Source organism: Oreochromis aureus, linkage group 7, assembly GCF_013358895.1.
Source record: "Oreochromis aureus strain Israel breed Guangdong linkage group 7, ZZ_aureus, whole genome shotgun sequence".
Taxonomy (NCBI): domain Eukaryota; kingdom Metazoa; phylum Chordata; class Actinopteri; order Cichliformes; family Cichlidae; genus Oreochromis; species Oreochromis aureus.
In genome coordinates, this window is record NC_052948.1 from 43,453,150 (window position 1) to 43,726,119 (window position 272,970).

General features: G+C 40.0%; 14 protein-coding genes across 31 annotated transcripts in view; 8 read left to right on the forward strand and 6 right to left on the reverse strand.

Annotated features, from left to right (window-relative positions):
• Positions 1–28,410: 28,410 nt before the first annotated feature.
• cabp7b (calcium binding protein 7b) lies at positions 28,411–56,281 on the forward strand. The gene is made up of 5 exons (XM_031742600.2): positions 28,411–28,525; positions 49,028–49,171; positions 49,256–49,368; positions 49,665–49,812; positions 49,909–56,281. Exons 1-5 carry the CDS (start codon positions 28,417–28,419, stop codon positions 50,034–50,036), a joined length of 642 nt encoding a protein of 213 aa, XP_031598460.1. The 5' UTR covers positions 28,411–28,416; the 3' UTR covers positions 50,037–56,281.
• Positions 54,280–61,153, reverse strand: zmat5 (zinc finger, matrin-type 5). Of its 2 annotated transcripts, none has more exons than XM_031742519.2 (6): positions 61,009–61,153; positions 60,199–60,370; positions 60,010–60,072; positions 59,042–59,122; positions 56,905–57,013; positions 54,280–56,799 (listed from the first exon to the last, which is right to left on the reverse strand). In XM_031742519.2, the coding sequence occupies exons 2-6, from the start codon at positions 60,323–60,325 to the stop codon at positions 56,652–56,654; spliced, it is 528 nt and encodes a 175-aa protein (XP_031598379.1). In that variant the 5' UTR covers positions 60,326–60,370; positions 61,009–61,153; the 3' UTR covers positions 54,280–56,651. The 2 variants fall into 2 exon arrangements, with proteins under 2 accessions (XP_031598379.1, XP_039471885.1); XM_039615951.1 differs by lacking the exon at positions 61,009–61,153 and adding an exon at positions 60,838–60,963.
• On the forward strand, positions 61,151–61,852 carry LOC116322452 (cytochrome b-c1 complex subunit 9). Its single transcript, XM_031742520.2, has 2 exons — positions 61,151–61,323; positions 61,510–61,852. Exons 1-2 carry the CDS (start codon positions 61,183–61,185, stop codon positions 61,558–61,560), a joined length of 192 nt encoding a protein of 63 aa, XP_031598380.1. The 5' UTR covers positions 61,151–61,182; the 3' UTR covers positions 61,561–61,852.
• A 738-nt stretch (positions 61,853–62,590) lies between these two features.
• gal3st1b (galactose-3-O-sulfotransferase 1b) lies at positions 62,591–66,589 on the reverse strand. Its single transcript, XM_031742647.2, has 3 exons — positions 66,515–66,589; positions 65,592–65,734; positions 62,591–65,518 (listed from the first exon to the last, which is right to left on the reverse strand). The coding sequence occupies exons 2-3, from the start codon at positions 65,711–65,713 to the stop codon at positions 64,381–64,383; spliced, it is 1,260 nt and encodes a 419-aa protein (XP_031598507.1). The 5' UTR covers positions 65,714–65,734; positions 66,515–66,589; the 3' UTR covers positions 62,591–64,380.
• Positions 66,590–70,064: 3,475 nt separating this feature from the next.
• Positions 70,065–81,484, reverse strand: prodha (proline dehydrogenase (oxidase) 1a). Its single transcript, XM_031742516.2, has 14 exons — positions 81,051–81,484; positions 80,627–80,835; positions 78,635–78,669; positions 76,978–77,127; positions 76,754–76,818; positions 76,298–76,414; positions 76,101–76,180; positions 75,888–75,969; positions 74,650–74,742; positions 74,388–74,534; positions 73,117–73,292; positions 72,933–73,031; positions 72,558–72,646; positions 70,065–70,907 (listed from the first exon to the last, which is right to left on the reverse strand). The coding sequence occupies exons 1-14, from the start codon at positions 81,390–81,392 to the stop codon at positions 70,717–70,719; spliced, it is 1,875 nt and encodes a 624-aa protein (XP_031598376.1). The 5' UTR covers positions 81,393–81,484; the 3' UTR covers positions 70,065–70,716.
• A 2,329-nt stretch (positions 81,485–83,813) lies between these two features.
• srsf9 (serine and arginine rich splicing factor 9) lies at positions 83,814–89,887 on the forward strand. Of its 5 annotated transcripts, none has more exons than XM_031742462.2 (5): positions 83,814–83,961; positions 87,227–87,403; positions 87,580–87,749; positions 88,704–88,876; positions 88,965–89,887. In XM_031742462.2, exons 2-5 carry the CDS (start codon positions 87,246–87,248, stop codon positions 89,187–89,189), a joined length of 726 nt encoding a protein of 241 aa, XP_031598322.1. In that variant the 5' UTR covers positions 83,814–83,961; positions 87,227–87,245; the 3' UTR covers positions 89,190–89,887. The 5 variants fall into 5 exon arrangements, with proteins under 5 accessions (XP_031598322.1, XP_039471877.1, XP_031598323.1 ...); XM_039615943.1 differs by having other exon boundaries at positions 83,824–83,961; positions 85,684–87,403; XM_031742463.2 differs by having other exon boundaries at positions 83,837–83,961; positions 87,224–87,403.
• sgsm1b (small G protein signaling modulator 1b) lies at positions 89,234–113,888 on the reverse strand. 2 transcript variants are annotated; one of them, XM_039615929.1, is made up of 25 exons: positions 113,760–113,888; positions 113,617–113,660; positions 103,850–103,925; positions 102,958–103,120; positions 102,632–102,784; positions 102,254–102,321; positions 102,023–102,165; positions 101,794–101,925; positions 101,474–101,598; positions 101,318–101,385; positions 99,809–99,972; positions 99,572–99,701; positions 98,962–99,088; positions 98,815–98,879; positions 98,549–98,694; positions 98,290–98,418; positions 98,026–98,199; positions 97,823–97,891; positions 95,615–96,835; positions 95,403–95,527; positions 95,225–95,307; positions 95,005–95,114; positions 93,671–93,767; positions 93,406–93,573; positions 89,234–93,153 (listed from the first exon to the last, which is right to left on the reverse strand). In XM_039615929.1, exons 1-25 carry the CDS (start codon positions 113,764–113,766, stop codon positions 93,065–93,067), a joined length of 3,876 nt encoding a protein of 1,291 aa, XP_039471863.1. In that variant the 5' UTR covers positions 113,767–113,888; the 3' UTR covers positions 89,234–93,064. The 2 variants fall into 2 exon arrangements, with proteins under 2 accessions (XP_039471863.1, XP_031598459.1); XM_031742599.2 differs by lacking the exon at positions 113,760–113,888 and having other exon boundaries at positions 113,617–113,679.
• A 2,459-nt stretch (positions 113,889–116,347) lies between these two features.
• Positions 116,348–134,811, forward strand: git2b (G protein-coupled receptor kinase interacting ArfGAP 2b). Of its 3 annotated transcripts, none has more exons than XM_031742479.2 (20): positions 116,348–116,583; positions 117,186–117,319; positions 117,494–117,606; positions 118,823–118,928; positions 120,481–120,567; positions 120,673–120,803; positions 122,923–123,017; positions 123,483–123,528; positions 123,734–123,785; positions 123,902–123,974; positions 124,074–124,171; positions 124,274–124,385; positions 124,903–125,054; positions 125,160–125,312; positions 127,325–127,534; positions 127,684–127,773; positions 128,361–128,443; positions 129,577–129,732; positions 131,133–131,196; positions 131,723–134,811. In XM_031742479.2, exons 1-20 carry the CDS (start codon positions 116,532–116,534, stop codon positions 131,930–131,932), a joined length of 2,217 nt encoding a protein of 738 aa, XP_031598339.1. In that variant the 5' UTR covers positions 116,348–116,531; the 3' UTR covers positions 131,933–134,811. The 3 variants fall into 3 exon arrangements, with proteins under 3 accessions (XP_031598339.1, XP_039470638.1, XP_031598341.1); XM_039614704.1 differs by having other exon boundaries at positions 123,737–123,785; XM_031742481.2 differs by lacking the exon at positions 127,684–127,773.
• A 111-nt stretch (positions 134,812–134,922) lies between these two features.
• Positions 134,923–139,156, forward strand: LOC116322447 (glycolipid transfer protein-like). The gene is made up of 5 exons (XM_031742517.2): positions 134,923–135,149; positions 135,578–135,636; positions 135,740–135,873; positions 135,968–136,118; positions 138,084–139,156. The coding sequence occupies exons 1-5, from the start codon at positions 135,047–135,049 to the stop codon at positions 138,264–138,266; spliced, it is 630 nt and encodes a 209-aa protein (XP_031598377.1). The 5' UTR covers positions 134,923–135,046; the 3' UTR covers positions 138,267–139,156.
• Positions 139,157–140,419: 1,263 nt separating this feature from the next.
• On the reverse strand, positions 140,420–174,374 carry LOC116322398 (protein FAM222A). 4 transcript variants are annotated; one of them, XM_039614334.1, is made up of 3 exons: positions 174,278–174,374; positions 152,915–153,080; positions 140,420–143,010 (listed from the first exon to the last, which is right to left on the reverse strand). In XM_039614334.1, exons 2-3 carry the CDS (start codon positions 153,042–153,044, stop codon positions 141,614–141,616), a joined length of 1,527 nt encoding a protein of 508 aa, XP_039470268.1. In that variant the 5' UTR covers positions 153,045–153,080; positions 174,278–174,374; the 3' UTR covers positions 140,420–141,613. The 4 variants fall into 4 exon arrangements, with proteins under 4 accessions (XP_039470268.1, XP_031598307.1, XP_031598306.1 ...); XM_031742447.2 differs by lacking the exon at positions 174,278–174,374 and adding an exon at positions 163,461–163,747; XM_031742446.2 differs by lacking the exon at positions 174,278–174,374 and adding an exon at positions 163,461–163,747 and having other exon boundaries at positions 152,915–153,083.
• An 886-nt stretch (positions 174,375–175,260) lies between these two features.
• On the forward strand, positions 175,261–195,337 carry cplane1 (ciliogenesis and planar polarity effector 1). Of its 5 annotated transcripts, none has more exons than XM_039615359.1 (50): positions 175,261–175,350; positions 175,693–175,821; positions 175,905–176,040; positions 176,132–176,251; positions 176,630–176,862; positions 176,990–177,093; positions 177,206–177,362; positions 177,465–177,568; positions 178,070–178,252; positions 178,386–178,635; positions 178,710–178,910; positions 179,019–179,806; positions 179,946–180,136; positions 180,364–180,444; positions 180,538–180,711; positions 181,731–181,898; positions 181,991–182,222; positions 182,406–182,542; positions 182,645–182,862; positions 182,949–183,113; positions 183,387–183,534; positions 183,623–183,732; positions 183,824–183,973; positions 184,070–184,181; positions 184,453–184,765; positions 184,855–185,970; positions 186,269–186,420; positions 186,526–186,599; positions 186,688–186,752; positions 186,914–187,178; positions 187,261–187,587; positions 187,741–188,367; positions 188,457–188,638; positions 188,724–188,802; positions 188,916–188,994; positions 189,333–189,467; positions 189,667–189,723; positions 189,828–189,913; positions 190,287–190,494; positions 190,587–190,852; positions 190,977–191,076; positions 192,211–192,384; positions 192,667–192,709; positions 192,829–192,960; positions 193,048–193,222; positions 193,316–193,371; positions 193,450–193,617; positions 194,287–194,426; positions 194,541–194,797; positions 195,016–195,337. In XM_039615359.1, exons 2-50 carry the CDS (start codon positions 175,741–175,743, stop codon positions 195,160–195,162), a joined length of 9,666 nt encoding a protein of 3,221 aa, XP_039471293.1. In that variant the 5' UTR covers positions 175,261–175,350; positions 175,693–175,740; the 3' UTR covers positions 195,163–195,337. The 5 variants fall into 5 exon arrangements, with proteins under 5 accessions (XP_039471293.1, XP_039471298.1, XP_039471294.1 ...); XM_039615364.1 differs by having other exon boundaries at positions 193,051–193,222; XM_039615360.1 differs by having other exon boundaries at positions 190,587–190,849.
• A 2,152-nt stretch (positions 195,338–197,489) lies between these two features.
• On the forward strand, positions 197,490–240,127 carry LOC116322487 (WD repeat-containing protein 70). Its single transcript, XM_031742572.2, has 18 exons — positions 197,490–197,551; positions 198,709–198,768; positions 198,884–198,967; positions 199,050–199,149; positions 199,284–199,500; positions 200,647–200,706; positions 201,215–201,348; positions 202,371–202,524; positions 205,948–206,024; positions 212,520–212,694; positions 221,735–221,834; positions 222,289–222,373; positions 222,481–222,619; positions 230,029–230,129; positions 230,346–230,425; positions 233,705–233,821; positions 236,804–236,966; positions 238,564–240,127. The coding sequence occupies exons 1-18, from the start codon at positions 197,527–197,529 to the stop codon at positions 238,646–238,648; spliced, it is 1,956 nt and encodes a 651-aa protein (XP_031598432.1). The 5' UTR covers positions 197,490–197,526; the 3' UTR covers positions 238,649–240,127.
• Positions 240,128–241,199: 1,072 nt separating this feature from the next.
• Positions 241,200–248,609, reverse strand: gdnfa (glial cell derived neurotrophic factor a). 2 transcript variants are annotated; one of them, XR_005613884.1, is made up of 4 exons: positions 247,841–248,609; positions 246,759–246,992; positions 243,306–244,129; positions 241,200–243,192 (listed from the first exon to the last, which is right to left on the reverse strand). XR_005613884.1 is itself a non-coding variant. In XM_039615460.1 (3 exons), the coding sequence occupies exons 2-3, from the start codon at positions 246,964–246,966 to the stop codon at positions 243,564–243,566; spliced, it is 774 nt and encodes a 257-aa protein (XP_039471394.1). In that variant the 5' UTR covers positions 246,967–246,992; positions 247,841–248,609; the 3' UTR covers positions 241,200–243,563. The 2 variants fall into 2 exon arrangements, 1 of the variants encoding a protein (XP_039471394.1); XM_039615460.1 differs by having other exon boundaries at positions 241,200–244,129.
• Positions 248,610–269,451: 20,842 nt separating this feature from the next.
• The window catches only part of opn4xa (opsin 4xa), a 16,066-nt gene continuing 12,547 nt past the window's right edge, over positions 269,452–272,970 (forward strand). Inside the window, exons 1-2 of one of the 2 annotated variants that reach the window (XM_039615505.1) lie at positions 269,452–269,577; positions 272,428–272,563. In XM_039615505.1, the coding sequence (XP_039471439.1) occupies positions 272,430–272,563 (134 nt within the window). In that variant the 5' untranslated portion in view covers positions 269,452–269,577; positions 272,428–272,429. Of the gene's footprint in view, positions 269,578–272,421; positions 272,564–272,970 lie in introns of both variants that reach the window. The other variant, XM_039615506.1, reaches the window with a different exon arrangement.

Consider the following 272,970-nt stretch of genomic DNA (forward strand, 5'->3'; position numbering starts at 1 on the left):
CCTTGATCCTCAAGTGGCTGTCAGTTTTCTGCTACTTCGAAGCTGGCATGATTTTTTGCGCTCTGAAGCTTAAAAACCTCTGAAGGTTGCTTCTTGAATCACATACAGTTTCTCATAGTTCGTCTTAAAAGTGTTTGAAAATCATTTTGGGTTTAGTGTTTTTAGAGGCATTAGAAGAAAAAACCTTTGCATCCCCAAAAAGAAATCTAGGCATGAAATCCTGAAGTGCAAAGATTGCATTTGCACCCACAGAACCAATCAGCAGCCAAACTGGTAAACCTATGAGCCAGTCATTTTGTTGCACTGACTGTTTTTAGTTTTTAAATCAGATTTTGCTGATAATGTCATTCTTTCCAATTTATTCACATCAAAATAACTGTCCAAATAAACACTGAGAGGCATTACCAACATGGCTGCTGAATGGCAAGCCTTGGAGTTTGACGTAGTCCATCATATTCCATAGAAATGGAGTCTGCAGTGGCAGCAAATCAACCCTACAGTACTTGTGCACATGACAGATGGAGTGCGAGGAGAGGCAGTGACCCCCCTCATGTGTTTAGAGGGAAACCACACTGTTACAAAGGAAAACAGACTTTCTGAAAGACAAGTTTTGATTCAATTAGCCGGCAGAGCAGAGCTGCATTTACTTGGAGAGGGAGTAAAAGAAAGTGACTGTTTTTTTTCTTGCTTGGCAGTCCTCTCATATTCAGTTTAGTCATTATCTCACCCAAAACTAGTTCGAAATGTTTTTGCATTCATCCATTCAGACAAAAGTTTTAGGTGTTTTTTTAAGATACACAGTCTCTGCTGTATTAGACAATGGACTGCACCCACTGGCCCTATTAATTCACCAGTCTAAGGGAGGAACGATAATTATTGTGAGCCTCAAAACAAACTGCACCACACTGCCTCTTTATTGCAGTTAAAGTAAAAGATTGTAACATTTGTGAGGAGATGGTGTATTTTCATCGCAGCTTTATTTATTTATTTACTGGTCAGCTTTGTTGTTATCGTGACTATGCAAAAATTTCCACTGCAAATATAAAATTTGCTGGACAGGGGGAAGAACATGTTGAATTTTATTGCTCACGTGGCTCACAGGTTATGGCATCGTCCTTGGCGCAGGATGCGCTGTCCAAGTGTCCTTCTAGTTGTTTTTGTTATTTTTAATAGAGGAGCCCTCTTTTGAACCTTACATGTCTTTGTTTCATATCACTCACAGAAATGAAACAACTGACCTCAGTCAAGTGTCCTGATGCAGAAACACGACACTGAACGAATCCTGCTGCATACATGCATTCCACGTAATTGCAACGCACAATCAAAAAGATTAAAAGAGCGGCCGCGATCTGGGGAGCCTAATCTCTCTATGTGACGTCTTGGTTCATGTGCATAGGAGAGATTATTAAGACAGTTGCAGTGACAGGCCATATTCATGAGAAGTGGTTTAATAGCCCTAATATATCTAAATCAGACAGCTTCTGTCGGCACATAAATCTTCCCACTTCAACAGGGCAATGCCGCGTCTTAATTGGCAGGGCAGTATGGGGAGAATATAATCACCTGCACATTAGACAATTAAAAAAAAACACGGTCTGTATGCCTACCACATATGTGGACAGCTAAGTGGCAGAGTGTGTGACCCTTGAGTGATTTGTATTTAAGATAAATACGTAGCAAACGTGGAGATAATGGAAGAAAATGTATGGGAGTAAATGGTGCAAAAAAGGCATGAAAAACAAAGAGTTAGTAAAGAGAAAATTAGAGACAGAGAGACAGGTGTAATGACTTATCCAGAATGAAGTTTCACAATTGTTATTCATAGAATTGCATGCTTGGATTAGGAGAGGTGTCTCACTCACATAGCGTTCTCATGGCCTGAAATTGCCACTTAATTCAATGATGGGACAAAGAAATCGGGTCTGATTAGAGGTGGGAAAAAAGGCTTTTTTGGTAGAGTGTAGCTAGAAGGTGGATGGCATAGGCCTATGGAGCTGATTTCCAAAAGCGATTAACTACTGTTAAAGCTGACGATATAGAGTTTATATGTATAGTAAATGAGAACAGCAATTAAATCTTGTAGGTTTCACAAGTACTGTTTGTGTTTCTTTGTTTGCTTGTGTCTGACTTTAAGAAGTAAAAGTGGAAAGATACTTGAAACACTGGCAATACTCAAACCCACATGATGATTTCATGGTTTGCACCTCTGCCCAGTGAGTCTCCAGGACATCATAATCTATTTCTCCAGTGCAGATCCCCTTGAAATAGAAGGACCTGTTATTATCACCTGCTAAACCAAACAAGGCTCAAAATCCTCTGAAAGCAAAATCTTAATGCATCTTTAATGATTATACAATTCAGCTTACTCCATATATATGATTGACGTCTTGTTCCTGTAGCCCGCGGTAACAAGCACAGTCTTGAGTGACCGCGTATGTATTGATGTCCACATTAAAGCATTGAAAATGTGCTGTAAAGGTACTGAAGTGGCAATCTTGGCAGCAAAGTATATCAAAAAGGAGTTAACCTTCACTCAGTTCGGCTCATTTGTGCAGATCCAAGCAGTGAAGTGTCCTCTTACAAATAAATCTCAGCTCCAGTCAAACATGGTTTCGTTTCTTTTGATAGGACACAACACGGTGTGTAAACTCTGTGAAGCTCAAACAAGACCAGATAATCTTTGCTGACCACGAGTTCTGGCAAAGCATCTGATCCCTCCCTGCGGGTACCCATGGACGCCGTCCTATCAACAACAGTCTTCGTCCAGAGGCGTGATCCTGAGATAACAGACCCACAGGAGAGCAGCGACAATAAGCAGATGAAAGGTCTGGGAGGAGCTGAATAAACACTCAGCTCAATAATATTGAATTTGTTGAACAAACTGCATCTCAGAGAGCTGCTTATTACCTGTGCAGGAGGATCTGCAGCTATACTGTAAATAAATCAAATCAGTGATTCAATATCCTAACAAGAACAGCACAGCCACTGAAGGTAGTGCTGTTGACATGTCACCGTTGCCAAGAGACGTCAACACGTTTGATCCTCTCTCCTGCGACCATGAAATTAAACAAACGAAGGTGAAAAACATCCAGTAGCATTAAAACTTGGCGACAAACATGTGATAGATTAAAAAAACAAAACAAACTATTTTAATTACTGAGTAAGCCTAAAGTACCCAAACCAGTACTCAAGCTACTTACAGTGACTATGAAGAAGAAAATGTATAACAGCAGAATTTCCAAACATATTTCAGTGCAAAAACAACAAATTAACTGTTGGCATAGAAATGAACACAGAAATTCATCCATGCATAAATGCATGGATGAACAAACCTTCTCCCCCCCAAAAAACACATTGTCCCTTCAAGCACTGTCAAACAGAAACCTCCCAAAGTGATCTGCATATAAATGTGATCAACCAAAGAGCTCATTCAAAGCTGATAGATGTCTGTTCTCTTCATAACGAAGAGCAGCAACATTACACTGCTGCGCCTGCTTCACCCGAGTGTCTGCTGACTGCAGCAGCACTGTCGGGATTTCCTTTCCTGTTTCACTGTGGTAATTGAAACTGCAGGTGTGAGGCTCCGTGCACAGGGACTTCATTAGTAAAGAGAGAGGTTTTACCTGACCTATTTTCAGAATACCTGGAGTACAGATTGCTTTTTTTGACTTAAAAAACGAAGGGTTATTTAATTTATTGCTCGAGCACACACATTTCTTTTAGTCATAACCCAACCTTCAGTCCCAGAGGTCTCCAAAGCCAAGGTCAGTTAGTCTGATGATCGGTATTAATATTTCAGACATCGCCCAATTCCTGCTGCAGCTTTTTGGGAAGAAGAATCCAAATGTCCTGTAATGCTAGCATGATTAATTCATGAAACCGATGTTTGTTTGTGTATTTCACAAAAAAAACATAATGAGGATACGTTCAGAGCTTCAGTGTTCCAGTCAAGCTGAGTGAGACAGCTGTAGATCTTTAAAAAAAAAACGTCCTGCTGATAGATTCATGCAGACAAGTGCATGGAATTGTCTAGTTTGGAAATCACTTTGCTGTCAGCCGACTGTCCGCTCACTGGAAGATTGTAGGCAGGAATGAGCAGAATATCAAGTTTTGCACAGATGGCTGTAACAGTTTCAGTTAGGGGGAGTACAGTATCTTATAAAGTTATGCTAGGAAATGTTCTACAAATTTAAATTCCCCAAAAGGAGAAGCAGTGAAGAATTTAGCCGGAAAACAGACATCTTTCTCCTGTGCAGGGGAACAGGCTGGTTGAGGATGACCTCTTTTTTGAAGAGTAACAGTTATGAAAAAAAAACCCTCTTAAACTATAGTATGCATAACAGAATAATTTTAAAACAACCCACAGAAAATGAAGCTGCTCACTTGATGAAGATTTAAGCACATATGGTAGTTACAGAAAGGTTTTTTGTGCTTAATTGGAAACCATGACTCATTATAGAGAGGCTGGAAATCAGGCATCAAATAAGTGCATATAAGGATACATGACATTAAACTGCATTTTATTGGCAGAGAGTTGTGTGTGTGTGACAACTCTTTTCCCATTGTGTCTGCAGGCTTAACAGGATCATGATTACTTTCAGAAGTTACCTCCCAAAATCTCTCCGTCCTATTAAGGGAAAATAGTGAGTTTACATTGATATTCAACACGGAGATGTGCGACAATTATTCTTTTCCAGACAGCAATTGTCAGCTGTGACCAAAGAATAATATTTGAAGCCTGTGAGTTGTTTTGGTAAGCAATGATTGTGATGCTGCTTCGTCTCCAATAAAACTGTCCTGGAGTTGTGTCCGATCCTTAATGAGCCTGGAGGCGGCAACTGGCACAGACGTAATGGGTCATGAAAAGCTTATTTCACTCTGTGTCAACTAGGGAGGCAGATTTTGATTCATCCTAAATCTGCATACCCGATTTACATTTCAAAAGGAGGCAATCCTTTTAATTTCCATGAAATTGGGTGTCTATTAGAGGGTGACTTAAGTACATGGAATACAGGAATCGGTCCAATAGGATTCTTGCTCAGAGGACATCACACATGGGAAATAACCACACAGATTACTGATGTGTTAACCTCCTCTTGTGTTTTTTTTCATCATTAATCAACATTACCTTCCAAATCTTCAAACCAACAGATTATCACAAAAATAAATATTTAAATACTTTGATCCTTGATGCTGTCGATTTTTTAAGACAACAGCCAGAGGCTTTCTGGTGTACAAGTGAAACAAAACTTTCATCTTTTTCTTATCGATTGTTTTCCAATTTGCACATATTTGTCTTACGAATCATTTTTGCAATTACCCCCAGTGCTTACTTGCAGTTTTAATTATAGCTCAAGTGTTAATGCGGCTTAACATGATGCAGCTTTTTACTTTTACTTCAAAGTGAAAATTATGTAACTCCTTGTTCTGCTCTAACTGATCTTCCTCTGATGTTTCAGCATAGACAGAAGTATTTTGTGACCTAATTCTCCAAATACACATTTGAGTGGCTTCAAGATGGATCTGTGAATGTAGGTCAACATGCCAGTTTTTGGGTCAGTCCTGCTGTGGGGCTGGACTGAAAGCTGGAGCTGGTGTGTATAGGGAAAATACACAGCAGCTTTGTGGCTGTATTATTGAGGCGAGACACCCCAGACTATGCAATATTTTTTCAGAATAACATCTCAAAGGAGTTCAGAGTCCATCTATTTCCTGCTATGAGGTCTGAGACAAATTCCTTTCATTTCAAACAAAGGAAATTGATGAGGCTCAGGATCACTAAATCCTGTCTGCACAGAAGCTGCCTTTAATACTTATGTCCCACAGGCTGGTACCGATGCATTTTCCCTCATAAAATTACCTCTCGCATGAATTTGTCTTTCTTACCTTCAGACAATGTCACCACAAAACTGATCAAAGAGGTCACAAATTTTGTTTTCTCTGTGTCTCGTCTCTTTTCTCGTTTCTTCGCCTCTGGCCAGGAACAATTTGACTTGCACGTCATCTTGTCTCACCTAAAAGACATTTCTCATCTTCTCCTTTTATCAAACATGTTTGAGAAAATTTTATCTGATCTTTTAGTCAAGTAAAGTCAAAGTCAAACATTTGTTAAACTTTAGTGTGATGTTTGCTGAAACATTACCTTTCAAAGTTGCTTTTATGGTAGGTAATTCTCTCTGTGAAGCTTTCGATGCAATATCAAAACAGTAATTTGACTTTTTGTGGAAATACAGTATGTTTAGTTTTCTCCTTGCTGTGGAGCCACATGATCAATACTCTCATATTGGTCCCCTGCAAGTCCTTTCACCTGAGAAACCATATAGGTAATTTGTCAACAGTGTAATACCGGAGGGAGGAAATATAGCACTGGTGTTTTTCATTTCTCTTTGATTCAGTTTAGACACAAAAACAGCTTTGCTGTGATCAGATTTGGGGTTCAAATAGTTATTGACATTGTTATAACAGGATTTGATGTGTTCAAAAATAGTTAATAAGGTTGCTTATGTCGTTGATATAATAATAAATATTAAGTCAGTGGTTTCAATTCAGTTCAATTTTATTTATATAGCACTTTATATTGAAAACTAAAGATCCTGCAGTAATATAGAGAAAATCCCAACAAGCAAGCCCCTTTGAGCAAGCACTTGGTGACAGTGGGAAGGAAAAACTATCTTTTACCAGGAAGAAACCTCAGAACCAGACTCAGGGTGGGGCAGCAATTTAGAAGGAGGTGATTGGAGGAAAACAGGACTAGAAACATACTGTGGAAGCGAGTCAGAGATTAATAATGACTAATGATTAAATGCAGAGTGGTGTGTAAGCAGACGTTTGCGACAGTAATGACAACAACACATCTTGACTATGCTTGAAACCAGAACCGGGTGGAGTGATTTGTCATCCCATCTGTTCACTTCATGTGTAAAATATGGATTTTTCCACTGTGATGTCACTCACTGGATAGTTGAGTGAAGCCTCAAGCTGAGCATTTTCGCTGCCAGCATCCTGGTTCTTCATAAATTTCTGTATGGCTGAAAGTCTTCATGGAACCAGGGATCTCCCCCTGCTGGCCATTAGAAAGAACGCAGGTTTTTGAGACAGGAGCTGCTCTAATAGCAATATCCAAAGTAACAGTGGGACACCTGACCTTCACTCACCTCCATTGCAAATGGTGTGCATGATACTGTTTAGACCATTAAACCAAGGTAATGTGGAAGTGCCTTACACCTGTATTCTTTACGAAAGCCACAAGACAGCAATAGCAGTAGTTGCAAAAGGGCTTCTGGGCTTATAGAAGTCTATGGGGAAACAGGAGTTACCTGACTGGACTTCTGTAAGGTCTGACTGATACTTATATAGAACTTTTTCAATACAGCCCATTCACCTTAGCACTTTCTTCTATGCTTAGGTGCTGTCTACCAGTCACACATTCATTGCCCATGGACATTTGGCATGCAGACTGAAGCAGGCCCTCCTTAACACATCCAGCTTTTTCGCAACCAAGATGGCAACAGTGAAAATGCTGATCCCTAGGCTTCAAAATGGGACTTCAGAAACATCATAAAAGCAGTTATACTGTTACACTGTTATGGTTGAAGCAACCCAAATGATAACAACTAAAAGGATGAGGTGTTATCCTTCTGGAAGTGAAAAAGTAAAGAAAAATATTCATAATAAAATAGTAAATATAACCTTAACTCTGGAGGAGAGACTCTTGAGGCCTCGTGTTATTTATTTTGTTTACATTGATGTTAAACACTGTTACCAAAATAAATATAGTCTCTGCCATTTGTAGAGCAATTTTTTAGTTGTTGTTGTTGTTGTTGTTGTTGTTGTTGTTGTGTAGGAATGCTGCTGTTGTTCTCTGTGTCAGAACATTTATGACATAATTATGATTAAAGCTGGTTTGAGGGACCTTCTGTAAATTCTTTGGCCTAGAGTCCCAACAGACTCTGAAAGTGCCACTGGTGACATCCACCTTTTATGCTCTCTATAGTATCGCTGTAATTTACTGTGATAACTGAAATGAAGCTCTTTCTGGGAAAGGGTCAAATAGTCCAAAGATATTATGTTCCCCCTCCTTTTCCTAATCGATTTTCCTTACCCTCAGTGGAATGTAGGGGTGCATGATACAGCCTCAAAATTATATCACGATATTTTACAAGCATTTGCAGAAGCAATGTTTCTGATGATATAGAAAATAGATACTGAACAACATTTTATTGATGCTTGCAGCTTGGCAGGCAGTAGCATTTATAAGTGTAAGTAAATGAAGGGCATTTTCCACTCTTTTGTTCTAGTGTCATTGATGACATACTCCCTAATTTGAAGTCTATTGAAATAAGGTAACAGCAGGAGCAGCATGACAGTGCAACTGCAGTGACAGAGATATAGCACAAGTCAGTAGCGCTTTATAATATCTGTCACACTGTTAAGCACTATTACAGTATTAACAAGCACTTCATTCATCATTTATATAGAAATACTGTTACACCATGTACAGCTATCACTGCTATTCCATCACTGCTCGTAATAATCATAATCATAATGATAGTCTAATAACATATCTGTATTTATAAATGACGAACTAAAGAGCACTTGCCAATATCTTACGAATACAGTAAAAATGCTTAATAGTGTGACATTATTATAAAGTGCTACCCATAAGTCTAATGCAAGCAAAATGTCTTCCACAGAATTTCTGAGCAAATGCACATATATATATATACACATATATATATATATGCATATATTTTTATATGGGATGTTGTGTCTTGTTTTACTTTTATGCAGCTGCTTTTCCACCATGTAACAGTAATTTCCATCCATTTGCTCTTGCTGTCGTGTGCAGTGCAGTTAGAGTGCAGTTAATGAGTGATTCAGCAACGCTTTGCGGAGTCATTTGTTTACTTTTGGATCAAGCATCACCAGCTGCTAGTATCTAATCCTTCCCAGCCTGGTTGTACTTTTTTCCCCTCAAGTGGCAAAGCAAGTATGCAGTTTCCATCTTAATTTGGACTAAATTGTACTAAATCATCCCCAGAGGCTGACATGCCATTCTCACACCAAGAAATATAAACACATGTTGCTATAGTACTGATATCACGATTTGAGATTTTTATATCACGTAAAAGTTTATACTAGTATTACGACAGATGATATACTATGGTACAGCCCTAAAGGAAACCATCATGAGGTCAAGGAAAGGTGTGAAGGAGAATTCATCAGAGAATCTGCTGGCTTTGACAGCAGATTCCTTAACAATGTCATGGTTGATTCCTGCTATATTTAAAGTAAAACTTCCAAAACATGGGTCACAAAATGTGCATCTTACTCCACCCTAATGTGGTCTTGCTGTGTTTTTAGTGCCCCAAAAGCCAGAAGTCTATCCCAGCTGGCCCGAGTGGAAAATTAATTTCATGACAATCCTAAATGCCAGTAATAAAACAGCAGACACAACTAATGCATACTGAAATATAGCAAACCATAAATGCGCTCTGATCAACTACTAAAGCTTGTAACCTTGATTTAGCTTGATTTAGAGATTATATATAAATCAATGTTCTCCACACAAGGCAAAAATTTAACTAGATAAGCATATTTTAGCACATTTTATTACAGCCGTGTGATCTTCTTAGTTCACCTGTGGTTTAATGGTGTGCTGATGGAAATTCAAAATACATTTTAGCAAGTTATGGTAATGAAATGTTGACTTTCATGAAAAGTCAGATGATGCAACGCTTTGAATTGTGGGATAGCATCTCGTCTCCCTTTGTAAAGGATGGCTCAGTGTATCCTATAGTAAAGGAGGTAATATAGAAAGTACTGAAGCACCTTTCTTTAGTAGCATTTAGAGTTATCAAGCAGGTTTTACTATTAATCCTATACAAATACTTTCTGATCACTTTACTCATTTAAGAACCTTTTAAAGTAAAACTGAGCATTTTATCACATCCCAGGTCACCTTAATCCTTAGTAAGTGGTTTGTCTATATATTTTTTAAGAAGTCTAGCGTCCTCCATGCTAAATATGAACTTACAGACAGTAGCAGGAGGAGACAAGTATATAATCTGTCCTTTGATATTTTCCACGATTATATGAGATGTTAATTTCTGGTTAATTTCAAGGGTGAAAAAAGGCTCACTGTTTCCTATTTTCAGTAAAATTATCAGTTTTTCAATCTGAACCTTGCATGATTAAAACAAAAGTGCTAAATTAGCTGTTAGTAGCTTGCGTTTCCTCATGATGGAAACTATGAATTGGTCTTGCTTGAAGGGCAGCAGATTGGAGAAGATGGTGGGGAGAGATTGAAAACAGTCGAAGGAGAATGAGCCCTGCTTAAATAGGAAATAGAGGTTAACTGGTTTGTAACACAATAAGGCCTTTGTGGAGAATCTAAACAATGTTCTATTTGATTTTCCAATTAAATCTCGATGTCGAAACAGAGACAAAGACCGCTGTACGAGATTTTTGTAAAAGCCCAAAGTATGCAATTAAACAGCTAATTTAAGAAAATTAACAGAAAGTCTTTATTTGAAAGGTCATCTGTTGCCCAAAACTAAATTAATGGCATTGTTTTCTTCCTGTCTTGCTTTTAAGCTCTCCCTCCTTCAGACGTATTCTGAGAGAAACCGTCAAAAACACGCCTGAGGACAGAGGAGTCGCAGGTGCTTCTGTTAACATCGGTCAAAGATTCAGGGGGAAAAAATAAACAAGGACTGACAGACAATTTGGGAGATGCAGCTGAAGTCTCACAACACAAAGTCTACAATATTTACACAAATAAGCAATTAAATGGTGCAATTAGGTGGGGGAAAATAGGCAAACAGGTGTTTTTAGGGTTGAGGAAAACAAGAGGATGCTGATTATGCCATAATAAGCAGATTATTATTTCCATCAGCCTGTTCACGCACACACTTGTGTGTATTAATTTTCACAGCCTTAATAGTATATTTCACAGCTGACAGGGAAAGTTATTAAGTCTGTGTCCTTCAAAGATAGTTTTTGCACTTTTGTCTTTGGGGCGATCTGTTTTAAGAGGACGTGATTACTGACTATGATAAGAGACAAAATTAAATATGGGGAATGTCCTTGTCTGGCCAAACAGCTACGCAAACTCTGGTACTAAGAGCCAGAGGGATCCTTGCAATGTGAAAGGCAATTTAATGATTTATGACTCATTTCTGAGAAGACGATCATTTAATGGCAATAACTCAGAGATGGAAATTTAAAAGCCTTTTAATTGAACGTATCCTGAGGCCGTCTTTGGTTTTGTTGTTTAAGAAAGGCATTTGATTTAATGTGGCGAGACAGAAGCGGTTTGAGTCTATGTCAACACGAGATAGCGTTTGATGTGTTAAGTACGGCTTTCCTTTCTTATAGCTGAATTAGACAGTAGTTTTAAATTAGCCAGGATGTTCAGAGCTCTTCTCTGGTTAAAGGTGCAGCTTTACTAGAGATTTGCTCCCTTGCTCCAAACTGAATTTATTTCAAAAGAATTAAGGCCGTCAAAGAGAGAGTGATTTGTCCAAAAAACCCGAAGCTATGTGGTGCGCACACCTCAGTGCACTGCTACTGGCATCATTGCTGATTAATCAAAAGCAAACGTCTTAATCTTCTGAACATTTAGGATTTGTTTTTAGCATGTATGCTGACTTATAGTGACTTTATTTAAATATTTAAATGTGAATGTGCTGGCTCTTTATGGTTAAGACATAACAGCATAAACTACTCCACAGGTGTGTTTAGTAACAGAAGTAAAGGCCTATGTTGGGTCTGATGGCCCTGAGTCATCTTTTATGTTATTACTTGCTTTCCCTGCTATCACAAGTCAAAAGTCAGTTGTGCTACAGGGCTGTATACCGAATCCAGTCATGACCAACTGTTCCCTTCAGGGGTCGTCACAGTAGATCATCTCCCTCCATTTCATCCAATCCCTAGAATCCTCTTCTGTCACACAAACCATCTGCATGTCATCCTTCACTACATACGTCAACCTTCTTCGGGGTCTTTCTCTTTTTCCTCCGGGCTGGTAGCTCCGTCTTCTTTTGTCCAGTATATACACAATCCCTCCTCTCCATATGTCCAAACCATCTTCCTCTCTGAGCTGTCCCTCTGATGTATTCATTTCTAATCCTGTCCCTCCTGGTGACTCCCAAAGAAGATCTTAGCGTGTTCACCTCTGCCAGCTCCAGCTCCGCTCCGTGCCTTTTTGTCAGTGCCACCATCTCCAAGCCATACATCACAGTCATGGCCAACTGCAGCTAACATTACTGCTATTAGTTACACCACTGCTCTATTTTTAAATCTGTGCCCTCCATGCTCTTTCTCAGTATGTTTGCAGTGTGCTGAAATAAAAAAGAGGCCTTCATGAAATGTACTAATACAAAACAGCAGGCACAATACAAAAAGTGTCATTGTTGGAAAAAGATGATTACATCTGATGATAAAAGATATCATGAATTGTATTATTTTTACCTTAAGTCTGTGTGTGTTCGTTTGCATCATCAGGGCAAAATTTGGTGATGACCTGCAGATATGTATTAGTATTAGAAATGACAAAAAAAGTAGTTTGGTGTACTTGTGGAACATATCTGTGTGTCCATGGACACATTTTGCCAATGTATCAAAAGCTTACACAAAATTATAAGTGTGTAGTTGAGATCAAAATTAAGCTTTGACATTTTTTTTGGTAGATTTCTACTTATAAAGGCTTTACAGGACAAATGTCCTTACATTTTTAAAGTCCTCCTAGCAGCAATGTTTTACCTGGGAATTCGATCTCTTTCAAGCAGCTTGGCTTCAATTTAGCCCACTGTGTGAAGAAATGAGCTCAAGCCAACTGGACTTCTTTCTACATTCATAAAAACATTTCAGCTTTCACCTGAGAATCTGATGGGAGAACCAGGTGTTCTGAAGAGTTGGACCATCTCTGTCATCATCTGAGTTATCAAGGTCACCTGGCTCACATGGACCACCTCACTATATACCTAGTACTCCCCATTAGAACTGTATAAGCTTCTCAGATGAAAAGTGAAAAACAACATAGGAAAAAAGTCCAGTTGCGTTCAATTCAGTGCCTACCAGTCATGGTAAGCACTTGAACTTGGCTGATTGAAAACTTACACAGAGACTGACTATATTGCCAAAACTATTTACTCACCCATCTAAATCATTGAATTCAGGTGTTCCAATCACTTCCATGGCCACAGGAGTATAAAATGAAGCACCTAGGCATACAGGTTGCTTCTACAAACATTTGTGAAATGGGTCGCTCTCAGCAGCTCAGTGAATTCCAGCATAGTACCGTGATAGGATGCCACCTGTGCAACAAGTCCAGTCATGAAATTTCCTTCCTGCTAAATATTCTACAGTCAACTGTTAGTGTCATTATAACAAAGTGGAAGCCACTGGGAACAACACAACCTGAGTCATGAAGTGGTAGGCCACGTAAAATCACAAAGCGGGGTCAGTGGATGCTGAGGGGCATTGTGCTTCCATGGCTGCATCCAAGTATAACATCACCAAGCACAAGCGCTGGATGCAATTATGTAAAGCACGCCATCACTGAACTCTAGAGCAGTGGGGACATGTTCGATGGAGTCATGAATCACACTTCCCTATCTGGCAATCCAATGGACAAGTGTGGGTTTAGAGGTTGCCAGTCTAACAGCACTTATTTGACTGCCTTGTGAGAAATGTAAAGTTTGGTGGAGGCGGGATTATCCTGTATTGTTGTTTTTCAGGAGTTGGGTTCAACCCCTTAGTTCCACCGAAAGGAACTCTTAGTGCTTCAGCATACCAAGAGATTTTGGACAATTTCAGTTTGGGGATGGCCCCTTCCTGTCCCAACATGACTCCAGTGCACAAAGCAAGGTCTGTAAAAGACATGGATGAGCGAGTTTGTATGGAAGAACTTGACTGACCTACACAGAGTCCTGACCTCAATACAAAAGAGCACCTTTGGGATGGATTAGAGCGGGGACTGTGAACCAGGCCTTCTTGTCCAACATCAGTGTCTGACCTCACAAATGCGCTTCTGGAAGAATGGTCAGAAATTGTTCTTTTCTATGCAGATGAGATGTATTTGTTTGCACTGTACACGTTTACCTTGGGAAAATCAGAGATGGCCAACCTAGAAATGTGTTAACTATGAGAAGGACCTTGTAATGATGGAGTATTCAGTCCAATTCGGTCCAGTTTAAATTTCATACAGTTACACAAGAAATCATAGGCGAGTTGTACTTCAACAATACTGTAAAAAATATTTTGTGCTTTTGAGCATTACGAACAAAACAGTTTCCACAGTCTGCCTCCAGTTCACAGCACCAGTTTGTACCAGTATGTTAGCAATTCCTGAGAAACGCACAAAAAAGAGGAACATGCAAAACTTGCAAAACTGCCAAATTACATCATCACATCATCCCGTGGCTTTGCATGCTTTTGAAGGAGGAAATTCCCCAAACTGGTTACGTCCCTAAAAAATTTGAGTTACAGCTTTCTATTTCTATTTACTCAAAAGTGCTGACGTGTGTGCTACATTATCACAAACATTTTGCAAAGAGTAAATGGCTTTCAGTCCATCTTGTAAGAAACTTCCAATCTAATCTTTTTGTTTGAAGTCAGCACAATCTTGTCAACCCTGAATATGTCCTGTCACTCATATAGGAGGTATGCTATAACATATGGGCATTAAAACTGATCCTTGGGACAAATATGCTGGTGCACAGTGGTAAATGTTTTCTTTCACACTTTAAATTCATCAATCTGGAAAAGCATCTTGGTAAACTCTAAATGACCCCCTCGCAGTTGTCTGTTTTATATTTGACATACTGACAAGAAGAAGGCAGTTATCACTGAATCCCTGGGTTCTAGCAACGCTTCAGATTGGACGTAGAGCATCTGCTATGTCATTAAGAAATCTAGCCAGAGGGTTTGCACCATGAAAATGAAGAAGCAACAGTCCCCTGCAGAGTTTTCAGCATGAACAAAGACAGCTTTGTTTACATTTCTCAACGCTTTATGTCTCTCCTTAAGGCCTAACAAATATGTTTAATAGCTTTTTACACCTAATTAAAGATTTGCAAAGACAGTGTTAACAAAACAACATTGTTTACATGAGCTGCATTTTTGTAGCGTGTATGTACATGGAAAACACACAGAGAAAAATACAGGGACATATTCATTAATTATTGCTGTTTTACCCTTTAAAGGAGACCATAGTTTTACAAAACCCCAGTATATGTATTTTAACATCTGGTTCACCTTCTTGGCTTTTCCAAGGACAGACTGCAACATCTTGGCTCCTCTCGTGTGATGGTGATTGGCTGTCAGCTGACTCCATACTGCATGGCATGAGGGCATAGTGGAGGACCGAACCGACCCTGTACAAACAACCATCTGTTCTAACGCCTTGCATTGAGACAGCAAGGATTCATCAAGATTAAAATCAAGAGCTGGTTGTTTCTGGTACCACACCTGACCCAAACAGATACTGTAAAAAATAAATCTCCCTAAGATTCAGATTATCTTGCGGCTGCCGTTGTACGATGTATGAATTCATTTTGTGACAGAAAAAAGGTTAATCCTCCCTATTATTCAAAAAAAGTAAAGAGTAATATCTTCTTTAAGTCACAGTGAGCTAGTTGATCAGCTGTAGACTAGGATGTGTGTCCATGCTCAAGGGATTAACAAACATATTGTGTTAATTTTGCCACCAGTGACGGTACAGCTGAGACTGAAGGATGTGAGGAGAAAACAGCTTTATTACTCCACAGGCAAAGCGACCCAGAGAACTGTAAAATTGGTCACAGAAATGGTATTGATCCTGCTTTTCAAAGAGCTGTTGTGACCAGACTCATAATGCTCCTGTGTAAATGCTCCCTTTCTGCTCCGTCTTTACCCCACTCTGCTGGCTACATGTGATATTATTATTAAGTGTATCAGACAGGAGCTACTGTTGAATTCATTAACATGTTGTAATAGGCAAAGGTCACTTTCAAACTCTATATGAAAAAGAAATACTACTTTTCAGGCACTTTGTTCACATCAGAAATTTTAAGAGAACCCTTTATTAAGTATTTGAGTAAAAGAGGCGCCTCTGCAAATATGAAAACTTTCTACGATTGAACCGGAGTCACGCAGCTGTAAATGTATGGGACTGCCCATTCGCAGTGCAGGATGACCTTGTCAGAAACAGGGATGGCCCTTACACAGATCCCCACCTGGCCTGCACTGTAATGGAATGGTAGATGAGGAGGATGAGCCAGTACAACCAGCTTGTGCAGACAATGACTGATCGTCTGGGGAATGTTACCCAACATAATGCATTACCGCAACATAATTGACTTTAGTGCAAGACAAGATCCCCAAGGGCTAACAGTTTAGCCTCAAGGTCACAGATTTGGACAGAAGGTAACGTAGGTACGAGGAAACAAAGTGGACAAAAAGACTAAAGAATAAGCAACAAAGAGATCCATTATCCTCGACCTTGCTTACAGGAGCGCGTGTAGAGTGCAGCCCTCGACATCTTACAACACCTATGGATCCTATATAATAAAAGCCTTGCAGGCAAAGACAAGCTTCTCCTTTTCTCCTTCTCTTCTGAGTAATATTTCATTTCTGAGAAATGAATCTCTCTGCTGTCTCTTTACAAGACAGCAGAGAGATTTTGCTTGAGAAAATGCTCAAGTGAAATCCAGAATCTTTTTTATTCCATTAGGAAATGTAAAGCCAAAGCTACTTCTGCCATTTAACGAGGCCCGCTGACTGTCTCTGGCTCCAGTCTCCGGCCAAATGACAGCATATTTAGTGTCATCACCCATCAAGCATCTGTCACTCCGCTGTGCCTCGTATCCTGACTGATGGGCACCCCCTGGTGTATAGTGAACTGTGAGCCATATGACCACCATGCCCCTGTCTGTGGTTAATGACCCGCCAGAAGGCTTCCATGACTGAACAAAGAGCAAAACTTATCAGCATGTCATCCCCAAGAGTCACAAATAATGCAGTTTAAACACACAAACAGGGACTGTGCATAATACCTGCAAACAAATGGGTAAACAATATGATTATTAGAATTCACTGTGCACACTACTGCTGGTGTTTATGTTCATATGCATCGATTATTTCTATTATCCATGACATTTATCTGTGAAAAGAAGGATTAGCAAGCCTGAACTAAACTTTTTCCGGCAGCGAGGTGCAGTCTGGCATTTTATCCTGGGCTCAGACTAACACAATAGATCTTGCAGGAGGATTCGTGTATTTATTTATTTATTTCTGTTAAGTGAAAGCCACAGAACTATATATTTGTATTCAGAGTATGTGATGAATGTGCACTTAATGTTCACTCTTGGCGATGGTTATTAACTGCCGTTAATGTTTCATTGTTAGACGCAGCGAGTGAAGACGATGGACTTCAAGTGCAGCCACTCAAGTCCAATAACTTGTGCTGCTGGCGAAATGTTTATCGACAGGATAATCTAACGCTGCTTTGTGGAAAGAAGACATTATGCAGAGGCTCAAAATGAAATCGGGGAGGGGTTTTATGAAAAAAGTAATGCTCCAGTTTTATTGGTGTGATATGAAAGTACAAAGCAAGCGAAAGGTTTTACAAGAAAGGGGAGAAATGTGTCTTCTGTCATCTGTAAAATGATCTGAAACCTGTAGTCTCTGTTGGATAATTCCTGTATCTGTCCAAGGGTTACAGACGGGAAACTAAGCTCCAGTTGGAAATGGAAAGCAGCACAAACCAATTTATTGGGGGTTCACAGCATGAGATCTTTGTTTATATCAAATGCGAAATAAATAGTTATTCATGTTGTTCCCTCTGTGGGTATAATATCCACTTACTGTATCCATTCTAATAAGCTACATGAAGGGTAAAAGGAAAAACAATAATAACTAAAGACGGAGCTTTTCTTTTCGTATATATCCTTTCCAGATGTTTCTGAAGAGAGCCATCTTCCACTAGGGCCTCGCTATTGAACATGAAGGGCCCTTTAGAACCTTTTTCAACCTGTCAGGCTGTTTTTTATCTGCTGGGGTGGCAGTGGCCATGTTCCACTGATTGTGGGATTAAATAGATGGGGTAAGGATTGTAGTCTCGAGATAGCAGCGGCACTATGTCCTCAAGAAACCATGATAAGAGCGGTGCTGTCTGGTGTAGAACTTGATGGTTCAGTTTAACTGGCAACTTATTTATTTCTTCCTCCCAACAAACTGACCTGATATAACATGTTGAATGAAGAGAAGAGACAAATACTTGCAGATTTGTGCAGCCAGCATCAGAATATCATTCACCAGCAGTCACAGATATGCAGAACAATCTGATACATTCTTTACATGATTTGGCAGCTTACATTTTTGAATTCTTTGGGGGTAGAGGGTGCAGTGGATAGTATTGTCACCTCACAACAAGAAGGCCCTGGGTTCAACTTAACCAGCCAGCTAAGGCCTTTCTGTAGAGTTTGGATGTTTTAACTGCGTCTGTGTGGGCACTTTCCAGGTACTCTGGCTTCCTCCCACAGTCCAAAGACGTGCAGTTAGTGAGGTTGGGTTAACTGTTGATTCGAAATTGTCTGTAGGCATGAACGTGAGTGTGAATAGTCTCTCTGTGTTAACCCTGCAACAGACTGACAACCTGTCCAGGGTGTACAGGTGTGATCTCGCCTGATCACAGCTGAGACAGGCAACACCCCAGTTGCAGCCCTGAATTGGAAAAAACTGGATGGAAGGAAATTGTTTGCTGAATGAAAAATAAATAACATCTAATTTTATCTGCTAGTGCCACTTTCACTCTGTTTAAAGTATCAATAAGTTCATTCTTAAGAGAAAATAAGTGAAGTTTAGTGAAATTATTGCAGAGAATACAATTACAGTCAGGTCCAAAAGCGCAATTTGCATTAGTTTTGCTTCTGTGCACCACAACAGTGTCTTTTAAATTTAAAAAAATCAAGATGTAATTGGAGTGCAGATATTCACATTTAATTTAATCAGATTTAATAAAAAGTTTATAATAACTGTTTAGGAATTATATTTTTATAGTTATAATTATAATTATAAAATGTAATAAGATATTTTTAAACATAAACTCCCATTTTGAGAGGTTTGAAATTAATTCGACAAATGAATATGATTTTCAATATAATGACTGTTATTAATACCTGGATGAAAATCTTGTGCAGTCAACAACTGCATGAAAATATGAACAACACCAAATGCTGTTTTTCCTCACTTGAGATGCTGTGCTAGGTCTTTAACTGAAAAGCTTCTCTATTGGGTCGAAAGCAGGTGACCAACTTGGCCATTGAAGAATATCCCATTTCTTTGCTTTGAGAAACTCTTGGGCTGCTTTTCCTGTATGCTTTGAATAATTAGCCATTTGCACTGTGAAGCACGGTGCTATGGATTTAGAGAGTACTGTTACTTCTATCAGCAGTCACATGATCATCGATCCCACTCGTAGTCACACATGCCCATCCTATAACACTTCCTCCACCACGTCTGGTATGCTCCCTTCTCCATACTTTTCCTCTTCCCATCATCTGGTACAAACTCATCTTGATTTCATCTGTCCACAGAAATTTTCTCAGAGCTGTGTAGGCTCTTTTAGATATTTTCTGGCCAGATTCACTCCCTACTAGTTTGTAAATCTTCTGTATTCACACTCATGAAGGCATCTTTTGATTGTAAGACCTTGACAATGATATGCCTACCTCCACAGGAGTATTCTAGACTTATTAAATTTAAATAAATCTGTCTTCATGTACTTTTAGTTATTTTCTATGGTCTTGCTGAGCTGGTGTGTGAATCCTTTCTTTTTAAAAAGGTACCAGGTTACTGTTTTGGCCACTGATTAAGTTTTTAATCAACTTCAGATGTCGTGTCTGCATTTATTTTTTGTTTTTTTGTCATGAAATAATGCAGGAACAAGTCTCAGCTGACCAGGAAACTGCCTGTGAGTCTTTCAACATTCAGATATTCAACAGATAAAAATAAGGACTGAATACACTTGGTTCAGAATCAGTTTTAGATAAACAAAATATAATCATTTAAAAAAAATCATGTAATCACGTAAAAAAAACAAAAACAAAAAAAAACATTGTTTATGTGCTAAAAATGGGTCTTAACTTGAGTATGTGTAGCCTGAAAGACAATGACCTGCTAAAGTTCTTCTTAGCTTCAGTATCTAAAAAGATTTTGTCTTTTCACTCACTGCACTCTCTGTGCTGGCATGTTGCTGTTTTAGACACACAGGAAGGATCAGATTCTATCAGTATAAAAGCATAATAGAGAATCTGTCACCTTTAGATTCAGATCTAAAGAAGGAGAGTGAATATTCAACTCTGTCATGTCTGTCAGTTTCTGCTGTGTTAAATAGCTGGTGGAGGTTCAAAAATACGAGTAAAAAGTGAAGCAGCATATCAAAATATGTCGAGCGGCTGATGTCACCACAACATTAAAACTACATATCTAATAGGTGCCGATCTCCTCAGCAGATCCTTTGGGTGATGCGGGGTGGGGCTTCCATCCATTGGGGTTGCTGTGACGGTCTCGGGAGTTTCACGGTCAGATCAAGGCCTTGATTTCTTTGTCATGTTCCTCGAGCCATCCCTGAGCATATTTTGCAGTCTGATATTAAGCTGGGGAAGTGCTGCTGCCACATGGGGCCTGTGAGTGGTCTGCAGCAGTGATTAGGGGGTGCTACATGTCAAGGTAACAAGCACAACAGAACATTACATGCTAACAAGATGAGCTGTTGTTCCCTTCACCTGTCAGTGGTTTAGCTGTTGTTACCCGATCAGTGTATATCTTTTCTTGTGTATTTTCTTGCATGCTTTTTATTTATGTATAGGCTGACACTTTTGATGTCAGTTCTCTATATGTTTTGTAAAATTAAAGTAAAGAGCACTCCATCTTTGTGTCCAGGCTGTTTTAGTTAAAAAATGACTTTCTGTTTGTTTCTGCTAGCCCATAGTTTGACCTTTCCTTGGAGAACTACAGGAAGCCACTAACATGGCAGTCAGCCAATCATAACTAAAAATTTAGGTCTCGCACCAACGCTGACCAATCCAGCACTGTGTAGTAAGAGATATTCAGAAAGCTATACAGCAATTGATGTTCTCATTATATTTTAATACATCACTTGAATACGTGATGATGTAAAAATTCAATAAGCAGCCTTACGTGCTCCTCTGGTCCTCATTTAGCCCGCACGCGGTGTGAGATGAAATGAATTACATTGCTATTGGTCATGAAGATGCCTGATGAATATTTCATCAGGATGCTGGAGAATTCTCACAATTGCTGTTAATGACAAAGTGTGCCATCTGCTACAGCAACAGGTAATTTAAGGAATCCATCATAATCTGATGTCACAAGCATGAACAGAGAATGTTACAGTAGCAGTGCAAACAGACCGCAGACAGCACCCAAACGTCTCAGACGTCTCGTTTCCAAATACAGAGTCAATTTATTTTCTAAGCTCCGTGTGTTGTTGTGTGGCCTAATGTCTTCTAGTACAAAACATGACTGTATTCAAGGACTGCATGCTGTCAACACATTTTAATTAAACATGCTATACAGGAGGATGATGTCATAACCTTCCTCAAACAGGCCAGTGCAGTCGACCCTTCGCGTTCATATAAAAACAGGAGCGTGGTGCAGACTGACCGAGTGAAGGACAAATTAGCACCGGGGAGGCTGACCGTGTCAGAGCTGGCGCTTATGGTGAATGTGAATTGTGATAATGCATTTTACCATCAAATATTCATGAATCACTGCACATTACAACCCGTGGTATATGCCAGTGTCTAATTGCCAATTACACCTGCAGCTCACGGAGCTCGATGTTGAAAAGAATAGCGGGGGTGGGGGGACAACAGTATCATAGAAATTGCTTAAAATCACATGATAGAGCATTTTTCAATACTTTTCACAAAGAAAAACAATAGAAAAACATCTTAAGGAACACATTTTGATGGAATCTTCACTGTTAGAAGATAAGGTGACCCCGAGACGAATTTAATGGGGAGCACCACATCCATCCAGAAAAAAGGAAAGTGAAGATTAAGAGACATGTCAGCTCTTCTGACATCATTACGAATATGTTTCCTGGTAATGAAACAAGACAAACGGGCATCTTTTGTTGCCTGTCTGCTTCCCTTTTATGTATATAACATTATTTTGCAGTAAGATACCAACATTATTGCACTTTTTCTTTGTTTGCTATAAAATATTTTGATTGGGATTTACCAAGGTCTGTGTCAAAATAACGCACCTGAGATTAGACTTGTGGTGTCTTTGTAAACAGAGCCTGAAAATACACCAGGTAGCTCATTCATATGAAAAAAAAAATGAAAGCAGTGTAGCTGTAAAGAGTCAGCTTTTCAAAGCGCCTGCGTTTTTAGCTGTGTAACAGTGCTTCTTCAGCCAAAGGGGATGGATGTTCTTATTTATTTTTTTAAAAATCGCATACATTTTATTTGAAATATGTGTCTGTGTTCATACTTAAAGACAACACCCATCCTCTAGCAGTTGCTCTTCCTGTGATTTGTTCATTTTCCGTATTTAAAAGAGGCTTTTTCCCCCCTTATTTGAATTTGTGACTGTGGGCTGTGTAAGTAACACCGACATGATTTAATTCTTCACTGAATAAACAGCCCCCTCCCCACAAAAAAAGGAAAACAAAGGGGGGCCAGCAGCTTTCTCTTGTACCTCTTGGAGATCTGATGGGATTCTGGTCACACAAAAGCCCGTCACGGTGTGACCTCATCGTTTCCAAAACCAAAGGTTCTGCAGTCAATTACAAAGGCAATCAATAATCGCAAATGAATATTTGACAGCAAGTTGATTTGCTGCAGGTGTCACTGACGAGATTTTGGGGAATTTTTTCTGCATTGTTAACCTGAAAGATTGAATTTACCATGTAGGGAAAAACTGTTCCGGTTTGTTGATTTTTTTTAAATAACCCATGTTTTTGCTTTAAGATAAATATAAAATCCCATTAAAGTCAACAGACAGACGTCTCCTCAGCATTTAACAGAACTTCCCAGTGGACAAAATGTGAATGATTGAATACCAAATAATCAAGCCTGAAAAGTAAAGGCAATGGGCACTACTGCCTGTTGTATGTTTTACAATCATGCATGAAGATCAATAGAAAAAAGGCCAGCAAACACAAATGTCTCACTTTTAGATCCTCTGGTGTGTTTAGATTTAGAAAATTTGTATTTTAAAAAATGCTGTCTCGTTCTTGACTAATGTGGTGTGAATTCTAGGTTTTATCAAGCTGAAAAAAATGGATGAGTGAACAGTTACGTCATACTACTCAAATCGAGTAGTAAAGTTATATTAAAATTGGATAGAAATCCAATTCAAAAATTATATAGAAGCACATAATAGTACAAAGAAATGTTGACCATAAATCTTGAAGGATAAATGGGCTCATACTTGTATAGCACTTTTCTACTCTAACTGAGACTTTCTACACTTAAGCACCTTGTTTACCATGGATGCACACACTCACATGGATGCATCAGGGGCAACTTGGGGTTCAGTATCTTGATAAACAACCCGCTCTACCTCCTGAGCCACAGCCACCCAACTGGAATGCTGTGATATTAATATATGACAGTACTCTGTACTATTAACTCATCGTTCACACTCAGAATATGCAAATAAAATTTAGGGATGACAAATTTTTTTGAATATAACTCCCAAAACAAATTGGTTTTCCCCACTTTTTGTCATTTGGCCATCAGGTTGCGACTACTAACGTGGAAATATCTGCCTGAGCTCAGTTAGCCTCGGCATAAGAAATACTTGAAATGCGTTACTCTGTTTTTGTGCAACTGCCTAATTTCCATTAGACAAGTCTAAGAGAGAAACACACGTATTGATAACACATAATTAAAATTCAATGTGACCTCGACATATGTCGACATCTTATCAAGTGTTGGCAGAAAAAATGAAGAGGGGAGATATGAAGCCTGTGCCTGGAGAGTGCCACAATAAGCTGTATGGGCTTAAATATACATGATTATAATACAGGTGCTGTGTATTTAGTTGATCCTAATGCTAACTGCCATGTTTGTCTGGGACCTTAATCAGGATTGACTGAGGGAATCAGTCCTTGCCATTTAAAATATTCCTCTTCGTAGCGAGGAATACTTCCATCCTGGCTTCCTGGATGTCAGCCCCTGTAGGTATGTCTCTTGCCTCCTATTTTTCCATCTGCAGACAACTCCTCCCGTATCCCTGACACTTAATTTATTAATAATGGGACGGATGTCAGGTTAGGTGCTCTCCACCAGTGGAAATGCCCCACTGGCTCGATCTTCCTCTCCAGGCAACCACACGCTGGATGACAACCACTGCTCCCTTTTCCCCCCTCTGAGGCACTTTAGCCTCACGTCTGCATGGCCATCCACTGCAATGCGCAGTCGACTCTCACAAACCTATTTCACGAAATATTTTACTGTATGTGTGAGGAGAGTGAGAGAGACTGAGGTGCTCCCAGAGATTTTCCAGGTTCCTGCAGAGATTTAAAAAAAATGATTAAATAGATAAAATGGTTGTCTTTTTAAAACTAGTAGAATCTTAGCATTTTATCATTTGTTGCAGCGTTTTACTTTAAATTCAAGAAGCTTTTGTGTGTCTACGAGCAGCAAATATTACTGAGATGAGTATAAAATGATTGTACTATATGTGTGTGCTGCAGTTCTCCACGTGGTTCCACATTTCTAAAATGATTTAGGTGTCAGAAACTGAGCCATCACATATCCCTCATATTGAGTATCAGAACAAAGCCTGTTATTCAGGCTTTACGAAGTTTGCTTGTCTGCACACTGAGGCAGCGGGAGGCTCAGGTGCAGCAGAGAGAGACAATCCCTTCACATTCAGAGGGGAATAGACCTGTCAGTCCTGTAAACCCTTGAAGAACCAACCAGTGGAACCACATGCAGCTCTCTCAGCACACACCACACTTATCTGGTGTGAACCAGGGTGGAAAGATACTAATGCAGGGCGTCATCTTTCAAGATGCAGGCATTCTTGGTGGATAATGATTGTGTTTTCTTGTGTTGTGGATCTGGATGCATCGCACTGAACATTCATAATATTTCAGTGAGTCACACAGCCGGTTCTCAACAAAAAATAGAGCTGGGGGGAGGGGTGGTGTTTCTTTGTTTCAGGTTTAAACAATCAAAAATGTGTGCTGCCTGTAGTCCTCTCTGTGTGCTCACTGCCAGGAAGATACTTTGGCCATTAACAAATTCAGATTTCCCCTTAACTCTTTAAAGGGTAGCTTATAGCGTCTAAAAAATGACTGGCCTTAATAAGACTTTGTCTGTCTATGACTTTCACTGCTCTTGACTTGCTGTCAGGAGCTTGGATCATTTTAAATACTGATATAGTGAAACTCAGAGTTTTCAGTCAATAGTTTCATAATTGGGGGAATAAACACATTTGCTTGCTTTTATTGTTGTCTGCTTCACAAGAATCTCATGGAACATGCGTTAGGCTATTTTATCAGTCCAGCTGTTTGGTTTATATTTTGAATAGCAGAAGGATTGGGAAATCAAAACATCCGTCTTCAACACAACACCCCAGTACAACACCTGCATTGCTGCAGATGTAATGGCTGAAATGGCTCAAACCACTCCACTACATGCTGACGGTCACGATGAAACCAACAAAACCACATCATCTGCAGAAAGCAGGGATGTTATTCTGTGGTTCCAAAACAGAAACCCTCCTCACCTCAGCTACACCTTGAGACCCTGTCCATGAATATAACAAGAGGATTGGAGACTGGCAGAGTCCATCCACTGGAAAAGTGCTTCACCTTGTGCCAAGAGCACAGACACAGTTCTAACAACAGGCCCAGAACCCCATACTCCTTTATGCACTCCACAGGTGCTGCCAGGGTATTATGAGTTCTTATATTCCACAAAAGCATGTGTAGCCTCAACAGGCAAACCTTTCCAGCTGTCTGGAATTACCTCCCTCAGGAGACTGAGTAGTGTGGTTCGCTCTTAAATGCAGCACACCTTTTTTGAAAATGATATCCACCACACCTTTGCCACTCCACAGGCCCTGTCTCATGCAGGAATCCCATCCAAACTGAGCATCTTACCACCAGGGACCTTCTCAACTGCTTTGGTGACCTCTGCCAGTGTATTTACAAAGTCTTCAGGCTCTACCTGCTCCACAGAGGATGGTCTGGTTGTGTAGGAGTTGCTCAGTGTAGTCAATATCATAACATAGCCTTTATTTATTTATTTATTTTTAAAAAGCCTCGTTTTCCTTTTCTGAGTCACCAGACTTTGTTGAAATCGGTTTTAGCTTCTGCAACCGCCAGTTGTTTTCACTCTAAAGGTACCCATCTAGTGCTTCAGGAGACCTCACCCCCCACCCCCCCCCCAAAACCCCAGAAAGCCAACTTCCTCAGTCTGTCTGCTAAGCTGCTCTTGAATGCCTACTACTTAACACTTAGCATCTTGTTCAGTCTATCCCCACACAAAAGTAAAGTGCAAAAATGACTGTTTCTTTCATCAGAGACTGTATATAAGCAACAGAAACAGCACCCATTAGACAAAGTCACACGGACTTGAGAATAACCTTGAGCACCCTTGCCACCACTATTTAACTTACTATGTTTATGCTTACAGATCAGTGACCTGTCGCTGTCACAGGTTTCTACATACACTCGAATCTCTTTTTTGTAACAAGTGGAGTCGCCTCCTGCTGGCCATTAAAAACCATAGACGTGTATGAGTGTATGGGCTTTCACATAGCTCCACTTTTCAGACTAAGAAGTTAGATCCGTGTTTGCTGCAGGTTCAAGCCAGCTTCACAGCTTCAACTCTTTGATCATTTATTTTCTTTCTTTTTGTGCCATTTTAACGCAGGCACTGCCAGCCCATGAGCAAACTGCACAGCTAACTGCGCATTCAACATTTTGGCCTGGGCATCATGCATAACAGCCCCCAGAAACCACCAGATGAATTAGAGAGTCTTAAAAGTGTTGGTGGAAGGATTTTTTTACCTTCTGGTCAGCAACCGCTTCTCCAAATCTTTGCTATACTAAGCAAACCGCCTGCAGGGGGATAGCTTTGTAGTCATAATGCATAAGCTACTCTCAAAGTCTGTTTCTCCAAAAGAAAACTGTTCTTCACTAACGAGCAGGGCATTTATTGCAAATTCCCTTGAATATTCTGCATCTCACTAAATTCACGCTTCAATTCTCGCTGATTTCTTTTCACTTGCAGTTTTTTACTTTTTATTCCCAGGCTCGGTGTAGCGATAAATAAGAAAAAATGCAAATCACAATAGGCTGACCGGTCTCAAAAGCCACACTTGTTGCGCCATTCTCGCTGTTTTGATCCGTTAGACATGTAGACCTTTATATTGTGTTAGCACTTATACAGACTGCCGGAGCACAAAGAATAAAGATAATCGCATTACAGGCGGGCAGTTTGGAAGCAGTCACAGGCTGCGCTTTAATGGAGGCGGTGGCAGTATGGTGAAAGCGTGCGTGCACGTGTGCGCGCGCTTGTGTGTGTGTGCTGCTTTGTGAGAACCAATTGAGGCTGAAGCAGAGAGCTGGAGAGAAGAGAGGATCACAGCCTTATACACCGTGTCTGTGTCACATGAGAGGGGGTCACCCAGGATTCCCTTCAAGCTGCTCTTCAGGAAAAAAAAAAATGTTAAAAGATTTGTTTCCTGCCTCGTTTACCGGATAGGATCAGCTCGCCAGCGCTGCTGCTTTATCTTGTGTTGTCGATTTTTTTTTTTTTAAGAAGATGCCGAAACGGGGAAGAAAAGTGAGGCAGACTATACCGGGAACAGACTATTTAAAAGATCAAGACTCCTTATAGGAATCAGTAAAATAATATTATAGGTAAATTGTTTTTTTAGGGTAGAATTTTTCTCCCATTTCTTTTTACGTGTTTCTTTTCCTCGTTTTAATGCTGTGATGCAGGAGCATTGGAAGAATTGCAAATTAGCTTGTTTATCTCGTTGATTTGGATGTAATTTAATATAAGCCAAATATTTGCTCGTTTGAGGCTTTATTTAGGGCTCTAGACATACTGTCGCTTTGCTCAACAGGCTATGAAGTAAAAGTTTTACACGCCAATTTTATTTGCCTTTTCGCCTCGTGCAAGGGGCTGTGCACTGAAACCAACCGCGATTTACAATCTGCATTTTCAGTCGAGGTGATTTTACTCATGTTTTCTGCCCTCGCCGACAATAAGGAAGGTTGAACTCCGCCGAGGGAAGGTTTACCTTGTTTCATTTGGTTGAGTTTCTTTTGCCTAAAAGATCAAGGACAGTAGCAAAGGGTCTGTCAAAACTCCGGAGAGCGAGGCTATATGAAGATCGAGACACAGTTGTTGCTTTTCCCTCGCAGAAATGCCAGTGCGTGCTGTGACCACCAGGTTCATGTACAAGGGACTTTGCACTATTCCAGATGTCCTCACCTACCGGACCCCTGTTAACCTGCCTGAGGATGAGGTGGAAGGTGAGGCTTGTTGTTTTTTGTTATCTGTCTGTTTGCTTGCTTTGAGCGTGGTTCCAACCAGCGACAGTAACGATAACAGCTGTAACTCCCGAATTTGAAGTTCAGCTGCCAAACCAGGACCCTGGAGAGCTCCAGAGCGTGTGCGCTGTATAACCTTTTCAACAAATCCGACACCAGATCTCTGTGTAAGATCTACATGGTTTATAGTTTTGTGCTGGGAAAATACTGACAAACTGTATGCTCTTACTTTTTTTCTTGCTTATGATTTTTGGCACAAAATTCAGCTGTAGAAATAGTTAATCGTGTTTTTTCCATTCATGCATCAACCAAACATTTCAATTTATCCTCTAATCACAGCAACGGGATATTATATTGTGAGTGAACTGCATGTTTATACACTGCATTTCTTGGCTATACCCCTGACCTCTATGAAACTCCGTTGCACCTGATGTTATTTACTCATCCAACCAAGACTGAGACAGACTGATGAGTAAAGGGACTCTAAATTTTGTTAAAAGGGAAGGATCCAGGAATGGACAAAAACACTATAATGAATGTCAAACTCATAAATATAAAACTGCAGATTACTTGAAAATCAAAGGCAGACAAAACCCATCAATGAGATTGAACGATGGACTCATTTTGATCCATAAATTGCATCATCTCATCTTTTATGAATTGCATTAACCAGAAAAGAAGAAGAAGAAGAAGAAAAGAAGCTTTCATGCTGTACGGAAAGGGCAAGTGAAAGATTCACTTAAGCATTAAATTCACACTAGCTATTGTAACTGCAGGGCCGAGTTGTTAAAAATAGAGGTTTTGTTTTGCAAAAATGGTCCTCACAATGAGAATGCACACTTGGCAGTGATTTGGAACAAAGCCAGGCAGACTACAATAAAGAGATAAGTCAGATCAGATTTGATATCGCCAAGTCTTTTATGCATAGGGAATTCCATTTCCCCTTTCTTCTGTCTGTAGGTTGCCCGGGCCTCACAAGTGGCTGCCTGCCCTTGCTTCGAGCCACTCATTTGACATTGAAAATACGCTATCTGCGGACACGATATAAATTAAATTAAATTAAAAGATTGGCTATGGAAAAGCAAGAATAGAACAACAACAGTAAAATGTTGGCGGGTGGTGCCATCAACAGCCATGCAGCTTTTCAGGTATTGGGCGAGTCTTTCCAAAATGTAGTTTACTAATTGAGTCATTAAATATTCAGAGTAAGACAGACCACTGAACCATGAATGTATTTACTGCAGGGAGGATTCACTGAGCACGTAATGCACTGCTACGTTTGCATGGCCTCACACCCTATCAGTGCCCACCGTAAACAAGTAATCTTCCCGTTTTCACCTGCTCCAGTGGCAGGTAAAATGCATTAAAGAGCACTGTAAGTTGATGAGGGAGGCAAGAGAGTTTAAGATGAACCTCTCCTGTTTACCAGCACACAGCCAGTCCAAGGCTTTGAATCTGCAGCCTCCCACTTACCCTTTATACCACTGCTGCGCCACCTTAACGCACTCTGAGGGAGCTGCAGCACTGTTTGAATGAACCTTTTTGGTCTGCTGCAGTCCAGGGTTTCTGAAAAATCCCCCCTCTCTTCATAGAGGTCTGAAAATCAGACTATAAATGTTGTTTCATCCACAAAATCTTTAATTATATTGGGGCAGAAGTTCCCTGATTGCACAGCTCACGTAATTACTTTCTCTAATCATATTTATGATAATCTTTTTTTTTTCTTGCAAGGTGCACGTATATACTCCAAGTGCAACTGGACATGTTTAGAATGATCCTTGATTCAGTGAGTCTGTCACAGTCAGAAAAACAAACCTGATAAAAACACAGATAACATTTTATGCTTCATATAGGATCATTATCGTTCTCTCACTGTGCCATGCTGCCAATAACTTACGCAAGCCTCCATTTTGTCTCTACATGTATCCTAACATCTAAACTCATCATCAAGCTCACAGAAACTAATAGCAGTAAATCAGTTTTTAGCTGTGAAGAGCATGCAGGCGATGAGTTGTGCGGTTAAATCAATAGGACTTTCTTCTGGTGACATTGTTTCAGGCATGTGTCGACTGCCACTTTGGAATACACACAAACAAACACAATACAAGGACAAGAGGACCTTGCATCCTGTGCAATGACACGTGCCGCAACATGGACAGTACATAGAACAACCCGTCCCAGACAAACAAGTTAAAGAGTTTCATTTTACCTCCAAGTTTTAGTGTTGATTGATTTTCTCCTGTACCAGTAAACCAGCAGCATAAGAGCTGCAAAATGCATTGTCTAAACAACCCCCCACTCATTAGCTGAAACACAGTGACCCCTACAGTCCAGGGAAGATGGGGAAAAATGCTGTGTAGTGGATCTGCAAAACTGGACTGAGCACTTAGCCCGTGGGGGGAGTTTTATCTGAATCTCTGGTGTAGCCACTAGAAACCCAGGTCAAGACTTTTTGTTTTGTGTGTCGGTCTTTGTTTGCAAATGCAGATATATTTTTAAAAAGCTTAAAAAAATAATATTATTCATCTTCACATAATATCCAGTACCTTTGATTTGTGACATTTTCAGAGGGTTTTAGAAAAAAAAACAAATCTGTTCAAACATCACTCATCTTTAGAACTTTAGAGGGATGTACCAGGGCACTGAAAGTGAAATATTAGATAGCTTGTTCTCTCTTCACAAGTTTTTCATATTCATATGCAGAAAACTGTTAATGATTTGTGGGCATGTGGTGAGATCTGATTTTCCAACAGCTGTTCAGTCACATATTGGATAAAGGTGGGCAGCAACAGATTTCAGAGAGGATCAAAAACTTCACCTTTTGACCTCCAGCCTTCATCTGAGTTTAAAAATATATCTATCAAATACCAGATTTTCACATTAACAGCACCATCAGGGGTACCCCAGAAGCACCATGAACTGCAGTGCCTCTGTTTTTTTCATTAACTAAATGTTATGTGCATTAAGGTTATTCTACGACAAGACCTAGGGACCTTAAATGAGCATATAATTTACTATGATATAAGGAATGACAGAACTTCTTCAAAATATAATGTAAAGTTGAAATTAAGAAAACAGCTGAAGATGGCATTAACTCAAAACAGAGTCAGATATTACAGAATCACGTGTTGGCTGATTTTATGCTGCAATTGGATGAATATAACCAATAAAATGAAAAAGAAGTTCTAATTATTTCAGTGTTAGAATCAACACTCAACAGAGATTATATATAAATCTTTATAATCCTGTCATCTTAAGACTTTTGCCATTTTAAGCTGCCATTTTATTTGGATCACAGTCTTAAGTGCAACATAATGACATCCCCCCCACCCCTCCAACAACCAAACCAGGCAGTAACTGACACTGTTTCTTGAAAACTATACGAGCAAGTAAATGCATCAGTAGGAATGACAACAGTGAGGATTACAGAGACTTGAATAGAGAGGACATCCTCTGGACTGGGTGAAGTTGAGGGAGGCTGATTAAGTGCTTGCAGCTCTTAATGGATATGCAGATTCCAGGGAATGTTTTTCGAACAGATGGTTGCCTAGGTGGGCAGAGCCGGCAGCAAGGCTTCCTACCCTTTTCTCTGCCCTTGTGTCACGCACTTGTCATAAAGCCTGATATGAAGCCACACTATTGTAAAAGCAGCCGTACTCCCGCCTCTTAGAAATCACTGCGCATTTGTATATCTGAGATCTGTAGATCCCTCATGTAAAACTGGATCGGTTTAACTCATGATTAAATCATCTTTTAAAAATCCTAATCTGGGCAATGTGGTGTTGGGTACTCTCTCTGTATCCGTGGAACAAAAAGCTGCCTAATTCATCACGAATTATACGTGATAATTAAGCCATTATGTTAATGACATAACAGCAATCACTATATTTAATCATGTCCCTGAAGAAACCCATGAAACATTTATGTGTGTGTTTATCCTGTAAACACTGTTAGGTGAATGTCTGTGTGGACATTATGCAGTGCCAAGTTTCTCTCTATTTAATAAGCACTATATTAAATCCCAGGTCCAGAGCCAAGTGCAGCTCATTATACATGACCGACTGGGATAACCTCTAATGCTCATATTGGAATTGATCCAATTCATAATTACACAAATAAATAAAACACTCAAAAATGTATATTGTATACAACAGTATACTGCATGTACAGTGCTTAACAAATTTATTACACCACCTGTCAAAAGAATAAGTAAAGAAAATGTAAAAAAATAAAAAATAAAACTCTGAATAAATGTTTTTATTCCCAAGTTTGAGAAGTCAGAATTATTCAAGCATAAAATTCAAGTGTTAAAACTAATTTGTCTTTTCAGGAATGCACGTAAGTACCTACGGAGCCCCTCTGATGACATGGTCGAAAAAATAAATAAATTGTGGCCACAAAATACTATTTCGAGGGCATGAAATAGGTATAACGGACATCTGAAATGCTAATTAGTGGGCACGAAACACTCTGACCGATAACCGTGATCCTTCCCAGGCCCTTGCAGTTGGTTGACAATAAAATCTATCCCGCATCCAGGTCGCACTTGTTAGGTCTGTAAAGCAACTGGGCTCTCAATATCCTGTTTAAATGTGTCCCTCCGTAATAATGGTTCCTTGCATTGCCAGGCTTTTAAAAAAATGCATTTGTAGCTCATTCCAGCCTAAAATAAAACTCAATCATACTGTCTCTGTCCATGGTGTATAGGTTTAGCCTACTCTTATGCTTATGTCTCTACTCAGCTGTCCAGGAATTGTATCAATATGATGTAAACACGTTATCTATTTCGTTGCCACAAATGCGTGCCAAGTTACTCTCTATTTATACCTATTTCGTGCCCTCGAAATAGTATTTTCGACTGGGATAACCACAATAAGTATTTTGTCCAACGTTATACTATTTCGAGGGCAAAAGTAGTATTTTGTATACAATTTATTTAATTTTTTGGACCATGTCATCAGAGGGGCTCCATCAGTACCTGTAATTTGGCATCTTAATTGAAAATGATAGGGTGATTTACCCTTTTTTCTGCTTTTTTGTATAATGGTAAATTTAAAAATTCATGGATAACAACAATAATTGTGTTTTAGCATTAAGGATCTTGCACACACAGGTGGATTAACTATTACAGCAACATAAGAAATTATTGTATTAATTATCAATGCTGTTAATTTATGGCAGCTGTGGTGTAAGCCTTACACTGAGTGGTGGTCTACTTAATTTGTTAAGCACTGTACATGAGGTAACAGACACAGTCTGTGGGTCTTTATTGAAGTTTTAGAGCTTACTAGAAAAAAAAATCAGCATTTATGGATTACCAGAATGAAATATACAAAATTTTCTGATACTTGTGCAAATTGTCATTTTATTAAGACATGATCTTGCAATTTCAGTATTAAAATGTCTAAAGCACAGCCCATAACCCAGAGGAAACTGGTGCTTTAACTACACATGTGCTGGCACAGATAAGACACTCTTTTTATGGCTGAAAACAGCCGTGACTTCCTGCCAGTTAAACTCTTGGAGGTCTCTGCGAGCTTGTATCGTTCCTCGGTGCATCACCGACAGAGAATGTGAACAATATTTATAGATCGCAGCCAGCAGGAGAATCCCCCAGACGTCAAGCATTGTAGTGGAGTGCAGGCCTTCTTCCACTTTGTATGCAAAGCTGTTGTCTTTTGTGCTTACAAATGGAGTTCCTTTTTGCTGCAACATTGTAAGCAGGCATTATATGTGTTATGTTGGTTGTGTTACTGTATTGCAGGTGCCTAATTATACACATACAGTGACAGTGGTCAGGACAGAGGCTGGACATGCTCTGTACATATGCAGGTAACGCTTTGTAGTAATTCCATCATTTATAAGCTTTAATGATCATCATTTGCAATACATTAATATACAGAGTTGTATTAAGAAATCATCAAGCCATCTATAAGTTTAAATTAGAACATGACCGTGAACAAATTATGACTACATCGTTAATAAGTGATGCATTGTAGGAGCCTCCCTGGCAGGTCACAGATGGTGCAAAGGTTCAGATTGAGGCCAGATCCCACTCGACACAGAACCCATGTGATGAATTTCTTTAACACTGACATGTTACAATCTGCTGGAGGTACATCATTCATAAATTTAATGTAATTTGTAGGTAAATAAGTAAGTCAAATTGAATTTCTGTAGCACCTTTTTAAGATAAGCATCTCAAAGTGTCTCAAATATTTTAAAAAAATGTTTTAAAAAGACAAACTGATTTAAATCATTTATTGTGCTTATAACAGGCTAACTTAAAAGTAATAGCTCATCAAAGAAGCTTTACTGATGATTTATTCATCATTTGTTCACAATAAAACTGTTATACAGAGACGCTACAGTAAATACTCACATCCGACTTACAAAGAATTCAATGTCTGAATGTTTTATTTTCTTAATCTTTTGCTAATAATTTGCTCACAATCACAAATTTCACTTACAACAGATTTGTGTTGGCACTTATCAAACATCCCTAAACATAATGTAAACTGTAGTTCATCATTAACTAAAGTCTTATAAATGAGTTATAGCTGAACATTATTATCAGGTGTTACACTTATAAGCAATAAGGTTTAAAAACAATAATCATGAGCTGTGTGTTTAATGTAGCTTTCTGCGTGGTCGAAGATCTGGTCAATAATGTTGCAGCCAGACAGAGAGATTCACAATTTCAAATAACAACACTATCACAAGACGTTAATTATGAGACTGCGTCCTTAATCTCTCCTTGTCTGCCGCTAGGCAACAGCCATATTTCATTCACATCATTATACTGAGCTTGGAAATGCTCAAACATTGAGCTAATAAACACTCAACTGGTGGCAAAAATATACGCTTACTGGTCACTTCATTGGGTACATCCTTCTAGTATTGATTTAGACCGCCTTTGGCCTTCAGAACTGTCTTAATTGGTTGAAGCACACCCAATGGCCAGATTGCTTCAAGCTGATAGGAAGGCAACAGTAAGTTGCTGTGCTGAACAGCATCTCTGAATGCTGAACCGTGGAGAAGATGGGCTACAGCAGATCTCCTGTTCCACTACATCCCAAAGGTTCTCTATTGGATTTTGATCTAGTGACTGTGGAGGACATTTGAGAACAGTGAACTCATTGTCTTTCAAGAAACCAGTTTGATTTGAGCTTTGAGACGCGGAAGCAGCCATCTGAAGATGGGTACACTGTGCTCATAAATGGTCATTAACAATACTCAGGTAAGCTGTGGCATTTAAATGATACTCAGATGGTACTAAGGGGTCCACGATGTGCCAAGAAAATATCCCCTACACCATTACACTACCACCAGCAGTTTAAATTATTAATGGAAGGCAGGATGGATCCATACTGAATTTTGCAGACTCATCGGAGCAGGCAGTATTTTTCCAGACTTCTGCTGTCCAGTTTTGGTGAGCGTGTGTGAACTGTAGCCTCGGTTTCTTGTTCTTAGCTGACAAGACTGATACCCGGTGTAGACTTCTGCTGCTGTAGCCAATCTTCTCCACGGGTCAGCATTCAGAGATGCTGTTCAGCACAGCAACTTACTGTTGCCTTCCTATCAGCTTGAAGCAATCTGGCCATTCTCCTCTCAACTCTGGCATAAACGAGGCATTTTAACTGAGAAATGCCACTCACTGGATATGCTTTCCTGGTTGCGTAGTGCAATGGTTTATACGGTCGCCTAACAAGCAGAAGATTCCCAGTTTAATTACACGAGGAAATACAAATCCCTTTGGAGCTGCGTCAGGAAGAGTAAAGATCTGCAAAATCAAAACATCCGAAGATACCCACTGTGGCTCTCTCCTGTGACTAAGGGAGCAGCTGAAAGTAGCTTTCACCATAAACCCTAGAGATGGTTGTAGGGAGAAATCCTGGGTGCAGTTTCTGAAGCAACCATGCCACATTTAAAGTCACTTCATTTACCTTTCTTCCTTGTTTTGTGGGCTCAGACTGAACTTCAGCAGGTTGCCTCTATACGTAAATTGATCGAGTTGCTCTCAAGTGATAGACTGATTTGCATTAATCTAATCAGGTATTTGTACCTAATAAAGTGGACAGTTAGCCTAATAATTCTATGTTGTTGTTAATAGAATCCTACGGGTCGAGTTAAAGGTCAACATCAGTCTTAAATAAATTAAAATGGTAAATTTTGTCCTAATGTGACCCAGCAATGCATCCATATCACTGGAGGAGAAGTTTGCATATTCTAAACAGTAAAGTTAATTAGTCTGTTTGTTAAAAACTCCACTTTCCTTTTCTCTTATTATGAAAAACATAAGAAAGTTAGTAATGACAATGTGTATAAAAACCTGAATATCATAAAACAGCATGGAAAAAGAAGAAAAACAAGATAAGGGCAGAAAATCAACACTTCCCTAACAAAAGACATCAGTCGAAGACAAATCTGTGCTGTCTGTCCGATAAGTTCAAAACAAAAGCTAATAAAGTTAAGCTGTAATTCTCAATAATTTTCCTGAAAGAAACCAGTCGCATGTTTTCAACTCCGCCCACAAAGAGCTGCAGGTAGTCATTTTAAGTACTTTTACACAGCAGGAGCTCTTATACATGCCGGGCTCGTGCAGGGCATCATCACTGTGTTCGGTGATGGCATGTTTGTGTAAATGTGACAATACATGCAAGCTACAAATCTGCAGAAGCAAGTAAGTAGAGTAAAACTTTGTAGTTTTATAAGGTGATTTGTGTATGTATCCGTCTCACTGCTGTACACTATGGGGTTAGTGCATCTTTTTTGCCACATCACAATTGATCGTTATCATATTTTTGAAGCGCTCAGTTCACACATCAGGACAGATAACAACAGGGGTGTGAGGGTGTCACTCTGTACTCGTTGTGTCCCCTCGACACCTTCTACATGCATCCGCACTGCATGACTCACATTTTTCTCGTTATTTTGTGATAAGCTGGGACGGAGCCAATTAAGGTGTGTAAAAATGAGTATTTAAACAGCTCCTTTGTTTGTGTGCTGGACAATAGAGCAAAGTCTGGAGCTCCATGAACAAATTAATTCACTGTTTGTTCCCATGCAAACCCTTAAATCCCAGTTAGGTGCCTGTTAATGTTGGGGGGGGGGTTAGTCACCTGGAATCAGTTGGGGTTTTTTGATTCAATATAATCATGCTCTAAGCAGCTGTTAATATTATTTAGTGATGTTAAAAGTCGCATTATTTTGACAGCATTTGTATTATGTGCCGACCTACTTTTGCTCTAATGCATTAGCAGAGCTCTCTCTGGATACTGATTAATATGACTCACGTGTAGTATCAGAACGACGGATGTCACGGGTGTCATCATACTATTACTGACATATTCCCATGGGAAGGTGAATTATTTAATGAGTAGATGTGACTCATCTCTCCCACTGATTTCTTTCTTCTTCTTCTTTTACCTTCTAAACTGTTTTCCACCAGACGTCTTCTTTTAATAAGAAGACTGCGCTCCTCATTTGTTGACCAAAAGTTTACTTTTAAGTAGAGCATGTCAATTAGTGCCAGCGACTTTCTCTTGTCACCTCTGGACATGCAATCTGAGGTTGCCGGAGAAAGGTGCCTAATTTAAGATTCCCATTTATTCTGGAAAAGAATCAAGTAACGCCTTTATTTTCATCCCTTTCATCCCAGCAACTGGCTGACACAAAAGGTCCTGTTTGATCCTGACTAACAGGGTGCAATTAGCAGGAAGGCCCGAGTCTCCTTTCTCCAATGCAAATGTAGCCTCTGAATGTGACTGGACACATGTAAATATGCAATTCATCTGGTTTAGACTCATGTAAATTTGACATCTGATATGAGACCTGAGAGTGGGTCTGACACATGAAATGAGCTTTAATAATGTGGTGAGATGGAACATATTGCGAAGTGTGAAGTCATGTTCAAGCAGTGACTTCGGGGCGGTGAAAAGAGGCCGTTGTTATTCTCTTCTGTTCACTTCCTGCGGAGCAAAGAGACTTCTTCATCTACCCCCCGCTGTAACAGCTCTATTATCGTATCGTTCAATGTCATGATCGTTACTGAAGGTGAAGAGGGGCTTTTTTTTTTTTTTTTGCAGTAAACTGGACAATCACAGTAGGGCTTTCTCAGCGGTGGTAGTGCATGGTCGATACCTTTTCTCGAGGATAACACTGCTTGTGTTTTTTTCTTCTGAAGGCAGCAGTCGCTTCCTCTGAACCTCCAGCATTTACATTATCTCCTCCCATGCATGAGAAGCAATGTGAAAGAGGTATCTTTTAGCTACTCTCTGTCCTGTTATATTTATTTTTAAATGGGTCCCTTCATCAGCACCTATGGTGTGATGGGTTCACTCAGCTCAAGCACTTAGATGTGACTGAGAGCGCTGAGGGAAGGTTACAGTAGCTATAAGCCATTCCCACTGCTTGCAGACTAAAGAAGAATTAGTTGATGAAAAAACAAACAAGAAAATAAATACACAAATCCCAGGCATCTCTTTCTCTTTGGAAATCACGGCAGCAATGACACAGTGGAGGAGTTCCATGGTATCTGAGCAATTCACCAAACTAAGCAACAGAGCTCAAAGAGAGGTCATCATCAATCAGTTGTTCTCATATAAATATTAGAGGAGGTTTGTTTTCTAGAAAGTGCTAATTTTAACACATGCTGCGCTATGATACACTAACAATAAGGATAATTTATGGTGAGTATTTTTTTTACTTCACGTAGTTGCAGTTTCATTAATTATAATTTAGCTATTAAACATGACAAAATAAAAGATTTACCTTGGAAATATAAAAATCACAAACAACCCCGCATCCATAAAATTGGGGATTCTGTTTAAAATGTAAATAAAAACATATTTCATAGACCCATATTTTATTTACAGTGTAACACAGAAAATATATTACATTTATAAACTGAGAAAATGTACCATTATAAGAAAAGTATTAGTTCTTTTTTAATTTGATGGCAGCAACATGTCTAAAAATATTTGATTTGGGGGCAACAAAAGGCTGCACAAGCAAGCACTACAAAAATTAATCAGCTGGAGGAAATCTTTGCTACTAATTGGGTAATTTGCAAAAGGTCAGTGACACGAGTTATTATAAAAAGAGCATCTTAGAGAGGCAGAGCTTCTCAGGTGTAAAGATGGACAGAGGTTCACTGATCTACAAAATACTACATCTACAAATTGCTAACGAACTACAGATCAGTGTTCCTCGCTACAAAACTGCAAAGACTTGGAATATAATGTACAGTCATAATATCATCATCAAGATTTTGAGAATCTGGAGAAATCTCTGCGTGCAAGGCTGAAACTCAGTGTGGGACACCTGTCATCTCCGGGCCTTCGGGTAGCACTGCATTTGAAAAAAAAGCTTGATCATGCAAAGAAGGAAAAGAAGAAGCCAAGTGTGAAGCAGCAATGACAATCCAGAAAGGCCAGGCTTCTCAGGGCCAAAGCTCATTTAAAATCGACTGAGGAAAAGTGGAAAACTGTTCTGTTGTCAGAGAACTCATTTTTAAATTCTTTATGGAAAATATGGAGTAAAAAGGAGAAGGACCATCTGGCTTGTTAACAGCACTCAGTAAAAAAGCCTGCATCTCTGATGGTATGCGGGTGCATTAGTGCATATGGAATTGGCACCTGAAATCTGCAACGAGATCAATGCTGAGAGGTATACACAGGTTTTACACCAACATATGCTCCCAAACAGACAAAGTATTTTTCAGGGGATGACTATTTCAGCAGGATGATGCTAAATTGCATGCTGAATGGCTTCATAGTCCAAGAGATTGAAGCGGACAGCCTGGAGTCCAGACCTTTCAACAACTGAAAACATTTAGCGCAGCATGAAAGGAAAAGCACCTAGAAACCCAAAAGTCCACCAGCTGGTCTCCTCAGTTCCCAGACATTTATGCACTGTTGTTAAAAGAAGAGAGGATGCTGCACAGTAGCAAACATGGCCGTGTCCCAACTTTTTTTTACAGTGTTGCTATCAAATTCAAACTGAGCCAAAACGGTACATTTTCTCAGTTTAAACATTTGATATGTGTTTTGCAAAGCACTTCATTGTGTTTATATTCGCATTTTTCATAGATAACCAAGATGTTTTGGAATTGTGGTTTCTGCTATCTCTGTCTAATATCTCTTTTTGTTTATTTATTTTCTTAATTGTTATGCAAAACAGTGTCATCTTTGGTCATGTTTATCTCCTGCACGCTTTTAAATGCATTATGATTTAAGTAAAGGAACCTCAGTGACTTTTCTGACCCTGTCAGCAGCACTGACAGTCCGCCAATGGACTACAGTGGACCATTTTCAAAATTTGTATTTATTTATTTTTTGCTGCACCAGCGACTACCAAGAATGACTCTGTTAGGCGGTCAGAAAGGTCACCAGGATCTGTCGGCTTTCATGTTCATGTTTTAGCTCTTTTGGAAGGTCAACAGACTTTTAAGCCCTGAGTTCAGACCTGGATAAAGTGACTGGTGTTGTAGACAAACCAGCTGAAGCTTACACAGGTTGTTATATTTAGGTATATTTGGAAGTTTTTGGTTAGATAAAAAAAGAGGTAGTGATTTAAGAAAGAAGACAAACATACCTGTTAAATAAATCAAAGGAACCCAGTATATTTAAATTGAGTTTTATTTATATAGGACCATTTCTTACAGTTATCTCTAAGGCATTATTTATAAAATAATGCATTTCATCTCAAAAAACCTAAAAAACAGCACACAATTTTTTAAAAAGAACCTGGACCCCATAACTGCAGATTGGGAACATGGTGATCTGCAGATAGGACAAGGCACAAACTAGAGGAAAGAGAGGACAAAAAGTTAATGACATGCAACAGACATGCATGTCATTAAGGAGAGCGGCTCTGCAGGATGAGCTGGTAGCAGCAGGGATGGTTTGGGGTCATCTGATCCAGCTCATACTAGAAGCAAGAAAGAAACAAAGAAACAAAGAAACAAAGATTTTTTTAAAAAAGGTATGGGGTCCATGGATCAGTAGACTGATAGTTGAAGGTGCTTCCTCCCCTTCAATTTCTGCTTCTAGAAACTGTTCTAGGAACTGCAGTCTGAAAGCAAAGTGCTCTATTGGGATAATTCATACGATGTGATGTCTTTAAGATACCATCGGGCCTAATCATTGAGGTCTTTGTATGTGAGAAGAAGGATTTTAAATCATTCCGGATGTACAGGGAGCCAATAAAGAGAAGTTAATATTGGAGAAATATGATCTTACCCTCTAGTCCCTGTTAGTACTCCCAGCTGCAGGATTTCGGAACAACCTGAAGGCGTTTCAAAGAGCCACTGGGACGTCCGGCTAATAAAGGTTTACAATAGTGCAGTAACAAAAGCATCACTCTGAGACGACATGTTCCTAATTTTGACAGTATTGCACTTGAGCCGGTGTCATGTGGCTTCTTTTATTTCAATGACATGCTCAGTCACTGGAATAAAATGTAGTGACTGCCAGTGTTAAATATAGTGGGACGAGGCCACTAGCTCAAATAACCTACGCTTAATGCAGATCAACAGGTAAAAAATTATCAGACCTATCACCCATCGAGGTTACAGTCACCACCATGACCCTGTTGGTCCAACTTGCCGTGAAATTGTCAGTCGGTATTTCTTTTTGCTTTGATATGGAACAATTTGATGAAATTGTCACCTTTGCCTCAGTAAATTCAGAGGGTTGTTTGCAGTAATACCCCTCTATTATATGCTTTTATACTTCTTTCCCTCAAGTGACTCATTCATCCAACTTTTGTAATAGAAGATGTGTAAAGGCCAATGAGAATGCTCAAACCAACAAATGATAAATCAGCGTTGTTTGTTGACTACTTGGCGTGTTTTAGAAATGTGTTGAAGATGGTTTGGCAAAGGGATGTGAAGTGTGTTCATTCATGGGTAAAAACAGTTGGGTTTGCAATTTTTTGTAACGAAACAGGATCACAAGTTAATGTTGTCATGCTGAGAAAATTAAAGGCTGATTTCTCGAGATAATGACGCAACTGATCACGGGAAAACTAATTCTGCTTTGTCTCTGGGATCGCGGTAGCTATGAAGACGTGTAATTTCCCCGTCTAATTACCAGTGAAGTTAACTTTTGCAGCAGCATCACAGAAGTGTACGTGCACATAAAGTTACTGTACAGCAGAGAATAAATAAGGAGGGTCGATCTGAAAGTGTTAACACAACACGGTTTCTGCTTGTGTCAAAAAATTAACTGTAGTGCAGTCTGGCACTGAATAAATGACACTCCTTCATTTTTAAGTTAAACCAGTTGCTCCAGTTTACTGGATGCCATCTGTGCAGGTCAGCATGAACTATACCATGATCAGGAAGGATGGGACACTTACAGCACACTTGATTTAACTTCTATTTATCATTGTTCCCATCAATGATAAATAAGAAAACATATCAAAGTAGAAGCTGCCGCCTGCTGTGTGTCTGTCAGCAGCACAGATCCATGGACAGCAGCAAGGATGTTCATTTTTTGTCATCTGCATGTGCGAGAAAGAGAATGTTTTACAAATCCACCCTTATTTGTGAAGATAAGCACGCCTTTATGCCTTTATGCAAAGCAAAACCACACTCGCTTGATTAAAGTGAAATCATGATAAATAACCCTTACCCATGAATCATACATCAACAACAGCCTAAATTTATGCATTATCCATGAAGCTAACGATACAGAAAAGGAGAAAATTGTTATTGTTAGTATTTTTAAAGCCTCCTTCGTCCCATCCAGAAAAACAGACAAAAACAAAATGTATAAAGGATCTTTAGGATCTTTTCAGAGCATCTCATGTCATATTATGTGTCATATTCCCCAGGGCATCACAGCAGCTCAGACTTGGTATAAAATGATGAAAATTAGATTTATTATTCCACAATTAAATAAACCGTGCATCGATATCTTAAGATAACTAGATAAATTAGCTTGTCATCATAAGATAGCAGAAAAAAATAACTGAAGGCATGGCTGCTCTCATTTCCTGTAGCGTTAAACAGAAGCAGTCATAAGAAATTTGTGTTTTGGATTTGGATACAAGTGTGAGGTTCACACATATATTCTTCATGAAAAAAAACCACTGTCCTTTTTCATTTCATTACATATTATTTCTATGCATCACCACTTATTTCCGTGAGCCCTTCTGTTGGCTTTCTTTTAAACTATAACAGCACAACTGCGTTTTCACTCATCTCATTAAAACCTAATCATTCATGCACAAAACATAGACATTTTGTGACTGATTGTATAAATGCTAAAAAATAAAATTCAGGATTTTTTAACAGTTGTTTTTGTTTTAGAGTTTTTGTTATTTTTACATCCAAAAGTAATATCCCAGCAGGACCTCACAAATCGGAAAACAGTTTTACTTTATCTGTGATTTTTGTTATCTTTCCAAGATAATAAAATTCTTATTCGTATTGTTCACTCCTTTCTAAATCTCTATTGCTCATTCACAATTACAAAAAAAAATGGATTTAGATGGATTGATAAGTAGGGCCAGCACAGAAACTCTTTAAACCTGCTTTCTTTCTAATGGCCACCAGGGGGCAAAAAGACCTCCATTCCCGACTTCAGTAAACACTTACCTGAGGGCTTTATGGCTCTGTTACACCAGAGTAAAAACAAGGCAGCAACCTCCTTGCAGGTAGAAAAATTGGGTAGATGAATTAAACTTTTTAGCTTTTGGAGACCGATTTTGAAAGTAGTTGTGGAAATCAAGTTGTTGCTCAGAGGTTAAGTGTGCAGCACCCTCAGCCTCCTGGTGACCAGTTTCAGTTGCAAGGTGATTGCAAACATCCCCTGGTGGGAGATAGCTTGGTTCCAAATAATCCCAACTGGGAATGGATTCTTCCTCAAACAGATTGGTGATGGTTTGACAGTAATTGCCATCTAATTTATAAATGCAGATGGACTGCTGACAGGTTGCAATCAATCTGAGTCCATCGGTACTGATTAGCTCAACTCATCTGCATCATAGTTAAGTTAGTTTAAGTTTGTGTTTATTGTGAATTGTATGTATCGATTGTATGCACATGGCAATAGATTTGCAATTTCCATCACAGGTAATCAGTGTATTATTATAATCAGATCACATGTAAATGCCAACTTGAGCCCATTCAATAGGAGACTGACAGCAAGTGACTGATATGGTTTTGTGACTATTACTGGATCTCAACCTTCAAAGCAAGCATTTAAAGATCGTGGCCATGGTCTCCAAATGCTATTTTCACCAGCATGACTTGCCTGATGGCTTTGGACTCAATAGCTACTTTCAGATCTTGTTGAATATTAATTATAAAAACCATTTTGTAAAAAGAAAGATCGATAAGTCTCAGCAGATCTGTTTTCAAAACACTAAGATGACGAACAGTGGATGACACCAAAGTGGCCATCTTTTATAATGTATGAGGTCATTCTTGAAAAACAAAACACCTTGACCCTTTGTTTACATTTGATTCGGCTCATAACGGTCTTCGTGTCTGAATAAATGTAACAATAAACAGTCAGGCATTTACAAAATGTCTTGTGCCACATTCATTCATTCACATGGCAACTTATTCTAAGTTTATCGATCAAACACAAACACCACTGGATGCATCTGGGCTCCAGTGTTGCCCAGGGACACTTCGACTTCTAGTCTGGATTGAACCACTGACAACATTTCACAGCATTTTAGGAGCCACGCTACTGTTGCTGCTTCGAGCAGTAACCTATTTCACACCAATATTAATAATTTGCTTGATAATATTGCTCTCAAATTGTTTTCCTCCACTCTCATATTGCAGAATTAACTAAAAATATTCTGTCATACAGACAGAATATAAATATATAAATAAAAATCAGCGATTCAAAGATTTTCACGACCTGGCTTCAGACAGCCGAGTGGGTGCACCCTCACAGCAGTGCAAGGTTACAGATTTTCTGATCAAGGACTCAAAGTAGACACCTGAGTCTGCTGAATGTTTTCCACACTTTGAATAAAACTTCAGTTCCATCACTTTGCTATTATTGTATTGTGTGTTTACCCTGTGCGTATTTGTTTATTTGCAAGTGAACATTTTTCCAGGGATGTGTAACATGCAATGTTAGTACGAACGTCTCACAATGGGGTGCTTAAAGTAGTTTATCATGCCCAGTGTGACACACAGGAGCTGGATACAGTGCTGTCAGTGATCATGTAACAGTGACTCTTGTTGAGACTTTGTCTTACCACATGAATAAGGTTGTAGTACTTCCTGCTGCAAAATGAGCTTGAACATGTGGGCCCACTGGGAGTTAAGATGTCAGTATTGATTGGATAAACGTCCAATCTCTGTTAACTTTAAAAAGGACAGCCTTTATCAGAAGTAAATCTACTTATTCAGCTACATAAATAAGCCAATCAATTATGTTGGCGATATCAATAGATGAGGGAGAAAAAAAATTAGTGAAGCGCTTTAGTCCGTGGAGGATCAAATCTTGACAAACAACATTTACATGTTAAAAAATGCAAATTATAATCAAATCTTTCAACAAAGTAAACACATACTGTCCCTTATGATTCCATCTGTGTATTTTTTTTTTCAGATAAATATTCACTCCTCAGTGTGTGAAACAATCTGTAGTCCAGCCACTGCTCAGCCTGCTAAGAGAATTCATTATTTGTCACTGGCATCAGAGGTCACAACACTGAATCTGGGATGGTGCTCAGGGAAGATAACAAAACTCAAGCAGAGCTGCTGGGTGTAATTTAGACAAATATGTTGTGTCTGATGTGTCAAGGTATGGCACAGACAGTGTCACTTGTCCAGAAGGACCTCAATTTACGTTCCAAAGACTTTGTCTTGTAGTGCTTTATTTTATTTTATTTTTTAAAGAGGATTATACACTGCCGCTATAGCCACAATTTGCAAGCTATCACTTAAAAACTGCACTCATTCATGTGCACAAGATGGATAGCTAGTGCTTGTCCTCGTGTGGGCTTGCATGCTAATTGTGGTTGCCAAGTCACATAAACGCATGCAAATTGGTTTTCTACATCATATAAGCACTCAGCGTAATCACATGCTTTACATATGAAAAGTTCATCCAAGCCCTTTGGTTTAGAAGCAATTTTCAAGATAAAAGAGTGTATGTTTAGCTTATGCTGGTGTTTGATGAACGTCTAAGTATTCCTAGGTTTCTTGTGGATTAGGTGGATGTCTACGTGTTTGTTCTGTTAATTCCACCTTTTTATTCTCTGCAGTGTCTCGGGCTAGCACTGCTCAGGTATCGGCTAATATTGTTGATATATTGATGTAAAAATTATACTTACAGTTCATTTTGTTTCTTGTTTCATCCAATCAAGCAACAAGCTGAGCTAGCATCCAATAGTCTTGTATATTTGAGGATCTACATCAAAGAACTACCGGCATTCGGCGCCTTTGAAGTCCAACTGCTCTTTTTCACCACTTCAAACAGAATACGGTGATGCCGAGTGAGGACAGGAGCCAAATGCCAATGTTTATGGATTATTTACCAAAAGTTGCAGTTTTAATTAGAAACACACGAACCTGCTTGCAGCCTTCAGTCAGAAGTGATTGTACTATGGCCAGAGTAGCAGGTACTGGCTCAGAAATCTTACTGTGAATGAAGAATAACACTGCATCACAGTGGGAAATCCTTTAAATATCTATCACAGGCATAAACTGCTCTGCTTTTATCCTCAACAAACCCCGAAACAAAGCAGATAACAGTTTAGCCAGGAAGCCTAGAACATTGCCTTTTTCATTATTTGCCATTCATTATTATTTGCCAGAGGATTTAACTTTATATTGTGCACTTAAATGTTCAAACACCTCTCTGTTAATGGTTGTGTAGTATCACAGTTTGTCTGAATGCTCAAGCATTAACGGTAGCTTTTGAAGCACTATCTACAAAACCATTAGCACTTGGAGCCAAAGCACTGGCTCGAACTAAATGCTTTACATTTATAGAATAATTTCTGCAAAGCTTCACTCAGATACCTCACTTCAGGCAACACTTTCAACACTACCTAGCTACAATATTGCAATATGATGTGGAGGATAAACAACTTTTCTCCTTATTTGTATTAATAGTGTGTTTTATTCAGATGGATTTTTCTGTGTACACAGTTGTTTACTCACTTTTTAAAAAAAAAATTGCTATGCCCTGCACACAGATGAGCCACAACCAGTTCTGTTTTGCATTTATACACACTAACTCATTGGGTGGTTAGTGCTTCATGCGCTTATTAAAATGATAGTTTGTAGGTAATTATGGAGGCAGTTATATTTTACAAGAGCTTAATGAGTTTTGCAGCAATTTTATGCTTTTGCAACATGTAAACTGTTTTGCAGGTTTGGAGAAGGGTTTTGTTGGTGGTTATTTTAAATTTAGGCATTTTAAATGAAGAAAGAAAGACTGCAATACGAGATGCTTAAACACTCAGCTCCTCTTTTTGTCTCTCACTGGGATGCTGAAACTTTCAATATTGCTCCCGTCATGCTCTGTGGGCTGAAATTTTAAAATGCAGCGTTTCTGTCTCAGTCTATTCTACTGAAACAATCAAACTACACTCTCATAAAAAGTGTACACTAAAGGTCTATTTCTGTCTCTGCAGTTACAATCTATGTGTACATCTTTAAGGGCAAAAGTTTGTATGCTTCAGTGCAATGTAAGGATCACACCTCTTCTTCTTTTTAAGGTGCAACATCAGGAGACAATTGGTCAAAAAGAAATTAGGAAATTTGCTCTTAGATTTAAAGTTTCTGCTGTGTGGTTTAAATCAGAAAAAAATAATTTGATGTATTCCGACTTGTTTAACTCGTGTATACCAGCAGCGTGGCGCAGTAGGGATCGCAGTAGGTGTCTTTTCCCTGTGCCTGGTAGTCAGAAGAACATTCACAAGCAACTCGTGTTTCCCTTTTTAGATAGCATGCTTAACGTTATCATTTCAAATCAATTTATAATTAGTTGTACTGTTTCAAAAGGTTGTAGCTTTCTGTTTTAGACATTTCCAAAACATTGAAGACCAATAGTTCTTACAGTAGTGTCTGCTTCCCACTCCTTGTTACACATTTTACCCAAACATTTACCGAACTGAGTTTATTTTGGAGTCAGTATTTGGAGGAGCAGCATAGTTTCTGTAGGATTTATTCAAAAAATAAATGAATATTTTTACTATTGTGAAATATTCAGGCTCATGGAATAAAGAAACTGGAAAAAAAAGTTGCTTTCACTCTTCAAACACTCAATATTCAGCTATGCCTCCTCTTTCTCAAAACACAAACATCTAAGACAGAGGGATTATAGCCTTTTGAGCTGTGACCCACAGCAGCTGTTTGAAGCTGCTTTCACTTTAAACTCTAAAAATAAACACCCTTTACTCGCCGACGCTGAAACCAACATGTTAAAAAACCGCCAGTTCAACGATAGGCCTCCAGTAACATGTTCATTCTGTGTGCCTTCTTCCTCTTCGCAGAGATCCGTGAGGCTTTCAAAGTATTTGACAGAGATGGGAATGGCTTTATCTCTAAGCAGGAGCTGGGGATGGCCATGCGCTCACTGGGCTACATGCCCAATGAGGTGGAGCTGGAGGTTATCATCCAAAGACTTGACATGGATGGTGCGTCTCTCTTGCTCTCTCTGCTGCAATTATTCCAACATGTGAGCTGCGTTAATGACTCGTCTGTTTCGCTTGTTTCATCAGGCGATGGCCAGGTTGGCTTTGAAGAGTTTGTCACATTACTTGGTCCTAAACTCTCTGCTGCTGGAATGCCTGATAAGTTCAACGGAGCAGACTTTGACTCAGTGTTTTGGAAGGTATGCACAGTCCCATAATCACCATCAATAAAGTTTAATCTAGTCATTTGAATATCAAGCCCTCACAAACTACACCCCAGTCAGATAACTGCATCACATATTGTGGTCACCGGTATCCTCATTCCTTACAATCAGGAGTATAATCAAATTAATTACTCTAATATCTGATTTCTATAAAATATTTATACACTGCTGTTTATTGCTGACCTGCAATTTATGTGCATCACTGAGAGGCATCGAGGCAGAAGTTCTTCCTCTGCTAATTAGACCTCTCCTGGTGTTTTCTGTTTTCCCAGTGCGACATGCAGAAACTGACTGTGGATGAGCTGAAGAGACTGCTTTATGATACTTTCCGTGACCACCTCACTATGAAAGACATTGAGAACATCATCATGACTGAGGAGAACCACCTGAACAGTCCAGAGTCCCATGTGGACATTGATAGTATGTCTTATAATATAATTTTTATAGTATTTCATACATTTCTAAAGCTCCACCGACGCAGTTTTGTTCTCTCTCTTCTTCCCTTTCTTTCCGCAGCAAGCCCAACACAACAGGAAAAACACACTTGCGTGCGTAAAAGCCTGATTTGTGCCTTCGCCATTGCATTTATCATCAGCGTCATGCTCATCGCAGCGAATCAAATGCTCCGCAGAGGGATGAAGTAAATACGAGATGCCTGCTGGTTACAAACGGATTTACAGACAGACAGGGAAAATGCAAATGTTAACCAAAATACTTTATCATTTTGGGTTTTATTCACAGCTGACACCCTCGATGATGCAATCATAGCGTCGCTCTGATATGGATAAAATGATGTCATGCAGTGGTTCTGTGTGACCACTAATCGTAGTACAGACAATAGAGAGAAAGGTATTTCAAGGGCTGATTGTTATCCAAAACAAGTCACATCTCATTCATTAAGATTGCTGATGTTTGCTGAGATTAGACAGAAAATCAGGCTCCAATACTCCAACATTTCAGAGTGCAGCAAGTGTTGTAACAATAGCTGTGCTTTGTCAGTGCATTTAATGTTGCTCTCAAGAACCCTGCCATTTGGAGTGCACCAAATAACGACAGCACCAATGATAGTAATAAAGCAATACAAAAGCGGGCCACATACTCCGTAATTTCAAATCGAGCTAAAAACATAAGGACAAATCACTGTGCGCTGCATGCTGTGTCTCTTATGTCTCTGTTTACTGTAGTGTGTCACGACTTTCAACTTGCATCAGGTCTAACAGACTTAACCAGCACCTTCTGCGATCTAAAAATACCAAAAAAAGAGCCCCTCAAATTCAAAACACAAAACTGGACTACTAATGGATGTAGCAGTCTGTCTGTCGGTCAGTTAGATTTGATTGGTTCACCCCTTTTATCCAGCTTGAAATATTTCCATGAGTGTTGCACATCATTCATGGCACCCATGAATGGCAGTGCCCTGTTTTGTTTTTTCTCTGCTATTTGGTTGATATTTCTGCTCAGTTTTTGTGACAGATAAACCATAAATGGGTGCGCTGCATTAGCATTAGCATGCTGTCACTCTCACTAAGATCATGCTGCTAAGCTAACGCTAGCATCGGAGTGCTGCTGTACAGTTTCAACAAACTGCTACAATGCCTGAGCTAAAATATTGTCATGTTACATTTATTTTAAGACCACCACAGAGAGTTTCATGAAATCATTCAAACTGTCAGGTTTGTTTCTTGTCCCACTTTGCCACAAACTTAAACCATGCATTCGCTAACTTGTAGCTTCAGCTTCTAACAAAGACCTCAATTTGAATCAAAATTAAGGCACATTATATTTAAACAAATGGACAAAAAGAAAATGTGAAAGCATCCAAATTTTTGCATTAAGAGGCAAAAACCGGTCAACAAGCACAGCAACTGGATTCACAGCTCAAAAGAGAGGTTGTGATCCACAACCGCATGTTATGTACGCTAGTCAAATTATCAGTGGAAGAAACTCTGACAGGCCTGTTTCAAAAGAAATGTCACACTTTTTTCACGGTTAATTATTTTTGCTTTAAAGCTCAGAAGAAGCTTTCTTGGCTGAGCAGACTGAGATTGCTTTCTAAAGCAAATTGATGTTTTGTTAGCTGTAATGTGAAACAACTGTAGCTGAAGAATTAAACTTAAGTAAACTCTGAATTAAAAGTGTGTCAGAAAAGGAGATCACAAAATTCCTCAAATACACCAGACAAGAGTGTGTGCGTGGGTTTTATGTAAAAGCTCCAGATACAAAGAGAAATACTGGTATCTTGATGTCCAACCAAACGAATAACATCTTTTATATCCATAGCCTGCCTGCAATACATGCACATGCTGCATGTTTCGAATGTGCGCATCTGTAAGACGCATCAAAATCATAACGAGGCACTAAAAGACATTTGAGTAGCTGTATGACACGAGCTACCAGCTATAAATAAATCAGAAGAAGTTTAGAATTTAGATAAAACTAAATAATAATTGTATTTATAGCAAATAAGTATGAAGTAATTCAAGCTGCAAACTTGCATGTACATTAGATTAGAAGTAAATGTGTGTTATATGTGTGTGAGATTATTGAAATCTGGTGTAAGTGTTCAAATAATTATGCAATTTGTAAAGTGATCATTGCAAAAAAAAAAATCTCAGTATTTGACATTTTTCTGTAAATGTCGACTTTTTTGTGGACGTGCACAGTATTACAGTTTTTCGCAATTGTTAAGACACGTTTCTTGGCAATTTCTGTCATCTAACAATACAAAACCCAGTTTATAAACTACAAAAACTGAAAGTTAGACAAGTCTCCTCTGGCAAAAGCTAGCTATATGACTATCATGACTCTGATGAATATGTCACACTAAGAAAAATCCAACTCAATGTTCAGAGCACATATCTTCAGAAAAAGGTCAATCTGTCTGTTCTACAAATTGTACAAATGTATACATTCACCGGCCACTTTATTATACACAACTGTTATACTGTTTCACACAGCTGTCTTATCAGCAAATCACATGGCAGCAGTTCAGTACATTTAGGCATGTAGATATGGACAAGACAATCTGCTGCACTGAGCAAGGAAATTTATTTAAATGACTTTAAACATGGCATTTTTGCTGGTGCCAGATGGGCTACTCAAATGGCCTCCAGAGTCACCAGATCTCAACCCAACCAATCATAGCTGTGTATCCAACAAACGTGCAGCAACTGTGAGATGCTTTCATGTTAATATGGACCAAAATCTCAGAGGAGCGTTTCCAGCACCTTGTTGAATCTGTGCCATGAAAAATTAAAGCAGTTCAGAATGCAAAAGAGGGTCAAACCCTTTACTTGCACCGTGTGACTAATAAAGTGACCATTTCCTGTAAATGCACTGACTATTCAGTAAACAATATTCAAGAATTTGGTGGCCACAGAGAACATGATGAGTGTGGTTTGAATTCTTTGTCCTGCTCCACTTTCTACTCATAATTACCGGCTGTGCAATCTGACACAGCTTAAACTGAGTAAATAACATAATTAACAGCAAGCCTGAACAATTTTGAGTTGTTTTTAGGAAATGTGCTTAACCTCTGTCTCCTGCGGTTCCCGTTAAGCATCACAAGTGTATCGGTGCGAAAATGTGAGTGAGAGTGTATTTAGGAGTAAACTAGAACTACAAATTGCATCTAACTTTGTAAAAGAAAACGTTTTGCCAGGAGAGCAATTCATTTAATACTAGATTTAGAAAACTGTGCATTTGACACAAAGAAACGAAGCGTGTGTTTTATCAATTCAGAAAAACTGTAGAATACTAAATACTTTGCAGTATGCTGTGAACAGTAATTTGACATATCATAAAAATGTTGTTTTCTGGCTTTTACATGGACCACCAAAACAACATATTGTTTAAAGTATAACATGGTTATATTTTCTTACTTGGAAAGTAATACATTAAATCTATGTGGATTTATTATGAATGTAAGCATAATGTTTTGTAAAAAAAAAAAAAAAAAAAGAAAAGAAAAAAAAAGAAAAAATAATTTTAAAAAGAGGGGAAAAAATTAGGTTTCAGATATAATTTTCCAGTTTGACTGGACATTCAGATAAAAGTTTTTGCATGTATTTACGCCATGCACACAACTTTTTTTGATTATTTGTCATTTTTCTGAATGTTTTCTTTAACAAAGTAACAAACAATATTCTATATATTTTTTTCTTCCTCTTTTTACCTTAAAGTTTTATGAAAGCTATATCAGAGTGAAAGTATATACTACTGAGAGTCATACTGGCAATAAAACTGATATTTTTTCCGTATATAGTAGCTGTTTATGTAAAAGAATTTAAAAAAACTATTTGTATGACATCACATTACCTCTCCATGAACATATCATGTAAAGTATGGGGTTTTATGTGAATGTAAAATATAGTTACTGTGCCAAATCTTAACACGTGTGACAAATATTGTGTCCTATTCTGTATGTTACTGTGTTTCGATTAACAGATTTGTGTAAATTTTGTCAACAGATTGTTAAAAATGTTCAATTTAAATGTAAATTTAATTTTGACTGTCAAGGTTTTCTGTTCTGTGCCTTTTGCAACTTGGAGTTTTAAAAGCTGCACTTTCATGAAACTGAAGTAAAGACGTAAAAAGATGGGAAATCAATCACATGAATACATGGCTTGAAGGAAAAAATGATACAAGATCTATTTTTAATAGGTGTCATAATAAAATATTAAGTATTTCTGTTTTATCTTTATCACTCCTCTGTTCTTAATACAATATCCTGCTGTTTTTATTTTGTTTTTTCTGTAACTGTTACTGCACATGTAGAGGTTACTGCATCAATTATACACTTATGTAAGTGATGTCTATAGATGCATGTAGTCCAATAAAAACAAGTGCATTTAAAATAAGAACACTGTTTTCCTCTTCTTTTTTTTTATTTCAATTTAAAAGATGTAAGACATCATAAAAGTAGAAAGAGTTATTGTGGAATTTATCCACACAGTAAACTTGTAACTTGGAGGTCAACAAGAAAATTAGGAGCAGATCTGGATGATCTGAAAACATCTAAAGATTCTGAATTTATCTTGTTTTTAGACACTTCACATTCGAGGAGAGAACAGCTGCCATGTTTCCTTGTAATCAGCCCCTTTTTCACTGCTTTTTTCTTGGTAAATTGTTTTGTAGCTTGGTCCCGCCAACAACTATCAATAATGTGATTTAGAACAACACAGGAGTGTCCACACTGGATAACACAAGCAGCAATGTAGCAAAAGGACTGGAATGTCAATGACATTCAGACATGGTAACCTTTACTGAGGTGAAGCTGTGGGACGAGAGTTAAACTCTTTTCCAAATCTGAGGTGAGACAAATAACCACCAGTGGGAGCAAAGGATACTTTGACTGACATACAGTTACAAGTCCTTAATTTATTGGACACGATTTTTGTAGTTTTGCCACAGAGGATGGTAAGCTAAGAATCAGGATGTGATCGAAGTGCAGAGTTTCCGCTTTAATTCAAGAGGTTTTTACAAAAATGTTGCATCAGTTAAAGAGTTACAGCCGTAATTATATGTAGTTCCTGATATTAAGATGCTTAAAAATAATTGGACAGTTGACTGACCAGGTGAAGCCTGTTCCCATGTTAATTCATAACAAATGAAATGGACATAATATCTGAAGTTTCTTCCAAGTGTTTATATATGTTTGATGCCTTTTCACTGTATTTTATTTTGCTCTAAGTTGATCAAAGAGATAGCAAAAACTACAAGTGTCCAAATCTACAATCTGATTCATTCTTCAATGGAAGAAATACACTGGTCAGCTCAGCAACACCAAAAGGCATAAAAAGATCACAAAAGACAACTAAAGTGCATGATGACAGAATTATTTCAATGGTTAAGAAAAACAACTTCACAGATGGCAATTTCCCAGGACTGTAAACTCTGTATATCCCAGTCTCCTACACTCTCCAACATTTGTTTTATCTGATGTCATTGAGAAAGTTAAGTCAAATGTTTCCACACAACTGTGTTAACTCCTAAGAAACAATTTAAGTTTACTTGAGTCATTTGTCCCATTGTAATGCAATACTCCGTTTTGTATTTCTTAAGAGTTTCTCACTTGGATGGAACCACTTTCCTTAAGTAAATCCAAAGAAAAAGTTTTTTGAGTTGACTGTATGTCATTGAAATAATACAAATGACACAAACCAAAGAGGATTCCTTAAAAACAACAATAGATAGAGGATCTTTAGGTTAAACAAGCCTGATCCACGGAATTCCCACCCAACACCTCAACAGAGTCAAAGGATTTGCAATATCCCTGTGCCAGACACCACAGCACACTGCACAGAGGACCTGTGCAAGGTTGGGGACCTGGACTCCTCTGAGTGCAGTCTGCCAACAACACATGTGCATGTTTAACATGCATACATGTGATGCATAGGGGATGGGGGTCTTTCCCTGACATGGTCAACTTGCATCAGCTAGGCAAAAGCAGGACGCCACATCCCTAACCTTGCCACCACCACCGTTTCCCTAATAGGATCCCGTGGTAGCCTCAAGCACAAGGGAGGCCTACACAATATTAGGCAGGTGTTGTTAATGATGAGTGACTAGTGTACATTTCAGCATAATCTGAGCAAAGAATATTAAATACTTGAGGGTTTTAAAACCCCCCAAAGACAATTAGAAAGATATTAGTCACAAATCCAAGGGATTTGCACGATGCTTACTAAGAAATAAATTAACAAAGTTTCTGACTATTAAAACTTTCATTATAAGATTCAATCCAGTTTTTCACTTCATCGTCCATATTGTTTTGAAAATTTAATTGTGTTTTCTAGTGGCTGGGTTAGTAATAAAAATGAAGCCATGAGATCAAGGAATCCCCCATGATGCAGTGCAGAATTAAAACCATGCAAAAAAAAAAAAAAAAGGTTTCCATCTGCTCAGCAATCATTCATTCCCTTTGGGCCCACGTGATATCAAATGTAACTCCTCAGAGGAGTCTCACTTTAAGGGCACTCTGTGACTTATCAGTGCAAAAACTGCATCAATTACCCTGATGTTGTACAGTTACTGTTCATCTCAGATTTTGTTTTGAAATATATGCAAATACTTTCCTCATCTAAAAAAATAAATTTATTATTCAAATGAAAAACAGCAACAAACAACAAGTGAAATCTTCCTTTCATGCTGAAAATCCTTAAAAAACTAAAATAATATTCGTATTCTGTACCAGTCCTCTTTTTATTAATGTTAGGTATTGGCTTAGCAGTCATCTGAAGCCTCAAAGTGAATGTCACTCAACCCCACTCAGTGTTCATGTTGACTTTCCACCCGCCTGGAGGAGGGGGTTGAAGCGAGGGCGGTAGGTCAGGAATGGAGAGGAGCTGCTGAAGTATGCCATTTTCTGCTTGACTTTCCTCACTGTCTTCCTCGTTTTTTAGATCTCTGCAGAAATAAATAATAGAATAGGTGAATTCATAATCAACAGGAGTAAAATTTGTCATGCGAGCCATGTAGGATAAATGTTAAAACACAAATGAAGGTACATACCCTTTACTACCGAGGGCAGCTCTCTTCTTTTCCCTTCTCGAGAGCCATTCTTCTATACTTCGTCCAGGCATAATTCTGTCCTCAGAGTCCTCTCTGTGTTGTCTTTCATCTGAGAAAAAGAAATAGCTCATTCACCTCAGCAGTTTACACACTCATCTGTAGGAAATGTGCTCAACAAGTAGTACTTGTCTTTCTTTACTAGCAGTTTCTTTGAACTATTTTTTTTCCAGAGAATATTTAACTGCTGGTCTTTGTGGTTTTAATTCAGTAACCCCGGTTCTCTGAAAACAGTGAGGCATCTCACAACGGTGAGTGCTTTCTGGCATGACCAATCACAGAAGCTCCTCCACCACCACATCCAACTAAGACAAACCAATCACTTCAAGGACATGGGCTCCCCAACGCCCTTTATGATAGCCCCACCAGACATTCTAAAGGTATTTCTTCCACGTGCCCTTGCAAATACGGCAGTGCAGTGAGATACCGCACTCAGCTTTCAGAGAACCAGGGTTACTCTGGTGAATGGACACTCTCTTTCGAACCTTACTCTGTATCTCATAATGGACGTTACAGATCATTCTCAGATTGCATACTCTAAAGTCTATAACAGCATACCCCAGGCAGGTGGATAACTCACACCCACCCCAAAGGTCAGTATGCAACTAAGAGCACACACTAAGCATCATTGCTCAACTAACAGCTGCACAGATGCCCCACACATAAATACCATTAAAATGAGATAGCCGATGAGATAGCCATTCCTCAGGTGAAATGAGCACACAAATACTCAGGAGGCTTCAGTATCTGGGACTCATGGGCCATCACAATAGAGAGCAAGCAATAGGACAGTATCTCAAATATACCAATTGTCATCATAAAGTGGAAAGAGTGTGGAATGCTTGTTTTGGTGGAGATGATACATGAATGACTGTGCCATCTACTTTCATCTACTTCATACATGCCAGGACAGCAGGCATGAGGTGCTGACAAGAAGCTCATGACAATATTTTTCCATCATAAAGATTCCTTTACTTTGTACTTCTTGCTGCAGGACATCTAATGCACTATCTGGCTGCCACAAGCGTTCACATTTTACGAAGATCAACCTAGGAGGGAGATGGAAAGAGCTGAGTTTCCCCGACATTGAAGCTCCAATTCCACCATGTCTGGGCGGGAGGGAGAAGAGCACCCTCCTCATCATCCTCATTATCATCTCTGTGGAGATCGATGTAACATCGTCCTTATCTTCTTCAAGTTCCTCTTCAGAATTGAGGAGCTGGTTGAAAAACGTAGGAAATTCAGCCTCTTGCTTCTTGAACATGCCTTCCAGCAAGTGCCAGCTAAGCTGGGTTTTCCACTGGACTTCACCACAGTGTCGGATAATTAGGGACTGGCATTTGAGGCCACTGACCCTCGCAAATGCCACTCCAGGATTCTGCCTAGCATTGCGCTGCAGTGCTCGGGAGAAGCATGTTTAACATGCATACATATGATGGGTCTTTCCCTGACATGGTGAAGCTACAAGCAGCTAGGCAAAACCAGGACGCCACATCCCAAACCTTGTCACCACCAGCATTTCACTAATGGGTTCAAGTCGTAGCCCTAACCACCAAAGCTCAGCTTTACAGCTAACAAATAGCTGCACAAACACAAGCTTTTATTTTTGTAATGAAAACATAATTGCAACAAAATGACAATTAATCCTGAAACTACAAAAACCCAAGTTTGGAGGCTACCCTGATGGCTGCATCTGTAAACAGTCAGGTGTTCGAGGACCGTTGAGGAGCTCTAATGATCTTCACGTGGAAGAAAACAAGGATGCTGTATGGAGCCAGGGGACGAACACCGTTTTCTTGAAGTGATTTATGTGTCTTAGACGGGGTATTAGTGGACACACAAGAAGATCCTTTCCACTGATATACAGAGTGAGGTTAAAAAGAGAACACAGCATTCTCCAGTATTATATATTTAACAATTGTAATACAAAGCTAAAAGTTCATGAAAAAATAAAAATGATTTTACTTTAATAAGAATAATATCTTTCCATTTGAAATGATCTGTGTATAATGCATCTTGCTTTGGGGTCCTGTAAAGCGTATCACAAGGTAAACAGCACCATCTCCTGTTCACAGCTTACCTTCCACCTGTCTTTTTAAGTTAAATAGCTCCTCTTCTGTCATATGAGAAAATCTGCAGTTGAAGCCAAAATCACAAATTCCTAAAAAACAGAGAGAAAGAAATTCCACATTTAAATGCATTTTTACTGATACTGAATCAATTATTATCAAAGTCCTTTACTTTGTAAGGTGGGGCGATCGTGGCTCAAGAGTTGGGAGTTCGCCTTGTAATTGGAAGGTTGCCGGTTTGAGCCCCAGCTTGGACAGTCTAGGTCGTTGTGTCCTTGGGCAAGACACTTCACCCATTGCCTACTGGTGGTGGTCAGAGGGCCCGGTGGCGCCAGTGTCCGGCAGCCTCGCCTCTGTCAGTGCGCCCCAGGGTGGCTGTGGCTACAATGTAGCTTGCCATCACCAGTGGGTGGATGACTGGATGTGTAAAGCGCTATACAAATACAGGCCATTTACCATTTATAAACCCAATAATAATTGGGAAAAAACCCCGACAGTCTAGTTATCAGGTTTAAACAAGATCTTGGCTTCCATTTTCTCACAGTCACGCCCAAGATATTGGAAGGGAAGCTATCTGTTGCAACAGGTTGAGGGTGAGGCGAAGATGACAGAAAGGAGAATCATAAGCGAGATAACAAAGATCAAGGTAATTTGGGAGAAACATGATCTCTCTTTGGTTCACTATTAGTACTCTCACTGAAACATTTTGGAAGACTTTTCAGGGATCCTTTAGAATAATAAGGAATTGAAATAGTCCTGCCTAGAAGTAACAATTTATTTCAGTATTTCAGAAGAAAGAAATACATCCTAGAATATTTCTTTAATATGCTAGAGAAAAGATAAATGTGGCTCCAACATTCCTCACACTGTTACTGCTGGCCATGGTGTTGCAATCTAGAATTAGTGTAAGTAGCACTAAATAAAGCAACTTTTCTATTGCTTGTATTTGTCAGTAAAGGATTACAGTTCATTCTGATACCTTTTTGGAGAAACTTCCTGCAGGGCTTCTTTTCTTGCTCATCATTCAGGATAGCTGCAGAGTCTGTGAAGAGAAAATGGTGGTCATACACAATTAATCACATATCATGAAAAAGCAATGCATAATTCTTCAACCACAGATTTTCATGGATATAAAAACCCTGGTCTCAGAAATAACTGCTACTCTCACCTCTAAAATTGTCAAACCAAGCTTTTTTTGCTCTGTGATGCTGAACACCATTCAGATGTTTTTTTCTGTTATGCATGTTGTCCTGAAAGGACCGGTCGCAGTAGTCACAGTAGTACCTCTTCCCCATGGTCAAAGTTGTGTTCAGACTATTGGAATATCACCTTTTAAACACCTGAAAGACAGTACATAGTAAACAAAATCAAAACTGTTCTGAAAATATAGAGTAAAAGAATATGTGGGCTAAGTGAATAGTTTCTTTTGTACCACAGACTCTGAAAAGCTTGACTGGGAGTGACCAGAATAGACAGGATTAGAAATGAATACATCAGAGGGACAGCTCAGTTTGGAGAAAAAAGTTAGAGAGGCAACGCTGAGATGTTTTGGATAATTGCAAATGGGGGATAGTGGATATTATGGACAAAAGATGTTGAATATGTAGCTCGTAGGCATAAGGAAAAGAGGAATCCCAAGAAAAGATTCATGGGTGTCGTGAAGGAGGACATGCAGAGGGTTGGGGGGGAAATAATCCGCGTTGACCCACCACTAAAGAGAGCAGCAGGAAGAATAAGAAGACGTATACAGCAAAATGTTCATATAAATTCACGTGTGTTAAAAATGCTTAGGGATAAAACTCCTTACACGACAAACTGGGACCAGCAGCACATCTACTGACACAAACGCCCGCGACCATTTATTTAGTTGCTATCTGTTTTGTTTTTGTTTGTCTGAATCTACGAAGCATATTAGAAGAAGCACTGAGACGAAACACTAATCACACTCTCAAGCCCAAAACCGCACAGCAAACCATACCTCAAATACTTATCCCTGATGAGATTATAACATGCTGATTACAGTCTCGGTGGCGAAGGCGTTGTCCTAACAAAAGGTACCGGGTATCTGTTTATTAGCATCCGGCTACCGAGCTAAAGCGGAAATTTCGTGCTAGCGCATCCGTTCCTGCGCAGTGAGTACTGAACCGTCGACATGGCGTTGGCTAAGTCTGTCTACAATCTTCTCTTCAGGAGGACATCCACGTTCGCTGTAACCATCATGGTTGGAGCTGTCCTCTTTGAACGAGTATTTGACCAAGGTGGAGATGCGATCTTTGAGCAACTGAATCGCGGGGTGAGTGCGTGTTTTGGGCTTTTAAAGTACCTGACCTTGTACGCAGAGGGCGAAGCGGCGCTAGCGTTAGCCTAGCTAACTTGCCCGCTAAGTCGAGCGTTCTGGTCTTCTGACAACTTCTTCGTTTAGAAATGCCCATCAGTTGTCTGAAAACTCTAACGTTACATTGCATGTGTTTTATTGCAGAAACTGTGGAAACATATTAAGCACAACTATGAAAACAAAGAAGAAGAATAGGACACTGGCTGGGGTTCTATAAGGCTCGATGGCATATGTTGTCACATTTCCATTATCCATTCTTCATGGGCTCCACACCTGAGTCAATTCAACATGGACAATGTGCTCAAAGTCATGCCCAGGCTATCGGCGGCTGCCAAAGGACCTACGAGAGCCGACAGACGGTCCAGACCCCGTGAAGATGGAGCAGTGGTTCCTGTCGCTTCGTCTCCTTCCTTGATGTTAATTGTAACGCCTTCGTTTTCCTCACTGATTGTAAATTGTTAAATTAAACATGTATTTGTCTGACATACTTACGCGTCTTGGTTTATCACAGAAATTTTGCAAAGATATTCAATGTCCTTTCACCATGTAGTTATTTCTAGTATCTAGGAGAGAACTCATGTCAACTGCATGTTTGCAAACTTTTATTAAGCAAGTGATTTCTACTTTTTTTTTTTTTGGCATCAGTTCTTGAAGCAAACAATTTTTTTTTTTTTTTTTCTCAACCTGTATTTAACAAGGACAGTGTATTGTTGAGGCAGTCTCTCTTTTGTGGGGTTACAAAGACAGCACTAATCTCACATTATTTGATGACAAGAAAAACTGAAGGTCTGGAAGAAAATCCACACAGAAGCACACACAAGGTGTCTGTTTAACGGGAAAAAGACAGTTGTCTAGTATTTGCAGAAGTTGAGTTACTGTGGGGTTTTCAGCTATGAGCTCTGAAGTCATTTGTCAATGCTTAACAATTTTGTAATATCCCCTCCAATGAATGTACAAGTCTTAATATCTTGATGGAGGATGGCATAGATTTTATACTGGAAACCGTTCCTGTTCCAACCCTCCCACTGTTCCAGGCTTAGAACCAGCACTAGGCCCCTCCAAAGGTCAATGTGTGTGTCTTCCTGGACTTCCTTGGATCTTGTGCCTTTATGGGTGACTATTCATGCACACTGTTAAACCTGCATTAAAAGACTGATCACCAAAAGGAAAAACTATTAATTCCATAATTTTCTTGTGGAAGTTATACAAGAGCAGGAAATTTGGGGATTTTGTCTTTCAGCAATTTGAAGCACTTGTACTTTATTATACTGTTAAGCAGGGAAGGAAATTGTGCAGAGGGAAACACATACACAAGCAGAAAAGGCACCCAGTTAAATGAGGCAAACTGCCACATAACCACAAAAATGGTTGGACCAATTGACCACTGTCGCCACACTCATTGCAATACAATAAAAATGGGTCGAGTTCATATAACAAAAATAACAGTCACATCACCAAAAGGTAAATGATTTTCAGGCTGCTAGATTTTATAAGTTACATTTATACACAGCTATACAGTAGATGTATAGCTGATACTGATACTCAAACACACCTGTCACAAGCTTTCTGCTGTTGCTTATTACATTTTGCCTAACTACAAACTAAAAGTAGGTGTAAAAAATATTTTAGTAACGGAAAATTTATACTTCAGAAAAAACTTGAATACAGACTCACACAAGATTTTGCGCTAACTAAATAGCATAACATAAACATGTATTTTGTTTCAGACCTTAGCAGTTCAAACAACCTTGCCAAGTCAAGTGACAATAAGTGATGGGATGTCAGTGTTATTTATACTGTACAACTTATCAGTTGTAATAATTACAAGTAACACTTAATCTTATCAAACTCAATAACTAAACAAGCACCCACTATCACAACAAATGGAAACTAAACTGAAACGAAACACAAAAACAGTTGCAAAAACACTATCTTAGCTTTGCTGCAAGCACATGTATAAGAAATCATCCTTAAGCAAAAAAGTGATTCATATTTTCACAATGCAGGGAAGGTGCATCTAACAGCATGATTCTGACAGCATGCTCTGCATAGTACTATCATTCTCAGGGAAACAAACCTGTGCAGAATTTCTCCATGGACATGAAAAGTGATTACGCTCTTAAATTTATCCAGTGCAAGGAGGTCCATGTATCACTGAAGCTTGTGTACTCTCAAAGTGTCAGTGCATCTGCCAGCAGCTACCAAGTGAAGAAATTAAAAGTCACTAATTAAAACCTTTTCAGTCTTGAAATGCCAAAGAGGCAAATTTTGGCAAAATACAACAGCTTTTTATTTAAACACATTAATCAGCTGAGTCACTGCATGTGCCTGAACTGAAGATTAATAGATAGGTGCGTGCGTCCAACCATGTTATTGATGAAGACATCTGGTGTAAACTATTGAGAGGGTTGGAGAAAGGCCTCAGCCATTCAAATTCATTCCACACAGCTGCATTTGAGTCCCAGGCCAGTGGAGGGCACACTATCGCTGCCTCATACTTCCACCTGCAAGAATCCAGGTATCGCTCATGACTCACTAATGGCTCGATTACCATGTGCTTAACAAAACACCGATACCAGGGTTAGGTGAGCTGTTACATACCCTGAAACAAGTGTATTAGAAAACAAACATAAACACAATATAACAGGAATGCTCGCTTTGTAAGCAGCCAGTCTATTTATGCCTAAACCTAATGTTAAAAAGAAAACGTAAACACATTGCCACTAACACACTAGCACAGTATTTGTTGAGTATTATTTGAGATACACACAACCAATGTTTTGGTCTTTCTCTTCCATAACACGTGCACAAAATGTGACATTACTGTGTTTACAGTTCAAATAGGCATATTTTCATGTGACAATGAACTGCCAGTAAGAATTTATTATTAAAACCTGAAAATGTTTAAAAATAAATAAGATGAAAACATTTGTTAGGAGATCACACACAAACATTCACTACATTAGTATTTTTACTCAGTTCGCTTGTTAAAACCAGTAGGCTATGGCTCAGCGGTCAGTAGATAGTATCTTTTAACCAGCCCCACAGTCTTGTGAGCCACAAGTTTACACCCAGCTCAGATAAGTATTGTATTTCAGGTGTGAGCATTTTTTCACAGAGTGTCTTGAATCTTGGATCAATATCTTTCTTAATGTTGTAACCCAGGATGGAACTCTCTCCAACCGGCTGCCAGGGCAGGAAACGTCTGTTCTGAATCTTCTGCGCTTCAACCGCACCTCCGCCTTCAATACAGATGTCCTTCATCTCAGCATTTCTTCTCCTCAGCTCCTCTACCTCCTGCTTCATTCTTTCTCTCCCATAAGCCTCGACTCTGGCCCAGAAGGTACCATTAAAATGCTGATAGAGTTTCCAGTCTGCCCCATTCCACTGTAGAGCTTTGGCTCTCATCTCAGCATCCAAGTGAGACACGGATGAGCTCTTGCGAGCGTTAAGCTTAAAGTACAGGATGTCCTCCATTGTCCAACAGAGCAAATCCTTCAGCAGAATAAGAGACTCCTCGAAATATTCTGCTATGAGGACCAGATGAAAGCGTCTTGATAAGTTCTTAATTTCTGTCATGACGCGAGGATCATCAGCCTCGAGGTTGTTATCCAAACCAAAGTCGAAAAAGAGCAGATTTTTTAGGTAGAATGAGTTGAAAGCCTCTGGACTGTAGAAGGCCCAAGGGTTGTTCAGAAACTCTACCAGCTTGTTTTCACCTCTGATCCTCCACGTAAGGGGAACTGCTTTGTGGTAGTAATGGAAGGAAGATTCAAAAAGATCCACCGGGTCACGCAAGATGGTGGCGTACACACTGTCTGGAGGCAGGAGCTTGGACACTTCTTGATGATCAAAGCGCATGTGGTTGCAAACAATGTTGAAACATTCTCCAGGTTTGTAGTCCTTCACCTGGGAGCACAGGAACGGCGACGGGTAGAAGAAGTCATTGCGCCCATCAGGAAATGCAAACCTGAGCTTGTGCTTTTCTCCAAACCTGAAGAGGATATTGAGGATGGTGCTGCTAGCTGTTTTATGCGTCTTCATAAACATGATGTTCTCTTTGGGTGAGCACTCTTCTGAGTGAGACTGCTTGATCAAACTTTTCTTTTGTAGTTTTGCCACGCCGAGAGGGCACGTGTCTTCTTGGGAGCCCCTGTAAATATATCCAATAAGTCACGTTTACCAAGTTTTATGAACAAAATAATGCTTCCCTTTGAAATATTTACCTGAGTTTCACTTGGTTTGGGTTTCTTAAGCAGTACAGCACCACCATGATGTTGGTCAATAAAACCCATGGAATCAGAACTCGTAACAGAGCCTTGCATTTAGTTGCTTTGACGCCTGACATTATGAGAAACGAGAAGGAAGCCTGAAAATGAAATCAGAGGTCACATGAGTATAGAGGCGAGTATAGAGGCGAAAGGCAAACACAGCTCTGAATTTACATACTTCATTTGATTTTACTGTTTAACTGCTGCTCTCACAAGCGCCACAGTACGCATTTGTGGCAGGAGCATCTTGCACAAAACCCGAGTAATTACCTTCATTTTCATCTTTTATGGCGCAGAAATGAATAATGACTTATCACGATATAATTAATATTTTTTAATCTTTCAAGAGGAAAAGGTTAAAACAATGTCCATATGATAAACAAGGAGGGAGGTCCAGACTAAGCAGATAAGAGAGAAAATTGCTGCATCATTCAAATAAAACATACACAGCCCCTATGTTGACACTATACACATGTTTATGGTTTTACAGTTTTCTCTTCAACAAACAGCAGAGAATGGAAAAACAGTACACTCTTTATTGTAACAGCATCGTGTTCACTTAAAGAAAGCATTGCATTTGAAGTGAAAAATGACTGAACATCATGTTTCTACTGCGTTTCTGTTATCGACACGGGAAAGATGCTCCTGATTAGCCAGATAAACATTCCAGATAAAGGGAGTCAAGTGGTGTCATGTGACTTTGGCTCATTTGTACTGACTAAATATTGCTACTGATAGCAACCCAGGTATGAGAGTATTTGCTGAGTGTGTGTCACCAAGTAACGAATAAGTAAGTCGAGTAAAGATTTTCAGCCTGCGTATTAATGAGACGGTGTTGGAGTTTTACTAGTAAAACGGAGAGTGAGAGTCTGACTTACCTGAAGATGACCGCATTAGAGGTGTTAGGCTGAGGTTAGCTCCCTTCTAGACGTTGAAATCGCATTTGTCCATCCTAGAAGTGGTCTCTTATTGGCCGCTGGATAAAGAGGAAGAGAAATTCTCCTCCCACAGGGGCAGGTATGCAAAGTAGCCTGGACCTGACACACCTCTGTATAACTGTTGTAATAGGCCATAAATAATCTATCAAGCTAAAAAGACATATTCATGTGTATATGTACAAGTATATGTTATGGTAAATATGTTATGGCTTTGATGATAGTGCATTGATGAAACTTCCAAATATAAGAGGAGGTGCATAACTCATAGTATATATTTTTACTGTATTATAGAAGTGTACTAAACTCTGTGCTAGCTCCAGTCACGTTATTACCTCTTTGCCAGATTTTCTCAAATTATTTTTTTTAGTCTCAAACAGTCTGTATTAGCCAAATATTATTTAGCAATTTATAATAAGTAATTGTAGTAATTAGTACTAACTAGTTTAAGTAAATTTCAAGCATTTAACCATCGTATCAAACCAAAGGGAGTAGCTGGTAAAGTCAAAAGTAAACACCTTAAGGCTGTTTAAGAGAACTTGTTGGTCCAGTTACACGAGCACTGATTAAGTCACAAAGCATTTTCTTTTTATATTAAGCTATATATTAAGATTTTTATGTCAAGTCAGTTCTCTGTGACCACATACACACTTTATTAGTACACATGTTATTTATTATCCACAGTTTAGAATATATGTAGCTAGGATATACTGTTTCAAAGCTTGTACAAATGTTCATGGATGCAATTTGAACTCCTGAGAACACAAATCTTACTGGTCAGACATTATGTTTACAGTCACAATATAGAATGTTGGTGCTCAGGTTAGACATGGTACGGTTTGGATATAGCCGTGTGTGCTGGGCTTACTGACTGTTTTTCTTCTGTCCCTAGATACTTGGGCGCAGGTGTTGGCTCAGCTGCTGTTGCAGTTTACTGAATTATCTGTTCCAGTAGGTCACATCAACTTGGCAGAGGGAGCCCACTCCTATGTGGCAACAGCTACGGCTGATGTCACTGACATCAGAATACGTCAGAGGGTGATCCAGAGTATTTCACTAAAAGATAAGAGCAGGGTTGAACCTAGACCAGCTTGGACTGGATAAACGTAGGAATGCCTGAGGCAGGAGCTGGATATTAAATAACTTTTAGGGAGCAAAAGACGGTCTTAAAATAGTCATTTGTCTTTTATTTCCACAGATTTTTAAGTTGACAGATTTTAAAACATTACTTAGTAAAAAGCCCTTATTTGATCCAGCTGTCTTAGCTAATTATAGACTGATTTCTAACCTTCCTGTCATTTCAAAAATGTTTGAAAAGAGTAATTATCAAACAGTTAACTGATCATTTGCATAGCAGTGGTTTATTTGAACAGTTTCAGCCAGGATTTAGACTACATCGCAGTGCAGAAGGTGAAGGTGTGAATGTTACAAATAGTTTTCTTATAGTCTCTGACTGTAGACTCATCCCCGTGTTTGTCCTGTTAGACCTTAGTGCAGCTACTGTTGTCCACGGTATTTAACTACAGAGATTAGAATACACCATTGATATTCAAAGAATTCCCATGCAGTGATTTGAATCACATGTCTGACAGATTCAAATTTGTTCATGTAAATGGAGAAACTTGCTCCCACACAAAATTTAGCTCTGAGTTCTGTGCTGGGACCAATACTTTCTTCGGTCTTCACATTATACATGTTTCCCTTAGGAAGTATTTTTAGAAGACATTTCATTGCTATGCAGATGACACACAGCTTTATCTGCCCATGAACCCAGATGAACTAGTTAAAACCACAGGTATATCTTTAAGACATAAAGGCTGGGATGACCTGTAATGACCCGTAATACAGAAAAAAAAATGAGGTTATTGCTCATGGTTCTAAAAAAGATCTTTATGTAAAATCTGAAATATCTAATAAATATGTTGTGTAACCCACTCAGAATGGCATTACCTTGGCCTCCAGTAACTGGGATCTTGTAAGAAATCTCAGTCGATTTCTCTCTGTGATCTCAGAGTGCTGGCTTATTTGTGGTTCATAGAGTCTTGAAAAGTAGAATAGAAGGCAAAGGCAACAACTATCCACAACTTCTACTATGGTACCAGCTCCCAGTTTGGATTCGATAGGCAGACCTTCTCTCTTCTTTTAAAATTAGGCTTTAAGCTTTCCTTTTTGATAAAGGTTATAGTTAGGACTGGATCAGGTGACCATAAACCCTTCCCTAATTACACTGCAATAGGCCTAGGCTGCTGAGGAGCTTACCATGATGCACCAAGCATTTTTTTCTTCACCCATCTCTTTCCACTCTCCGTTTACACACCACTGTTGTATTTAATCAGCAGTATTTATTAAAAGCTCTGTCTCCCATAGTAGTGTCTTTTGTCCTGCCCCTCTCTCTCTGCTCTCTTCTCTTTCTCCTCAATCCCAACGATCACGGCACATGGCTGCCCCTCCTTAAGCATGGTTCTCCCAGAGGTTTGTTCCTGTTAAAAATGAGGTTTTCCCTCCCAGTGTCACAAAGTGCTGGTTCATAGGGGGTGATCTGAATGTTGGGGTTTCTTTCTAAATTTGTAGGGTCTTCACCTTACAGTATAAAGCACCTTAAGCAAACTGCTGTGAATTGGTGCTATAGAAAAAAAAGTGATTTGAGAATTGAACTGAATTATGTCAGTCTTTAGGACCACCATAAACATTTGCAGTGTGAATAAGAAAAAACAAACAAACATTTCTTGTTCTTTTTTTTTTCTTTTTTGTACATTAACTATTTTATTTATTTACATATATTTACATAAGTACATAATATCTCGATACAGCAGTGATGAGGAAATAAAACAAGAAAATAAAAGAGAAGACACAAGTCAACATCTCTCATCAGAACTTGACATCTACATATACAATAAACTGTATGGGTGACAAATTAAAGGCAACACAAATCATTCAAAGATGCTCACAACAACACCTCTTTGTAAAATTCTTCCCCATGATCACAAAAGCCACATGCCATTTCACCTCGCCCACAGCTTATATTATAGTGCAAGTGTTCTTGTAGTACTTGAATGAAAGCTGCTTAAAAACTGCTAAATTATCTACGGCATGACTTTGTAACATTTTGAAACATAGGTCACAACAGTCCCCGTGTTTCTGCTTTGAACATTGTCACCGTTCATGGATCAGAACGTGTCGTCGTCGATTTCACCGATTGTGAAATTTAGACCGTCTGGCAGATGTCAACAACTGAAGCATCAAAACATTAATAACTCCTCAAATGGATCACACGGAGTCTCTCTGTTTGCTGTGTGTTTTGTCAGAGGCTGAATGAAGGTTTGCTACTGCAAACATCTTCAAAACATTAATAGTTATCTGCCTCAGGCAATGGCAATAATTCCATTTGAGTCTCTGGACATGGGATTGAAACAGGGATCATCTTTCCCAGGACGCAAAATCTATTGTTTACAATTTTATAGAACTGATTATGATTAAAAACCACAAACACGAATACAGATGTATGCAGGTTTAATATAATTAAAGTTGCTATAATGCAAAGTAATTATGTTTTCATACATAATCCCTAATTAAAACAGTTTACCCTTTGGAGTGGTGTACAGTAAGAAAAAAAAATGCTGGCTTTTTTAAAATAACCATAAGGCACTTTTATCTTTTAACTCAACACAATACTTAACACAACATGCAAAGAGTACAATTTTTAAAAGCACAGGATTGCTTTTATGCACACAAGTAGGCCAACTTTGGCATTCAAACATACTTTATCTTTCACTGAACAAGTCAATGCAGTCTATCAGGGAAGACCACCATTTAGAAATACACACACATTAAGTTATTTTTAAAATGTTTTTAGATGTATGCTGATTTTAAGAATTATCAAGGCCAGTTTAAAAGTTAAACAAACACAATAATCACATTTTAATGTGACGTAACATCTTCTGCTACAATATTTCAGCACTACTGTATTGCATGAATACTTAAATATTTAAAATATCTGTCAGTAAAGCTGAAAAATAGTCTTTCTTGCTCCGTCGTTTAGTGAACCAGGAAAGACAAGTCCCAGCTACAAAGAGCAGCTAACACAGAGGTACACCAAGAAGGGTGGAATGCCTAGAAATACTTTGCATGTTGTCTGCAAATGTGATTTAGTAAACAGGCTTGTAAATAATCTGACCAGCCAGCAGTCTGCGCTTCAGCTCCTTCCACAGCAGGCTTCTCTCTCTCTGGGATCCCTTCATGAAGCCGCGGTTCTCTTGAGCACGGCGGGACAGGTAGGGGATTACTTCATTGACAGGGCCGTACGGAACGTATTTATAGACCGGAAAACCTGCTTGGCCTGTTTTCAGGTAAGAGAAGGAGATTCAGTGTTCACCGTCTCCACCATGTGTGAATTTGGTGTCATGAGTTGGTGTATAACAGCATGCAGTCGATACATACTGTTTATAATACAAGAATACATTAAGCTAACAATCACGAATGAAGTGAACAAAAAAAAGAGGGTACCAAGTTGTATTCACACATGCACTGAAGCCCTGAGCTTTCCAGACAACAGCTGACAGAGGTGCATGTGGGAACACAAATGTCTCGTGTAGTCAGACTGGACATTAAACGGTCTTTACGTTCACAATCTACGTGATGTCCAACTGTGCCTGTTTCACAACAGTTGAAGTAAGAGTCCTGTGAAATCATGCAAGACCCCAGTTTAAACCAGAATATTTCAAGTTGTGAGCACACAGATGAGGCAAAGTCCTGTTGTGTGCTTGACTGTTCTGCTAACCAACGTAGGGGGAGGGATGGGGAGTGTCAATGTTCAGTGAAAAAAGGTGAAGTTATGAATGGTGCAGAAGAAACTATGAATCAAATTCCTAATAAATCACTTTTAAATTGCAATAAAACTAATAAATTGAGGTTTTGCAGACACTTGACCGCTAACAATCATGGGACAATGTAGGATCAAGTGAATAAGGCCCCAGTCACACTGGCTTAGAGACCATCCCAACGACTGATTGTGAGTGAAGGCTGGAGGCTGGAGGAAAATAACTGCTACAAGCTGAGCCACACAGGTCTAGAGTGCAGTCAGTGACATTCGTTATTTGCCTGAAAGTGAAGGACTTGTCTAAAAATACTGGCCAGTTGTTTTCCGAGCTGAAGTAAAACCGTGTAAAATAAAAGCTTTACCTTTTGAAAACTTTTACTTTGAAGGCGAACCTTTTACATTTAACTACCACTCGGCTACTAGTTGGAGAGTTTTAGTAGACATAAATAAAAACCACAGGCAATCCAAGCAATTACTGGAAGGTTTTTAGTGCAGCACCTTTTTTTGCAACCAGTTTTACCCAGTGAGAGCCAGCAACCAGGGACCACTCCCAACCAGCCGGGGAATTTCCCCAGCAACCAGTGGCTGTATCATATCCACTATCATGAACAAATCCTGAGCAGTGTGCCCATGTGCACAGTGTCGTATCGCGAAACCGCAATAAAAAAAAAAAATAGAGGATTAAGTGACACAGAGGTCTGACTACTCTTTTAGTGAGTGTCTCAGATATAGATATCTCCTTTGTATTGAGGGATTAATCATCTGCAAAATCAAACAAATGACTTAAACAGCAACAGTCTAAAAATATAAAGTTAAAGCAGCTGTTAAAGAAACTGGATGATAAATGTTATGTTCTGTTTGTACAATGATTAATATCATTCACAGAAATAAGAGTAGCATTAAACTTCTCCTCAGACTAATATGACAGGACTAGCGTGACATTTTCTAACACTAAGTGAAAGGCACTGGCAACACAAAGTGTTTGCTGTCAACATGACCTCACACCATTCCTAAGGTCAGTGACTGTCTGGATATCGTAGCATTGACATCACTGGGAACAACACTTCAGTGGTACGTCTTTGACCACATGACCACACGCCTACATGACATGTGCCTCGGTGATTTCGCAACATGCAGTTTACTTTAGTATTAGTGCTGAGTGTAACATACCTAGTGGGAAGCTGATCTGGTCACACATCCCCAGCAGCTGTCCAAAGTAAACTTTATTCTCAGTGGGTGACAGGCCCATTTCGTTCATCCTGGAAAAACAAATAAACAAAAAAGAAAAGAAAAAACAGAGAAACGCATTTTAAAGAACTGTTACATAATCAGAGCTGGAACATAGTATCCCACCACTCTCTACTAACCCTATAGCTGCTTTGGAGGCTTTACAAAGAATATTTCACTTTGAGCAGTTATACAAGTATGAGTTCAGACTGTTAGGGTTAATCCTTCAGGAATGAAAGCTTTAGGGTATTTGTACATGCTCAAACTAAATCTGAGTTTTGTCTCTGTACAAGTAAAGTGCTCAAGGACAAAACGTACTTATCGAGGGTGAACTTCACTGTGTCCTCATTGTGAGTTGCAACCATGATATTTGCTTTCCTGCTGTGTTCAATCTCCTCCAGCACATACTCCAAACACCTAAACAAACAGCGGAGCAGATGGTTAGGATTTATGCAATTTCTAGCAGAGTCTCCAAGGGGCTTGATAAAAATTCAAGACTTACTTATGATACATCCTGTTAGTGGCCTCATAGTCTGGGTTTATTGGATCCTCATATCCAATTTCCTTTGCCCTGGCTCTCTCTTGGTACATGTAGGCTCCGCGAACGAGTTTGGCACCAAAGTACCAACCCTCCCGCCGAGACAGCTCAACATCCAAGGTCACGTTGTCGTAGGCTTCCTAAACGCCATTAACAACAGAATCTTAAAAGGGCATCCAAACTTACCATAAGATAACCACAATTATGCTAAACATCTGTAACATCTGTAGATGCAAAACTGTGCACAAAATATCTTTTGTTTTTTTTAATATATATAAAAGGCCATATCATTTAAGGAAAAAAATGTGGAGAGCTCTTAACTTGTAATTATATCTTCCTCATCACAACAATCACAAGAAAAGTGTCATAATTATCAGATCCTGTTTGTTCTCTTTACACTGGCTCCACATAAAGTTTGGATTTCAGATGAAGGTTGTGGTGATCACTTTCAGCACTCTCTGTGGTCAGGTGCCTCTATCTGTGTAAGGTTCTCAGTCATCCAGCTCACAGTAGTCCAAGCTTGGAAAGAAAGGTATTTCTCAGACCTTGTTTCATGTGATGAGGCACATGATTAATAATAATCTTAAGCGACAACCCACACTAGGGATTATACAACTGGCACTCTCCACCATTTGGTTTTAGGAATGAAGAAGCCGCTTGGATGAGAGGTAAAACATTTTCATGAAGTACAAACATGTTTCTGGTGGTACCTCGGTCCAGGCTAAGGACTTAAGGAGATTATGTATTTCTGAGGTTGTGGATCCTAAGCTGTTGAAGTTGTTCCCACTGGACTTAAGATCTGTGCACACTGCTTAAGACCCACCCGTTCAAATGTGCTATTTAGTAACTGTTTTATCTACGCCTTTTCATCTTATTATACTGTGAAGCAGTTTTCAGATTTTGATTTTGGAAGCTGCGATATGAATACATTTAACCTCCTTACTTACTGACAGATTAGTGAGGGAGAAACTGGCAGTAGTATTGGCAGATTTGGGACAAATTTTTGTGTGGTAAACACACTGATGTGCCACAGTTTGGAAAACACTCTGGCAAAGAAACTTCCTGTTTCTTATAAAACATTGCTTTAACTAATAAAACAGTTAAAGAAATACTGCAAAATAAAAACACTATCGGTAAACTCCGTGTGCTTCAATAGGTTAGTAAGTAGCAACAATCATCACAACACACTAGTTTATCAGTCGAGTTCAGCTTCATTGAGAAAACTGCAGTTTCACCTTGAGGTAACACTGGTAGGTGTTGAAAATGACTGGCTTTTCTCTGTTGAATTTCCTCTGCATTTCCAGGGTCAGGCGACTGATAGCTGGTTGGAAGTACGTCTGCTCGGCATCCACCATTAGCCTCACCCCGTTCTCTACAGCATGCTGTAGTGCACAAAAACAATTAAAGAGTAAAACATAAAGCACCGCCTAAAACCTTGTCCTATCCCTTCATTGTTGTCCACACTATTTGCAGGTACAGGTTGCTTAGTGTCCTCACCTTGGCCAGAATATCCACTCTCTGCAGCATTCTCTTCATCTGCCTCTCTTCTTCTTCTGTAAATATATTCAGCAAAGGCTCCAGATGGCCGGTCTATGCAACCAAAACAGAAAAATATTTACTCAACTTTATGATTAATATAAAGCCACAAATTTTATTTATATGTGACTGGCAGGAAAGAGTTCAACATCAGAGCCAGAAACATTTCGTACATTTGTCAGCTGCCCAGAGCACTTCCCAAATCAAGTCCCAAAACATGCTATTCTAATGCATTAAAATCTTTTTCTTGCTTGTGGTGGGAAGGCATAGGTAGTCAATTTAACTTATTGCCACAAAGCGATGAAGACAAGGTGAGAAACAAAGCTATTGTTGGCACTTCATTTTTCCAGTTTTATTGCTCATAGCTGCTCTTTTTAAATCATTTATTACACCATAAATTGAATAACATAGCTACAGATAAATCATTCATTAGAAATGCCATGTGCAAGAAGCATTTTATCTACTTTAAAAGTTGATAATAATTAACAGAAAAAGGGAGTCATCTTTTTCATTGGCCTTTAAAAGCCTCCAAAGTTTGGATTTGTTGGCTTTCTAAGCTTCTAAAATGTGGAAGGTAATGCTGTGACACAGTGAAAATGGAGAGATAAGACAACAAGTGACCAAAGAAGGAGGCCACAAATGACACAGTGATTTGATTTGCAGAACAAGTAAAAAAAAAAGGGACAGACATTTGATTGTCGAACACAGTTGTATTTCTGTTACCAACAGTAGACATAAAATAGCATAGATTACCTTTACTAAGTTCATATGATCTTAACTGTAACTAACTTGAGGCTCGCCTAAAATCCCACCACAGATTCTTTGCAGTTGGCCTGAATTAAACAGCTGATTCTTTTTGGTCCAAAGAGTTTTCATGGAGAATTTTTCAGTAAGGCCAGTAAAGGTTTTGAACAAAAAGTAGTAGGGAAGGCATTAAGGCAAAGGGTGCTTTATGTTTGTGTTCAGTCAAGCATGATAATCTTTTCCACTTCAGTGGAAATGGCTGAACAAACATGGAGTGCCTGGTAACAGCTTCTCTGTGTATTGCACAGGGAATAAGAAACAGCGAAGAGATGAAGCGATACCTGTGATCATTCAAACCAAACAGCTTTTAACCTCTTTGAGGTGCCACAGCTGAAATCCACTAGCTTTTTTCTCCCCCCTCCAAACCACTAAAACGCCATATGATGATGACTCACCTGAAGGTTTGGCACCATAAGCAGATTGGAAATCTTTGTTGTGTCATTTATTAAACTGTTCCAGTCCAACAGATCAATTGTTCTAGAAGTAAGACGTGAGAAGATAAAAAAGAAAAAGCTGAATAAAGGTACAACTAGAAATAACTTGGATGAAGAATTATTAAGAGTGCAGTTAAAGGAGACTAATTGTGCACAAATGAGTGACTGTCCTACCCAGACAGGCCCAGCTTCTCTCCAGTAAACCAATTCTCTATGTCATCTTTGGCTCCAACACCCAGCTCAGTCAAACTTTCCTACAATGAAAGTACACCGCAGTTCATTATTGATAACCATAAAGGTTGGAACACCTTAAAAATAACTTAAAAAAAAATGACATGAAGACATCATTTGAGCATAAACTTGCATATCACCTTGAGCTGCTCCAGCTCCAGTTTCTGTTCCAAAACCGTCATTTGAGATTTTCCCTGTTGCGCTGCGAGGAAGTTAAAAAACCGTCTCCATTTAACCAGGACTTCAGAAAACTGGAGCTGTTTAAACAGAGGGCAACATATTAATTATCAAGTAACAGCAACAGTTTTATCCTAGGGTTTGTAATGGGGTTAACTGACCACAAGAGTAGCTTGTTTACGGAAAAAAAATCAAACAGTTTAACTATCTTTTAATCTTTGACACTGAGATGTAAAAACTACTTTTTTACTGATCAAAACCTTGAAGTGATCAAGTAAAAAAAAATCAAATCCTCCTGTAATCAGACTAGTTCTTCTGCTACATTTCTTTGCTAAATTAAGGTCATTCAAGACTTAAGTCTAAACCCTGTGACACTAAGCTTCAGTTAACAATGAATGAATAAAAAACGTTAATCTTACAAGGAACTGCGGACGACCCAGTGCAGTCATTTTGATAGCAGAAAATCCATCATTAGAAGCTCCACCTGAAAGGAAACAACAAACCTCATGTCACTTGATTCTTTTTAATTTGATTTTTTTCTTTAAATAAATACTCGACTTTGTAAATTACTTTTTAAGTATTTATGTTTTACACTATTAAAATGATACCCAAACTGTGCTTTACCAGCAGTTGTACTACTAACCAGAAGCTTTAATGCAGTTTATGAATGTCTCCATTTGGATATCACACTTGGCCTCATCTGCATAGAAGTAGGTTCGTGCACTGATAACTCCCCCGCGCCTGTCTCCAAACTGACGATGGGCCTTGTACTTCTTCTCACGATGATCTGCACCTGAAGTGAGACGCAACTTTAGTGGTTTGTTGCATGAAAAAAAAACCCTCAAGTTTACCAAGATTTTGATATCCCAATGATTAATAATCAATTCACAGACAAAGACGATTTAGAGCCTAAACAGTACATCATTACTATGTAACTATAATGGTCTATCAAAGGTATCCGGTGCATATTTTGTCCTATATGTGCAAAGAACAAGATTTTTGAGGGAATTTAGGATTGTTGTTATTACATAGTTCATGATATAGTCTGTGGAGCACGTGTAGCAGTGGAGCATTACAGATATAGAGGATGCAGTGCAGAGAAAAGTGCTGTCTTCTTGATAACTTGCTAACAAATTTGTGAAATAGATTCTGAAAACATGGCTGACCAATAACCAATGACCATTAACCAGTGGCCCAATCTGAACGAAACTTTGCATGAACATCATCACACATGCAACAATTAATAACAACTATATGTTTTTAAAAAATGCCTATTATAAAATTATAAATTTGTTCAAGTTATCAATAAATATTGAATAAAAAATTTGAAAAAGCACTTGCAGCCTTGCAAAAACAACCCATAGGGCTAGACAATGTAATTCTAACACACACATACTTACATATAAAAATAATATTGGCCAAAAATTAGAAATCATGATTTTGTTACTCTTGCATCAGTGACTGCCCCAAAGAAGTCAGCTTTATTCGGGACCTAGATAGCATGCAAGAAACCTCTTGCATAAAATCCTGGAGGTGCATGTGTTTTATTTTTAAGCTTTGCAGATGATGTAACTGTAATAGAGACAAATGTGTTTGTGAAATCAGAGGGAGGAAAAGGAGGTAGTGGAAAATCAGGGATGGTCATTGGAGAGCTCTGACAAATCTGAGAGCCCTGAAGCAATGCGATGGCTACAATGCTGCCTTAACTGATTGCATTTGATTTTAAAGGAGCAGTTTTACTGCTATCATTCATCCTACAACGTGAATGGATTATCATCAGAAGGAATTCCATCCTAAAGGGGGGCATTTTTGAGTTTGTTACAATTACTGAGAACACAATAGATATCAAAAACAAGCTTTACTTTATTCATTTAAAACTAGCCACTCTGATTGCAAATCAATGTGCATGTAACACATTAGAACTGTTAATTTAACTCCCACAAAGAGTCATTTGAAGTAAGTATAAAATAAGTTTGTCTCAGAGTGATTGCCAACAGGTAAATGATACACAAACACATTAAATATCAACCCCTTAAACACTACCTAGCTTCACCCCGCAGTGTCTGTTGAACTTGACATTTCAGCCCCCACAAGATCCAGTTATAACCAGTACTATCCTGACTAGACTACGTGGATGCATAACTATGCATACTAAACTACCGAACAGCTGAAGCAGCTGAATAGTCAGCAGCTCAGCCTTGTCAGCTTACTCAACAGCAGTTCTTAGTCAGAGAAGTATGCAAAATAAAATAAAAAATAAAATAAAGTTTGTTAGTTTTGTTTTTTACTGACACACATACCTGGACTTTCTTTCTCTGCCTCAGAAACACATGAACTGTAAAAAAAAAGAGACTTGTCATTAGAACAGTAAAAAATATAAGGCAACAGCAAACTTGTCTCAACTCCATTTCTTTCAGTCAGTTCAATAATAACTTTTATAACACAGCACACTATTCAGTAATAAGACAGTATACAATGAATAGTGGAAAGTCTGGAGAGTTTCAAAAGGATAGAAGGCTGCATGATGATAAAAGACACTGTTTTGTTTTTTTAACAAGTCACAATGAAATCTTATGCAACCGTGACGATGAACTGCTTTTCAAGTTATGTTGTGACGTGAGAGACGCATTGGGGAACAAAAGCAAATAACCAAGGTGAACTAAAACCAAAATAAAAACTAAAACTTGATTTGAAAGAACATTTTAGTTAACCAAAATAAAAATAAAAATTAGATTTTTGATTTTTTTTTTTTTTAAATTAACTAACAGAATTTTTTTTTTTTTAGAACTTGTAAAAAAAAGAAAAAAAGAAAAAAAAAAGTACAGAAGAAATATCCTTAGTGTTAGAATCTGTTAGTTAGCATGATGAGGCATCATTGGTCTTTATCAGAAAGAACAGTTTAGTTCCTCCTGTTTCTGTTTGTGCATGTTGGGATAGTCCTAAGTAGAACACTTTGGTTATTTTCCATCACAGAATATTGTGTAACACTTGCTAATGTGCCTCAATGTGCCTCCTGAAAGCAACTCTCATGGCAACCCATGAGGCCTTTCAATGATGCCCATCCCATCTCTGAAAAACTGGCTCAACCAATCAGAGCAGGGAGGCCTGTCTTAGAGAGCCAATAGAGGACAAGCACTGTTGAACTGCCTGAGAATAACACAAACAAATTGGGGTTTGATTATAAAGCATTAAATGTTATGACTTGCACTGCTTTGATAAGAAGCCTAACAGAAGCAGTCTGTGAGGTGATAAGATAAGAGGACACTGATATCAAAGTGCAGCCCAGTGGAATAGTTTTAACACTCAAGTAGGACACATAACTTGAACTTAAGTGATAATTTCCAGAGGGACAACTTAGTACAGAGACACAGGCAATGGTTAACCAAGAGCATTTCAAATATCACAACTACGTTTTTTTGATATGTGCATATGGTTAGTTAATGTGCCGAAGAGAAGAGGCAAAATGAGAGGAGAGGCTCTAAAACATGAGCTATATGCATGGAGACATAGACCTAAATACTTCTGTGGAAACTAACAGTCAAATTACTCACTTAATTCACTATTAAAGATATCAATACAAATCAGGTAATACTGCACGTACTACAGTTTCTCAGTCTTTTAATATACTTGTTGTACTAACACTGCTAAAATATCCATTACTGCGATTTTTTTCAGTCCTGGAGCTCTTCCTAGTGTGCGGCTCCTATTACAGCCACACATGGAGACAAGTAATGGAGAGGATCTCTCTTCCACAGCTTTCTGATTTCTCTGGGTTTTTATGATGTGGTGCAGTTACACACTTGAAGATCCCATGTGATGTTGTGCCATACAAAATAAACTTGATTCAGCTGGCTTTTATGGATTTAGTGAGCTGAACAACCCTGGGTATGCAGCTCACTAAATCTCACCTGACACACACATATATAAAGGTTTACAAAATAAACTTGACTCACTCCATCTCCTTCTTCTCCGCTTCCTCTTGTGTCAGGTCTTCTTTTAGTGGATTTAAGTGAGCTGAACAACTGCCCTAGAAGGTCATGCAACATCACTAAATCTCATCTGATCCACACACATATATAAAGGTTTATCAGGTTTATCTCTTATCTACGACGACCACGGGCCTCATTTTGACCTGAAACACATAACTCCGCTATAAGCGGAAGCAATGTTACCTTTCCACTCAAAGCGCCTATTTGATCCCTAGAATTTCGCGGTCTCATATGGCATTTGCAAAGTTATGTGCGCCACAGTCCTTAAAGAGAAATCAGCCTACATGTGTATTTGCTACTCACTCCATCTCCTTCTTCTCCGCTTCCTCTTGTGTCAGGTCTTCTTCCACGCTGTAGTCCAAAACTGACCCCACACCAAAGGCCTCATTTTTCCGAATTAACGGCTTGATGGAGTTGTGGTCTTCCCCTGCCACAAACTGCCCATAGAAGGTCATCTTCATCAGCTTCTCAAACATCCACTGTCCAAGCAGCTTCCTGCTCAGATCCATCAGCTGAAAACATGACAGGGACAAGAAAAACAACAGGTTACGCTGCCTGAGTGGTTTACAGCCCCTTTTACATTTTCACCTCGACGAGTCAAAAGCGGAAACACATTCAAAGCGCGCCAACGGTGAAGCGGTGCACCGGTTTGGTGCTGATCTGGACGCACGTGTGTGTAGGGTTAACAGAGGATGTGTTATCGGGCCGATCAGTCCCGTCAACTCACCTCTTTGTTCTTGTCAACCAGGATGTCAAACGTACACAGCTTGAAGACCAACAGACTCCGGAGCAGCTCAATGTTACCTTTGCTCTTATAGGCTTCCTGTGTGTTTTCGAAGTCGATATGGGATTTACTCAGCGGAGCTTTGGCAGTTTTTTTAGTCTGGCTGATGAGTTCAACCGGCGCAGCCTCTACCACGGTGCAGCCATCCATCTGCTGCTGCTCCTTCTCTTCTCGAGTTTTGGTGGATGCGACTGTTGAGCGGCATCTCGCAGGCGAAATCCGCAGTTTTCGGATGCTGCCGGAGTTTGCCTTGACCAAGGGTGCTACAAACTTAGTGTACGACATGCCTTCTTTGCCTTTCTCAGCGGGAGCTGCACGCAGACTGAGACCGGCAGACTTCTTTGCCGATTGGATATGAGCGCGCTCGTCAGAATCGGGAGGTGGCGCCCTGCCTCACTTGTTACATCACGTCCTCGATAGGCATCACGCGAGAACCACGGGCCTCATTCCAGTGAAAAACCTGAAACACTCCCCGTATAACTCCTATAGCTATATATAACTCCTATAGTAGGAGAAGCAGATGGTTTAAGAGAAGCAGGAGGCCTTATACTGAGGGAAATAGTTATTTGATCCCCTGCTGAATTTGTGAACAGTCTCTCATTTTATGGCCGTTTCATTTTAATGCAGAGAAAAGAATATATACTTGCAAAATAAAACTCAGAAAAAAGAGTAAAATCTCTTAACATAAAAGTTAAAAGTACATTGATTTGCGTGTCATTTAGTGAAATAAGTATTTGATCGCCTACAACCCAGTCAGGATTTTGGTTCCCACAGATTGTTTATGTGTCCAAATGGGACAGAGATTACAGTCAGTCAATGAATTATAGCTACTCAATTCAATTTATTTTATTAATGTATTTACTTACTATTTATTTACTACTTTACAACTTGTAATGTGCATAAAGGACACCTGTCCAAAAACTCTGTTCCTTCCATTACAACCTCTCAACCATCAGCTGTCAGAGCTGTCAGAGGATGTCAGGGGAAGACTGTAGACGTGCACAAGGCTGGAGTGAGCTACATGACCATTAGCAAGATGCTTAGTGAGAAGGTGACAAGTGTTGGTGTGATTATTTGGAAATGGAAGAAATATAAAATGGTCACCAGTCACCCTCATTCTGGCGCTCGATGGAAGATCTTGGTTCATGGGGTGAGCATGATTATGATGGTGGATCAGACCAAAACTACATAGGAGGAGCTTGTTAATCATCTGAAGGCAGTTGTGATACTGGTAATACTATTGGTAACACTCTACGCTGTATGGGCTGATATCTTGCAGTGCCAGCTGATATCTTGCAGTGCCAGCAAGGTCCCCCTGCAGAAGAAGGCACATGTGCAGGCCAGTGAACATCTTAAGGATTCAGAGAAGGCTTGGGAGCAAGTGCTGCGGTCAGACAAAACTGAAATCAACTCAGCCCACCGTGTTTGGAGGAAGAGAAATGCTAAGTATGACCCAAAGAAAAGCATCCCCACAATGAAACATGGAGGTGGAAACATACTGTTTTTCTGCTAAGGACTACAGGATGACTTTGCTGCATTGAGGAGCCATTGGAGGTAGGGGGGCATGTACATGAAAAGTAACCTCCTTCCCTCAGTTAGCATGGCAATGATTCAAAACGTGATTCAGTTATAATGATTCCAAAGCAACGGAGACATACCTAAAGTAGAAGAACAGTAAGGTCATCACGTGGCTAGCCAATCCAGCCTAAATCCTGTAGAAAATCTGTGGACGACGCTGAAGCTTCAAGTTGCCAAACAGCTGCCAAGAAACTTAAATGTTTCTGTAAAGAGGAGTCAACCAAAATCTCTCCTGAGATGTATGCAGATTTGGCGACCAGCTTTAAGAAAAACTTTATCTCCGTGCTTAGCAACGCAACCAGGTACTTGTGTTTTTCTTAAAGATCAAATACTTATTTCACAATATGATGTGCAAATCAATTTATAGCTTTTATGTAATGTGAGATTTCTTCTAGATTTTAAATTGATATTCTCTATATAAATATTAAGATTAAATTAATAATGAACTTTTAATTCAGAGGATAGAAATGAGAACCAGTTTGTATCCTTACAGAACAAAGAACAAAGCAGTCAAACTTATCAGTTTTAGTCCCTCTCAGTATGGAAGCTTGTTTTTGGCTTTTTTTGTTCAGAGTTAGGGGCAAAATTGTTTATTTTATTTCCCTTTTCTTGTTTTTTTTTTCTTTTTGTAACAGTTTCAAGTGATTTTCGCAGGATTTCAGTTCAGCAAGTCTCAGACCAACTATAAGCCCTAAACCCAATTTTTAGTTATTAAGTTAAAATGTCAAGATAATAAACTGAAAATTTGTTTTCTGGATGGCAAATAAACTAATTCAGCCAAGGGAAAAAAATATATGTGTTGAAGAAGCCACAAATTGCTGGTGGAAAGTACTGCAGTAGTTTTTTACTTAAGCGGCACGTTTTCTTCAGACTAAGTCAAGTGCATATTCACATACATTTTTTTCCTGCCACTCTTGACTTCCTTTGTACTACCACAACTACTGTCTTCACACTCTATCATATGTGTCCTCTAGAAATACAACGACACGTGTTCTTCTAATCTTCTCTCTACTGCTCCAACAACCATCCCAAAGCAAAGATCGCATTATAACGCTCTTCTGCTGCTTTATTAACTTCAACCTTGCTGTATGACAAACTTCTCCCAGCAGCAGGGGGCAGTAATGATATAACTGTGGCTACTGTCTACCGGAAATGAAAAGCTGTAGAAGAAGAACGTAGCCCTCTCCCGCAAATGTGCTAACTTACGCGGAAGCAGCAGAGTGTGCTAACTGGTTGCATTAATTCTACAAACAGGCACATTTACCTGCTCTAAAAGGTAATCAGAGACATTTATTAATCTAAGTATTTTTTTTTTTTTACTACATGCATTTATTATGCGCTCTCTGAAAGCGATAAATCTTCGCAAATTGTAGCCGACTCAGAGTCTCTTTAGCCTGACTAGCTGATCGACCTTACGTTACCAACAAAGGGACTGCGCTGGTTTCGCAATTGCTGGTGTGCAAATTATAAGCTAGGGTTTAGTTTTTAGATACAAAGGTCAAGTTGAAACGCTCGGCTGAAGAGGCCGTGTTACAAGACTTTTAAAAAAAGATAGAAAGGAAAATACCTGAACTGCTTTTAATGTAAGCAAACCTTCGTTTACAGCCGCCTGTTGCTAACAATAGCTATGACTACTTTAGCAGTAGCCACTATGATATTTTAGGGCAAAGCCAAATTTGAATGGCTGGTACGGATCTGGACTATAGCGTCAACGCAGTACTGCTAACCAGGAGCTCTCGAATTTTAGGTTAAATTGAGATCAGATCGCAGTTGTTCAGCTATGGGACGGTAAACAGGTTTGGTAGGTTCAGCAACTGCTCGGTTAAACAGGGTTTTCAAGGCCCCGGAAACGCCTTCAAGTCCAGGCAAACGTATAGGGTACGGAAAACACCTGTTAGCAGCTGTATGAAAGCCACCAAAACACAGTTTTTATGAATATTACATTTTGTTTCAATATCCTGGGTTTATATAAATTTTATGCGGCAGCTTCTAAAATGATCACCAGCCTAAATGTCTTTGAGTTTACAGAAAAATGTAAAAAAAAAAAAAAAAAAAAAATAGTGTCAGTCTGGAATAATGCACATTGGACGGCGACAGAGTCTCATGATAATATTGCGATATTTCAAAGAAATGTTGTAATAATTATGTTTGTGGTGGTATGGGGAAAAAATACAGCACTTAATGGTGTGAAAGGAGCAATCTAAAATTTCAGCCTACTTTTTCCATTGAGCTGCCGTCATAGATTGCAGACTACTTGATTCAAACTGTGAGTCTATTGCCACAAGGTGCCAGCAGCAGCACTGCAATGGACTAGTTGTTACACAGCATATGTCAAATGTAAGACCAAAGGCCAGTGGTGCTTTCCTGAGAAAGTTAAAGTAAAAAAAATAGCATGATTGCTTAATTCTTTGGTTGAACAATAACTAAATTAACTTAACCTTGTAGCTCTTCAGGACCCTGTGGAGTGTTGTAACCTAATAAAATAGAAACTGAGCTTTTTAACTAGTTTTATCCACCATTTATTCTGCATGTTATATGGAGTGCAACTAGTGAGTGCTCCATATGTGTCTTCCTCACGTACCTTCCTAGCATGGTTGTACTCGCTGAGCTGCATTTAGCTCTTATGTGTTCTTATGTGTTTTGCATATCATTGTGCTGCTTTGGAGGTCTGCCCTCCCAAGAAAGCGTCAAGCAATTTTCATATTGTTGGCTCCCTTTTTTTACAAGTAGAAATGTAAGAAAGTGTTGCACTGCCCCTCATTTCTTTATATTTTGCTTTGAGCTAGACTTCCTTGTAATTTTTAAAGTGGTCTTGAGAAATAGTCCTCCAGGTTTTCTGAAAGTCAGTGTTTTTCTTCGAATAGTGTTATGTCTATGCATAACAATACACATAACAAAGAACCAAATTGTATTTTTAGGCACTTTATTACTTCAGGATGTCATTAAAACACATAATGTGTTCCCATTTCTTTTGTTGAATTCATGAAAAATACCAAAGGAGGGCCAAAGAAGTCAAAGAGCTGTGTCAGACCTGAAAGGTACATCTGGACCTTCAGCTGATCCATCTACTGTTCACTGAAGGTTCAACAGAAATGTTCTCAGTGGAAGGATGGCTGTCAAGAAGCCATTCTTATACAGGGGAAAATGGGGAGAAAGAGGTTGAGGTATGTCAGATTACACAAGAACTGGATTAAAAATCAGTAGCAACAGGTCTTCTGGAGCGAGGAATCCAAATTTGAAGTTTTTGGTTCAAAGGAGGAGGTCCCAATACAAGAACAGTGAGTGTCTGTAGCCATCTGTAAAATATAGTGGAGGCTCTGTCATGGTTTGCAGCTGTATTTCAGCCGGTGGTGTTGGAGATCTTTTAAAAAATTGTGAAATGATGAACACAGAAAATGCCGTAAAATCAGAAAAAAGCTGATTGGCAGTGGTTTCATTTTTGAGCATGACACTGATGACAAACACACTGCCAATGCAGTAAAACATACCTGGACAGAAAAGCACAGTGGCCTCTCCAGAGCCTGGACTTCAACATTATTGAAGAAGTATGGGATCATCTTCACAGAGAATGGAATAAATAGCAGCCAACATCCAAAGAAGAGCTTTGAATGTCCTTCAAGAAGCCTAGAGAACTATTCCTGAAGACTGCTTTAAGAAAATACAAGAAAACATGCCTCAGAGAGTTCATGCTGTGTTCAAGAATAAAGTTGGTCATATCAAATATTCACTTTCAAGGTCATTAGAATTCTACAGACATTTTTGCCTTGTATACAGTTTTTAAATTATCATTTAGGTTTGCACATATTTTCTATTTTCCAAGCAAAAATATAAAGACATTTTTAAAAGGTTTTGCAAAATTTTAGTACACACAGAATTACATGCTATCTTAATTCACATAAAAAGGAATTCATCAGTTGTAATTAGTGGAACAGCTGTCACATAGGAGTTACAGCAGGTCATCCACCAGTTGGAAGGTTGGTGGTTTGATCCTTGACTCCTCCAGTCAGCATGTTGATGTCCTTAGACGAGTAACCAAACCCTAGGTTACCCCCAGTGTATCTACTGGACTGTGAGTCTGTTTTTGTTAAAACAAAAAGGTTAAAGGCATAGAAAAGATTGTTTTTGCCATAAAAACAGTAGAAAAACATGTAAGTACCAGTTCATTTACACAGCCATGTTATTGTTGTTAGCGCCTTTTTATTTTTCCCCCACAGTAGGCTTGCATAATCTCAGTTTGAAGAGAACAGATCTGTAATCATTGAGATGGTTGGACATTCATTACACTGTGTTTTAAAGTTTTCAGGCTTGGATCCGAAGTCCTGTGCCATTTTTCTTTTCTTGAGCCCATCATTTACTACTATCACGGCTTCATCCCTTCTTTAAAGCTCTATTCTTGTGTAAATTAAGGAATTGTCTGCGGATGGACTAAGTTTTGGATTGGGACTAGGAATAGGATTAAGGACCACTTCCACAGCTATTTGTGAAAGCAAGAAGTGATCTCTAAAAGTCTGCAGGTGCCCCCCCTTCTTTTGTGTCAGCAGTGTCACCTACTCAGCCAACATGTCTGATGGCCGGATCTATGTCGGGAATCTTCCCATGGATGTCCAGGAGAGAGACATTGAGGATCTCTTCTACAAATATGGAAAAATTCGTGAAATAGAATTGAAGAACAATAGAGGCACTATCCCTTTTGCCTTCGTCCGATTTGAAGACCCACGGTGAGTTTTGCGGATGGTTTTTGGCAACTCGAATCACACTCCTCCTTGTTGGACACCTTAAATTTTGTGGTATATCGTCTCCAGTGACTGCCGGCAGGGAATGGATGGAGACAAGATATCCAACCTTTGTCCGCTAGGCGTACTTTGGTAAGGAGTTCTTTGCTCTCTTCTCTTAGGGATGCAGATGATGCGGTCTATGGAAGGAATGGATATGGATATGGGGACTCCAAGCTGCGTGTGGAGTATCCTCGTTCTAAACCTGGCCCAATGGGAGGTGGTGGAGGAGCACCTAGAGGAAGGTTTGGACCCCCAACTCGAAGATCTGAATTCCGGGTCATAGTGTCTGGTAGGTGGACGCCATGAGTCGTAGCCAATTAATATTTCTCTCTCATTCGGTACGGCCTGGAAATCAAGGGGACTGGTAGGAAAGTGGACATAGGAGTCTTAGGCAGATAACTTTCTCCCATTCGCATGCCGGACTGGAGAACAAGGGGACTGGTAGCTGGACGTCATGAGTCGTAGGCAGATCATTCTCTCTTTCTCATGGCGGACTGGAGGACAAGGGGACTAGTTGAGGACATCATGAGTCATAGGCAGATATGTTTCTCTCTCTCATGGCGGATTGGAGGTCAAAGGGACTAAGTGGATGAGGTCATGAAAATCAAAAAAGTAAAGTGAAACCGGTCATGTTGGCTGAGTAACCCCAAACACCGGCTATAGTGACTGGTAGGTGTCATTTTGTCATTGTGTATCATTAATTATGTTATGTGCTTTGTCAAATGTTTCTGTAGTTCGCCTAAAGCACTGGGTGGAGAAGTGGGTAGACTTATCAGTCAGGAGACTTGAAAAACTCAATTAGTTTTTTCCTACCGTTAATAAGGATAACTGACCATATGAGTATTTTCAACTATGGGTTTGGCATTAATAAGTAACTGCTGTGCATGGAAAATGTTAATGATTAAAGACAGTGTAAATTAACACTTTGTGCTGAATAGGTAACACCTTAGACTTCAAATCCATGTTAGTCTTAGCTTTATAGTATTTTAACATTAACCAGTTTGTGTCATCCTTTGCATTCTTAGCAATTTAAAGGCAGGGAAATGCAAAGTCTTCCACTTCTCCATCTTCTTTAGGTTTCAAGAGGTGTAAAGGTCAGATTTTATACAAATAATGAATGAGTTGCACTTTAGAGAAATAATGAAACCCTTTCCTGCTAAGATTTTAGGTTTAAAGTGTCAGGTAAATTTAAGCAGGGAAGTATATTTTGTCCACACCATCATTTAGTCTTTTCCTGTTCCAGGACTGCCACCATCTGGAAGCTGGCAGGATTTGAAGGATCACATGCGGGAAGCAGGAGATGTCTGTTTTGCAGATGTGCAGCGTGACGGAGAGGGCGTAGTGGAATTTCTCCGTAGAGAGGACATGGAGTATGCACTGCGTAGATTGGATGGGACGGAGTTCCGTTCACATCAGGTTAGTGTTAGTGATGGTGAGATTTAATCGTTCCTCTGATGATAAACGGGAGCTGATGTCGTGTACTTGTTTCGTTATTTCTTGTTAGGGGGAGACTGCTTACATCCGTGTGTATGAGGAAAGAGGTACTCCCAACTGGGATCGATCACGATCCCGTTCCAGATCCAGAGGTCGCTATTCTCCTTACTATAACAGAAGATCTCCCCCTGCGCGCTACCAGTCGCCCCCACGCCATGCTATGTCACGGCATAGCCCACCTCCGAGAAGACACCTTCCACCACATCACAGCCCACCACCACGTCATTATCGGTAGAAAGTCGCATCATTTTAAGGAATTGGATGATTTTTTTTTGGGGGGGGGGGGGTTGTTTTTGTAATTTTACATTTGATTTTTTTGTTTTTTGTTTTTTTAAAAACCTCAGGCCTCCTCATAGGACACACCATTTTTATTTCTTGATTAAAAACATTCCATGGTCAGGAACCCGTGAACAACCTGCTCCTCCCCACAGTCTTGTTTTTTTGGGGAGTTTTTTTTGTTTGTTAAACACCCATACGTTATCTGGAAACAGAATTATGTGTTAACTTTTTGTGAGATAACCATTTGACCATTATGTAACATATTGGAGGTTTCTTTTATAAAGAAATTCGGGAGTGTGATGTCAAACATTTAAAACAAAGTACACATTTCTGCAGTCCTGCTTCTTGAATTGACGTAATTTTATTTTTCATGTGTCACATCTTGGTAGCTTTAAGTATGAAAGGGTGCGTTTTCTGTTTGGCCAAACCAAGAACCCATAAAACTAATCAGTATAGTAAAATTAGTGAACCCTTTTAGTGTAACACGTTGACTGTGAGACTTAATTGTCCTTCGTTTTTTGGGGTTTTTCTTTGTGCGTGTAGGCCGCTGATCGAGGTGGTCTAAATGTAGTTTATAATTTTTATGCATCTCTATCGTTGTTTTTTTTTTGTTGTTTTTTTTCTTTACCAATAAAATGCAAACTTTTACTGTGACAGTTTCTTTTCTTACTCTGAAGCCCATTTATTTTTTTCTGTACTTAAAGTGAAGTGAAGTGATTTCCCTTCTTTAATATGGGGTAATTATTTATATAGGGGGAAAAAATATGGTGTTGATTCCAACAAATCAACAGTTCAAAGTTAAAATGGTCTACTCAGCTCCTGCCCAAACTTGAATAATGAACTGGACAACATGAAAAAGACACACAGTTCAACTATTCCTTCTTTTTTGCAGTTTTATTCCCAGTCACATCTATGCCAGTAGTTTATTTGTTCAGTCGATTAGTTAGGGTGATAACCTTTAAATAAAGAAAACGTATGCAATATTATGATTATTCCTGAGGTTACTGTATTAGACCTGTGCTTTGCCTAAATCGATGCTGATATTGAAATAGTTTGGTTTAATGGAGCAAGATAGACCTCTAATGTAGCTTAACATACATATACAAAAAAAATGCCAGTACCATCTTTTCTCCTCCAAGGATTGTGTGACAGTTTTAAGTTGGGTAGTTGCACTGCTGATCTGACTTTACCTAAAGAACTTTATTACCTTCCTCCATCCAGAACATCAGACCTGGGTCCATTGACGTGAGCAAACGACGGTTCCATCCAATTGTATAAGTTTTAACTCAAACAAATTTATCAGAGAGAGAGCAAAAACATTAGGACTGGCCAAACCATCCGGTACACTCTTATAAAGAAGGAATGTGTTGACTACCTCAGCACAAGCAAAAAGATCAGAAAGACTACAGAAGCCAACAGAAGTACATGATGACAGAATTATTCCCCCAGATGAGGAAAAACAACATTTAAATAAGTTAAGAAAATTCATGGCAAGGTAGGCGTGGGATTGTCAAGATCTACAATCAACGGATACACTGATCAGGCATAACATAACTGCCGTGATATTATGTCGGCCCCCCTTTTGCTGACGGCTGATGTTGAGTTGTGTACTCCACTAGACCCCTGAAGGTATGCCTACTACCTGTAAGCATCTGGGTGTTGTTTTTAGGCAGACTTGAAACAAACTGACCCTATTTCAGACACAAATAAGGCACCAGAACAAAGAATCAGGATCAAAAATACGATCTAAAGTGGTTATTATTACAAACAATTTAACATGAAATAATTTGAAGATCAAAGCGGATCTCTTAACCAGAAAGAACACGCAGGGCACCTTCAATGCAAAATATAAGATTTTTAATACACAATAAATTAAGTATACTCAGTGACCATTTTAGAAGACACAGAAAAAATAAAAATATATTTATTTCCATTGGCATACTTTTAGCTTTTGTTTCATTATAATCAGACCAGGCCCATATACAGACATTGTATTGCATTTAATAAATAAGTACTAGCTTAGGTTTTTTTTTTGTACAGTAAGTCAGTTTCTTCTTAACACATTGTATACTGTAAATCTTCTGACAACAAACAGCAATACACAAACAGCAATACTCAGGCAAGATCATATGTAGACACATTAGCAGTGATATTAAAACACTGGAATTTAAGCCACAGTGAAACAGACGTGTGTGTTTTGGCTATTTTGTAACTGTAAGTGGCACCAATAAATCATATTTTCTGACTTGCCTCTCTTGGTATCGAGCTATATAGAGTATCTTGTGTTTATCTGCCGAGATTTTAAGATATTCACCTTTACACGTTTACTCCCGAGCTGTTAAATCATTTCTCGTCTTAAGGCTAAACAAATGAAATCCACTATGACTGCAGCAAAAAAATGAACTGACAAAATCATCATTATCTACATGGCTACATACCACTGACCAGCTACTATTCCTTTAAAAGTAAAAAGCTCATCATCAAGATTGTACTTTCCTCATAGCTGAAGTTAGAGCTCTGACATTCTGAGCAGCAGTGAAATAGTGATAATAGTGAAGAGAAATGCCCGGGAAATATTAAACTATTCGCTGCCTTTCGGGGTTTTTTGGCATACAGAAACAATTTGGCGCGCTTTAAAGCCATGACAACCAAGTTCGTCAGGGCGAGACAGTGGTTTAACTCTGAAAGTGAAAAAGGGAAGTGCAGCGTGTGAAGGAAGAACAAACTGCCACCAGCTAACTACCTCTTTGAAATAACCACCAGCAGAAAAATTACGACCACAATTCTCTATATTGCATGGAAGCAAAATCTGGTAAAGCTGTAGCGCTTTAAAATTAATTCAATTCATATAGTGCCAAATCACAACAGCAGTCACCTCAAGGTGCTTTGCATTGTAAATTAAAGAAAGACAGTGAGAAGGAAAAACTCCCTTTTGACAGGAAGAAACCTCTGACTGTGGGAAATCCCTTTAAGCAGTCTTTATCCTTTGATTTTATGAAAACGATAGCTGACGTGTTCAGCCTGAGCAGCACTGTGTAGTTTAAGGGAAGAAGGAGGTTTTCAATGACAGCATGCATCTAGAAGGAATACTAACTGGGATATGAGACAACGGTTAAATCATCTTAACTAATGCATAGAGGAGGTGGGAGACAGCAGCGGAGAATATAAGAACGTGACCAGTTGAAAGAGGAAATGGTGATACAGTATATGGAAACTATGTGCAATTACAAGGTGCTACACAGAATCCAGGTCTACATATGCTGCAATCTTGTGTGCATCAGAGGCAATCACCTGTTTAACATCAGATAAGCCAGCCGGTAGAACCCTGCAACGTTTGCAAATCATCCCGTGACCTCAGGTACATCACTGAAAAAAACTATTCAAGTGTATCACAAAATGTTTAAGCATGGCAGCTACAATTTCAGCTAAGTAAATGACAATACTGAAAATATATTTAAGTGTATACAAGATGTATAACTTAACCGAACGCATTAGTGAAGAATTTGGTTGCTGTATCCCTGAAAAAATAGCAAATTTTAAGGCAAAATAAACAACATCCTGAAGCAGTTTCAACAAGGGTACATTCACTAAGTGACCAAAAACACTGGCAATAATTGCATCTCCCGAATACAGAGAGGAGCAAGTGATGAGAAGTTGTTTTACAACTACCTTTGAATAACGAGCAGCTTTAATGATCGGTTATCTTGTCGGTGCTTTTCATTTACATCATTTCCTTTTCTGTGGAATATACGACAATTACATGGTTCTGTTGTTATCTCTGAGACAAGTTAGCATAAAAGGATCGTGGGTGTTAACCAGCAGCATCCTGCATCACTTGTTTTCTATGAGCGTCTGCACCTTGTGGACCAAGTCTCGGGCCATCATCAAGACCTGGGGGACGTTGTGTCTCTCGGCCATTTCTGAGAAGAAAAAATATATAAAAAAAAAAAATTACAGATACAATTAGGAACACTGTCAATATTTAAAGATTTTTAATATTTAAGATCTTTAATATTCAGTAAATACTGATATTTCACAATAAAAGTCACAATAAAAACATATTTTTATAGAAATCTCTGTACCTCGCTGTAACCAGCTTCTTAGTTATTTTAATGTAAACTTGATTGTTTTCCTTTAGCATTGCTTCACTCACTTTTCAAATGATTTCTTACCATTAAAGAACTTGATGATGTCTGTAAAGTCCATGTTATTTTCCAGGATGATGTCTCGATACATCTCCACAAGTGCCAGGGCAATGAAGAGCACAAAGTGCTCAGAGGAGGTGTGCTTGGCTGCCCAGATGGTTTCCCACACAGAGAACACATCATCGTAGACCATTTCTGTTCGGAAAAGACCCACAAATCAGATTATATTCGCTGTCACGAGAAAGTCACGGTCGATTCAAGCAAACAATATGAGGCCTGCGTTTCGCATCACCTCTCTTGAAGTCAAGAAGAAACCAGCGATAACAGAAGTAGAAGTGGGTGTAGTCTCCATTCTGCTGCATCAGTTCAAACAGCTCAGAGTCCAGGATCTGTGATAAGTAAGAACAATATAATGTTATCATTATCCTACACCTGTATGCATGCATTTGTTTTTATAATTCAGCCCATACTACACTACTGGATTCCTGCTGCTAGAAGAAAATATGGCAATAAGGAACAAAGAAATAACTAGGTAATATAGAGGAACAGAGAAATCACTTATATTGTGGGTAGTCTAACTAAGTGGTGCAGTGCTGGGAAACAATACTGAAATATATAAAAATAGCTATAATTATCGTCCTGTTTTTATCCAGGTAAAAGTCTCATTTAGATCAAAATGTGTTTTTCAAGAGAGACCTATCCAAGGGGCAGCAGAAGTTACATTAAATACAGTGCACAACAATATAACAAGTAAAGAAATAAATACAACTTATATTCACTACAGACAAGGGAACACAAACATTTTTAATGCATAATAAGACAGTATTACAGCCCACATATCATGTGGATTAATTTTTATTTTACTATACTGTATGAAATAAACATATTTGGTAAATTAATTAATATGGAAAATGTGTTTTAAACATATTGGTATTTTCACCATAGCTCATAACAGATACAATAGGTTAGAAATCAAACAAGCCTTTTTCATATCTGCATGTGCTGTGATCCAAGGTTCCAAAACTATAACATAATTAAATTAAAACACACAGTGTCAACGAGTATATGGACAATGACACAACTTATAATTTAACCGATTTATCTCACAACAATGGATTTGAAGTTAAACAAAAACATGTGACTGAAAGCATGAGACAAAAACACTTTGCGATCAAAAGACACTGAATGTAAATACAGAAGCTTTACATCAAGGTGCAAACCGCTGATTACACTTATGCAAAAAAAACCAATAAAACATCTGGAAGAGTTCAGATCACTAGTGTTTACTGATGATGTGACTGCTGATAGAAGTAGCAGTACACGGCCACAGATTTAGCCAATTGATTTGAAAAATCAACAGCGGTTGTGTACTGTATAAAATCTATTGGCCTGCTTGTAGACGTAGGTGGATCGATGTAGACGTTATAACCTTAAAGTATGTCTGTAGGATGTAATACAGAATCATTCTACTCTCTGACAGTGAGGAAAACCTCTTCTTGTCTGCCTACATTTAAGTATCAGCAGCAAGCTGTAACTCTTCTTAGTAGGCTACCTTTACCATTCAGCAAAATTACACTGTTTATAAAATGTTTATATGATTGTATATATGGAAAAATATGCACTTACCTGGATAAGTGAGCGCATATTGGCAAAGTGAGAGTCCATGGCACCCCCGTGAGGGAAATTCTGGTTCATCCTCTTCATCAGTTCAGTGAAGCAGCTGAACGCCATGATCTCTGGAAAGCCCCAAACACATTTAACGAGTTGTTCATCTAGTAAATTATGTGAAGCTCTGCAAAACCCATATTGGTAAAAAAAAAAATTGCACTTAAAAGGTTTTACCGACCATCATCCAGGATAACTAACAGAGGAGCGAGCAGATCGCACATGCCCTGCACATAACCGATATCCAGATGCTGCCAGACGTAACTGCAAAGAAAAATAGATTTTTATTTTTGCGTTTCAACCTTGTGCATTAAAATAAACCTCATATATAGATTATTGGATATAGATTATCCATTTACCTGCACATTATGTTACGCAGCTTCTCCAGATTCTCAGTGGTGAAGTACCAATACGTTCTATCACAACGTCTGACATCTTTGTCAATACGATGCAAATTGATCAAGTACATATCCATTGTTTCTTGCTGCAGGAATAAAAGTAAAGTCAGTTACTGTATGATAATGATTAAAAGACTTCCTTTGACGTTCTGTTTGCTGTGCATAACACTTACAGAATAGGTTTGCTCCTCTGAGGACTCATCATATTTGGTGACTCCTCCCACCTCTGCAGACTCTGGTTCAGTGAGCACATTTTCTATCTCGGGCTCCTCTTCTGAAAGGCCCAGATCTGTGCCCTCAGGACTGGTATTACAAGCTGTGTCCAGATGGTGATCTAGGGCAAGATCCTCAGATGCCATTTTCTCTCTTTGTGCCAGGGAGACAGGGGGCGCAGCAAGCCCTGCCAAAGGCCTGGTTTTGATGTCCTCGGAGGTCACGCATGTTATCCCTGCAGGAATGTCCTCCATTTCCAGCGCAGAAGGAGAGTCATCCGAATCGGCTGTGTCTGGAGACTGCCGGGACTGAGACGACAGCGAAAGCGATGCTGATTGAAGAGCATTCAGCACTTGTCTGACTGGAGAATTTGAACCAGGTTTCTCGAATGAAATCTCTGTAGCCTTTTTGGTTTCAACAAAGTCGCAGACGGCTGCTTCAACATCCATTGTTTCTGCGTCTGTGTTTGAGGCCTTGATCACTTTTAATGGGATTTCTTGTTTCTTAGAAATTTCTGGCTTTTTTTCATTTAGCGGATTTGCATCTTTTTCTGCTGTAGGCGGACAAGATGACTCCACTTCCAGACTTTTGCTCTTGTGTGGCTGAAGACTTAAAGTCTGCCCAAGCGGAGGTGCTTGGAAATATTCATTATGTATCTCTGTTTCCAGCTTTAGAACATTAGTATTCTCTTTCAAATTAATATCTGTGTCTGTGGCTTTTGAAGCCCCTGACAGCCCATGCTTCGTTTGATCTTTTTCCTCTACTTCAGCTTTTTGCTCAGCTTCAGATTTCTCCTTTGTCTCCTGAACCACTATGCTTTCTGAAACCGTCTCCCTCTTTTGTGCATCAGCCTCACTCTCGGCTGCAGGGTCCTTTACATCCTCCTCTCCTGATTCACATGTTGTGAGCTGAATCTTTACAGGCTGTGATCCAGCTGTAGGTTCCTCACTGCAGGCTTCTGAGTTTTCTGCTGTTTGCTGGGAAACAGACTCAGTTACAGGATGACGGTTGTCTGAATCTGGACGTTGGTTTGACAGATCGTTGGAGGACGGGTCGGAGGAGGGAAGTTGTGGCTTGTCTGTGGTTGCATTTCCGATGGCCTTGCCTGCACCTCTGTGCTGTGCTTCTTCAGCTCTGGACTCACTCTCAGCCTGATCCGCTGTGTCGACCGATTCAAATACCTGGAAGCCAACGGAAAATAGTGAACATGTTTGAGTGTTTTTAAGAGCACAACAGTGGTTTCTCATGTGTTAGTTTATAAACTGTAAATAAAAGTCCCACTCTATGATGAGGCACACGTTAAAAAGCATGAACTGAAAGCTTCATTAATGGTCAATAAATCTCTAATGCATTATAGATCCATTATAAACCACTAATGGTAACACATTTTGGGCTCTCAGGCTGTAGGAAATCCCTTTGACTAGTCTTTATCCTTTAAAAGAGTGGTAAGTGATTTATAAATGATCAATAAAGGCTTTTTATAAAGTAGTATGCAAATTACAAACACTTGACATTATTGCTAACAATGTTTTATTACACCACAACGACATGTAGTGATTTCTAATCCTTTGAGCATCCTTACATATGTACAGCAATCACAATAATCTTTTTTTATGTTGCATTATAAACTTGAATTCCTGCCTCCTTTAAATGAAATGAAGGACACTCTGTTGATAAAAGAGCAAGCTTTTTCTCTACATAGCACAGTGCCACTAAGTCAGTCTGCCAGATGGTTAACTATTTTAATCCCTGACTGAAATATCTTACTAACACTATCGCCTACATGATGAAACCTAATGACTTATCCCCCCAGTTTTTTCTTGTTACTGTGACATTGTTTTAGCACCAGTCTGATGGACTGCCATGAAACTTGATACAGACATCCTTGCCTTTAATGTAGAGCCATTAGCTTATTATCTTTTGAAAAACTTGATTCCTTTACTGCAATTTATCCTCAAATACCTTAAACCAAATGGCAATGCTGCTCAAAAACAGTTTCACTGGCGTTACATTCAGCGATTCACAAGGTGTGCTTTGGAAAGCAAGAATACAACAGCAAACCATATATATGCTGTAGTAATTGGGCTAATGCTTGGGAAAAAATGAAGCCTGGTATGGTGTCGTATCAAAAATCATTGCTATGGAGATGTTGATGAGAGAGGGACTACCTGTGCGCTGCTGCTGGAGTCGCTCTGTGAGTGAGTATTTTGTTGATCTGAGTTGCTACTTAGAGATGACTGGAGTGAGACAGAGTATCACATGAGACAAAAACAGCAGAACTGTTAGCCAAGTTATTCTCTCACAACTCTTGAAATAGTTCCCACGTGGTAGGTGTTACATAATGTGGATTTTTTTGTTTGTTCAAACTTGCATCTGTACTGATGGTGGAGTCCCGCTGCACGGGTCCCCTTTCCACGCTGGCTCCGGATGAGCATCGGGCGAGTGCCTCGGCGTGTTTCTCTCTCTCCCTCTGACGGACAATGGCCTCGCAACCCTGCCACTCCTTCATAGTCTGCTCGTACATGCACCGCATTTGCTCATCAATCTGAAGCAATAAGCATGTGTAAATAACTGGCAAAGAATAGATCAGGGCATGAGTATATATCTTTATACTTTGAAAGCACATAAGTAATACCTCCCGCCGGCATTTTTCACTCATGCTGAACTTATAATGTCCTAACAGGAAGGGCCAGACTTCTTTACGGAGTGAAGGGGCCACCCCACCAAAATACACCAGTCTGTGTATCTCCTTTTCCTCATAGGCCTGAAAGGGGAAGTATTTTTACTGTTGTGTCAGACTGAAATCGCTCACTAAATGAAAGGAGGCATTTCACACAGGAATGAATGACATCTAGGCGTTGTGTGATGGCTTGGTGTTTATGTATAAATCTTACAGAGCTGTCTTTGAGGAAGTTGCTCCAGACCTCCACAGAGAGGCCTCCTCGAGCATCACAGGGTACGCCGGGGTCAACAATCGTGGTGTTGACCAATGCGGAGAGGTGGGTGCGGACTGTGGACAGATGACGACAGTATGCAAGCCCTAGAGAGGAGAGATAAGGCTTCTCATTTTCAACCACTGTAATGAATTATTGATCTGCTGAACAACCCAACCAGAGTGATTCCTAAATTGCAAACACAAAGAAGATGTGATTATACTCACAGCCATAGAACGCACGGGAGATTATCTGGTATTTCATGGTGTCGCAAAGGAGCTTTAAGGGAGCCCTGGTAAAGTGAGAATATTTCAAACTTTGTCAGGTGGAATAATCAGAACGGTGATTTCAGCCTGACCATTGGAAATACTTACCTTTCTTGGTTACAGCCATTAGGCAGAGAGCCATCAGATGAGCCATTCTGTGAGCAGGAGGAGCAGGAGGACTTCCTGGGGGCTGGCTGCCACATATTAACACCCTGATCCATCAGCTCTGGGGCCACTGCACAGCAAAGCGGCCCTTACTACTACTGTTCCTATTATCACAATCAATTAAGCAAGCAAAACCAGGAGCAGCCCTAACGGATTTGGATATTAAAATGAATTTCTGAAAATGATAAGAACTGATAATACATGGTGAAAAAAAAAAACAAGAGAGAGGATGGAGATGCAGATGAGGCAGACAAATTACTTTATGTCCATGCAAAGATTCCTTATTGTCACTGGGACTTTAATGTGAAATGGAGACATGGACACTAAACAAGGAGGAAAAATATTATGGCTGTAACGGTTTCACATTAGAAAGGACTTAATTACAAAGACGAACACTGAATGTATGTCTGGGGGAAACATCAGATTCATCTAAAGTGAACAGTTTGAAGTGAAATGACATATAAAGTAATTAGAGCAGTTACAGATATAATCTTTGATGATTCTGTATTGCATTATCTCAGGGAGGCAGAATAGAAAGATTAAAGGCACTTACTGAACTCCATCTGATTGCCAGGAAAGAGGATCCGAAACACATAATCGGTTGCTTCATCGTCTTCCTTATCTGATACAGAATCACATGAACCATGTGGACTTCTCTTTCGCAGTTTGGGGAAAACCTTTCCCTACAAATGGAAATAGTATATGAAGAAAATACATCATAAATATTGGTAAAGTAAATATTGTTGCATGAAATGTTGAAAAATTATTTGAACAGAGGTGTCCCGTTTACCTTCCCTCTCTGATTCCAGAGTGGTGGGTCTAGCTGCCCATGAGGTAGCAGGCCAGTCTCTAAGCATGTGAGAAACTGGAGCAAATGGCCTCCTTTAGGAAAATGTAGAGGAGGCCTCTGGATCCCATCCTGGCTCACCAAAACGACTGTGCCTCCACTGTTCACTGGAGATACCCACATGTCGGGAAAAAGATAAATAACTCATGTGACTTTATTTGGGACATTAAAAACCATGTCTGATTTTAATTTTTGCAGATTTTCACTCAGTGCGCCTCTGGACCAGCGCTAGCACAGCTGGGGGTTTTTGAGAGCGCTCCAAGTCTTTGAATTGTATTCCATTTTATTTATATAGCAACAAATCACTACAGCAGTCACCTCAAGGCACATTATTGTAAGGCACAGAGAAATCCCTAACAATCAAACAACCCTTTTTGAGCAACAGTGGGAAGGAAAAACTCCCTTTTAACAGGAAGAAAGCTGAGGCAGAACCAGGCCTGGAAGGGGGGCAGCCATCTGCTGTGGGGGTGATGGGAGAAAGACAGGACAAAAAACACAGTGAAAGAGAACCAGAGATGAATAATAACTAATGATTAAACTCAGAGTGGTGTATAAACACATACTGAGTCAAAAAAATGAGTGCATCATGGGAATTCCCAGCAGCCCTGACTCACAGTGCAACTAAGGAAGGATTTAGAGTCACTAGATACATGCTTTATCAAAAACCATTAGGTTTAAACCTAATCTAAAAAGTAGAGAGAGCGTCTGTCTCTCGAATCCAAACTGGGAGCCACAGAAGAGCGGCCTGAAAGCTGAAGGCTCTGCCTCCTACTATAAGTAGAGCTCTACTGCTCTATTGAGGTGATAGGGTACGATGTGGTCTTGTTCTGATTGTGTGCATTTATCCATCTGCTATTTTACTCTGGGCCTCAAATGTGTGCAAAACGAAAACAAAGTCCCCTTCTGTGACAAACTCACCAGCCATTTATGGATTACTGATCACTGAAGAGGAGATATGAGTCTCCAAATACAAACCAGCAGTTTTTGCTTGAAGAGCCCACAGTGTTTAAGCCCCATCAGTGGTACATTAGGTCAGAAGTGTGACCGCGAGCATGCTTGGTATTTTTCATTCACAGGGTTGTGAACCATAACAATCTCCTCCCCGAGGATCGTACTGTCATTGCAGTTTTACTGTACAATCTGAAGGACAACATTCACCCTGCCACATCTTGTGCAAAGTTTTTTTGCAACACAAATGTCGCCTACTACATGCCCTTCTCACTGGGTCTCTCATTGAATTCCTTGCAACTTTGTGCTTTCCCCCTAAATTAAATTCAAATTATATTTTGACACACTGGAAAAGATCACACATGGCTTCCAGGGAGGAATCTAAAACAAGGGGCTGCACTGCAATGCTGCATAAGGTGACAACTTTGAAGGGGAAACAGGCTAAGTTTCATTTTTAAATGGCACAACTTTGCATTGCAGCCAGTACTTTAATAGGTGAGTTACCTTGCTGATGACAGTGGAGATACACAATCTCCTCCAAACGAATTGTCATAGCATAATCCCAGTAAACACTGAGAGAAACAGAAATGGATACTGGTCAGTGAATAAGCTTTGCAAACACAATATTTAAGTCTCAGTAGTTTGGCTCTTTCATCTGACCTTTTTTCAGAGTCCAGCTCCCCAACATTGCCATTCATCAGTTGATTTGGTGTCCACTTCAGGGTCATAAGGTCTGCAGTTTGATGTAGAGAAAGGTAGCCTGGAATGGCCTCCATGTCATCTCTCTGTACACACAAGACAAAATGAACAAATCCCCACGTGTGTTAGTGCTGTAGTATTCAGATCAGTTACATATAAACAAATTAAGAGGAGGCATCAAGTTTCCCACAGAGTAAGCAAGCTTCTCTTAATATTTTCTCTCTCTTAAAATGAGAACTAGTTTTGTATGGTTGTTTTGAAAAGGACAGGAAAACACATACCGGCTGGACCAGGACATTGTTCTTCCCAAACAGAAGTGTGGCTCTAGAGTTTTGGTGAAGTGATTCAACATATTCCCTCACCCACATAAGAGGGCGATCATCCATGCTACCACTGGACTGTCTCTTCTGGATCTGTTAGGGATTAACAGAAGAAGAAAAAAAAACAATCACATACAACCTACTGCTGGTTGTTTTTACAAGGAAGCATTCAATTTATTGACTGTCTAACCAAGGCAGGCCTTCTGGAGGGGGAATCCTGCCGACAGTGACCGCTGTGAATACGATGCCTCTGTACAAGCTCATCTGCAGATGGATCCGTCCAGAAATGGTCTGCAGTCTTAACCTTGGTGTACTCCAAAGCACAGGGGCCAACTGCAAAACAAGGTTAATGGGCTTAAAGTAGAGATCCGAATAAGTAGCTATGTAAACTGATAGCACAGTTAAAAAAAAAAAAAAATACCCAATAGGGATGCAAGAATCGGTCCATCCACAGGATCCATCAGCATGGCTTCTTTGTCATAGAATGAACTGAAGCACACAATAATAACACAAGTATACATGCGGAAAGACCATAGCTTTAATATCAAGACTGTTTTTAATTCATCCCCATGTTCCTCATTGCATACCACAGCTCTCAATGAGTTCTGTGCAAACAGATAATGTATTAATGTTACCATAGAGAGGGTACAAATTAGAACACATGAGAGAAAGAAGCCTGAAAACTTTGGTGGTGATGATACATAGAAATCAGCTGCCTATGGCAAAAAAAATTGTGGCATTGAAAAGAAAAGACATTCCAAAGCCTCAAAAGGATAAAAAAAAATATCGATAATCCTACCTGCTGTTTTCTACCAAGTACAGGACAATCTTATCTAGGAGCTTTTCCATCAGGGCAGTTCGAATCCACAGGTGTTTCAGTGCTTGAGGAGGAAGGTTAGCCAACTTGGACTGCCGACTGCGGTCAGTACTCAGTGAGGAATTGTTCTGCTTGCTAAAGCAAAAGAAGAAATTTACAGACGATGTCTGCATAGGCTCTTAAAATGTAACAGGATGAAACAGGAATGAAACATAGCACAAAAGAGTTTATGTAAGAGTTTATATATCGATATATATGAAAATAACTACAAGAAAGAGTCTGTGGTCTCCCACAGGTAAAAGTTTCACCTGTTTTCAATGAGCTGTTCCAGCTCCTGGACCTTGTGACAGAGCTCCGCAGCAGGGGAAAAGCTTTTTGCCACCTTCATAAAGAGTGCCGCAACCTTATTACTGCACAGCAGGCCTGCAATCCTACGTTTCAATCCATGAAGCACACACGCCTCCACTACAGCTATACAAACACACATAAACATGCAGAGACTTAGCAAATATTTGATTTGTATTTATATAAAACATATAGGCATATAAATATATACATTTTTTAATTTCAACTTAATCTAATCCATCTTTTATGGATTTGATGAGGAAATGTTTGTATTTGGCCTAGAGCTTTGTTTTTCTCTAAAAAGCACAGTACAACTCCCTTTTGTTAAAGCCCTCGTGTTTCTTATACAGAAACAGGCGAAAAGCAAGCACAGGTAGCTCAAGGAGAAATAGGCTGAAGTCAACACTGCCTACAGTTGCTAGGATATAAGTGTTGAGAATCATATACGCCTCACTCCTTGTTAGTATCAACACCTTTGAAGGTTCATCCTTCTACTTTATTGAATATAAATAGATGTGACTAATGAAAAGAAATCATTAGGAACAGACTGCACAGGACCTTTTGGCACTGTGAGAATGAACTCGTGGGAGGTGATATGGCTTGACACAAAGTGAAGTCAGCCGTCATTCAGTACTGTAAATGTCAGTATGGATGTGGCGGACGGTACTGTACTATTTAACACTGAATGTCTTTTATTAGATTAGATACAATACAGAAAACCTATAATACCTTTTTTAGTTGGAGGTAAACATTATAGCTAAAAGAAAAGACATTGTTCATGTCATCGGCAATAATAACTGAGTAATGGATTGTAATAAAATATCTAATAAAAGCAGACAGTAGAAAAACATTTACCACAGAAGGATATAATATGGCTGCTGTCTGCATGCACAAATTTCCTCGTTACTGCCTCCTCCATAATTTGTTTCACCTAAAGGAGAGAAGTTCACCGTCAGATACGTCTTAATCAGTCTGACACAGTTACATAAGGTGATAAAGACAAAACAAGAAGCACAAAAGCGAGTGATGTTGGAAAAAGTAATGATGAAGCAGCAGTATGGCAACATAAGACATTTCTTACAAGCAGGTTATAGCATCCTGCTGATGTACGCTGCCAAAGTTACCAAAACTACAGCCTCATCTTCTGCAGTTTATTAAGCCATTGCAAGTGCTGTACAACATCCAATGTGCATTTCAACCTTCAAACTTCAAATGATTTTGCAATGTAACGCCCATGCAATTTCTGATCTCCTCAATTTGTCTGATTTATTGTAAGCAGTAAAAGAAAACCTTCAAGTTTTTGTTTACATTTTCTAGTGATTCCAAAAGGAATTGTTTCTTGATGTTTTCTGCTTGCATTCCTAAACACATTCATCCATCCATCTACTTTTTTTTTGATTATCCAATTAAGGGTTGCAAGTAGCCTGTCTCATGTGTCGTAGGTTGAGAGGCTGTGTGCACCCTGTACACCCTGGACAGGTCGCCAATCGGTCTAAATAATCTAAATATATCTAAATAATATGTAAATATGTAAATAAATTCGCTAACAATTTATTAACACACTTTACCAAACTGCAAAGTTTGCAATAAGAACACTTTTAAAATATAGCTACAATCAAAGCAGCAGATAAAAAAATGTATATTTTTAGCCTATTGTATGAATCAATTTCCAACTTCCCCGTATTATATGTTTCCAATAATCAACCTAGTAATAGCACTGTATTAAAGCTATGTTTGTGTCATAAACAGTGATCTACCAACCAAATGAGGGAAAAGCTTCAGTGACATCATCTGGGGTTGTTTAGTCAGACTCGACAAAGCCTCAGACATTACTGCAAAACTGTGTTTTCAGCGCAAATAACACTTACATACTGACCTTGAAAAAGTACCCAAAATCAGTGTCACTCTCCATTTCATTTTAACAAATGTCATCTTTTTGAATGAGCTTGTTGTCATAGCTGCAGTTATGTTCAGGTTAAAAAAAAGAAAGAAACTGAGATGAGCATGATCATGAATACACTTTTTGAGCGCGACATTTTCTCTGAACGTTTATTGTTTGGTCGTGATCCACAAAGTAGTCACGTCTGCTGCTAAGAAACGTATCATTAAACAATAAAATGCACTAAATTTAAACTGATGCTCAGTGCTCTAGACACATTCTCACATGAAATAAAATGAAAATCATTTCCATACTGAAACATGATTGTGCTGGAATTCTGCTGAATGTTCACAATTCAGGGGTTATTTATTGCTGCTGCAACCAGACCTCACGACTGTCCTGTCCTTCTCCTTCACATGAGTAAACAACATGAAAGCCACGCTTTGTATTAATTGCCCATCTATATAAAGCAAAGTGAAACATTAAAATGCAGTTTTGGTTTTGTTTTTCTTAGATTTATATATCACAGCTAAGCCACTCCTTACTGCAGGATCCTGTATCAGTGTGTGGTGTCGCGGAAATAAGATATAACCGGGGACGGTTACTAAAGTAGTGACAACGCCACCTGGGGGAGGGCGCTACAACCCCAGGAAAGATTTCTCTAGCCAATGAGAAGATTGTATTGGCTACCAAAGCCCACAGACTCGTTATTTAAAGGCAGAGGTGAGACAAAGGGAGTTTATAATGCAAAGTTTATTAAGAAAAACTACTAAAACATAACTAAAAGATTAAAAAGGCACCTAGGGTAGCAGGGGTAAGAGAGTAAAATAAATTAAAACCCTTTATTACCAAACAATAATTAAAACAACATACTCCTGCCACAATGCTACCCTAAAACAAGCACAATATATTAAAAAGCAGCAACTAAACAAAATGGTGGAGACCGGCCACTTGAGGAGGCAACCTACAGGGAGGAGTGCCCAAGGGTGCCACCAATTACTCACCCGTGTGATTTCACAGCAAACCTCACTCACACTAAACTCTAAAGGGTGCAATCTGCCTATGCCCGGTGTGTACACTCGCATGCATCGGGAGGGATTCCACCTCACGTGCCTAGCCTCTGAACAAGCGGCCGCACCTCCACTAAAGCAATAAAGGAAAAGATAAAACATTAAACAATCAATAAAAGATCTACATAAAACCACATCCCAAATCACTATACTTTATAAAAGTAGTGCATAACAAACAAAACGGCATCTGACAAGACAGCAGCAGTCTAATGCACACCTGCAAGAGAGGGAAACAGTAGTCAGAGTCCACCCTACTATGCCACAGTATGATAAACAAAAGTCGCACTTACCACTCTCTAAGGGCAACTGAGTAGCTTTCCTTAAGAGATATGTGGAGCTCAACTGCCTAGTGCTGCAGCCACCTTAGATTGCCAAGACTGCCAAATGCCTTCTCTCAGTAGTGAAGCGCAGCTGTTTCTTATAGCCAGGTAATTGTCGGCTGAAAGGTGTGGATGTCAGTGGTGCGTTTAGGGACATCATGTAACATCCTAACCCCAGAATCTACTTCACTACAATCTACCCCCGAGATTTGAATCGTCGTCCCGACGATTGACACTCACTGCCAAGGTCTAAACAGGGTAACTGTAGTAGGCACAGGTGCCTGTGAGTTCACGGCCTCTATTGCTCTACTTCCTGCTGCCTGGGGCAAATGGTGCGGATTTGGGTGCGTCCCAGCATTACCACGATTAGTCCTACGTAAAGGGGCTATATCGTTATGAACACCAGCCATAACTGGCAGCTGGTCAGGGCAGGCCGACCCCGCGGAGGACGTTGAGGGTTCTAGCTCATCTGACCACGAGGGCTAGGAGTCTCTGGTCTTTGTTGGCAACTGCTTGGGGCTGGAGTAGGTTCCGAGACCAATAAAACCCACTCGCCATCTTGCATCAGTTCTTCTACAGGGTAGTTTCTAATGTTTGGATCGGAGCACTGGGGGCAGGTAGTCGCACCTTCCACCTTATTCTTTAGTAGTGAACGGTGGACATGTTTCACTTGACTTGGGCTATCTACCGAGCAATAGTGTACACGGACCCATTTTGGTCAGGGGCCTTAAGCACTTTATACACCACCGAACTCCAAACATCCTGAAATTTTATGACGGCCTCTGAACCCAACCTCCTTAAGGTAAACCAACTGACCTTCTTGCAGGGGAGCATCCTCACATGCTGATCGTGACGCATCTTGCGCCAGTTAGCTGCAGCCCCCAAGCGTTTATTAGCATGTTCAAATGCATGACGTGAGTCGAGTCTGGTGCTCTACAACCCAGTCATGGGTGCTACCAGCCACAGGCTCCTGAATCCTACCCAACAAAAAGTCAACGGGTAACTGGGGATCTTGGCCAAACATCAGAGCAAATGGTGACTCGCCTGTAGACTGATGTACTGTAGTGTTATATGCAAAGATCACTTGTGGCAAATAACAAGCCCAGTCCCTTTTTCGAGAGGTAGGGAGGGTGCGCAGCAAATTGTGCAAAGTGCGATTAAACCGCTCACATTGGCCATTACCGGTTGGATGGTAAGGGTAGTGCGACTCTTCTCAATACCATACATTTTGCAGAGCTGCTCAACCAGACTGCTCTCAAAGTTTCTACCTTGATCAGAGTGGATACGCCCTGGCACGCCAAATCTGCAGAACCACTCCTTCACCAACACCTCTGCCACTGTCGATGCCCGTTGATCGTGGGTTGGAATGGCCTGGGTATATTTTGAAAACACATCTGTCATAACAAGAACATTTTCAACCCCATTACGCTGACGGCTCCAATACAGTAAAGTCAACTGCAAGGATCTGGTTTGGTCGGGATGCAAGCAATTGGCCCATATAAGCATTAGGATAGATTTGAACATCTTTAGCTAGTTGGCATCGCTCACACTCCTGGCACCACTGTTGAATGTCATGGTACATCCCCGGCCAGTAACACCGCTGAGAAACCAGGTCTACGGTTCTCTTTACACCCTGGTGTCCGTGCTCCTGGTGCAACTGATGCAAAACCTGACCCTGCAGTGACTTGGGCAACAGCACCTGCAGCATCTCTTCTCCCCTAGGATGAGAGACCTTGCGATACAACACACCACCCTGCTCCACCAACCTACGCCATTGCCTGACCAATCCGAGGACTTCCCTTGAGGTTTGGCCACGTTCAGTTGCATCGGGCCCCCTTCTCCGTATCCAAAACGTCAGAAACTCCTGAATAATAGGGTCAGCCTCCTGCAGAACACGAAGGTCAGACGGCGCATGTCCTGGAAAGACTGAGATAGTGGCTTGAACAGCCTCAGTTAGTGGCTTCACACCAAATACCTGTTGCAAAGGGGCAGGCAGAGGCGGTACCGGAGACTATGCCTAGTTCATTAACTGAAGTAACTTCCGCGGGATGTTGCCGTGAGAGAGCATCTGCATTCTTATTACTTCGACCAGGTCGATACTTGATAGTGAAATCAAAGGCAGCAAGCTGTGCAGCCCAGCGCTGTTCTGTAGCGCCCAGCTTGGCTGTGGACAAATGACTGAGGGGATTATTATCTGTATATACTGTGCACTTCTGCCCCAACAGATAATCTCTGAACTTTTCAGTCATGGCCCACTTCAAGGCCAGAAACTCCAATTTCATAGAGCTATAGTTATCCATATTACGCTCTGTAGGACGAAGGCCACGGCTGGCATATGCTATAGGTCGAATCTTCCCTGCCTGTTCTTGGGAGAGCACGGCACCTAGGCCCTGATAGCTAGCATCCACCTCTAAAATAAACGGCAGAGAAAAATTAGCATAAGCCAAAACTGGAGCAGACACCAACCTCCGTTTAAGCCCTTCAAAGCTCTTCTCACATTCATCTGTCCATGCTGCAGATAAAACCTGTATGGCAGGCTTCCTGGACTTGGTACCAGTCAGCTCAGCAACTAGGCGATGTGGGGAGCGCCAATTTTGCAAATCCCTCAACAAAACGACGATAGTAGCTTGCAAAGCCTAAGAAGGAGCGCAACTCAGAGACATGGTTAGGCCGGGGCCACTTAGAAACTGCTTCAATTTTATTAGGGTCGGTAGACACACCATCCCTCGACACAACATGACCCAAGTAGCTCACCTCAGATTGGAAAAAGGAACACTTTTCCAACTTAGCCTTGAGACCCTCTTGCTGCAACCGTCCCAGGACAACATCCAAGCGACTCACATGTTCCTCTACTGTAGAAGAAAACACAATAACATCATCTAAATAGAGCAACAATGACTGACAGTGTTGGTCTCCAAAGATCCTCTCCATTAATCTCTGAAATGTACTCGGGGCATTACACAATCCAAAGGGCATCCTATTCCACTCAAACAACCCGAAAGGAGTGCAGAATGCAGTCTTCATTTTGTCTTTTTCTGTAACAGGGACTTGGTTATAACCTGCGGCAAGGTCCAAAGTGGAAAACCAGCGGGCACCGGATAAAGCATCGAGTGACTCGTCAATACGTGGCAGGGGGAAAGCATCCTTGCGGGTCTTACTGTTTAAAGCCCGGTAGTCCACACACAAGCGAAGGCTGCCATCTTTTTTTCTTACCAACACAATGGGTGAAGCAAAGGGGCTACTGCTTTCCCTAATTACCTGGGCCTCAAGAAGCTGTCGAATGTGGGCTTTTACGGCCTCATATTCGGAGGGGGGGATACGTCTATACCTCTGCCGCACCGGGGTGTCTTCCACTAGGGGAATATCATGAGAAATCAAGTTAGTACAGCCTATATCCCCGTCGTGATCGGAAAAGACGCCACTATACTTGTATAGTAATGACCTCACATGACCCTGCTCCTGTGCGGTCAGAGTGGATAAGTCAATAGCAGCAATCTTATCTTGCACTGAACTAACTACAGTCTGTGAGGATACGGTAGCTGCCATACCCTCCTCTTGGAGACCCTGGGGGGAGCTAACCAAATGAGCATAGCTCAGGGTCCCGATCGTAGTATGAGGAGACAGTACTACATCCTGCACACCAACGTTAACAACTGGGATATAAACGGTGCCTCTGTTAACACAAAGAAGTGCAGGGGATGCCAATAAGCCGGCAGGTAAACCACAACTGAGCGGCTCGAACAGAGCCTCTCCTGGCAGATGTTGTGAACATGTAGCTGCCACAATTTTCATGGTACCGCCGGGGACGCGGCAGACTCTACCTCCCTTGACCTTTACCCGACTTGAGCGTTCTGAGGGGGCCTTAGCCTGGATCTGATGGCACTGCTGGAGAGCTTGTTGTATTAAAATAGGGGCCTGAACCACTGGGGGGCAGTTAAAAAAGGAAGAACCATGTTGTGCGAACAACTCGTGATAACATTCCCTAATAACATTCATTCCCAAAACCCCAGGTGCTGACATTGTACCCTGTGGGGGATCCCTTACAACCAGCACACCTCGCCGGGTAATCTCTTTACCACACAGATGCACATCTAATTCAAAATAGCCTATGTAAGGTATGGCTAACCCATTAGCAGCACTTAACTTCAACCAGTTGCACGACCGAAGTCTATCCAGGCCGCATGACTCGAAATGCTCTCTGAAAAAGCTCTCAGTTATTGTGGACACCATGGACCCGGTGTCCACCAAACAAGGGACCCATACTCCACCCATTAATACCTTCATGTAGGGGCATGCGGATACCAAACTTTCAGGGTTAGACACTACAGCCTCTGAGCTTAAGGAGCCCCCACCTGAACCTTGACTCGATGCTTCAGGGGGGTAGAAGCTTGCCTGATTGGAGGAACAAGTAGCATCATTTAAGCTGGATTGTGCTACTGTACCAGCTGGCTGTGCATGTTTTACTGTGGGCTCACCAGTGCATTCCCTAGCAGAATGCCCAACCTTCTGGCACCGTCTGCAGATTGCTGTCCTGTTACGTGAAGCGGTATAGATTTTGGGAACGCTGTTCAAGGCCGCAAGACTCCGTGTGAGCTGATTTAACTGCTTTTGCTGGTCTTTGAGAATCTCTTTTAATTCATGTAATTCGGGGTGATAGGGTGCAGTACCTGCCTGGTTACTGCTAAAAGGGACCTCCTGAACAGTGTGCTGAAACCCAGCTACAGAGGGGACCGAGTAGCTTCTACCCCTTCCACCCCCTGGAATACCTTCACGCTCCCATAAGATAGCCTCACACCGAACATCCATCAAGGTGGCAGTAGGGTGGCTGCGGACATACTGTTTTAATTCTCTGCGAAGAAACAATCAAGCACATTTTCAACAAATTGGTCTCTAAGCAACACATCTTTGTTCAGCAGAACATAAGGGGACTGTTTCGCAACTCTGTCCATGAGGCACATAAGAGCATGCGAAAACTCTTGCAATGTTTCTCCCTCCTGCTGTCGTCTTGAAAAGAACTCCTCCTGCAGAGAAACATATGACTTAGTACATCCATACAGTTCCTGTAAAATAGTCAAAATCTTTTCGGGATCGTCTTTCTCTTCTGGAAGCCGATATTTAATCTCTTCTCTGGGCTCGCCTTCTAGATGATCATAGATGAAAAGGGCTTGGTCGGCTGGTGAAAGATGTCGTGCCCTCAAACAGGCCTGCACCTCTTCCACCCATTCGGCAATACCTATACCAGTCTTACCGTTGAACCATGGGCACTTCCTCTCCCGAGGAATATAAATCAGTCTCTCAGTCGCGGGAGCTGAAACAGCAGAATGCCCATTGGTGGATGATCCTGTAGCAGCAGCACTGGTGCCAGGTTGCGCCGACCCTCGCTCTTGCCGCATCCGCCGATTTTCTGCTTGCAGCTGCTCGACCAAGTCTCGTAGCTCTGTGAGCTCTTCCTCCATAATAAGCCAGAGTATTTAAATATCACTTTATAAAACCCAGAAGTCCGTCCCGACGCTGCCACTGCTGCTGTCTTGCCGCTGCACTACAATAACCAAACAAACCGAACAGATTTAACCCCCAAAACAAAATACAAAAAAAACATGCAACAGATCTCTGCCTGAAAATATCCTGTCGACACAACGCCAGATTGTGGTGTCGCGGAAATAAGATATAACCGGGGACGGTTACTAAAGTAGTGACAACGCCACCTGGGGAGGGCGCTACAACCCCAGGAAAGATTTCTCTAGCCAATGAGAAGATTGTATTGGCTACCAAAGCCCACAGACTCGTTATTTAAAGGCAGAGGTGAGACAAAGGGAGTTTATAATGCAAAGTTTATTAAGAAAACTACTAAAACATAACTAAAAGATTAAAAAGGCACCTAGGGTAGCAGGGTAAGAGAGTAAAATAAATTAAAACCCTTTATTACCAAACAATAATTAAAACAACATACTCCCTGCCACAATGCTACCCTAAAACAAGCACAATATATTAAAAGCAGCAACTAAACAAAATGGTGGAGACCGGCCACTTGAGGAGGCAACCTACAGGAGGAGTGCCCAAGGGTGCCACCAATTACTCACCCGTGTGATTTCACAGCAAACCTCACTCACACTAAACTCTAAAGGGTGCAATCTGCCTATGCCCGGTGTGTACACTCGCATGCATCGGGAGGGATTCCACCTCACGTGCCTAGCCTCTGAACAAGCGGCCGCACCTCCACTAAAGCAATAAAGGAAAAGATAAAACATTAAACAATCAATAAAAGATCTACATAAAACCACATCCCAAATCACTATACTTTATAAAAGTAGTGCATAACAAACAAAACGGCATCTGACAAGACAGCAGCAGTCTAATGCACACCTGCAAGAGAGGGAAACAGTAGTCAGAGTCCACCCTACTATGCCACAGTATGATAAACAAAAGTCGCACTTACCACTCTCTAAGGGCAACTGAGTAGCTTTCCTTAAGAGATATGTGGAGCTCAACTGCCTAGTGCTGCAGCCACCTTAGATTGCCAAGACTGCCAAATGCCTTCTCTCAGTAGTGAAGCGCAGCTGTTTCTTATAGCCAGGTAATTGTCGGCTGAAAGGTGTGGATGTCAGTGGTGCGTTTAGGGACATCATGTAACATCCTAACCCCAGAATCTACTTCACTACAAGTGCCTTAGGTTTTTGAGAGGCAATGAGTCACAGGTGAGGGGGAGAACACACACAGAATGGGTCTAGAAGTACCCTGCTTGAGTAAAAGCTTCTGATTTCTTTGCCTGCATGGGGAATCGTGGAGTCACTGTTCAGTTTATAAGGGTGGTGCATTGTACTCACTGCTGCTTTCTCTGACTGATTTGCAAATACATTTAAACATATATATGCTGTCATACTACTGCAAAAGCACCTATTATAAACGCCAAATTAAGCAGATGGTTGGGTCACACCTTTAAATTCTGACTAACAGGGTGGTGGGTTGAAAGGAATATGCCAGAAAACAGGCTTAAACAATCTGTGCGTGGCTTCCTGATTGTGGTGGGTTTCTTCCACGATATAAAACCATCAACATCATCAGTATTATCGTCATCATTACCATCACCACCGTCGTCATCACCATCTTACGCCAGTCCACCAGCAGTCACAAACAGACCGGTATCCTGCACAGCCCCACCGGCAGCCTAATTGCGTCCAATCACATTATGTAAAATAAACCGTCAGTTTTATCATAAACAGGCCTACGGTGGAGTCAACCCTGATTAACGATATCCACACACACACACACACACACACACACACTCACACACTGAGCATATAGCGCCCGTAAACATAAACTGTGATGCGCGCAAATGAAATAAAATGCACCAACCTCCTTCTTCACATTGCGCAGCAGTTTCTGGCGCGTCTCGGCCTCTGCCACGGGAGAAAACATAATGAGTTATGCTGATCAGATGCTGTTTTGGAAATTGATGGTGATGCGCTCACGAAAGAGGGAAATAGCGGCGTCTGTACCTCCCATCGCTCCTGACAGGGTGCAGCGGCTCACACGCACAGCTTTCTGGAGATTGTCTTGACGGTGATTTAGGCAAGGCTGCTTTACAGGGAGAGTCAGTCCGGGATGTACGAGGTGTTCTTAACGACTACATCAAACCTATCTGCTACCTCACCGTGAACCACCACCCCTTTAAAGTCACAGTACCCTGTGCGTTTAATGTACACAACGACACAGTCTCCTCTCCCCCCCAGGGCAAAAAAAATTAAAATAAATAAATAAAAAAAATGCAAGGTGCACTCACAGTCAAAACTGTATCTGTAAAAAAAAAAATACAATAAGAAACTTTTCCTAAAATGTTCACTGGCTGATTATTGTTTATACGAGGTAATAAATGAGTTGTGGGCAAATGTATCTTTTCAATCTTTTCTTTCCCCGTGCATTGTACAGAATGATCAAGAAAATGATCAGTAAGAATGTGCCATCCCATGATATACAATACAATGTTTCCAGTGTTAATTATATTTACTTGCTAAACGTTATTTGTTCTTACATATCATTTCTTGATGACGTTTTAGCATAGGTTTGCAGTACAAATCAGACCTCCAAGAGTTGTTAACATTTTCTAGAGCATAATATAGAAAATGAAATGAAACAGAAATGCAAATACAGAATACATATATGGCACAAAAAGTACGGAAATTAAGGAAATTTGTAAATGCATTTTTGGGTTGAGCACCAGAGTTGAGTATGTATGTATAGATAGATAGATAGATAGATAGATAGATAGATAGATAGATAGATAGATAGATAGATAGATAGATAGATAGATAGATAGGTAGATGATAGATAGATAGATAGATAGATAGATAGATAGATAGATAGATAGATAGATAGATAGATAGATAGATAGATAGATAGATAGATAGGTAGATGATAGATAGATAGATAGATAGATAGATAGATAGATAGATAGATAGATAGATAGATGGATAGATGGATAGATAGATAGATAGATAGATAGATAGATAGATAGATAGATAGATAGATAGATAGATAGATAGATGAAAAAGACCAATAGTATGCTGCTCATGGATGGCCACTTTTGGATCTTGGTGCTTTTGCCTTTGCTTTGATAACAGCTGTGCACACTGTTGGCATTCTTCCACGGGCCTGTCAGGTGGAGTTTTCCCAGCAGTTTTGGGAGTTCTCACATATGTTGAGTTCCAGTTGGCTTCTTTTCTTTCACTCTGCAGTCTAGCTCATCCTATCTCAAAGGGGCTTGAGTCATGTGATTGTTCACACCACCAACACCATGATCTCACTAAACACAAACCAAGCTGTGGCAGCCATACTGCTTCTGATTTGGAAACATCTTAGGCAGCACAAGAACAGAACAGCACAGTATACATACAATGTCACATTTCAGCTGGTCTGAGGTCCATTCCTTGTGTTTACTGGCTGAAGAACTCTCATTTTTTCTCAGTAGTGATTTTTTTTAGCATTCAATCAAGCCCTATACTTCCTCAAAGTGATGTTGAGATGTACCTATTGTGGCTATTTGAAATATGTAAAGTGGGCTGTGGGCTGTGGGCTCTGAGCAGAGGAAAGCCATTTCTCTTCTGTTTACTGTGCTCTAATGTAATCCTCTGAAACAGATGTTTTAGTTTGAAGTTTTAGAGAATGAATACATTTTATTCTATAATCTTTTTGATGATATGCAAAATGTAGTGGCTTTGTGGCTGCCAGATCTATGTACTGGAGTAAAAAAAAGAAGTTTAATCTAAAAGGAGATGCCAGAAGTAAACAAACATAATTAAAAGTGACATAAAGTTCTCTCGATAAATACAGTATAAAATCAAATTTTCAAATGCTTATTTCATTTATTAAGGGAAAAGGGTTTTCAAAACGACCTGACCCTATAAAAGCAGTTGCCACCAAACCTAATAACTAGCAGTCAAACATGTGCAAAGGTAATTAGACTTTCACATCACTGAGGAGGAATTGTGTCTCACTCTTCTTTGCAGAATTGCTTTAATTGAGCCACACTGAAGAGGTTTCTAGGATAAATTGCCTGTTTGGTGTTATGCCAAAGCATCTCAATTTGATCCTTGCACGATGTGTTACTTTTGAGATTTTTAGCCTACTTTGCCAGACAGTTTCTAATTAATTGAGTTCTTGATTCAGCAGGTCTGGCAGTAATCAGACCTGGGTGCCTGATTGGTTTTTTTTAAAAAAAAGTCCAGCTGTATTTGGATATTTTTTTCCTCTTAAATAAAACCACCACCACCACCAAAAGTGGATTTTGTATCTTGATGATCTGAAAGATGTAAGTGTGACAAGAATGCAAGTAAATAAATAAATACTATTATTCAATTAAACAAATTTGTACTGATCACTGTATTTATTTTATTCATACCAAACAGTGAATTTCCATTTTTGTTAATTTCAGTGACAGGCCAGTGTGACTTTTAGTGTGGCCAGTGTGACAATTTTCCTTTATCGCATTAGTCTCCTGATGGTGGTGCTTTCTGCACTCTGTAGGGCCTTTAGAAGCCACTGAAGGAAACAAGGAAGGAAGCAGCCTATGAGGCGCGGAGGAGGCTGTGTGAGTGTTGGAATGGGTCACGGCTTTGTTCAACAGTAGGAGGGGAGGGCTGACGGCTACAGTCGCTAAAAGTGTAAAATACAATCAGCCGGGCGGACTATCCTGTCATATCTCTGTGTAGCTGTGTTGCAACGTAACTTCCAGATATTTGTTTCTCCTGGACTCGAAGGATTTCGTCTAAGGGATGTCAAAGCGAGTGCGAAGCAGAGAGGTCTGCGCTGATTGCAGTGCTCCGGGTACGATGCCAGACAAGCTAGCTGTAACGTTAGCTACCCAGCTAACCAGCTAGCCCCCACTATAAGTTATCGGAGTGTCTTGTTAGCCTGCCTAGTTACTGTTACTGCTACTGTACTAACAATTAGCAGTTAGCTGAATTGCTAATTGTAGCGGTTGTATTTTTTCTTGTGGAAACGTTAGGTGTTTTTTTTCTTCTTCTTTTTTCCCCTTTTTTTGAAGGCGTGCCTGTGTAATCACATTAACCTGTCTTATTCTGAACTAGTTGCTTGTCTGTATTTGTTGTCGGGTTACAGTAAGGTTAGTGGTGCGTTAAAGGCAGTATTATTTAATTTCGTAAATAAGGCTGCTCAGAAGACAGCGCTAACTTGCTGATAATCAGTAATGCCGCACAGTGGGTGTTAATGCTTGTGAAAACGTTTCTTGATTATGTCAAAGACTTGAGGGTGGGATACACCTTACCTAAAGCAGTCATGTCTGACTGCAAGTCAGCGAATATCTTCGTCTGGTTAGAGGGAGTTTGTGCTCTGGGTTAAGGCTGTCCGTTACGTTATTCATCAAATATTAGACTCATGGGTTAACAAGCACTGTATCTGTATCGTAGAACCTCGCTGGGCCTCTGTTAACAGGGGTGTGTTGATCTGCGATGAGTGCTGCAGCATCCATCGAGGTCTTGGGAGACACAGCTCTCAAGTCCGACATCTGACTCATTCTCCGTGGCCACACTCACAGCTGCAGGTGGGGAAGAGGGGACACGATCTCCATAAATCAAACACAAAGATGCAAATGAGTACAGTCTGTTCTGCATAATGCAATATGTAAATATATAAGACGACCATGTATGACTAGGAGTCCCCAAAGTAAATGTATTTTCTGCCTATTCTAAAATGTTAATGTGCTTTCTTGTTTAAGATGGTTCAAACACTGTATGGCAATGGAGCTAATTCCATATGGGAGCACAGTCTTCTGGATCCTTCCTCTTCAGTGAGTGGGAAACGCAAAGCCAACCCACAGGACAGAGTGCAGTAAGTTTTATTTTATTTTATTTTTTTAAATATGTCATCGCTGGTTTTTGGTATACTTGATTGCACTTTGATATAAAACTGTATTGGCAAAATTGATTTTCTTTGCTAAGGTCAGTAAACATGCCTAATCAGCCCGCTGTACCATGAACGTCACTCACGGACAGTCAGTCTTAACTTACTTGGAGAACTTACTTGATCAGCTGACAAGCAGGTTAGAAAATAAATACAAAAATATATCTGCAGTGCGGTCTAGCTGATCAGCTACATGATCATGCCGAAAACTGAATTTTAGAAGAGTACCTCCTTTAAAGGTAATGCTTTTTGCGAGGAGTGTTTCCCATCCTTAAGAAGTCATAATACAACAAAAACAAAATCTGTGAAGCAAAGAGATTTGATGTAGTAAAGCCTGTTATAAACACCGTGTCAGTCTGCTGTGTAGCTTAGGGAGTAAAGATAAACAGTCAGCCACATGTAAGCACAGCAGTGCTGTGTCTGACCCGCACACTTGGAGCAAGCGCTTTCATAACTTCTTCCCAAATGCTATTTCTGAGATGGATGCTATCTTATAAGGTTTCCACCACAAGAACTTTCCCTGAGAAACATTTTAAGGATCTTGGGTGCTCAGCAGTTTTAACTGGAAACAGGCTAAATTTAGTTCCTTAAGGTGTAGTTTGAAAGGTTTAGTTCCAGGTGTTCTAAAACAGCTGGAACTGTGGGGGAATTTTGCTGGGACGAATGTTGCTTAGTGGTTAATTACAGACAATTCAGCTAGTTTCTCTTCCACTTCATTCACAATATATGGATTTACTCTGATTGGTGGACGTTGTTTTTTAGATTAAGAAAGTTAGGGTATTTTTACTATAACTATTCTTTCCTATTTGCGTAGATATTTTGTATTAAATCGAGCAATGACAGATACGCTGGAGTTTGGATGTGACTTAAATTGCACCCCTAAGATTCTCTGCTTACGTGACAGCCAGACAAATCTAGCGTTGTGGCAGTATGGTGGTTTACATAACCGATATGTTTCTCTGCCATCAATGTAATGCTGCACATACAAATCTGCAGACCATTATTTAATGTGTCCAATTTAAGTGTTAGCTTCTCGTCAGTGTTTGTCTTAATCATAAACAAAGATAAACAGTGATGTGCTCACTTGAAAACTTGTAATTAATGTCCACATTTTGAGATTGTGAGAGTCTCTTGTTGTTTCCAGTCCTAATAAGACAGAGTTCATCAAGGCAAAATATCAGATGCTGGCGTATGTACATCGGATGCCTTGTCGGGAGGATGACAGTGTGACTGCAAAAGACCTCAGCAAGGTGACAATTTACTCTGTTGTTTCATTTAAACGTTCCTCTTGTAACACTATTAGACGTTCAAAAAAAAGAGGATCTTTGAGACTTTATTATATTACAGCAAGTGTTTGATTTTAATGTTGATGTCTGACCAGTTCCTGTAAATCCAGTCATGAGTTTCCTCAAACTTAACTTGGGCTACTAATATTATGTAGCCCCTCCCCAATGTCACCAAATAGGGCATGGACACGGGGGTATCCTGTGGAGGAAGTTGTCCTCCTGTGGATTGTGAGGGATTGTCGGGTGGGGTCTGTGTAGGTCAAACCTATTCTGGTGCATCCTGTGGATGATTGATTGGATTAGGTTCTGGGGAATGGCAGGCAGAAGGCAGAGGATTGTACTATAAAGCAACATTAATGGCTTAGGGGACTATGTGAAGATTAAAAAAGTTTTCTGTGTCCATGTTTTTACTTGGATTATTAACCATGGTAACTTACGCTGAACACCTAACCTGGTCGGGGGCAGGGTATGTTCTGAGTCTCTGTTTAAAATCATCTGGAAGTGCCACATTTTCAGTGATTCTTTTATTTACAGCATGTTTTAAGTCCCATGTAGATTCTGTGCTGGTGGCAAACTTTTTATATGTGCAGCTTGTTAAGCCATAACTTACTGAAACTACTGAATGAAGTGCTAACTCTGAGTCACAGTGTCCTGGGAACATGCATGTGTTGATTTGTTGATGTAGAAAATGTATTAATGTTGTTCTACTTGATTGGAATCTGCTTCTAAGTCTCGTTTACTCTGCTGGAATTCAGCAACTAGAACACACCAAGAACACCTGTTCAGTCAATAAAATGAATTTCACTTTCCATGTCGCCTTTATTAGGCTGTGGGATGGTAACATTTGTTGTTAAAATGTATCCAGATTAAAGCACAGAGAGCGCACTCTGCAATAAAAAAAACAAAACAAACATTAAATTGAATTAAAATGTTTATATTGTTACTCTGTATACTAAATTGCTAGGTTAAGAATTCTTTTCCTGCATTAATTTCTTGCCTGATTTGCAATAGTGTTGCATTTTACTGTTGTAGTTTTTATGTCCTTAATAGACTTTTAATTACCCTTTTTATATGACCTGTAAAACGCCACTTTTTATGTGACCATGAACAGAGCCTGAAGCAGACACTCTGCTTAAAAGAGGAAGCTGATAACCACCACTGTGATATCCGCTATCTTCAACTGGGGTTTGAATGGTTTTTGAGACCGCTCAGCCAAAAAAAGTCTGGCTGTGTTGAACTTTATTTGTAGAATGGCGTTTCGTTGAATGTCTTGGGCTGCTGCTGTGCTTGGGCTGTTCCTGAAATTTTTTATAGTGTGCAGGGACTGTTGTGCTGCTGGGGCGGCACCTTGTATGGCGATGCGGCTGGTCGTGATGTGTATATGTATATCTCAACAGAACATTGCATTAAAAAGAAATAACCTCTCACCACAGTTATAAGAAGGTCTAAAGCCGACAGTGTCTTCATAATCAGCTGTAACTGATTTTAAACAAGGTTCTTGTTAAATGTCTTTCAGCAACTTCATTCCAGTGTCCGTACTGGGAACCTGGAGACCTGCCTTAGACTCTTATCTTTAGGAGCTCAGGCTAACTTCTTTCATCCAGTAAGTTTGGGGGAATAAGCAGAAAGTCGATTTGGAAGTGGGTGTGATAATACTAATGATTAATCACTGTTTTTTTTTTGTGTTTTTTCTTCCTTCAAATTATAGGAGAAGGGAAACACCCCACTACACATAGCAGCAAAAGCAGGTCAAATATTACAAGCGGAACTGTTGGCAGTTTATGGAGCTGATCCTGGAGCGCTGGACTCGAGTGGGAAGACCCCCATTGATTATGCAAGGTAGAGTATAGCCTGTATTTTTATTTTAACACCTTCAAATGTTCTGATAAAAGGTTTGGGGTTTTGTTTTGTTTTTTGTTTGTTTTGTTTTTTTAGATGAGAGCAGTAAAAATGTTATATTGACACTTGATGTTAATACCACCATAATACCACCAGATAAACTTAGAAGTTTCACTTTTAAGTGGCATTCTGCTTTCAAGCATTTAAGTGGATCATATGTTATAGTCAAGCAAATTTAGGAGCCTTGTTCATTTTCTGCATGTTGGGAAAATGACTTCAGGCATATGCCTTGTATAGAAAACACAGCAAGCTGCGAAACAGTGTTTGGCGTTGTAAAGTTGGGGTTCCTATGTATAACTGGTAGTGCAGCTGCAAGCATCACCTTAAGAGATGCAATCCAGCTCATTGGTGGCTGTGATACAGGAAATGATGCACAACATGAAGATGTAAAAATACACAGGGAAAAAAAAATAGCTGTGCTCTTGCTTTACATGTTGTAACTTGTGGAAATGTTAGCCTGATACTTAAACAGCAAGTGACAGAAAGTAGTCAGCAATACAAAACAGAAGGACAAACACAGCTAAGCTGGAAATGGAGGGGACGGGGGAATATTGTCACCCGCTGAAACGGCTAAAATATTTAACATGCCTTTTACAATGCTAGACAAAAAGTGGCTTTATGTCCGAGTCTGACTAATTCAATGAAACGAGTAAGGCAGAAGAGAAAGGAGGAATTCAGTTCTGCAGTGAGCTGTTGACTCAGCTTGGTTAGTTTATATTAAGTTTCAATTAAGCTCAAGTTAAAAAAAATGTCACTGTGGACCTTGATATTTATCTTCAGTCTCGTCCACTCTGTTATCATTTCCACAGCCAGATCAAACTGGAATCTAACCAAAATCTACATTTGATTTTTAAATATAATTATTGATGTGTAAACTGACAGTAACAGAATGCAGGTGAAGACAACAGATGAGACTATGGAAACTTGTTTCCACCACTGGGGAAAAAAAATATTGTTAAAGTTGGTTTGAACTTTACTAACTTAAAAAAAACCTTTAAAAGGATTTATTAACTTGAAGCTTTCAAATGATAACCTGAAATTTTGACTTTCAAATGGCAAAAAAAAGTGGCAGAAAGAGGCTTCCATAACAGACGGGGTCATTTAAGTTGGGACTTAAATCGGACTTTAGTCATTTGCAGTGCAAAAAATATTGGAAGGTTTTAGACTTCTATTTAAAAATGGTCCTCAGCAAGATTAAAAGCGTCAGCGTGCATTAAAATGAAATGCAGTCGGCACACGTTGAGAAAATCTCACTTTTAAGTTCATTTAGTCCAAAATTTAGAATCTGAAGGTCACTTAAGACTCATCTTCACTCAGAAAACCTCACACCAACTCCAACATAATGCCAGTGGTGTGAGGCATTTTTACATCAGTTCAGCAAATTACAACATGTTGTTGTTATTCCCTGATCCATTTTTTTTTGTTTTTAATTTAATCAGTACAGTCAGCAAAGTTTACAAGGAGGAAGGAGATTTATCAATGACTCTACTATTACACTGATGACTGATTATCAAAACAGTTACGTTTATGTAGTATAAGAAGACAAGATAACACATAGATGGGATGATAAGACTTAATGTGCTCTGCTGTGTGGTTTGATATTGTCTGTATGAATGAGGAAATAGCGTGTCTGACTGCTGTTTAAAGCACGGGAGGTGAAAAGTCATAGAAAACCTCAGATTGTTGAGGAAAGCCTGCCAATGAGCAAGTTACTTTCAGAGAGTCTGTTACCCTGGTAACTCACTCAGTTTAAGGTAACACTCCTTATTGGACAGAAGTTAAACAAACTTTTACTGATGCCGTCCCCACAGTCTGCAGAAACCAACAAGCAAACCTGTTATTTATGATGGTTTTCGTCAAATTGAATGTTGTAGTGCTGTAATAAATATTTTATTGTTGTGAAACAAAATTATTTTGAAAATCATTCCAAATAGTGGAATAGTATGGGAATACATAATTTAAAATCTGACGCTGACATTGTAAAGTACCTGAGATATTTTTAGCTGTAGTTCATTAGCATATTTCTAAAAGTTGACCTTTTTATTCCTTACCTCTGCAGACAAGCTGGGCATCAGGAGTTGGCAGAGAGACTAGTGGAGATCCAGTATGAACTCACTGACCGACTAACATTTTATCTTTGTGGACGCAGACCAGGTAAATGCAGTAAATCAGTCAAGCACAGCTGCAGCTTTGGAGGAATGTATTCAATAGCTTTAAAATGGCTTTCAATCATTTTTATGCAAAAACTGTTAACATTAACTTAAAAAAAGATTTTTTCTTATCCTGGTTTTTATCCTGTGTTCCTTCCATTCTATTTAAACAAAATCTGAATAAAGATCTTGTTTTCTGGAGTCTAATATTTAAAATATTTTGTGCAAACACACTGAAAAATATTAAGAATACAAAATTGGACAGATAAAACAAATTACATTAAGATCAAATCATATATGATAAAAAAATAAACAGATTATATACATATCACCAGCTTTATAAATCACCACTTCCAACTTTGTTATCCTCACCACACCAGTGGGTCAGTCCCTGCCAAAAATAAAAACCCCTTACAACTTTCGGTTGTGAAAATATTTGAAACATTATCTCTTCATTGTTGTGCTACAGATCACAGAAATGGGCAACACTTCATCATTCCTCAGATGGCAGACAGGTAAATGTTAAAGCTTTTAATTTGAAAAAAATTAGATCTGGTAATGGGTTAATGTGAGTTTCCATTGATATGATATTTCTCTTGTGCTGCATTGGATGGATAAGAAATAAGTAAGTTTCTCATTTTTGCCACGAGCCACTATTCTTATGAGTGCGGAGCCTTTTTCTGCAGGATAAATAAACTTTGTGAATTTCTCCATTTAAAGCAGCCTGGATTTGTCAGAGTTTGCAAAAGCTGCAAAGAAGAAGCTGCAGTCGGTAAGACGTTTTTACATGGGTTTTGTTTCACATGACATTTACAGTGTAGCCTCTTCTTCATCTACTGTTTATTCTTTAGGAAACAGAAGTGCTAATTCTGCTTTACTTTGCCGTAGCTAAGCAACCATCAGTTTGAAGAGCTAGCCATGGATGTTTATGATGAAGTCGACAGAAGAGAAACGGATGCAGGTTGAATTACAAGAACTGTTTTAAAATAAAAAAATCACACCGTCTATAAAGCTCTTTTAAATTTTGTTTAAACATTATGTGCATCTTGCTTTTTTTCAGTGTGGCTGGCCACTCAGAACCACAGCACACTGGTAACAGACACCACAGTTGTGCCTTTTCTGCCTGTCAATCCTGAGTACTCATCTACCAGAAACCAGGCGAGTGCTGGCACCTTATGTCCTCATGTTAAAACTTCACTTCTTTGTGTGTGACTAGCAGATTTGGTAAATGGTTTGGTTTTAATCCATTTGCTTTCTCAGGGTCGTCAGAAATTGGCAAGGTTTAGTGCTCACGAATTTGCCACACTGGTCATCGATATTCTAACAGATGCTAAGCGACGGCAGTGGGGTAATTCCTGTGAAAGTCCCAAAGGTAGGACATGATTGTCGCCTTGAGGCGACTGTTGTTGTGATTTGGTGCTATATAAATAAAATTGAATTGAATTGAAAAATTGTTTTCCACTTGTAGCACATGTTAAATTCCCCTGCTAATCTACTTTTGTTTTTTGGGCTATATTACGTTTTTAAATGTCCTACTTAGCATATGAACACAAGAACATTTTAAAAAGCAGCGGGGGGGGGGGTTAGGGACCTAAATTTGTTAGCCTATAATAAGATGCAGAAAGTGTTTTCTTTGTAGTTCAAATGTGGAGCGAAATATAGACAACGCTACAGTACACAGGCAACAATTAAAGTTTCAACCATGTGTGAATCGGGGCTTAATAACGTCCTGCATGCTGCAACTCACAGAAAACCAAGAAAAGTTGTAATCGGTCACTATAAAGAATGCTGGGTGTTGGATTCAATAAATAAAAAGGGACTGAAACAGCTGCCTGTAGCCAGCACTACTGTTTGATCCCTAGTCCTTTGATCTTCGGCTCTGCTTTCAGATAATGTGGAGCTGATCCTTCAGGGAATAGACGGTCACCACAACAGTGAGGGCCAGGATAATGACCAGCCAGATTACGATAGCGTGGCATCAGATGAAGATCCGGTCCAAGAAGCAACATGTGGGGACAGCTGCAATGATGGAAGGACCAAGGTTAATGTCTCTTGGAGCCTGTTATTCCATTGCTTACTGTAGGCTTTACTTGTAATACCGATCAAATGAATCCTATCTTGTGTCCATATGCATGTTTCACTGCAGAGCTCAGAGTCTTCTGACCTGTCTGATGGACCAATCACAGTGCAAGAATTTATGGAGGTGAAGAGCGCCCTCACTGCATCAGAAGCCAAAATACAACAGCTTCTGAAAGTCAACTGTCACCTTAGTGAAGAGCTACGTTTGATGCAGAGCAAGGTTAGTTAAGACGCAAAACTCGAGGTCACTTTACGTGTCACATCGTCTCTGGTGTTTCTTGTTCTGGTTAGCAACATTATTATGCAGTTTATATTTAAAAATAACACCCATTAGCTTAATCCTTAAGTTGTGTTTAACATGTAATCATAGTATAGCCCAACTCAGGATAGATGGGATGTATCACTGTCTTTACCCTAAAATGCTTTCTTGACTCTACACAGTCTTAAATGGTTAAACTGTTTTTTATATATGTACGTGGGTACACTGGGTAACATGGGTACACTGTGGTCATAAAGTCATGGACATGGTCAACAACAATACTTGGGTAGCTATGGTGTTTAAATGATGGTCATTTGGTACTAAAGGGTCCAAAGTGTGCAAAGACAATATCTCCCACAACATTTGAACACCACCACCTGCCTGAACAGTTGTTCTTCGAATCATTCAAATTCTGATCCTATCATCAAAATGTCACAGCAGAAATTGAGACTCATCACAGCAGGTCAATTTTCTTTTGTCCAGTTTAGGTGAGCCTGTACAAGTTACCTGCTCTAAGCTCACAGGAGCTATGTATAGTGTGGTCTTCTGCTGCTGTAGCCCATCTGCTTCAAGATTCCACCTGTTGTTCTTCTTCTGCACGCGCTGGTTATAATAAGTGGTTATTTGAGTTAATGTTGCCTTCCTGTTAGACTGGCTGATTAGATATTTTGTGTTAATAAGCAGTTAGATGTAACTGAAAATCAGTTTAGGAAGTCATACCGTTGTTTTTTTGTGAACAGAGAAAATGGTTACAATGCGTCTGGATGCGTTAAAATTCCTCTGACAAGCATTAACAGTCACCAGATTTCAAATTGCAAAGCAGTATTTTATGTTATAGATGTTTTGTGATGTAAACTCAAATCCTATTTCAGATCTTAAAAGTCAACCCACAGAGGACATTTTGCTCCATAGCATAAATCTGCAATGATTATTTAGGAACAACCTAAATGCAGAAAACAACTAGAGTTAGCTTTTTCCATTACACAAATGTCAGCAAGTTAGGTTCCTGACTTGTAGACCCACAATCCACAACTGTCTAATTTATACTATTTATTTCAGGCATGCCGCATCACTCACTTCCTCATGTCTTGGTATTTCGAAAGTCCCTCTGTTCCCCGGTGGTATTCAAACATGCACATTTTTACAGTTCTGCGTGTTTTGTGAAACAGTCGTGTTTACTTTGCCCTTCTCTCTGGCAGAAAAGTAGCTAGGCAGAGCCGAACAAAATGCCTGTGGATGTAGAGACTGATGTGCAACAAAATCGGTCAACAAAGGCTTTTTTTTTTTTTTAATTTTTAAATGTTTTTATTTTTTTAGAGAAAATATACATTCAAGTTCTTACAATACTGATTGATAATAGGAAAGACTGTTTCTCTATTACTGCATTTTCTGATGTAATTTGTTTTATAAGTTATATCATTCATTGTTGCACTCAGAAACGTAAACTAAAGCAAAGAACAAAATTGTAGACAACCCAGTTTTTGTGTGGTCTATACTCCTCGTGGTTCATCAGAATCCCAGGTTTATTTTATTGATGCCTCTCAACTTTACCTCGGGTATGTCCGATATTTTTACATGTTGACATGCTTATTTTTACATGGTAATACCTACTTTTTGTTTCTTGAAGCTGTTTTTTTCAGTGTAAGCACTGTTTGTGTAAATAAGGGCAACCCTCTCTGTGGCACTTTGTCAGGGAGTGTCGCACTTCAAGATGTGTGGGTTTTTGTTTTTTTTTCCTCAACATACATTGTCAGCATTTCATTTGTCAAGGAAGGAAGCCTTTTGTTGTTTGAAGGACCTTGAGCAGAAACAAGAACAAAACAGAGATGAAGATAAGCTGAACCTTATCCGAATAGCTTCCCACCTGGAGGCCTAGCTATAATCTACTCTATTATTGATGCCGCGCCCGGCTTTTGTGTGGAGATCAGCTCACAGTTAAGAGTCAAATTGAAAGATGTTTTTGTTCTCCACAGCTGAACTCCCTGCAGACTGAAAACACAACACTGCGATGGCAAACCCCCAGCGGACAGCAGCACCCCCAGGGCCTCTTTGGTCGACAGCAACCTCGCGGAGGCCGCGCCAGGTCCATGTATGAGACGGGCTCTACTCCAAGGCAGTACCCCCACCGAGTCGACACGGCTCGGCATGACGATGGAGTCATTTTACAACCCTTCCCTACCAATGTAAGCACAGAAGTACAACTGTTTTCATTCTTAATTTATCAAAGTGGTGATGCCTGGCTTGGGGCTGGTGTTGTTGTTTTTTTTTAATTCATTCATTCATTCATTGCATCTCAATAGAGTATGCTCAACTTGGTTTGACCCCTTTCTAGATTGGTAGGGGTCCTTTGGGGACGGCTGCTTCCTCCCTCCCTACCTTCCCCTCTTCCCTCTCCTGGTCGTGGGATGAGAGATCTCGAAGGGTTAAGTACTGAAAATTCCCGCGGCTCAGACGCAGCCCCAGGGGACGGTGAAAACTGTCCTCTTTGACCCCACAGTCTTCTCTCTCCTGACCTGTGTCTATAAACTGCCTTTTCTCAGCATCTCCTGCCTGCATGCATGCACTGCAGTGCCTCTGCTACAGTTCAGTTTCTGAACAACCCCAGCTTCTCATTGTCAAAAGTGCTGACATGTTGCATCAGAGATGGCTGCTTGAATAATCCGACAGCTGAATCCAGTATATATGAAAGATGTATAACGGATCACCACATTGTGCTTTTTAGTGATAACTTTCCAATAAAACAGAGGACAGTTGACACCTTCGCGTCTACTAATCGCATCCTGGGCAGTGCAGCTGTGCTCCGCCACATGAACTGATTGTATCATTTCTGCCTTTTTTTTTCTCTTCACAGTGAGATGTCTTAATAATAATGTGATCACAGGTTTGATTTCAGAATTGCATGTTTCTAATTTCTGTGCGGCCACATTTGCTGCTGTGATAATAACTTTGTCTAATCACATACAGTATATACTGTGTTTGATTGATGGTTGTCCACTGACATTCCTACAGGGCTGTAGTCTGGAAGGACAGAGTACAGTGCTGGAGAATGACTATGACACTACACCCAATCACTCTGAATTGGAGGAGAGTGGGTAAGATCTTCTTCTGTTAACTGTTGATTTTAAAGACTAAAACACCATTTTCTCTGTATAGGTTTAAAATGAAGGGCACTTTGATCACAAATATAAAACATCAAAGAAGCCCCTTTGCGAGATTTGCTTACTCTCTCCTGAAAGTAGTGCATGCATCACATTTTTTAATATACCAACTGTTCAAAGCAAATGGAACAAGTTATGAGTTAAGGTTAAAAAAAGGATAAGCCTTTCCCCCTGTTTCTTGTCTCGAGACATGACAGTATTGATGTAGCAGAAGCTTACAAAGTTAAAGGTCACATGAACGGAGAACGGGAAGCCAGATGTGGATTAGTTTTGACAGGTGTTTAGGAAAAAAGGGCTTTGAGCCGTACAGCCTGCATGCATGGTTCAATGAAATAATATACAGTTTCCAAAAATATTTTGACATATAAGCCAAATTCTAACATTTATGAATTTTATTAGATAAGATTAATCTTATTTTAAAGAAAAAAATAGGAGTAAATCTAATTAAGTAAGGGTATACCACTTACCTCTTGGTATACCAAGAAATGTTCTACTAGTCTCTTGAGAGGCAGCTGAGGACCGCCACAACAGCGACCCGGTCAGCCTGCCCAATGGAAAATGGGAGATTAGGAGCAGCTGAACTTTCAAAATAAGAGCGAGGGGATTTTCCACTAATAAAGCCATTTCATTATTCCCCCCAATTATGAAAAAATTGCATTAAATTGCAGGATTTGTAGTATCAGTTAAAACCTTCACCGTTCAAGTGAAGTCTGTCGGTAAACACTGCACCCACCTATGGCCTCACTACAGATCACAGTTATTTAGAATATTGTCCTCTGTAATTCATCCTCCTTTAGCTTGTAGAAGCCTGAGCCTGTCTTTAGCCTGAAATCTACCAGTTTCTGTAAAAAGCTGTTTCTTTCACAAAGTAGAGTTTTTCTTTTGTCCAAACTCCACCCAACAGGTACTTTCAGGTCAACTCTCTGTGTGATACTTTTTGTTTTCATCTTGATTTCATTATCCTCTTCAAAAGATCCACCTTTGTTGTATAATTCATTGTTTGGTGGGTTCTTTACGTAACACTCCTGTAAGAAGATCAGTTGTCAGTTTTCTGTTTTTACTTGTAGCAGCCCTCTTGCTGCCTCTGAAGCAGCCCACCAGGGGGAGGAGGGCGAGGAGGATGCTACCCTGCCTTGCACAGAGGACGTCATCTGTAAGACGGAGCAGATCACTAAGAACATCCAGGAGCTTCTGAGAGCTGCCCAGGAGACCAAACATGAAAGGTATTGAGCAGTTATATGAATAACATGTAATGTGATATTTATACAAAATGAGCCAAGTTATATTTCAAAAACATCTGAAATTTCTAGCTATTCAAAGTAAAATCTTTTCACCCGATGTGCTGTGAACCTCAGTTTTTACACAGTCTGGCTCAGTTTCCATGCTTGTATTTCTGTCATTCTGCCCGATTTATTTAAGAGCCCACTTCGCCCAGGTGCTTATAGGTCAGTGGTTTTCAAAAGTTGTGTATAGGCCCGGGCCTGGATGATGTCTTGCATCGTAAGGAACTAAAAGTCTCCTTATTTTCACCCGAGTTGCAGAATGAATACAGTTACTCACATATTGTAGAAAACCAAGCAGCACTCTGATTTTCAGCCCTGTTTAGGATCCCTCTGTGTGAGTCTGCCAAGTGTGGCTCTTAGGTCTGTCAATGCAGCTAACAGGAAACAAACGGCACATGATCTTATTTTCCCCTGTGGCTTGCCAAGTCCACAGTAGTTACTTGTTTATTAATAAATTCTTTATTATTTTACTGTAGTTTTTTTTTTTTTTTTTTTAACTGTTCCACACTGCTAACTGTTTTCCTTTTTGTAGGTTATTGCTTACATCGTCTCACTTTTTCTTTTGTGTAAATATCTTGAGATTAACAATGTTTGCCATCTAGCTCCAGGTATATGAGCAGCTACGTGGTTAAATGCTGCTGAACTTGCGTGTCGCTTCTAGAAACACTAGCTGGTTAAAATAATAGTTCATATTTTATTAATGAACTAGAGCCATTGTCTCTCTGGGATGGGAAGTTGTAAATAAGAACGGTGGAAAGTATAACGCACAGCTGTGTGAACCAGCACGATTCTGCTCGACTAAACTGGCATACAACCACTCAACTGAAGCAGTGTATAAACAAACAAGGACAGGCTGCTGGTACTAGCATGTTAGCACTGCCTACGTTAGCAATGTGGGTGCACAACAATCAGACATTATATGTGTGTACACATTTGAGTGGCATCAAAGAAAATTTGATTTGATTATTGAAAGATGTGCTTCATTCAAATGGCTTTAAAAGATAAATAACACACATCGACTGTTTCAGTCTGTTCACATTTTTAAAAGGTTGTGCTGCTGATCAAGGCAGCAGATTTTGAAATGGTGTGAAATACATGTCCTTCATGGTGTGGCCCTACCCAGAAATGCCATTCACTGCTTTCATATAACAGAAAGGTGCCAACTATTGTTTTTAAATGATCACTTATTCTGTATTTATTTACTGTACAATGTTGAAAACAGTTGAATGAAATCTTAAATAGCAACATACTATTACACCCCGTTGTTCTTTTTGATCGTTTTGAGAAAGGTTTGTGGAGAAAAATCACCCGTTCATCCCTTTTGTCTCCTCCTACTGCAGCTTTCTGCCTTGCTCTGAAAAAATCTGCATGGCTGTGACGGAGATGGCTGCCCTGTTTCCCAAGGTAAGATGACTCCGTTCCAGCAGCTCGGTGTCCAGTGGAGCAATTTGCTTTGTCTGACAACAGCTGAAGGCAGTTGTTTTCACACATGAACTCCTGAAAATGTCAGGAGAATAAGGTCGGGACATTGTCAGAAGCGGCACTTTATCACATGTAGCATGCAACAGGATATAATCTTTATTAAGCCAAATACTCTTTGAGGGTGTTGCTTGAGTGAAACTCGCTGTATTCTCACATCAGACGGACTTTGTAATAGAGACCCAACAGAGTAAAGAGTGCTTAATGTCTGATCCGACCAGATCTGACATTTTGTTCTCATAGCTTGGCTGGATGTGTAAAAGCAGCTTAAAAATATTTGTCAAGATAGGTGGCACCTGCTTGTTCCATTGCTTATATTGGATCTTGTTTTACCATCGAATATTTACCTTGTTGTAGTCGCATAGAAATCCAGTGCCTGCCTAACACATAAAGTGATTACGAACGCTTTCATGTCCTCGCCTTATCAAATCTCCTTCCCTCCTACCTTCAGAGGCCGTCCTCAGAGACAGTGCGAGGGTCTCTGTGTCTGCTGACTTCAAGTGCTAGCCGGCTCCACGGAGAGTGCCAGAAGGCCGCAGAACACAACCTCAGCCCGTCGGACATCCAGCTGGTCACTCAGCAGGTCATTCAGTGCGCCTATGACATAGCCAAAGCTGCCAAACAACTTGTTACTGTGACAACCAAAGAAAACAACAACTAACTAAACTCCAAAGACACTCCCAATGCGCCAAACATACAGCATATAAATGATGTTAATCAATGGTTTCCTTTTTTTCCCCCCATATTAATCAGTGTAAGCTTTTGTGTACATTCCTGGAGGTGGAGAAAAAAATATAACATGCAAAATCATAGCTCAATCAAAAGCTTTATTTATTTTGTTGTTTTTATACCATGGTAATAAAAAGTACATATATATATATGGGGGGAAAAAACTACGTGTTCTTTACCTCACAGATTGAATCTATTCAGTTTCCGGAAGTGCAGTGTTGCCTGTGTATATAAAAGCAATTAGAACAAACAGTTTTGCATTATCCGTTTCCTTCTAGAGGACACTATCAGTCATTAGCTGTGCTCACTGAGGTCCGCTTTCTGGTACTCATAGACGATCAAATGTCTTACCTAGCAGCAATGATCAGAACAGATGAGCTACTCCAATCACATTTGTTTGTTTTGTTTTATTTTTCTTTAAGACGCAGTTGCAGTGTTCATTGTTCTTGAATCATTGTGGTGTCGCTTGCTTAAAGTTCAATTGTTTGTTCAGTAAGCCAACTGTGATTATAAAAGCAGCTTCAGTGTATCGAGCACCGTGTGTCCAGACTTTCAGTCCATCCAGCAACTCCAGCAGTTTCAGTCCATCTGCTGGTTGAAAAAGTGTTTATAAGTAAAGTATCAATAGTTTTGGGGTTTTTTTCTTTTTTGACTTATAATGTTACAGCCATACTTAAGATGTTCTGTGTGTGTGCGTGTGTGAGCGTTGGCCTCAGTGGCCTGTGTGAAATCCATTTTGAATCAATTTTACTAGCGTTATGCAAATATGTAAGATGTATGTATCCATGTAATTCTTTATCAGAATAATCCAAATGCTATTCTATTTATAAACTGTATGTCATACCTCTAAGAAAATATCAATGTTTATTTTCATAAGCTTTGGTTTAACACGATGCTCGGCGCAGGCTAACGTTTTTGTTCTGAGCTCTGGGACGTCTCAGCCGGCAGTTAGTTATAGGAAACGTGTGGTCTGTTTATTTTAGTGTGGTGTTTTAACTCCAGTATTTTAGACGCTTCATGTGGTCGAGTATGTACCGCCTACGGCTTACAGCCAATGATAATGTAATTGTACCCTCAGTTCTAGAATAGCTGTTGTAGAACACGGGTCTAATGTGACACTCGCTGTGAGCCAGATGTGTTTGAACCAGGTGTGGAAGGAAAACTGGAATACGCTGCACGACAAGTGGACGGCAGGGTCGCGCTCTTATTGCAGGGTCCTTACTGTGCAATTTAAAGTGTAATGTAATTGGTGCTAGATAAAGAAAAAAACTAACTAATTTATCACTGCTCAATTTCCTTATAGAGGACTACCTGTTAGAATGTGTTAAAGAAAATCTAAAGCACCCGTTCAACTGTAACCACCGCAGTATGAACATGCACATTCATTTCTATCGAAAACTGCTTTCTTAGGTGGCTGGGTGAGGATCAAAAAGACATTTAGATGTATCCTTAAAACGTCTTCAGTGCACATGAGTATACTGTTCATTTCTTAGTTGCTTAAGTCTTCTTAGACATGTTTTTGAGAGAATATTAAACCATTTGTTAAGGTCTGCATACTGGTTTTTTTTTATGGTTTTCACCTGCATAACATGATCTAGAAGTTTGTTCATGTCACAGAGATCAGTTTTTAAAAATTTTTTATAACTGTTTTCTAATTTTTTTTAGTCTGGTTTTGGTGGTCTGGTGAGAATGATTACTTACATTTAGCTTTACCATTGTACTGCATCCTTGTTATTTTCTGCTTAAGGTTGCAAAGCAGGGGTGTCAAACTCTGGGCCACTTTAAGGTGCTAAAGTACACATTTAATAAACCTATCAATAATAACAGTGATGATGAGCAGTCAGAGATGGCTTGAGAAACTAGTCGTTCAGTGTGTTGACAGATTTTTACACCCGATCCCCTTCCTGATGCAACCCCTAAGGGTTTTAGGTTTCTTCACAGGATGGAACTTGAGATCTTTTGGTTATTACATGACTGTGTAAACCTCAACACTCAGAAAAATAGGTGCAAGTTTAACAGAACATGTCCGTTTTTCTACATTATAAAGAACTGAAACCCGTCAGCAAAACAGCTCTCTAGGCTTACACTTTAGGAAATAAATAATTAAAGAAGCACTGACGGCTCATTATCCAGACTCATTTCCAGAAAATGTGCTATTTTTAGTGAGGACTGTAAAAATGGGGAATGTTATTCCATTAAACTGTTATTTAATTGGATACTAAATATTTAAAAAAAAATGTTTTCATATTACTTAGTGTAGCTTCGCAGGCCACAAATGATATCAGTGTTAGAAATAAAGCTTTAAAACGTATAAAAATACAGTTAAAAGTTTGAATTTTTTTGCCCTCCTGGACTCGATTGGACCCTTTGGCGGGCTGTTCTGGCCTCTGTACCCTATGTTTGACACCTTTGTCTTAAAGGAACACTAGGTTTTACTGAATAACATGGTCTGATCTCATATGGTCTGGTAGTAGAGCATTATGTAAAGTATGCAGGTGGTTACAGCAAACCTAAGAAGGCTGTCTATTAGAAAATAAATACCACTGCCATTCATCTCTTAAAAACCAGCCATAGTACCTCTGTGAGCAAAATGTAACGCAAAAAGCAATTTAAGTAGCATATAAATACTTCATAGACTGCCACTTTTTAAAAGCACATAAACTACTGACTTTATAATGTTATAATGCACGTATTCAGTTACTTCCACCCTGGAGTCAAACCCGTCATTTAACTCCCTGTAACTTGGAGCCTGCCCTACCTGTGGTTCGAATCAATCCCTGCCTTAGGTATAATAAAGTCATTCATACCTCATCTTTTCTCCTCGTCTTATTTCTTTGTGTGTGTGTGTGTGTGTGTGTGTGTTTGTTGTGGACATACCGCGTGTTTTCACCACGCTCGTGAATTATTTCCCACCTGTTGGTGAAGAGCGAAAGTGGCCGGTTGCGCTTCCCCACCCATCATAAGAACATAGTTCCGGGTTCTTCTCAGCCGAGAGCTGCTCGCTGCCGTCGCTCTTCTCTATTCGCCACGCTCATAAGGAAGGATCATGTCGCTTTTAATGGAAAATCAGTTCGGTGAACTGCCCCCTGACAAGGCGATCGACACGAAGACATTCCTGGACACTGTCTCTCATATCCCTGCGTTTTTTGGTGAGTGCAACTCCATCTGAAGTCATACAAAAACACGTAAGGTGACTTTGCGAGTTCCCTCGCGTCGCTACGGTGTCAGCCTTCGTACTTGGCTGACTTGTTTTTATTTAACTACCTCGTCTGACCACCTGAGCTTGGTTTCCACATCGGGACGTGGTTATTTCACTTCAGAAATTGAGGTGTCGGGTCACGGGGACCATGTCAACCAGCTGCGACCGTTTCGCCTATAGAGGAACTCTTTGTTGACTCTGTGAACAGAGCACACATTGCCCTCATTGTGACTTAACTAAAACTGTGCATTCACGGCATTTTTTTTAGCCCTCTTTGTACACAGCTGATTGGCATTCATCCCGTCCTCTGAGCCGGGGATATGTCAACTCATTCATATTTTATTTGCCCTGCTCTCAAATGTCTCGTTTCTTTTTCAGACTGCTTGGGATCAAAAGTGTTTACAATCATCAAATCAGACATTAACGGCAATATAACGGTAAGATGCAGGCGGGCATTTCTATTTGTGTTACTGTAAGGGATTTAAATTAGAGACAGGTGCAGCTCCGACATGCAAACTGAACTCAAATGTGCATTTTCAGAAAATTAGAGCGGTATATGTCACTAATCCCGCAAAGTACACCACCCTGGAGGACATCCTGGTGGCAGAGCGAGAAGCCCATGGAGCAGAGTGGCCTAAAGTTGGAGCAACGTTAGCTCTGATGTGGCTGAAGAGGTAAGGACCTCCTGAACTCAGAGTTGTGTCATACTGTCTGTTCAACTTTAGTCTAGTGAAATGAATGCCTTTATATACTCCGTTTCTCCTGCAGGGGTCTCCGTTTCATCCAGATTCTGCTCCAGAGTTTGGCAGACGGGGACAGAGATGAGAACAACCCCAACCTCATTCGGGTTAATATCACCAAAGCCTATGAGCAGGCACTGAAGCGATACCACGGCTGGATTGTTCAAAAGATTTTCAATGTGAGTAACATGTGGAAGAAATTCACTGTTTCTTGTTGTGACACAACACAGAGACCGCCCCAACCGCACCCACACAGATAAAAATCGAGAACCGGTTTCAGATTGTGCAGTCCACTGGAATCGCCTCATGCTGGCGTGTTTTTCTCTACACTGCATAAAAATGCTTTCAGAATCATTACAACTGAGTTTCACTTTGAAGCGTTGTAACATTAGGTGCCTCACCTTATGAGGCTGCACAGCATTTTTATCTCTTGAACCCATCCCTATGTTGTAGTCCCACATTTTGCAAGTGTCCCAAATCTTGCCGCCTGCACTACATCCAAGAGGGAAAAATTGCAGTTGAGCTGTGGAGGTGATGGAACCTACCACAAAAAAAAGGAAATGCAGTTGGGGAAACTACTTATAACAGATGATGTGAGCAACTATGAGAATATGGCTGAAGTCTCATGTAACATTTTTTAACTTACTGGTATAAGAAGGGATGTCAAACTCAGTCTACATTGTGGGCCACATACAGCCCTTTGTGATTTACATGCTTAATCCATGAGATGTTTTGATATAAGGGAAAAGAAGAACAATTTCAATAGGAAGTCTCAATTTTTCTACATGATGGAGAATTGCTGCTGTAGTACATGACAGAAGTCTGTCAGCATGACTCCCCGGGCTCAAATTGTATTAAATAAATGTGTAAAATTACAGAAAAAGTTCAGTTAGCTCATTGCCCAGACTGCTCTGTAATTATAAAACTGAGAATTGACAGAAAATTACCTCGTTTTGTTTTCGTTTTTATTGTAGACCCACTGTAAAATCATACATTTCCATAGTAGATAGTGTAACCTTCTGTCATTTCATTGTATCTATTACTTATTTACTTTTGCATAACATGAATGGCCATGGGAGAGGTCTTTATCATTAGGAAAATCTGTCAAACTGAGTTAAAGTTTAAACTATATGCCCTAATTTATATTTCCAAAGCTGTCCAATGTGTCTTTATTCACAAGCAGTCTCTAAACTGGGTGGGATCGTACGTTTGTTTTAACAAAATCTCTCAGTTTTTTAAATTATAAAGAATTGAAATATCCATCCGCAAAGCTTTTGGAGCGTACACTGAAAGAAATAAATGCATAATTTTAAAAAAGCACTGACAGGTGGTGAATCGGACTTTGCACTGCAATAAAAAAAAAAAAGACTTTGGGTAATTTCTGACCTCCATGCCTCATGTTTGACACCCCTGGTATAGGTGATACAGTATAAGTACAGGGAATACGAGTATGCAAATATTAGATCAACTTTCCACTTCTTTAACCTCCTTTGTCTTTTTATTGCATGTACTTTGCAAGGCAGTTAAGAAAGTGGGATTCAAAGAAAATACAGCTGTTGCCAAACCTGTAACCTACAAACCTTTGAGTGTTTATTTAGTTTGGCAATGTCAAAATGTGTGTAATGTGTCCCGCACAAACAGTCTTTGCGCACATATCGTTGTTACACTCTGGTCACCTTACTTGCTGCCCCCCTTTTTCTTCTCTGTGCTGTTCTCACATTGTGTTGAGATTCAGATAAAATGGGTGCATAGGTCTATTCTTCTACACAGAAAATTGATTAGGGATCAATAAAGGATAAACAAAGAGACTCATAAGAAGGCTCAATAATGGCATGTGTACCAACATAATCTTATCAATATTGTCTCCTAAGGCTTTTGGTCCTGGGTTAATAGATTACATCGAAAGACAATCCACAGCAAAACACTTTCATTACATGCTAAATAATGTCGCATACATACCCCGTATATGTATATATATATGTGTGTGTGTGTGTGTGTGTGTGTGTGTGTGTGTGTGTGCGTGCATCTAGCTATATATACGTATTTAAAATATACGTGTATATCTTCATTATAGTTGTCATTAAAATCCATTTAACCTTTCAGTAAAACCAGCTTCTCCATCTTTTTTTGTTTTTGTTTCGTAGGCTGCGTTACTTGCAGCTCCCTACAGATCAAACTTTCTGAAGGCTCTGTCGAAAGGAGAGGAAGTGAAAGAGGAGGACTGTCTGGCAAACTTGCGTCAGTTCCTGGTTAATTACACAGCCACTATAGATGCCATCTACGAGATGTACACAAATCTAAACGCCGAGCTGAACTACACCGTTTGATGTCCCGGCACATGGCTGGACCAGACGCGCAGGAGTGTCCTGCATCACTCTCAGGTTTCACAGACGTCCAGTTGTTTTTATTAGGACTGTTTTTTTTTGTGTCCCTCCTTGGGTTGTATTTATTACTTTGATGATGCAGTAATCATTGCTAGCACTGTGAATTTGCTCTCGAGATGATGCCTTAATAAAATGCATTTTAAAGTCTTTTTTTTTTGTTTGTTTGTTTGTTTGTTGTTGTTATTTTATTTCAGCTTACTACTGCAGCTTTTTATCTTAATTTTTGGGTGGGTTACTGCTTTAACAGACTTCTTCACCTTTAACTTTAGTTCCCATTCGTGTCTTACATTCAAATGTTCTCCACCTGCATCCATGAGCCTGGGAAATTATATATTTTACGATCTCGTATTATTAGGTTTTTAAATTTCCGGATTTCAGAGTGCCTTGGTGTCACTGAATGAATGTTTTGAAAATATTAAATATAATAAAATATTAAATATATATATTCTCATCTAAAAGTTCACCTGTGAAGAAAAGCTAGTAGAAGTGTTTTTCTTTTTAAATCCCTCTAAGGGCATTTACCTCTGGAGTTTGTGCTGTTATTGTTCAGCAGTAGGGTGTGACATGTGTAAGCTTTGTTTGCATTGTTGTGTGACCTGTTTAGTTCAAATTATGTGTCACCTGCTTTAAAACTTTTTTTTTTTAATGTCTGAAGCTGTTTTTCATTTTATGTCATACAGCTAAGTCATGGTAATGTGTACGTTGACTCATTATTTATTCATCAGAGGCGTGTTTTCTAACTGAATACTTTATATGGTGTTTGTTTCAGAAGAATCATCTGTGATCATGTTTCTTAAAACTGACTCAAAATTAAATTCAGTTCCCGAATCTTACACTAGGTGGCGATATCTGCTTGCTTTTCCCCTCTCCTTGAGCGTGGTTGTGTACAACTACAGCATGCAAAATTGATTAAAAAAATGGTTAAATGCTGCATGCAATAAAGCCGTAGTTTGGGAAAACGGCTTTGTGAAAGAGCTCTTAGTGGTTTTAAAGCTGACTTTTAGTCAATTTAGTTTTTTTTATACAGAAGTAAATCAGAGAGGATTCACTTCCTCGTGCATCCCAATCCTCCAAATCAACCATCCTCTTCCTCTCCTTAGTCTAACTTATCTGAAGTGTTTCCCAGAGGCCAGAGTGGCTCTGGTTCCTCTCCCAGAGGAGCCCAGCCTGAGTTAATCGTCTCCGAGCGAGAGAAGCATGTCTGTAATCCTGTCGGTTTATCAGCAGCACTGCCTGATAGGATGGAAAAGCTCCAAGTAAAGACAGGACACAACAGACTAAAGACCGGAAATAATTTATGACAGCGATTCAATGACAAAGCCACTGACCTTTTACCGCTGACATATTTGTTATGCGCAATGAGGTCATCATTTGAATACTGCAGTTTTATTCCTAACAGGGCGTCTAATGTCATTATTCACACCATCTAGGTTATTTGTTTTATAATGGCCTGCTTAAAGTGGCTGTGCATTTCGTGTGTGGATCGCAGCTAGAAGCGTCCAATTTAGGAGGACAAATGAACCAAAATAAGGAGCGCAGGCAGGCACATCATCGAACATTAGCAATTCAATAGCTGGGGGAACGGCCAGCCTATTTCTCAATAATGTGAACAACAATATTCACGTGAATATGTCTTCAAGGAAGCATGTATTTTTCATATCAAAATGTAATATCTGCAGGAATAGGCCTGCGCATTTTCACTTACGTATTTTGAAGTATTCATTGGCTTCTGCCTCAAGCATGAGCCATCCATCTGGACTAACATCATTCAGTGATAACAAAATTAGCGCTTTCGGCTTGCATCATTTATAAAGGAGCCAGTCCAATCTTTTCCAGCTAAGGATTGACTTACATCATATAATAAAACTGAAATCTTTGGGTGAAAAGATGGATCTTAATGGAACGAGGAAAAAAAAATAAAATAAAATAAGAAGAGAGCGACTCGCCTTGTGCTTAAGCTTTAAATCCCTTTGCAATAAAGCCAGAAAAAAAATCTCGTCTTCCTACAACTGCTTTATCATTCATGAATATAATAAAGACTGCAAGTTTGCCAGATAATGGCTATTAATAGGTAATAAGACAGTACTCGCTGGGTTTAGAAAATTTAATTTACTTGACAATCCTTATTAAGAAGAAGCAAAAAAGGGTGAAGGATTAGGGTCGTACATTGCAAAATGTAGTTATTTCATCAACATAATTCATGGAGAGCGCTCACATATTCATATATAATAATTGCACTTTATAAGAGAGACAGTTTGCCATATAAATCAAGAGGGAGGGGGGCGGGGACATAAATAAATTGGATTACAGAACCAGTGCAGACACACAAAGAACTACTCAGTCACACATCTCAAACCATCGGAGATAATATAGCCCTACAAAGAAGACACTGTAAATGATTCAGGCAGCCTGCTCATCTACGCAGCACTTCCGTTATACACATGGCGTCGTGAGAACAGTGTCGGGACTTTATGCCATTCAAGGAAAAATGTTCACACAAGCTTTTGAAATTCAAAAACAGTTTAAAAAAATACAACCAAGGGCATATCTTGCTTGGCCTGAATGCCACAGTGTTGATTTGGATATGCAACAGTCCTTAAAAGCCGAGCTGAGCGTGACTAGGTTAAATCAGTATAGGTGTTTAAATTACACAAGTTTGTCTGTGACTGTAACAAAAAAAAGTATGTTGGTTAGATGTATATATATGTTCACATTTGAACGGTGAAAGTATTTCCCTATGCAGCATCTAGGAGAGTTGCATCGTACTGAGAAAGCTGGGGCAGTGCGTATGTCCGTTAAAGGAAAGCCTGGAGAAGGAAACCAAAACAAAAATCCACGAGAAATCAACAGACAAGAAGAAAGGTTGGTTAAAAGTGATTTTTGAGGAGAATTCTTGCTCTCAAATAACTGATAAGAAAAAAAACCCATAAAACAAATACAGTATATTCACAAAAAGGCTTACCAGAGATCATTAACCGGATTCAAGTAAAAGTTTTCAGAAGGTTACCGATGATTATGTCATGTAAAAATGCAAATAAGTGCTCGGCATCACGTGAACGACAGTAATCATGTCCAATGGCCATTTAAAGATATAAAAATACAACGTGGAAAGTCCATAGAATAAACCTGTATTTTAAAGTCATGATTATCATTTACCTTTTTTTCTTTTCCAGGCTTGTGAGACAAAGCCGTCTACAAATAAAGTACATGCACAAACTAAAAGGCATGTCTCTCACTCACAGACACCTCTGCGGTCTATAAAAGGTTTGTCGCTTCCCTGTCCTTCCGTCTTATCTGTAGACGGGGAGCTGGATGTGGGCTTGCTGTTGGTGCTCCATGAGCGGAGGCATCCCCATGGCTTCGTACCCACGGCCCAGCATGCGCTCTTTGATGCAGGGAGGGTGGATCTCACTGATGAGGCACTCCAGAGACTGCAGGCTGCTGCTAAGCACTGCAGCGTGGCACAGGCTAGAACTAGACAGCCCACAACAGAGGTTTTGGTCTGTGCTGTAGGCCTGGGTATGAGGAGGGGGAGGGGGAAGAGGAAGAGGAGGGTGAAGCTGTGCCTGGTGATGTTGTGGGTTGTGGTGGTTGTGAAGATGGGGATGAGGATGGGAGAGACCCACATCTCTAGGCCTGGCTGCACATGTACCCGTTGTCAGCACCTGATAGGGATAACAGTCACTGTTAGGGGTAGCCACGACGCTGTCCCACAGAGGAGCGAAGTACTGTCCGACAGACACCTCCCCTTGTACGCTGGCGCTGACTCGCTCCTGCCCGACGCCCACTCTGCCAGGATGCAGCCTATACGGCAGCTGCGAGGAGCGGGCCAAAGGGAGGCAGGTTTCAGGAGAATGGCCCACCCTAGCCTCTGCTGCTCTGTGGCCCTGAGCACTACTACTCACACCGTACATCCTCACTGCTCCCTGCTGATAGGGCTGCTGCTGTTGCATTTGAGCTTTGTGCTGCCACACAGTGTAGTCTCCTTTGTCCAAGTATCCAGCTTTGGCTCTGTCTGCGCTCTGTGTCGGTAGCACCGCTCCCGCGAAAGCCAGACTGCTCTGGGGAGGCACTCCCAGGACAAAGTCTGAGTCTGAATGTGCCACCGCAGCCACGGCCTGCAGCGAGGGGCTGGCTCGGGCCTCTCCCCCCAGCTGCGGCGCCTGGCTGTGAGGAACTCTGCTCATCTGCCTCATCAAGCTTTGAACCTCTGCCAGCTCAGACTGGGGGGGCAGGCTCTGATCTCCAGAGGCTATTCCAACGCTAGAACAAAGTGTCTCGATCGGTGCATCGGGGGGCTTGCATGAGTTTACGCGATAGGCCTTATGCCCGTTTCTGACGGTGTAGCCATTATTCAGAGGATTATTATATGGTGCCACAGAAGCCTGGCTGTTTACATGTTTAGTCCTTCTGCCCTCTGAGGTTTTCACCACACCTTTGACCACCACAGAGGCTTTGACAATGGCCAACAAGCCTTGGTAGCCTCCCGAGTACGGATGCGAATAGGGGCTGTAGCGTTGACCAGTGGTGTCCAAGCCGTTTACTGTTTTGCTGAGCTGTTTGTGTTGCGGCACCCGCACATCCGACGGGAAGATTTTGATGGACAGGGGGCTGTTGGCAGTTTTCTGCGCAAAAGCATCCAACTCTGCAGGAGAAGGGTACCGAGAAATCATGGAGGACGGCTCCCCTGAGAAGAAAGCAGAAGACAGAAACGCTGATTAGCTCAGAAAATGAGCCCCTTGTGTCTTTCCTTTTTTCTTCTATTCCCTCTTAAAATCTCAAACTGGTTTTATTACACACCTCCGGGATTTTTTTAAACTTAGGCTCAGTTTAACTCAGAATTAGTTTATCCTGGGAAAAGAAGAAACAGGAAAAAGCAAAGGGTCTAATTCACAGTAGTACAAAATCTATAAAAACAGCAGCTAGCACTAAATGCAGGGTGATCCTGGTATAGTAAACTCTGACAAATAAGCAACACCTTTTTTTAATTGTTGCTTTTTAAACATTTGATCAAAATGAATGTTGGTAATTGGAGCACACCTTAGCAGAAGCAGAAGCCTCATCTAATAAAGAGTACCTAAGCAATTTACCAACATAATTACTCAAGTATCACCATGTCCTGCCCGTGAAATGCCGTTCCACTTTATGGCTCAGTAAACTTGGACCTAATCTATGCAAAAGCCTGCAGCCTAAACTGTGAAGGAAAACTTGACGCAGATGGACAAAGAAAAAAATCGTCGAGGGCACCGATGATTGAATTGTGTGCGGGAAAGCAGACGGGACAAACTAAGATTGGATTTAAACACTATTATTCAGGCAATTTCATGGCTGCTTAACTCCTAGTGACTAAGGTGGGGAAAAGGCACCCCATTTAAAAACAATAAATCACCGTGTAGAAATTACCGCCACCTTTCGGAGTGACACTTTTATGGAATTTCTGACATAAAAAGAAAAGCTGCTGAAATTAACCCAGATCGCAGCGTAAGTCAGAGGAAATCACAGCAGGCAAAAGAACAAAGCTGTAATCTGCAATAAAGAGTGAAAGGGGAAAAAAAAACAAAAAAAAACCCTGAACAAAAAAAACAAAAAACAAAACACTTCATTTCATTTTCAATAACAAATCCAATTCCAGCTATGCAGGGGAGCGCTCGCTCGTCGTTCCCATTTGAAATTGATTTGGGAGTTCATTTCATTTCAGGCCTACAGTGAGCCTCCCGACTGTGAAAATGAGTCAATCTACAAGATCCATCTCATGAAAGAAATAAATTGGGTGTTTAAAATGGAGGAAAGAGGCAAGGTGGAGTGTTCAATCCATCCAACAATCTCCCAGCGGAGCAGAAGGAGCAGGCACCACGGTGCCAGGAGCATGAATGAATTCTGGGGAGAAATAAAACAAAAGCAAAAACACTGCTTATTATGTATCGCGGTGCAGCGCTGCTATAGAAAACAATGACAGCTGGGATGTTGGAGAGGTGTTTGTATTGTATACAACATCAAGATGGGAGCTATGCCTTCTCTGGTTTCCCATAATACTGCTCACGGAGGGGGGGGGGGAGAATTGGGGGGGGTATCAAGGAAAAACCAGCTGCAATAACAATTTCTGGCAAACGAATAAAAAAATAAGATAAATATTCATGACTACAAAGCATAAGAAGAGGATCATATCCACCTGAAAGGAGCTTTAGATGATTAGATGCGATGACACATTTAAAAGCGTAATAACCACTTGCATCACCACAGCACAAAAATCAGCACCCCCCCACCCCTCTTTTTTTGTTCCCTGCCTTTGATAACGGCGCTCAGTTAAGCAAAGATGGATGATTTAGCAAAACAAATCAAAGACAGACATTTTAGCCGTTTCTGGTTGAGTAAAATGTCAGTGCTAAGCCCCAGCATGCTGTGATTGGCTTGCTGTTCCACAAACACTTCAAACACTCTGAATGCTAACACGTCTTCACGGGGTGTCTGATATTGTTAGTCCAGAGATTACAGCCCTGTCAGAGCTATGGAGACACAACACAGCTGCACTTCCCACTGCGGCTGCCTTAACGTTGCCACTATGGAAACCCTAATTTGCAAATAGGCACTCTGCATTCACATATTTATCATCTGAGGACCACTACTGTGTGACACGGGCATAAAAAAGGATCAGTTTAGATTTCAACAAACGAAACAAAAAAAACCCCAACCGCTGGATAATGTGAAGTTACAAGTGTGATCAAAAACAGCATGAGTGGCATTAAATTTGCTCGAAATTACAACCACAGGTACTTGTTTCAGTCTTGAAGGCTTTACCTCCAGTCGGCAGCGTTTGATGGCAGTGAAGTGAGCACCACGCGGGTTGGCTTCCCCCAAAGCGTGTGTTAGCTGTAATGAAAGTAATGCAGTAACTCTTTCCTCGCAAAACACATAAGCTTTCCTGCGAGCACACCCAAACCAAATTAAAAAGTGCAGTTCATCAGTTGCAGTGTGAAAGCTGACGTTTTCTCTCCAGTTGCCAATTAGACAATAGCCTACTGTGCCGGCTGCCACCTTATTCAAATACTCAACATATGCATATTATTAGAGTGAAAACCGTTGGCCTGCAGAAAGCGCTGCCTCCACTGCGATCCGCAGGTAGGAAAAGGTCATTCGCACACTCCGAGATTAGGTTTGAACTTTACTGTGAAAAGTTACAAGGCAAAGCAGACTGTGTACCTCGCAGTACGTGCTCCTTTCCTCCTTTAGTTTGAAAACAAGCAAACAAAAGTAAAAATATAAAGTGAAATACAATAAAAAGCCGGCTTTTAATTCCAATTTATTTGCTTCCAGTGTTAAGCCACAGGGATTGTATTCAGAGCATTTCAACTGCAGCACATGAGCATACGAGGCAGGAAAACCTCATTATTTTCATTCTGCAGATAAGAATGTGTGAGATAAAACTGCTGCACACTTTTAACCCAACAATGAGTTCATCTACTCTAATCTTTCCCTGCTGCAATTATGGGATCATGCACGCTGATCTTACAGTAAGTTTGTATTAATGCAGGCTTATATTTTTAGCACATTCATTGTCAGTTTTTACACTATAAGCAATATTATACAGGCGTGTACTGTAGGACGACTGGAGCCATTTTCCCACATGAACTCTGAGTGTCGCTAGGGTCAAGTCGGTACACTGTGTGCCACTGCCCTTTATCACATATAGCACACAGCAGGGGACAGTCTCCTTCAGACAGGCTCAGTACTGGAAACTGTCAGCTTGGATTAAGTGAGAGTGACACACATAATGATCGCTCTCTTGCTGTGAAATCAGTGGACAGCTACATGCACTTTTTACAGGTTAAAGGGCGTCTAACGCTCTAAAGCTCCAACAGATAATGCCATGAGTCCAGATCATGTCGATAAACAGCTTGAAAGTTAAGCATACATTGTCATTCACAGCTTATTTGAGTGGATCCAGTGTGGAGGGGTGGGGTTCATTTCTCAAGACGTCAATCTAATAGGTCACAAGGCTTTTAAGATAGGAAGAGATCAGATAGCACTGAAAAGGATATGAAGCAGAAGCATCTGAGAAGAAAACAGTTTTCCCTTGAAGTGGGCGCTCAGTGAGGGTGACAACCACTGCTCAGCTGTGAAGGATTATGAGCAAAAGAGGATTCAAAATGAGGCCGGGGGGGGGGCTTGTCTATTTAATTTGAAACCAGATTTTTAAAAAGCGGGGTTTAAAACCATCTCTTTACCTTTTTCCTCCAAAGTGTACATCGCTTTACTGTGAAAAGGCACTGTATCCACACAATTAAATTCAGTGGTATAAAATAAAGACACGAAGTGAAAACAAATACGAGGCTGTTCGCATGACAACAAGGAAATGGCAGCTATGTGCTGTGAGGTAAGGCATGGCAGAGAGATAATTAGCAGTCTGACCTTAAGCACTTAATCACCCTGAACCTGCAGACAGCACGCTGTTTCTCTCCTCAGCCCTGACAGCGAGCAGCAGCAGAAGTAGAAGCAGCTCAGAAAATACCATCAGCCACTTTTCCGCAAGCAGCTTTGACCAAAGCCATCACGCAGTGCTTAAACAAGCTTTGACCTTTTAGCATTTCCACCGCTTGCTTTTTAGACGGGACTGATTGAATTTAGCTTGTTTGTATGAGGCACGCTGGACTGTGATGTGTGGTGCTGCTAAAAACCATGATGATACATTTAGTGGCTCCTCCGGTCGGGTTTTGGCGTTTTCTTTTGGTTGAAAGGGGTTCGACACATTTAACATGCCAGTTTCAATGGGTGCTGTTATGGCACCCGTTGAAACTGGCACACTTTCACAGGAAACAACTAATCCTGATTTCCTGCTTCCACGCAGGGGACGTGCTTGGAAAGAAAGAGCTCAGGGTGAGGGGCAATCATAGACGCTCAATCACCACTACGCCTGATTGTGCGAGTGTGTGTGTGTGTGTTTGCGGCTTCAGGACGGAGATTTCATTAATATTAGCATAAAAATAATCTGGAGGGATAAACCATTTTTAATCATACAGTGGTATGTCGATGTATACATACATATGGGTCTTTCATAACCTTTTTCCACCCACACGCAATCCCACTCGACGCTTTCTGCCACTTTAAAACGGGCTAATCTTTTTCCCGTGGTCACACTTGAAGCCATTTCCCCCAGATTAGAGCAGGGACCTCATTGTTTTGGAGCACTTTGAGTTAATCACTAATTTATGGGCAAAACAAGCCCCAGAGGCAGGGCTGAAACAGGAGTTGGACAGGCTCATTGAGTTTCCAAAACCACGGCTTCCAACCATTTCATACCCAGAGGGAGAACATAAGGAAACAATTACAATGGTTGCTAGATACGATTCCCAAATGAGATAAAACTAAAAAAAAAATAAATAAATTCCATTTCATTGTTATTATCCATACATGTTGGCAGAACTGCCAGACCAAAAAAACAAAACAAAAAACCCCCCACAGGCCTTTGATGTTAGGCTAAAGACTTATCTTGAACACTTTTGTGTGATAACATGTTTACGAGTGTCAAATCCTCAGCAGGAACATGGCACTGAGAACTGGCAGTTAATTACAGAACAGCGCTTCTCAGCAGGCATAAATACTTGTTTACCACACCAATAATCCTGATATTTAAAATACCTTAATAACTAGGGACGACGCTCAGAAATTCAAGAACGCTTTTAAAAGCCATCCCTCTGTTACCATGACAACCTCCTCCGTGCACTCACTTGGCCCAGTAAGTCCAGTCATTAGAACCATGTAATTAATTGCTCCTGCCTTCATTCATCTGTTTAAGACGAGCCTCTGCAATCGACTATCTGCCTGTTAGAGCGAACGGCTAGCCTAGCAGCTGCGAGGCCACAAACGGAAGATAGATTCATGGCTTTTATTTGTTTTTTGGTATTTTATTTTACATTATTTACATGATTAGAACCCAATTATATCCTGGTGTGATTGATTATTTCAGTTAATTCCCAGCTTCCAATTTTATTATAAAGCAGACCTACGCTATGCTTTTATTGTGACTCAGAGAAGCTGCGTGATTCAAAGTTCAAGAAAACTCATTTGTCTTGTGTCTCCATTCATCTTCTGTGTATAAGCAGTAATAATATCAGTAATATAGTACTGTACCGAAGTCTTGATTCACCCCTCGTGTTTTTATATTTCATAAAAGTGTTATTTTTCAAGGGAAATGTGAAATAAGTGCAACCGTTTATTAAAATACATTCAAACATGCTTGAAGGTCAGTAATACTCGGAATGACCACCTTTATTCTTCGGCACAGCCTGAACTCTCATAGTCGGCTTTCTTGTCATTTCTTTAAGCAGTCTTCGGGAATAGTTCTCCGGGCTTTTTGAAGGACGATCAAAGCTCTTCTTTGGATGTTAGTTTCCTTTTGTTCTGTTCTCTGTCAAGATGATCCTAGACTGCTTTTTTCCCCCTATCCTGGCATGCTTTTAGTAGCAAAGTGCCTTAAGATACAATTTAAAACTGGTTCTTTGCTAAGCTGTTTTTTGGGGGGTTTTGTAGACACAAGACTGGTTCTTCCTTTGATTTAGGCTCCTTTGTATGCTTAAATGATTCATAGGTAACTGTTAAGTGGCTTAACAGCATATAAAAACATCGCTCTGAAAATGGTCAGGTACAAGGACTGGACTGAAAATAACTGAGAAAACAGCCAATGTCTAAAGTAAAATTTTGAAAGGCCTTCAGAAAGCCTGCAGAACTATTGCTGAACGCCGCATTAGCAAAATATAAAGAAATGAGAATTGGCTAAAGACTTTTGCACACTACTGTACCTCTTTAAGGATCCCCTCTCTAAAAGCCCATTTCCTTCTTATTGGCTTTTGCAAATAGAAGCCTATACTTTTCAATCTCAGGCTCTTGCTGTGCCTGAGATGAGCATATAAGGACATATGTACAGAGTCGACATCAATTCAACACAAGAGTAGAAACCCCCCCCATTTGAAACCAAGCATTTAGAGCAGCTGATGCCTTAGCTTTAGGTTCATAGTGATTATGTGCACTTTATTTTTTGAAACTGTGAATAATCAAAGCATACATAAGGAAATGCATAACAGATCAGCTTTACACACACTGACTGCACTCAGTTTAAAGCTGAAGTGATTAATAAAGAGGGCATTAAAAAGATACAAACAAACATTCACAATAAAGTTTTAAAGTTGTTCTAAAGTCACCAGCAGAGTTATTTCAGCTGCCCCCAGTTCAAGAAAAAAAAGACATCCCATTCATTTTCCCTACAGATAATCTTCGGGGACTCAAAGCTGGCTCACCTCTGCTGTAGTTAGAGTTGATTCACTGTCTCAAAAACTAACAACAGTGCAGAGACATTTTAACTCCAACTGCAATGGTGAAAGAGTTAAACGCTGCCTGTGATTTGCTTCTTCTTCTTCACAGCGATAGCGACTAAAGCTTTTATTGTAGTGTTTAAAGCCACTCGCCATGCCCAACAGAGCTTCAGATTTGAGTGCTAATTCTCTGCGCTTCACATCGCAGCGAGGCACAGGAAAACGCTGACACCGTATGCTCTTAAATCTCACTCACACTAACCTCTCTATTCACAGGCTTCTTTGGTAAACACAAAAATAAAAACACTCAGACACTCATTCGCCTCATTTTCACGAGCCTCGCTCTTTCCACGTCAGTGCTCCCTGGATGAAGGGTAGGTACTCACAGAACAGAGTAACCTCAGGGTTTAACACTTGGTTATGTGTGCTCGAGGAGGCTCTGGCCAAATACTTCCTTGCACCAGTGTCATTCCTCATTTGTTTCTATGCCGCTTGCCCGGCTTGGGCAAAGTTTCCCCCTCTCAAAGGCGGGCCGAGTGCAGGCCGGCAGCGTGGGAAAAAAGCATTTCCAGCTCCGGCTTTCAAGCTGAGATAACAGCGAACATCACAGCTCTCATTCACTCTCATCACATAATTCCTAACAGTCGTTTCTCAGAAATCTTTCACGTTGGTTTGCGTGGCCGGGAGCTCTAATGGCCCCGCACCTTCCATTTATCGATGGCTAAAAATGAAAATGGCTTTCAAAAGCACAGCAGTGGCTTAATACTGTCCCCTTTTAACTTGATCCAACGACTCATTTAACGAAGAAGCCCAGACCACACAGACTGAGCTCCCATCAGCAGTTTATTCCCTGTGGCTGTGCTTGAAATGTCAGGCTACAGCTGGAGGGTGCTGCACCACGCACAGTGCAGTGCATAAAACTGAAGGGGGGTAGAGGGGGGTGGGTGGAGGCCCTGCAGGTAAACAGGATGAGAAAATGCATCCCTGTTTCTGCCTGAGGCAAACCAGGCCCTTCTGTTCCAACATTTAGCAGACAAGCGCTCCACTGATTCCCAATTAATATTTAATAACAGAAAAGACAAAGGGGTATTTCACCTGGGGAAATGAGGGATGAGTAGATGGAGCTTAAGAGGGAATGAATTTTTAGCATTTCAGATTTGAATATGGTTGGATACACACTGCTTGGCTACAAGTAAATAAGGAAGACATATTAATTAACTGCGCAGTCTGTAACACCACAGATTTCACTTATTTTGGCTGATTGGAGCTTGTATTGTAACTGTATACAATGCACTTAATTGACATGCCCCCCCCCATCCTGTTAGTCTCATTTCACTTTTTTATGGTACTTTTAACTGCCTGGAGTTTGGTGACCTCATTAGACTCACAGCATGACTCTATAGAAGGTCAACCTGAGGAAATCTAATTATCAAAAATAAATGAGAACAAGACGCACGAGAATGCACAGGATCGTGCAAACAAAGAAAACTAGTAACATAATCAGTCAGATAAGCTAACCCTGACCCTTACTAGGAAACAACTGGGAAACACCTACTGGCCATTTAATTAGGTACACTTGCTAGTACTGTGTTGGACCCAGAAATGCCTTAACTCTTCAAGGCATAGGTTTAAGAAGGTGCTGGAAAGATTCCCAGAGATTTTGGTCCATATTGACATGACAGCATCACACAGTTTCTGCAGAAGTGTCTGGCTGCACGTCCATGGTGCAAATCTCCCATTCAGCCACATGCCAAATGTGCTCTACTGGATTCGGATCTGGTGACTGTGGATGCCATTTGAGTACTGTCAGCTTATTGTCAGTTCAAGAAACCAGTCTGAGATGATTTGATGCGTTATCCTGCTGGAGGCAACCATCAGAAAATGGGCAAACTGTGGTTATAAAGGGTTTGACATGGTCAGCAACAATACTCAGCTAGGCTGTGATGCTTAAACAATGCTCAGTTGGTAATCAGAGTGAAGTCCCCCCCTCTTTAAGTCAAACAAAAGTGGTGTCAAGCAGGGAACGGGGGGGCAACTTCACTCCAATCAGTGTGCCAAGAAAATACCGCCGACAACATTGCAGCACCACCAGCAGCCCGAACCACTGATACAAGCCATCCACCCATTCTTTCATGTTATTTACATTAGACTCTGCCCTTACCATCTGAATGTCACAGCAAAATCAAGACTCATCAGACCAGTGCAGTTTCTGTGCAGAACTGTAGGCTCAATTTCTTGTTTTTAATCAACAGAAGTGGTGTTTTGCTGCTGTAGCCTATCTGCTTCAAAGTTTCATGTGTTGTGCATTGAGAGATGCTCTTCTGTAAACCTTGGCTATTTTATTTATGGTTACCCTCCTGTCAGCTCGAAGCAGCCTGGCTGTTCTCCTCTGACCTCTGAGATCAACAAAATATATTTTCACCCAGAAAACTGCAGCACACCATTTAATTTCCTCTTCTGGACCATCCTCTGTAAACCCCAGAGATGGTTGTGTGGGAAAATCCCAGCAGATCAGCAGTTTCTGAAATACATCAGACCAACAACTATATATTAAAAGTCACTTATATCACCTTTCTACTTATTCTGATGCTCGGTTTGAACTTCAGCAGGTCATCGTGACAACGTCGCTGCAATGCAATTACCTGATTAGATTTTTGCAGTTGAACGGGTGTACCTAAGAAAGTGGGCGGGTAATGAGAAACAGACAACAGAGCAGAAGTAGGCTTTGCAGGTAGAACCAGGAACCAGTGGAAGCGAGTTGGACAACTACACAAAGAGCATGAAAGCAGAGTAACCTACATAAAGAAAATAATAATCATCTCATTTAATCAGTTAATTGAAAGAAATCTAATCATAAATTCCACTCCCAAAGATTCAACACTCAACCTTACAGCACATGCAGTGCAATCATTCAAAATGAAGGTCAAACAACACCCACACACGAAGCACCTTCTGCACAGTGTGAGCATCATTAGTAACCCTGTATGGGCGATTTGAGTCACTCTGTAATTTCACTTTGTCCACTCTGACCTGCATGCATTTGCACTGCATGAGCACGCTGATTACAAGCTTTTACAATTAGCAGACATTATCATCAAGTAGCCCATTACTTTAATTCAAAATGCTCCACAGTACCTGGAATCTCAGCGAGCGCTGCTGAAAACAACCACGTGTGATCTTTACGAGCACTTTGAGCCAACAAGGTCAAGTAGAACATGACTTTTTTTTTTTTTTTTTTACCCCCAGTGTGTCGTGAAAAACTGTATACTTTATGACAAAATGACTCACCTTTGTGGGTGCATGACTGCAGCGGTTGTACCGGCAGCAGCAATGGCGGCGGTGGAACATCGAGGCTTTTGGGTGTGCAGGCCAAATGCAGCGACGAGAAGTTTTGCCGTCTCTGGATACAGGCCAGCATGATAGTTCACTAGGGCTGCGCACAGCCTGGGTAAACCTGCTAGAAGAAGAAGAAAAAAAAGAAATCACACGATTTTACACTTTGGTTAACACTTAACACCTGACAGACAAAACCACACAGACATATCAGCAAGTTTTAGAGACTGTACAGTTAACTAAACGCTAACTCCCCTCTATCCACAATGAAAATGTTAATGTGGGGATGTTTAGCAGGTATACTAACATCCGCTAATTAAGGCATCAAAGTACAGTCAAGATCAGAAGGAATTCCATTAAAATAACCATCTACCATCAATATTTGATGGCAATCCATCTGGTAGATGTTTAGACTTCTCTGTTTGAATAACCACTGTTAACGTCACAGTCATTTTAGACTTTACAGGAGACTGAATCAGCCCGACGAAGACTCCAATCCAGCCAATTGGATGGCTCTGGAAAATGTGAAGGGTGGCATCAATTTTTAACTTTTAACTATATTTTCATAAGTTTTACAGCTTTTCCTACTAATACAAACCTTCCCAATGGCCATTCATAAGTATTAGATTTCTGTAATTTTACACATTTATTACATACAATTTAAGACTAAAGAGTTGTGCTGACAGATATCTTTCATTTACTCCAGCAGCATTTCTTTATCATGCAGAAGAACTGAGACGCACTGTTGAAATTGCACTAATTTTTCTTATATTAAAATATCTCAGGGATTAAATGTCTAGTTAAATTTCTGTACACCGACAGACGAGGGAGTTTCACTGGTCGGGCCAACAGAAGATCAGCCCGCGATGTAAAATAAGTCTGACGTCCCTGCTTTGGAGCACTGGTTCTCAAACTGTGGCGCACAGAGCCACTGGTGCCAGAGCCTTGAAGTCCAGGGTTAAATTATAAAGACAAATAACAAAACGAGTCTTTATTTAACTAAAATTCTACTTGGATTCTTTGCTGATTGATAAAAAGTGTGGCATGTGACCCTTTTTTCCAACCTCTGAAGCAAGGCATACCAGAAAAAGTTTGAGAACCACTGCTTTAGAGGGTTAAAGTCACATTCACCCAGAAGATGTGGAGAAATATCTGTAGTTAACTGAAAAATCAGACCTGCTGAGCATAAAGATTCAGCCTCTGACCACCAACAGCTATCTGTTCCAAAATTCAAGCTAATCTTCAAAATAGAAATATGTATTTTCTTAAAGCAGATGGCTGCCTTATTTGTGCCTGTGGAGCTAAATGTAATCACTGGGTTTCCTTCTCTAGGGAAGATGAACAGTTGTGTGTAGTTTCATGGCATCCCATCTATCAAATAGATGAGCTAATTATTCCTTCGATTATCCACAGTGATTTTTTTAACTTCAAATTATAAGCATCAGGCATTGCTGATGGAAGCAAACTGCAAAGCTTCCTCGTGGACATTAAAATCCAATAGGAGTGTTCTTTGTAAAGCGCAGATCTAAATTTCTGCAACCACTCGGATCCTTTTACCATATTAAAATTCAGCTGCCCCTCGATGAAATGCAGAGACTGTAAATTTAAGAAAGTAATATAATTTAATGATGACTCCATCTCCTTCCTCTGCTTAGTTGTTATGATGGCTCCTTCCCGTTATCAACCTTGCTTTCTGCCTGTTGTGATCGCAGATCATTTACAAACCCTCCTGTAGCCTCGGGCCGCGTGTTTCAATTTCTAACCGGCTCTGAGACCTTGGTTTCTTGTTCTATAAATTTATGACCGTATTGATCAGCAGAGAAAGCCAAAAGCAGCTCGCTCCCTAAAATAGGCTGCGCTGTTTGCAGTGTTAAGTACTGTCAGAGGAAATGAGAGCCTGTGTCTGAACAAGACTCGCCAAAGCCACAGCCACAGCTGTGCTGATTGAAGCAATCACTCTAAAAAGAGCGAGCTGCGCTTTGAGGAAATATTTCAGCGATAATCGCATTTGACATTCTGTTTGATTATCTGAAAGAGTCAGCAACTCTGAATGCCAGCGTTGCAAAACTAAGGAAAAAAGAAACCTCAGGCTATCGTGCACTACGTATATGTATTTGTATCAGGTAGCCCATCTCGAAGACAGACAGCTGCTGTCAGTTCAAAATGCCGTAGAACTATTGGTATTAATAGTTAATCAATCTGGTGATTACAAATTGAAACACTGTATTTTTCTTAGATGTGCAGTAGTCCCCAAAATGGCTACTACCAGCCTGCAGCTTGTAGCTTTCAGATTGCCCTTTTCTTTTTTTTTAGTTTTAAGGTTCTTCTGGATTTTTGTTTTGATTTCTGCCTCAGGGTCTGAAGGGCAGCTAAAGCAAGTCAACGGCATAACAGCATGTTCAGCAATGGGCTGCAGAAACATGATTACCTTCGCCTCAAAAGGAAGAAGACGGAGTGGATCTTATGTTACTCAGGTGCCAAAAAGAAAAAAAGATTCCCCCACTCCCTTCCTCCACTCAACATCTGTCCCTCGGTGACAAGCTCACTTCAAACTGCTCAGTGCAACCTGCCTCATCTGAACACACACATCTGAAGAGCTAAAAGCCTCGGTATGCCCGGATTCCATTTTGAAAATAATAGCAATTTCACAACAACCCCTCCATTACTACACATTTGTCAAGAGGGAGATACTAAAAAGGCAGAAGGAACACAAGAGAGAAAATGCATGTCTGGAGAAATCCCTTCACAAGCAGAAAATGAGACATGAATTTGGAATACCTTCCATTACTCCCATAATTTGCAGCTGGAAGAAAATGCATCAAGCAGGGCACTATATTTCAAAGAGAGGGCAGCCAGGACTTGACAAGAAAAGTTTCACTGAGAGCACAAACTTAAATCTTAAAAATAGTCTGATTATCCACAAAATAGAAGAGAAATTAAAGTAATGCCAGAATGCATGATATTATCTCAAGTCCTCAAGCAATTTCATCCTTTTTATACAGACATGGTTTTGCTCAATGAATCTTTTTTATGTTTTGCACTTTCTTATGATATATCATTTCTTTGCTTTTTGCTTCCAATGAGCGAGACTGGTATTTTTTATTTAAGTAGTCTTTAGGAATTGTTCTCCAGGCATTCTGGAGGTCTTTCAGTTTTTTTCTTTGGACACTGTCTGCTTTTTAGTCTTTGTTTCTGACCATTTGCAGAGTAACATTTCTTTCTTGTTCATTAAGCCACTTCAGAATGACCTTTGAATTATTCGAGCACAAAAAAAGCACTTAACTCAAAGGATGAACCAGTGTTGTTTTTACACATAACAGGCAACTTAGCAAAGATCCAATTTTAGACTCTTTTAGGTGCTTTCTTATTAGCAGCCTGTCACAACCCCTCCGACAGTATTTGTTTCCATTTCCTTAGTTGAATCTACAAAAATGCCAAAGATAACACATAAAATAAATAGTATTTTTGCATATCTAGAGCAAATGAACAGTATCTGAAAGTCATTAAGAAATAGGTAAAAGATCCTGCAAAGACCTGACACAGGACCTGAGAGATACATCTGACCCGACAGTTGATCCATCTACTGTTCACCGAAGCCTCATCAGAAATGTTCTCAGTGGAAGGATGGCTGTCAAGAAGCCATTCTTAAAGGGAAACAGGGAGAAACAGCTGAGGTGTGCCAAATTATGCAAGAAGTGGACTGAAAATCAGTGACATCAGATCTTATAGACTGATCTGTCCAAATTTGTAATTTTTAGTTTAAACTGACACTGGGGATGTCAGAAGAAATCTACAGCCCTCTGCAAAACATGGTGGAGGCTCTATCATGGTTCGGGCTGCATTTCAGCCACTGGGGCCGGAGATCTTGTCAAAACTGATGGAATTATGAACACAGAAAAGTACTTTGAAGTATTAATCCAACATCAGTACCATTTAGAAAGCATCTGATTGGCAACAGCTTCATTTTTAAGCAAAGAAAATGATCTCAAACACTGCCAATGCACTAAAAGCATACTGCATAGAAAAAAGCAGTGTGAAATCATCTTTACAGAGAACGCAACAAAAGGCAGCCAACAGCCAACAAGAGATATGAATGTCTTTCAAGAAGCCTGGAGAACTATTCCTTAAAGAAATGACAAGAAAGCTTGCCTAAGAGAGTTCAGGCTGTGTGAAGAATAAAGGAGGTCGTACTATTACATACATACTATTATATTGACTTTTAAGCTGTTTTTTCCTGCACGTATTTCCCATTTTCCTAGAAAAATATAAAGAAATGAGGTGTGAATCAAGCAATATGTGAGACACTCTGGTCCATAATCTACAGTATTTATGCATTCAGATATAAGCTACTCGAGCATTTAGGTCTTCTGACTCTCAGGCGACATCCGTGCAAGTGATAAGTAATGTCGTGTGGCCCACTGAGGACCTGACAGGGAGATAAAGGCCTTGTTTTTGCAGTCCATCTAACTGTCCCCCATGGTGCTCTGATAAGGATATGTTGGCGGACAAAGTCATTTTTCAAGCCTTTCCCCTTTGTCCCTGTCATACTGTAAAATGCTTCATATTATAATGTGACGTCTGTCAGCACAAGGCATTTTGGGAGATGATGAGGTCAGGTGAACAGCCATGAGGAAAGTAATGAAGAAACTTGGTTGTTTAATTTAACAGACAGTTTGCAGATGATTTAAACTGAATTATTAAGGCATCTTGTTATTCTTGAGATGACTACCATCAAAGCAGCACCATTTATATCCTGACAATGCGCCGATTATAAATGCATTCCCTGAGATAATAAGGTTTGGTATGCATGATAACCTAGACAATACTACTGCATTATAAAACACATAAAAAGGCTTATGTTCTTGCTTTACCTGTTTGGATGTATAAAGCAGCTGCACAAGAACATCCATCAAAGGAGGAAAAAGCCCTAAATTATACACAGGCTCAGACAAGAGCATCTGCCTGACCTTCTGGAGTCTTTTATGACTTTGCACAGCATTAAGGGTCAGAGCTGAGATAGAGGCAAATTGCACAAAGAGCCTCCTTCTCAACTAATGTCAAATGCACAAATACACCATGCATGCTGGCTCCATGCACACGCACACACTCACGCTGCCACATTTACACTCACACCTCCCTAACCGAACCATCTCAGCTACCGTTAGCAGTTCTCAGGATCCTCTGTAAATAATTAGATGATAATGAAAAAGACGAGCACCCTTTTCACTCTGCCAGTGGATTAGCACGGGTGCTATGCTAATACCTTTCCTTCTACTCAGAAACTGCAGGCGAGCAAAAGGCAAAGAGAGAGAACAAAAACCCAGAAAAGAAGGTTAAATGAGAATAAATAAATGACTAACAAAGAGCAATTAGTTATTACAAAAGAGAAAAGGCAGTGTCTCACTTTGAATAAAAATGACAGGGTCCATGAATAACAATCCACTTATTGTATAATTAATTGTATATTATGTATGGCTTTCAGAGGCACTGCAGGAACCTGTCTAAGTAATGGAGACCAGACAAACCTCACATAGAGACAGAATTAGACAGCAGTGTTGCTGCAGCTGCTGAATTCATCTCCATGCACACACACACACACACACACACACACACACACACACACACACACACACACACACACACACACACACACACACACACACACACACACACACACACACACACACACACACACAGATCATCCGTCCCCAATCCCTTCATACATTTTTAATAGAATCTATTACTTCTGGATTAGCCGATAAGAGCTGGCCTGGTTAAATTCTATAATAGTTTACATAATTGGTATCAGAATGGCATACAAAAGAGAGCCATACTTCTCTTTTCACATTTAGTGTAGAGAAAGCAAAAAAATATAAATAAATAAAGGAGAAAGGAAACAAAGGTTCATGTACGGGATAGCCAAACAACCCGAAGTCACTCTGCTTTAGTAGCAAGAACACTTTGGGCCTGCGGCTGATAACAATGAGCCTCATTAGCACCGAGATTAGTTCCTGTAAAAGGCTTTACAACAGTGTAAGAACGCATTTCCTACGACTTATTTATGCAAGCACAAACTTTATGCAATGTATCATGTATAATATTCTGGCAGATGAGCATACAGTTGGATGTAACTTATGCAGCATTATTAGCCAGGTCAATAAGTCACTGGGAAAAATATGATTAATATTAAAATGTGAGCTATAGACGTGTTTACAGCCTTTACCCATTCACGTATCTGCAGTTATTTTTCCAGTCCTGGAGGTTGCTGTGTGCCCTCTACTTTCTTATGTAAATCACTTTTTCCTTCTAAACACAGACTTTTTTTTTTTTTTGCAAATCCCACAATCAAATTTTAACCCTCCCTTCCCCTAACAGCGACAACATTTTTTGAGCACAAGTTGACATTTCTAACTTCCAGAGATGTGTCTGACTGATACAAGATTTTTAAGATAGATACCAATGCTGATATATCTCTTCTTTACTTTTAAAATGTTTTATTTAACAGGCATAACTGTCATAAATGACAATGCCAATAGATTAACCTAGCTAATATTAAATAGCTAACATTGGCCCACGGCCAAATTGCAGAATCCTGAATTGAAATCTATAATAATTTACAGGGTAAAAAACAAACAGTTCATTCAACTTTTTAAAACTACATTTCAGGGCAAAGCAATCAAACTTTTCAAGCTTTGTTTTTCAGATTTCACTGGGTGACTTTTATGTGTAGTTAGTATATATGTCCTGGGACCAGTGAAACTGCTGGTCAACAAATGACCAGACCTAGCCCATGGTAACCTCGAGGTTCTTGAAGGACTTTGATATAGAAACAGACGATCTGTGAGGGTCACAGTTTTTCCTCAAACAATTAATCATTTACTTTTGTGTTAATATAGGTCATTTCTTTGAGTCTGTATTTAATCTACATGACACAACCTATACACATGTAGAATTTTGCTTTTATGCTCAGCTTTCATTCGTGCAAGCATGAAATGCTAGTATTAGGAAAAAAGGTAAAAAGAAAAAAAGAGGTCTAAATACTAAATTAACTATTTGGAAAACAGTAATTCTGACATTTTACACATAAAGATGTGAAGCACAAATTCAGCCATGAATCTAAACCTTTTTAAACAGCCTTGTTTTTTGAGCAGGAAGCCTTGGGCTGACCCAAAATGGTCTATGCGCACACACAGTGCCAAGGTAAAAGAAACACACTGCACACTGAGTAAAGTCTGGCCAATGCCAAAGCAGCATTAGAGGGTAAACAGAGCTTTATCTTATCTTTATCCCAGTATGCACACTTGAGACACACTGTCAAAGAGCTATGGGTATGCAGCCTGGCCTTTGGAAAACCCTGACTTCAAAGATAACAGATCGTGAATGAGAGTGAGCTGTAGGTTTTGTGGAGAGATAAGCTCTTTTGTCAGTAGATGAAGACTATTATTTTAACATGACATCTGTTTGCCAAACCGTGGACAGGCAGAATTGTTTTTAGTCTTCCAATTCCATGACAAAAAAGATAAAAATGAGTTTATGTTAGACAAACAATCTCCTCCCAAGTCCTGTCTCCTGGCTTCTTAGCTTACTGCTAAATTGTAAAGGGTCACTGATTCCTTCAAGCCATTAAAATTTGGGGGCAAACAAACAACTCATTAAAAACTGTGGAGAAAATGCTGCCTGTATGGTTCGTATGCGGGAGATGAACCTAATGAGAAGCTTTCTGCCATGCATCACAGAAACATTAAAATGCTCTATGAGAAAAGAGTCTTTGATCTTTGGTTCAGCTTATAAAGACATCATCTCACCGCCTTTCTTTAGCCTTTCTTTTCAGACTAAATGATGACGCATCAGTTCAAATTTGGCTTTACATTAATCAAAAATAATTACCAAGTAGCAGTATGTAGACAAAACAATAACGACCTTAGGAGGGCCGGTTCCCTCCTCCCTAACCTCAGGAGGCCCAGTCCTTAACCTTCAACCCACAGCCCACGTCTCGCTAAGCCTTCATCCTGTTAGAATTAAAAGACCAATTAGACAAATTTCAAAAGATGACAGGCTGCTCATAATTACACCTGACATCTCCTAGCAGATAAAGAGCTGATTACAAAGGGTGCACAGGAGAAATTGCTAAGCAACAAAACCACTGACATTATCCCAGTGAAATGGACAAGTTGAGTGCACAGAAGACAGATGACAAACCAAATGAAAAAAAATAAAATAGCACCGAGTAAAGTGCCGGGCCAGCATGTGCCACCAAAACAGCCTCGGTGCACCTTGGCATTGATTCTTCCAATTCTTCCAAGTCTGATGGTTGTGCAAAGTGCTTACAGTCCATAACCTCCCACAGGTATTTCAGTGTTTTGAAATCAGGTGACTGTTAAGGCTGTAAAATAGTTTCTGGATCAGAAGCCAGTCTGGAAATGGGTTAAATCTGAACTCCTTCTAATAACCAGCAGGGGGCGACTCTTCTGATAGTAGACAGCAATTAATGCGCGGCCTACAAAAAAATCGCCCCAATTTTCACTTCATTTATGGCTTCAGTAAGCACTTTCCTTATGCGTTTATCACCCCAGCCATTACTTTAAGTCTTACTGGATACAACACAGTGTTCATTTTGTAAAGCATGGGCTTATTTTGAGTAGAAAAGACAATAAAGACAGGGCATTGTAGGGTGTGGCTACTTTTTACTGGAAACACAAAGAAGAGGACAAAAATCCCATCCACATCACAACGGGGCTACAGGATCCCCTTACTGTAGAGGAGAAGGGATCAGGTTTTGTTTGTCACCCATCCATATATTTTCCAAGTCATCTGCTTCATGTTATCATTCCACGTTCTAACCATGGACTGATACACCACAGAAAATTCACTGTACCCTGAAAAGTCAGTCAATGGATGACATAGCAGAAAAAAAGGACATGACCTTAATTAGTCCTTGCACTTGCCTGAGTAATAATCTTTCAAGAAAAGGTCATTCTCCTAGCGAGCAGCTCCTTCCATTCAGTAATTCGGTAGGCCTGGAGATTGAGCCTGCCTGAGGAAATTTCACAATAAATCAGAGCTCAGCTTCGCTCCTGAGAAAGCAAAGGGAAGCAGGCAGCCAAATGACAAATCCCTTTTCCCTCACAGAGCTGGAATTACTGCTGGGGTGTGAGATGTGAGATCAGAGGGAAACCCCCATGGGGGTTACCTGCACACTGACTGCTCGTGATACAATGCAAATTAAAAGCCTCTCGAGCAAGTTCGGACTCGGACAACACATACTTCACACACGCAAACACAATGTGAACATGTAATTACAGCTAGTTAGCCGAAAGTAAGATTTTCAAACTGAAGCTTTCAGAGTGAAAAGAAAAGGGATGGAAATGAGCAGGCGGCAATATTTTCAATACACTCTGACATTATAATAAATCAAAGGCCAGAAAGTCATGATTTAAATATGTTTAGAGGAAAGCCATAAGGAAGAAAAACGACCCAGAAAAGCCTATTAAACTAAACCCAGGGGAGTTGGCATATATTTCTCTTTTGCTCCGGAAACAGCCAGAAGAAAAAGAAGATGATAATAAAACACCAAATTGCTGGCTTTTCTTCTCTGCCTCTGGTGCTAAGCTGTGACATCCCATCTCTCTGGGTAATAAAGGATCTGGCCCAAGCAGGAAAAGCATGCAGGGTAGAATTTCACACCTGGCCAATAATCTTTAGGAACTCTGCTGCGGCTAACCTTCAACCTCGGCTGCCACCGGTGCAGTGAGGTGCGATGATCCCACCTCCGGCTTCTAGACAATAGAAATGGAAACCTTCTGAGGCAGCCCTGAATGACCGATAATATACTTCAAAGCACTTCCCCTATCCACTGAGATGCTGACATATAAAGCGCCTTTCAAAGCCTTCAACCCATTCATGGATGTGCAGACTGATATTTGCTTACACCATAACGCCTCTATAGGAAAAAAAAGATTAAAAATTTAAAAATGTTTCTTGTCTTGAAATAAAATAAAAATCACGTGCCTCCTATATTTTCTATAATTACTCGTTAAATACATGTTAGGAGCTAGTAAATAATACATATTATTGTTTAAGACGAAAACAAATGAACGACCTCCACTCTGATGAATGCACACTGGCCAATAGATATGATACACAGCTATAATGATATACAGTAAGGGCGAGACGCTCCTATCCTATTAGTGCGCACTGGGCATCTTTCACCAATTCAGCGCTGTCGACCTAAAATCAATGCTGGCATTACACGCTGAAGCACCCGTACGAACCTTATTTGCTTTCTCACTCCGTTATTGTTAAATACTACACACACACACACACACACACATACACACACACACAGACACAGCCATAATTAGAGGCAGTCTGACTGGCACAAATGCATGGCAAACAAAATTATTGAAGAAAACTAAATAAAAACAAACATTTCACAGGAGTCCCCACAGAGGAGATTAAACATTATTATAGAGGGAAAAGGGAAACATGATCGATGTCTTACAGAGTTTTGTCTTATCATAAGGCTTGTTTATCTTTGGTTCGCCACGGCTGATTGGTTGTTCTCCTGCTCGGAAGGCGTATTTCCTCTGCAAAAGCAATCTCGCCACAGAATTCGCGATGAACGCCTGAAACCCCGGGAGGAATATCCATTGATAAAGCTGGCTCCGTTAACTGCACTTCCTCGACATATTCGCCGCTGGTGTGGGAGATAATTTCACCGATTAGGTTTTCCTTGCCATCGCTTGCGTATCATCTCAGCAAGCGAGCCGTGTGAACCACGGGGAGTGATGTCGGAATGAAAATGAGTCCTCTGCACTGTTGAAACCGGCTCCGGGCCAATCAATCAAAGCTTCATTTGAATATTCCCACGGCTCGGCCAATCATGCGCGAGAGAGGGCGGCCGCTGTCGTGATCCCAAACCAGTCAAAGGAAGCACGTTCCCGTTTAGCGGAAAGATTTAAAGGGGAAGAGCGTCCCGTGTGTTGGCCCAGAACAAATGTAAGTTTTCGGTCTTTACACAAGCACATCTGATCGATCAAGAGAGCTACACACCAGGATTCCAGATGGGGGTTTTTCTGCAGCTTATCCAGTTAGCAGTGCTTAATCAACCCTTAATTAGATTAGGTGTTCAGGAGGAGAACTGCAAGTAGGCGTCCTCTGTCCAAAAGCTATATATTATACACCTAGACTGTTACTCACCGGCCATCTATATGGTGGTGGTATAGAAACTGCCAACCTACTGGGTTTTCCACACACAGCTATCTCTAGGGTTTACAGAGAATAGTCTGAAAAAGAGAAAATATCCTGTGGTATTCCTATGTGGCAGTTCTCTGGATGAAAATGCCTTTTGACGTTACAAGTCAAAGAAAAGACTGATTCAAGCTGGTAGGAAGGCAATAATAACTCAAATATCCACTTGTTACAACCACGGCATATGCAGAAGACCATCGCTGAAATCACAATGCATCAAACCTTGAAGGACAGGCTTACTCCTGATTAGTGTACTTATCTTCTGCTTCCAGCCATCAGAAGATGAGTACACAACCTAGTACTAGTGAGGTTGTGTACCGAGTGAAGTGTGTATGTGTCCAAAAGATTATAAAGTGTGAGTGTATAATGAGGCTTATTATTACAAACTCATTGTTCTGTCATTATTGTTGTTAGTTTGTAAAGCTATTGTAGGCTATTTGAATAAGACAAAACTACTTTATGGTGTAGGGGAATTTCTAATGAATTCCACACACAATACTGTTTTAAACATCTGAAACTGTTCAGTAACTTTAAGGTAAACAGAAAATACCCTTTATTTAACACTGTCAGGTAATGACTGAGAGACAACAGATACACTTTAAAATATGGGAGAATATCACAAACTGTAACCTTAAAAAAAAGTCAGGACTCATCAGTTCAGAGATAAAAGCCTGTTTTCAACAGAGGCTCTTGACAATCCACAACACATCAAAGAAGGCATATTTAAAGGACAGGAATAGATTTCCAATGCAAATAATCACAGTAATGTACCTGAAGCATTAGCAAACTAATTTTACTACTACTGTTACTACTACTACAACAAAGGTTGAGACAACTCACAGCTGAGTTATTTTGCATTTTCACTGGGACTGTCTGGACTGATGGCTCATAATTTTTTTTAACTGTCAGTGAGGAGGAATTTACTTTTTGTTTTGTTTTTTTTTTTAACACCGGTTGTATTTGTCAGTGTAAAAAGATTTTAGTTCGCTATGACTGCTGGAACGGAAAAGTTGAAAGGTAACGCTCGAGTGGTGCATTCTTTTCCTAAAACGCTGCCAATAGCTACATTTAAAAAGCTGGGATTAACACAGTTTACTGCGTTGAATGAAGCCATCGTTACTGCAGTAATTCAAAACCAGCAGAACTGCAAGTTTATTTGAAACCAGTTAATCTAGATCTTGAAATGCAAATATAGATGTTGTAGGAAGTGGAATAACAGTGTGTGCCAGACTGTGTTTCTGTTTTATGTTATACATTTTGTTCCCTGAGGTAGACACATTTAAAATTAGAGCATTTATCAATATAATAGCCTTGTGTCTTGTTACCCTTAAGGACATGAGGTATATGACATATTCAGATAGAAATGACAATCTATGCTTGACTACTCACCCAGCCTAAATCTAATAATAGTGCCCAGTGGCTGCCACAATGAACATGCTGTAAGTCTAATGACATGACTGCATGAGGTGATTGCATTATAGAGGGAAGGTAAATGCACCTGTGCATTTTTATGTGTCTATGCAAGTGTGCTGGTTTTAAGTATCTAGAGATTGTGTCAAACAATATAAGCCTTTTACAGCGATATAACATAGTAGGAAATGTACATGTGTTAGGGATTAAAGTAGGAGTTTAATATTATTTAGCTGTCTCACTTTCAGGGCCTTGGAGTTGCACATCATGGCTCAGTGTCACTTTTTCATGGCTCACTGCAACACACAGGAAGGAGGGATTTTAAATGTCTTTATTACCAGGTCTTTTTTGTAACGTGGCAAGGAAAATGTCAGAAATGTTTCACCGTAAGTGCGTCTGATGAGTGAACAACGCATTTTAAAGAAACAGTTATAGGCTCAGGGGGCTGGGGTAACCCCCATGATGCAACGAGTACTTCTTCTCCTGGGAATTATATACCACATCTGCATGTCATTAAAAATGTTCCTCTTTCTTCCATAGTCTGTGCTTTGTCTGTGCTTTATGTTCTCTTCTGTTAAAAGGAGTTCTTTCCCACTGTTACCTGGAGCTTGCTCAAATAAGGTTGTCTAATTGTTGGGGGTCATCTCTAATACTGAAAGGTCTTTTGCTTGTAATATAAAACACCTTAAGACCCCTGTTGCTTTGAATTGGTGCCATAATGCGCTAAAAATCTAATTGTTTTTTTTAATTTTCTGTTGTTCACCAGAGTATAAAGAGATTGTTGTTTGATTTAGGGTTATAGCAAGTAAAACTGAATTAAAGACAAAACAAGCACACCCACACAAGAAAAAAAGAAGAAAGTTAAACAAAAATTGTGCACATTAAAGTCATTATCTTGGCACATTACATGTATACTTTACAGGATATTTAAAGTTGTTCCAAAACTAGAATATTTTTGTTGAAGCTAGCAAAGAACAAGAAGCACTGCAATGAGCATGTAGAGTCTTCTACCCACTAATCAAATTTTTCATGTCTTCCTGTGATCTTAACTTTCTAGCTTTCATGTCTTAAGTGTTAATCTTTTAGTCATGCTTCCAATTAGTCCTTTGTGTATGTACAGTCCTCTCTTTCCCTTTTTCCTTTGTTAGATGCTGCTAATGAATCCTCTCAGTTGTTTTTCATGTGTCAATCTCCTCATTCTGGAATTTTTGCTTTTTGTACTTTTCTATGTTTACAGTTTTGGTTGGCTGGATAGATGGATGGATGGAGCTGTCAGTAAAGGCAATTGTTGGTTTACTTCATGTCATGTTTTTCACCTTATTGTCTGCATCCCACCTGCAAAGGCTCAGAGCCCCCACAAGTGGAGCCTGTCGCAAGCAGTAATCTAGGTGATGATTAAGTTATCATTTTGAAACATACCATCTGTTGGTGGGCCACAGGTAGATGCCTTTGTCCATTTTTCCAGGTTTAAAGTCATTATTATCCCATGCTAGGCTATAACCAGAAACTGAAGAAATGGTACACCAGATAATAATAATATTCATATCTAATGGATCAGGTGTTTCCTCACTCAGTTTTTTAATATTTGCAGAGTACATGTGTCTGTCAAGTCTTAGTTCAGGAATAAGTTAAGATGATTCAGTGTCGACCCATGCTGGGGTTGGCTTTAGGGAGAAGTAATACATTATAGTGTGCAGCTGTGCAGCCCAATAGTACCACTGAAAAACACTGTAATTTGCCAGGTATCGCAATGCCAGTTGTAGCCTGTTTCATCTATCATTTCACAATAAAATTGTCACACAAATGCCAAAATGTAGTAAAGCAGGAAAATGGCAACAGCAAAGATGTGATTTGGACCAGGTACAACAATTTTGGAGGGGTATTAATTTCAGGTATTATTAATATTTCTTCTAATTTATAAACTCAAAGGTAGGATCATAACTTTTTTCAAAAATTTTACAAATGCTAAATAGGTAAATATGTTTAAATATGGAAACATAAGCAATGGATCTGCGCCTTTTATTTGTTTAACAAAATAAAAGAAAATTTAGAATAATGAAAATAATCTAGAAGTTGTATTTATACCTCAAGAATACCTCTAACAGCATCTTCAAATAGAGCTATGCAATGTGTGCATCTGACCAGTCTTAACAGCAAAGATATTCTTGTGTGTACCAGAAATATTCTTGTGTGCCACAGCAACATAACAATGGGTTCTGTGGCTAGTTTAAACAATAAGGGTGGCAAAGCTACTGAGCTACCAATATTAAATGCTTGTGAAATAACATTGTTATTCAGAGCATCAAGCAGGGCTATCTACAGTATCCTTTTCTACATCTACTGAGAGTAAAGTTCTATCTTCTCCATCTGTTGTATTTGTGCAGTATGTTATATTAAGATGCTTGAAAGTGTTGCCTCTTTTAAACAAATGCATTTTGATCGGAGTCAGTAATGCCTACAAGAACACACTCTAATCTTTGTGCACAAGCTGGCAATATGAATCTACAATGTCACGAACATTTCACATTCTTTTCTTTTCCATCCATTTTCTTATTTGCTTATCCAATATGGGGTCATGAGGGTGCTGGAGTCTAGTTGTCCCGGGATGAAATGTGGGGGTGGATCTTGTACAGTTCACCAATCTATTGCTGGGATAACAGAGCACTTAAGTTACACCTGTGGCCAATTTAGAATAACCAACCTGAGAACATCCAGATTTCACAGAGATGCCAAGCAAGTTGGTGGATTCAAATCAAGGACCTTCTTTTTGTGAGTCATCAATGCTAACCACTGCAGAAGTGCGCCACTGCTTGTCACCGTGACAAGCATTATACTTTCATGTCTACAAGCCCAGGAACGATCTTAGAGACATTGTAGTTTTATAACTTTGTTGTTTGTAGTGCGAACATACAATATATTAACCCTTGGATGCACAACCTACCAGTACCTACACTCTTCCACGAGTGGGGTCAAAAATGACCCCAAATAGAAACAATGCATTTTGCTATAAACTCGGCTGTTATTCTTCAAAATCTTTAAAACGAAGAGTTGTAACATTCTCATATTTGAGGTATTCTCATAAAACATGTTTGTGACATGAGGCCCTTTGCATTTTTATTTATTTTTTTCATTAATTTTAAGAAATTGCAGTTTTGTATCATTTGTATCACTTTTGTATGCTTGCTCGGCATATACTGCAGAAGCTGGGTCTTCCCTTTGAAAGGCACAAGTTGTTCATCCACTGTAACACAATCACTGAGGATGAATTTCTGCCTGCAGTTGACCAGGAACAGGCCCCATATGTAGCTGAAAGCTGCCATGTGGTTTGTTTTCAGTCGGTAGGCTCTGGTCCTCTTGTCATCAAAGTGCAAGAAACGGCGAATATCTTTAAATCTTTGAATTGACATAGTGGCCTTGTGCAATGGGTTATGCAGAGGACTCCCAAAAACACACCAACTGGTACATCCCAGTTCTTCTCACTTCCTGCAAGAATGGTCAGTCAAATGAAGGCCAGGAGGTCATGTTCGATTACATTTTTCCACTCTTTTCCCCTGTCTGTGGCTACTCTTCGTGCCTCCATGTTTGTGCATGTCAGCACCTCTTCTATTATATTATCAGACATGAACATCTTCCATGCATCTATTGGGGAGACAGTACTAAACCCAGGTGCAAGCCCTGGCCGACTAATTCAGAATATTGTGGCTAGAGCAGTAAGAGGGGCTCATTCTGTTAGACTCAATATCCATTTCCTCATCAGAGGACTCCTCTGTATCTGCCTTGTTCAGTGGGGGGGGACAATAGTCTGGGTCCTCTATATCTGAGATGTCAGATTCTGAGTCAATGCCTCCGATGGGCTCTTTATCCCATCCGTCCTGGATCATTTGTAGGGCCACAGGGAGGGATCCTAGCTGGCCTCATAGCAGCCATGTTACTTTAAATATTAAAAAAAAAAACATCAGAAAGGACAATGTTTGAAATGCACAGGAAACTATAAACAGGGCTGCACATAAATGGTCCGCAGGTGCACATTTGCTGTCAAAATAAAAAGACATACCAGATAAGAAGTTGGAATGCTCATTTGCGTACATTAGATGTTCTGGAGGAGGCCAGACATTTGTTCAGAACTCTTAAAGATGTCGAAGAAGCAAGTCCGTAAGCAATTACTTTGGTGTTCTTCCACCATAAAAGAAGCGCGTATTCTCTGAATTTCCGGGAATACTTTTATTTTGACAGCAATGCACACCTGCGGACCACTTATGTGCAGCCCTGACTATAAATCATGTATGTTACTGTGTAAAATTAATTCTTGATCCGTCAGAAATGTAAGTGGGTCAGTCAGAGTCGCTAAGAATGAAAGTTTCATAGAAGATTCCATAGGAACTGCTTGGGGTCATTTTTGACCCCACTTGTGGAAGAGTGGGGTAGTGATACAAAACTGCATTTTTTTAAATTAATGAAAAAATAAATAAAATGCAAATGGCCTCATGTTACAAACATATTTTTGAGGAATACCTGGAATATGAATATATTACAACTTTGCATTTTAAAGATTTTGAAGAAAAACAACCCCTGGGGTCATTTTTGACCCCACGTGTGCATCTAAGGGTTAACTAAGTAGCTGTTGGGTACAATCATACTTTTATATTATTACCACCAACAAATCATGTCACATTTGACCTCTGACCTCTTCTTCAAGGTCAGTAGTCAGTAGTCAAAGTGATAATAATTCTATACAGAGCGATTTAAAACTATGTTTCTTTCTGCTGTATTAACAACATTTGTAATATACACCACCCCCTCCTATATGAGTCAACAGTTTCCAAATGTCTTTGACATTGCTGCCAGTAACTTCTAATGGTGAGGCCTCTACAGAAAGTCACTGCACCTGGCCAAGAAATAGTCCTGATCTTAAGCTTCAGTAAAACCACAGCTTGTTATATTTACCCATCCATTTATCTGAAAATGAGATATAAAGTTAATAAAGGCTACCCAATTTCCTTGTACGCCTTTCCTGCAAGCTTTAAGGAACTGACTTTCTGCAAGTATTTTACCCAATATGTCAAAGTCTGCCATGATCCAACACAGATTTTTCAGTGTTTTCATTTCCAGAAGTCGAATAAGATGCCAAAGACCATTCTATATACAAATTTGTCAATACTTAACACACTCCTGCACTCAGCACTGTATACACTAATCAATCAATTCAAATCATATTCACTGCAAATTAAAGCCTTTCTAAACATGCCATTTGTTATTTCCTAAGAAAGATATACACCATGACCAAGATTTAGAGCAGACATACTCTGACCTGCTGTTAAGGCAGGAATATTGAATTGTTTTTTGACAGCTGCCGGAGTGTCATTTTTCAGTATGAATGAGGCCTGCAGATGGGAAATGAGGTTACCATGCCAACTGATGTCCCTGTTTTGAGCAGTGAATTTATAGATGGGAAATAGTTTTCTAGTTAATCACAGGCCGCTAAATTGAAAATCCACTTTTAGTACGTGCTAAAGACGCAAATGATGTTCCTCTGTAGCTAAACATGGGATCCTGATCCTGAAGTTGGCCCCATAACTGCTTGCAAAAGGATCATCCAGAAATCCTAACCCATTATCCACCACCAGCGTGCCTTCTTAAGAGAGCATAATTATAGAGTAGATGTACATTACTCTATTCATAAACCATTTTCTATAATCTAGCAGTCTGGATATAGTGTATATTTGCCTACTTTATAACAGCCTTTGACAGATTTAAAAAACACTCTACTAAACATTGTTGGAGGCAAAGCACATCTCCATATGGCCTCCACCAGTAAGACAGAGCACCACGAAACGTTTACTAATGGCTCAAAGAATTTATCCAGCCGCCAAACTCCAACAGATCCCAACTCAATCAAGCATTCTTGAGAAGGACCTAAGCTAGTGAGAGGGGTAGAACCTCTACCCCATACACTTCCCAACCCTTACCTAACTCAAGCCTAAGACTGATGTCTGATGTGACTCCAAAACCTAAAAGCAGAAAATGAGAGTCAAAATATGTGACTCCGGGCAAGAGCAAGAAGAGAAAGATGTTTCAGAGACAGTGGTAACTCAGTGAAAAAAGTACATTTTATTGTCAGGTGTTTTTGTTTGCCCACTGAAGCTATCCTTAAGCTGACTAAGGAAATGACAGAAGTAGTCTGCCCACCTCCATTAGCAAACCACAGCATCAAAGCTTTGCTACAGGTTTGCACTGCGCTGAGATTTTATGTAACAGGAAGTTTCCTGCACTGTTTACTGTTGCTGTCATTACTTGTTCTTATCCTTTTAATGGTTACACTCTTTGTTTACTACTGCCTACTGCTGAATTCATCCAGGAGGAGTTATAAGCCGGTGGACTCCCTGTGCCAGTCCCAAACACAGATAAATGGGAGGGTTAAAACCGGTGTCAAATCAAATATGTCGATCCATCCGCAGGGGTGACCTGCTGGGAAATAAGGCAGCATCTAAAAGCACCTTTAAACTGTTGAATTCTTCCAAAAGACAAACATTTTCTGCCGCAGTAAACATAGCTGAGTGGTTAGATGCTAGATTTCTTCTCTGAAGTAAGTCTGTGCAAGAAAAACAGTGTACCACAGTCTTGCTCGAGAAAGCCAGTGCAATGGATTAATTTAGACACATGACTATTTTGGTTTATTTGCACCATAGTCAAAGTCTATTTTGGTAAAATTAGACCCTGGTGAAAGACACCCACAGAGATCCTGTGTCAATGCCCAGACTGGTCAGAGTCAAGATACAGAAGAGATCTGCACATTAATAATACTGTGGATGATCACTTAAATCTATCTTACCAGAATATTCTTGAGTTATCCCATGACTGGATGCATTATGAACCATTTCACTGAATGATGACTCACGTCAGGACTAAAGATGAATTAATATGAATTTAATTACACCAACTCCCCTTTAATATCTTTTTTTTTTTTTTTTTTTTTAAACCTAATTGTTCCTGATGGAAATGCAGTTTTGTTTTGTTCTACCTCCATTTATCCTTTTCTATTTACGGCTAGAATTATCACTGTCATTGTAGTTAGAATAATTTTCTTTTCTTTTGATTTAATCCAGATCACCCAGTCTGACTGGTCATGTTTGAAGTTGACTGGTTTCTGTATAGGCAATGGGGAAATGTGAAATTAACATTTTAAAGGGTTGTTTATATACTGATGTTGTATTTTTATGTGTTGGCTCCAAGATAGTGGTGATGTTAAGAACTACTTGGGACACAAATATGTATCTATGTACAGTACAGTATTCTAATGTTTGTAACCATACAGACATCTGCTGAAATGACAGTGTCTAAACTAAAGAGGCTGGATAGCATCAATCATGTACATCACTGTTCTCTGTACACTCATCGCTCTATGTCCACAGACTTTCCCATTGGTTGTTTTTTATATACCACAGAATCAGAATTAGGAAAAAAAGTTTTTAAATATGTTGCCCCTTTTTCTACGGAAGGAGAAAATGGTAAATGGTATATTTGTATAGCGCTTTTTAAAACCAGTCTGTTAGGGTGGTGGGTCATCGACCCATTTATATAGCTTTGCTTTATTTTCTGGTCCCTAAGGACCCCTTTTGAAAGCACTGTTTTGAGTTACACAACCAGTCATCCACCCATTCACACACATTGTAGCACACAGCATCACCTGTGGCGCACTGACAGAGGCGAGGCTGCCCACACTGGGGTGCACTGACCACCGGCGGACACTCTGCCCTCTGACCACCACCAGTAGGCAACGGGTGAAGTGTCTTGCCCAAGGACACAACGACCGAGACTGTCCAAGCCGGGGCTCGAACAGGCAATCTTCCGATTACAAGGCGAACTCCCAACTCTTGAGCCACGATCGCCCAGGAAGAAAGCAGTTATGTTATAATGTATGCTTTTGTTGTTTTGTTCATTTTCTTATAACATCAACAAATATAGCTGTCATGTGTGTCAGTTGTATTTGTTTATTTAGTTATATTTATTAAAATCTCTGCTGCCCTCTCACTTTAAATAAAGCTTTTCAATCTCAGTGAGATTTTTACCTGAATAAATAAACAGACATAAAATTATTAAAGGCATGAAACTGCAAGCACACCCCAAACACAAAGGCCTTATTGAAGAATAAACAGAAAGACTAAAGTGAAACCTTATAGGTGGTTAGATTTTATCTTCACACTATGATCTCATAGGGATGAGACTATAATATGGTAGGCTTGCTCTGCTGAAATGATGAACTGGCTAAAATAGAACTACTTTTGGTTAGTTTGTTGAACTTGTACCGATTCTGTTTTGGCCATGTCATCGTGTCATTATAGGATGTCAAGCTCTTCCTCTTAAGACAGTCCTCATCATAGCAGAATGAGGCTGGCAGTGACAGTAATAAAGAGCTCCATCTGTGCCTGGCAGGCAGAGGCAAATGAACCAATTAAGGTCTGGTGAAGTCTCCTCTTTCACCTACTGGCAATGGCAGCCATCATCTACGTCGTGATGAAAAGGAGAGAGTGCAAGGGTAATTAAATACCAGCAGGGGCCGCGGGGCAAACCTAATAACTCTCTGTAACAAGCCAATAAGAGACTTATTGCTTAAGGGCTTGCACAACCCAAAGCACGTTAATAGTGAAGATGATCACTTACCGCACATAAACATTCAGATGGGTTATTGTTCCTGAGAGAAAATTGACCTTGTCGAAGATATCTGCAACAGCGAAGGGACAAAGTACAAAAGGCCTTTTATGCTTCTGTTTATTTGCCACAGTGCTCACGTTGACTCGAGTCAAGCTCCTCATGTTAACTCAAAAATGCTTTTCTGTGCTCAGAAGAATTAATTCTCATTGCAGCAGGTCGCCATCTGCTGGCAGCAGAATGCTTTTACAGCCCTTTTTCTGTTTTTTGCATCCTGCAATAAGCACATTGTATTTGTGCATTTGGAGCAATGCACTGATGTGTAAAGAAAAAGTGCAATTATTGTCAGTACTGTTAGTGTTATTTATCACTGAATTGGGTAGGGGAGCATTTTAATATGGCACTGTGAATATAAAAAGTCCATTCTTTAAATTTTATGCCAACCCAATTTACAACCGGCCTTGTTTATTGCTCTCATACCCATCCTACTGCCCATTAGTCCTTTCCCCCGTCACCTAATATGCACAAACACAACCAAAAAGCAAGGAAACAAAAGAAAAAACATTCTTTTGTTTTCAGTTTTGATATTGCAGGTAGTAGACATCTCAAATGTCAAGTAGGACATAGACTTATTCTAATTTTGTATTTTTCCATATTTTCAAGTTGTGTTTTGTACTTGGTTTAATTTCAGTATTGGCCAGAGACAGTTTTGTCATTTCACTTTATTAATTCATTCGTAATATTCTTCAATTCAGTTCAATTCAATTCAATTTTATTTAGACCAAATTATAACAGCAATCACCTGAAAAGTTATTTATATTGTAAGGTAAAGAGCCTAGACTGAGTATATCAGATGGACAGTTTAGGTTGAGCAGTTTGGAGAGAAAGTCATGAGGCGTCATGTTTGGGACGCAAAGAGTTAAAAACATGGAGGGAGCGGAGAGCGTCCGCCACAGCTGCCGTCACGTTCCTACGGCAACGCGCTGAAGCTTCCTCCCGGAGGATCATGGGAAGCATTTCTGGCTACTGAAGCGGAGGGAGTTTCGAAATATTTCGTGATTATATACGGTATATATTCCAAATAGGTAAGTTATATTAACATTCTCACAATCGCTTAGTCTGAAGATAACCAGTGAATATAGCCAATGTACTTTAAATATTCAGGTTAGGCTTTTTAGGGACTTTGTCTCTGCGCACTAAACAGAACCAGCTAGGCTGCTAACGCTATTTTTCCCATGTTGATCATACCGTACAGTAATGTTTCCCCCTCCTGTCTTTGTTGTTGTTGCTGTTGGTTTTAAGCAAAGTTAATTTTAGCTCACAATATAATGAATACATTTGCAGTGAGCACGTTATTTATCGTATCGTATCGCACAGAGATTTAAGAGTACGTCTGGAAAAATACACTGTCTGTGTTGCCGTTACAGTTTCCTGAATGCACAGTCACAAGGAAGCACTGATGCTGTCTTTCAAACATGGAGCTGAAGTTGGAAGTTGTTCTGTCATCCAGCATCAAACGGAAGAAACCATGGCCGCGCTTCTGCTGGCTCGGGCAGGTGAGGGGAATTCATTTTTACGAAAATACATTACTATAGAAATAAAAAAAATATGATTACAAGCAAGTGCCATTGCTCTTCAGGAAAAGGAATCTGTGTTTCTGTTGGATGACAAGAGGATCAGTGAAATTAACATGGTGTCTGGTCGTACCAAGAAGAGAACTCCTAAACTCCATCCTTTGCTCAACAATGTTGTGACAATGGCTTCATCGCAAAACGGTGAGCTTAGTATGTCAACTCGAAGCAAAATAATGTATTTAGCTCTGATTATTGGCTAAGACATTTATCTTGTTCTTGGCTTTTGTTCCAGGTATGTGGCTTTGTGGTCTTTTGGTCTCTGGAGAAGTGTTTCTGTGGAACCGGGATAAAGATTTGTTGAAGACTGCTGCAGGAGTCCCAGAAGTAGTTCAGATAATTACTTCTTTTCAGGGTATGTGTGTATTTTATGAAGACATCTAGAGGCAAAATAGTTTCACTTGTGTAGTATTTGACAGTTTTCAATAAATTGAATAAATCAGTAGTGGCACCTTTATATGCATCACTTTAAATAGCTTGTCTATACTGAATAAAGTATTGCTTTAACTTTGGAATATTTCCTTTTAATTTATCATTGCACTGCACACTGCATCATTGCACTGCATGAATATCTTAGTTTTACTTATCCTAACTATTCTAGCCACCTAACTTATTCTAACTAATTATTCTATTTGTATTGATTTCACACACACACACACACACATATATATATATATGTATATGTATGTAGTGAACATCTGTAACAAAATTATCCGATCCGATATTTTCACAGGAAATTCCACAAGGCTGTCCCTCCAGGTTTCCTGTGATGGGACACGTGTGCTACTGGTGGCCATAACTGGGCAAGTTTTCCTGTGGGAATGTATAGATGTGAAGGATTTGACAGGATTGCGAGATGGTCCGGTCAAAGGACACTGGGCTCTGATAAAGTCCCTAGAAGACACCATCCTGCCTTCTTCCCAAGACAAAGAAGCATCCCAGCACACAATTTTTGTCAAGACAGAGGTCTGGTTTCTAAACAGAATCCATATTTGTGCCATATTCAAATCAACAAAAGCATTTTAAAGACCTTCCCCTCATTTGTCATTGTCTAGAGACCTTATATGTTTTTTTGTCCTCCACACTACCTCAGGTTATGGGTGATAGCTGCTTATCAGCCTTTGTTTTCACATCTGGGGAGAAGCTTGTTATCACTTGCCTTAAAATTGAATGGAAAGAAGGTCACGTGAAATCAGGGTAAGTGAACACATTGCTGTAACAGTAAGACTCTCTTCGAGTAAATATAATTCGAAACATTTAAATATATAGAAAACATATAGAACTAAAAGGACTATTTTTTTCCTTTTAGTTCTGTGGGATACAGGATACAGTGGGCCACTAAGACGTATCCCATGTCTCGTCTCACTCCACCCTGCCAACCAGTGAAGTCCAGAGGGGCTTTGGTGCCAGCCTTCTCACCAGATGGCCGAATGTTAGCCATTGTTCTGAACCAGAGGAAACCTAAGGTGAGCATGTAGCTTCTTTCTTTGTTCACGTCTACATTTTTTTTTAGGTCCATTGATCAGTAGAAACATAAATCAAAACATGTGTTGCCTGTTGGAATTTAGGCTACACAGGTCCTCTTTGTGAGCATGCAGAATTTTGTCTCGATATCAAGTGGCCTCGGAGGATGTGGAAGTAAGAAAATGGAGATCCCCTCCAAATACATAAGGTCAGTGTGTACAAGTAAAAATTATTTGCACTGTGCGACAGTCATCCAGTTAAATTGCGAGAAAACTTCTATTTAAGACTCATTACTAGATTGTACAGTATTTACAAGAAATAAACAGCATGGCATGATCCCTTCCCAGTATCCCAGGAAGAGAAATCAACAATATGTGTACAAATGTGTCAAAATTGCCAAGAAGTGCAATCAAGACTGCCACTACTACTAAATGGTGTGATGTATCACACAAGGCTCTCTGTGGTTGAAAGTATTTTGGGATCTCTGTTGGAATGATTGGTCTTCTTATCTCATCCCTGAGTCTGCTCCCGTGTGAGGTTTTCTCATGTTAAAATAGCATTATTTGTTCTCTCTAAGTGTTTATGAAACGGGAGTTTATTTATAACATTATGTAGCCTTCACCATGATATGTAAAGTCACTTGTTAGGGATGATTTGGTGCTATATTTGTAAAAATGAGCTGAAACTAATTGCATTTCTTTTCTTTCAGGTCCTATTGGGTGGGCAATGTCAGTTGGTCCCCTGGAGGCCTTTTCTTCGCCTGTGTTTTGAAGCGAGGCTCCCTTCTTATGCTGCCTCGCCTTGGGGGTCTGCTCACTTTAACAAGCTCTGGTTGCAATGTCGACTTTGGGCCTGCACACTTCCTACCCCTGCACCCTCTTGTCACTTACCGGTATACTTTATTTAAAGGCTGTCGTGCTTGTCACTTACTACTCCATTAGAGAAGTTGTTGATTGGTTTGAGCATATGTTCTCTTTCTTAATTTTGTTCTAATTTCTGTGCTGATATCATGTTTCTCTATGAAGTCCACCCATGTCTACAAAGAATGGGGAAGCCTCTTTGTCCAGCTCCAGTTTGTCTGTGCGGGACGTGATGAGACAGCGGTATTCTGTGACCTGGCATCCACGACTGTTGTATCTCATTGTGTCTGATGGTTACATGGCCACAGTGATGAGGGTGTTAGACAGGCCTTCTCCTGCCCTGTTACTAAAAACACTTCTGAAGGACACAAGAAAAGATCTTGAGAAGACCAGCCGAATGCTGGATGAATCACAGGTAATTAGCCCAGAACTTTTAGAAAATTATTAGTACTCTAAGCATTACAATTTACTTATATTTGTTATTTTTAGAGTCATGTAAAGGCATGGTTGGACTCGGTATCCTGCTTGAATCTGGACCTCAGCCTGGATGTATTCAGTCCCACTAGTACATGTCGACCCAAGACCACAGGCTCTTTCATTTCAGCAGCCACAAATGGATCCACTTTGCCTCAATTTCTGCTGGACCAGCAGACACTGGGTGTCACAAAGGAGCTTCTTGAAAACATACAAGTCAGTCACATATTATTAGAGAGAAATTTCTTGTTTTAGTCTGGGTAACACTGATTTATAATGTGTCCTGACTGTTTTAATCTGCTGTTTGTGTGTGTGGCCTCCTAGGCTGTCTTTGAAGATGACTCTGATCTAGATGGACTTCCTGCCGGTTCTCATGTGGAGGATGGTGGTCGTTTGGAGTTTGCATCAATGTTTGACACGATCCATGCCCTAGAGACACACACTGACACCGCATTTGTTACTGGCCAAGATTATGAAACTGACTCTGTTGAAATGGAGAGAGAGACTCTTCTTCACCGTGAACTTGGGAAGATCCAGAGTAGACTGTTGACTGCGTGGGCCTTTGGCATCTCTCTTGGAAATGCAGTGGAACACAGAGCTCCTCTGCTGAGGCGCACCCTCCACTTTGTGGTTCGATTTGCTGCTTTACTCCATTTGGTACCCAACTCTGTCATCCATACAGGAAGAATGAATACCTCGCCATTTACTTGCCTCTCACAGCTCATCAAGACCCTTTTTTCTTTCCTTTCCTGGGATACTGTTCACTCAGATGGGCCCAACTGCTTAGGGCTGATGGTGGAGTTCACGAAACAGATAATATGCCTTATTCTAAACCCTCATCCTGACTCCAAACACATGAGCCAATGCCTTGTATCATCTGAAAGTCTATCCAGAGTCATGCTTATATTGCAGCTTATCTCTGATTCTCTTGACCACACTTACTGCTTGCAACAAGAATCTGACTGGCCCTCTATCGAGAAGGAATCTGCTTCACATCCACCGCAGCTCTCGCCTTCAGATATATATCATGTGCCTCAGTTACAGGATGAGAAAGAGGAGAAATCAATTTTTGTACCTCAAGCTCAACCTGTTCCTCAGCGACCGTCCAGCAGGTTGGAACAGACTTTTTCTCTACATCAGTGATTATAAGCAAAGCTTAGCTTTAGCCAGTAAATTTCATGTCGTCCACTGAATATAAGGCTTTATCAAAGTCTTACAGAATTTGATTTTATTGTTTTTTGTTTGGGGCAGATTGTTGGGAGTGTGGCAGCTGGTGTACAGGGTCACCCAGCAGTATAAAGAGGAACTAAAAAGATTTAAAGGCTGTGATGGCTGGGACGAGGAAGATCAGCATTTGTCTGTCATCATGTCCCAGATTCAGACAGCACTGCAGGATATTGGAGAAAGACTAGAAGAGGGCCCCGCACTGCTGAGTTATCCAGGTATGGAGCAGGATGGATAACTACACTATTTTTTTCAAACGTAACTCTGATGCCAGATACAGGAAGTGAAAACCCCCAAAAAGAAACAAAAAGTTATTTTTTTTAACTAAATATTACCAAATATAACAGTTACGCTTTATGTATTAAAAGACAAAATAAGCAGTCTCAGAAGTAGTGCATCTTTTGTGGGTGTTGTTTAACTAAAAGTTTGTCCTTTGTTGCACTAGGTGAACATCTTTTCCTGTGTGGCTTATACCCACAAAGTGCAGATGTGTGGCGGTTACAGATTTGTCAAGAGAGTGAAAAAAGTAAGAACAAGTATATTTCAGGTTTTACATTAGGGCATCAGACTGCATAGTCACAGTCAGTTTAAAATAGTCATTATATGCCTCTCTTGGTAGGTTGTGATCGTAGTGTCTTTCAGCAGACACGGCTTTGTCTGGCTCTCCTGTATAGTCTGCTATCACAGTACCAGCTAAAAGAAGCCCAGCAGCTGGGGGACCACATGTCTCAACTGATACTGTACAGGGCTCGACAGGAGAAGGACAGCGTGACCTCCAAAACCTCATCTTTGAGTAAGTTTCCAGAATCAAGATGTTAAGTAATTAAAGCCATTGTTGGAAACTTACTAATAAATCCTCTGCAGTTTGTTTGTTTTTAACAGGGATAGTGTTCATTGTTTAACAATGGAAATGTGATATTTGGAGGCAAAAGATCAGTTCACTAGATTAGATTAGAAAATCCAAGAACAGAACAGAGGAAAGGCCGTAAAATGTGCTGCTAAGCTGTTGTAATGCAAGCAATTACAACAAATGGTTTTAAACAACAGACGACCCAGAAGAGACATTATTTGATAAACAGACCAAAGGAAAATGAGGAAAAACAAGGCAGTAGCTACATGTGATAGCAGGTCTTATTACATTTAACAAAGTTTTAGGGCAGTAGTGTACTTTTTTGTTCTTGATGTGATCTATCACACAGTTACTGCAGATTTTTCTGTGACCATTTTCTGCTGCATGCAGTACATCATTTTATATTACCTCATGCTTTAAAGCATGCAGGGCGCACATAAAAAGAGTCGTTAGCATGAAATACTTTGATTCGGCATTCACATACATCTCTCTGTCTACAAGACCAGGCTTTAAAAGCTGCTTTAAAGCAGAGTTTACTGTCTGCCTTTATGTCTCATAGATAGGGAGTAGGTTACAGTCTCTCAGAATAACTTTAAAAAGCACAATTTGACCACAGTGGAAATCAAATGTGTTTATATGAGTTCTATATGAAAACCAGCTGCCAGCTGGAGAAGTAGAAGGGTGGCAAGACAGGAAAATTGAACACATTTTCAGACTGTTTCTCTATAAAGACATTGATAGTGTTACTGAACACATGAAGTGTCATTAAAACTTTATCTTCATACATTTCTGAGGGGAGTATTAATGTCAGGTAATAGTGGGAAAACTGACTTCATCTGACTATCTGACATATAGTTTAGACAAACCACAATTCTAATTTACTGGTTATATGCAGAGATCAAGTAACCAAATCACTGTAATTAGAAGATGTTATTTATTATCTCTGCCTTTACACCCTGCAGTAGATTCTCTTCCTTGCCCATGGCTCCCGATGGACCTTCACAGTGACGCTGCCTTTGCGGTGGTTCAGACACTGGGGAGATTCATGGCCTCTTACTTCACCAACCAGCTGCTCTTCATCCTGCCCCCTCACAATGTTGTAGTTCTGCCTCCACTACATCTACCTCATGGTGTGTTGACAACTTACTCATCAGTTAAAAATGTATAATGATTTATTCATAACATGTATTGTTGTATCATTTGGTAATATGTCTTTCCTCAGCCCCTAGTGTTGAGCGTGTGGTGTCGTTGTGCCAAGAGGAGGTGGCTCGCGCAGTTCGACAGCAGCATCTTTCAGAAGTATGGACAGTGGACTATGCTCAGGACCTGCTCCTCATAGGGGGTCTACTTCCTGAGTCTGTTTGGTTGGCTTATCATCTGGGGGACTGGAAAACAGCAGTGTCTCTGAGCCTGGCGTACACCAGTTACTGCACCAACCATTTTGACTTCACTCGGTCAGTTTGAAAACGTAAAACAAGCAGGCTGATGTTTTTAGAATATCATATATTAAACTGCATAAGCGGAAGAGCATGGTTGGATGGATGGATGGATGGATGGATGGATGGATGGATGGATGGATGGATGGATGGACTTCAATATTTGTGTATTTGTTTTCCCTGTGACATGTTTTATGACAGGCTCAGGAGGAGAGAGCTCCACCTACCAGCAGTTTTAGAACCAGAAAGCATTTTTCAGGCAGAGTTGGAGTCTTTTCTGGGCAACAAGACTGCCTCCCAAGACTGCATTGATAAAGATGCAGACAAGAGCTTATCAGGTCAGTGAGACCTGACTTCTATGAGATGATCCCAGTGCACATGAAACCTTTTAACCTTGCCGTCTGTGCTATTGTTTTGTCTTTGCGTGGTTGTTTTTTAAGATCCTTTGGAAGGAGAAGATTGGGACTTGTTACAGATCTCCATACAGGAGATTCTGAAAGCTTCAGTCATTGCAGGACTGAATGTTTTATCTTCACCCTTGTCTACCTTGCTGGACAAAGCCAAAGACCTGTGTTCTTCCCTACCTACCTTGGTGCCCATTGGACTGTATCTTCCTTCCCCACCTCTCTACTGTCCACAGCCTTCTCCCAACACACAGGTGCATTAATAGAAGATCAGTGTTTACATATGGTACATTCACAGGATAATTGTCTGCTAAATGTTGTGCATGTGTCTCATGATTAGGATCAAATCGGGACAGAGGGGCAGTTTGCAGAAATCACATGTCGACACAAAGTCTCTATGGATCTCCAAAGATTAGTGTTGCTCCTAAGATCTGGCCGGTGTTGCCGTCCTGCTGCTCAGTGGTACATCAGCTCTCTGCGCCGTGCCAGACACCTGCTACACAAGGTATTAAAGAAGGGCTTAAAATGCTGCTAAAAGAAGTGGGATATTCTAGTTTGAATGAATGATTTAGATGATTTAAAAAAATTAAATTTCTTGTTTACAATTTTATATTACGAGTGTGTTCTAAAAGACACATGAAAATGCTTTTTGTCTCACTGCCCACCCTTTTCTTTTTTAAAAGATCTTCATTGGTTCATTTAGCTTATTGTCAAAATAATGTGGTCGATCATGTCCTGTGGAATAGGTGGTGGTAAACATTTTCCTATCTTTAATCAGATCAAGAAGAAGTATTCTTATCGATCCGCTGCTGAGGAGGAAAAGGCTTTCCCAGATGGACTGATGAAGTTCATCACTCGTAGTAGTTTTTTCAGAAGGGGGCCGAATAATGATGGTCACCTGGACTCTGACAGCATTCAGACTATTAGTAAGATGCTGCTTACTGTAAATTGTGGATATAATTGGTGATCATCTTGTTGCAGGTCATATGTATTTACCATATTTCTGCTATAAAGTTGTTTTCAGGGAGCTGTGTGCTCTATGCTGGATGCTGCATGTCAGAGACCAGCTCTCAATATGTTGCAGGAGGTATCAGGCTGCCAGAGAGCATGTTACAGATGAAAAGGTACATTTTTTTGAGTGTGAATGTGCAATTTATTCTTTATTCTTTAGCCACTGATGCCTTCTAAATGCTCCTGTATATTTATGCTCCTCAGTTTTCTGGAGATTCTGAAGTGAATTCCGCCTGTGTTGATGCTCTCCTTTGGGCCTGTCGACTTCTGCCTTTCTCACGCTTCCTCAGTGCTGATGAAATTCTTCAAGACATACTGCTCAGCCTCATGTCTGAACTACCTCCTGTGTCTCTGGTGACAATCCCTTGTCTAATTATACATGGTATCTTATGATGAAAGAAGCTCTAGTGACTACATTTTTCATTCTTTGGTTTGTCTTCTTTTTCTTAGGTTGCAGACACACTTGTAAAAGCCTTCCCAGAGGAGAAAGAGTCTGTCAGAGTCCCTTTGAGAGAAAAGTATAACTCGCTGTTGGAGAGGCTGAGGCAGTGCAATGTGCTTGGTACAGACTCCACTTATTGTTTGCAAGTTGCTTTGAAGTGCTGTGCAACACTTAAAGAAATTAATAGCCTTTGGCTTTAATCCTTCTTTTAAAATTTAAATGCATAGAAGGCAGTGAAAGCTTTCATCTTATATTTTAAAAGGCCAGATGTGATGGCCCGTATAATAATTTATTATGGTCTTTAAAACAAGTCATAATAGTAGTGTTTGAGCTTCTGTTGAAAACACGTGATCACTGCATGCTAATTCTCTGTGTCATATCTGATTCCTAGATGGGGAAAAAGAAGAAGGCAACGAGCTCATGGTGATTCTCATTCAAGACAAACACAGGCAAAGGAGGAAACATCTGGCACGACTAGAAAGGCACTTGGCTCCCCCTGTGCTAAATCTGTGGGAGAAAGAAGAAGCAGAGGAGGATGATCGGGAACATGGGATGTCCATGTTAGGGCAGCTGTCACTGGGTACAAGTCTGAGTACCAGCACCATAACTGACTGTGGGTTCCCATCAGTGCGAAGTGATGGAGACACAGCAGATGATACATCTGGGGCAGTCTCTCCTGAACAGTATTCTAGAGCCATGACCAGGTAGGCAGTGTGAAATACTATCACTGCCATTATTCTGTGGTGTTGTGTGTCTTATTTGTATCTTATTTTGTGTTATGTGATTGTTTCAGAGTCAAAAGAAAGGAGAAAGAAAGAGAAAATGAGAAGAAGACTGCTGTTAAGATTGAAAGCGTAATTCAAGAGGAGAGTCACCAAGGCAGTGCCAAGGAAATAAAGGAGCCCTCCCCACCAGTGGTTGGGACCTGGGAGTTTGAGCTGGAGGATGAGGAGTACTTGAGTTTCCTGGAGCTCTTCCTCAGCTACGTGCTAGAGAAGGATAGTACCGATGGTGGGGACTCGAGCATTGAACTTCCTTTGTTTAAGGCCTACTGCTCTGAGCTGAGGAAGAAGGAGTTGCATTCTCTCACCTTTGACGTGCTCACCACCATACATCGTCGTCAAAGAGATGGGCTCAATCCAGCAAGAAAACACCCAGGCCATGATCCACCTGTATTCAGAGCTGGTTATTGCTACAGACCTGTAAAACGTGGCACAACACCTGAACTGCAAACTTCCTCTGTCTGGAATGAAATCCCCATAACCAGGTCTAACCTTTCTGTCAGTTCTCATCCTGGACTGAGAATAGGGGGGCAAAAAGGTTTGTTTGGCCTCCGACAGCAAAGCAGTGTGCCTTTAGACCAAAGAGTGATGGGAGGGCTCTCTGGTAGTGAAAGTAGGCCTAATCAAAGTGCCTTAACCACTGCACAGCCATCAGATAACATATTTAGTCCTTCAGTGTCTGTGGAAGCTGTAACTGAATTGCAGCAGGGCTTGGATACTAAATTGGAATCTAAGTTTCCAGAACTGGGCAGGCTGCTGGTGTGGATGGTTCGCTGGGCTGACAAAAGGGTGCTAATGGGGCATCATGGTAGAGTAAAGAAAGATAAAGGAGGAAAAGTTGGACGAACAGCAGATGAAGGTGTAGTGATTCGCGTCAAAGCCTCAGCACCTGCCATCCTTACTTCCCTCAGTTTGCTGGAGCGCAGGTACAAGGCTCAACTTGGGATGGACTGCTTTAGCGCCCACTTCCGAGTCCCAGAAATGGAATGGAGAGTAGCCCCTGTGCTGCAGTCTGAGGTGGAAAGTAAACTAGAAAGAGAGAGCAGTGTTGACACAGGTTACCCCGGATCAGCTAACACTCCTGTCACTGGTCTAGATCACATCCTACAGCAAGGAGAACTATCCATGTGAGTGCCCAATATTTTATTTACAGTCATAAATTTCTATATTAAACAAACTGGACTGACACACATTCAGAGGATGTCTTTATCGAGAAAGTCTGTACTTGCCAGTCAGTTTATTTTGGATTATAGGTGGCCAAATGGAATCTAGTCTTTGATAGATAAGTCTTGATCAGTTTACAAAACTGGGTTGTGTTTAGTTAGTGCCTCCTGTCTTACTTTTTCCTACATGTTGCTGTTCTGTTGGTCCTCTGTGCCATTTAGCTGCCTCTCCAGTGAGTCGTTCTTATTTTCTTCCTCGCAGTGGTTCTCATATAGATGAACCAGAAGAGCTGACAAGTCACCAGAGTCCTCCCCCTGCTGTCCAGAATCAGCTGACTTTTGATGCGCCACACAGACCGTCAAGTCCAATACAGCCATCTCTCGATGACTTAGATGTTACACCTGAAAAAGACTGTATGATGCTATGTTATACTGCAACATGAAGGCTGCCATAACACAGTTTTTTGTTAGTTTGTTTTTTAAAGAGAAAATACTTATTGATTTATATTATATTTCTAGGCAAACACAGTGACAGTGAGGGCTTGGATGTGTTGTCTTCTGGTCCCAGTGGAAAAAGCTGCACACCCGACACAGTTAGTATTCTCTGTTAATATTCCCAGTATTCTTCTCTATCATCGTGACTGTCAAAGACAATATGATTGTTGTTTTTTTTGTTTTCAGAGTTTAAAGCTTGCAGACCTAGACTGCTCAGAAAAAGCTGACGATATGTCCAGTTCCACCTCTGTGTAAGTTATTATACCTATACCTATATATAATGGTGACACTGTTTTCTCAGAGGAGAACATTTAATTTGTTCAGTAATGCATGTTTCTCAGACATTTCTAAAATTTATTTGTATCTCTGCAAATCTAAGCATGCAAAATTATTGGTGAAATTTCCTGTACAGTCATGCTGGAAGCGTACAAGAACCTCCACACCCAGAGCCTCCTGCTCCTTCCATTATACAGTCTGAGGCTACAGTCCAGGCAGAAACCACTGATTCAGCTGGCATGCCACCCCCCAAACCATCTGTAGCTCCTTCAAACTTTCATCCACAAAGCTCCACAGCTAGTGGAGCCACTGCATATTCTCCAAACTCCAATCAGCCGTCAACCACCCACATTCCACCAATGAGAGAAAGTCTGGGTGAAGACTTACTCAGGCTGGTTCAGGTAAAAATGGGACCAACCAAAAGGAAAGGACTTGATTCAAAAGATTAACACTGAACTGAGCTTATTTGTCCTTTCATTGCAGCATATCAACTACATGAGTCTGAGAGAGGTTTTGGGAGTTACATTTGCCAACCTACAACTTGCCCAGCAGAGTGCTTGTTTGACCCACCCAGACATGAACTCCTCAGACCCTAATGTGCCATCATCTTCTACTACCAGATTCATTCCTGAACCAAGCGCCTTACCCAATCAAGCTACCGTCTCTGTGCCACATCCAGTACAGGCATATTCAGGATCCAAGAATACCCAGTTCATTCACACCCATACACGCAGACCTCCAGACCAGCCTGCCAAGCAGCAGACACAGACAAAAGCTCTGCTGTCTAGTACAACCAGTGTAAATTTTCAGGTAAGATAAGATAAGATAAAACCAATATATTTATTTATCCTAAAAACAGAGAAATTCCTTAATTTTAGAAAAATTTTAACAGATTGCTTTTCTGTGTGAATAATGCTTGCAACACAGTGAAATCAAGTTTGAAATAAGTCCTTGTTTCTTCAGGAAATGCAGCCACTCTCCGTCCAGGCGGACTCGGCAGATGTTCAGCTGTTTGAGAGCAGGAAGTTAATCCCCTCCTCCGAGGGCCTTCTCGCCACCACAGACACTGTTCACAGCACTCCTGTGTTGCAGCCTTATAATGGTAGCAACCAAAATGACTCTGTTCCACAGGTTTTGGGTCTGAAGTTACCCCAGCAGAATGCCCCGCAGTGTTATCCGGCCCAAAACCCCCAAGCATTGCACACTTTAAATCCTGCAACCTCAAAATTTGATCAGAAAAAGTTGCACAGTGACCAAACCACCTTAAAGAAAGCAGATGGGTCTTCAGTTCCAAAAAGACAGCTGAATTTTAATCCTCCACACAATCCTACTCCCAGAAACTCTCAAAATCAGATTTGGCCATCAGAGCAGTCCAGAGGTCAAGAGTTCTCCCTACTCCCTCACGCTTTTCCAGCTCACACACCTGCAGCAATGCAGGGCCTTCGCCTTCTGCACTTACAGTCTGTTTCTCAAAGCAACATCAAATTCCCCAGATTGCCTTCTTCTCCCAGACATCCTCCTTTGATTGCAGCTCCAATTAGAGAAGCACCTGCGATCAAGCTTCTACATATTAACTCTGAACCAAAAATGGTAAGCAGTGCTTCTCAAACGTCCTGATTTGTACATTTGGTATCGCTGTATCTTGTGTTATAGCTTATTGATGGATTCCTGTCCCACAGAAGTTGCCTTTGGCCACTGCTTCAACCCATGTAACTCGTCTCTTTTCGATGGAAGATTTGACTAACTTAGTGAAGAGAAACCCAAATGCTGAAGAGGCTCGGCTGCAGTTACTTAGAGTAGACCCATCTGCTGAAACAACTAGAAGAGACCCCACTTCTTCCACCTCTATCTCCAGCAAGAGGCAAACACATAATAGTTTTATATTAAGTGGTTTCCCCCTTTTTTAGTCACTATTGTACTTATATATCATTTTGTGTCATTTCTAGGCTGAAGAGGAGAGAGGGGAAGGCGAGAAAAACAGAGGTCACATTCAGACCAAATGACTCTATCATTCCTACACATGAGGTAGAATGATATTAATTCCAAAAAGTGTTTTGTGCTTAATAGATATTAAGTTACAACACGCTGATCATATGTTTGCTTCATTATAATGTTTTTACATATGTTTATATATTTAGCCAGCTGGACTTCCTGTGAGTGAAGAGCCTGCAGCTGCCAAAGAGATCATCCCTGAACAGGATATTCCCATTCTTCCTGGTTGGTCTTAAATGCACAACACTTGATATTTACAGCGATAAACACACATTGCATGCTTATTGTATGTTAGTAGGTTTTGGTACTGTTGATTTTCCAGTTTCAGAGTATTAAAGCACCTCTTTAGATGCCAGGAGCCACAAAATGTATGCTTTTTTTTTTTTTTTTAAATTGTGGAGAAGTAATACTTTTAAAAAAACACCTGAACTGCAAACTTCTAAAGACTCTTTAAAAATTTCCTCAGAAATAAGAACAAGGAGATAAGGAAATTCTTGATGAGACAATATCGTATATTATGTCCCATTTGCAGTTCTATTGATCTGCTTCTTGTTAACTCATAGAACCTTTTGACTCTTCACTGACTGGTCAGAGATTATTGGACAGAGTTATGTCCACTTCAGCTGAGCTCCATGCCTTTGCTTCCACATGTAAACGGCCCCCAGAGTGCCATGATGCTTCCACCAACACAGATGCAGGTGAGTTAAAGTTAAAGTGTAGATGTAATGGTTTTACATGGTTGTAAAGTTACTACACAGCTTATATTTATTTGTAGTTGAATGAAATTTCTTTAACAGGCTGACTTTTTTTTTATTCATCAGAAATAATTAGCGTAAACAGTTAAAGAAAAACCTGAATTATAGCTAAAAATCTTAGTATTTATTCTTCTTCTTTCAGGTTATACTCCCAAGCTTGTGGATAAAGCTGTATCTGTCCAGGCTGGCAGCCCTAAATGTAAGTCTCTTTGAATTTGCAGGGTCAGTGATATAGTCTGATTATTTATTTATTATATGATACAACTGAGAATATCTGTGTGTATGTTTGTGTTCTCCACCTAGCACAAAATTCTGGGGATTTCCGGGCGTGCACTGAAGTCACTATTCAGAACACCAAGGAGCCAAGACAGGAGGAAGAGAAAGTTTTGGTAGGGTCCTTGGAATACATGCTGGATTCACCAAATAAAGGAACATTACAATTTTTAGCTACAGTAAATTGTACTTTTGGATTGCATAGCTATATTTGAATACATCAGTATACTTTTTAACCTGCTGTTTTATGTCAAAATAGCTGCTGTGAAAAAAGGGTCTGTTATTACCTGGATGCACTGAATATATTCAGCATAGATGCTGCTTTAATGTCTGTCATATAATCAATAAATAGAAGTATGGCATGTCAAGTATGCAGTCACTATAATGTATTAAGTTCATATGATTTACGCACACTTTTACTCCTTTTATTATATTTCATCAGGAGGTTGCTTAAAGTATCTTTTTTTTTTTTTTTTTTTTTTTTTTCAGGAGATGGGCAGCCGCCAGTTCATAAGTGTCTTAGATCTAGAGGAAAGGAGGCACCATAAGGATCTTCCATTCATCCACCCTCCTTCACCTACATCTGCTCAGCTTCATGTTCTTGCAACCTCTGTTATCAGGAGTGATGATGTCAGTGCCGATCCGCAAGCATCAGTCACAATTCCAGAGCATCTCCTGAAACCCACGACTCAACCAGGTCTTTATAAGTTTTATAGAGTCACTGAATATTGTCATGCTGCTGTTAAAGCACACCACTGCTATTCTTCCATATATCTTTGTATATTTTAGATATTCCCGAGGAGTCCCCTTCAGTCAGCCACATTGAGCCCAGCAGGGTTTTCGAGAGAAACACTCCAAACAACAGCGAGACGGTTGATTTGTCTGACTCTGAGATCCTTCAGGCTATAAAGACCCAGAGCTCTGAACCACCCAGAGTCTCCTCTTCATCTCCTATAGTCTGGTTCTCCTCTTGCCTCTCAGAGCTGGATTCCAAGTTGGCTGCTCTACAGAACATTGCAGATCATTTGGAGAAGGACTTCTCAAACTCCAGGGTGGTAGAAAATGTTTTGTACTTATACGTGTATTTTTAATGTCACCCAAGTTTACAACTTGAATTCTACAGCTGACATGCTTATGTTATATGTAATTTCTTGGTTATTCTGTTGTGTCTTCGTGTAGCTGGTTAACACTATTGAAAAGCACAAGCCAGAGAAGGCTCCTTTTGTGAAGACGACCACAGCAGTAAAGAAAGCTGTCAGACTCACTGTCCCTAAGAAAGGTGCTTCCTAAAATGTATTCATCGGTAGTGAAATCATCCGCATTATTAGTACATCTCAAAAAATAAGTTACAGTATATAATGAAAAAGTTATTTTTGTAATATATTTCAAAAAGCTAAACATAAAGTGGATTATTTCCAGCCTTTTTTGTTTTGATGATGGCTTATAGCTCATTAAAATCAGAAATCCAGCTTCAAATTATTAGAATATTTCAAAAAAGGATTTACAGCACAGAAATGTCCAACTTCTGAAAAGTTCATGGTTGGGGCGTCTTTATCCCAAACTTCCTCATCAAAGTTGCACGACATGGAGATGCAGATGACATCTTGAATCATCACATACTGTGGAAATGTCAAAACTGGACTTCAAACACCTTGAATTCTCTACCACTCTTCCTCCAGACTCTAAGACTCCAAATGAAATACAAAATTTACTTTCACCAGCAACATTCCACCTTTTTTCTCCTTAGCTCAAGGAAGAGACTTCCAACACTGTATCTGGTTCAGGTGTGGCTTGATATTAGGACTGAGGCAGTCGAAGCACCTTTTCTGAAGTGGTCTGTGTGTGGAAGCTCTTGATGCTGTGACACCAGCCTCAGTCTGCTGCTCTCGAAGCTCTCGCAAGTCTTGACAAATCAAATTTTTTTCCTCTCAAGGCTACAGTTACCCCTATGGCATTAGCATCTTTTCCTACCAAACTTTTCCTTTCCAGTCAGCTTTCCACATAATAAGCTTTGCTAACACAGTCTGTGAACAGCCAGCCCTTTCAGTCGTGACCATATGTCGCTCACCCTTGTGGCATCCTGACAGCTGTCATGTAAGCATCTTCTCCATTATTGCTGTATCACTCGAGAGATACGGGATAATTAAACTGTTTGAATGGTAATTTACTCAAACTTGAAATGAAATATTCCAACAACTTTTCAGGAGCTATGCTGATAATCATTAAAATTAAAACAAAAAAGGCTTGAAATATGTAATGTACTCACAGGTCACATTTTTTGAGATGCACTAGTATATTTTAAATTGCATTGCAACTCAGTGTGTGTGTGTGTGTGTGTGTATATATAAGATATTGTATTGTGTGTCATTGTTTATATCACATGCTGATATCAGTTGTATATTGTCTGTAACAGCATGGGCACCTGATGTGGACATTTTACCTGAACTGAGTGAATCCCAAGAAGATGATGAAAATCAAGAAGAGGAGTTTGTGTTTGATTCCAGTCCTGAAAGAACACCTTCTTTTCATTATTCCACTTCTCCTCACGGTCACAGAGCTGGTCTTTCCCACCTAAACAGCCCACCAAGTAAATGTGCAATTAATTCAAAAAAACATTACTAATGACAACAACTATATTTAACAGCAGGCTGATTTATAATAACACTTACTAGCTGCCACTCCAGTTGTTTGTTTCTGATTCTGTCTCACCAAAATTAGCTGAACTTGGGTATAATAATGTTTATTTTTCTCTAATAGAGGACTACTGTACCATTTGACCTGATCGTGAATCTGTCTTTATAGATGGAGGACATACTGTACTAACATACATGATTATTTAAGTCATAATTCTTGTATGTTTTATCTACAGGAATGGAAGCTCAGTTAAATGAAACATTCATGATATCTCATGCGTAAGTTGAAGTTGGAGTACTGAACTTATAACTTATCATTTCTGCTGTTGATTTGCTTACCTTTTTCCCCATTTCTCTTCAATATTAAAATATTCTGCCCTCTACCTGTCAATGTCTAGATCGCCAGATGAGAGTCTGGGTCAGACTGAGCTATCCGATACAGCAGAAATCTTAGACGAGTTGATAAGAGAAGGCTATTTATCTCAGACTGACTTGGATTTGTCCACCTCACAGACTCCACACCGTAGCAGGTATAGTGACTACTAAAAACGAGTGCTGCCCAAATGGCAACTTAAACAAATGTGATTTTTCTCTGAGCTGTTAAATATGACCCACAGCAGGCAGGACCAACTGCAGAGTAGCTCCATGTCGCAGAATCGTGCAGAGGATGAGAGAAGAGAGCTGAGGATGTGGATGAGAAGAAGACAGAGGGAAAGACTGGCTGCTTATCAAAAACACAGAGAGACCCTGAGAGAGAGGGAGCACAAACCTTTCTCTTCTTCAGCAGCAGTGGTGAGATTCAGTCGCTTTTTCATTAGGGTTTCTATCACATGCTGTGTATTTTGAAATATCCCATTCACATTGTTACTTTCTTGCTCTCTTCAGTATTCGGCAACCAAAAATAGAGCAACCAGTTTGAGAAGCAGAGAGGAAAAAGAAAAGTATGTGTTTTATTTACTTAATCGTTGTCTTAAAGAAATGCGTCTGCCTGTGCAAACTTATTTCTCTTGATTTATTAGGGCCCTGCTTCTTGAGCAGTACAACAAGGGGACCCGTGAGGCTTTTTCTTTGGTCAATGACTTTCTCACCTCTCCTGCATCCACATTAAGCTTGTCACAGACTGAAGGACCTCAGGTGGCCTCCACCACACACTCTTCCTTTGCTCCTCCCTCAGGCAGCACTCACAGGTATCATGTGTGACAGTAATTCGACCAGGAACCAGACTCATTAAAGAATAATTGTTCCTACGAATCTTCTAAGAATGTTGAACACGTTCATTGCAAAAATTTTTTTAAAGATTATATACATCGACAAGGAAAACTATGTGAACCCATGGACTTTATTTTCTGAAGGTTCAAGGCCCAAGTAGAATAAGGCTGCTTCTGTTATGATGCCATGAATTTATCTTCATCATACGAGTGCATTAACAGTTCATCTATAGAAGTGCACCAAGGTTGTTCTCTCATTTGCTTCTGTGTCTTCGTGCCAGGATGTTGAGGTCAGGGCTCTCGACTACCTCTGTCCTATATTCAGAGACACTTTGTTGAAAACAAACTCTTGTGTTTCAGCTATAAGCAGTCACCAGCATTATAGCTGAAATGCATTTGTCATCCTCATCAATAAATAATAGGAGGTGTAATTATCGGTGAGAGCTGTTATTCTAGTTGTTTTGACATTGATTAAGAGATGAGCGCACAGTTACCTTTTATGGCCTTTTTTCTAGTTACAGAATAAATTCAGAACTTTTGTAGAGTATCCAAGACGTGTGCCTACAGAGACAGTGTATTAAAAAAATAAACAAACAAAGAAAAGAATTGAGGCTTTATATAGTAATGGAGTTAATTTCTCTTTCCTAGGGTTGACAGCAATATCAATAATAAAAGAAGTCTGAAACCCCAGTCAGGACAAACCCCAGCCAGCCGTCACCCACAATTTGCTGAAGTGCAGGTACGGCCTTCTGACGATTACCACAGGAGACTGGGACTACACCGACCAGGTACTGCAATGAAATATATTGGTATTAAAGTAAATGGATGCTTAAACTGTAAAAAAGAAAAATGTTTAGGTTGTGTGATTAATTTTTATTTATTTTTTTATTTATTTGTTTCAGTGACCTTTTTGCCAAAGGACCGCTTGTCTCAGGTGACCAAACGTGGTATGCTCAAGAGCCCAAGTAAACTTCCTGCAGCGAGCCACAGTAAGGAACAGCATGTCAGGTACCAGAGAAAGACGGAAGTGAACAGAAGTTCTTCAGAAGGAACTGCAGTAAGGAGAGGGATCCTGAGGGAGCAGACAAGGCCGGAAGAGCGAGAAGAGATGGACCGATCAGGGTTCAATAGGCTGCAGGAGGAGTTGCAGTATAACATAGTAAGAACCTCACTTATTGCCACCTATTTTCCAGATGCTGTAGATGCAAAATAAACTCTGAGTCACTCTTGTGATCACTCAGTGCTTGAATTAAAAACTGTAATTGCTAATTAGTTTAAGTAAACCAAACAGCAATTTTAATGTTTCAGTGTAACTAAAGGCAAAACAGATGATGTGGTTTTGTGTTAAAATGTATTTTTATTTGAATATTTTCTCAGGCTTTGGCAGGGCTTTTGGATGAGCATGGTGATGCTTCCAGATCAGAGATGGACTGGCTGGATAATCTCTCTGAGAGTGGAAGCAGCAACCTGAGCAAAATAGACTGGGAAGCTATTGAGAGGATGGCGGCTGGAGAGGAAGTCTGAGTGTCTCTAGGAAAGCAAAAATGGTGCCATGTAGACACTTAAATAGCTTAAAATATTGCTGGAAAAATGAAATGTGCTGCATTTGTATGTACCTATTGCATATACTGTAAATCCAAAGTGTTTTAAACTGTGATTAAAATAATAAATAATAATAATAATAAAACAATAAATTACATATGATGTCATCAGTTTTGTAGCATAATAGGCTTGTGTCATTTTTGTGTATGTGTAAAACTTTTTTTACTTTTTTGTACATAGATTAGATTAGATTAGATGAAACTTTATTAATCCCTCGGGTGGGTTCCTCCGGGAAATTCAGTTTCCAGTAGCAAAGCACCGAAAGAAGTTGCATGTTACAGATACAATAAGGGGAATGAGAGTAAGGATACAAGCATAAATACACCATATATACACATATACACATTTATAGATACAGAATATACAATATGGATAAATAGGATTGCTCATTTGAGTGAGTATATTGCACAGTGATTATTGCACAGTCGAATATAAGAAAAAAACAAAACAAATATTGCACAGTGTAAAAAAGCACCTACAGCTCAGTTGTTCCCGCCCTCCCTTGTCCCCCTGTTTCTCCTCCCTCTCCCCTCCAGTGAGGAGTTAAACAGTCTGATGGCCTGTGGGACAAAGGAGTTTTTAAGTCTGTTGGTTTTTGACTTTGGGAGAAGCAACCTGTCGCTGAATAGGCTCCTCTGATTGTTTACGACCATGTGCAGAGGATGCCCAGCATTGTTCATAATGTCCATCAGTTTCTTGAATGTCCTCTTCTCTGCGACTGTCACCAGAGTGTCCAGCTTCATGCCGACCACAGAGCCAGCCTTCCTGATTAGTTTCTCCAGCCTGGATGAGTCCTTCTTTGCTGTGCTGCTCCCCCAGCACACCACGGCATAGAAAAGTACTCCTGCAACCACCAACTGGTAAAACATCCTCAGGAGCTTCCTGCAGATGTTGAAAGACCTCAGCCTCCTGAGGAAGTACAGTCGGCTTTGGCCTTTTTATACAGGTGCTGTGTGTTGCATGTCCAGTCCAGTTTGTTGTCCACCCACATATATGTGTTGACCACCTCCACCTCCTCTCCCTCTATCTGAACTGGCAGTGGACCTGGTCTGGACCTCCCGAAGTCCACAACCAGTTCCTTGGTCTTTGAGGTGTTGAGTTACAGCTGGTTTGTGTGACTCCATGTGACAAAGTTCCTCACCAGGCTCCTGTACTCCTCTTCCTGGTCATCCCAGATACACCCCATGATGGCAGTGTCATCCACAAACTTCTGAATATGGCAAAATTCAGAGTTATAGCAGAAGTCAGAGGTGTACAGGGTGAAGAGAAGAGGGACAGCACAGTTCCTGTGGTGCTCCCGTGCTGCTGACCACAGTGTCAGACGTATACTGTGATCTGTCGGTGAGGTAGTCGGAGATCCAAGCAACCAGGCAGGGGTCCACCTGCATCCTCTTTAGTTTCTCCTGGAGCAGACAGGGCCGGATTGTATTGAAGGCACTGGAAAAGTCAAGATATATATATATATATACATACTTCACTTCCTTAATAATAAATATTTTGAGGCCGTCTTTCTCTCCTTTGCTCAACTTCCATTTATAATGTTATGTTCACGTCTGCGATCCTCTCTAATTCAACCACTTTGAAGGGTTTTTGAACAGCCTGTTTAAGGTGAAGCATGTCAGTCTGATTTGAGTCCAGACATTTTTTGTATGATGTGGACTTGCTATGTGTTTTGGATCACTGTCCAGCATAACCCAAGTGAGCATGAGCTTCAGGCTATGAAAAATGGCCAGACATTCTCCTTCGTAACTTTCTGGTAGAGAGCAGAATTCATGTTTCCATTAATTACAGCTTCATCCAGGCCCTGAAGCAGCTTTTTATGAGTGGTGTGTTTATTGTGTTTATTTCAGATGCAACAGGACTTAAATCTTCCAAAAAAGTTCAGCTTTTGTCTCATCAGTCCACAGAATATTTTCCCAAAAGTGTTGGGCATAATCAAGATTATTTTTTTTTTTTTTTTTTAAGCAAATGTGAGATGAGCCTTTGTGATGAGCGGTGACTTTCTTCTCCTAAAGCTTATTTTACAGTGGATCCACAAAAATGCACCCTAAATAAATCCAATGTTTGCAATGAATTCGAACATTAGAAGGGTTGTGAGCTCCTCTGTTTTATCGATGCTTTGTTCTGAGCTAATTATTATTACTTTATATCTTCTTGGCTTGGACAACTTCTTGGTTTATCAAAACAAGATCATACCGAAGCACACCAGCAGCGGCGCTGCGAGCCGCACAGCAGACGAACAACGAGAACTTCCGGAGGTCAAAGGTAACGTTCGTATTTGAAAACATGGATTCCAAAAGAGGAGATGATGGTAGGAACTTTTTGCCTTTGTCTATCTGTAAGCCGGACACTACGTTAATTTTAAACATGAATGACCACTTACAATAAACTCTGTTCTGAGTTCTTAGCGGACGTTAGTGAAATTAATTAAGTAACACTACATGAGAAGAAATGGACAACGTTGCTCTTTTTGTTAGCTTATTTGTTAGCTTAACTAATGTTTTCTATAATGTGAGATCTGTTTCCCATGACATAGTTTAAAAGTCGAGTTGTTGTCAACATTCACACATTTATTTACCCCCATTTTATCCCTTTTAATCTTATCCTTATCACCCTTTTAAAGGGGAAAGACGAACAGCTACTGCTAGTTGTAAAACTTTTTGTGTAAGCTGAAATGAGGACAGCATACGTATTTTCATATTGTAATAAATTTGAAGTGGATTAAACACACTTATCGGAAGCCTACATATAAATTCCGGAATGAATTCCATGCCAATATGGAAATTGGTTGTTGTGTCGGTATCAGTATTTCTTGGACATGATTATTTGGTTGTCAGCTTTCACAGCCCCATAGTCCGTAGTTTCTGCGTTGTGTAGAGTTATATCCCAATTTAAATAAAATAATTGTACCTTAACCAGTCTTGAATTCTGGGGCAGATTTTAAGGGATATTGACATATGAACTGACATTGTTTACATGTTTTACTTCATGATAAATGGGAAAGGATGGGGTTATTGACTGAAATACTGTACATTGCTGGAACATTCAAAGTAGACATAGGAGTTCATCCGTCTGTACGCTGCTAGTGTGGAGTATTAAACAAAGCATAAACAATGGAGTTAGAGATGCTCTCTCAACATATGTGTCTTTCATAGCCACATAATATTTGATGCACTATATGGATAAAAACACTGGGCTACCTGGACATTACACCTACAGGAACTGTGGCTCAGGAGTTAGATGTGGAGTCTACTAATTGGGAGGTCTGTGTAATCGCAGTATTTTTCCTGGTCTGCCTAATCTCACTGAAACACGTGATGTTGAAGCTCTTCTTTGCTCTACAGAGGAAAAACAGAAACCCTCCCAAATTGAATTACTTTTCATTTTTAAGCATTCTGAAGTGATCTGAAAAGGAAATTGTCACTATGGAGTCAAACACTGTAAACAAGGCACTGACCTCTTTTACAGCAACAGGCAAGACAAGTGACGATGGAGACATTGCATCTGTCATGGGATTCTCTGGGTTTGGTATGTGTACTCCAGCGCACTTGTCAGAAAATATAAATTTAAAAAAATTATTCTTTGATAAAGTGACATTTTGAGATGTTGCAGTCATACATCAAGTTTTATTTTTACCTTCCAGGTAAGAAAGCCCGCACATTTGATCTTGATGCCATTTTTGAGCAGACCCGGCGAACAGCCATCGAGAGGAGTCAGCATGTGTTAGGTAAGTGTTTCATCACTGACAATGTGATAACCCTGCTTAGTAGTCATGATGAGTTTAATTGCATTTGGAATTGCTTCCTTAGAGGAGCGGCAGAAGGAGATAGAGATGAAGGAGGAAGGGGAAAGCTCCAAGTCAGTCAAACCGACAGTCCAGAGTCAGAGAGAAAAAGCTGCTTCTTCCAGGTAGGGAGGCATTTATGAGTTTTTATCCTTAACTGACTGTTACATCTGTTCTGGCTTCCAGTTTGTCTACTTGAGTGTACAATAAGTTTCGCTTTGTCTGACAAAGCTTATTTATTTATTTTTATCATTTTTAGAGTCCAGAAGAGCGACAGCAGCAGTGACAGTGGCTCAGATTCTGATTCAGACTCAGAGCTTATCGGGCCACCGGTGCCTCCTCAGCATGCAGCTCAGCAGGGTGATGATGATGATGAGCTCGTAGGGCCACCTCTTCCACCAGGTTACACAGGCAGCACGGCTCACAGTGATGATGACGATGATGAAGAAGGAGAGGCACAAGATGACGACGATGATGTATGTCTGAATTATACAATCTCTTAGTAGGCTGTGAATTACAGCATACTACATATATCTGATTACACTTTCTTCTTGCTCATTAAGAAAACAAGGTATTCTCAGTAAATGTTGGGACATGGTGGTATGTTAGTAGTCCGTAGGTGTTATACAGCACTTTGCAGATCCATGTTTACATGGTGTAGCTGTGTACTGTGAGTTACCCTTCTTTGTGCATGCACTCTTTGTTATTTAGCTTGCCATGAATTTTATCTAAGAGTTAAAAACTATGAACATGTTGATTTTTTTTAAGCTGCTCTTCCTCTTTGGTGTGAACTCTGCTCTTGTTTCTCTTCCTGTACAAGATAAAATTTCAGCCAATCAGCTCTCTCCTTATACATGGCACAATTGCCAGCTGCTGGATTTTTGGATTTCTGCATTGGTTACATTCCCTTAACCTCGTCTCTGTGTCGCTAAAAGAACTACTATTTTATTATCATTGCAGGATAATAAAAGTAAATAAAAATAAACAATGAATAGCTATTTGAACAGTGAAATAGCATGCACAGTTGCAGGACCCAGATACTGAAGAATGGAATGGACTGGCTTTTTCCACAGTGCTTTTACATTGATACTGACCACTCAAAGCTCTTTTCACTATAAGCCAATTCATAGTGTGATTTTCCTACTGTGACAGATCACAATCTCGACATATAAAGCCAACATTGTGTTCTGCGTTTGAGGTTTTTAAAAAATCCAACCACAAGATGGCAGCAGGAGAAAAGATTAACGTTATTAGTGTTGCACTGTACATGATGAAAGGTGAACATTTTGCCTATTTTTTAGTTGTGCTTTTTTCATTTGTTTTCTTTACATTACCAAAAGGACAATGACGCCTAAAAAATATATGAATTTTCAATTAGAAGTATTTTTAGAATGTGTGGCAATGTATTGCTTTTTACAGGAAAGTACTGTCTACACAGTCTCTCAGATTCTAACCGTTTACAAATATAACTTCTGTCGTCATTCACACCAGATAAATGTCTTAGACTCACAACCTTTTAATGCAAAAATATCATACATATTGCTGCACTTTGATCAATTAACATAATATAGACTTGTGTTGTTTTGCCTTTTCCTCACGTTCATGTCAACTTTCTGTCCCAGAATCCAGTGAAAAGGATTCCAGACACTCATGAGATCACGCTGCAGCATGGCACTAAAACGGTAAGGCTTTCGCCTCTAACACCCAGCCAGTAATTAGAGCTGGTAACAACTCTATTCTCAGTTGACATTGAATAAAATTCTATTTTTATCACAAGCTTGTAAACAGTACAACTTTTGCTTATATTACGCACACACACAAAAACATCTGGTTTCGGAGGCCTCTCATTGGATTTTCAGTTAACATTTATCTCACTGATTTTAGCCAAAAGAGCGGCTGTGAGGCTGTTACTTTTCTAGCTGTGAGAAAAGGGATGATTTTTTTTTCTGCTTTTGTTTAGTCTGGTATCCAGATCTAGCACTTTTTTCAGTTTTTAAACAGTTTATTCTTCAATTATTTAGAACTAAACTTAAAATATTTGGGTTTTATTTATTTCTGTGCCTTTTAAGAAAGTCAACATGACTGTATTGTTAAAGATTTCTAGCATTATAACTAGTAATCAGCAGCAGCTTGATCTCTGAGTTGTATAGGCTCATAAGTTGTCTCTTGGTTTTCAAACTGCTTCCTCAGGTGTCGGCTCTTGGCTTGGACCCCTCTGGAGCCCGCCTGGTGTCTGGTGGATATGATTATGACGTTCGATTCTGGGATTTTGCTGGGATGGACCAGGCTCTGCAGGCCTTCAGATCTCTGCAGCCCTGCGAGTGGTACTGAGAACATCAACACACTTCCTTAACACGTGTTCAATAATGAATTTCATGTGAACATCCACTACACTGACTGCATCTCCATGTGCCAGAGTGTATACACTTTCACAAACACACACACATGCACACGTCGCTAAACCTCATGCTAACTCTGCGACATCCTCTGTTTTCATGCAAAATGAGCCTTTCGAGAGCAGATGGTTAAGATATGTGTCTGTTTGTGTGTTTGCATGTGTGTTTACTCTGTGTTTAACTAAAGCCACCATCAAAGATCAAATTCTTTTTTGCTTTTGGGAATCAGTGGGCTGAGCTGGAGCAGGTTTCCCCTTATTAACGCTACATTTAATTTGATTACAGCGTGATCTAGGAGTCTGGTTTACTAACAAGCCGGGCTTCATATAGAAAGTTGTTGACGCTTCCTTAGCCTGGGAACTGGATGAATCTGAGGGCTCATGTTTCATTTGCTCTGACAGAAAGCATCTGGCTGATCTCACATTCAAACAGATTTCCACCTGGTCTTGCCCTTGCTCGACCAATCAGAAGCGTTTATCTAAAACGGGGTGGGTTATTTTCAGTGAATACTGTAGTATGTTTACATTTTTCCAGTGCTGATTGCTACCTCTCGCTTTGCTTTGCTCTAACTGTTTGTAGGGTTCGCCCTTTGATAATGCACCAAGCAGAACTGAGAGGTTCCAGACTAATAAGCATTTGCACATTAACCTTGCAATGTCAGCACCCTGCCCCTATTTTTAAAACATCAGTTTTATCAGTGGACAATTTTCTCTGTAAAAAGCTTTGTTTTTTATGCTTTAAAAACATTATATTAGTTGGGTGTCTTTGTTTATTGTCGTAGGCCAGTCATACAAATAATCAGGTGTACATCAGATGTTGGGATGTTTTGTTCTTATAGCTGCAAGTATCTGGTGTTTATTTGTGCCTGAAAAAGTGAAGAATTAAAAGCTTCTTATATAAGAATGTTTTAGTGAAGCAGTCTTTATTGTGCTGTTTTTGTGTCCCCTCAGCCATCAGATCAAGGCCCTGCAGTACAGCATCACTGGTGATGTCATGCTGGTGGTTTCGGGCAATGCACAGGCCAAGGTGTTGGACCGTGACGGCTTCAGTGTCATGGAGTGTGTGAAAGGAGACCAGTACATTGTGGATATGGCTAACACAAAGGTATGCCAAACTGCTGACTGTCAGTTTCTACAATAAAATCTAACGAAACAATAACAATGCGCTCTAAGAGGATCAGACAAGTGGCAATGAAGCCAAGAACACAGGAGTTTACTAGAAATGTCAGTAATAATTGCTCACTGCAGTCGAACGCCACACGTTATGCCAAAAAGTTACTCCATTGTTACAGTTTTCACATCTGCTTTAATCTGAGTCCTGAAAAATGGGTTCTTCAGAAAAAATAAATAAAAAGAAAGTGCTGCGTGGCTCTGTAAATGACATAAAACAGGTGCTCATCAATAAGTGCAAGTCTAACCAAGAGATTTCCTAAGGCACTCTCTTGGTTAGAATTATAAAAATATTTAATAGACATGATAAAATTATAAAATAGTTGGAGCAAGGAAAAAGCGACCTACATGTATTGACTAAAAAGTCTTCATCACACCCCGATAATGAAGAAAAACAACTCCCTGTCAGTTGTTTTATCGCATTTGTAAGCATGCACAATAAGTCAGTCTGGTTATTATTATAGATGTTTACGAAACATTTTGCTATCATTTCACTGCCCCCTTGTTTTTCTCTTTGAAGCAAGATTGTAATACTGCAGATGTGTCTGATCATCTAACAGCCCATATTTTCTACCCATTCCAACTTTTTGTGATGCCGAAGTATTCTGAGATTTCAGCATTTATCTCGGAGAGTAAAATCACAGCTAGTCATAGCAAAATCTTATTAAAAAATATGGTACAAGTTGTAATACTCTAGAATGTTGAAGGTATTCGTGTTTTCATTTCTATAGCAACTGCGGCCTACCCAGGATTCATTGCTAATTCCAAACATGCAGCGGATGATCTGTTCTTCTGCGCTGTGGGTTGACCCTGCCAGTGCATAATGGTAGCAATGTGTAGTTGGTTTTGTTCTTGTATGTGGGGATAACGATGTGTGTGCTGTGTGAGAAGCCAGCGGCACTCAGGAAGAGAGGAACACATGCTTTCGGGACTGTCGCGGTTCATTTCTTGCATATACCTGAATCTACAAAGAAGGATCCTAATTGAGTGTCCATGTTTGGATTTTATTGTGTTTAAGAAAGGCCATATTGGTAGTCAATGAGCATCTGTGCCTGCTGCACTGCATTTAGACATGGTTTATACCACCCATATGAATTACTTGAAGTGAAGGCCCATTGATCGCAAGTAGTGTTTTCCTTGATGTCCTACATTCTTGTCCTGCACGGTCACATCTGGCACTGATGGGGGAGTTTGGTTCAGTGAAAATGCGTTTTGGACGGGTGACGGTGTCCCAGTCGATTAGCTGTGTCTTATGTGATAATTAAGTTATTCTGTCTCTGTTGACAAAAACTAATTTCCTTCCTAACTAACCCCACTGTGTGCAGAGATTTGTCACACGCAGGCCTGCACTGTATGTACATGCAGTATGATCACATGGTATTGCTTCTGTCTCCCTGAATATGTATTGCTGTCAGTGATACTTCTCTGAATAAATGAATAAATACTATAGACAAGACAAATTTCCATCAGCAGGTGAAAATAATTTTCGTACTAGTTCCAATTTTTGCATAAACTATTCTTCTTATGCTTTCAGTATTCCCAAACTTAAACGCTAACACAGACACTTTTCTGGCCTAGAGGAAATTGTGATAATAAAAAACTGGGCTTGCCCATCCGTTCTTGTCTGTTTGTCATTATAATTCTTTGCGCTTACTTTTGTTATCGATATCTGCTGTTTTTTAGTCTTTGGGCAAGTTGTTGTTGTAAACCTGAGAAGCATAATGCATTCACTTGAGAAGAATAATTTTCCATTGTTTTCTGATGAATACACCAGAATTGGGAAAAAATGTTTCATTAAATTAAAAGAATTGCATTTTTTTTCTGATTTAAGGAGAAACCTTAAAGTCCCAAGAGATGCGTTCATTGACATGGCAACTGGATTCCATGCAAGCAAGCAGTGCCCTGCCGTTTATCCAGTTTAATCCAGTTCTCGTTTGGTTTGGGTTTCGAAAGAATCAATACATGTGATCGATATGCTTTAGGTAACATAGATGAGTTTGTGATTATTGTCCTAAATCTCAATGCCAGTGGTAAGTTCTCCAGTTAGGTGCTTGAAAATATTACCTTCCCCATACTTGAGCAACCACAGACCCTACACCTTGCAGGTGAGAGCTTCTTGCATGACATTAAGGTATCTCATTAAACCCAGTGAAAAAGCCGATTTTTTTTTCCTTTACATGAAAAGTTTTCTTTGAATTCTGGGATGACAGTTGCACTAATTTTTTTTTTTTTTTTAAAACACGTTTTCAGTGATGCATTATGCTTTCATGCTGAACACTTGGAGAAGGATGAATCAGATTTTTTTAAGAAAGCTAGTGCCTTTTTCACGCTCATGCAAAGCTCTTTTGAAGGTTTCTGTTATTGCACAGAGGAGGGAATTTGTGTGGGGCTTCACGGACCATTTGTACTTTCCTGATCATATAGCGAGTGCATATTTTACCATAAAATTTAACAGCGTAGCAATTTGTAGTTCTTTTTAGTCATAAAACAGCAGGTCGTATGCAATTATTCTTAATCAGTTATTAATATGGTGTGTTGTCAAAGTATTTGACAGTGAGCAGGCAGGCCCTCTTCCTGATCCACACATACCAATGCCATTTGGTCAGCTTCTGCTCATGCAAGGCTCTGCTTTCTTGAGCGTCCTGTCAAATAGCAGTATGTCTTGTCTGAAGCCCCTTCGCAGCACACTGAAGTGTTCCACTCTGACCTGGCAGCCAGGGAGGCCTCTCTCTGGGTTATACTGCTTTGAAGTTATTTGTTATGAGTAATTCTCCACATGACTCTCCAGCAGAGGAAATGTGTAGAAGTTACAAAGAGCAAAGAGCTCACTGTTTTAAACTGTAACACAGCCAGCTCCAGGGCCTCTGGGTTCACTAGCACAGTTGTAAAGTGATGCCTATGTCGAGGAAATCCGAAAGTCAATGTAATGTAAAGTCAATGTATTACAGTGTAACCTAATTAAGGATATGGATAAAGGGCTCACATTTGCAATACACAGTACTGGAAAATTCATCATCGGATTAATTATCTGGTGACCTTTTGTGTTGCAAGTTTTGCCAAAATGGAAAAACAACAGCTGTCTTTACTCTTTATTTGTGCGCAAGATTACGAAATATGTCTTAATCCCCTTTCAAGTTTCTAACAGCACATGCTAGCTACTATTTCTGTGGCTTGCCCTTGAATATCAACTGTTTAAAAACTGCTGTGAAGAAAAGGAAACTCTCAATATCTGCTGCACACTGGATCCAAAATAAATAAAGTCGCTGGAAGCCAGCCACAGGATATTGGGTCATTTTAGTGCTTGTTAAAAGTGTGCGTTTTGTTTATTTTCACTTTATGCTTTTTTTTTTTTTTTTAGGGCCACACAGCTATGCTTAATTGTGGGTGCTGGCATCCCAAGATTAAAGAAGAGTTCATGACCTGCTCCAATGATGGGTAAGTTTTAACCAAGCATTGTAAGCTGTGAGTTACAGGCAGAAGCCTCCACGCCCCCGTTGTCTTTCTCCCGCTGTTACATTGCACATGTTGTGGATCCAGTTGTTAAGCTTCACAGTGAGCTGTCTTGATTTTAAGGGAGGAGAAAACAGAAATGGCTTTTAGATGGGCCTAATCTCTTTGTGACTCACCAAGCATGTGTATTTTGTATAGTGAGTTTTAATCTTGGCTGATTTTTATCTCTTTAAATGAAAACAAGCATCTGGTCTTTCTAAACAATAACTGTCTAAAAGATTTTCTGGAGAAACGGTTACTTTCCTGTACACTTCATGTACAGGCATACCAAGGAGTCTCTGTTTTACCAACCAGCACAACCAGATTATAGTAATAATCATTGAGAAAGTCCCCCAGGAAATTGAAGAGTATGCAGTCAGTGAGAAATACCCTTTCTCATCTTCAGAGCATTGCTGATAGCACAGTGACACCCATCATACTTAGGCCACACCTCTTTGATACAAAATTTATGTCCAGCATTATATTTAGTAATTCGTACTGTCGGATTTTCAAAGTAATGCTCTCACCGAACAGACTTTTCTTCGCTCTCATCCCCTCCATCACCAGCAGGGAGTCCTCTAATCCAGACTATGCCTCTGAAGATTGCAGCGTGGCCTCATAGCTGTGTGTTTGCACATGGCATATTTATACTGGATGTTGTCCAAATGGAGCCCTTTATTTGTATGCAGTGATTTAGACCAGATCAACCGCTGTCATACACAGATATTTATATTGTTTGCTTCAGACCGCAGAGTTTTAGCAGTCAGCGACATCCTTAAATCAGCACTAAACCTGTAGAAGCTGTAATTCTTTGTCCTGTGTATAGGTGTGCGGGAACATTTGTAAGGCAAAGAGTATGACTAAGCTACAGCACAGTGATGAGTCTAAGCGAGTGTGACAGACAGCAGTAGAGAAACCTAGGGCTATCATCATTAAGGAGAAACAAGGGCCCGGCTTTGCGGGCAGCCCGCAGCCCAGTGTTTACCAGTGTTACTGCTCCCCCAGATGTGGAGGTTGGTTTAATTAGCTCTGGAAATCCTCCCCTGGCACGTTAGCATTGGGTGTTGCTCCTGGCCAGTTAACAGGAGAACAGCGGAGAGGAGCGCACAGGGAGCCATTCATAGGCAGAGGGGCTGCATGCGGGAGAGGTTCACAGCAGCAGACCCAGTCGGCGTGGCAAGCTGAGTCTCAGAGATGTGGCAAAGAGAGAAAAGAGGGAAGGGGGGGGGCTATGTTGATTTACAGGTGGAGGAGGTTGTTCCTGGTTAGATTTTCCCATGTTGTGCATGCACTTGATTGTGTTGGTAATGTGCTTTGCAACTTGGTGCAGAATTTCACTTTATTGGTGGACACACTGTCCCCCGAACCTACAATGTTTTCAATCAAATATCCCTTTTTGTTGCTTCAGAGCCAACTGCATGTTACTGCTGAGGTTTAAACAAGTCCTAAACAGATAACTTTAAGCATTGCTTCTGCACACAAGGTTTGCAGAAGAATGATTAAAATTGCGATATGTGTGATATGTTGCTTAAACTACAGTTGCCACCACAATGTAAATATTAATAATATATATTTGTGGGTTTTTTTGCTTGACTTAGGCTATAATAATTTGGAAGGTTCATATTAGTTCCTTTCGTTTGCTCACTTTTAATTTATGTGGGTTTACTCAGTAAGTGATTTACGACATCACAGACGGTATGTCGAGGATCTTACTGTTTGTATATCTTTCTACATTAATGAGACTGTTCTGTTGCCATGAAGGTGTGAAACACACAGTACCATCACTGAAACCTTACAGACAACTATGCTATTCAGCATGGATTATTAATGCTTCAGTTATTAAGGACAGTGTTCCTCCTTTTCTTTGTCTCACCATCCACTCCATTCACTTTAGTGAATAAGTATGGATTCTGCACAGGGGCCAGGCGGTAGTCAGTGGACGTCTTGAGAATGGGCCAGCAGTTGGCCAGTAGTACCAGAGGCTGTCAGCTACTGTCTGTCTGCTTCAATATTAGACCAACATCCAGGCTTTTCCAGGTCTTTCTGCCTAGTTAGAGGCTCTTTGTTGTGTTTATTTGAATAGGTTATTAAGCATGATCACTGGACCGCCCAGCTTCTTAATTAAAGATCCCCCAGTAGTGTGGAATCTCATTCATTAAGGGCTACCTCCCAGCGCCTTGAATGATTTCATTAACCCATACTTTTTTTCCCCCTCCTGGGAGGAAGTGGATGAGAGGGAAGCACTGATAATGTAGCAGCAGGGTGTTCTCAGAAACTGTGGGTTGCATGGGGCTTCAGTAGAACTGTGCGAATCGAGTCAGTCAGTGAAAAGTGTTGCGGTGTGAGTGTGTCAACATTTCACATTCTTCTGTCATTCTGTTTGAGAGCGTGCAGTTGTAAAATGGAACAGTGTTTTCCAACAGTATTCATGTTTGATCCTAAGGAACAAACAGCACGAGTATGAAGCCACTTTAACTGAATCTGAATCTTTGGTGAATGCTTGAAAGCCACGGATTTTATTTCCAAGAAAGTGAAAGCAATACTTGCTGGGTTAACTCTCAGTGGAAGTATTTCTTTGGCAGGGCTGAACTTGAAGTAGTAAAAAAGTTAAAATATAGCTGTGACTTGGTGTATATTAGGAGCTTTTTTTTTTTAACTTCTAATGCACCAAATCTTTAACACTTAACTAACCACAGTGCATAAAACAGTTTACCAAGTATAACACTGTGGAAAGATTTGTGTTGTTGTTTTGAAGGATAGCACATTGGTGATTCTTGGCTTTACGTACGTAGTTTTATAGTGCCTAGGAGAATGTTAAAAATCCATGTTATGTTCCTTTTTTTTGCGACGGAAATTTCAGCCAGTGGAGCACAGAGGACAGGACAAATGGCGACGTTCTAATTGGGCCCACATGTTACTTCTGTCGAGTCTTGAAGCACACTTGAGCATGTTTACACACAAATACACACAATTTGAGGAATGTTTCCAGGAGTTTTGAATGCCAGGGATTCCCTTCGTGCTGGCCTGCTGTCAGGGCTGCAGCTGGACTTGGATGTGTAGCTGTATACAAGGAGACCCAGAGGACAACATGGCAGGGCCTTTTACTGCTGACAAATTGTTTGTCTTTGTCATGTGCTCAAACTAAACATTTGATTTGAAATGTGTCATACTAGAGAGCATCGACAAACACAAAGTCACACAAAGCAGATTTGTGATTTAACGCATGGCTAAATTGTGGTAGTAATTCATCTTGTTTTGCGAGAATGGTACTTTTGGTTTGGCTTTGTGTGAGGCCGTACTTCTGTCTCTCACTCTCTCTGCTTTTGTCTGCTGTGAGCGCTAATTGATCATTTCTAGCACTCGGATCTTGTCGAATTAGCAAGTTAGTTGCTTTTCAGTGCCCTTGGTAATGGTTTACTTTCAATTTTAAAGGAAAGGAGAGTTAAATGGATGACATATGAGCAATGACTCCTCGAAGTGTGGGTGAGCATGTTGGGGCGATTCACTGAACTGGACGGGTTCATCCACAGTCCAGCACATCTCCAACTGTTCCCCACCTTACATTGCAAGTGTTCCATATTCTGCCCACGAATGCACATACCATAGCTTTAAGGAGTGCATTAATCTTTTTTGTTCAATTTAGAGCCATGGCTGAGTTTTTGACTGACAGTAGCCTCTAGTTTTTTACTGTGAGAGCTGTGAAATAGTGTTTGTTTCTTTTGTCAGCGAACTGAATATGGGGCCGCAACTTATCACACCTTTGCTTGATTAGATCTGAAAGCCTGCCTTGACTCAAGCTCAAGAGATATTTTTCTAGGCATTTTGCCTGTAGTGTATGGTCTCACCTGCCTTGCTAGTGAGCAGAAACAATGTTGTGAAAATGTTGTGAAGTTTTGTGAATGAGTCTCTCACTGTGCCCACAGCCCATCTGTGCTAAGGCCACTATCTTCCTTCTTTTGATTCATTGCTTGGGTACAATTGTGTGCATGCCTCCTTCTAAATCCCTCTGTTATCTTCTTTAGCTGTGATGGAAGATGGAGCATCTTCCCTCCTAATCCTCCTTTCTCATAACAGAGCCCCAGTTAGTCAGTCAACCAGGAAACAGGCAATTCAGCCTATCACTGGAATTCGACCAATAAACAACCTTATACAAGACGAACGCTCTTCTTTTCCGTCTCTTTTCTTTATCCCGTAATCTGGAAAGGTGATCCTAGCAGCCGTCACCCCCACTGGGCCTATAACCTGATGTACAGATAAAACCTGGGGCCTGGGGAGCTGTCACTCCTCAGTTGATGTGTCAACGACTGTGCTACCTCGTAAAGTGCACATGCATGACTGAGGTTGAATGGGTCTCATTTTATTGCATTCACCCCTCTGTCTGTGAAGCGTTGGTGCAAGAAAAGGGGGCTGCTGATTGAAGGGAAAACAGGCCTTTGAGAAAAAGGCAATGACAATGTTATTACCTGCTAATGTTTTTTTGTTCATGCTGTGTATCATTTTTTTAATATATACCTGTTATCCCCCTCCCCCAATCCTCCAAAAAATAAAAATAAAGAAATCAAACTTAAGACTGATGTTAACTAAAATTATTTTAAGTTTTGGTCCTTTAATGGTGGATAGAATAATTTTAAAACTAAAATGAACCCCTTTAGATAGCCCACAGTTTCCCACAAGCATCTTACTCCCGACAAGTGACTGTGTGCAGTCTTTCCTCATCACTTGCGCTCTGCTCAGCACTGGTGGGCTCCAACGTCTCTGCTCTATCCCTCTGACAGCCAGCAATGCCGTGTTTTGGAAAGAGTTTCTTACGATAAATACCATTCCAGGTTTTGTGTGGTACATGAAAGGTCATGTTGTCTTTGTTGGCTTGACACTCGCCCACAGTCTCCTGTAAACAGAATTGAGATATCTGTGTGAGGCAGCAGGTGGACCAATATGTCACTGAGTTTGTGGCTATCACTCTTTATCCCTCACTCACACACATACACATGGAAATCTGCTGTGTAAACAGCTTACTGTACAGTGCAGAAGCCTTCGGTTTGTACTGGAAACTATGATTTTATACGCGTGGCCTTTGCACTTTTTTCCCAGCAGAATTTTTTCTTTTCTGTGATTTAACAGCTTTCGTGTTATGTGGATTTAAACAAAACTATGCATCAGAGTTTTATTTGACCCTTGCAGGTTTTCACTCAAACCATATGTCTTCAGCTGGCATTTGTATCACATTGTTAGACTTATCCAAACACAGTTGAGTGTGTGTGTCTGTGATTTTGTAGCTGGCCACAGTGGAATCCTTCCCTGGCTGTTAGTAGCAGCCCTGCCTGTATGTTTATACTCCTCTGCTGACCCCGTGACCCAGAGGTCAAGATACCCACTAAAGCAGGCAGTGGGTTCACAGACAGATTTGGATGAACCGTGTCTGTCACGAATGTTGGTGGGAGCATGTGAGGTGCTGGCTAGGCATGTCGATGTGTACTAACACCCTTCCAATAAATAAATGTGGGAGGTGAAGTCTGTCTCATCACTGGTGGGCACCTGAGTTAGTGCTGTTATCATTTTTTTGCCGTCTTTACTTTATCAGTCTGAAATGATACAGAGCTAGATAAAGGAAACAGGCAAATAAAAGCATCATTTAAACTCTATATTTATTTTGAAAAGACCCAGGAAAACCGAGCGATAATAAAATAATGTATGAAAACCATACATTTCACACCTGAGCCTCAAAAAATTTAAGTATTGGGGACCGCTGAAATTGCATTTTTTTGCGATGTATGAAAAAAATGTAAGTATTAAAATTGCATTTTTGTTGAATTTTTTTAGATGAATGCTCATTTTGAATTTTAAGCTAGCAACATTTGTCATAATGCAGTTTTAGTGGATAAATCAATAAATAAGTAGATCCTCTTTATGACAGCATATGTAGCTCCAAAACATGAATATATCGTACAGCATTAACAGTGTCTTCGCAGAAAGTTTCAAACCCATTTTTGGTTTCGTTCCAACAAAGAACTGCAAAGTGTTACACAGACTGACCTGTATCCATGAGGGCTTATTGTTTTACTTTCATTTTATGATGTTTTGGAATGAAATCTCTCATTTGTATTTTACGACGAGTCTGCATTCAAACTCCCGCTCTCAGGGCTCCAGGTTGTGTAATGTGTTCAACAGATGTAGGAAAGAGAATCAGGATTTCATGGACGCTTCAGACATACCTGTCAGACTGATCTACTGTTGTGCTCTTTGCAAAACTTCTCACCCTGCGCCACTGAGTTGCCTGACCTAAAGTTTCATGAAATGACAGGGGACACTGTATCGCCACGATTCTGATTTATTATGGTGGATGCAGGTATTAAAGACCAAATATGTTTTGAGAGACGGACGTTTTTTGAGTGATTCATGGCAACTGGGTTAGGATAAATTAAATTATCTGTCTGTTCACAGCACTGTACGCACATGGGATCTGAATTCAGAGAAGAAGCACAAGTCTGTGTTCAAGCCTCGCTCCTTCCAGGGTAAGAAGGTCATCCCCACATGCTGCACCTACAGCCGCGACGGAAAGCTCATCGCAGCGGGCTGCCAAGATGGCTCCATCCAGATCTGGGACAGAAACCTCAGTGTGAGTTTTAAAACACAAACGCATACCAACCGCCGGTAATGTGCAGTGGATTGTAAACATTGGACGTCTGTTTTGTTATGGGCTCAGGTATAGAGTCATGAGACTCAGGTCACAGGCCAGAGAGGTCAGCAAATCGCTAAGCCCAAAGAATTTAAAATGCTTTTGTCTAAACTGGAAGTAGCCCAGTCTGAAGTATTGATGTGATAAAATTTGATCTGATGTTGATACTGGGGGAAAAGTCAGCACATGTTATGACCCCCCTAGAGCCACTCCCCTTGCATGGCTTGAAAGAGCAACTTACGTAACAGAATTAACTGATGGTTAATGATTGAGTTACATGAAAGTTGCTGGGAGGCCCAATCACAATTTCCCCCTGCACATTTTCCATTTAATTAGGTAATTAGGAAATTAAGTGATCAAAGTGTACATTCCTTTCCTCAAGATTCACATCGTTGAGGTAATAGTTGATCTTGGCTTCTGGTAAGCAGCGCGCTCACTTATTTGGCTCTTTTCATTTGAGTTATTTGACAAATCAACACTGTTGATAAAAATGACTTCCATTCAGGGTTGAGAAAGCATGACGTCCATCGGATCTTTTGGGTGACTCGAGAGTTTTTTTCACCGATCATTACTCCGTAACACATTCTTCATTGTCTTCTTACTAATTTGCTTCATCTTTTCTCCTTCATGACTGTCCCAGTGATGTGATGTCAGTGTCTGGGCTCCAAATGCTGCTGTTTCCTGTTTATTGGCGACAAGGCATATCTGACAGTTTATTGTTCTTCTCATTAGTCACACAAAACATTTACCTCCATGAACGGATGGAAAGATGAGAAAGGGAAAAAGAGTTTAGTGGACCTACAGCAATCAATTTAGCAGGCATCATTGCATTCTGGGAGATTATAGGTTGATTTTTTGTCATCAGAGAGTCCTTAAACGCTGAAAACTTACGTTTTAGGATTGAACATAAAATTGAATAAGGATTATTCATTATGCTTCTATTAAACATATACACTGCTTAATAGAAGCCAGTTTAAGGACAGTTTTTGACTATTTGTCGGTATAAGTCTAATTTTAACTATCTGAAGAATAACAAGTTATTTTTCAGTACATTTCTTCTCTAATTCTTTTGTTCCACTTCATATCCTTTCATCTGTTCAGCTCTATCTGTGGTCAGGGTTGAATGCTTTTGTTATTTTGTGTGAGAACAGAAATGGTAATATTAAGCTGTAGTGAGTGAGTTGGAACAGACTGATTGGGCATAAAGGCTTATCCAGATTAGGGAAATGGGAAGTAGTCGTCATGTTAATTAATCCAACAACCGGCTTCGTAATCAAATACAGTGTAGTTTGTATGATTTTTGTTTCCGGCTCTAACGGCTTTCCTATTGTAAGTCTTTGCTTCTATGAACCCACTTTGTATAGACTCCCTTCTCTGCTCCAGTCACCCATCATCCCACCCCTGTGCTGCTCACAGCAGCATGCTTTTTGCAATTGGGTTAAAGCTCTCAAAATTTATTACCCCTCCTTCTCCAAGCTAAATATTTACCCTGCGTCCCATAGCAGCTTACAATAGTCATGGCTGTTTCCTGACCACTGGAGCCTGTCCTCTCTGAATGGCTCAAGAATTTAGCTGGTGCCCTCTGCCCTAATCAGCAACCTGTGCTGCTGACTCGAATTTAGCCACAAGCCTAAAAAGGAGTTGACCTCCCGATGCTTTTATTGCTCCTCCCTCCCCCCGCTTTTAAATGAGGCCTATCTGCTGTTGTATTGCCACTATTACTCATGGCAAGAATATGCAGGCAGATCAATCATGATCAATCTCATACATGACCTTGATCTATGGCTCAGTCTGAAGAGAAGCTATTGAGAGTGACACATCGCGCTCTTGAACCCTGACATGAGTTGATTGATCCTGCGATGGGAGTCAAGTAGGTCTCGTTCGGTGGACTGCCACAGAGGGTGATTGCATGTTCATTCCCTGACCAAAGGGGTCGGTGCCAGGATTGCAAGACTGCATTTAAATGGTTGCCAGGTAATGTGCACTTTGTGATACTGGGTGCATTGAGGGTCCAGGTTTTTTGCTCCAAAACATTACCACAGAGACCTGAGGAATGTTATGGCGTCATAGGTGAACTTGCATGTTTCCAGACTTCAAAGTGGAACCCCAAAAGAGGTGGTTTTGAAAAACTACACAGTGCAGAGTCTTACGGTTAGGTGGTGAATCAGATATGCAAGCAAAAAAACAAAAATCTGCCACACTTTAAAGCTTTTGAATAAGAGCAATCAGTAAGTGTTAAGCTGGTACTGCCGTGTCTTACTTTGATCTTATATTGCTCCTGATATAAAAGTAATTAAGAATCCAGACTCAATTTCATTCCATTAATCACTCTTATAACACTGTTTTTTCTGTCTAGAAGTGGATTTTGGTTTGGTAAGCATAGGAGTTGAACACAGCTGAAATTAGTTTTCCACTTGATCTGAAATGGAGATATTAATTAAAAAGAAAAATATTCAGAGGTAATTCATTATTGACTTCATTTTGAGTTACATGCGTGAGAACATTGACTTACTTAATAATTAGTAAGTCAAGGTTTTTGTCTTGCCAGAGACATCAAATATACTGATGAGATCCTCAAACTAGGAAAAGACCTTTAAAAATTTCATAGCATAGATCAGGTTTTTGTTTGGGAACTTAATATAATTACAAGCAGCATTAATCTTGACAACCGACTTTGAGGTTGTTTTAGTCATAGTTTGTTTTTTTTTTACTAAAATGCCATTTAGTTTTATTCATAATTTAAGCATCTGAATTTATTTCGTTTTGTTAGGCTAAAATATCATAAGATTACAATAGACTAAATCTAAAGTTGATTCAGTTGACCAAAATATAGAGTGTAAACAGTTTTTTTTTTTTACCTGTGAGACCTGCTTTGTGTGAAATGTGACCATATGTCCACCCCTCTCTTCTTCCAAAGCGTTAACATTTTGTCGTGTTTTCATTAGAAACGGGGAGTACGGTAAATAGTTGTACCATTTCCTGGGGACAGATTAAATGTGCTCATCTAACCTTACTATAGAAGGAGATCACTTCTGATTGGATCACTTCCAAACACGTCCCACCTTTCTACACAATTTAATTAGTTCCGATTGGATCTCGTCCCTCCAGCATGCCTCTCGTTTTTGCTCGTTGATGAAAGTGTTAATACCTTTCATCATAGTTTTTTTTTACTTGTGCATTAGCTTTTATTTGGTTATCGTCTTGCTTTCATCAGAAAAAAAATTGTCATTAATAAAACTGTGATGAAAATTATTGTTTAACAAAATTAGCACTGATTACAAGTGAAGCTATTAAGAAGCCACTGAACAGCTTACTGCTGTGAACCTCTCAGTGCAGGGTCCTCTAGAAGTTCGGTTGACGCACCTTCAGAACACAGTATTTTCACTGTAAAGTAGTAAATCCAGTGGGTGCTAAAAGATAAATTAGGAAAGGCAATCAGAACCTCTTAAAGTCAACTAATGCCTCTAAATGATCTAGGATTTGACAACTCGTGAGAGCATCTAAAAAACAATAAATCCACCAAGCACTCTAGAGACATCATAATCATAAACATTTATGACATCTTAGTCATATCTTAGTCATTTTGACTTGCTCATTGTTTTTCTCATTAGAGTAAAAAGTATCCACTGGGGCTGAACTACCTTGTGACTGGCAAGTTGCTACCTTAGGAGTTTGTAGCATCACTCACTTTTAGATTGCTGTCAGATCCAGCCCTTGCTCATCACATACATTTTCAAAACATCAAGACTGTCTCCGTCTTATACATACAGTCTATAGGTCCACTAAAATATGTTACAGAAGGGTTTTACAGGAAAACAATGCCAAACCTTTCATTGCTATGTCCTTTATTGACCTTCAACAGGACTTGGAAGAAAAGAGAAGCACGTGCAAAATATTCCTGCCATCTATAGCCTTTTGTAACTGAGACATAGAGGAATACAGTTACTTTACCATAGCGAACATTTGGATTATCTAGAACCTCTTCGCCACCACCACTTGTTGATTTCCATGAAAGATCAGAGCAGCTGTTAGGACTGTGGTTTGGCCACTCGATCCTCAGGGAGTAACAGAGGTCAGAATGAGATGTGAAACTAACTGAACACTGTTCATCAAGTCTTTCAGGTGTGCTGTTGTAAAAGTATGAAAGGAGCTGAGATAAAGAGCCCTGCAGTATTTATGTAATGCTCTGATAGCGTGATTTGGAACAGTTGGCGCTGCGGTAGATTGTTATCATAGTCTGCTCAGGATGAAACCCAATGCTGTGTTCCTTCAGCAATGTATCAGCTCATGCTGCCGAATGTGTGTGCGCATACATGCATGCATATATGGAAGACTTTCATAATTTACTGGATGCTGTTTATAAAAATACGCACATTAGCTTACTGAATAAAATCTTAATCATTTAACTTCGTGCCTGCTGGCCGGAGAAGAGGCTACAGCTTACAGAGGATGTCACAAGGCGCGAGTGAAGTTTCAAACAGTGAACGAGAATCTGGTTTCACAGGCCGGCTGTGTAGATTAGCACAGGAAGCAAACGCAATGGCATCTGCTAATGCCAGCCAACATCAGGACAGTAAATAAATACTCAAGCTTTCACAACAGCAGTATATGATCTAAAAATAGCTGATAGGGGTGTATGTTTGCAGTATGCATCTAGAACAACCACAAGCTAAAGGTGCTGCTTTTCCTCAGTTTCTGCATAAACTATTTATAAAAAAAACCCATTTAGCATCTTTTTCTTAGTTTTTTCCTTTTAATTTTTTGATAATTTGCTCCAGATTCAGACAAGGATTTTCCTATCTGCATTCTGGTTGTTTGTTTGGATGATAAAAGGAAGTGCTGAAACGTATTTTCAGTTCAAAGAAAACACATAGACAAAAGTAAAACGTAACAAAAGGACATGAAAGGGGTCAAAACACAGCGTGCGCTTACAGCAGATGGTGTTCATCTTAGAAAGAAAGACGTCAGATGAAAAGAAGAAAAAAAACCACATTGCGGAGTGATTCATCACAGGTTGAACAAGTACTCATAACTTTTCTTATTAGTCGAGCTGACGAAAACTGCGGCTGTGCATTTTGAGGTCACGGAACAGGTTGATTCAGATGGGGAAAAAAAGCACATCTGCGCAGTTCTTTCGTGGGGTTATGTAAAGAAGATTTCATCACCTTCGCCTCGCTGAATATTTATGTTGTAATATTTACATGTTTGATGCCATTTGTTCTCACCCTGAGACTGCACCGCTTATGCACATTTTCCTGCAAACTCTAAAAAGGAGCCTCAGTTCATATCTGCTCCGCTGGCCAATTGTATGGTGTGCAACTGAGCAACATGCTAAGACAAGATAATTACAAGTAAATGGTTCATGAGCAAAAGCCTCCTGTTCATAGTGTCCTGACTCCACCCAGTTGGTGGTTACCATGCATAGAATGGGTGCAGAGTTACATGAATGCATGCTTGGATACGCCCCTATTGCCCATTTGCAAAGCTCAGTAGTCACAATGGTCAATGCAAGGGATTGCAGGATTGAAATGGGGTCTTCCAAGGGCTACGCATTTTATACATTGTGTTTTATCTGCTACTTATTAGCACTGAAATAGCTTGCTTAAGATTAAAAAAATTTAGTTTCTGTATTAAATTGACCTCTTGGCTTCACATTTTCCACCAAGTCAATTTTGGTGCAGTAATAAATGAATAGGCAGATATTTGTAAGATAATTATGGAGAAAAATGGAAATAAGTCATAGGCAATCTATGAGTAAAATGATGATGGGGAGCAGAAAATTATTCCAGGAGAGACTACAGAGACTAAATGGCCGAGGCCTGAAGAAGTGTAATCCATGTTATCTACAGTCCAAGGTAACAGTGTTATCTGTCTCGTGCAAGTTAATAACTTCCCTCCACTTACTTTGGAAGTGAAGTATGGCCTCGTTTCCTTCTGTTATCGCCAGGGCACATCACTCATTCACCTCACGCTCCACTCTCTCCTGCAGTTTTTGCCAGCTTTTCTCTATATTTCTGCCTTATCTGTCTTCCACGCTGTGTGCTCACTTCAAATTCCTTATCCGTCTTTTTTTTGGTCTAAAGCTTGCGTTGCTGCAATTCTCTTTCCACTGATTTATTTGCATTCCGTTTGGGATTAATGAAAGTGGAGCTGTATAAACCAAGGTTATGTTTGTTTGAGTGTTAGCAAGCCTACTTCCCAGACTGTTGCTTCATCAGCGTCTATTAATGATCGATCTTTGAAATCTGACTATTCTCAGGTAAAACGACGGCGCTGAGAAGTGAACGGAGGGAAGCAGAGAGAAGGCACGGTTACGAGGGGCAAGCAGTCTAGATACCCCCATGAGCTCTTGGAGTTTTACATAATGCCTAGTTGATTGATTTGGAAAATTATTAGGTTAATCAGCAATGGAAAAAAACATCTCTAGATGAAAATCTCCAATTCTGTTAATCTCTTGTTTTTTTTGCACTCAGGAAGTGCAAGAAATGGTACAGGCGTGTTGGGAACCACTGTTTATACAGGGTAGATGTTTGAATTGGCTGGGAATCTTCACAGAATAATCATTTAAATCTTATTATCTCTCTTTACCTTGCAGAATACAAAGATAAGTCCATTCACTCTGTCTTTTCTCACCTCTATACCATGACCTCGAATGAAATGCCATTCAGCCTTCTTAGCTTTCACTGATACATGCTCGTCATCACAGCCAAGATGAGTAGGATCACGTTCTCATTCTGTATATAGCAACATCCCAAGGAAATGTTCGCAAGGGCAGAACTTTACTCACAATTTAGCGAAAACGCTGCCTCAAGGTTGTAATTTGCGATGTGCAATTTACCTCTATGTTTTCATTGCAGCTGCTTTTGCCCTGTAGCCATTTGGGATGTAATCTGTACCAACTCTGTTTTAGAATTACACATACCCATTTAGCAAAATAACAGTTATTTTCAAAAGTCAACTAATATGCTGATTCAGTAAAAACAAAACTCAAACCCCAAAAAAGTATTCAGTTTACATTCACACGGGACAAAAGAAATCTTCACATTTGAGCATAAAGTACAGTTTCTAAATTCCTGGCAAATAAAAATGATTTTTGACATTTTTCTGTCTTAAACTGGAAAATTATATGACAGGAGGCAGTGGCTATCCCTGTTCCCTCACAGCAAGAAGGTCCTGGGTTTAAATCCAGTCTGGGGTGGACTTTCCCGTGTGGATCTCTCTGTCTCTGTGGGTTTTCTCCCACAGTCCAAAGACATACATGGGATTAGGTTGATGAGTCTAAACTGACTACAGGTGTGAACATGGGTGTGATTGGTTGCCTGTCTATGTGTGACAGATTGACAACCTGTCCAGGGTGTACCCGGCCTCTTGCCCAATAGAAAATTATGACTGAATAACAGTTATTATGCTAGTCAGCACTGAGGTATTTAATGATGATGGGTAAAATCGAGGGTAATTACGCTTAAGTTAGACCTATGATAATAAACTTTTTCATTTTAAATGCAGAGAGTCTTATGCCAACCAGTTACTGGAATCAGCTGTGCATATGTAGACCTTTTTTCTATTAGCTTGAAACTATAACTGTGTGTCATGAGCATTTCATGGCAGTGTGTAATCACCGGCGGTGGCAGATATGAAGCAGGCTGATCATCCCAGTCTCTTACTGACTAGGATGAGGTGGAGTTGAGGCCGGATGCACAAAGGGCAGAATGACATAAGCTCAATGGCATTTAAAGCACATGTAACAGAGGCTGATTGGCTCGCAGAAGGCAGGCAAGAAAATGATTGGGCCAAAGTGATGACTGCAGAGCTGAGATTGATATAAACAGTTGATTAGCCTCAGCACCCAGGAATACCGGAACCAAACTGAACATAGATCTCTCTTACTGAACATAAGCTTCTTAAAATGATAAAGATTTTTTTTAAATATTATGGCAAAGTGTCAACTTATAAGTAGAAATTAAGGGTTCAGAAACAGAACCTTGTGGAAATCCATATTTTAGTGGCACCAGGGCCCGTTAATATTTCACAATTTCTGTGCCAAATTATTCCCTCAAATAATAATAATTAAAAAGAGAACCAAATGGAATGGAACATATTTTATTAAATTAATACTTAATACTTAATCGCCACACTTTGAAGAGTATGAAAAATAATCTTGTCCACTCCACTAGCTGCTTGTTGCACATGTTGTCGAGAAGCGGAGTAGTTGATATTGTGCATTGCTAGTTGTTGTTACCACTCGTTCAAAGACGGCTAATATACCAAAGAGTGACCCCTGGCAGTGATAGTGTGTCTTTTGCCTGTTGCAGGCTATTAAACCGTGCGCAGCAAGAGTATTACAATACCATTTCAGGTAGGAAAAAATCAAAATACCATCTGTCAGGCAGGGACTTAAAAACTTGCCAAGATAAATGTCTGTGGTCTTGCTGAAAAGAGTGGAGAGTGCGGTGTCTTGTTGGTATTTCATAGGCTCTAAGAGGGCTTTATAGTTAAATATATAATTTGGTGCTCATAGTGCAAATGGGAACCGTGTGTTGTTTGGAAAACACAGGGAATGAAAAGGTCTTTTTGTTACTACAGCGAGACTAAAACGTCTTACTACTGAAGCAGAGCAGTGGCAGTTCTATGCAGTGGTTTATCAAGAGGTTGTAATAACTCTTTTTAACACTGATGATTAATATTGACCGAAAAAACGTTGTGTTTATGGAAAAACTACTTATCAAGACTTATCGCATTTTTTTTCTAGCTGTTGCTTTGTCTGTGATGTTTATGTGATAAATATTAACATGTTTAACATTTTTGTCCAGTTCTTTCTATTTGTGTCACTTGCAAAACAAACAGAAGTGAACTGGGATCTTTAGATAGGATCTGTATCATGCAGTTGTAATATACATCATTACGAAACCATAAACCTGCACCATGGTTTATAGAAACTGATGTCGCTAATGCATTGCTTTCTCTTTTTCCGTCTTTCTAGGTTCATACAAAGTTCCACTGTCGGCAAGCCCACACCCCAGGATCGGACACCTCGTGCCTCAGCTTTTCTTATGATGGCACGATGCTTGCTTCACGTGGAGGTAAAAAAAAAAAAAAAAAAACGAACATTAAATAAAGCCTTACCCTTATCTGCCAAGCTTAACAGCCACAATTTGAAGTTCTGGTCATCAGTACCCAACCTAAGAGGGTCTGTTTGAAGGTCAAAGATCACTGTTGGAAAGCAGTGACTTTTCATTCTGAGTATACAAATAAGCATGGATCTTTAACAGCAACACCCTGCAGACTTAGCTTGGTATGTAATCTGGAGAGGAGATGTCTAGCACAAAGGTAAACTGGAATAACTCTGCATAAGAGACCTGCGCTTCACATTATTCTGTAATGTAAATGAAAAATAACTCATACAGCCTCGTTCTATGTTAAGGAAGATGCGCTGCACTATGGTAAAGTAAATAACCTTCAAGAAAGTTTTGTCTGTGGTGACTCATAATTTACAGTTTGCCTTTTGTCCCCAACTGTTATTTTTTCCCCCCCTAGGCGATGACACTCTCAAGATGTGGGATATACGCAACTTCAGGAAGCCAGTGAATGGAGTTAGTGGTCTGACCAACTACTTTTCCATGTGAGAGTTTTAACTGTCATCTTAATTATAATCTGCCTGTTTGTTGCTGTAAGTGCTTACATATGCATTATTACCCGATGATGCATGTCTGTAACTTTCCCTGTTAGGACCGACTGCTGTTTTAGCCCAGATGACAAGCTTCTGGTGACGGGGACGTCGGTGAAGAAAGATGAAGGAAATGGGAAGCTGGTTTTCTTTGACCGCATTTCGTTTCAGAGGGTCTACGAAATAGATGTCACCAACGCAGTAAGTTCTGCCTCAAATCCCCAACAACCACAGCAACAAGATGTTTTCCAGCTCGTTGATATGATATGTTAGTTGCAAACAACACAGTGACCTTGAACACATAACGAGCAGTGGAAAAGATGATGAATACACAATGACACATAATGAAATCAATATGACAGTCATTCCTTCTCAACATAAGTGGTTTGCGCTCAAGCAAAACTGAAGCATTTAAAATGTTTTGAAAACACAACAGCAGTAGTCTAAGGACTCATTTAAAGATCTGTTTAACCCAATGCATTCCACTGCTTTTTTTATGATTTCAGCTCGAAATGTGCGTTGCAGAATTTGAGCTAAACTCAATAAACAAGCCTAAAAAAAACTGACTTAAATGATCATTTGAGCTAAAGAATGACTTTCTGCAGATAGAGAAATGTGGGTTTGGTTTTTTTTCTTTTTCTCTATTTAATAAGTAGCACAGTTGTCTGGCAGTGACTAGACGTTTTCCTCTGTAAATCACTGTGTGTGAGCAGAATTCATCTGTAAACAAAGTATAACATAGCATCATTGAGGTAAGAAAAACAATCACAGCTCTATGAGCTGAGTTTTGAAGGAGAATAAAGGCAAGTTAAAGGTAAAAGTGGGGTAATGTGACCTTTCCTTACTGCAATATTCCCGCGAACTGTTGGCAGGACAGCTATTGACACTTTTATGCGCACTGCCTTTGAGTTATATTTGAAATTTAATTATCTAAAAACACAATCCGCGCGTCCCATTCCCACATACAGAGTACTCTGTCAGACACATGAGCATACTCTGTACTTTTACACTAATCCCGCTTTCTCAGAAATCCATTTGGTGAGGGCAACCAGCCATAGGTGCTGAAATGATTTGCAGAGGTGCTTTCTACAGTAGAAAGCACTTTTTTTGCTGCTTCCTGCTCCTCCGCCTCTTTCTCTCAACCTTCAAACCCTTTTCAGAGATTTAATGGTGTCTATCTATAGACATAACATTGAGTCCTGACTGAAACTAATGCTTTCTAACTCAGTTTCCCCGGCTAAGGCATGCTCCTTTCACATAGGCCATTGAATGAACATGTTCGAGGGTAGGGGAAAGAGAAAAGACTGTGTGTGTGTCTCCTTCAACCCTGCCAGCCAGCTGCTGTTATCTTGCAAAACTTGGCACAGCATTCACACTAAGTGCACACCCCACTGCTCAGCTGCACTAACTGAGGGGAGTGGAAAAATGGTCAGTTTTTTTAATTAAACCTGAAATTAAACATTATTCATTCCTGTTTTATAATTGCAATTTTGCAGTAGTTGTGTTAAATAAAATGACTGAGTTTAAATCTAAGCTTTCAGGTGTGCATACACTTGGTAACTTTTGTCATATCGTCCATGTTGTCAACACAAAATGAATTCTCTGATTTCTCTGTTGGTTACAATGTTGCCAAAATAGAAGAACAGCTTGTTTTAACATCGTGATACCCCCTCACTGTCAACTGATTGACACACCAATACCATGAAGTGTTTGTACCAAGATACCTACCATTATTTTTAGTTTTCCATTATTGTTTATGAAATAGTTTCTCAAATTCAAAGCCACATTTCCTCTCTGCGTGAGTGGCCTTGCTTTTTTAAAAGTCTTCTGTTCTCTAGATAGCTAGGGCTTCTGATTGGTGACGGTTAGAAGACGACACTCCACAAACCTGACAGGACTAAACACTGAGCGCCACTGAGTACACTTGACCTCTGAGTGTGTAATGATAATGCTGTCACTCAGAAACAGTTGGTGGCATTATTAATCTGCAAACACCGTAATCCACATATTTTATGTGTAGCTCTCAGTCATTTAGACAAAGCAGTTAAAGTTGTGTCTTTTATTTAAGTATTTGAAAAGCCTCACAAACATTTACACACTTGTGGCTATAACATTTGCTCTCACTTTGGCTATAGGTAGCATTAAAACAAAAGACCTCAGATGCTTTGGGTCAAAGAGTCTGTGCAGAACTTAACAACCCTCCTCCTTTGCATCACTCTGTGGACGTTTGTCTTCTCTTTCACTTTACTGAAGAGGGTAAACATTTGGAAGTGATTTTTCCATTGGCCTTTCACTTGCTCCACCATCTGCCATTGGAAGAAACTCTGGAAGTGTCAGCTCAGTTTCACTTAAAGGACGGCAAAATACCTCTTCCTTTCTTTTCACGCTGTGAGCTGTACAGAAATCCAGTAGATTTCCCACAAAATCCAGCCTAATGCCGCAGAAAAAAAGATTTTAGATTAAGGAATGATGCAGGCTGCAAGTCGTCTTGGCAGTGGTTTTATTTGTGTTAATTGTACTAAACTCCCAAAATTTACAACCCCATTTGCAAAATAGTTTGGACACGCTGTGAAATGTAAATGAAAACAGAATGCAATGATACAATCCACCAAAGCCCTATTTTTAAACCAAATAAAGGCAACATATCAAATAGTTGCCAAATTTTGTTACACTTTTTATTTTTATACCAGCTGCATGTTTCAAAAAAGTCTTAAATAAAACAAAATAAGAATGAAAGTTGTGTAATGCTAGAACAATAAACAGCATTCAGTTAAAAGGGGCTCTGTTTTTACGAGTAAAGAATTTTTCTGTGGGATGGACTGAGTAGATTTCAATGGATGTCACATTAGAAACATGGCTTTATAACAGACGTCACTGCACGGGCTCGTGGGTGCTTATCATTGAAGAAAGTCTGTCACTGTCTCCACAAATGCGAGTTAAAATTCTACCACACAGACAAAAACCTTATATGAACTAGAACCAGCGATCCTGTTGTCTTCTTTGGGTCTGACTACTTTGACTAATGTCTTTTCCCTCCAAAAGGAACTTAATCCTGATATGGATTCTGTCTCAACCTGATTTATTTGCTTTTATATGTCCTAAAACCCCTCAGTTTGTTGGCCCACAGGGACACAGAAATAAAGTAAGAAACAAAGAAATGTTTGTGTTTAAGAATCATAAATTCTTCTAAAACATGATTTAAAAGCGTGGTTGGTTGCAGGAGGAATGATTGTGTCTAGCTTAGACCATTTTTTCCTGTGTTGAGTTGATAAACTTCTTCACCCCACCCGCTGACCAACAACACAGCAATTCAAGTATAAATCAGTCACCCACACCTGCTCGTATAAGTAAGTAAATTCGATTTTCTAAAGTAATTTTGATGTGTGAATTTAGTTTTGTGCAGCAGATCAGTTATCTCCAGCATGCACTCGGTGAACCTGATGAATGTGCTATTTACTATGTTTACATCAGCCGTCAGCTCTCGGATGGCTCCAGAATTTAAGTGCAGTCTTTATAAAGTGGCGCACCAAGCAGGCGAGTGAAAGGAAGGGCCACCAATCATTTCTAACTAAACAGTCTACATAACCCCAGACCTGGATTCTGGGGTGCGCTCAGGAGCAGAGGCTGTTTCAGGCTTGTTTGGTAAATATTTCAGACACGCTTAAGCTTATCTTAGTCCATCAGATGGGTCAGAAACCAGGTGAGATCCTGTTTACTAAAAAAGCATCAAGCTTTTGGCTGGATTTCAAATGGAGGCTGAACCCTGTAGCTTTTATGCACTTTCTATAAATCTCTGTTTGTGTGTATGCATACTTCTGTGTGCCGATTGTCATTTTATCTATATATGCACATTTGATCCTAACTACATATGTGCACCATAAATACTTTATATAATGAGATTTCCTGCTGTGGGAAAATCCAGCGCTATTGGCCATATATTATTGATACTCCACAAGCAGAATCACAATGGCAAAGTGCAGACCTCCACCAAGGCCAATAGTCCACTTTCCAACGATACCTGAGATTGTAAACACAATGATGATGATGATGACGATTGGTTGTGCTTCCATCCATCCATTTCCTGCAACTTAGCTGGGCGCAACAGTCTAATGCTGCCATCCAACTAGTAAAAACAGTGCTTGGTCACTGTGGCACAGCCAAAATTATTGTATCCGTGTGCTGTCTGTGTCAACTTCGTGAAAATCGCAAATATGTCTGCTGCAACTCTGTCATCTACATTCACATTAAACTGAAATTTACACTGGCTATTTGCATTCAAAGTCCAGCCAGAACCTCAGAGAGTAAAATTGTAAATTCAGAAACTCCTCAATAAATGGTAATGTACTTGCAGTTTAATTGCAGAATGACATAGGCACCTGGCAACGTTTTTATATAGGAATATGACCAGAATACAACCAGTTGATTTTGGTCCCTTATTGGAAAGAGACTCATCACAGAGTTGTTGAGCTCATCAGCGCAGACTGCCCAAGGCTACAATGTGCAATGGCACTCTGTGTTTACAAGTTATGCAGATCTTCACCAGTGTGTCTGAAAGTGAGTGCCGTCAGTCCAAGTTGGACTGCATTTGCTTGGAGACAGGTTGCCTCCTATCAGGTGCCCTGTGCATTCACCTTGCAGTCGAAAGTGGTCACCCAAAGACTGAAGGTGCTGCAACATTAAACTCTGGGCAAACACAGATTTTTTTGCCCTCTAGTCTAAAGAAGGTTGCTGTCTTATCTCTGCTTTAGTGTGAGTGAGCCATAAGCGTAGATAATATAGACCTCAGTCATCCTAGCCAACGTGGCTGGGGAGACATTGAGGTGTTTCCAAGCTAGCAAAAAGATGAAATCTCTTCAGCATACCCAGGACATACACAGATGCCCAAACCAATCTCTCCTGGCTTTTTTCAGTGTGGAGTATTGGCTGCTCTGCTTTGCACCTCTTCTAAATGACTGAGCTCCTAATAGATAATGTGAGGAATAGTCTAGCATATTTGGGTAAAGATTGGAAAAAATTAGAGATTTTGGTAGAAACTTTAAATTTAGTTGCAAAGTCTAATATAGCAAGAATTAGACGTTAAATGGTGCTTTGAATTCTGCTTGATCAGTGCCTCATTTCAGGAAATCGAGCGCCTTTTAAAGTAAGATGCATAAATGCATCTCCAAACCTCCAGCGCTGAATAGCTGTACAGTGTTTAAAGTGCAGACACCAACATTTAATTTTCTTCTTTCCTTTAGCTACAAAAACAAAACCTCTGAAGTGAGCTGTTCTTCTTTTACAGCTCACTGAAAGTCAGCGGTTCTCTTTACCATACCTTTAAAGGGGACTTTTGACACTTACCTGTGTCCTGTGTTTTCTCTTGGAAGTCAGCATAGAGTTCCAGTCAGGTAGTTTGTGCTATTTGTAGACTTCTTGGAGAGTAGCCCTCTTACGGTGTAGCGGAGTTGCTTAAACTAGCATTCTTCTCTCTTTTTTCCCTCTGCTGCGTTCATTTAACCATTATAACTCAGTCTTTCAGAAGCAGTGCACATTTGGATCCACTCACCAGCAGCCAAACAAGAACTACAACTGACTGTTATGTCTCATTAGTGCCTTATTTCATAATCGGCATATATATTGGCCAAGTGGCTGTTGTTATATTTATCCATAGTCAGTCTTCGTTATTTTAATCTGATGGAACGTAGAAGCATGTTACTGAAGAACTGACTGATTAAAGTTTCCTCTCTCATAATGTGATGTAATTTTGTGGACATGAAGTGTAAACAGGGGTTCCTGGAGTATAAACATGCTTCTCTGAATATCTGGAAAGCAGTCTGGACTGGACTGAGCTGTGCTTGGCTGTGGACTTTTCAGTGGGTGCAGCTGAGATTGGCTCCGCTGACCTAGGTCGTTTTAGGCTGCTCGGGTTTTTATGTTAGATTTGCTCCACTGTTAACACGGTTATTTTCAGAGGTATCAACAAGAGTATTTTGCTTGGTTTGTGTTTTTTTTAACTTGACTAGGTAGCTCTTCTGGCCTCTTTGTCACTCATCCTGTTACATTGGCTTTTCTGAGTGCGTGCTTTGACAGGACCTGTGAAGTGTAGTAGAATGTCTGCATTTCTCTGGATGACTGTCTTTTGTTGCTTTAGCAACTTTGATAGGCCAATTAATTACACATTTAAACTGAAACAAATTCACAGTTTGTGAAATTATAAACCATGCACGCTGGTATGTGTTGGGACACGCATCTACCCCAGACCAAATAGTTTCAGTGCTGGATGAGTGTGTGTGAGACTAGGTGAATGAGCCAGTGTATGTATTGCACATGCATTTGTATTGGAATTATTAACTCAAATTATGCATCTGCCATTGTAGGAAAAGAATATGCGAGGCGTGTGTTCGGTACGTTCTGTTTCAAGCATTTTTCTAGATCTTTCAATTAATTACAGCTGGCTCATCTGGTTGAGCAGATTAACCCTCGTCTGTCTCATGAGTGACACACCACTGAGCTACTGGCTTGATGGTGCAAATATGTATGAGGCGTGAGTAAAACGAAGCCTGGTTGTGTGATTTTAATTTACCAAAAGCATAGATAGTCTTAATTATGTGTTTGGAAAATGGGTCAGCGTAAAGTAGTTTTATTCTTTCATGCTGTGAAAGAATATCTTGGTTTATAGAACACTTGTAGACTCTTTATAGTTTTCATATCAAATAGCTAGGTGTGTTTTCCTCTATGTACATTTATGTACAAGTACTCCCCTGTCTGCCCTTTTGTGTGCATGTACGTGCTTGTGTATGGATGATCACATGTGTGCTATTGAGACGCCTTCCTCTGGTATCCTGGTGGGAAGCTGAACAGCTGGGCGTTAAGCAGCTTTCACTCTCACAGAATCCCAGGACATCCCAGTCATAGTCCTACCTACCCCCCATCCAACGCTTCTGTCCCAGACCCCATCAGATTGCCTTCCCTGTTCCATATAAAGACATACCAAATGTCTGTACAACTACAGGACATACAGACCACAAGCTTATCCACAGATAAAGCGTGTGTTAACAATAGCCCAGAATTAACTACTGAAGGCTGTGATGATCTAATAATGTGTGCAAAGAAAGCAGGGACAACTGCAGGGGGTTTCGAGTTCTCTGCTGTAACTTGCATATCACAAAATGAACAGAGTCTTTGTCATCATGACTACATTTCTTACTCTGCCCCTGTTTTGTCTGTATTTTTCTTTCTCTCTCTCAGACACACACACACAACCAAACCTCTGGATAAATGTGGTCACATTTGCGTATTGGCACTGTGCCATCTGTCACACACAGACTGAGGGATCCAGCCCTCATCCCAACAACCAAATATAGTCAACTAGAGCAGCAGAGCACGCTGGGACTGATCCCCTCTGTATCACAACCAACCTGGGTCACACACACTCACAATACTCAGGACAATAAAATAGGATTGTTACCTTTGTTAGCTGAGGAGCAAAAATGTGCCTGGAAATCTGGCACACAAACTGATGCAGATCTCAGTTTGAAAGTATAACCTCCTCACACATACAGCCTTGGGTTACTGTAGAAAAGTGCTTAAGTGAATTATTTTGTTTTTGTCTGTTTTTGCTTGTATTTCAGAGTGTTGTCCGCTGCCTGTGGCACCCAAAACTTAACCAGATAATGGTGGGAACTGGAAACGGGCTGGTTAAGGTGTATTATGACCCCGTTAAAAGTCACAGGTACGTTCGGTTTAGACCTTTTACAGATAAATCTCTCACTTTTCCCTTATCTGAAGTATGTTGTGAAATTCTCAGATGAGACTATAAGTTAAGTATAAAATAAAATAAACAAATAAATAAAATTCTGATATTTCTAACTATGAATCTGGAGCGCACAGGATCATAAACTTATTCTATGAAATATTTTTAAATAGCACCATTTATAACTCTTTCCAGGGGGGCTAAGCTGTGCGTAGTGAAGAGTAAGCGCAAAGAGAAACACGCAGAGGCTCTTACACAAGACTACATCATCACACGTAAGTTTCTCTACACGCAAGTGTAGAAAACACATTTTCCAAATAAAAATGTGTGTGTTATTAATTTCCTGATCCCTCACCATCTATCCATGTTCTTCTGCTTATCCAATTCTGGGTCACAGTTGGGCTGGAGTCTATCCCATCCTGGGTACACCTTGGATGGGCTTGTCCCAGTGCTTGTTCACTCACCTTTTAATGCAAATCATAAATGTTCATCGGCCACTTCATTAAGTACTGAGTTGAATTCTTCGTGACACATATTCATCAAGGTGTTGGAAGCATTCCTCAGACATTTTGGTCCATATTGACATGACAGCATCACACAGTTGCTGCAGATTTATCGGCTGCACGTGGATGATGTGAATCTCCCGTTGCATCGCATTCTAAAGGTGCTCTGTTGAATTGAGATATGAAGACTGTGGAGGCCATTTGAGTGCAGTGAACTCAGATGTTCAAGAAACAATCTGAGTTGATTTGAGGTTTGTGACATGGTGTGTTATCCAGCTGGAAGCAGCCAGCAGATGATGGGTACACTGTGGTCATAAAAGGATCGACATAGTCAGCAAAAATACTGAGGTAGGGTGTTGCATTTAAACGATGCACAATCGTGACTAAGGGACCTAAAATTTCCCAAGGTAATATCCCCCTTACCATTATACCACCACCAGCCTGAACCTCTGATACCAGGCAGGATGGATCCATGCTTTCTTGTTGGTTAAATCAAATTCTAAGTCGGCTATCTGAATTTCAGAGCATAAATTATAACTCATCAGACCAGCAAGATTTCTCCAATACTCTGTTGTCTAATTGTGATGAGCCTTTGTGCACTGTGGCCCCGGTTTCCAAGCTGGCAGAGCTCACACTGTGGTCTTGTACTGCTTCAAGGTTTGATTGTGTGTTCAGGGATGCTCTTCTGTATACCTCGGTTGTAAGAAGTGCTTATTGGGGTTATTGTTTCCTTCCTATCTGCTTGAAGTGGTCTGGCCAGTCTCCTTCCACCTCTGACATCAACAAGGCATTTTCACCCAGAGAACTGGAGCTCACTCAATTTTTTTTCTTTTTTCAGACCATTATCTGTAAACCCTAGAAATGGTAGTGTGAAAAATTATAGTAGATCAGTAGTTTCTGAAATACTCAGCTGATTAGATATTTACGTTAATGAGCAGTTGAGGAGATGTAAGTAGCGAAGTGGCCGGTGAGTTTTTACCTCTTCTATCATGTCAACCTGGAGTCACAGACTATCTGCTAATCTGCTTCATACAGTAAGGCAGTGGGATTTAAACAGAACAAAAGAAGTATCACCAAAACAATGCTAACCATCTTCCAAATGTGACGTGACAAGCAGAGCATGTTTCTTTTCAGACAGAGAGAACTAAAATGCCAGTCCTGGTTTACATCCTACATCCGCTCTGGCTTCTCTTTCTGTCTCTCTCTCAGACACACACGCACACACAAATATTCAGACACGCTTTATCTCATGACGGGTGGAGGCTTTGTGAGGAATTAGTGAGTGTTCAGGGTGTTCATTAGCAGATGGAGTTGGGTGTGGAGTATTGAATATAAAGCCGGAGGGGCACTGTGCCCACGCGATGGCCATGTGGTCTTCTGTTATGCAGGATCACGCTAGGGACAACCTCCTCTCCCACCCCCGCTGGCGTGATCCGCTGCTGGTCTAAACACACACACAAACACTACCTGTCATGCTGTCATATCACCAACACACGAGGTTGTCATCTGTTGGGTGCGTGCCTCTCACTCCTGTGGCCCCAGACTGAAGTCATAGACCTAGAGGACCGTGACAGCTGCCGACTCGGCGTCGCTGATTGGCTTCTAGGACCCCATTCAAATGCCATTTATTGTTTGGGCTACCTTTTCAAATGCATCATGTGATTTCATTGCCATGTCAACAGGGTGTGAAGTAGACAGGCATTTGACTGCCAAAAGTGGTGAGTGACGCACTTGATGCCCTGGCATTGGAAAATTAGAAGGCACAGGAAGCAAGTGATGGCCCATTGAGAAAAGCGAGGGAATCTGTTAACAGTAACCTTTTTGCTTAATGTAGCATGGCGCAGAAGAATTAACACTGACGGGACTCCCGAATGGAAAATCACTTCATCTAACTCTTTACTAGAGTGTCACCTTGTAGCCCCTGAGGATAAGAGCAAAGCATACACACTTTCTAACACAAACTGACTTGTTCACACACACACACACACACACACACACACACACACACACACACACACACACACACACACACACACGCACAGTGTATCACACACCTTTGAGGGCACCAGTTCACTCATGCACTCATGAGTTTAAGTACTCGAGCCCCTTGTTGTGATGGTGTGCACAAAGGTGTGAAAAGCAGTAGAGTGATTGTCTGAATTGAAACTTGTATTGAATATGCTGGTGTGCATTACAGCAGAAGAAGAACACAATAGGTGGGACGCTGCTGGGGGTCACCTGGGGCCTTGTTTATGAAATATAAGTGGTCAAAATTCTTGAGGGTCGTCCTTGTAGATAATGTTCAATTTCAGAAGGAAGTGCACCAAACCAAACCAAACAAACAATTACAGCAATAATTTAATTTAAAAACCTGAGTACGTTTTGGAATAGGAGGTTGTTTTACTGCACAATGCAGTCATCTAGCTCATTGCTTGAGATTTGTGAAGCCTCTGTATGGACTTGTACATAACTAATGATGTCAGACATTTGTATTTAGCTCAAAAATCAAGCGTGTAAGTCAGTAAAGTTGAACATGTGGTCACCATCTGTGCACCTGGTGTCCTTCAGAGCACAGTCCATGTGTTCACCAAACCCCCCCACAAATCTATCCAAAAATGTATTTAAATGCAGCTAGTGACATATTTGCAGTATGTGTTCTCCAGATCTGTGAAGATATTTGACAAACTCTGGTGATTATTAATTATTAGTTAATATAGGCGACATGAAAAATCTGTATATTCAACATTACTTTTGAAGAGCCTGATGCATCCTGGCTCAGAGAACAGCTGATATGCTGGTTTGGTGATAAAATAGATTTTAGATCTAAGGAAATCATTTGTGTACAAGTGCCTGTTTTTGCAAGTATTTTGTGTATCTTATGCCAACAGTGCAGTAGGAGAAATGTGTTCATTTTCTTTCTGTTTCTATTTCTGTCTGTTCTTTTTAAGGACAATTTGCTCGGTGCCTTGACTGCTTATTTGTGTGGCAGCGTTGTGTTGGTCTTAGTTACCTAAGCAACTGATTGTCCTTGTTTACTCTGTGCGTCTCCAGCTCATGCCTTACCCATGTTCAGAGAGGCCCGACAGCGCAGTACACGCAAACAGCTGGAGAAGGACAGACTTGATCCAAAGAAATCCCACAAACCAGAGCCTCCGGTGTCTGGACCAGGTAACATGCTCTTTTCTTCTTCTTTTTTTCTTTTTTCTTTTTTTTTTGTTGTTGTCTGTTTTTAAAATTAGTAATGCAAAAACCAAAAAGTTAAGTGAACAAGAAGAAAATGAAAGGACCGAAGGTGACATGAAAAGTGATGTGAAACAAGTGAAACAAGATTAGATTAATCAGGTTTGGCTGCAATTCAGCGACTGTTTTTGTTTTGGATCTGAGTCATGTTCGTAACTGGACACCTACAAGATTCGGTGTAAGGCAGATGTGCAAACCCGTAATTGTTGATATGCTCGGTATTATGCAATCCAGCTGATGTCAAGCTGTAACAGTCTCTCAGAGATTTACTCTTGCCTCATATTTTTTAAAGACGCCTTTTAACACACTTCTACAAAATACTACACCTAAAAATAATAATAGGTACACGTTTGAGCCGTGTTTCAATATGGCAAAGGGCCAGGCAGTGTTTCCTGTATCACAGTATCCAGCTGGCTCACCGTCTCTTCACTACCACTGTTTTTTCACTTAATCCATCAGCACAATGTACTTGCAACAATGTAATGGTTCCACAGTGGGGAGTTCAAAAGATATGTTTTAGCCATTTGGAAGTTAAGGCCAATCACAACAGGTCTACCTTACGCTGCACATGAGGCCAATCAAATGTTTTGGATTCAAGGAAATAATTGTTTTTCAATATATACCAAATAGTATATAAGTCGTTTAACTCTTATAGAGGCTTATAAATAGTAAACACAAACTAAGCTTAAAGACAACATATGTATATGTATATATATATATATATATATTTATACATGCAGTAGTGGCATTTTTGATATATATATATATATATATATATATATATGTATATATGTGTATATATAGCATTTATATATATATATATATATATATATATATATATATATATATATATATATATACATACATATATATATATATATATATATATATATATATATATATATATATATATATATATGTATATATATATGTATATATATATATATATATATATATATATATATATATATATATATATATATATATATATATATATATATATATATATATATATATATATATATATATATATATATATATATATATATATATATATATATATATATATATATATATATATATATATATATATATATATATATATATATATATATATATATATATATATATATATATATATATATATATATATATATATATATGTATATATATATATATATATATATATATATATATATATATATATATATATATATATATATGTATATATATATATATATATGTATATATATATATATATATATGTATATATATATATATGTATATATATATGTATATATATATATATGTGTATATATATATATATATGTATATATATATATATATATATATATATATATATATATATATATATATATATATGTATATATATATATATATATATATATATATATATATATATATATATATATATATATATATGTATATATATATATATATATATATATATATATATATATATATATATATATATATATATATATATATATATATATATATATATATATATATATATATATATATATATATATATATATATATATATATATATATATATATATATGTATATATATATATATATATATATATATATATATATACATATTATATAATATATATGTATATATATGTGTGTAAACAAATAAAAGGTCCCGGGTTTTTAGATTACAGTGCATGTGTGTGTAACTTTATATTATATATATGTGTTTTTTTGTGAAAAATGACTTTGGATAACTGCAAGGTAACATTTGGTGGTTGGCCGGATGCTTACAAGCGATGGAAAGAGGTGCCTCTCAAACCCCAAACAAACCTACGGTCCAGCTTCAGCAGGAAATCCCTACATGTTTTAAGTATGCGTGCATGTGTGTGTATCATATCCTTGATCTTTTAAGATGTCCTCTCTGGAAAGCAGGAAGTTTTTTCCCCCCAAAAGTTCCATTAAGTGCAGTCAAATCCAGCCAACTGCATACGGATGCTGCAGCAAAGAGCCGAGCCTGTATGTGCTGCTTTGTGGAGGGACTAAAAATTAAATATGTGACAACCTGATAATTGAAGAAAGCGTAATGTTCCCATTATGTTTTAAAGTAGTAAGAGAGTCACATCTATATTTTTAAACAGCCAACTGGAACATCGTCTCTCTTAAAGCCTCACATCACAAACTAGATTTTCTTAAACCTTAAAACAAAGCTAAGTGGAGGTTTGGAAGTCTAGTTTCCTCCCAGATCACATGAATTGAAGTATCGAGAAAGGTTACGCTTTTTTTCCCACTGATGCCAAAAATTGATTACTTAACCCACAAATTTCATCACTTTCCAACATCTCATATTGTACTATAGATTAATATGTAGTACATCAATATGAGTAAATAAATCTCACATGTCTGGGATGTCCCTGTGACGCAGTCACCAAAGTCGAAAAATATAAAATCCCGGTTTTCAGAACTTCAGCTCATTAGCTAGTTAAGAGGTCTAATATCCACTGGTGACAAAAGGACACTCATCATAGCCTTACATCTGCCGTTTGCCCATTATGATGATGTCAGCTCATGTTGCTGTCTATTAAGGTGGGGTTAAGTGAATGAGGCCCCAGTAACACGGGCCTAGAGACCGGTCCGCAACCATCCGGGAACGATCGGCAGCAACCTCTTTGTGAACGTTTTGGTTGAGGTGGATAGCTGCGTTTGCACGGACATGCTGACTTGTCCACAAAAACTCACTGGCAGTAACAGAGTGCAAGGTTGATTTACTGCCAACTATTCAAAGTAACACTTTACTGATGTTTAGGATTCGCTAAACTCTTAGAAGATGCACAGCTTCATTAATTTACACGTAGTTTTGCATGTCTATGAGTCTCAGCTGGATCTAATCCACTAACTGTGTGCACTGGCAGGCCGAGGAGGCAGAGTCGCAGCTCACGGCGGCACGTTGTCATCATTCATTGTGAAGAACATCGCTTTAGATAAAACGGACGACAGTAACCCGCGAGAGGCCATCCTGCGTCATGCCAAGGAAGCATCAGAGAACCCTTATTGGATTGCTCCAGCATACACACAGTAAGAGAAAAGTGCATGAATAATTCACACACTGTGTCCATGTGACGGTTTCTGTCCTCCTCACCCACTCACCCACCCTCTCTCATTATCAGACAGTGTAAGATGAGTGTGTCTGCTTTTTGGTACTGTGAGGTGTCACACAGGTAGGTTTCTTCTTACCGGTGTGACACATGAATGTTTAAAAAGCTGTACTGTTTCACACACTCGAAACTGCAGAGCAGAGAGCAACAGACAGTTTTAGATCACTATCAGGATCCGACAACTATGTAAGCGTGGAACAAATCTGAGCCAAATCAAACAGTCTGTCTTTCAGACTGCAGGCAAACAAGCTCGAGTTAAATTTAGTATCCTAGTGATACACAGTGTAGTAGGTAAATCAGATGAAGTACGTTAGCCTGGCTGCTCACACAGTGGGCTACTTTTCACCATTACAGCTCTCTGTGGGTTTAAAGATTCAGTTAATACTTAGAGGTGGTGCAGGCAGCTATAGATTTATAAGTTTTTGTTACAGTTATGCATGTTTATTTGAAAGGTACAAAAACAAGCACGCAGGCTGAAGAGCTTTTGGATTAAAATACACAACAGCAAAGAAAAAAAATGACTCAATAGTATGCACACACCATAGGTCAGTGAAACTTAAAATGTTCTTGTTTTTGAAAGTAAAGCACATTGTTTAAAATAAAATGGGAATAATCAGAAATCTGACAGCATTTAATGGAATTATGTCTCATAAATCTGATATTTGTTTTAGGAGAAAATCTACCTGGTCCCAACGTCACCAGACATTCATGTGTATTTTTTAAATCTGATGATCACCTTCAAAGAAACTTTTATTTTCATTCTTGTCAGAGTGTTTTTTGGTCTAAGAATTTAAAATTATTCTCTGAGGTAAACTGCAAAAAAACCCCCAACTGCATGTATTTATCTTCACACACCTGCGTAGTCTGGATGCTACTTAATAAAGCTGCCGTGTTGGCCGCGATAAACTTGTCTTGTTGCTCAGTGGTGCACAACAACATGCCAGTGTCTTTTTTTTATGGCGGTCTGTGAAGATAGTTGTACACTTTGTGCATAAATGTTTCAGTTTTTTGGACATTTTTTTGCACGGCTTTACCTTTATTTCTTAGAACACAGAATAAATTTTACTAAAAAGTCACAAAGGCTGACGTTCAAGGTACTCAACGAGCCAAAGTCGTCACAGGAGTTTTTTTTGTTTTTTTTAAAATCACGTGCGCTGACACGATCAGTTAGTCATTTATCATAATCATAAACTTGCAGAGACTCTGGCCAACAGATCACAGGAGTGACGGTTGCTAAATAGACTCTGCTTTAGAAGTCATTCAAAACATTTCAGGTTAGTTTAATGTTTTAGTGTTGTGAAACTTTTCATCGGGAAAGTTTCAGTCTACAGCGTAAATTTCAGTAAGCCTCGTTTATTCTATATAGAATAAAACTTTACTCCAGTGCACTAAAAATGTAACTTTCTCCATTACTTCTCATTTGCTCTGCTGATTTTCTTTGTTCGTACGTTTCATTGTTTTGCTCTGAAGACATTTAAAGAAGCAGTTAAATCATTTCTCTTTGTTAATCCTTTTAGGACCCAGCCAGAGCCCATGTTTGCAGAGGAATCAGAGGATGAGGAGCCCGACCAAGAGCCAGAATGGAAGAAACGCAAAATCTGAGAGACTTCAGTGTCAGTTCATTTTATACAAGACAGCTGACAGGGTGGGCAATTAGTCGCAAGACAGAATTATTGTTGAGAACTCAGCAAAGGAGCATCAATTATGTTCCTAAATTGTACAGTATCTGCCCCCCTGACAACGCTGTGAAGCCTTTATGTGTATTTATGTGCACTCTTCTGTGTCAAGGGGAAACCCATAAATCAGAAAGGATTTTATCATAAATATCATTTTCTTTAGGCTTATGTTCCTCTTACTGCAATTCATAAACAGTGGAAAAACTTGGCTTTTTACGTCTGTTTAGATTGTATGTACTTTATTTTCATCGCTCCCATTGTCCTCTCACCCCACATCTCCAGCGTTTGCTAATGCCTCGTAAATCGGCTCCAGATTTTGCGGTCTAGAGCTGTTTGTCATTACGAAGAACAGTTTGCCACTTTGTACAAAGTAAATTACTAAGAAGTACAAAAAAAATCCATCCAAATTTACTTTGAGATGTTTTAAAGGCTTTAACGTTTCTAAAGATGTACTTTCTTGGTGGGTTGCGATATACAAAACTTTATCCAATCATCTGTTTATTTTAATTTTTTTTTTTTTTTTTTTACACCCTCAATCCCACCTATCACCTTAATACAAGACTTGCATCCAAATGTCACATTGTATATTTTATCCAAAGTGAAATGGTTTTAAGAGCTGATTAAAGGGAGATCTTTGCCAGATACCTTTTCTGTGCGGCTGTGGGTGTAAAATACACAGCACACAGTCTTATGCTTTAAAAACAAAAAAAAATCCCAAACCTGTTTTCACTGGCTTCTTACAAAACAAAATTGCAAGTACAACAATTTTTATCATGTAAACCATCGTTATGTTGAAAGGGTAAATTTCAGCAGTATCCAACCACATGTTAAACGCAGTATATGGAAGTTTACTCGGTATGCATCCCACGTTCACATTTCATTTCCAGCGCTGAGCTGAGAGTGTTTCTCAAACAGCTGTTCTCAAGGTGAACGATGAACTTCTACAGTTGGATTCCTTAATTTCATTGTGTTTCATGGAGGTCCTGTTTCCCTGTGCATTCATACCTTTTTCTTTTCTTTAGCAATCCTTTGATTGACCTGGGTAGTGTCTAAAATCCTTCAACTGACAGAGAAAAACCACAACATACAGAGTTAATGAAAGCCATGTTTGTGTTCTGTGTACTGTGCATCTCTCTGGAATGCATTGCCTGCCTACAACGCACTGGCTTTCCAATGCATCTAGTTTGTAACAAGATTAGCCTGCATAATGACAAACAGGAGCCCTGCAATAGGCTCGCGACCTGTCCACGGTGCAACCTATGTCAGCTGGGATAGACTCCAGCCCCAACCCCTAAGACCCTGAATTGGACAATAAAATGAATGAGTGAATGTCAAAAATGTACATTTTTTTCCTCAGTAGCGTTGTAATTTCTTGTCAACTAATACTACACCTTTTTTATCCATATCTGGCTTTTGGTTCATCTTTTTACCGAGTGGCTTAGAAAGGGCTATAAATGTAGAGCAATGTGTCCTAACTAAAATTATAAGAAGACAAATAAAATGTCTCTGTGTGTCCTGGCAAGCATCCTATGGTCATGAAATTAAACTGAAGACAAAGACATACCAGAAGAAGAAATATGGATGGACTGAAACAGTGAGTGATGTATTTAAAAGCATCTAGAGAGGATACTGGCTTCGTGGGGAGAGGCTGACGTCAAGCTCTTCAATAGCACAGTCCTCAGCCAGCAGCGGGAGGTGGGGAGTGATGGCAGTTTGATTCAAGTGGGACGGTTGATCACTCCGTCACTGTGTGAAAAAGCGCCTGGCACGTGAAAAGGAGAAGCTCTGTGTGAGCCTAAAGGTAAAACCTTTTATAGGCCTATAAAAGACTAAGCTCGCTCTCAAATTCAAACATTTTTTTTAATTACAGTACCATTAGTGAATGTCTGGGGGGATGAATCTCTATTTATATTCCTGATCAATTCAAATATTTCACAGACCTTGTTTTCATTGGAGCATCTTTAAGCAATGAGACTGAAGACGACCTCTTTTCTGCACTTAAAGGTAAAGAGGTGACCTTCAGGTTTGTTAAACAGCAACTAACCAGTTGTCCATTTAGGTTCACGTTAACCAGGCCAAGCAAAGGGATTAGAAGGTGCCATCAGCTGTACATTGTGTGCACACCTTGCGTCTGTGTCATGACTCACTATCTGTACCTCTGCCACCTTCTCGTCGGCATTTACATATCTTCTCTGCACAGTGGAAACAGACTCGAGCAACTTGATATACAGTCGGTGGCGCTTTACTGCTGGCTTTTGTTTACAGTACGACCCCCGGGCTCCCGTTCAAGAATTCAGAACAGAAGGGGGATGCCACACTGCGGAGGCCATCTCTCAAACCATCCTCGCATTTCCCCCCATTTAACCCAAATTTTTCACCCTCAATTTTGCTTGATGCCTGTGTAAACATTACCCTGCAAATTAGAACCATCTGGCACCGGTGGATCATTGTCGTACATGGCACAATACCAGGAGACGTTTTCATTTAATAGAAACAAGTTTAATTCTGTAAAAAGTTATAAAATGAATATTGTACAAAAATAAAGTTTGCCCAGAGCTTTGGTTCTGTAACACACAACAAGTGAGACGACATGACAGTTTTTTTGTTTTGTTTTTTTTCTTTTCCACAGAGGTGATAGCGGAGTGATGACAAATGTAGTCCTTTTCTTCTAAAATTAACACTGAGGATTCCTTCGCATCTTTACACTTTTGCATCAAAACCAGGGTACTAATCACCGATGAGACGAGTGGCCGCAGTTCACACTCTTTAATGTATGGTGTGGAAGAGTAGCGAGGCGCTCTGGAGGCTTCTGGGAAGCCTCCACATTCCCATCTGGGAAGGCTTATGCACGAATCAGTTGTTAAAGGGGAAGATGATCCAACTGATGAGGTATGCTGTGATAAAAGCTAGACTTTTTTCCCTCTCTGTGTAGTATTTGGCCTAAATTCAGCTTGATGCATTGGATTTGTTCTGTGTGGGGGGATTACACAGTAAAGCTGGCCTGCTTGCTGATGGGTGGGCACAGATACCTTGGTCCCTAATCCGTGTTAACATCAAGACCTACTCGAGGGCTCTCTTTGTTCCACTTAAAGCTACCCCCTTAACAGGGCACACAAACGCGCTTTTTAAAGAGTCTCCTTTCCTTAATGTATATTTCTTCCTAAACTTTGGGGACAAGTGGCTGGATGGGTTATTACACCTAAAAAGCCCACTGAGCCGACCAATCATTTGCTCAGTAATTCCAAAACATACTCCTTTGTTGAGTCCTTTGAGATATTCATATCAGTTGTGTGATGACATCCACTACAGCAGCTAGATCTTCCTTAAACTGCCTTTGCCGGTGGGGATATTTGGTTAAGACTCATGTTAGAGGATCACTTTCAAATCCCCTTTGAGGACAAAAAAAAAAGAAAAAAAGACCTGTCTGTCACAGCTCAGACAGAAACACGGCCAGCCCCGTGAACTTTAAAGCCTACTGGGACGGTTATCGCTGCAAAGCCTTTTGCTCAGATTTGGTGCGAGGCCAGGGCGAGGTTTCAGGTAACGCGCGCTGACAGGCAGAAATAGCAGCTTCTGTACTGTGTGACTCAAAGGATGGATCGTCAAAGGCACCTGCAGATCCTCGCGAGACCACACCACTCTCGTGTCGGCTGCAGATTGAAATTAAAAGTCGTTATGGCTTATGGCTGGAGTGACGCCGAGTCTGTCCTGGATTGTTGATTTAAAAAAAAAACAAAAAACACACACACACACACTTTATAAACAAACAGCAGCAAAGAATTATTTGCTTCCGCGTAAACATAGAGTGTTCTTAAAGGATGCTTTGAATGGGAGGCTGTACCCGGGTGACGTTTTCTCCCTGTCTTAGTGTGGTCACATTAGCGATAACGAGGTGAACTACTCAAAATGCAACAGTAGATCAGCTCTATTTAAAAAAAAGGAAAAAAAGAAATCTATTGGTCCCCTCCTCTGCTTCTCTATCTTTCCTTAACGGCTAATGATGATCATTTGGATCTGCTTGTGAAAGCCTGGAATCTAAGTGACATAAATAAGCATTACTGGGATCGTGGGAGTGTTTTAACAGGTCTGAGTCAGCTTGCATGGTTTTACTTGAGAAAATGCTCTACTTTGGCATTATCCAGGACAAACAAAGCTTTAAATAAATAAAAAAAGACATTTTTTCATAAAATGGATTGAAATAAATAACAATAAGTTAATTCCATCTTAATAAATATACCTCTGACACACGTATATACTATATGTATGCATATATATATATATATTTATATATATATATAGGTTGGGTTTTATGTAGATGTGTTGCACAAAAAAAAGAAGAAAAAAAGTCTTTGCTTAACTCCGATGGGTTCCTTGGCTCTGAATGTAAATGCCAACATCCAGGCTGGAAGTGTTTCGATTGCAACTGAAGCTCGTCAAATCTCTGGATTCATCTACAGTCTAAAGAGCCAGCTGTGGAAAAAACAAAAGAACTGATGTTTCTTCTACTCTCACCCTTTTTAGACAGCACAGTTGGCAAATCTGAAAGTGTAACAGTATTTAATCTTCTGCAAACTGGTGCACACCTGATACATTTTGTTTTGCACGTGTCTGAACAGTCGAGTATCGGATAAACGCACAGTTTCCTTTCAAGCGGCTGTTCCAGTGTCTTTCAGGCGGTCTCAGTACACCTACCTGCTCCTCCTTTGACGACTACTGACAAAAACAACAACAACAAAAATGAGACAAACACTCCCAATTTGACCTTGAGTACACATGTCCCTCTCCAGCACGAGCTTGTAAAGGATATCCTTAGTCTCCTACATGCCGCCCATGTGACTTCTTTAAACACACCCACACTTCCGGGCAGAATGCTTCTTCAGCGTGTGATACACCACATTGTCGTCCAAAAAAGACAGGTCGTCGTCAAACGCGATTGGCCGGCAGCAGGTGCGAGAGGGTGTATCCTTGTCCAGCTTTTTGTTGTGCGTGAGGTTGTTCAGGATCTTGTCGTAGTTGGTCTCTGCCTCAATACAGGGGCCGCTACAGTACCGGAAGATCAGCTCCTCTTTAGTCTGGTAGCCCAGCCCCAAATCCGTCACATTGAGGTGGACTTCCTTTAGCAAGCACCCCCGCGTCTGCACAGATATACTCTCCTTCTCCTTCCCTTTCTCACCTCGTCCTCTTTTGCCATTTCTACTCCCCCCTCGGCCCCTATTCCGCCTCCTGTCGCTGTGTCCTCTCCCCTCCTCTCTCGCGCCTCTTGTGTTTGCCGCTCCTCTCTTTCTCTGCTCCTTCTTTCCCCTGGATCCGCCGCTGGTTTCCGAAGATCTCCGGAGTCTGCCAATGGTAGCCTCGATAAAATCCATTACGTCATCAAACTGATCTGGATAGGGACCTCCAATGTCATCTGGAAGGTACAGAAGGGAGAGATCTGCTTATAAAGCTGCTTTTAAAATGCTCATATCCAGGCTCCCGCTGACACTAAACAGTTTTCTGACATGTCAGCTCTACGATCATCAACTATATTGTAATTAATAATTTACTGTTTTGAAAGACTGCATGAGCAGATAAGATAAAATTTGATAGATCGTTGTGGGAATAGGAACACATCAACCACAGTGATAGTACATGACATTTAAAACATTGCACAACTAACAAAAGGACACACACACACACACACACACACACATGCGCACATTTACTGTAAGTAAGACATTATCTTACTTACAATCTCATCATTTTAGAATGAGACAGTCCAATCCAAACTTCGCCTGCTGGCACCTCCAAAAAGGTGCTTGCCAAGAAACTGTACAGGCATTAGCCCTAAATAGTAATAGTCATATGAAAATAGTATCTCTAATGTCATCTAACTATGTGCAGGAAGCACAATATTCGAATTTTCAGATGTGAAAAAATAAAACAAAATCAGTTCAACAAACTATCCGAATGTAGGCTGTTTTTTTCAGACAATGCACAGAAATACAGGCAAATGTGCTGCTCAGACCCTCAAGAAGAAGTCTTGAGTGGAGGAATGCAGAGCAGTCCAGTCCAGAGCAGTTCAGACGTAGGTTTACAGGTGCCCTGTTTTAACCTCTTCCATGATGGCTGCTGTGTGATGAGTTGGAGGCTGAAGGTCAGAGGTTGTTGTCAATTTCATTTCAGGTTTTTTTTCAGTCAGAGATGGGAGGAAAAAAATATAGGCATGCAAGAGCAGACTTGACCTCGGATAAATAATGCGGTTACCCCGCTGCCATGCAACCCTGAGTCGTTAAAGGTTAACTCTACAGCTTAAGTTAATCCAGCAGGCTTTCACACAGGAACCGACTGTATTGATACAGTAGGCACAGGCCAATTACACCACCTAGAGAGATGCATTTAAATCTCGGACGGATGTAATTTTAGAACGCCTAGACTTCAAAAGCCGAATAAGAGGAAATCATATGCTTTGACTCATTCAGATGAGGCAGATTGCAGTCTGCTCAAAACTGAAAACATGCACCAGCACAGCTCTCTGCCATCTGCTGCGAGGAGTGATGAGGACTGACTGAAAGGCTTGGATGCTCCAGTGTTACATGTTGATTCTATTACAGAGTAACGTCTCTCCTAGTTGAGCGCCTGCAGCTCCAGAAACAGTGAAGTGTGCATAAAGATAATGAAGACATATTGCTCTCAAATGAAGAGCTCAAGTCTGCGTGGGTGTGTCACCAAGAGGTCAGGCCGGCGGCGTGTGATGTCTGGCAGGTAGTGTGGTGTGTAACAGCCTTTAAACTGCAGTATCTCCTATCGCTCCTCTTTTACCTATTTGTCTGGCAGAGCGCAGGCCATCTGATCTGCCTGAGCTTCAGAGCCTGTTGAGCCACAAATCTAATATATCAGGTGAGCTAGGGCCAATCTGCTTAGACACACCTACCCTTTGATTTAGACAAACCCCACCATCTCAGATGACAGGCAGGGTGGCTACAGTTTACACCTGCTAATCGACTAGACTAGCAACAACAAATGGGGGGATTCGCTGTGCCAACCTTGCCGGAGTTTTACAGAGTTAACAGTTAAGAAGTTTGCTTTTTAAAACTCACTGAACACAACAATAAGATCAGATCTAACCGCTGATTTCCTGGTGTCTGCAGCTTCGAGAACTTAAATGAAAAAGAAACAAGCTTTTTATCTTTACAAACCAAAAAGACCCATTCCCTCTTTGGATCTCCATGGTTGCTTACAGTATCTGAGCATAGTTAATGTACTTGGGTTACACAGCAGATCAGTGATGTAACCCCGGCCCAAACAAAATATGAGGTGGCAGGACAAACACTTGTCCGAATGTTCCATTCCTTATCTAGTTCTTGGCCGTGTTTCACGTCTGCGTGAAGATGTTACAGTGTCACGTTGATCCAAACAAAATAAATTCCTGCCCACTGTCGCTGTTAAAATGAGCATAAACACAGAACTCTCAGTCGGTGCTTCAAACTTTCCGGTGTTGTCTGTCGAAAATCCTCGTGACCTGGTACGTGGTGGTTCTCTAAACCACGCCATAATTTCTGAGCTTTGGCAGATGGGTAAAGGTTGCGGGTCTCTAAACCGCAGAGAGGCAGAGGTGAATATAAACAAAGGGAGAAGGGGGTAATGTTGAGAATGACCCCATGTTTGGGATTGGAGCTGTTCACACTCTTATTCTTCCTGCTGGATTGTTTTGACATCCGTATGATGCAACCCAAAGTGCCAATAAAACACAAATTAAGATCTTCCGTCTGATAACTTGCCTGTCTGACAGCCTTATCAATATGGTACTCTCCACTGTGGGCTCAGCATATTGCCTCGCTTATCACTGTGTGTGCTGTTTCCCAAGTGTAATTAGTCAAGGAAGACCAAAATTACATATGCATCAAATCAACAGGGTAATATGCCTGGATTATATAATGGTTAATTGCATATTAGTACATTGACATTGCCTTGGACAAACAGTACATCTCTTATGTGACACCCATACAGCCTAATTACAAATTCAAGACAGACTACACATCTTACAAAAACATACTTACACTGATTCTCCTTTGAGATCTCCTGCAGTTGGTGGTCTTCACGCTCAAACGATGGCGCTTCGTCCTCCAAAGAAGGCAAGGGCACAGAATCACTGTAGCTGCTGGGGAAATAAGTCCTCTTGGCTGGCTGAGTTTTTTGGTAGAGAGGCCTTGTAGCAACAGAGCTCAGGAGCAACAAACACATGGCCAAAACATCCCATAACTTCATCTTAGACTCAGTTCCTATGAAGAAAGCTGCAAAGAAAAAAAAAATACAAGATAATATTTTATTTTAAATCAAAACAAACTGATGGGCATAAAAAATGGGCAGAGTTAATGTGAGCCTCCTCTAGTTTGTAATGAAGTCAGCAAAGTGTCTGAAACACTACTGTTGTGGCCAGACCTACCCTGACTCATTCTTTATTAATAACTGTGTCATCATGTCAAGCAGCTTTGATCCTCAGTTTTTGTCTGTGCATGTGCTGTGAACGTGAATATCAGAGTAAAGCTGCCAGAAAATTTTGATTCACATTTTTTGAAACAAAATAAATGAGCATATTGTACCGTAAAAGAGCAAAAATCCACAAAAGACTACAAATGAAAGCTAAAAATAACAATGCAAGAATGCGCAAATCTGTGCGTAAAAGTATTGTTTTAAATGCGTGATTAAATAGAAAGCTACTGATGGCAGATTGGTTGTATTTATTCACGCTGCGTTAAAATCAGCCAAGCTCTTACTACTTGTGAGAGACGGGGAGGGTGCGCCTCACAGGAAAAAAAATGCGCTGCTTAAAGCACGCACCGAAGCATTTTGGCAACGATTGCCTAAATAGTAGTGTGAGTTGGCCAGATGGCGAACCCCAAAGCTTACGTGACTCTGTCTAATGGCATGTTGAGTCTGCAGCAAAACTAAACAGTTATGCATAGATAAATACTGGCTCAGACATACAATACAAAAGTTCTACTGTCTTTATACGTGTGAAAGTCTCGTCGTTCACAGTCACTGTTTGTTTTTTATCTAAATGCGCACAGACAATCCGAAACTATAGGCAGTATTTGGTGTGACATTCTGAAATGAGAAAATAAAAAAAAGACTTACTTACCTTAAATATGGCCCATGCAGACCTGAAACTAGCTCGGCTTTTAGTGGTAAAAATCCAAACAGAAAACGCCACTCATTTAATGTTCCCAGCTGATTCCGCTGCGTGAATCATTTCAACAACCCCAGCACGAAAATTTCCTTCAAGCGAGTTCAATTTCAGTTTGTGTCCAAGCGGGAGAAAAAAGGCTGCAGTAACGCACCAGCTATGTTTTTCATATTCGGACTCAGCACACCGACCATCCACGCGTCTTTTCACACTTCAGAGTCCAAAGGTAGGTGCTGAACAGAGCGGACCAAGTGCCACTGCGCCTTGGGGGTACAGTTGCTGCCGCTGATTAATTGGATGCTACGTTTCCACGTTGGAAATCCGAGAGAGAGCCACCATCTCCGACTGAAAGGAGTCCAATGAAGACATCAGTGTCTCCAGCACACGAGCACGGCGCTAAAAAGTGCGCAATATGTTTGCCAGAGTGCCTTATCGTGTAGTCCGACTTTTGATATAACAGTCAAGAACCTCTCATATCCAGAAACTGCGTAAAAATGTCACAATCGCCAACATTTTACACAAATCTCGTCAAGGTAAACAAAAAGCCCGGCGGTATTTATTCTCCATATTCTCCAGGTCAGCTGGTGTCTATGTACCTCGAAGGGTGTCCACACGCATTGTCTTCATATTGGACTGAGGCACGACAGATGTTTGCGCATAACAACGCGCCGGGCGCAGAGAGCAGTTTGGAGAGATTTATAGTTAAGTGCGCTCTGACGTTTGGGGGCAGTTGGTGTCCGCCCCTCTTTTATAGATCCCTGCAAGAGCAAACAGTGGTCCACATATCTCTCCAAACCACCCCTGGAGCCGTGTTTGGAGGAGCGCGGTTTTCAGATGTCTTGGGGATTATGTCACACATCCTGATGTCCTCGGGTTAGATTTCAGTAAGCGGAATGCGATTTGGAGATGTTCTGTTGCGATCCATGTTTCTAACCTGATCTCCTCACTCTGTGCGCCTCGGCGTCAAGTTCCGTCTCACGGCTACAGCACGTCTCAAATGTGAGGCTACTATCTCACTTGTTATTTACTAGAACGAAATTGTAAATACCAGCAGACACTTAGCCCGTGCACCTATTCGCAATTTTTCGAACTTCAAAACTTGTTACACAGAAATTACATTCACAGGTTAACAAATTGGAGCATTTTGTCATTCAATACGCGGTTTTATATCCAGGTGAACTCAGGCCAACACCACGCAGACCACAAAGAAAGGACGCTGCACTATTTAAGATATGGCACCCGAGAAAGCCTTTCCATCTCCTCTCATGATTTACAAGCTTCACTTGCCTTTTATCTAATGCAAAACTGAATTCCACCAGTAACCCAGCCCTTCAAGAATTAAAGTAATTTTGTGTTCGTGCGCCAGGAGAGACCCGCTCCAAATGCAGCTAAATACACTTCCAAGAAGCGCTCTGGTTTTAATTTAACACGTGAAATGCTGCTAATGGCTGTTCAACAAAGAGTGGAAAATCTAGCGCTGTCACTTCAAATCCACGCTGACCTGTCTGCTTCTCAGAGGTATTAAGGCTCATATTTGTTTGCTCCTGGTCTGAAACTTCTTGTTGATACATGCTTTCTTTCAAGCATTTCTGTGCGCCCTGCCCAATTCTAAAGTGTCTGTATGGTACTGAGCCAAGTCTTCATTGTATGGATTCCTCTCTGTCATGTTCTCACATGGTTTCATTGTACTAAATGACAGCTGTGAACGGTTCATTTGTCATCATACAATCTTCTCAATTCACATGTTATTTTTGTTTACAGTTTTATAGTAAGTCATATTGGAGCTCTTAATTATTTTATACAAGGCCAATTCTCTCACGTGTGGTTCTTTAACGTTTTAATGTTATGATCTCTTCAAAAATGGCTTTGTTCTGCGTAAAGGAACATATGGGCCACAAATGAAGAAATTCCAAACATACTTTAAGACTCCATATTTAAGCTTTCCATGCTGGCTGATGCTTATGTTCACATTTGACAGTGTAACACAATCGCACATCTCTGCTCATCTGTGAAACAAAACTGAGTAACATTTTTTTAAGGTCAATGGAAAAATCAGACTGTCAAAAAAATGTCACTCTGATGTTTTCCTGCCTAATTGTTCACACTGATCAAAACAGGAACAAGCAGGTGTAGAAAATGAATGAGAGACAGTCGGTGCTTATGTAAACAGGCTCAAATGTACGGATGTAATGTGAACTCGCTTTGAGCAGATTACAATAAAAGACTGAGTCATCTAAAAGCGGAGCCACTTGCTAGACATGCACGTTCAGTTTAGGGAAGGAAGTTGGGGGAAAAAAACAATTACACTACATATTATCTCATATTTGTTAGAAAAGCAATTACTGAATAACATACTATTATTATTAGATTAATTACATGTTTTGATCTTTTTTTATTTATCTACCACACCCTTACAAATTGCTACTACACTGCCTACAACTACTACAAACAGCACTATTATGCATGTACAGGGTCCACTTGTACCTTAAAAATTGAGTCCGCCATCCATCCGTCCATCCATCCGTCCATCCGTCCATCCATCCGTCCATCCATCCGTCCATCCATCCACTCATCCAATTAAGGGTTGGAGTGGGGGATGCTGGAGCCTATCCCAGCTGTCACAGATAGTTGGTGTACAGCCTCGACAGGTTGCCAGTCTATCGCAGGGCTAGCACATTAGAGGCGATACACACAGAGTCACCAGTTATCCTAACGTGCATGTTTTTGGATTGTGGGAGCAAGCCGAAGTACCCGGAGAGACCCCATTCAAGCACAGGGAGAACATGCAAACTCCACACAGTGGGTGGCTGCTTGGCCGGCGTCATGGTGCAGTGGTTAGCAGTTGCCCCTCACAGCAGGAAGGTCACAGGCAGCTGAGAGTCTTTCTTTGTGGAGTTCGCATTGCATGGAAAAATTATTCAACTGCATTTTTTTTTTGTTGAAACTGACAGCGCAGATTATTCAACCTCTGTGTATAATTTTTATGAGCAATTATTAAGTCCATATTCAATCATTAGTTTTGGTCAGTTACGTATGCCTACAAGGGTTAGAGAGAGAGAGCTAGGTCAGGAAGACAAAGTCTACTGTCCACAAGCAAAAATATAATATAATAAGATATAATAAGATATAATACCCATCTGTTTGACTACTGGTCAAACAGAACAAGCAATGGTGCAGATGTCATCACATGTAATGGGAAAGATAGATGGAGATTTTATACTATACACCAAATGATTTATCAACATGATGTCAGCTAGAAAATATATTTCAACAATATTAACAATGGTCACTTAGGACATTAAAACCACCAGCTTACGGTCATCGTTAAATTAAGTACATTCTCATTTCTAATGTTTCTATATCAGGATGAAGTACGACACATGCCATGTAGCACCATGTCATTATTTATTTAACAGCAATCAAGCCAAAATGCACAAGCACTGTGTGAAAAATTAAGTAGACCCTTACTACTTCCATAATAATGAGGAGGGTAAGTGTCATCCACGTGCTGCTAATCAAATGCATTTGATTAACTGATTATCACCAAGTGTGAGCACCTCTATGAAAACAAAAGTTTTGGAATTTTGTAAAATTGCATCTTCTGGAACAAGACTGACGAGCCCACAGTGGAGATGTTTGGACCTAATGCACAGTGTCACATTTGGCAAAAACCAAACACAGCATATCAGCACAAACACCTCGTATTAACTGTCAAGCACAATAGTGGACGGGTGATGATGTGAGCTTGTTTTACAGCCACAGGACCTGGGACCCTTGCAGTCATCAAAATAGCCATGAACTCCTTGGTATATGGCTGAAACTGGGTCATAAAACAGGACAATGATCCAAAGCACAGCAACAATACTATAATAGTCTAAAATAGAAAAGAGTCAAGGTGACGCAATGGCCCAGATAAAGTTCAGACCTCAAGCTGACTGAAATGCTGCAGGACCTTTGTGGCAGAGAGCTTTGCATAAACAAATACCTGCAAACCTCAATGATCTGAAGCAATCCTGTGAAGTAGAATAGGCCAAAATTGCTCCACAGTGATGTGAGTGACTGATAAAGTCATGCAGAAAACAATTAGTGACCCTGATTGGGGTGTTTTTGACACACTTTCTGCATTTTTGAGTACTTTTTGTGAAATAATGACAACTGTAAAATGTCATGTGTTGTTGTTCAAGTCGGGTTCAGTTTACCTAAATTTAAGATTTCCTGATGTGTAAGATCCTAAGACTGACAGAGGCCACACTTTCTCTTTACCACGACTGTATTAATGCAAAGATACTCTTCAACATGAGCGCCCTGATGTGTCCGGCACTGTGACGTATGCTGTGCTTCCTGCCACACACTTGGTGTATGCAGCAGATCTCTTAGGAGATACTTTTATACGTCACTGCGTGTGACATTGCAGGCTAGTGTAGGACACGGCCTACTCAGAGATATGACAGACAGAGACTGTATTGTTTATTGATATTGGCACTTGTGTCACCAAAGGAATCCTCTGTGACCCTCCTCTGCCTCACACAGACAGAGCTGTGAAGATAATGGTCACTGAAAATAGACCCATCTTAGAGAGCTCCTTTATGTGAGAGTGCTGCGCTGTCTGTTGGGTGTCAAAAATCCCCCGAGCTGAATGCCTCAGTGACTATAATAAATATTAATTTGTTAGGAGACGAAACGTGAGTAAGCTCAACGAATCACCACCACATGGGGTGTGAGGAAGAGCATCGTCACTCACACAGAAAAGCCTCTTTCATTATTTGTGACACCGACAGAATGAGCGCATTAATGTTTGATGTCACGTCTCCGCGCCGCACTCGACGGGACCTCAGATGGAAAATACCCACGACTCCCCACAGAGTTTACAAGAGCATCTAACAAAGCTCGCATAAACAAAACCACATCACGCCGTCTGCTTCAGTTTAGCGACAAACTGTAAAATAATAATAATAATAATATGAAACAAATGTCACATGTGGCTAATCGGCTTTTCTTTCCATCTTTCGGTATCCTGTCTTCTCGTCATCTGTATCCACTGATGACTTATTAGATTTAAATGGCTGAAATTATTGAAAAAAAAAAAGGAAATGTCAAACAACTCGCAACCTGTTCATCGCACTGTTCATGTTTTCTGCCTTTTGACTTCATGAGCCATTGTTGCGTGCCTCATGCAGCCAAAATGGGATACCTGTGGCTCTGTTTCCAACTAAACTTCTAAATAATTAAAACACACAGTGCACTGGGACAAAACAGTTAAACAGATAACAGATAACAGTCTTATTTAAGGATTTACTTTAGGCACAAGGTTAGTGCTTTGTTTGATCCACCCTAAAATATTCACGATGAGGTCAGTATTTGACCTTTGTCAATGTAAAGCTTAGTTTGAGAAATAAACGGGATCTTTTACTTACCTATATTAGACTATTTAGTACCAAGAGAGCATAAATAGATTAATCCTGGTTCATAACTTCAAAATAAGAGTTCTGGGAATAAAATATGACAATATCAGTGCTCTGGTATTTTCTAGAAAAAGCAGCAGGAACTCTTTTTGGGGGGTTGGAGCAAAAACAGATCAAAATCATTGAATGCTCAACTCTTTTTCAGAGGAATGTAACAGCCACACAAGATGCACTATAATGAATGGTTCTGGTCATGATCTTGGAGTTTTGTGCATGCAGCAGATTCCTGAGTTTCTCCTCAAGTTTCCTTTGTTTCTTTTGGTGTTTTGTTTGGGTTTCTTATTTTCAGGTGCTCTGTTTGTCAGTTTCCAGAGACGTTAGTACTGGATGTCTTTTAGTTCTAGTTACTGTTTATAGTTTTAGAATTCAGTAATTATTCCTGTAATGCTTTACTTTGATATTTATGTGTCTCTGGTGTTTAGTTTTACTTCCTACCCTGTCTGATTGTTCTTATTGTCTACACTAGTGTCTTGTTACCCTCTTGTGCGTGATTCCCTGATTGCCCTCACTTGTATAAAAAGTTCTGTCTTCATTGTAGCCTCTGTCAGATTGTCTGCTGGTCTGCAGTCCTCTTCCCTGTCTGCTGTTTTTTGGAAAACCAATATTTGGATTCCCCTTTGCTTGTTGCCGTTTTTGGACTGGAGCTATCGTCTTTGAAATAAAGCTCTCCTTTTTTCACTTTGAGCCCTGAGTCTGCATTTAAGTCTTTTAACCTCACAATCCATGACAGGTATACTGTTCGTACAGTGTTGTGAAAAACGGTTTGCTCCCTCCCTGATTTCTTAGTCATTTGCATATTTGTCACTCTTAGTTAAGGTCAGAGTTCGTGATTCAACAACAAGTGGTAAATGGACTGCTCTTTTCTACTTTGCTTAAGCACTCAAAGCACTCTATACTACAAGCCTCATTCACACAGGCACTTTTTTCTATGCCTAAGTGCTTTATATCTAACACACCGATGAACGGATCAAGTCGGGGTTCAGTATATTGACCATGAATACTTCAGCATGCAGACCGGAGCAGCCAGGGATCACATCACCAGCCTTCCGATTAGTAGAGGCTGATGATGGCTGGTGGTACATTTGCATTTACTCAGGTTACAAATATTTAAAAATCTAAGGAATCAGGAAGGCAGCAAATACTTTTTCACAGCACTGTAAATGGTTAGGTGGTGGAAAAATATAATCGCAGTTTAGGCGATCCTTTTTGTCTTTTCGCTCCTCAAATTGAACTCTATTACTTTTCTAGATGAAATCTTGTACTTTTTAGCACATAATGTGATTCTTACTTACTTACTATTCTTACAAAATATTTAAGATTTCACATTCCCTTTACTGTCAGTAAGGGAAAAAATATTTCATGTGCCAGATAGAGTGAAGTCAAAACACAAACCTCTGTGTCAGTTGAATTTTTGAGATACCTAACCCATATTTTTGACTTAGGGATAGTCATTTTTTATTTTATTTTATTTACCTACTTTTCCCGGTGGCAGAAACGAGCTTCTGTACTTCACAGAACAGCATTATCTGGTTTTAGCTCGAACAGAAACAAAGGTGGAGGATCATTAAGCACAACTCAGCAAGAAGACAGAAGATACAGGTCTTCTCTACAGACCTGTGACAAGTACTCAGTGGACACCTCCATTACTTAATGCCCATTAAACACCGGGGCAGCTCTTCCTCTGTGCAAAAATCTGCTCTTTAGCACATCTTAATATTTTTCTTTGAGTGCCTTTTTTTGCATCTCTGCCTAGAAGAACAGCATTCACGAGTCACTTCTTTTCACTTCTGCAGATTAAAAGAAGGATTAAGTGTCCAAACTGCATAGTAGCCTAGAAAACTCTTCATGGGTGTCCCGTAGTTTGAAATATTATGTCAAACTGTTGATAAACTCTAATGATAAAGATCTCCCTTAAATTAATGTGAATAATAAAAAAATGAGAAGAAGGGTGTTTAACACTGATCATTACAAGCATGAAGTTAAAACAAATAATGTTAAAATAGCGCCTGACTCACTCTGTTTTAGACAAATTTATGTTTTTAGTGCATGTTTGACAGATGAAATTTATTATTTGGTTCATGAGAACACTTTGCCAGGATGAACATCAGCATTTGGCAGCTACCCCAGAGACTGAATCACAGCTTCTTTTTTTTTATTGATGCACAGCAAGCAGGGAAATATACCATGAAACAAACATCTTGTTTAAGAAAGAGATAATCTCCGTGGCTGCGGAGTAGGTGACCAAAATGACCAACTTTAGCTTGCGTTTGAATTCTGTGTTTGTGCAGAAAAATCTGATTTGTAACAGAACTTTCTGTAATTCATTACTGTAACAATACAAATGTCTTATGTTCCCTTTTACTGTCGCCGCCCTTTGCACATTAGCTCAGACTGGATATCGTTGTACTTCGGGCTCTTGTGTTGATCTGTATTCTGAATGCAGTGTGCAGAAGTGCCAGTTATCTGCCAGAGTAAGCTTATCTGTCAGCGGGCACAGAGGCCCGGTCACCCTTGGCACAGAGACGGAGAGACAGGGAGCAGGTAGTCAGGGCAGATATGGAGGGATTCGCATGGCTTTCAGCTTATCCATTAGGACATGCTACAATTCCGATATGGCCCCCCGCCAAATGCCCAGCCATTGTGGCACTCGGCGCAGTATTTCCATCTGTTTCGCTCATTGCTCAAACATTGTACGAGTATTTGTTGGCATCGTTCACAGATAGATTGTATGCATGCAAAAATATGTGCTAGCATGAGTGTGTGTGTGTGTGCGTGAGTGAGTGTGTGTAAATGAGATCACTTGGTACTATCAAAGTGCAAGCAGGCCTATGACACGGTTATAAATAGAAGGGAGGAAGTAAGGAAGGTTAAATCTCTCAGACACAGTTACTAAATGAGGAGCCATTTAAAAACCTGCATGTCCTGTTAGACTTTTTTTTAATTTTTATAGCTAAATATTCAGCTAAATAGTCTGGCCACGGCCACACAAGAATCCAGTAAGAGGGAGTTCATTGAGCCATGACATAAACAATTAAGTCTAGGTCCTTAGAGTGCAGCAGAGAGCAGTGAAAGTTGTTGATGTGTAAGCATTTACAACACTGCATCCTGCAAATCTTTAACCACCTACTCTATTGTTTTCTGCGAGTCAAGGCTGGACAGATGGGGTGCATAGATGCACTTCTTGGCTAGGACCCAAACCAATGAAACTCGCCAGGAGCATCTGCATTCAGCTGTCTGTGCTACAAATGCAGAAAGGAGAAAGGACTGTGTGTATTATGTATTGTACGATCTGCCATATGTGCAAACATATGGGGCAGCAAGGATGTCTCAGTTAGGCTGATAGAGTTTCTCAGCTCTTTCATTTCTGCCCTCGATCATCCTCCTCTCTTGCTGTAATCCTGACTGCTGATATTTACCTGGCATGACTTTGACCCCTGACTTTCGGCAGCTGTCGGTGGCGCCCCTCTTCGAAGAGGGGACTTGTGGAATACTAGCAGTCCTCCCCAAGGTGGCACGGTGTCAGACTCTTTGCTGGCTTTACGGTTTTTAGTATTCAAAGAGCGTCCGCCGGAGCCTCCTCCGACTACATTACTAAATAAACAGGGCAGGCTAAGTGTTGATCACAACCACTGAGCAAACATAAAGCTCCCCGGGGAAGGGACACTATTACATTGCTTGTTGTCCATTTGTTTAATGTGTCCGTATCAGTTTACAGATTCGAACTGAGCTATTTTGTTTATAACCTCAGGCCTCCGTGTCCGCTCCTTTGGCCGCTGTGCTAAAAGTGTGCTGCATGCAGCTTGTTCTTGACTTACACGAGACCCACAGACGCATCCCAGTGAAACAAGGTCACACTAATTGGAGAAGGAAGTGTTGAAGATGTCTTTGGGAAGTGGCGGCAGGGTTAGAGAATGATACCAGAGAGAGTCAGATCCTGTATCTGCTCTGGTTCCCTGTTCTAATCCAGCCTGGTATGTGTTGAGATCAGAACAGGTCCCTTTCACCGCAGCCATCCGGTGGCTGTGCAGTGGGAGTTGCTACGTCTGTAGTTCCCTTACTGCGGTGCATTTACTGTAGAAGTAGCGGTCTGGTAGACACTTGAACTAACAATCAAGTTTGCTAAAAGAAACTGAGGACTAAGAGACCCAACAGAAACATTCCCACAGTCCATTTCAAGGTACTAAACCCCAGGAAACATGGCACTAGACAGCTGTGTGTTCCCCTTGATGTATTTATATGTCAGCCGCTTACATAAATACTCTGTGTCACACATTCACACTCATACATACGGGCCTGTGTAACTGCGCACATTCGCAGTGAACACACACCGACACACAGGCATACAGTGAGGCACAGACACACATATCATGCTCACTGTCAGTAAAACCTCAAGGATATTATGTCTCTCTAGGCAGACGAGACAGTTGATCACAGCAGCACAACCACATGATCACTTTGATGTAAATCACGCAGCACCGTCAGCTTGAAAACTGCTCGAAACTAAAGCACAAGAGAGAAATCTTGTCCACCATCAGCAGCCATAACATTAAAATCAGGGCTGATGGTTAGGAGTCAGATGACGTGAATAACTGCAAAACCTTGCATCCTGGAATTCATTCTGTGGCTGCTACTTTGGCGCTTTCAAACAAATTTTTTCCTGATGTTACCGCACTTCCCCAGCAGGATAATGCACCACACCACACAGCAAAAACTACTAAGTAACACCTCAGGGAACATATCGGAGAGCCCATTCCAAACTCCCCAGATCCCAAACCAATCAAGAACCTGCAGGATGTGCCCGAACAAGCTAGCCACAAAGGTCCCACACCACATCTCAGAGACCATCACATAGACCCATATCTACGCCTCAGCAGGCCACAGCTGTCAGTGAGGACAAAGGAGATCTATACAATATTATTATGCATGTAGTTTTATTGATTGCTATTCATTTTTAACATGTGTGCTTTATGTATACTGCTTACCACAGTTAAGATGCATGGAAGGATTTCTCTGAGTGAAAATGCCTTGTTGATGCCAGAGGTTGAAGGAAAATGGTTAGATTGCTTAGATATGATACGAAGGCAACGGTAACTTGAAGCCAAAATGAGCCAACACTCTGTTTTATGACCAACCAAGTAATGAAAAGAGTTTGAAGTTTTCTCTCATCCTTAGATGACTCACTGCCTCGTATGATCCACCCCATTCTTGGCCTTGAAGTTAAACACTTTAGTGATTACCAAATAAACCTGACCTTCATATTCTCATTCCTATTTTTATAATTACGCATGATCATCCCAATATGGTAATGGCAAGATTTAACTAATGGAGCGAAGTAGCCGGTGAGTGTATTTCAAATCAACTTACTAAAAGGGGAAAAAGGCAGAAAAAATATTTTAACATATAAAAACATATGCACAGTAACAAAGCCATAACACGATCAAACAGATCAGTCAGTGGGCCACCCTGCTGATGTTCTAACTGATTCTGATTCTGAAAAGAATCATACATATTGTTAAATGTTGCCTTTTTTTGTACATTTAACTGCATATTCTGCAAATACATGCGGGCTCCTTCTGCATTTACAGGTTTACCACTTCTCAGCTATGTAATACACTTTGTCAGCAAATGATTCTAAGTGACTTCCCATTAAATGCATCAATAGGTAAATAACTTTTTTTTTTTTTTTTAAATCACAAATTGTCCCACAACACAATCGGATCATTTCAATACTGAAAGTCGAAAACTACACCCAGATGCACACCTTCACTTAACGAGGCTCTCACACTGCAAAGGTTAGAAGTTCAGATTTTAACTGGACCACCCATGTTAACAAGTATAAACTCCTGGTGCTGCCAGGCAGTCTAAATCCATTAAGGACACATGTTGGCAAAAAGGAGGTGAGCCTTTCCAGACCTAAAAAATATGACTCAGGATCATGCTAAAGAGGATGTGGCATTTCCCGGTCCTTTGTATTCTGCCTCTATTACATTACATTACCACTTTAACACCTAACAGACTCAACGATAAGGAGAATTAGCACACGTTGTTACTCACTGTTATTATTCTTGTGATGATATGAAAGATGAGTGAAATGTGGCAGCAACCTTGAACTTTGCTTCATAACAAGTGGCTTCCAGCAACAAACTAAATAGAGCATACGGAGAGACAAGTGAATATAATGCCATGATAATCTAATCAGATCACTCGGGTGTAGAGGTTATGGGAAAGAAGACTTGCGGTGTCAACGTCCTTCCAAGGTTAAATAAATTAGTAATAACTATGGGCTGCATGTATGGATCTTTGGATCCTGGACTGAATCAGACGTAAAGTACTACTAAATATCAGAATCAGAATACTTCATTGATCCCTAGGAGAAATTACATTGGTTACAGTGCTCCAGTTCAAACAGTAACAAAACAGACAATACAAAAAGTAAGAAATAGCACAATATATACAATATATACATACATGTAAGTCACTTACTAATAAATATCTGAAAAAGAAAGAAGACCATGTGCAAAAAGGGTGTAGCTTTTGCAGTATACAGTGTGTTAGGTGGATGAGTTGTACAGGGAGATGGCCACAGGCAGGAATGATTTCCTGTGTCGTTCAGTGGTGCTTTTTGGTCATCTCAGTCTCTCACTGAACGTGCTCCTGTGGCTAGCCAGCAGGTCATGAAGCAGGTGGGAGGAATTATCCAACATTGTCTTCATCTCGGACAACATTCGCCTCTCCATCACCACCCTAAGCGAGTCCAGCTCCATCCCCACAACATTGCTGGCCTTGCGGATCAGTTTATTGAGTCTGTTAGCATCAGCAACTCTATGAACTAAAGAGTATGTTATAACCAACTGGAAAACACTGATTGACAGAGTTTGGCTCAAAGATCTGGAGTGATAATGCATAATTATAAGAACAGGAATCAGAATATGACAGTCGGGTTTATTTGGTATTATTTACGAAGGTCTCGAGCTTCAAGGCCAAGAACGGGTCGGATCATACAAGACAGTGAGTAATCTAAGGATGAGAGAAAAGTTCAAACTCTTTTCATTAGTAGCTTTGAGTCTACCCGATAGCTGGAGTAGCGTCAGGCTTATCCTTGAGTTCACAGGTCATGCTTCAGGTGTCACATGCTGAATGGCTTTGGGCACAGGTTTGCCTATCATCCAGCTTTCAAAAGTCAAGTTCGTAAAACACAGCATGGACTCGTTTTGAAGCATCGTGAACAGTCTGTTAGTAAGCGTGATAAAAAGATCGAAGGTTTGTGGGACACATGACAACATGTGAACTTTATCATGACTGAAACAAGATAATCTGGCATCGTATCGCACATCGCTCCCATTCCAAGACACTTTATCAGCTTAAGCCCAAATCTGAAGGCGCTACAGCTGTCTCTTTGACCTGTGACAGGTGATCTCACTGCAGGTTAGGATGCTGCGTCGGCTCGTGTTACTAACAATTGGCAACCGCGGGTTTGTGCGCGGAATCACAAGCAACGCTGCTGACACACTGAAACAGCTGAGAACACTATGGATGAACGACAGCCTCTTTAATAGACGACAGACAGATAAACGTATACATGCTTATACGTATAGAGAGCCAGGAGGGTGATAGATAGACATGAGCACGCTACATGGATCTCAAGGCATAAGTAAGATGTTTGAGTAAAAGAAAAAGGTTGCTAGTTGGATCGTTTGTGGTGAATTGTCGTTGAAGCAAAGGATCACTTATCCAGTTCTTGCTGGGGATCAACACACTCATGAATTCCTTTAGAAATGTTTTTCTGTTGTTTAAAAAAAAATTTCACCGAAGGCACAAGAGTGCAAAGGGCAAAGCTTTGGAAAGAGATGACTATCATCTTTCCAATACATTTCTACCGAGAACAGAAGAACTTCGGTACCTGTCGCATGCGCATAACAGAGAGGTGTCAAAACTGAAACGTGATCGGCACGTCTGACAAAGGGGAGGCTGCTATGAGGGATCAGTTCAGAGAGAGACAAGCCAGGGTCTCCACAGCAGATGGGCGCTTTATCGTGACCGCCGCAGGGGGAAAAGAGCCCGAGAAGGGAGAAACGAGACCACAAAAAAGGCTGGAGACATGGCTGGACCGTGACACATGTCCCACTGTGGAGGGGGGATTTTATTCACCTGGCCTTTGGTGTGTCATCGTGTTACCAGTCCTGTCATGAGCCTCCACCCTGTCCGCCTGCGCTGCATTGTTCTGCGCTGCACGTGGACAAGTTAATAAAAGAGGAAAGATAATGAAAAAAAGAGGAGGGTAGGCAGTGGGAGTGAGACACATTTTGGCCTATTGTTGGTGCTGTATTTTTTTTTAACACGACTAAAGTGAGGGATAATTCTGATCAAAGGCGTGTATATGATTGCTCTGGTGGGTTTTGAGGAGAGTGAATACAGTGGAGTGGGGGTGGGGGTGTGTGGCTGAGGTGCCATGTAGGAGTTAAAGAAAAATCATACTGTAGAAACATTAATGTCATACTTCATCATGTAGCTCTTGAAAAGGCATGCCTGAGGAGCGCTCACTGTGTACCGCACCTGGGGTATGTTTTTAATATCATCCAATGTCTGTCACCATCTGTTTCACTCAAACTAGGTACGCACAGTGTCTCCTGCTTGTATCTGGGACATCAAGACATCTCGTAGCCTTTGTCATAAGTTTTGATGTGCTTTCACACAATCATAAAAAAAAGGAGAGAGAGAAAAAGTCGGTGATGATCTTAGGAGAAGAGAGTGCCTTAATCATAACACACCCCAGATGTGCTTAATCCCAGAATAAGCAATAGGTAAAGCCAGTTTTGCTGTGCTGAATCCTTTTTTACACTGACGTAAAGACGAACCTTCGCTTGCACTGTTGAGAATCGTCATCCTTGGAATTAAAAAGATCAGACAGCAAAGGTGAAACACGAGTCAGCCGAGCAGATCCGCGTGGCAAACATAAAACAGGGGAAAACCATAATACGCAGAATTTACACAGCGCTGCATGTGCTTCAACTTTGAGTCTGACCTTGTTTTGACTGAGATATTTATAATATAAACAAACTCTGTTACAAACATATTAAAAGTAATGAGTAGGAACACAGTCCCAGAGAGCTCCATGTCAAATAGCTTTGTAATAGAGCTGTTTTTCTAGGAAGGACCCAAAACACACACACACGCACACAGACGCACGCACACACTCACAAACACACACATACACAGGTACTGTACTTGACTGTGTGTGCACAATAAATACACCTAGAGGTTCTTTACAGGGAAACTGAGAGAGAGCTCTGTGCCAGCCTTCTGGAGGTGCTGTGAGATCAAGAACAGCCTACCTCCAGGTGGTAAAGCTAAGCTTTCAGGGGTGAGAGGTCACCAACATCGGAGTGGTCACACACGTGTTGGAACACTATTTACAGCTGCAGAGGCCCACCTCAGACCACCTACAAGTGCTCTTTCACTATAATACTGTAGGTACGGAGGAGGCTATGTACCTCATGGTCCACCAGGTGGTAGCGAAGGTCCATTCGGAGCATCTTTTTATCTGACATCCTAAAACGAATGACTTCCATCAGCCATCAGCCACATGACAGTGTAGCTGTGGTATCTCTGAACTCTGATCCTTGACTATATAAGCAAAAAGCCACCCAGGGCTGCACAGACACTGATTTCCCTGCAAAATGAAACCATAGCGTAAATGGATGTAACTATAAATGCGTAAATGGGAATGCACGTGTATGCATAACGACGACTTTAATTTTAAACAGGGTCCGTAACCTTTGGGCTCTTGTTCAAGGTCGCCAAGAAGTCCAGGTCAGAGTCAGAGTGTGGCTAACAGTATTGGAATGCCTACTGGTTGTCTTGAGCAATGAGGCACACTTACTAAATTTATTATTCAAATAGTTAAAATAGAACTAAACTACGCAACATGAGAGCATCATCTCCCGTTGCAGTGCCATGAATAACCTTCGATCCTTGATCTGTAACCACTGATCATACTCAATTACACTCCTGCAGGTCCTCAAATTCCAGGTTTGATGAAAAGACATGCAATGAATTAGATATTAGCTACAGCTAAATGTAGAGCAGATGACACAGAAATTATTTATACGACAAAAAAAGTACAGTGTGGATTTTATCAGATCCTTTTATCACTTATTATTTTTTGTTGAATAAAACATATAGCATATAGTAAATCATGAATCTGTAAACAACAGCTGTCAATAAAAAACTTTTTAAAAATGAGTGAAAAAGCACATTTAAATAATCAACATACATGATTTAAATATAAACACACACGTGACGAGAGACAGAACGTGCAGAAGATATATCTAGAAAGAGCTTTCAGTGCTCAGCTGATAACATGATATCTAAAAAACACATAGCTCATTTTCCTGTCTGTTAGTTGGACATCCACCTGTTAACAAGCTCCTATATTCATCCATACAGTTTGTACAATCATTTTGCTAACATAGGTAAAATCTCCACTCTTTCAGGGCACTAATAGGCTAAAGGCACATTACAAAAGGTCATTCATGTTTTCAGAGATTCTCTGTAGTTATTCTGCTGCCCATTCACCTGTAAAAACCACACCAATCATTATTTCAACAGCCCTTTTTTTTAACCATAGGGGAAAAAAGCATTTGAAGAGACTTACAGGACGTTACCAAATTCATGAAGCTACATTTGTGAGTTTATTTATCAATATCAGTTTAATGTAAACAGAATGATGTAGTAGTAGACAGTAGAATGTTGGTGCGTGTGTAATATATGAGCGTTTATGTTTCTCTACATGGGTAAAAGTACTCCATGTCGCCCTCTGGTGGTAACAACCAACTATGAGAAGAATGGATGTTGTATCTTAACTAAAAGGTAAAAAGACGTATTACTTTCTTTAGTTTGGTAAAATTTACAGTTTTAATTTCATAAGAAACTAAATCAATATCGTAGAGGGATATTAGTGATTAGTTTATTATTAAAGCTTTGTCTGTGTTTGTTTGTGTTTCGATAGGAAAATGGTTTTTCTACAAAGTTGTTCATGTACGGAGTAACTAGCTAAGTACATCAGTTCTGTAGTGCCAATTTTCTGACACACACACACACACACACACACACACACACACACACACACACACACACACACACACACACACACACACACACACACACACAGCTTTTCAGCCTAACTTAATCCTGCATGTCCACGACCAAAATATGCACACAAACGCATCCATGCTGTTCACCTTTAATAACCTCTTACAATACAATATGGCCTCCCGACTGGTGCTGAGGTTATTGACTATACACAGCAGTTTCTTGATACAATAAATTTTATATAGCAAAGTTGAGTTTAACAATAAAAAGCTGCCATCGGATTGTGTGTTGTAATTGTTGCAAAAAATTCTGGTACTAATGGATGAAGCAGGCACCAGGAGGGACATGGGAGGCTTTGTATTATCTAGACTGAGACCACTAGCTAACAGGAAGAGAAAGAGGATATGGAGCAAATGCATCACAGCGAGGAAGCAGAAAGTTAAAGCCACATTCACACAGCCCTAGAGACCCGCTGTTGACCTCCCAGAGAACCTCTGTACATTCCCAAATGCCGACCATTTGAACACTTGAATTTCAGCACCTTACATATCTTCTGTGTTTCTAGTAGTTTAATGCAAAATGTCTACAACATATTACATTAAACTATTAATGTGATCTTGATAATAGCTCATAGAGACATGGCATTCCCCACATAGTGTCCTCTATGGTAAAGTTTACCCCATTAATATACAGGGAGTGCAGAATTATTAGGCAAATGAGTATTTTGTCCACATCATCCTCTTCATGCATGTTGTCTTACTCCAAGCTGTATAGGCTGGAAAGCCTACTACCAATTAAGCATATTAGGTGATGTGCATCTCTGTAATGAGAAGGGGTGTGGTCTAATGACATCAACACCCTATATCAGGTGTGCATAATTATTAGGCAACTTCCTTTCCTTTGGCAAAATGGGTCAAAAGAAGGACTTGACAGGCTCAGAAAAGTCAAAAATAGTGAGATATCTTGCAGAGGGATGCAGCAGTCTTAATATTGCAAAGCTTCTGAAGCGTGATCATCGAACAATCAAGCGTTTCATTCAAAATAGTCAACAGGGTCGCAAGAAGCGTGTGGAAAAACCAAGGCGCAAAATAACTGCCCATGAACTGAGAAAAGTCAAGCGTGCAGCTGCCAAGATGCCACTTGCCACCAGTTTGGCCATATTTCAGAGCTGCAACATCACTGGAGTGCCCAAAAGCACAAGGTGTGCAATACTCAGAGACATGGCCAAGGTAAGAAAGGCTGAAAGACGACCACCACTGAACAAGACACACAAGCTGAAACGTCAAGACTGGGCCAAGAAATATCTCAAGACTGATTTTCTAAGGTTTTATGGACTGATGAAATGAGAGTGAGTCTTGATGGGCCAGATGGATGGGCCCGTGGCTGGATTGGTAAAGGGCAGAGAGCTCCAGTCCGACTCAGACGCCAGCAAGGTGGAGGTGGAGTACTGGTTTGGGCTGGTATCATCAAAGATGAGCTTGTGGGGCCTTTTCGGGTTGAGGATGGAGTCAAGCTCAACTCCCAGTCCTACTGCCAGTTTCTGGAAGACACCTTCTTCAAGCAGTGGTACAGGAAGAAGTCTGCATCCTTCAAGAAAACATGATTTTCATGCAGGACAATGCTCCATCACAGCGTCCAAGTACTCCACAGCGTGGCTGGCAAGAAAGGGTATAAAAGAAGAAAAACTAATGACATGGCCTCCTTGTTCACCTGATCTGAACCCCATTGAGAACCTGTGGTCCATCATCAAATGTGAGATTTACAAGGAGGGAAAACAGTACACCTCTCTGAACAGTGTCTGGGAGGCTGTGGTTGCTGCTGCACGCATAATGTTGATGGTGAACAGATCAAAACACTGACAGAATCCATGGATGGCAGGCTTTTGAGTGTCCTTGCAAAGAAAGGTGGCTATATTGGTCGCTGATTTGTTTTGGTTTTGTTTTTGAATGTCAGAAATGTATATTTGTGAATGTGGAGATGTTATATTGGTTTCACTGCAAAAAAATAAATAATTGAAATGGGTATATATTTGTTTTTGTTAAGTTGCCTAATAATTATGCACAGTAATAGTCACCTGCACACACAGATATCCCCCTAAAATAGCTAAAACTAAAAACAAACTAAAAACTACTTCCAAAAACATTCAGCTTTGATATTAATGAGTTTTTTGGGTTCATTGAGAACATGGTTGTTGTTCAATAATAAAATTATTCCTCAAAAATACAACTTGCCTAATAATTCTGCACTCCCTGTAATTAATTGCTTACTGTATGTTGTTGGCAACCTGCTATGTAAAGAAGTCCAATGCAAACAGCCCCTTTTGAACAAAACGTATTATTCTAACTACAGCAGAACTGATTTTAAAATTATTAGTACCATATGTGTCCATGCTTTTTTATCCACATGCTCTCTTTTATAGAAAATCTAAAAGCGTGCTATAAAATATCTATAAATACATCATTGTGTTCTCATGAGCTGCACGGTCTTCACTGTAAATGACATTAGGTAAAACAATCAATACCTACAATTTATTGATTTCTCATTGCAGCTCATTAAAGAGTCCTTTGTGCCACTGGGTTTATTAATAACATCTCATTCCTGTGAGTTCTTAACAACAGGACTACAGAGCTTATCCAAATCTGGAGTAACTCTGACATCCCCAAGTGTTGCATTATGTGATCCCAGTGGGAGAACACATTAAATCTAGATAACTTTAGAGAACAACTCCCAAAATGAGATTCATACATACCAAAGTACAATGTCAATACTTGTTAGTGTTACTGAATACTAAAGAAAGATTCTTGTTCAAAACAAAAGGAAGAAGCATCTGCTTTGTATCCAGTTAATGGGCAAAGCTGACTGCACAGAGTGAAAAAAAAATAAAATTCAGCTAAAAATCAGCCTGGTAGAATATCTAATGCAGTAACAATGGTTCAAGCAATCCTGTGACAACTGCCATAAAAGCAACATTAAAACACTACTCTGAACAGACACCACAGAGTGCAGCTTTTAAAAGCGTTTATAAACAGGAAAACTTAAGACTTCTATAGCAATAAATTTAAGGCAATGTCCTCAAGACTGAGAAACTAGTTTGATTAAACATTTTTGACATTATTAGCTTAACTTCATCTTATTATTTAAAAATGTTGATTTTCATATTAACTTTAACCTATTTGTTACAATCACATTGTATCTCATTCTAGTTTTGACATTCCATTTGGATCCTGCTTGGTCTATTCTAATAGGTTTACTTTGATTTTTGTGATTCTGATTTTTATAAGTGCCATACAACTAAAAGGATTATTGTTATTAAGTGAGTACTTTATTTAATAACTTTTTTAGACCTATTTAAGGACACCTCTTCCATGCAGATCATCTCAAATTTCATTCTACCGTTTATCTCAGGCACATTAAATCTCAAGTACAAGCTGCCTCATTGAAGTGTACAGCGCCGGACACGCTTGTCTTTTTCGCACGTTAGACGGGGTGACGTAGGTGACAGACAGCTTTGACAGTAATTAGATGTTTGATAGTTGTGGCAGGGTGACCAGAGGCAAAAGCGGCAAACAACCAGCCCTTTCATCAGCTCTTCTAGAATGACTTTGACAAGTGCTTTGTTATTTTTTTGTTTATTTATTTATTATTATTATTGAATATGAGCAATGCAGTTTAACTACTAGTACTTCCAATACAGACAGTTTACAGGTATTGCGGATTTCCAGCCGTGGACCTCAGTTGGACTCTTACATCCACAGTTCACAGGCAAAATTTTACAGCGTAAGTATGTGTTGGTTTACAGCCATCTCAGCTCTTAAGGAGGCACAAACCTTATGTATAATATTATCCTCCTCGTCTAAACAGTGTTAGTGATCAACACATCTGCTACTCACAAGGTGCAGCATCTTCCTTGTGCCATAGAGAAGTCGGACAAAGTGGCAGCACATTGGATTCTCCCAGCTTAAAATAGTCGTGCTCACGCTCTGGACAAAAATCACCTTAAATTTTTCCAGTTAACAATGAGGTTGTGTTTGCTTTGGTGGACTGAATGTTTACACTAAGTTGCCCTCCTGGAAAACCATCACTTGGAAACATTAATGTTTTCCTTTCTGATTAACAGAACGGAATTGCTGAAAGCTTTCTTTGTCTCATCTACATGCTGAGAACAGTGAAGCCTTGTACCCAAGACGCTAAAAGCATTTCCAGTGAATCAGCTGGTCATCACAACTGTATCGTTTGACCTGGAAAATCACGGAAAAAACGCCAAAGAATCCCCAAAAAACAAATAAATAAATAACAAAGAAACAACAAAAGTGCATGAAACTACTAACATCTGCCTCCCTGAGGTATTATGTCAGGGGTTATTATTAGTAAGGCTAAGTGGTTGGAAATTGGCACATATTGATAGGTTTCGCTAGGAAGTGCAGTGACCCAGAAGTGTGAAAGGCTTAGCCTCCTCTGGCTAGAACGTATCCATACTGAGTCTCAGCAGACGATAGACGAGGATGGGCTGCAGTTGTGCACCATGAGGTAAACACTGAGAGGCTTTTATCTGAGCGTTTTCCCCGAGATTCTCTTTACACAAGGATGAGCAGGAAACATGTATGACACTTTGTAAAAGGTCTGCTGCTTTTCAAAAACCCCAATCTGTCTCTCCCTAATTCTCAAAGCACCCAATGGGATGCAGCAGAGAGCTGGGCTGTGCCATTTCCTCACTTCCTCTGAAAGCAGCTTTAGATGTGGGGCTCACGTTGTGCCTCCAGCAATGGGTATCGGATATTAATGTTATTAATGTGCATAAGAGGAAAACAAAATTTGGAAAAGACAGAAAAATCTATCACGTGTAATGTCTTGACTTGACCGCGCCGGCCACATGAACAGCAGCACATGGACACCCTCATGCATGCATCACACACCAGCTTGATCGATGTGTTTTGCCATAAGAGAGCTGTGTGTGATGGGAAGCTTGCAGGGGAGGTTGGGTCAGTGCGCTGCTTGCTTGCTTTCTGCCCTTCTGGGTATTCTCATCTTCTATCCAGCACTGACAGCAGCAGAAGCCTGCATTTGGATTTGGGGGGTTTTCACTATTATACACTGTGCAGCTTCACTGCCGCAGAACAAAGGGGCTTTCTGGAGAAAACGGTAAAGTAATGTTCTGTTAATTTAGTAAGTTTTGCATGAGTAGTATGGAGCAACCTCCTCTGAAGTTTATTTAAAGAAATTATTACTGTTATTACAGGAAGATTCCTTTCAACTCTTATTTAGGATTTAAATAAATACTTATGAGCAGTAATTGAATCAGGACAGATGCATACCATGTCAGCAAGGAGCAATACGTGAAGCAGACAATGCAAGTTCAACAGTGACATTGATTAGATGTGCATGCAATTTATGTGACTCGAGCCTTTCATATGAAACAATGCTTTGATGCCTAATGTGGGGAAGTAAGCGGTCATTTTAAGTTCCTTTGACGCACAAAGCCTTTGCTGAGAGGATCGCAAGAGATCAACGTGTTGGTTTCGTACAGTGATTGTTTATGTGTACTCCACCCACTCTGTGGCATGTCTGTGTGTATGATCATAGTTAATAGCACAAAAGAAAATTCAGCTCCATCATTTCAAAATCATAAACACATTTAGTGGATTTTAAAAGGAGTGCAAAAAAAAAAAAACATTGCAAAGACAATTTATGCGATATCAATAAGACTCACCACAGCTTTGACTGATTAAATATTGTGCCATCACTTAACTTAATTTTCGATGAGTCAGAGTCATTGTTCTTGTTCTTAAACAATCAAATTATTAATGCAGTAAAGCGTCAGATTTACCGGTAGCTAACTTCTTCTTATTCTAAAGATGCAGTTAATATTACATGGTATTAATTCCATTACATTAACAAAACATAACCCTGTTTAATCAGAAATTCCTGGACTTCATCTATGTCATCTGTGTAATAAACATTTCTTATTTACAGAAAAAAGTATAATTTGACATTTAAACAAAATGCTGTTATGCTTCCATAAACCTCAGCTCCCAGAGAGACATCAATTTTGAAATATTTGTCCTAAGAATGACCGGATTTATGAAAGCTCTGGACTGTATAGAAGAATTTTGTGGTGCATATATTTTAATAGACATGAGTTCTTATTCCACCGCATAGGGAAGCGTGTGTGTCCCAACACTGAGGAGACACTGAGCTAATGGTCAGTTTCTCCTGTCATTAAATCTTAAATCAAAGAAATTAAGAAATTTAAAGAGGGTTAAAAAAGTCTCAGAATGTACAAAGAAAACAAAATCAGAGCAACCTGAACAAAATAAAGTGAGACGCCAGATCTAAATTTTTAGTGTCTGATTTCTTACCACACCCAATGATGTCAACCTCAGATCCTTCTATAAACTTGTATACATCTGCTCTGTAACCCTGAGAAAGAAAAGCGCCCCTCACTATTCTTTTTTGTTTGTTTTTTGAGCAGCACGATTGGTTATACACCTAGCCCCGTGATATACCCATAAGATTAAAAGTGTACAGACATGCTCTCTAAAGTAGTTTTCAAATGTGCATTCAGCTCTGAGCTTTTCTACAGATTAACCAACAAAGATGCATGCGGGAAAGGAAATCTCCAAAGCAGCTTGATTATAGAGTTTTTAATCTAGATACTTCCTAGTACACTGGTTTTACCCAGTGTCACACACAACGGTGTCCTCTCTTAAACCAAACATTTTTCAGTGGGAATGCAGCTGGTGCTAACTACTCCCTGCTGCGTGCTAAATGTAAGAAATGACAGCTATGAACAGGAAGTGTGAAAACATTTAAAGCTACCCCCAAATCAGTGTAGCTTTAAGCTATATGCTAACACCTGTTGTTTACAAAATCACCTTGCACATACACTGATGTTCAGCAATTATTGCAGGGATCTTTACCTTACAATACAAAGTGCCTAGAGGCCACTGTTGCTGGGATTTGGTGCTTTATAAATAAAACTGAACTAGACTGAAAAACTGAATTTACCATCACAGTTTACTGCAGTGCTTTTAAAATGAGGGATCTAACTTTAAAAGAAATTAAAAAAGGATTCAAGTTGATTATTATTTTCTAATAGACATAAAACAGTCACTCTAAATCATTCAGGACCATTATAGTCAGAAGAATTATAGTATGTGGAAAACCGAGAGCAGCAGCATATAACAAAGCAGGCAGATGACAGATGTCGTGTTGACTAAATCAGACTCGGCATGAAAGGAAGAGCAGGGTCTGAGGTGAGTCACAAAGCTGATGTGCAATAGTTTTGAGCAGCCTAAACAGCATGTGAGATGGACGTGGGCTGGTATTGGGATCAGCTGACCTGAAGAACTGAGGCTGATTTCATGACCTACCTGATCAAACTCTAAGCTCAATTTGTGAAAGTATGTGGACAATTTAAATGTTGACATTAACCTAAATTAATATGTATATAAATTGTCAAAACAATCCTCCAATCAATACAAATAAATATCACAATATAACCTCAAGACCTTTAGGGAATAGGAAAAAACACAGTTCTCACCAAACCTGACATGATTAATCCTATGTGGAGCTTACCTAATTATACAAAATAACAAACAAAAAAAAGTATAATGTTAAATGTTATAAGCTGTTTGAAAAACTAAACTAATATTGTTACACCAACACTATACAGTTAAGTTTGAAGATACAAGCTGGTAAGCTATTTCCTCAGGTTTTATAAGGAAAAATAATGATGACACTTAGTTGGCACATTACTGAAGAGAAATCCACAAAAATCAAATGCAGATTACAGAACCAGTAACTAAGTAAAGTGTTGCAGTTGCAGTCTTTGTATGTTTTCAGCCTCACATGCAGTATTATAGTTGTTGATCATAATATTTTTTGCTGGGGAGTTAAGCAGCTGAAAGCTGAATATTGTGTGTGTGTCTGAAAGAAACCGTTGTGCACAAAGATCCACTGATGCTGACGTCTGTGTGGTTGAAGTCACAGAAATGGACGTGGAGCGTGGCTTCTATCAGCTGGTGGAGGTCCAGGACCACGTTCACTACATCTTTGCTTTCGTTGTTTCTGTGATTGGAACAGTGGGCGTTACCGGAAACGCCTTGGTCATGTATGCCTTCTACTGGTAAGCCTCCTTCCTCATGGAAATGATGATGGGAACGAATATGCTTATCTTTTAGAGCTGCATCTTTTCAAACCTGAAAATAAGTTTGGAATATTTAAATATTTGATACATTTTTTTGTGTTCTATAAAATATGTGTCTTATTTACTTTTTACACAGCAACTGAGTGTTTTTAAATTGTGGTTACACAAAAAATGTGATGGACAGATGAATTTTCTGCTATTCATCTGGATTTGATGATGCTCATAACATTTCAAATAATTTCAGTGAGCCATTTGAGGTGGCTCTATTCTGAGCCCTGGCTCACTGACTAAGCTCCTCTTGCTGTCTGTAAGGGAGAGCTCAGGCAGAGGAAGGTCATTTCTGTCACTACGTATATCAGCACACCCATTCTTTTTTTTTTTTTTTT

Excerpts from the sequence above, each read along its gene's own strand:
- cabp7b (XM_031742600.2), top strand. The coding sequence starts at position 28,417 with ATGCCAGTGCGTGCTGTGACCACCAGGTTCATGTACAAGGGACTTTGC. Across the intron at positions 49,172-49,255 it reads CCAAAGACTTGACATGGATG|GCGATGGCCAGGTTGGCTTT; the intron begins GTGCGTCTCTCT and ends TTGTTTCATCAG. Across the intron at positions 49,813-49,908 it reads GTCCCATGTGGACATTGATA|CAAGCCCAACACAACAGGAA; the intron begins GTATGTCTTATA and ends TTCTTTCCGCAG.
- zmat5 (XM_031742519.2), bottom strand. The coding sequence starts at position 60,325 with ATGGGGAAGAGGTACTACTGTGACTACTGCGACCGGTCCTTTCAGGAC. Across the intron at positions 60,073-60,198 it reads TTGGTTTGACAATTTTAGAG|ACTCTGCAGCTATCCTGAAT; the intron begins GTGAGAGTAGCA and ends TTCTCTTCACAG. Across the intron at positions 57,014-59,041 it reads CTTAAAAAGACAGGTGGAAG|ATGAAAGACAACACAGAGAG; the intron begins GTAAGCTGTGAA and ends TCTTTTTCTCAG.
- LOC116322452 (XM_031742520.2), top strand. The coding sequence starts at position 61,183 with ATGGCGTTGGCTAAGTCTGTCTACAATCTTCTCTTCAGGAGGACATCC. Across the intron at positions 61,324-61,509 it reads TTGAGCAACTGAATCGCGGG|AAACTGTGGAAACATATTAA; the intron begins GTGAGTGCGTGT and ends GTTTTATTGCAG.
- gal3st1b (XM_031742647.2), bottom strand. The coding sequence starts at position 65,713 with ATGTCAGGCGTCAAAGCAACTAAATGCAAGGCTCTGTTACGAGTTCTG. Across the intron at positions 65,519-65,591 it reads CCAAACCAAGTGAAACTCAG|GGGCTCCCAAGAAGACACGT; the intron begins GTAAATATTTCA and ends ATATATTTACAG.
- prodha (XM_031742516.2), bottom strand. The coding sequence starts at position 81,392 with ATGTCGTACACTAAGTTTGTAGCACCCTTGGTCAAGGCAAACTCCGGC. Across the intron at positions 74,743-75,887 it reads TTATGGTGCCAAACCTTCAG|ACCGGCCATCTGGAGCCTTT; the intron begins GTGAGTCATCAT and ends TTGGTTGCATAG. Across the intron at positions 73,293-74,387 it reads CCTACCAGTGTTACCTCAAG|GAAGCCTACGACAACGTGAC; the intron begins GTGAAACTGCAG and ends AATGGCGTTTAG.
- srsf9 (XM_031742462.2), top strand. The coding sequence starts at position 87,246 with ATGTCTGATGGCCGGATCTATGTCGGGAATCTTCCCATGGATGTCCAG. Across the intron at positions 87,404-87,579 it reads GTCCGATTTGAAGACCCACG|GGATGCAGATGATGCGGTCT; the intron begins GTGAGTTTTGCG and ends CTCTTCTCTTAG. Across the intron at positions 87,750-88,703 it reads ATTCCGGGTCATAGTGTCTG|GACTGCCACCATCTGGAAGC; the intron begins GTAGGTGGACGC and ends TTCCTGTTCCAG.
- sgsm1b (XM_031742599.2), bottom strand. The coding sequence starts at position 113,679 with ATGTTTTCTCCCGTGGCAGAGGCCGAGACGCGCCAGAAACTGCTGCGC. Across the intron at positions 102,322-102,631 it reads TACTTGGTAGAAAACAGCAG|TTCATTCTATGACAAAGAAG; the intron begins GTAGGATTATCG and ends TGTGTGCTTCAG. Across the intron at positions 95,528-95,614 it reads CAGAGGAGCAAACCTATTCT|CAAGAAACAATGGATATGTA; the intron begins GTAAGTGTTATG and ends TTATTCCTGCAG.
- git2b (XM_031742479.2), top strand. The coding sequence starts at position 116,532 with ATGTCAAAGCGAGTGCGAAGCAGAGAGGTCTGCGCTGATTGCAGTGCT. Across the intron at positions 116,584-117,185 it reads CGCTGATTGCAGTGCTCCGG|AACCTCGCTGGGCCTCTGTT; the intron begins GTACGATGCCAG and ends TCTGTATCGTAG. Across the intron at positions 128,444-129,576 it reads TCTGAATTGGAGGAGAGTGG|CAGCCCTCTTGCTGCCTCTG; the intron begins GTAAGATCTTCT and ends TTTTACTTGTAG.
- LOC116322447 (XM_031742517.2), top strand. The coding sequence starts at position 135,047 with ATGTCGCTTTTAATGGAAAATCAGTTCGGTGAACTGCCCCCTGACAAG. Across the intron at positions 135,637-135,739 it reads ACATTAACGGCAATATAACG|AAAATTAGAGCGGTATATGT; the intron begins GTAAGATGCAGG and ends GTGCATTTTCAG. Across the intron at positions 135,874-135,967 it reads GCTCTGATGTGGCTGAAGAG|GGGTCTCCGTTTCATCCAGA; the intron begins GTAAGGACCTCC and ends TTTCTCCTGCAG.
- LOC116322398 (XM_039614334.1), bottom strand. The coding sequence starts at position 153,044 with ATGCTGGCCTGTATCCAGAGACGGCAAAACTTCTCGTCGCTGCATTTG. Across the intron at positions 143,011-152,914 it reads GCAGTCATGCACCCACAAAG|GGGAGCCGTCCTCCATGATT; the intron begins GTGAGTCATTTT and ends CTTTCTTCTCAG.
- cplane1 (XM_039615359.1), top strand. The coding sequence starts at position 175,741 with ATGGAGCTGAAGTTGGAAGTTGTTCTGTCATCCAGCATCAAACGGAAG. Across the intron at positions 182,863-182,948 it reads AGCCTTCTCCCAACACACAG|GATCAAATCGGGACAGAGGG; the intron begins GTGCATTAATAG and ends TCTCATGATTAG. Across the intron at positions 188,368-188,456 it reads TTAACTCTGAACCAAAAATG|AAGTTGCCTTTGGCCACTGC; the intron begins GTAAGCAGTGCT and ends CCTGTCCCACAG.
- LOC116322487 (XM_031742572.2), top strand. The coding sequence starts at position 197,527 with ATGGATTCCAAAAGAGGAGATGATG. Across the intron at positions 201,349-202,370 it reads TCTCTGCAGCCCTGCGAGTG|CCATCAGATCAAGGCCCTGC; the intron begins GTACTGAGAACA and ends GTGTCCCCTCAG. Across the intron at positions 236,967-238,563 it reads ATTGCTCCAGCATACACACA|GACCCAGCCAGAGCCCATGT; the intron begins GTAAGAGAAAAG and ends TAATCCTTTTAG.
- gdnfa (XM_039615460.1), bottom strand. The coding sequence starts at position 246,966 with ATGAAGTTATGGGATGTTTTGGCCATGTGTTTGTTGCTCCTGAGCTCT. Across the intron at positions 244,130-246,758 it reads GATCTCAAAGGAGAATCAGT|ATGACATTGGAGGTCCCTAT; the intron begins GTAAGTATGTTT and ends TGTACCTTCCAG.